The sequence below is a fragment of the Nyctereutes procyonoides genome, unplaced genomic scaffold, assembly GCF_905146905.1.
Source record: "Nyctereutes procyonoides isolate TBG_1078 unplaced genomic scaffold, NYPRO_anot_genome, whole genome shotgun sequence".
NCBI lineage: Eukaryota > Metazoa > Chordata > Mammalia > Carnivora > Canidae > Nyctereutes > Nyctereutes procyonoides.
Genome location: NW_026575021.1, coordinates 5861245 through 6149602, shown reverse-complemented (window position 1 = coordinate 6149602; position 288358 = coordinate 5861245). Strand labels below are relative to the sequence as shown.

The 288358-nt window shown below is 41.8% G+C and overlaps 4 protein-coding genes, 1 non-coding gene and 2 pseudogenes across 8 annotated transcripts; 2 read left to right on the top strand and 5 right to left on the bottom strand.

The window, feature by feature from the left end:
- Window positions 1-44537: 44537 nt before the first annotated feature.
- LOC129520753 (U5 spliceosomal RNA) lies at window positions 44538-44652 on the bottom strand. Its single transcript, XR_008666661.1, has one exon. It is a non-coding gene; the product is annotated as a U5 spliceosomal RNA (small nuclear RNA).
- A 3624-nt stretch (window positions 44653-48276) lies between these two features.
- On the top strand, window positions 48277-70695 carry REST (RE1 silencing transcription factor). 3 transcript variants are annotated; one of them, XM_055341509.1, is made up of 4 exons: window positions 48277-48578; window positions 51129-52032; window positions 58279-58362; window positions 64978-70695. In XM_055341509.1, the coding sequence occupies exons 2-4, from the start codon at window positions 51138-51140 to the stop codon at window positions 66987-66989; spliced, it is 2991 nt and encodes a 996-aa protein (XP_055197484.1). In that variant the 5' UTR covers window positions 48277-48578; window positions 51129-51137; the 3' UTR covers window positions 66990-70695. The 3 variants fall into 3 exon arrangements, with proteins under 3 accessions (XP_055197484.1, XP_055197499.1, XP_055197492.1); XM_055341524.1 differs by lacking the exon at window positions 48277-48578 and adding an exon at window positions 49200-49343; XM_055341517.1 differs by lacking the exon at window positions 48277-48578 and adding an exon at window positions 49200-49368.
- Window positions 70696-84960: 14265 nt separating this feature from the next.
- Window positions 84961-97880, bottom strand: NOA1 (nitric oxide associated 1). Of its 2 annotated transcripts, none has more exons than XM_055339481.1 (7): window positions 96572-97880; window positions 94961-95125; window positions 93904-94109; window positions 90453-90584; window positions 89296-89412; window positions 86028-86148; window positions 84961-85722 (listed from the first exon to the last, which is right to left on the bottom strand). In XM_055339481.1, the coding sequence occupies exons 1-7, from the start codon at window positions 97611-97613 to the stop codon at window positions 85496-85498; spliced, it is 2010 nt and encodes a 669-aa protein (XP_055195456.1). In that variant the 5' UTR covers window positions 97614-97880; the 3' UTR covers window positions 84961-85495. The 2 variants fall into 2 exon arrangements, with proteins under 2 accessions (XP_055195456.1, XP_055195446.1); XM_055339471.1 differs by having other exon boundaries at window positions 84962-85722; window positions 96476-97879.
- Window positions 97881-98238: 358 nt separating this feature from the next.
- Window positions 98239-142312, top strand: POLR2B (RNA polymerase II subunit B). Its single transcript, XM_055339458.1, has 25 exons — window positions 98239-98375; window positions 100761-100833; window positions 106005-106155; window positions 108017-108129; window positions 108249-108468; window positions 108840-108998; window positions 112945-113109; window positions 115339-115535; window positions 115695-115814; window positions 116574-116760; window positions 117443-117586; window positions 117816-117955; window positions 118056-118167; window positions 123380-123534; window positions 124723-124921; window positions 125451-125619; window positions 132593-132689; window positions 133896-133990; window positions 135376-135626; window positions 135707-135796; window positions 136040-136147; window positions 137340-137453; window positions 137799-137959; window positions 141397-141592; window positions 142066-142312. The coding sequence occupies exons 1-25, from the start codon at window positions 98357-98359 to the stop codon at window positions 142153-142155; spliced, it is 3525 nt and encodes a 1174-aa protein (XP_055195433.1). The 5' UTR covers window positions 98239-98356; the 3' UTR covers window positions 142156-142312.
- LOC129520838 (U4 spliceosomal RNA) lies at window positions 121398-121574 on the bottom strand (annotated as a pseudogene).
- Window positions 142237-209810, bottom strand: IGFBP7 (insulin like growth factor binding protein 7). The gene is made up of 5 exons (XM_055339496.1): window positions 209288-209810; window positions 152445-152554; window positions 144498-144614; window positions 143640-143766; window positions 142237-142495 (listed from the first exon to the last, which is right to left on the bottom strand). Exons 1-5 carry the CDS (start codon window positions 209760-209762, stop codon window positions 142476-142478), a joined length of 849 nt encoding a protein of 282 aa, XP_055195471.1. The 5' UTR covers window positions 209763-209810; the 3' UTR covers window positions 142237-142475.
- A 45956-nt stretch (window positions 209811-255766) lies between these two features.
- On the bottom strand, window positions 255767-266624 carry LOC129519364 (SUMO-activating enzyme subunit 2-like; annotated as a pseudogene).
- Between the last annotated feature and the right edge of the window lie 21734 nt (window positions 266625-288358).

Sequence of the window (288358 nt, the reverse complement as noted above, 5' to 3'; positions counted from 1 at the left end):
ACATACATTCCATTTTGCAAAATATAATTCTTAGGATTCAAAAAACTTACTTTATAGATAAGGCTGGAATTTAAGCTTAATTCATATACTTGTAAAAATTGTTGTTTCTCCCAATCCGAAGATTTGCTATTTAGCCTAATTTTTTACTTTAATGATGTGCATATTTCCAAGTCTGCTTTAAACAACTGAGTACAAACTCAGGAAGGTAGCAAATAGTTCAGCTGTTTTACAGACATGAGCCTGGCAAAGGGGAAAAGGAAAAAGGGCTCTCAACTGAACCTCTCCTGCAGGCTTGTACTGTCCCTCAGGCATTTTCCTTGCCCAAATAAGAAGGAAAATTATTTTCCAGTCTTAAATTGAATGCCAAAATTATTCTTGGAATTGTTCCCTTAATCTGTCAGTTTCATTTTTCCCATGGAGGCGTGATCAGGGTGGCCAACCCTTCCCAGTCAGAATCAGGGTGGGAATTTGATTGCTCCCACAGACAGCTACTTTGGAAAAACTCCTTGCGAGGTGATTTTAAGAAGTGACTACAAACATCAGAGAGCTAGTCCTGGGATCTGAAGCACTAACTGTACAGGTAACTTCTGTCTTTCTACAGTGTAGTGGCTAATAGAGACAAAAAGGAATTAATCATTTCCAGGAAAGGAAAGACTGAGAAATCAAATTCCAGGTGCTTCAGTGTTGATCTCTAGCTCATTTCTTAAATTCTTCATTTTCTTTTCTTTTCTATTTTTTCTTTAAAGATTTTATTTATTTATGCATGAGAGACAGAGAGAGACAGAGACATAGGCAAAGGGAGAAGCAGGCTTCCTGCGGGGAACCCGATCCAGAACTTGATCCTAGAACATTGCGATCACCACCTGAGCCGTAGGAAGACACTCAACCACTGAGCCACCCAGATGCCCCAATTTCTTCATTTTCATTCTCTTTCCCAGTTTGGTTGAGTCAAGAATCTGGGTTTTGGAGCCAGAGCCACCTCAGCTCACAACTCATATCCAAGCTTTGTCTTTTGTTGTCCATGGGACCACAGGTGAGTTAGTTAGCTTCCCAGAGACAAAGGGTCCTCAACAATAAATCTGGAGTCTTGCTACCTTCCTTGCAAAGTCAACGTGAGGATTACTGGAAGTCAAGTGCATGGGCACAGTGCCTAGCACAGTCCTGACAAACAACTCTCCATAGATGTTTATTTCTTTCCTATTATCCCCTTTCTAACCTCCCTGACCAGTGACCTGAAACTCATTCTTTCAGAGCTTATAGTCTTGACCAGTACTAAATTAGAAGAGAAACATTATAGTAAGGCAATTTGTGGAAACACCAGGCTTTGCCTGGGCCAAAATAGAATTTGAAAAATAAAAAAAAATATCCATTTCTTTCTAGATGATAAGATTTTGAATTCTTGGGAATGTATTTGGGACTGTTGACAGCCATATTTTTAGAAAATCCATACCTTTGGGGGCAACCCTGGCAGGTTTTGTAATCAAGTCAGAACTATAGCTTAGGGATTCCTGAGTGACTCAGTGGTTGAGAGTCTGCCTTCAGCTCAGGGCGTGATCCCGGGGTCCAGGGATCAAGTCCCACATCGGGCTCCCTGCATGGAGCCTGCTTCTCCCTCTGCCTATGTCTCTGCTTCTCTCTCTCTGTCTCTCATGAATAAATAAATAAAATATTTAAAAAAAAACCCTATAGCTTATATTAAACATTTTACAATCTTGTAAGGCAATTTAGATACAAATCGGAGTTTTTACAAAAATCAAGTTCAAGTTTCTCCTTTCTTTCCTCTCCCCAGGGAATGTAAAAGATAGCTTTCAAGAATAGGAATGGTTTTATCATGGATGGATTCTTTGGATATTCTCTGAAACCAATGGTTTCCAGATTTCATCAATACAAATATACAGGGATCCCTGGGTGGCGCAGCGGTTTGGCGCCTGCCTTTGGCCCAGGGAGCGATCCTGGAGACCTGGGATCGAATCCCACATCGGGCTCCCGGTGCATGGAGCCTGCTTCTCCCTCTGCCTGTGTCTCTGCCTCTCTCTCTCTCTGTGACTATCATAAATAAATAAAAAAAAATACAAATATACAGTAATGAATTATGTTACTCTAAACTCTTTATTTCCAGATATCTAACAGGGACCAACTTATTCAACCACAGTGGCAAAGATAGGCTAGCTCTTCAGCAGAACTGTTTCCTTCTCCTCCTAGGCCTGCAGCTAGATTATACTTCCCAGCTGCCCTTACACTTAATATAAGTGGAATATGGTCAAAAGTGATATGGAATACTTCCAAGTGTGGCCCATTACAGCTCCCATGTCTCATTGTCTGTGCCCTTGAACCCTCCCAACTGAAGGAATGGAGATGACTCCCAAGGCAACCTTGGAAGCCACACTTTTAATATGGAAGGATCCTGGGCAGCCCCGGTGGTGCAGTGGTTTGGCGTCGCCTCCAGCCCGGGGTCTGATCCTGGAGACCCGGGATCGAGTCCCCCGTCAGGCTCCCTGCATGGAGCCTGCTTCTCCCTCTGCCTGTGTCTCTGCCTCTCTCTCTGTGTGTCTCTATGAATAAATAAATAAAATCTTTAAAAAAAATATGGAGGAATCCTACTCAGAGGAGAAAAATCTAATGAGGAACATCTGCATTAGACTATTTTGTGAGTAAGAAATAAGCTTTTTTGTATTAAGCCAGTGAGATTTTGAGGGATTTATCTCATGTAAATAGGAGCTAGTATTACCAATATAGTCTTAAAAACATAATGTCAGATGCTTGGGTGGCTCAGCGGTTTGATGCCTGCCTTTGGCCCAGGGCATGATCTTGGAGTGCTGGGATCGAGTCCCACATTGGGCTCCCTGCATGGAACCTTCTTCTCCCTCTGCCTATGTCTCTCTCTCTCTCTCTCTCTCTCTTTCTTTCTCTCTCTCTCTCTCTCTGTCTCTCATGAATAAATAAATAAAACCTTTTTAAAAAAATTTTCATCTCAAAGTCTTTAAAATGTCTTTATACCAGTTTCCTTCTCTCCCTCCCTCCCTTCCTTCTTTTCTCTCTTCTCTTTTCTCCTTCCTTCCTTCCTTCCTTCCTTCCTTCCTTCCTTCCCTCCTTCCCTCCTTCCCTCCTTCCCTCCCTCCTTCCCCAGTGAGTATCCAGTATACTCTAGCTCTATTCTAGGCACTGGGGATGTTGGGTAAACAAGACAACAAATCTTTACCCTTGTGAAGCTCACTTTATAATGGAGAAGACAAGCAATAAGCAAGTAAATAATATGGTTTCAAGTATTGATAATTGCTTAGAAGAAAACTAAATAATAATAAGAGGAGTGGGAGAGTGGGAAGCAGGATCTTTAGACAAGGGTAGGGAAGGCTTTCTGGGGAAGTGGAATTGAGCAGAGACCTGAATGATACAAAGAAGTTAATCATACAAAAATCCAAAGGGACAAAGATCTTAATTATTTCTCTAAAAGCAGTGATTTGTAGGAGGGGAAAAAAACACAGTGCAAAAAGAAAAACTCAAATGACTCAACTTAGTCAACCCCCAGATTCATGTGTTCCTAACCTGATCTTGTCCTTGACCAAGAATCTTTAACATCTTCAGGAAGCTCTTTCTTCCGTTCTTGGCTGACTAGTTTCATACTTCACAGATCTTCAATTTGAAGTCTGTCCATGTATTCAGGCAACTCAGAAAATAAAGTAATATGTCAGGCTGTATCTTTCGACATTTCTTTTTCTTTCTTTCTTTCTTTCTTTCTTTCTTTCTTTCTTTCTTTCTTTCTTTCTTTCTTTCTTTCTTTCTTTCTTTCTCTTTTTTTTTTAGAGTGGGGAGGGGCAGAGAGAGCCTGAAGCAGGCTCCACGCCCAGCATGGAGCCGATGTGGGGCTTGATCTCAAGACCCTGAGATCATGACCTGAGCCAAAATTGAGTCAGTTGCATAACTGCCTAAGCCACCCAGACACCCCAATCCTCAGACATTTCCAACCCAGCTAAGTGAGCTCAACTGTGGAAACCCCAGCAGGTTATGTAACTCTCCAGTTCTTAATCACCTCATCTCTCAAAATGGAGAGAGTCCTAGTAATTAAGTTACCTCATAGATTTTTTTCTGATAATAAATGAGACTGTACATGTAAAATGCTAGCACAGAGTAAGTGCTAAAGAAGTATTTTTAAGGGGGCACCTGGTTGGCTCAGTCAGTAGAGCATACGACTCTTGATAACAGGGTCCTGAGTTCAAACCCCTGTTGGGCATAGAACTTGCTAAAAAAGGAAAGAAAGAAAGAGAGAAAGAAAGAAAATAAATTTTTAAGTTTAAATTAACCACTGCTTGGTTATTCAAAGCCTATCAAATCCCCAAGTCCATGTTCTTAAAACACCAAGATATTTCTGTCTTCTTTAGGGTCATATCCCAATTCAATCGTAATCTGAAAGGAAAGAATAATATTCCCCACAGCCTTCATAGGCAGGAACAGCCTATGCAGTTGGCTCTGATATTCAGGAGGCTTTGTGTTGGGAACATTTAGTTATAAACCCAAGATACTCATCTGGCTGAGACAAGATCACCACCGGTCGCTGTCCCATATATCTCCATAGGCCACCATTTATATAGAACTGTGAGTTGTAATCTGTGGGTTGGGAAATGAATTTGTAGGTCATGGCCAGCATCTTTAAAATTTTTTATTGAAGTATAACCTATAAGCAGAAAAGTGAATACATCAAAAGAATAGAGCTCAACAAAATTTTTACAGAATGGACACACCCATATAGCCAGCCTTACTTGAAGAAACAGAATATTGCTGGCATCACAGAAACGTTCCTCAAATGCCTTCCTAGTCACTACCTCCCTCCAAAGCTAACCAGTAGCCTGATTTCTAGCACTAGGGATAAGTTTTGCCTTTTAAAAAATTTTTTTATTATTTTTAGGTAATCTCCACACCCAATGTAGGGCTCAAACTCAAAACCCCAAGCTCAGGAGTCACTCTACTGACTAAGCCAGTCAAGCACTCCCAAGTTTTGTCTTTTTTGAAGTTTCGTACAGATAAAATCATATGGTATGTATTATTTTGTATTTGACTTCTTTTGCTCAACATTATTATTTGTGAAATTCATCGATTTTGTTGTATGTATCAAAAGTTCTCATTGCCCTAGAATATTCTATTATAATGAATATACTGCAATTTATGATTCTGCTCTTAGTAGACATTTGGGTTGTTTTCAGATTTTGGCCATTATGGGTAGTGGTATAAAAGAATGGCTATTTATCATGCTCACAGATTCTGTGAGTCAAGAATTTGGAAAAGGTATGGGGGGGATGGCTTATCTCTGCTCCAGTGAGGTCTGAGGCTCTGGCTGAAAAGCTCAGTGGTTGGAGGTGAATTGACAGTGGGGTGGGCCCATGTCTGGCACCTGGGTTGAGAGAACCCTAAAGACTAAGTAGGTCAGTTAGGTCATCTTAGTGGATTCTTCTAGTCGGTTGGCTTCCTTACAGGAAGGTGACCTCAAGGCAGTTGGACCTCTTACAAGATAGCTCAGAGTTCCAAACATGAGTGTCCCCGGGAACAAGGTTTTTTCTGATAGAGCAGAGGAAAAACTCTTTTTCCTCCACCCATCTTAGTTGATTGGCTGGGTCCTATAAATTAGATTGACAAAAAACCAGATCAACAAGAGAAAAACAGTTTACTAACATGTGCATTGCACATGTACACAAGGGACACTCTGTGATGAGTGACACAGAGGGCGGTTAGAACTTGGGCTTGTATAGCATCTTAACCAAACAATAACAAATTTTATAAAAATGATAAGGCAGATGAATAGGACTTCAAGTTTTTAGGATGGGAATTATATGTGGGAAGGGAACTATATGGCGGAACTAATGGGAGATAAGCCTCCGTTAGAAGGTTTGTTACAGGGATCCCTGGGTGGCGCAGCGGTTTGGCGCCTGCCTTTGGCCCAGGGCGCGATCCTGGAGACCCGGGATCGAATCCCATATCGGGCTCCCGGTGCATGGAGCCTGCTTCTCACTCTGCCTCTCTCTCTCTCTGTGTGACTATCGTAAAATAAAAATAAAAAAAAATTAAAAAAAAAAAAAAAGATTCTTTAAAAAAAAAAAAAAAAAAAGAAGGTTTGTTACAGGGATGCCTGGCTGGCTCAGCGCTTATGAGTCTACCTTTGACTCAGGGTATGATCCTGGAGACCTAGGATCGAGTCCCACATCAGACTCCCTGTATGGAGCCTGCTTCTCCCTCTGCCTGTGTCTCTGCCTCTCTCTGTGTATCTCTCTCATGAATAGAATAAAATCTTAAAAAAATAATAAATTTTTTAAAAAGGTTTGTTATGTAGATTCCTCTAGTGCCATCTCTGGGCTGATAAGATCTACAGTTGTATCTGGCGATTAATTTCTGTCCTTCCTGGTAGAGAGGAGAGGGGGGACAACTTTACAAACTATACCCTGCATTTAGGCACCCGGGGGAGGCAGAGAGCTTTTCTTACATATGTTTTTTCTCAATTGCCTTCAGCTCAAAAGAATCCTAATGCCCAAATGGCATATTTTTGGGTGGTGTTTTCTTCTACCCTCTGACTTAACTTTGCATGTGACTTAACACAGCATTACTTCCACACCATTTTATTTGTTGCAAATGAGTCACAAGCTTAGTTTCAAAGGATAGAAACACAGATCCTACTCTTCCTAGTGAAGAGTCTCTCGGTTACATTGTAGGAAAGGATAGGAGATAGGAGATACTGTTTGCAATCTTTTTGGAATATACAAATATGCCCTGGTTGGGCATAAGACCATTCTTAGACATTTTTCATGGCCATATGAACATTTCTGTGGGATAGGTACTTTGGAGTGCAATTGCTAAATTGAAATCTGTAGATATGCCTAACTTTATTAGACAATGCCAAATAGTTGTGGGTTTTTTTGTGTGTGCCAACTTATAGTCCCATAAATGATTTATGAAAGTTCCAGTTACTCCATTAGCTTACTAACAATTGGCATTGTTTTTCTCAGTTTAGCCATTTGACGGGGTTTACAGTAGCATTGCATTGTGGTTTAAATTTGCATTTCTCTGATGACTAATGAAGTTAAGGACCTTTTCATATGGCTATTTGTTTATGGGCTAGTTGAGTATCTTCTTTTGTGAAGTGCCTGTTCAGAGGGCCAGTATATTTTTTCAAATGGAACAGAATAGAAAATATCAGAGTAGATTGTAGATAGCATAAGGAGGTATTTTTTCCTGAAACATTTGCTTAGTTTTATATATTGTAGTGGATGCTTTGGTATACTACCCAATGACCTGCTACAGGGGTAAGACACATATTCCCCAGCTCCCAGGTATGTAGCTTACTGCTGACCAAGGACTCAAAATGAGTCTCTCCCCAGAAATTGCCCTTAGTTTGAGGGAACTGAATCACCCAGAGTTAAGATCCTTCCCCAGGGAAAGCCCACATCCAATGGCTGGTCAACTTGGAAGGTGAATACAAAGGTCTAGCCCTCCTAGCGATACCAATTTATCCTGGTTTGCCTAGAACTTTCCTAACTTTAGAACTGAAAGTCTTGTATTCTGGGAACCTGCTCAGACCTAGACAAAATGGGATGGCTGGCCACCATACTTTTGCCACAATTTGGAACACCACTGATGAGCCTACTTCAGAACCCTCTGTAGAATCAAATGAAGCTTCACCCAGGGGCAAGGGCATCACAATTCAACTTCTCCCTCTGCCCAGTCCTGCATCCTTTGTTCTTTCACAGGTGCTGATTCCAGAGTACACGCCGATAAACAAGTTACTTGCAGTTCTCTATCCAGAATCTGCTTTCCTGGTAACCCAAAGTACTGTATACATGTAGTAGGTCCTAATAATAAAATTCCTTTTCGTTCAGGGCATCGAGGTCAAAAAGATATGGAAGCCACTGTTAGAATAGAATCATTACCATTGTCTACTCAAGACTCCTCTCTTCCATTAGTGATTACATTCTTGTTCTTTTGGGGAAGTACAACTCCTCTGACTCAAGTCAGGAGTTCTTGTGGGCACCTCTAATTTAAATACCCCATCCTTTGCCAACGCTTAACCACTATCACAGGATTGGCCCTAGGCCTCAATCCAGAATCCTCTCCTAGAATCTCTCTCTTCAGCATTAGAGAAAAAGATTCTATTCCTGGGTCAGTCTCTTCCACTACAATACCAAACCAGAGGCCAGAGGCCATCTAGCTCATTCACAGGCAGAGGAGTAGGAAAGATATGGAGAAAGGGATTCCTGTGACATTATAGTCTGGTTCAGGAGAGCCCTGAGACCCATTTGCACCTCTACACCTCCCTGGTTCTCCTCCATCTGGGTTTCTGCCATTTGCAGCCAGAAAGATCCTGACTAGTCCATAGGCTTTTGAGAAGAGCAGATTATGATCATTCATCAGACAGATAATCAACAGCTGTACTGCTATCTAATTATTTTTCAATCTTCTATTTCTCTGTCTTCCCTTATTTTGCCATGTCTTCTCTGCTTAATCAAGTCAAACCCATCCTTCAAGATGTTTGAAAGCCCCTTGCCCAGTGAAGTCAAACTTTCCTGCCACTCCCAGTTTACATGTAAGCAGAACCCATACATTATGGAGCTCTTGCAACTATTAAGCAGAAAGCTGTTGCTGTGCTAAATGAAAGTCCAAAGATGGAACAGGTGTTTGAGTATGCAGTGGGAGAGGCTCACCCATGGACAGATAGTAACCAAATTGAGATGGCAAGTGCAATGATAGAGATATTAGCCTCTAGGAGGGGAAGTGTGTGGCAGCTGGCCTCCAGGATGGTCTCCAGGGATGCCAACCTCGTGGTATATATATTCTGTGTAGTCCCCTTCTGCTCTAGATCAGGGTTTATCTCTGTAATCAATAGAATATATCAGAGTAAAAAAAAAAAAGAATGTATCAGAGTAATGGTGTGTGAGGTTGGCAATTTTTTTTAAAGGCCAGATAATAAATATTTTAAGTTTGCAGGCCATGTGGTCTCTATTTTAACTACTCAATACTGTCACTGAACCATTAAAGCAACCAATAAGTAAATACCTGAGTATAGCTGTAGTCCAATAAAACTTTATTTATAAAAACAGGTGGCAGCTGGCTTTATTGGCCACTTGTAGCTTGCCAACTCCTGGTCTAGGTCATAAAGGACATTGCAGCTTTTGACTTGCTGTTTTGGGTCACTTGCTTTGGGGGAAGTTGATTTGCATGTCTTAAGGACATTTGGGTCCTACAGAAAGCTCCACCTGATGAGGAATGAAGGCCTCTGCCAAAAGCTGGCACCAAGCAGGCCAGTCATATGAGTGGGCCGTCTTCTAAGTGGATTCTTTAGCCCCATCAAGCCTTCTGATGAGTCTATAGCCCCAGCTACATCTTGACCACAACTTCATGAAAGACCTTAAGACAGAAGCAGCCAGCAAAGGTGCTCCAAATTTTCTGAAATTATCTGAGCTAATTAGTGTTTGCTAATTTGTTTTAAAACCACTAAGTTTTAGGGTGCCTCGGTGGCTCAGTAGTTGAACATCTGCCTTCGACTCAGGTGGTGATCCTAGGGTCCTGGGATCGAGTCCCGCATCAGGCTCCCTGCAGGGAGTCTGCTTCTTCCTCTGCCTGAGTCTCTGGCTCTGTGTCTCTCATGGATAAGTAAATAAAATCTTAAAAAAAAAAAAAAAAAACACTAAGTTTTGATTTAGTGCAGAAATAGAAAATACTGAGATTTGTCTCCCTCTGACTCCTGAGATAAGCATTAAGAAACAAGAAGCTAGGGCCACCTGGCTGGCTCAGTTGGTGGAGCATGCAATGCTTGATCTCAGTCTTGTCAACGTTGGGTGTGGAGATTACTTAATAATAAAACAATCTTAAAAGGAAAGAAAGAAACCATAAGCTATAGCATAGGTTCTTGTTAAGTCATTTGCTGAAGTTACAAATACATAAATATAAACTCATTGTAAAAGATTTCAGACAATGTAGCAGTACAGAGACTAAACAAGAAAATCGCCCTGTATTGGGGCAACTGGGTGACTCAGTCAGTTAAGCTTCTGTCTTTGGCTCAGGTCATGATCTCAGAGTCCTGGGTCGAGCCCCACATCCAGTCCGGCTCCCTGCTCAGCAGGGGAGTCTGCTTCTCCCTCTCCCCCTCTGCCCCTCCCCCTTACTTGTTCTCTCTCTCTCAAATGAAAGAATGAAATCTTTAAAAAAAAAGAAAATCTCCCTGTATCAACTCCCTACCCTCCTCAGCCTCACATCCACTGCCCTTAGAGGAAGTATTGACGTTTGTTTTTTGTATAATCTTTTGGCCCCTTTCTTTTTTCCTTTCCCTACCCCCCTTTTAGCTCCTTTCTTATAGCAAGAATACCTAATGGCTTTTTCCTTTTTTATTTCCTCAGCGCCTTGTGTATCCTCTAGGGTTTGTTTCATTCTCCTTGGCCTTAATGGTTTGTTGTTTTCCACAAGGACTGCTTCATGGGTGTGTAATTTGTGCAGTGAATGGGACCCTGCAATTAGAAAGGCTCTGTGTTTGATTTAATGCTCTGTTGTCACTTTCTAAAAGTCCTAAAAAAAATTTTTTTTAAGAAGGGGCCCCAGCATTTTCATTTTATCCTGGGCCTGGTTTTTATTTATTTATTTATTTATTTAAAATTTTTTTTTCTTAATTTTATTTATTCATGAGAGACACACACACACACACACAGAGGCAGAGACACAGGCAGAGGGAGAAGCAGGCTCCATGCAGGGAGCCCGACGTGGGACTCGAACCGGGGTCTCCAGGATCAGGCCCTGGGCTGAAGGCAGGCGCTAAACTGCTGAGCCACCAGGGCTGCCCTGGGCCTGGTTTTTAGATTTATCTTCCCCAAGATTATGAAGACAGGGGCCGAGGGCTGCAATCCTGTTATGGACATCTTTGAATTTCCCATCATAGCACCTTGAGAATGCCCACAGTAAACATTTGTTAATATGAAGGGGAAATTTCTTATCTCTAAAGGGCTTTTTTTTTTCTTGTTTTTGTTTTGTTTGGAGAAACAAAAGTCATACACAGATATCTTTAATAATTATCAACAAACACAGAATAATCCAGAGCTTTTATTATTATGGTTCAGTCTCATTTTCCCTCTGATTTTTGCATGTTACTCTGAGCTTCATTTGTCCCGTGCAAGGAACAAAGGAAGAATACTGTTCTCTGTTTCTCATTCAGAGAGATCTGTAAACACATTCTTAAGAAGCGACAATTTTAGCTCCTTGCAGCTTGAAAGTTCTGTGTTTCAAAAATATCTGTTCTCAAAGAAGGACTGTGAAACCAGGCATAAAGAAATGCATATTTTCAAGCACGCTCAGTAGAAGCAAATGAATATATATAATGGAGCATATGACTCTGACATTTTACAATTTTCATCTGCACATGCTTCAGTCAATTATTCTTCTGGTCATTTCAGGTGTTCAGTGTTCCTCAAATTTCAGTCATGGAAAGATTTACCATGACTTCTTCAAAAGGATATATTAGATTTCTGGTTATTCTGGTTACCTTTTTCAAACAGGTTATTATTTTTTTTATATTTTATTTATTTATTTATTCATGAGAGACACAGGCAGCGGGAGAAGCAGGCTCCATGCAGGGAGCCTGACATGGGACTTGATCCCAGGACTCCAGGATTGCACCCTGGGCCAAAGGCAGGTGCCAAACCACTGAGCCACCCAGGGATCCCTCAAACAAGTTATTTAGGTCAGGATGAGCACTGGGTGTTTTTCTGTATGTTGGTAAATTGAACACCAATAAAAATTAATTAAAAAAATAAAAATTCATCAAAAAAAAACAAGTTATTTAAAATCAAATTCCCTACTTTTACTGATTTATATTTGGAGGTAGTTCAGGCCTTTCTTTAAGCATGTTCCCCAAATATTAAGAGAAAATTTCCCTTGATTTTTATATCACTACTTAAAGTTTTTTATGCTTTTAAGAGTGTATGTTCAATGATTTTTTGAAGTTTTTATTTAAATTCCAGTTAGGGGGCAGCCCTGGTGGTGCAGCAGTTTAGTGCCGCCTGCAGCCCAGGGTGTGATCCTGGAGACCTGGGATCGAGTCCCACATCGGGCTCCCTGCATGGGGCCTGCTTCTCCCTCTGCCTGTGTCTCTGCCTCTCTCTCTCTCTCATTCTGTGTCTCTCATGAATAAATAAAAAATAAAATCTTAAAAAAAAAAACCTTAAAAAAATAAAATAAAATAAATTCCAGTTAGGTAAGGTGAAGTGTAACATTAGTTTCAGGTGTACAATTCAGTGGTTTCCATGATTATTTTTAAGTGGAGTAAATAACAAGTTCAGAAAAGTAAAATAGTAAAAATTAATAAAATAATAGTTATATCTTAACGTTTAAAGTAAAATATTTTTTAATCATTCATTTGTCAAAAAAATAAAAAATAATAAAAAAATAAAAAAATAAAAAAAAATCATTCATTTGTCAAATATCTATGAAGTTTCTACTATGTGCCTGGCATTCAGTTAGAGAATACTACAGACAAGTTCTCTGCATTCTGAAGGTTGCATTATGGTGTGAGAACAAAACCATCAACAGAAATAAGTTGGGATAACTAATAACAGAATGTTTAATTTTAGCTACTAATGTGTAGTAAGAAGAAAAATACAAATCCGGGGAGGGGGGCACCTGGCTGGCTCAATCAGAGGAGCATGTGACTCTTGATCTCAGGGTCATAAGTTCAAGCCCCACATTGGGTGTAGGGCTTACTAAAAAAAATTGTAATAAAAAAATAATTAAAAATTAAACTTAATTTTAAAAAAATTATTTTTTAAGCTTTAAAAAATACAAATTTGGGTCTTTATTGATATGTAAGGATCTTTAGAGTATATTGTTAAGTGAAAAATGGAAATTGCAAAATATTACAGTATAGGAATCTCAATTTTAGGGATATGTAGGTATATTACCAAAAATAAATAATAATAATAACAAAATTGAGATGTATATACAGTAAAATATAAGTGTGTAAAATACTTTTTGAAATGGGAGAGGGCAGCCTGGGTGGCTCAGTGGTTTAGTGCCACCTTTGGCCAGGGGCATGATCCTGGAGACCCGGCTTCGAGTCCCACATTGGGCTCCCTGCAAGGAGTCTGCTTCTCCCTCTGCCTGTGTCTCTGCCTCTCTCTCTTTTCTCTCTGTTTCTCATGAATAAATAAATATTTAAAAAATAAAAAAATAATAATAAAAATGGGAGAGAGAGAGAGATCATTTGAATTTGGGATCTATTTCCCAATGTTAAGAACAAGAAAAATGCGGGAAGCTTAATTCTCTGGGACCTCAAAAACATTGGCTCTATCAGATTTTATGGCCAACTGGAGAGGAATTTTTCCTGATGGCCTGGAGCCAATACTGACAAATATAATTGACAGGGTGATAACTATTTTAAGGTGGCTGGTTTGTGTTAATGTGCTCCCCTGCCCATCTCTATGGACAGATTTTCATACAACAAAGCAATGCTTTACACGTAGTAGGTGCTGCAAGGCTATTTGCTGCAAGTGGGCAGGAAGGAATGTAGGACCATTACTGCACAATGGAAAACAGATGTGACTACTTCAGAAATGTAATTAAACAGCTTTTGAGTACTGGGAAGGAGTGTATTTGCAAACCAGGAAACACCCAACCCCAGGAAGCAGATGCTGGTATGGTTTTGGTCAAAACATCTTTTTCATAGAAAGCTTCTGTGTCTCATTTTAACTTTGGTGATGATCAGAATTTTTAATCTGCCTAGGGAGTTCAGTTCCAAAATGAGATTCTGAGTGACTGCCTCCATTCACAGCAAGCTGGATTTTGTGATAATTGCCTTTGATGTCTGTTCTTTGGCCTTTCTACCTCTCCTAACCCCTGTCGCTGTCAATTACCCGGGGAGGCTGCCCACAACAATGGAGACTATTGCCTCAGTGACAGTGGTATCAGCAGTGGTGGAGGCTGGAGGCAGTGCTGAAGGCTACATTGAGAGCCAAGGAAATTTCTAAGGGTTTGCTCACACCGAAATCCATGATTTTCCTTCCTTCAGTGTATGTTCACCATCATAGTTTGGGGTGGCAGCTCCATCTCCAATCTCCACTAGATCCCCCAACTGCCTCTGCTGTGGTCACAGTGATTCTTAATACTGCAAGGCTGCAACTGAGGCTGAGGACAGATAGGGAGAAGAGATCCTGCCTTAAGGAACTATCTCCCATAAACCATTTTTGCCTTCTACACTCAGCAATCTTTTTTGAAGGATTAAGATATTTTAGGCATGCCAGAGTAAGGAACTAATATTTATTGAGTAGTGACTGTGGGCCACAGGCTGTACAGATTTGTCTTAATCTTAGCACATTTAAGAGGTACTATCAGTGGGGTGCATGGTTGGGTTGGTTGGTTGAGCGTCCAACTCAGCTCCTGATCTCAGGGTCATGAGATGAAGTCCTGCATCAAGCTCCATGCTCAGTGGGGAGTCTGTTGGAGATTTAATATATATATATTAAAAAAAAAAAAAGAGGTACCGTCAGTCCTGCTTTACAGATGAGAAAAATGAGTTTCTCTTGGGGTTTAAACTTAGATCTGTTGAATCTAAAATTATATTGTTCTAGGGCACCTGGCTGGCTCAGTTGGTAGAGCATGCAGCACTTGATTTTGGGGTCATGAGTTTAAGCCCCACACTGGATGTAGAGATTGCTTAAATAAACTTAAAATAAATAAATAAAATAAAATAAAATAAAATAAAGTAAAATAAAATAATGTTCTTTCTACTATAAGGAGCTTTGAGGGAGTGGGGAAATGGGATTCAAGATAACTGGCTTGGGGCAGCCCGAGTGGCTCAGCAGTTTAGCACTGCCTTCCATCCAGGGTGTGATCCTGGAGACCCAGGATCAAGTCCCAGGTCGGGCTCCCTGCATGGAGCCTGCTTCTCTCTCTGCCTGTGTCTCTGCCTCTCTCTCTGTGTGTGTCTCTCATGAATAAATAAATAAAATCTTAAAGAAAAAAAAAAGATAACTGGCTTGTTTGGAGCAGTATGCTCAGTAAATGGCACCAGGACAGTGCTTCACAGGGATTGGCATAAAAATACCTAATCCGACTTAGTAGTTTATTTTATTTTATTTATATTTGTATTTATTTATTATTATTATTATTTTAAGTAGGCTCCACAAACCTGATCAAGACTTGAGCTGAGCTGAGAGTCAGATGCTTAATCAACTGAGCTATGCAGGTGCCCCCCCAACATATTAGTTTAATTACATTAGAGGAAAATGCTCACCTTTAAAGGATCCTGATTTAGGGGATAGAACTGAAATTTTAAGACTATTGAAAGTATTTCATTATGAATCTTTTTAAAAAAATATTTTATTTTTAAGTAATCTCTCTACCCAATGTGGGGCTCAAACTTACAACCCCAAGACCAAGAATCCTATGTTCTACCCATTGAGTCAGTCAGGTGCCCCCATTATGAACTTTTAAAAGAGTTTAACAGCTGTCTTGATTCTCAGACCACCAAACTTTGAGGATTAGTCAAGGACCGGAGGCTCCTTTTTCCATTCCTTTCTTTCCAGGTTTCCACTGTTGGCCATTTCCTTGTATGGTAAACTAAGGATGCCAGCCATACTGGATAAAGTTGTACTTTGGGCTCCCAAGATCTTTCCTAAATAGAAAAGAAGAAGAATAAAAAAAGAAGAAGAAGAATAGAAATAGCAAAAGATTTTTTTTTTTTAAGTGGCTACACTTGATTCTGGAAGGGAAAGAAAAAAGATATGGCAAAAGAAGCCATTTCATGTCTTCTATATGACCCATGTTCTTAAGATGACTTTGTCTCAGGACTGTGTCTAAAATAAGAAATTTGTCTTTTTCATATAGAAGTTCTACTTATCAATACAAAATTCCAACTCTGAAAAAAGTTGAGTACTTACGAAGGAGTTTAAACTCTGTAGCAAATTAAATAAAAATTAAAAAAAAAAAAAAGGGGATCCCTGGGTGGCGCAGCGGTTTGGCGCCTGCCTTTGGCCCAGGGCACAATCCTGGAGACCCGGGATCGAATCCCACGTCAGGCTCCCGGTGCATGGAGCCTGCTTCTCCCTCTGCCTGTGTCTCTGCCTCTCTCTCTCTCTCTCTGTGACTATCATAAATAAATAAAAATTAAAAAAAAAAAAACTCTGTAGCAATTCACTTGAATGGGGATGCTAAATATCACAACATTTATTTTGAACTTACAAATCTGATTTTGAGGAAAAAATCTGATTTTGGAAAAAAAATCTGATTTTAGAAAACATTTCTATGTTAGATTTAGTTTTAACTTGTCCTGCTTCTGTGCAAAAATCTCTTGGTTCCCTGAAATTTTCCTAAGTTCCTTTTACCTATTTTATAATAGTGCTTCTTAAATTTTAACGTGCATGGACAGCTTGTCAGAATGCAATTTCTGATTCAGTAGGTCTGGGATTCTGCATTTTTAACTAGCTCTCACGTGATGACAGTGTTATTGGTCCAAGGACTATACTCTGTGCAGCAAGATATTAGATTACAGAATTCTTAAACCCCAGTGCAAGCAGGTCTCAAAAGTAGGGAGTAAATGTATCAATAAAGGAAGAGTTTCCAATCTTAAACCAGGACTTGCTGAGAGCTTGACCATGGAGAAACATGCTTGGGTTTTAAACAAAAGGGACTTGGTCAGATTGGTTTACTATCACTCCTTTCTTATTAATTAAGCACTAAATTTTAGTCCCAGAATCAATAATGAAGGATAGTTGGGAGAAAGGCAGGCAGGAGCAAGGGGGCCTGCCCTAAGCAGAAACCACCCTTAAAACGATTTTACACTACCTGGAAGAAACCCTCTACCCTTTCCCAGTGATGGGTAGATGACAAAAATCTGATTCGATGACAAGTGCATGGAGGGTTAATCAGATTAAAACAGCCTGCCCACAAGCCCATAAAAACCCCTAGACTTAGTTAGAAACTGCGGTGGCAACCCTCTCAGATTCTCTCCCTCTCTGGGAGCTTTGTACTGTCACTCAATAAACTTTGCTTTACTATCATTTAATAAACTTTGCTTTGCTGCCCACCACTCTTCATCTGGTCTACCTCTTCATTCTTCAAAGCTTGTGACCAAGAACCATGGGCACCAAAGGAAAAGAAATCCCATGACATCAATATTAACACACAAGTCACCACTGGGGAAGGAAACCAAGTAATAGGACAACAAAGCCCTGGCCTAGTCTTTATCTCTTCCTGTCTCCCACTCTCCCTCAAAGCAATTTAAATGCAAGTTGAGAAATTTCATAAAGCGTAGGATAAGAGATACAGTCTTTGTTCAAGATATATATGGTCTCAAAGCTACAGACTCCCAGGCCTTTATAGTTTTGCAGAATACCTAAATCAATCAATCAATCAATCTTTAAAGAAGCTTTCTGGATTCTTCATCATCTGTTCTCTGATACTTTCTAAGCTACAATTTCTTTGTAAAATTCAGTACATCCTCTTTATAGGGTCATCATGAGGAAAAAAAGTGATATAGTCCAGGTGGTTTATACCTCAGCTCAATGAGACTCCTTCCTGGGCTCCTATTAGGCCAAGCAATGCCTCTGGGCTTCCACAACCCCAATGCATGCTTTGATCATGACCCTTTATACCTTGAATTTGTAAGTCTCTTTATTTTCTAACTTAAACTAGCTCCTTGAAAAAGATAATGAAAGTAACTTTTATTGAGCACTTACTATATGCCAGGCATATTCTAAACACTTTGCATCTCTACAACAGCCTTATCATATAGGTACTCTCCAGTGTACAGATGAAGAAACCGAGATTCATGTTATGGTAATTGCTGAAATTCATTAAGCTAGTTAGTGACAGGACTGGGATGTAAGCCTAGGCAATTGGGCTCTAGAACTCATATTCCATTCAAGTGGAAGCTTCCTGGGGTATTCCTCTCAATAATTCTATTTTATTTATTTAAGTTTATTTATTTATTTGAGGGAGAGACAAAGAGCATGAGTGGGGGGGAGGGGCGGAGGGGAAGGGAGAAGCAGACTCCCTGTTGAGCAGGGAGCCCGACATAGGGTTTGATCCCAGGACCCTGAGATCATGACCTAAGCTGAAGGCAGATACTTAACCAACTGAGCCACCCAGGCACCCCTCCTCTCAATAATTCTAACATAACACAGTGTGGTGTGTAGTAGGCATCCAATCTTGTTGGATTTCATACTGATGAAATCATCAGGATCCTGTTAGAAATGTAATTGTCAGGCACCTGCGTAGGTCAGTCAGTTAAGCATCTGGTTCTTGAGGGTTGTGGGATTGAGTCCATGAATGGGCTTCGAGCTCAGGGGGAAGTCTGCTTGAAGACACTCACCCTCTGTTTCTCCCCGGAATCATGCTCACATATTCTCTCTCTCTCTCTTAAATCAATCAATCAATCAATCAATCAATCAGTCTTAAAAAGGGAAATGTAATAAATGGTTGTAGAGTCTGGATCTCTGCCAGAAGTCTCAGGTTGATCTGTATTACAAGTTTTCCATTTGTGCTGTCTCCACAGCTTCAACTTCAGTTCATGCTTCAACCCATTTGAATCTAGCTAGCTAGGCCTCTGTCTCATCCCTCCACACAGAGTGACCTTCTCAAGTCACTGCCATCTTCCATGTTACCATATCTAATATATGCACTCTAGTCCCTGCTAACATCGCTACTTAGCAGCATTTTACCCTGATCAGCCCTCTGGTTTCTCTGACCCTAAGCTGTTTTTTCTCTCAAGTCCTCCTTTCCCTCTCCAGCGTCCTTTGCTACTTCTTCATCCTCCATGGGTCTCTAAATATCCCGGTTCCAAGCAGATGTTGCCTCAGGTGAACTGTCTTCATTTCTTTTCTCACTCCTTCTCCTCCTTCCTCAGCCCTCCGCATTTAGCCTCATAACTTTAAATACCTTCCTGAGGATGTTAATGACTTCCAAACTCATATTGTCAGCCTAGGCTCTTCCCTCAACTCTGAGCTCAGAACTTCCTTGACATCTCTACTGGCATGTGTCATGGACATTTCAAACCTCATGTGTTCAAAACTAAACTTGGTAGTACGGTAGATGCAGAAAAAATAAACCCTACAAGCTATGGAGATGAGGTGAGTCTCTCACTGAAAGGTCTTGTCACCATGACATTAACTACAAGGACGAAACTAAGTGATAAGGAAAATATCTACTAGTAACTTGCCCAAAATTAATATGGCTCCCAGACGTGTGTGTGTGTGTGTGTGTGTGTGTGTGTATGTGTGTGTGTGAGATTTAACTTATCAGTGAGGGAAACTAGGGAACTGGCAATGGTGAAGCCAGTTCAAAAACCCTTTGAAGAATAGAGATTCAAAAAAAAAAAAAAATTTTTTTTTTAAATGCTTGGGGTGCCTGGGTGGCTCAGTCAGTTAAGCAACTACCTTCGGCTCAGGTCATGATCTCAGGGTCTTGGGATGAGTCCCAGTTGGGACAATAAAGTCTGCCAAGGAAGACATTCTGAAATAAGTTTGCGAGGTAAGAGATAAAACTAGTTCACTTCCTATAGGGCAATAAGATTGGAGGTATCTTTTCTCCTGGGGAGAAATCATTTGCTTCTCTATCAGAGAATCTGCAAGTTAATCATATAACTTAATTTTAACTCTTCACCAAGTCTGGGCCTAATCAGTTGTAAATAGCATAGCAAAAGTGGTCATTTCCCTAGAGAATTAAATCATCCTTGGGCAGACTGGTTAAGATAGAACTCAAGTATGACACTAAAAGGATACACAGCCTTCTTTTTTGCCTATTTCCAAATTTCGGATCCTTTTTCTTAACAAATGTCAGAATCCTAACAAACTTTTTCCTTAAGCCACAGTTTATAATGGACATAGCCGGGGTGTTGACTTTAGAATTCATATTCCTTCCACCATACTCCACTGACACATGATATCTTTTATTTGGGAGGAGTGCTATAGAGATTTCCAGGCTCTAAGGCTTACAAGTGAATATCCATTACTAGGACCAAGTGTTCTTATAACTTGGAAGGTGCAATCTTATTTCTAGATTTCCTCAAAGCCTAGTCTGTTAGTCCCAATGAGTTCTCTGTCCTGAGAGACCTAGAAAGTACTTCGGGGTGATATTATTCATTTGCCAATGTATCTAATGTTTTCTTTTTTTTATACCTAATGTTTTCTTAATGTTATTTATATTTATGTACATGCCAGTCTCCTCAGGTAGATTATAAACCACTCAAAAGTAGGTATGTTTTCTAAAAATAATTTAAAAAAAAATGCTTGGAGTGCCTGGGTGGCTCAGTCAGTTAAGCATCTGCCTTCGGCTCAGGTCATGATCTTCAGGGTCTTGGGATGAGTCCCACACTGGGCTCCCTGCTCAGCTGCGAGTCTGCTTCTTCCTCTCCCTCTCCCTCTGCCATCCGCCAACTGCCACCCCCCCCTCCCCTTGTGCTCTCTCTCTTTAAAAAAAGAAGAAAAAAAAAGGAGACTTGTTTTCCTAATACATTGCTGTAGTAACAGCTCCTTTGATATGCTCTCTAATGCTCAGTAAGGGTTAGTGAGTAATAAAGCCATATGTAGGTGACAAAATGAATGCTAAAAAAAAAGTCAAGGAAAAAGAGAAATATTGTAAAGTAAAATAATTTGGAAAAACTTAATGGAAAAAGGGAATGTAGAATTCAACCAGAAGGAGGAATAGAATTTGTATTGATATACTAAGGCTATACTTAGCCCCAAGGAGAATTCCTACAAATGGGAATTTCCAGCGATGAGTACTGCACAAATTGTTGTTTCATGAGCAAATAATTTATTCATCCAACAGTTTATATTGAGTGTCTGCTCTGTGTTAATCTGTGTTATCACTTTGCATAAATCAGACATGACCCTCACCTTCCTGGAGATATATATTATAATACTGAGAAAAATTAATACTAATTGCTGTACAGAGAATTTAATTACTACTGGGATGTTATACTTAAATAGAAAGTTTACTTGAAAAAAATAACATCCAACAATGTACCTCACCAGAACTCCTCAAAATTCAAAGTTATCAAAAATAAGGAAAGTCTGAGAAACTGTCATAGCCTAAGGAGATATGATGACTAAATGTAATGTGGTATTCTGCATAGGTTGCTGGAACAGAAAAGGACGTTAGGTAAAAACTAAAAAAAATCTAAATAAACTATGGACTTTATTTTTTTTTTTTTTAGATTTTATTTATTTATTCATGAGAGACACAGAGAGGGGGGCAGAGACAGGCAGAGGGAGAAGCAGGCTCCATGCAGGGAGCCCACCCGATGTAGGACTCAATCCCGGGACTCCGGGATCACGACCTGAGCCAAAAGCAGACGCTCTACCGCTGAGCCACCCAGGCATCCCATAAACTATTGACTTTAATTAATAATAATGTATTGAGAGTAATGAACACATATTGGTTCATTAACTATAACAAATGTGTCATTTTATTTTTTTAAGATTTTATTTTATTTTATTTGAGAGGAAGAAAGTAAGCATGAGAGAGAGAGCAGGAGCAGGTGGGAGAGGGAGAGGGAGAAGGAGGCTCCCCGGTGAGCAGGGAGTCCAATGTGGGACTTGATCCCAGGACCCTGGGATCATGACCTGAGCGAATGGCAAACACTTAACCAACTGAAGCAACCAGGTGCCCCAGAAATGCACCATTTTAATATAATATTGTCAAAAGCACACTATGATGGCACACATGAGTTGTGTCTTTCCATACTATCAGCTTTATTTAATCGTAAAGCAAGCTTAATATAGTTGTAAAGCAGGTTTAGGATTCTAAGCTCAAATGACATTTCACTACGGGTTTAACTTGGCTTCAGGGGCGCCTGGCTGACTCAGCCATTAGAGCATGCGACTCTTGATCTTGGGGTTGTAAGTTCAAGCCCCATGTTGGGTATAGAGATTACTTAAACATTTTTTAAATAATTTTTTTAAAAAATCTTAAACTTGGCTTCATACATGTCACACAAAGCAAAGCACAGTCCAAAGTTCCACAACAAAGATACAACAAGGAATAGGAAGTTAGCCAATGCAAAATAGGTCTGTGAGCACATAGTTAAGATGAGGACTCAGTCCGGTTCGGGTCAGCTCTTGGCACATGCTGATTATTATAGTCAAGTCATGTAGAATCTGTGATGTTCAGAGATCAGTTGGGTGGAGACTTTGGTGGCAGTTGCTTTTTTGATGTGGTCAAACCTGAGGGAGGTCAGTGCCTGAAGAGTCTGAAAGTTTACAGAAGTCCTCCCACTGAAAGGAGTTTAATCAGTCTTGGGCCTTTGCAGGCCTCTTCTGGTTCTGCTAGTTTATCAGTTCTGAATATCGTTGGTCTTTGCTGTTTCCAGCAATATCTGGTCTTAGCTGCATTGTCCTTGGCTGCTTACCTCACTATTTGATGTGTGTGACTCCATCTTTTCTCCACGTAGATGTTAACAACAGGGGAAACTGTGTGTTGGGGATGTTAAAAAAAGACAACAAAAAAACAAAAAACAATATTCAACCAAGTAAATCTGAAGATCTAATTGGCTTTATTAAGGGATTCACAAATTGGGCAGCATCCCATCTGGCAAGTAGAAAGGAGTTCTGAGGGGGGTTGTGCAAAATAGAAAGTTTTTATAGGAAGGAGGGTAGGGAAAGAAAACTATTAGTAAAAGAAAAGAAAGAATTGTTCCAGGCAAGATTACCTTCCCTTTCAGGGTGGTGGGGGAGATGGCAGGGGATCTTGGATTACCTCATTGTTCTTTTCGGGGGCAAAAAGGGCCCCCATATGACAGATTACCTCACTGGCACTTATCAGAAAATTCCTGATTGACAGGTTAAGACTGTATTTTTTCCAGAGGAAGTTGAAATTGCAATTAGGTTGGGATTAAGCCCCAGTTTGGCGATTTGGCCTGACCCAAGTGATGCCATTTGGGCCTGTGGTTTTCTTTTTAGCAGGAGAGAAAGTCTATAGGAACTGTGTACTATCTGCTCAATTTTTTGGTAAATCTAAAACAGTTCTAAAAAGATAATATCTAGAAGTTAAAAAAAAAAAAGGTTTTCACCGTAAATAAAAACAAAAATTATTTGTGATAAACACCAAGAAGGCAAAGAACTGAGTATTTGTTGTTAGAGTTCCTAAAGGTCACAAGAAAATGTTTTTCTGAAGAAATCACATACAAGCTGAGACTTGAAGTTCGAAAAGGAGTCGGCTAAGAAAAGAGGAAGTCAGGATCCTTCTAGGCAGAGGCCACAGGGAATTCTAAGACTGTGAGAAAGTTAAAAGCGAGGTCAGTGTGGCTGCGGCAAGAACGCTAGACATTAATGATAAGATGGGGCTGTGACTACCCTAAATAGACCTTGGATACCAAGTCAAGAATTTAAAAATTTATTCTAAAGCCAAAGGAGAACCATGCACTCGATAACCAACATTATCAGCACTAGTATGTGAAGCTCTGCTAAGCATTGGCCCTCTAGCAATGAAGAAAACAAAACCCCTGCCTTCGTGAAGTCCCCAGTAGTGGGGGTGGGGGTGTAGGGAGGTTGGCATGATAATGCAAGAGGGAAGAAGATAGGAAAGGGGACAGAACACCAAAAGGCTTTTGGTTTTACTTTGGGATGAAGGCTTTTGAGCCAAGGAATGACTTGACCCTTGTGCATTATTTATAGGACCTCACTTAGGCTCACATCCCTACAATCCATTCCTCCACCAGCCAAAGTGACTTTTTGTAAACATAATCAGATCTGCTCCTTCTCCTGCTTTAAATCCCCCATTGTGTCTGTTTGCACAGAGACAAAAATCCAAACTCCTAGAACACTTAAAGAAGCTAGATACTTAAACACCAAAGAAATTTCAGCAAAAAAAAGTATCAATCTGAAAAGAAAATACGATTTTTTTCTACAGTGATGGGGGCAGGGGAGGAATTCCCTCTCCAGATCCTAGAGGAACTTTAGACATCAGTCTGAAATGACCTGAATATGCAAACCAATGTTATCTATTCTACTGAAACCCTTATCTCTAAAGACTTCCCTTTTGTAGAAAATGAGGAAACAAATTTTTCATTATATCTTGAAACTGTATATCACAAATGCACAAATACACAGGTTTGTGAAACACCCTCTTTATTTCTTCCATACTGACTTCTACCCTTCTATCCACCCAGGCCCTGCTTTTGAGGAGATTTTCTCCAACAAATTCAATTTGACCTTTCAATTTGATTTGGTGGGTCTTATATCTGGAGCAAATTTTGCTGTGATCTTTCTAGGGTACACAATCCAGTGAAAATGACAGGTAAGTATATTTCATTGGTACAATCTAGTACAGATTTAATTTCAGTAGGCAAATATTTAATTTTGGTTTTGGAATGCTTTAAAATTTTTAAGTAATGGAATTCTGGGAAGTTATTAAAAAGAACTAGATAAGGGTGGCTGGGTGGCTCAGTCAGTTAAGTGTCCAACTCTTGACTTCAGCTCAGGTCATGATCTCAGGGACCTCAGATTGAGCCCCATGTTGGGCTCATGCTCAGTGCAGAGTCTGCTTGGCATTCTCTTTCTCCCTTTTCCTCTCTCTCTGCCCCTTCCTCCTCTCCCTCTCTCTGGCAAAAATAAATACATAAATAAAATCTCATTAAAAAAAAAAAGAACCAAGGGTGCCTAGGTGGCTCAGTCAATTAAATATCTGCTTTCAGCTCAGGTCATGATCCCAGGGTCCTGGGATCCAGCCCCATTCTCCCTCTGCTCCTTGCTTGTGCTCTTTCTTCCTATCTCTGTCATTATCCCTATTTCTTTCTCTCAAATAAATGAAATAAAAAAAAAAGAACCAGATAGATCTGCATAAAATAACAAGTTCAAGATATATTACTAAAAGAAAAAAGTTAAAATAAAATAAAATAAAATAAAAAAGTTCAGGACAATACAAAATAATTTTAGTTAAAAATGTTTATTTTGTATGTATATTTTCATATAGTTAGAAAAAAATCCTATGTAACTAAATGTGTAATTCTTGATACTAGTTATTCTTGAGCAGGAGTGTTAAGTGTCTCCCAAAATACACAATTCTAGTTTTCAGATGCACATTTCTGAAATGTTTGATATTTTCTACAATCCTGTTTCTTAAAAAAAAAAAGAAAGATTTTATTTATTTATTTGAGAAAGAGAGAGAGTGAGCATACACATGAGCAGGGGGAGGGACAAAGGAGAAGGGAAAGGGAGAGAATCCTGAGGAGCCTGTCCTGAATGTAGAGCCAGACATGGGACTTGGACATGGGGCTCAACCTCAAGACCCTAAGATTGTGATCTGAACAGAAATCAAGAGTCAGCCTCTTAACTGACTGAGCCACCAAGACGCCCTTGGACTTTCAGTTCAAGATGACCTTATACTTGCTGATGTTATTGGTGATTATTATTTAAAAAAAAAAAAGTTATGCTGTCATTTTGCAGCTTAAATTAAGGAAAAGTCTACCTTCTTAACTGTAATTCCCACTCCCTTCTTTGGGAAAAAAAGGGCTTACCCCATTATTACTCATTTACTAACCAAGCCCAACTGAGTACTGATGAATACTTATTCTGCTTCCAACCCTCTAAGTGAGAAAGGATAGGAAGGATAGGCCAAATAAGTCTGGAGGACTATCACATGGGCATGTCAGCATCTGAACATTCTTTTTTTTTTTTTTTAGGATTTTATTTATTTATTCATGAGAGACACATACAGAGAGAGAGAAAGAGGTAGAGACACAGGCAGAGAGAGAAGCAGGCTCCATGCAGGGAGCCTGATGTGGGACTCAATCCCGAGACTCCAGGATCATGCCCTGGGCCGAAGGCAGGCACTAAACCACTGAGCCATCCAGGGATCCCCGCATCTGAATATTCTTAAAAGGTCACTGAGACTGTCTCCCTCCCTCACTGCACCCCTGCCCGCATAGAGACTGTATCCAGGCCTGTTGAATGGATTTCCTCCATGATGTCACTGACTCCCCTGCTAAGCCTATCCTGGCCAAGACTGTGTTAGGTGTCTCCCAAGACTGTTAGGTGCAAGCCACCTTGCATCTGTACCTTCATCCTAGCACTTCTAGGAATGCATTGTCTTTTTTCTATCACTTCTCAATCTGTCCTCCCCACTAAACTATGAGTTTCTTTTTAATCCCTAAGACCTCGCAGGGAACGAGTCATATGTCCACAAATATGTATTTGAACACACATTCTGTACCAGGCCCTGTGCTAGGTGCTGGAATTGCAGTGATGGCCAAAACAGTAAAGACGACATTGTGGAATTTATAGTCTGGTGAGGAAAATTAGTTGTTAAGTAAATACACAAATGATTCATTAAGTAAAATGGTGTTTAACACCACTACATCCAAGTGCTAACAGAGCATATACAGACTTATTAGGACCTGGTCCGGTTCAGGTGAAGGCATTCTGAAGGATGTTATATGTAAGCAGATTCCTGAAGAACGAGAACATGTAGCCCAAGCAGAATGTGTCTGTGTCGGGTTGGAGGTAGGTGGAGTGCCAAGGCCCAGAGGAACCCTCCAGGGAGTTGGAACAGCCCAGAGAGGGAGCCTGAGCTGGAAATGGCCAGTGAGGTAGAGTCAGTGAAAGGAGAGGTAGCAGCCCAGGAGTAGGCCAGATGTGGCACCTCATGGGTCTTGTTGAGTAGCTTGAACATCATCCTACAAGAAACGTGAAGGTGCTGGGGCACCTGGGTGGCTCAATGGTTGAGTGTCTGCCTTTGCCTCAGGTCATGATCCTGGGGTACTGGGATGGAGTCCCACATTAGGCTCCCTGCATGGAGCCTGCTTCTCCCTCTGCCTGTGTCTCTACCTTTCTCTATATCTCTCATGAATAAACAAAATCTTAAAAAGGATGCCTGGGTGGCTCAGCGGTTAAGCGTCTGCCTTTGGCTCAGGGCATGATCCTGGGGTCCCAGGTTCAAGTACCACATCAGGCTCCCCACATGGAGCTTGCTTCTCCCTCTGCCTGTGTCTCTGCCTCTCTCTCTGTGTGCATCTCTCATGAATAAATAAATAAACTCTTTTAAAACAAATCTTAAAAAAATAAAGAAGGAAAGAAAGAAATGTGAAGGCACTAAGGGGATTTTAGCAGAGGAATGACCCAATCGGGTGATCAGATCTGCATTTTTAAAAGTTGACTTTTTTAGGCCAGCAGATAGAAAATGGAATGTAGAGGAGCAGGAATGGGCAAGGAGAGATTAGTCAAGGCAAAAGGTAATAGTGACTTAATGAGTGGACATTGAGTGAATGAACTTTAGGATCAAAGTATAGGATATAAGCCTGGAAAGTCCCCAAAATCCCATCCAAGTTTTATTATCTCAGTTATTGAGAAAACCGAGTCCCAGGGTGGCACCACGAAGAACTCAATGCTGTACAGTTTATCTATAGCAGAGCTAGGACTGCAAACCGGTTATGCATCTTGTCTCTTTCTATGGACCTCTTTATGTGACTCAACAAGTTTTTTTTTTTTTCCTCAACAAGTTTTTTAATGAAAAAAAAAATTCAGTGCTTCCCTAAGTGATGGGTATGTGGAGTTCATTGCACTATTTTTTTTTTTTTTTTTTTTTTTTAGAGACAGAGTGCATGAGCAGGGGACAGGAGGGCAGAGGGAGAGGGAGACTTAAGCAGACTCCACACCCAGTGGGGAGCCCAACTTGGGGCTGGATCTCACAACCCTGAAATCATGACCTGAGCCAAAATCAAGTCAGATGTTCAACCAACTGAGCCACTCAGGCACCCTCATTGCACTATTCTTTTACTTCAATGTTTGAAAATGTTGATGATAAGCAGTTTTATAAGAAGTAATACTTTAAAATTGTTGGGGCATAGGTCAAATTCAAAGCCTTTGAAACAGTTTGGCAAAGGAAACCAGTCTAGGGCTTCCTGGTGCTATTGTACTTATATAGTACCCTCTGGTTCCCAGCCTGGTAAACTCAGCTGGATGATATTAGAACTGATTGTCATGTCATAGATAATGCCAGATTGCTGGACTTGCCTAGAGACACCCACCCTTTCCTTGGCTCCTCTGTAAAACTGGGAGTCCATGCTATCAAATGACTAAAATAATACAATCTCAGAACAAGTTTGATGTCCTTTGTTCAAGGTAAAACTATCCATGGATTGGGGAAATACAGTGCTAACAAGCAGTGAGTACTCTTACCAAGGGATTTTGGGCAAGAGTAAGTCCTACAGAATGTTAGAAGAGAGAACATAGAAATAGGGCGTGATTGGCTAGGAGGTTGGGGGTTTCCTTATAAGACTAGCAAGTCCTTAGGGTGGGGACCAAAAAAAAAAAAAAACAAAAACAAAACAAAAAAAAAACTAGCAGGTCCTATTTTGTAGGGTAAACTAGCTTAGATGGAGGATTGTGATTGGTTTATGTTAGGTTTCCTTGACAGTGAGGCATTTCTTATAAATTCAGGCTCTCAACCTGAATAAGGAGGTAAACTGGAAAATTTTGAATTACCTGGAATTGAGATTATTTGGAAATCACAGAAGAATTGAAATTCAAGAGGCACATGCTGTAGCAAGGTAGGGTGTGTTGAGGGTTTGGGATTGGCTGTATTAACGCCTAGAGAGTGTAAGGAAGGGGAAGTCCAGCCAGAGTTCCAGGAGTAAGTTAGGGCTTGAAGATGAGAAGAAACTCTTGGCAGATGTCCCTCAGTCTTTCAGAAATCAGGCATTTAATGGAAATCAGTCTCTTATTCTTAGATTTCATTCTTCTGAAAGCCTATTCATGAGTTTCTCCATTTCATATCCTCTGGTTCCATTTTAGATTGAAATCTTTCCACAAAGATTTACTTAGGTTTATGACCTGGGCTGGGCCACTGAGGCAGCCTCCATTTAGTGGGTCCCCATATATAAATTGACTTTATCAGTACCTCTTTTTTTCCTTTTTAAAGATTTTATTTATTTATTCACGACAGACACAAAAACGGAGTGGCAGAAACATAGTGAGAAGCAGGCTCCCCACGGGGAGCCCGATGCGGGACTTGATCCTGGGATTGTAGGATCACACCCTGAACCAAAGGCAGACGCTCAACTGCTAAGCCACCCAGACGTCCTTCGAACCTTTTTATAGAGTGGATGTTGTGAGACTAAAGTGAGTCCATATATGTTCCATATTTCCTGATCAATGAATGCTATTTTTTTTCTTAACTTTTCCTTGAAACTGAGTAATCAGTATCACCACAACTGTGCGTAAACCACTGAGAGTGACCAAATAGTTCTTTATTTATAATTTATACTGCATGTTAAAAATAAACTTGAAGGTCTGTTTTTTTTTTCTTTTTCATTTAAGCTGGGGATTGTTACTCATTTAATAGCTTCAGAATATAGAAAGTAAAGATAATTGTTTTTATTCACTAAGACAGTTTCATGGAAGATGGGTGAGTGGGTGGGCGAGGTAATCCTATTTGCTTTCAGTCTGAAAACTCTGGGTTTTGGAGGGTGGTGGCTGACACTTGAAGGGATTAGTTAGCTTTAGCATCAGTTTCCTTTCTAAAGGGACTGGTGGGGTGGGCCTTCCTTAGAGGATGTGATCTAGAACTCTTCAGATAGCACCCTCTATTTTATCTTCTTCCCAGTCTTTCTGTGCCTCATAGATTCTCCAGTATCCAAAACAACAACAGCAACAACAACAACAACAACAACAACAGCAGTTAATCACCTCCCTATTTTGTCTCCTTTTAAAATTATTTTTTTCAGGGACGCCTGGGTGGCTCAGTGGTTGAGCGTCTGCCTTTCACTCAGGGCATGATCCTGGGACCCTGAGATTGAGTCCCACATTGGGCTCCCTGCAGGGAGCCTGCTTCTCCCTCTGCCTGTGCCTCTGCCTTTCTCTCTGTCTCGCATGAATAAATAAATAAAATCTTTAAAAAGAAAAAAATAAAATAAAAATACAATTATTTTTTCATCCCAGTCTTATATTGGTGAAGGCAGATTCAGAGGGGGAAACCTGGTGGCATATTGTAAGTGCCAAATATTGTCCAGTGAATGAAGCAATTCATAAGCAAGAGTCCTAGAATTTAAATATAACATTAAAAGATGCATTTTATAGAAATGCATATTTTAGTAAGTGAAAGTCTGTTCCACAAAATAATCCTGCCTAATATTTTGACTTGTAACTTTCTAAAAACACCGGATTGAGCATTCTTGTATATCTCTGTGCACTGTGGAAGGTTATGTTGGGTCAAAAGCTGTGTCTGTCGGTGTGTATGTGTGCGTGTGTGTTTTGGCAATGCCATCTTACTCTCCAAAAGAGTTGTAAAATTTATACTCCCCAAACATAGTGTTGTGAGATGACCCATGATTGTTTTATTTTACTTTAAAAATCCTTGTTTTCTAGATTATAAAAGTGATACATTCATTCAAAAAGAGTTGGAACAATTTGGGAGCATACAAAGTAGAAAATTAAATTTTGCTACATCCAATTTTTGAGATTATTTTCGAATAAGACAACAATATAGTAAATATAGTCACTTCCCAAAATCAATTTTATTCTATCTTTTCTTCTTTTTTCCCCTAGCATAAGTAAACAACTTATGTCTTTGCTAAGAAATTCTGGGAGAGACATGCCTCAACCTTCTAGGCTCTGAGTATCCTCACATTTCAGGGCTCTACTTTGCATCATACCAATCATCTTCAGATGTCCACCATCAAATATTGTATGTGTGTGTGTGTGTGTGTGTGTGTGTGTGTGTGTAAAATATGTAAAAGGACAATAAGCTGGGGTGCCTGGGTGGCTGGCTCAGCTGGTTGAGCATCTGCCTTTGGCTCAGGTCATGGACTCAGGGACCTGCAATTGATTGATAGAGCCTCATGAGACTCTGCTCAATGGGTAGCCTTCTTCTCCCTCTCCCTCTGCCTCCTCTATTCCCCTACCTCCCTCTTCCTCTGCCTGTGGCTCCCCCTGCTCATGCTCTGTCAAATAAATAATAAAATATTTTTTAAAAAGGGTAATAAGTTAACTTTAAAAAAAAATACTTGGCCATAATAAACTAATTTATCAGCTATAATTTCTTGATAATTTTTCTACATACTCAGGATTTCTTAGGAAGTAAGAAAATCTAGCCTATAAGCTTTTTAAAAAATGACATTTTAATAAATGCTAAGTTTATTAAGTTATGTCAACTGAATATATCCATAAATATTTCATTAAACCTTTATCGATGTCTGTCTTACAATTTATTTTCAAAGTTTGGAGTATAAACCTTTATTGGCATAGCTGATCTGGCTTAAATAGGATCGTACCAGGCACCTGGGTGGCTCAGTCAGTTAAGTGCCTGCCTTTGGCTCAGGTCATGGTCCCTGGGTCCCGTGATTGAGCCTCATGTAAGGCTCTCTGCTCAGTGGGGAGTCTGCTTCTTTCCCTCCCTCTCCCACTGCCTCCTCCCCTTCTTGTGTGCTCTCTCTCAAGTAAATAAATAATCTTAAAAAAAAAAAAAAGGATCATACCAGAGCCAAACAGAAGGACATGATGTATATTTTCTACACAAAATTTTCTGGCCCAATAGATTCATTTAAAACATTGCAGGGGCTTAGTTCAGGTGAGAGAATTTTCTGGAAGGTACTATTGATTGTTCGGTGGCAGATAGTACAAGAGAATAGAGCGGGAAAATAACTTGGTGCTTTAAAGGTTTCCAATCAGCCTTCTGGCCATGTCTGTTTCATGGTGAATAAAGGGACAAACAGATTTTCCATGCAAAGATTGCTGCTCAGAAAAGCGATGAAGCAGCATAATACCCTGGCTAGTGGGTCTCAACCAGGGCTATTTGCTCCCAAGTTAGGATTGCCAGATTTAACAAATAAAAACATAGGATGCAACACAAATATTACATGGGACATACTTATAAAAAACTATTTGTTGGGATGCCTGGGTGGTTCAGTGGTTGAGTGTCCGCCTTTGGCTTGGGTCATGATCCCTGGGTCCTGGGATCCAGTTCTGTATCAGGCTCCCCCCAGGGAGCCTGCTTCTCCCTCTGTGTCTCTGCCTCTCTGTGTCTCTCATGAATAAATAAAATCTTTAAAAACAAAAACAGAATAAAACAAAAAAGCTATTTATCATTTATCCAAAATTCAAATTTAACTGGATCACTGTGTGGGAAGCAACCATATTCCATAGGATGGAAAGCATTTGTCCATCTCTGCAGTTAAGATTCAGGGTAGGGGTGTGTGCTACTGGCATCTAGTGGGGAGAGGCCACGATGCTGCTAACACTCTCCAGTACAAGGACAGTGCTTCCACAATGAGGAATTATCCAGCCCAAAATGTCAGTACCGAATTTGAGAAACTGATCAAGGCTAACTGATATGGAAGGTATTTGCTGGATTGAATGTGTTTCACATTATTTTTTTAAAGATTTTATTTATTTTTATTCATGAGAGACACACAGAGAGAGAGAGAGCAAGACAGAGACACAGGCAGAGGGAGAAGCAGGCTCCATGCAGGGAGCCTGACATTGGACTTGATCCCGGGTCTCCAGGATCACCCCCTAGGTGGAAGGCAGGTGCTCAACTGCTGAGCCACCCAGGCCTCCCATGTGTTTCACGTTATAAAATAACAAAATCCATTATGATTAAAAAACTCAAACAGCAAGAAAAGTATTATTTGAAAGCAGATGTCTCCTGTAAGCCTACTTCTTAAATCACCACAAATAGTTTGAAATGCTATTCCAGATATTTTTTCACATTAATTTTTAAAAAATTAAAAAGGGGGGCCCCCTGGGTGGCTCAGTCTCCCTCTCCCTCTGCCTGTTGCTCTGCCTACTTGTGCGCTCCCTCTGTCAAAAAAATAAATAACTTTAAAATTAAAAAGTGGCTCATGCTCTATGTTCTGTTCTGAAACTTGTTTTTTAAAAATGGTACAATGGGGGATCCCTGGGTGGCTCAGCGGTTTAGCGCCTGCCTTTGGCCCAGGGTGCGAACCTGGAGCCCTGGGATCAAGTCCCACGTCGGGCTCCTGGCATGGAGCCTGCTTCTCCCTCTGCTCCTATCTCTCTCTCTCTCTCTCTCTCTCTCTCTCTCTCTCTCTCTCTCTCTCTATCATGAATAAATAAATAAAATCTTTTAAGAAAAATAAAAAAAAATAAAAACGGTACAATGCACCTAAGGTATCTTTTTATATCAATATACACTTCTATTTTGTCCCTTTTATTTTTATTTTTTTAAGATTTTATTTATTCATGAGAGACACAGAGAGAGGGGTAGAGCCACAGGCAGAGGGAGAAGCACTCTCCTTGCAGGGAACCCAATGTGAGACTCGATCCCAGAACCCTGGGATCATGTCCTGAGCCAAAGGCAGATGCTCAACCACTGAGCCACCCAGGCATCTTTATTTTGTCCCTTTTAGATATTATTCCTATAACTATATCTAAAACCAACTTCCTAATGATGGACACTTCAGCATTTCTAGTTTTTTTGCAATTACAAATAGTGCTACAATTACCATCCATATATATATATGTGTGTGTGTGTGTGTATATATATTGTGTGTATATCTATCATCTATCTATTTGCAAATATTTGCAAATATTTCTGTTGAGTAAAATCTTAGAGTTGGGTGATCTCTGGGTGGCTCAGCAGTTTAGCCCTGCCTTCTGCCCAGGGCATGATCCTGGAGTCCTGGGATCCAGTCCCACGTCAGTCTCCCTGCATGGAGCCTGCTTCTGCCTCTGCCTGTGTCTTTGCCTCGCTCTCATTCTCTCTCTGTGTGTGTCTCTCATGAATAAATAAATAAAATCTTAAAAAAAAATCTTAGAGATGGAATTGCAGGGACAAAGGATAAGTACAATGAGATCTTTGAGCGTAGTAGCCAAGCTACCCTCCCAAGAAGTGATACCTATTTACACAGCAACTTACAGTGTAAGAGACTGCTTAGAATTTTCTTTCTGAGAATAATTAATTTACTTTTTTTTTTTTTTTTTTTTTTTTTACATCTCCTCTCCCTCCTCCACTGGAATTGAAAAAGCAGTAAAACACCAGCAATTACATATATTTGAAAGCAAAGGAAAAACTCTAATTGTGGCCTCAGATCTATTTCTCCTGGCTCTTCTGTGTTCCTCTGCATCTGCAGGAGGCTGGCCTTTGCAGCTGCAGTTCCTAGGCTTCCCGTAAGCTGGTATCTGACCGGGTTTGGCTAATGAGAAGCACTGGCAAGGGACTGTAGCCAAGAGGAAGTGAGAAGTCTGGCAGTTTCTCTCTCTCTCTGTCCTGAGAAGTGTCTTCACAGAGGCAGTGATCTCTCCCTTTGCTCCACCTCTGACTCCGCCTCCTGCTAAACAGGCCCACAGTGGAGGTTCTAGCACCTGTCGCATACCCCTAGCTCTTTGGCTGCCCTCTTTGGCTTCTGGACTCTTCCAACGCTTCAGTAAACAAGCCCTTGCCTCAAATTGCCTCTATTTTAAATACTTAGAAATGGATTCTGTGTCCTGATGGGGCCCTGATCGATTCACTCATCACCTCACCACCTTTGCATCCTTTTCTTAGCACATTTTCTTCCAAATCCTGACATATTTTGACATTGTCATAACCATGTAACTTAAGATTTTGTCTTCTGTTTCCTTCATTTAACATTATATCATCAACATACAATATAGACACTTTTCAAGTACTTTTAATCATTACATTTAATGGCTGCAGAGTACCTTTTCTTGTTGCTGTACCATGAACCATTAATCATTTATTGTGTTTGTACTCTAAAATTGTTAGCCATGAGAGCTGAAACTAACTTACTTTCTTGTTCCTGGGCTAAACAATTCTGGGATTAGACAGAAATAACTTAGCTATTTACTCTATGACATTCTTGTTCTTTAAAGGTACCACTAGGAACCAACTAAAAGAAGTTACTAATCAAGATTAACAACTTGCTCATTAATACTTGTTTTAATACCCTCACCTTGCTATCCTCACTAATCCTAAACTATTATATTATAAATTCTGCTCATTCCCAACCGGTTTCCTGTCTTCCCAGACCTGCATAAGTCATATAACCATCTAAAGCCGTATAAATATCCTCCTCTGACTACCAAGATTCTGTTAAGGTGAGGTGCTGCTCCCTCTCCCTGTGTTCTGATAAACTTAGCTTTGCTTCCTCAGCAACTTTTTCTGATGGTCTTCTGGGACATTGATGATTGAGAGCAATAATCTCTATCTCAGGATTATCATGAGCAGTGAATGAAATCAAGGACCTGAAAGCAATAATGTACTTTCCCATGCATGATAGACAGCCTCTAAGATGGCCCTAATTATCACTTCCCTCTTCTTCCCTTTTCTGGAAACATCCAAGATCGAATGTGACATGAGAAACTTGTAACAGAAAGGCAACAAACTGACATTTAATGAACACTCAATTTGTGTCAGGTACTTCCGTGATCTCATTTTGTCCTCACAGGAGTCCTGCTGAAAAAATGGCATTATTATTCTGATTGTCCAGGCTAAGAGAGGTAGGCCGGGGGGAGGTTAAAGAATTGGCTTGAAGTCTGACTCTAAATGGCAAAGCCAGGATTCCACCCAGGTCTGTCTGACTCAGCTTGTACTTTCCCTCCTCTTATGACTTTACTTCCCGGGCTTGTATTGTTTTTACTGCAATTATAGAAGGTGAGGCTGAGATTTCAGGGCAGGAGACTGTTCAGCTTTACAGAACCCTACAGGGGAAAATAACATTCTAGAGCAGCCCTGATCAAATAGAAATATAATGCAAGCCACGTATGTCATTTAAAGTTTTCTAGTAGCTGCAACTGAAAATAGTAAGAAGAAAGAAGGGAAATTACTTCTTTCAACTTTTTGTTTTAAAGTAATTACAGGGGCACCTGAGTGGCTCAGTTGTTTAACCAGCTACCTTTGGCTCAGGTCATGATCCCAGGGTCCTGGGATCTAGTCCCAAATCAAGCTCCCTGCTCAGTGGGGAGCCTACATCTCTCTTGCCCTCTGTCCCTTCTTCCACCCCACGCTCCCGTGTATGTGTGTGCAAGTGCATGTGTTATCTCTCTCAAATAAAATCTTTAAAAATTAAATGAAAAAAATAATTACAGATTCACAGGAAGTTGCAAAAATAGCACAGAAGGGTCCTGTATTCTCTTCCTTCCCACTTTTCTCTAATGAGAAGATCTTATATAATTATAATATGAAATCGAAGCAAGGAGATTGACATTGGTATAATCCACAGAGAAGGAAATCCTTATTCGGATATCTGCAGATTTACATGCAGACGGAAGTTCCATCTCCACAAAGATCTCCTTTATTTATTTATTCATGAGAGACACAGAGAGAGGCAGAGACCTAGGCAGAGGGAGAAACAGGCTCCATGCAGGGAACCCCAAGTGGGACCCCTGGGAACTCCAGGATCATGCCCTGAGCCAAAGGCAGATGCTCAACCGCCAAACCACCCAGGCATCCCTGTGGTACCCCTTTGTACTCAGCAAGCCACCACCCTCATCCCATTCTTAACACTTGGCCACATCTAATCTATTCTCCGTGTCTATAATTTTGTCAGTTTGCTATGTTACATAGATGGAATGGTGCAGTGCAGTAGTTTCCCAGGGCTGCTGTTAACGAACTGCTACAAACTGGGTGGTTTAAAACAATAGAAATTTATTTTCTCACAGTTCTGTAATCTAGAGGTCCAAAATCAAGCTGTCAGTAGGGCCAGGCTCCCTCTAAAAGACCTCCAGGGAAAGCTCCATTCCAGGTCTCTTAGCCTCTGGTGATTGCCAGCCTCTTTGGCTTGTGGCCATATCTCTCCAATCCCTGCCTCAGTCTTCACACTGCCTTCTCCTCTGTGTGTCTTTTATAAGGACACAAGTCAATGGATTTAGAACACACCCAGATAATCCAGGTTAATCTTCTCATTTCAAGATCCTTAATTTAATTACATCTACAAAGGCCTTGAGGCAGGAGTATGCCTGCCATGTGTGGTGAGCTCAGCGAATGCCAGCCAGTGAGAAAAAGAGATGTAGTAGATGTTAGGGGGGAATAACAGGAGAAAATTCAAAAATTAGAATACCAGTTAATAATTGTGTCTTGACAGAACATGAGAGACTCCTAACTCTGGGAAACGAACAAGGGGTGGTGGAAAGGGAGGTGGGCGGGGGGTGGGGGTGACTGGGTGACGGGCACTGAGGGGGGCACTTGATGGGATGAGCACTGGGTATTATGCTATATGTTGGCAAATTGGACTCCAATAAAAAAATAAATATAAAATAAAAAAATAATTGTGTCTTGAGAGGTTTCTGGGTGGCTTAATAGGTTAAGTGTCAAACTTTGGCTCAAGTCATGATCCTAGGGTACTAGGATCAAGCCCCGCATCAGTCTCCCTGCTCCCCTCAGGGAGTCTGCTTCTCCCTCTGCCTCTGACACTCCCCCTGTTTATGCTCTCGCTCTCTCTGTCAAGTAAACAAATAAAATCTTAATTTAAAAAATGTGTCTTGAAGTCAAAGTGTGGAGTGAATATTATGACTATTATATTGTTTTGTGAGCCTGGACTCAATGTCAGGAAAGATTAAATAATTTTGACATCTATTCTAAGTCATGGAAAATCCAAGTGAACTTGTCCTTTGTCCTAAATCTAGAATATGGGTTTTTCTAACTTCCACATTCAGCCTTTCAATCCTCTCTGTAAAGTGTGAGGTGAAGTCAATTTTTTCCCCTTCATTTTCCTTCTTTCTAGGTTACAGGCAGACTAAGCTTCATAATAGAAACACATTCTTTCTTCTGAGCACCCTGCAGGAATTTACAGTTTATCTTCATCCAAATCAATATACTTACTTGGTTAGGCTTTGATTGTGTGACAATCGTTAAGTGTAATTAGATTGCAGTGCTGATTCTGTTTGAATTTTTGTTTGTTTTTCTGAGAGAATTCATCACTACTTATTTAAGATATTGTTAGTAGAAAGCCAAGCCCCTACTTAAAAGGGTACCAGTCTTGGGACACCTGGGTGGCTCAGTGGTTGAGTGTCTGCCTTTGGCTCAGGTCGTGATCCCAGGGTCCTGGGATCGAGTTTCACATCAGGCTCCCCTCTGGAAGCCTGTTTCTCCCTCTGCCTATGTCTCTGTCTCTGTCTCTGTCTCTCTCTCTCTCTGTCTCTCATGAATAAATAAATAAAATCTTAAAAAAAAAAAAAAAGGTGCCAGGCTTAAAAAAAGGGGGGTATCTCTTAATGGCTCAGTGGTTTGGCACCTGCCTTAGGCCTAGGGTGTGATCCTGGAGACCCGGGATCAAGCCCCACATCGGGCTCCTGCATGGGGCCTGCTTCTCCCTCTGCCTGTGTCTCTGCCTCTCTCTCTCTCAGTGTCTCTCATGAATAAATAAATAAAATCTTAAAAAAAAAAAAGGGTGCCAGTCCTAGACTGGTGCCATATACTTCCCATTCAACCCTGTTTTGCTTCAGCTCCCAGCTGGTTTGCAATTCTGGTTTACCCGACTTTCTTTCCTGCATCTCTCTGCTCATGCTTCATGTTTCAGCAGAAGACCAGTCTCTCCTCCTCCTGAAATGACACATTAGGAATGACCTAAAGGTAACTAATCTCCAGACTTTGAACTCTTTCCTTATGAACCAAATTCATGAGCTGCTTCTTTTCCTGCAAGACATCCTGTTCTGCATTGTTGAAGCATTGCCCTAGCTGGAAGCAATTTCTCTTCCAAACTCAAGAAGCTCTTACTGTCTGTTCTTCTACTGAGCTAAATTGTAAGCTCGTGAAGGTCAACACCTAGTTTATATTTCTTTACTGTCTCCTACCCTGCATCCCCATCCTTGTGTCCTAAACAAAGGAGGTGCTTAGTAAATATCGGTGGAATAAAATAGCTTTAGGGATGGTAAGTGTCTTTTAAGTATAAATTGGTAGAGACTCTATTAGAAAAAATCATTATTCTCAGATGTAATGTTTTGTGAAAGGATTTCAAACACTTTCCAAAATAACTCAAATAAACATCTAGACAAAGAAAAACTCATTTCTATTCTTTACAGCTATATTTTTTAAAAGTCGGGCTTATTTTTTTTTTTAAGATTTTATTTATTTATTCATGAGAGACACACAGAGAGAGGCAGAGACACAGAGCAAGAAGCAGATGCCCTGCGGGGAGCCCGATGCAGGACTCAATGCCAGGACCTCAGGATCGTGACCTGAGCTAAAGGCATATGCTCAACCACTGATCCATGCAGGGGCCCCTAAAAGTCAGGCTTATTAAGGTATACTTTGCATTCAGGAAAGTTTGCCCTTTTAAGTTGTTCATTTTTATGGATTTTGAGTTTATATAGTTGTGTAGCCATCACCAGAGCCAAGATATAATCATTGACATCACTCCCAAAATTCCCTTATGCCATCTTGTAGTCAATTCCCTTCCCTAACCACCAACCCCTGGCAACCACAGATCTGATTTGTGTCTCTATTGGCTTGCCTTTCCTGGAATGTTATACAAATGGAATCATATGGTAAGTGGCCTTTCTGGCTTCTTTCACTTGGCATAAAACTGTCAAGATTCATCAATGCAGTTGCCTTATAGCCTAGTTCTTATTGTTATTGAAGGATCCAGAATATGCCACTCACTGTGGCATAAATATTTTAGAAGGGGTGCCTAGATGGCTCAGCAAGTAGAGCATGTGACTCTTGGTCCCAAGGTCATGAGTTTGAGCCCCACATTGGGTGTACAGATTACTTAAAAATAAAAAATATATATATATATATATATATATTTTAGAGAATTTATTTATTTATTCATGAGAGACACAGAGAGAGAGGCAGAGACATAGGCAGAGAGAGAAGCAGGCTCCCTGCAGGGAGCCTGATGCGGGACTTGATCCCAGGACCCCAGGATCACGACCTGAGCCAAAGGCAGAACTCAACCACTGAGCCACCCAGGTGCCTCCTTAAAAATGAAATCTTAGGGGCACCTGGGTGGCTCAGTCAGTTAAGTGTCTGACTCTTGGTTTCAGCTCGGGTCATGATCTCATGGGCCTTGGGATCAAACTCTGCATAGGCTCCATGCTCAGTGCAGAACCTGTTTGAGATTTCTTTCTCTCTCCCTCTCCCTTTGCCCTGCGCTTGCTCTTTCTCTAAAATAAAAAAATCTTTTTTAAAAATTAAAAAAATGAAATCTTAAAAAACATTTTGGAAGGGGCATTTATTTTGAGTTCCTGAAATTTCTCATCTTCCTAAAAGTAGAGCCTGTCAAAAGAACTAAAAAACCAATTGTCATAAATACTCTCCCTGGGATCAACAAGGACCAAAGACTCTTATCACTTATGCCAGAAGATGAGAGGTCTCCACATTATATCACACAGACATTGTCACAAAATTGTTACATCTCTCATCTCTTCTGAGGCCCATTTATCTTTCCAAAAGCTCATTTGTGTTCCCATAAGTGCTCTTTCTTCCCCCACTTTTCCTTAATAAGAAGCCATTAGTTTTCCTTCCATGGTGTATAAGCCCCAAATCTTAACAGACCCTTTGTGTCACATTTTACTGTGTACCCTTCTATATATCTTAACAAAAACAATGATTAAATTTTATATTTTGCTAATTTGTCTTTGTTAGTCAATTCTCAGGGCCCCAATCACTTAAACTAAGAGAGTACAGGGAAAGTTTTAGTTCCCTGACACAATTATTCCATTGTGTGGGTGTATTAGAATTTATTTATCCACTCACCAGTTGGACTTTTGGGTTGTTCCCATTTTTTGGACACTTTCCTATAGGGTCCTTGCGCGGATAGCATACATTTTCAGTTCTCTTGTATTAGTACTGTTAAACAGAATTCAACCAAGTGTATTTGAAAATCTAATTTGCTTTATTAATCAATTCGTGAAGTGAGCAGCATCCCCTCTAGCAGGTAGAGGGGAGCTCTGAGGAGTTGTACAAAATGGAATGTTCTTATAGGAAGGAGGGTGGGGCAAGGAAGTTATTAACAAAAGGAAAGAAAAGATTGTTTCAAACAAGGTCACCTTCCCTTAGGGGGAAGAACAGGAATTTTTTTTTTTTTTTTTTTTTTTTTTTTTAAGAACAGGAATCTTATCATGCAGATTACCTCATCTTTTTTTGGAAGGGGGGGGAGATGAAGAGAGCCCATGTGACAGATTACCTCATTGATGTTGATCAGAAAATTCCTGACTGACCAGGTAAGACTATATTTAGGGGGGAGGTTGAAACTTGGCTTCAGTGACGCCATTTTGGGCCTGTGGTTTTCTTTTTAACAATAGGATCCCTAGATTATATGCTAAGTGTCTCTATAGAAAACTACATAGACCAAAAAAAAAAAAAAAGAAAGAAAGAAAACTACATAGACCAATTCCAATGTGCATTATCAGTAATATATGAGAGTTTCAGTTGCTTAGCATTCTTATCAATACTTATATTGCCAGCTCTTTTACTTTAGCCATTCTAGTATATTAAGTGATTATTTAAAAACAAATAAGGAAAAGGTACGGTTTTACTCCTCTAAGAAACATTTATTGATAAAACCAGTGATACACTTTGTCAGATGTTTGATTTTTTGACTTGCGGAAGGAATATTATATTGAGAACATACAAACATTTCCTTATCTCCAGGTTCTCATAGTCAGGGGAGAAAGACACAGGAAAGAAAACGTGTACAAGTAAACTTTTTTTCATGGCACTTTGGGAGCACACACTGGGAGCTTTTTGCTTCTTTGTGGGAGGAAGGAAAAGGCTGCCAGATTCTGTCTTTTAAGTTAAGTCCTCTTTTTCCTAAATTGATGTACAGTTTTGTAGGTTCAAATGTCAGTGTTGGGTCTTGAGTATTTGTAGATTTATTTATTTTGAGAGGGAGAGAGAGAGTAGGAAGGGCAGAGGGAGAGGGAGAAAGAATCTTAAGTAGACTCTTCACTGAGCTCGAAGCTTGCCATGGGGCTTGATCTCAAGACCCTAAGAACTCTGAGATCATGACCTGAACTGAAACCTGGAGTCAGATGCTTAACAGACTGAGCCACCCAGTCACCATGGGTCTTGAGGTTTTTTTTTTTGTTGTTTTGTTTTAAGATTTTATTTATTTATTCATGAGAGACACACAGAGAGACAGAGACACAGGCAGAGGGAGAAGCAGGCCCCATGCAGGGAGCCCAACTCGGGATCCGGGTGGTCCAGGATTAGGCCCTGGGCCAAAGGCGGCGCTAAACCGCTGAGCCACCCAGGCTGCTCCAGGTCTTGAGTATTTTAAATGCAATAGAATACAGTAAGGACTTCCCTAGCCAGAGAGTAATTAATCTTAATTTGAAAATAGGCTTAAAAATAAGGAAAATGTGAATCTGAAAAGACTTCTTACCTGAAATATACATTGTTTGTATAGCCATTGAATAAATTGGCTCATCAGGTCCAGAGAAGTAAAAGATGGTTTTGGGAAGGAGGCCACTGGGCCAGGGAAAAACCAAGGGAAGACTGGAGATTTTGAGAGAGATGGAAGGAGGACCAGACCGGCTGGAAATCTGAGCCTCTGGATCCTAGTTCCAGCTGTACCCCAACTTGAGTGCAAACCTGCACAAGCCAAATACTTGCAGGCCTATCTTCTTTCATCTATAAAATAGGAGCTTGAACCTCTAAGAGCTCTTTCATTTGTGAGATTTTGTGGTCTGCATACCATCCAGAAGGAGAATTCAACAATGACAAAGACCAGAGTGAAGAGACAGAATGCAGGGGAGGGGAGGGCAGGGCAATGCAGATGACAGCTCTGCAGGGAGGGGGATGTGGCTTATATTTAAACTACAGGCAAACAGAGGGACACTGGAGGCTCAGCAGACTATTAGGGGCACCAAGGAAAATCCAGCTAGAGACTGGCATGTGAAAGTAGTGATGTGCTAGGAATACAGTATGCAGAAGAGCAGGAAGGAAGATTTCCAATAAGAGGACAAACCACAGGGACCAGGGATCCAGGAGCATTTCTTTATTCCTTCCACAAATTGTTATTGAAAAGGGGATATTGTGGGGGAGAGTCAAAGAGGCAGGCTAGCATTTAGCATGAGGGAGGTCTGTGATGGGTACTGAAATGGGGATGCCGATATGGGTAAGGGGTGTCCCCACTTTGAAAGACTGCCAAAACCAAGCTGAGATCCCCTAACCATTCATTTCACAAACTCTTGTTGAGTAACTACCATGTTATAGGCATTGGAGATAAAGAACAATTTCTCAGGGATCTCTGGGTGGTTCAGTGGTTTAATGCCTGCCTTAGGCCCAGGGCGTGATCCTGGAGTCCCAGGATGAGTCCCACATCGGGCTCCCTGCATGGAGCCTGCCTCTCTCTCTGTCTCTCATGAATAAATAAAATCTTTAAAAAAAAAAAAAAAAAAAACAATTTCTTTTCTGAAGCTTAAGTTCTCGTAAGGAAAGAAAGTAAAAATAAGGTAAATAAAACGCATAGCATGTGATAAATGCTATGCTATAACTATGTTATAGTTAGTGATAAAAGCTAATAAAAACAGTGAGGAAGGATGACAGGATCGGATGCAAAGGGGAGGAGGTTGTAATTCTAACAGCTTGGTGAATGAGACGAGGACATCTGAATCAGAAGGGGCAGGACCGAGCAGGATTGACAGAACGTACTGGACAGTCTCTCCAGAGAGGAACAGCAAGTGGAACAAGGAACCACAATGGGGAGAGGAACCAGGCTTCAGGGAGGCCAGTGGTGCTGAAGGGAAGAGGAACAAGGGGAGAGTAGTTCAAAGTATATTCTAGGCTCTTGCAGAGGGCAGGAAGGAGCCCAGCTCATTCTGGAATTCCCTAATTCACCTCCCTCCCTCCTCTCAGCATTTAGGGAACATCTCCTGTGCCTACATAGCTGCAGATACGGATACTGTACTGGACAAGACTGCGTTGCAATTGTCAGAACCAGAACAAAGGGTCAGGGTTCAACTGGAAGCAAGGCTAGATTATCCCACACTTAATAAAGCCAGACCAGGCCTTAGATCCCTGTCTTCAGACGACACACAGATCTTTAAACCAGTATGGCTCAAGGCTACTGGTGGTTCTCCAAGGGGGCAGAAGAGAGCCATAGAGAAGACACTAGGGTCCCCAGTACACTGAACTTAAATATATATAATTATACCAGGAACAACTACACATGATTTGAAATTTCAAACAGAATAAAAAGCACCTTAGATTTCTAAGCTGCTGATAATTTTAGACATCACTAGCCCAACCTCTTCATTTTATAGGCAAAACATAAGAGAAATGACTTCTTTCTTTCTTTGTTTCTCTTTCATTGTTTTCTCTTTCTTTCTTTCTTTCTTTCTTTCTTTCTTTCTTTCTTTCTTTCTTTCTTTCTTTTTCTTTCCTTTCTTTCTCTTTCTAAGATTTTATTTGTGAGAGAGGGTGAGAGCATGAAGAGAGAGAAGCAGACTCCCTGTTGAGCCAGAAGCCTGCAGAGAGCTGGGGCTCCATCCCAGGATCCTGGGATCATGACCTGAGCCCAAGGAAGAGACTTAACCCCCTAACCAACTAAATTACCCAGGTGCTACGAGAAGTGATTTCTTAAAATGACAGAGGGAAGGAGAAACAGTTCTCTGGCCTATCTGGCCAGTGTTCACTCACTCTTTTCCTTCTTTTCTTTCTTTCTCTTTTTTTTTTCTTTGTAAACTTTACTGAAACAAGGACCCAAAAAATCTACTTAAGACTCAAAGTTGTTCCTCTCCATGGAAATCTTTAGTAAAAGGCAAAACATTTATATGATCTGAAGAGAAACCAGAGTATCCAGTGCACTCTTTTTTTATTCTCACTGAAAATTTCAGAATAAGGTTATAGAAAAGCAAAGCTATCTATCTATCTATCTATCTATCTATCTATCTATCTATCTATCTATCTAAACAGAGTACCTGGAATCAAATGGCCTGGGTTTGAATCTTTTTTTTTTTAAGATTTTATTTATTTATTCATGAGAGACACAGTGAGAGGGAGAGACATAGAGGGAGAACAGGTTCCCTGCAAGGAGCCTGATGCAGGACTTGATTCCAGGACCCTGGGATCACGACCTGAGCCAAAGGTAGAGACTCAACGACTAAGCCACCCAGGTGCACCACAAAGGAGTATTTTTTAAGTTGTCTTTTAAAATCACTGTGATCTAAATGCGAAGTGAAACTGTGCTAACTCACAGAGCACAAAGTTTAGGGCCAGAGCTCAGGCCCTGCAGGATCAATTGCTTTGGGGGGAAGATTCCTGGAGAGGAGAACAGTGGCAGATACTACTGAAAATGCAGAGAAAGTGGGAGAAACACCCAAAACATTAGTCCTTGACGCACTGATGTCTTCCATTTGGCTGGTGACAGCAAGAGAGGAAGCAAAAGCTTTCGACATCAGAATGGAGATGTACCCCAGTTTTCATTCACAAACCTTGAGTTATGTAACATGTAAAGCAAGTAGTTGAACTTCAGTGAAACATTAATGTGAGTTCAGTCAAACTAAACTCTTTTCTAGAGAAAACAAAATGAAACATGGTTAAGAATAAAAAGCACACGGGGATCCCTGGGTGGCACAGCGGTTTAGCGCCTGCCTTTGGCCCAGGGCACGATCCTGGAGACCCGGGATCGGATCCCACGTCAGGATCCCGGTGCATGGAGCCTGCTTCTCCCTCTGCCTGTGTCTCTGCCTCTTTCTCTGTGTGTGACTATCATAAATAAATAAAAATTAAAAAAAAATAAAATAAAAAGCACACGGAAGCACAAAAACATTCTACCAAACTTTTGAAATAAATCTCCAGAGGAAATCTTATTAAGAACATACGATAATTAAAATAAAAAAAACTGATCAATTAAATATATAGGAAAGAATCCATATTCTCAAAATAAGAAAACCAGAACTTATTCACGTTTCAAAGACCTATCTTGCAGATCTTAAATTTTGGATGCAGCAAATTATACAGTCTCTTGACAAACAATTAAGAATTCAAGTTCATAGCACCAGCTTCCTCTGAAGGAAATTTTCTATTGATTTGTAACTTGGCCTTGAATTTGACCTGTGGCCTTCATGTCATGATAATTTGGGTCACTCTGAATATGCCATCTCTTGAACAAGAGCCTCTGCTAATTTTAAATGAATGCAGCTGCCAATTTGTCATTCTTCTTTTTGCATCACAATATGTGGGAGTAAATTTGCAATTAATAAAACATTTCCAGCAGTCAGACTGAGGAAATGAAGGACATTTATCTAGTTAGTTTAAAAAGAGATGATTCATTTTTGCCTTTTTGGACATAAAAAAGGGAAAACACTGTATGTCTTTGAGGGCTATGAAAGAGGCCAGAATTATTTTCTGGGCTACAACATCTAAAAAAGCCATGCAACTTGAATTAGGTTTAAGTTAAAAAAGGAGAAAAAAGGAAAAAAAATTTTAAAAAGGAAAAGATAGACAAGTTTATAGCAGACTAAAAGTTTTCTTTCTCCCTTTCCTTTCTTCTTCCCTTCTTTCCTCCTTTCCTTCCCTCTCTCCCTCTCTTCTGTCTCTCTCCTTTCCTCCTTTCTGCATATCTTTCTCTTTTGGGTTCAATGAAAATGAATACTTCTCAAATTTGATTCATAGGGGAGTGCTTGCATGTGGTATTAAGTAACTGAACCCTTAGGGCCTCTAGTCTATCCTGCATTAATTAATCATTTACTGTCCTAATATAGGGAAACAAGGGTCCTACTAGGGTGTAGACTAGGAAAGTGAGGAGTGTGGAAGCTGGGTCTTAAGAGAAACGTGAAGGAACTTGACAGAAAAACTGGGAGAGCTGGAGGAGGAGTTCGGTCTCAGTTGATGGGTTTTTGAGTTTGCTGTTTTCACTGTGTAGATTGTTCCCTCCCTTACTTTCCACCTGTTGAAATTCTCCTAATTCTCTAAGGCCAGATTGGATAATCATGTACTGTGAGAAGTTTCTAGGTTCTCTTAACTAGGGGCCATCTCCCTACTCTGAACCCCCACAGCACTTGCTGCTACCTCTTATTTTATTTTTTTAAAGATTTTATTTATTTGTTCATGAGAGACACACACAGAGAGAGAGAGAGAGAGAGAGAGAGAGAGAGAGAGAGGCAGAGACACAGGCAGAGGGAGAAGCAGGCTCCCTCCAGGGACCCGGATGGGGGACTCATCCCAAGACCCTGCGATCAGGACCTGAGCTGAAGGCAGCGGCTCAACCACTGAACCACCCAGGTGCCCCTGCTACCGGTATTTTAATACTAGTGACGGTCCAAGTTATCTAGGTGAGGTTGGTCGGGGCCTTGAATGCTAAACTAAGGAGTTTAAGGAAGCCATTAAATTTTGGAGGATGGGCATGATTTAGCTATCAAAGGCAGACTAAGAAGGCGTTTCTGGTGTAAACAGGAGGTTAGGGGATCCCTGGGTGGCGCAGCGGTTTGGCGCCTGCCTTTGGCCCAGGGCACGATCCTGGAGACCCGGGATTGAATCCCATATTGGGCTCCCGGTGCATGGAGACTACTTCTGCCTCTCTCTCTCTCTCTTCTTCTCTCTGTGACTATCATTTAAAAAAAAAATAAATAAAAAAAATTTAAAAAAAGGAGGTTAGGGGTACATGAGACTACGGTCTCTCTCTTTTAAAAGCTTATTGCTATGCACCAGCTATTGTGCATGGTTACCCCAGCTTAGAAACGGGGAAGCCAGGCTTGCTCTCCCACACGGTCACTGCGCCCCTGAAACCGTGTCTTGAACGCGCAGGAAGGGCCTGCTACCTGCCACGTCTATGGACTTGTCCCCTCAGTAGTGTTTTGAGTCCACGACCTTCCCGGGACAGTTTCTTCTCGCAACTCAAGAGCTGCGTGCCTTTCCCCCGCTTATTGTTTCAGATTTGGGATGCATTTTTTTTTTTTTTTTGACCGCGTGAGCTTAAGGAACCTTAATGAGCTAAAGGGTGGCCACGGGTGGAGATTTCAAGAGCTTCCAAAGGGCATTTTTCGAGCGCTTTAGACTTGAAAGGCGGGTGACAATGGTTGTAGAGAGAACGGCCAGAGCCTGCAGATTTTTCCTTTTAGCAGCTCTATTCTCATCCTCGCGCGCCGGGGCTAGGGGGCAACTTTTCTGTTGTTTGTTTATGAAAGAAATCGAGAAAGGGAGCGAGGCTCGCCGCCGGTGGCACCCAAGGGCAGAGCGAGGGGCCGCGCGGATTAGGTGCGGCTCCCCCCCGGCGCGCCCACGGCGGCCGGGCCCGGCGCAACCCCCTGCGCCAAGGGGCGGGGCGCGCCCTGCGGCCACGCGCGCGGGCGGCGGGGTGGGCGTGTCCCGCGGGCGCGCGCGGGCGGTGGAGGGGGCGTGTCCCGCGGGCGGCGGCGGCGGCGGCGGCGGCGGCGGCGGCGGCGGCGCGGGCTGGGTGCGCGGCGCAGCCTCCTGTGCTGGAATGTGCGGCTCCCGCGAGCTCGCGGCGCAGCAGCAGAGCGAGCGCCGCCGAGGCCCCGGGCCACAGACCCCGGCGGCGGCGGCGGCGGCGGCGGCGGCGGCCGGGACGGCGGGGCGAGAGCCGGCGGTCTGAGCGCTCTCTGCGAGCCCCACTCCTGGGCCTTCGCGGGCCTCGACGTCCCCAGCGCCCAACTTTTCCATCCTCCCCCTCCCCTCCCCCCGAAACTCCAGCAACAAAGGAAAGTAGTCGGCGAGGGAGCGGCGACGGCGGGTCGCCCGCGCCTCCTCGCCGGGGAAGGCCGGTAAGCGCGGCGCAGGGCCGGGGGCTCGGCCGGGTGGGGGAGGGCCGGGCGGCGGCGGCGGCGGCGGCGGCGGCGGCGGCAGGGGGAGGGCGCGGAAGGACGCGGAGCGAGGCGCTGTCCAGGGCTGATTTGCAGATACTGTGGCTCCGGCGGCGGCCGCGGCGCGGGGCGGGGGCGGGCGGCCGGGCGGGATCGGGTTACACCGGCGCGGCCCGGGGGCTGGGCCGGGGGCGTCCCCGGGGAGCGGCGTGGAGCCAGGACCCCCTCCCCAGTCGCGGGCCCGGGCGCCCTCGGAGCGGGGTCCCGAGGAGCCGCGCCGCCTGCGGCCCCGGCCCCGGCCCCGGAGCTGCCTCCCCGCGCCCCCGGCCCCCAGGTCCCGCCGCAGCCCCTCGCCGGCCCGCGGCCCTGTCGGCCCCGCCGGCCCCGCCGGCCCCCTCCCTCCGCGGCCTCTCCCTTGCGCCGGAAGGCGCCGTTGAGTGCGGCCGGGCGGGTTGAGTCAGCCCCGCGGCCCGGGCGGCTCCGCCAATGGGGCTGGACAGCGATTTCTGCTCCTGGGCCGCCCCGCCGCCGCCGCCGCCGCCGCCGCCGCCCCCCGCGCCCGGCCGCCTCCGCGCGCGAGCTGGCGGGACCGGGGCGCGCGGCCCGCGGGGCGCCGTGGGGGAGTGAGTTCTCAGACTTCCGGGGCGCGCGTGGGGGCCCCTCCGGCGCTTGGGGCCCGACGCCTCCGGAGGGCGCCCGCGGAGCCTCCCGGGCCCGCCGCGGAGGGTGAGCCCGGGGCGCCGGCGACGCGGTAACTTTGCCTTCCCCTTCCCGGACTCGGGCCCGCGGGGCCGGGGAGGGGGCGGCGGCGGCGGCGGCGGCGGCGGCGGCCAGCGGGGAGGCCCGGGTCTGGCCCAACGGCGCCCCGGGCTTGCCCCGCCGGCCCCGCTCGGCGTGGGGGGGGGGGACCCGGGGAAAGGGCTCCGGGACGAGGGTCGGGGCGAGTCCCGCGAGCCGGGGTGGGAGCGCGTGCAGTGAGCGCGCCCGGCCGGGAGGAAGCGAGAGCGCCCGAGTTTTGCAAAGAGCTGCTTTGTGTTTGGTATTTTGAGAAAATGGCCGAATGCCTATTGGAGCGAGGAATGCCGCCGCCGAGGCAGGCGCTGGTGGCGGCCGCACGGAGGAATCCGTGCAGCACGTTGGGCTTTCGGGCTCTGCTCAGGCGGCCTCCCCGACCAGCGTGAAAATTCCTTTAGGGACCGTAGTTAGGGCTGGGGCGGAGGGGGGGGGGTGCAATTAAAGTCGACGATCGGGCCAACTGCGAGGAGCCCGGGCTGCTCAGCCCTGGGACCGCCGGGGCCCTGGTTTGCGTCCTGTGATGGCATTCGGCCCCAGCCCCGGGACCTCGCAGACCCCGCTCGGCCTGTGTTTATGCACCTGGGTGAAAACCGACTGCTTTTCGTCTTTGGGGGTTTGATTGCATTCTTTTCTTTTCTTTCTTAATTTTTTTTTTTTTTTGAGGGCTTGCAGCATAACTTTGCTTGCTTTTTTTTTTTCTTCTTCTTCTTCTAACTTGCAAGACAGCGCTCAGTTTGAGAATAGCACCCTGTAGATGGGAAAGTAACGTCGTTTAAGGCGACTTTAAAAGCCCAGCATGTTTTCAAGAAGGTGATCTTGTAATGGCTTCCCCCAAGCAAGTAGGCCAAGTCCAGCACAATGCAAGAAAGTTGCCGGTCGTCGGGTCGAGCTGTACGATTACTAGCGGGTTTGAAAGTTTCTTTATATTCATTAGTGAAGTTTTGAATGCATGGAGCTTCCTTTTTTTTTTTTTTTTTTTACAGGAAGAAAGGTTCGCTTTTTTTCTTTTTCTTTCTTTTCTTTTTTTTTTTTTTGCCTCCCTTTAAAAAGGTCGAGTCATTAAGAAAATAAATAAATAAACCGAGGGGTACTTTTTCTCAGTTTATTCTTCTGGAGTTACTTGAGTTCATACGAAATTCAATTCACTTGACCAATTAATACAGGCTTCTACTTTCCAGACGTGTCTGTACTTAAATGCACAGTATGGTTATTGGATTTCTCCACTTTCCGACCAGTAAACTGCTGAAGGGGGCCAGTTGGGAGGACAGCAAGTTTACTCTTCACGTATTGAATTTAAAAATGACTTTAACTAACATGAAAAATGAAGTTCCTTAAATTTTTTTTTTCACGAGAAAGATTTAAAACTGCTTGAGGGAAGGCATGCCAGGCGTAGGCCTAGTTGATGCATGAGTTACGTCCAACAATTGATAGAAATTTTCGTAGGGATAGTAGAAGTTTTTTTGGCGACTGCAATAAAGAAAATTTGGAAGTACAAAATGTACAAAAATGTATCAAAGCCTTAATTTTAGCAGTTAACAGCATATATTGAATTTAAAGATTACATTGGAGAACTTGTTTTTAGTTATGAGGAATTACAGCAACATTTTGGATGTTGTATTTAAACTGGTACTTTTGTGTTTTTTCTCTTTCTTTCTTTTTTTCTTCCTTTCTTTCTCTTTCTTTTTTTTTTTTTTTTTTGTCTTATTTTGAATTCAGAATACAGTCATGGCCACCCAGGTAATGGGGCAGTCTTCTGGAGGAGGAGGGCTGTTCACAGGCAGTGGCAACATTGGCATGGCCTTGCCTAACGACATGTATGACTTGCATGACCTCTCCAAAGCTGAACTGGCGGCGCCCCAGCTTATCATGTTGGCAAATGTGGCCTTAACTGGGGAAGTAAATGGCAGCTGCTGTGATTACCTGGTTGGTGAAGAAAGACAGATGGCAGAATTGATGCCTGTTGGAGATAACAACTTTTCAGATAGTGACGGAGAAGGGCTTGAGGAGTCTCCTGAAATAAAAGGTGAACCCAGTGGACTGGAAAACATGGAACTGGAAAGTTTGGAGCTCAGTGTTGTAGAACCACAGCCTGTGTTTGAGGTATCAGCTGCCCCAGAAATTTACAACTCAAATAAAGATCTTCCTCCTGAAACACCTGGAGCAGAGGACAAATGCAAGAACTTGAAGAGCAAACCTTTTCGCTGTAAGCCATGCCAGTATGAAGCGGAATCAGAAGAACAGTTTGTGCATCACATCAGAGTTCATAGTGCCAAGAAGTTTTTTGTGGAAGAAAGTGCAGAGAAGCAAGCAAAAGCCAGAGAATCTGGGTCTTCCACTGCAGAGGAGGGAGATTTCTCCAAGGGCCCCATTCGCTGTGACCGCTGCGGCTACAATACCAATCGATATGATCACTATACCGCTCACCTGAAACACCACACCAGAGCTGGGGATAATGAGCGAGTCTACAAGTGCATCATTTGCACATACACCACAATCAGCGAGTATCACTGGAGGAAACACTTGAGAAACCATTTTCCAAGGAAAGTATACACATGTGGAAAATGCAACTATTTTTCAGACAGAAAAAATAATTATGTTCAACATGTTCGAACTCATACAGGTAAGAGTACCTTGTAGTCCTTAAGTTCAGTTCTCTTCTGATCGTTAATTCAGTAGGCAGTTTAAAGTAGTACTAAAGATGGGGGATTCTGGTTCTTTTTGCTGTCTTTGTGACCTTGGATAAGTGATTTAACCCCTTTGTGCTTCAGTTTCTCTCCATGGTGGTAATAACAATATGGGATTGGAGAGTGCATGAAGAAGACTTGCTTCAAAGAATGGCCAAGAGAAATATTATCAATGTTCTTGTTAAAATTCATATTCTGACAAGTTGGGATAGATCATTTAGCCAAATTAGACTTTTTTTTTCTTCTAAGATGTATTTGGTTGATAGTGAATACATCGAAGACGCAATGTAGTTTCCCAAAGAAATCGAGGATTTAGACAGGAAGGAAAACTCAGCGATTAACCCTTGCATAGAGCCATTTCACAGAAGCCTTAAACTTTTTAGAAAACTTGTCTGGGTATTGAGTTCCTAAGTGGAACAACTTGTCTCCCAAACGTAGGAATGTGAGAAGTAGTTTTTAAAAGATTGGTGGGGGGCAGCCCGGTGGCACAGCGGTTTAGCGCCGCCTGCAGCCCGCGGTGTGATCCTGGGTACCTGGAATCGAGTCCCACATCGGGCTCCCTGCGTGGAGCCTGCTTCTCCCTCTGCCTGTGTCTCTACCTCTCTCTGTGTGTCTCTCCTGAATAAATAAATAAAATCTTTAAAAAAAAAATAAAAGATTGGTGGGATTGCCACACTTGCAGTCATTTTCCTGAGAAAGCAAACACACAGGTGGAAAATGAAGCTATTTTTCAGGCCAAAACCAATGCCATTCAGCATGTTTGAACTCAGGCACGGAAGAGGACCTTTCTCATTTGTAAGTGTACTCTATGAAAAAAATGGAACAATGTTAAAAATTTCAAACATCTCAAATAGCAACATGTATGTCCATTACCTGTATTTAATAGTTACTGATATTTTATCACATTTAGCAGTTTGGGTTTTTTTTGGGGGGGTGGGGTGGATAACTATTTGCTTTATTGAGATACAGTCCGCTACCACAGAATTCATCCATTTAAAGTTAAAATTCACTGGTTTTTGTATATTCACAAAAGTTGTGTAACTATGACCACAATCAGTTTTTAGGACATCTTCAACACACACGCACACAAAATGCTATTAGTGTTTGCACCCCATTTCTCCTCAATACCCCTTAATAATTCATTTTAAAAAATAAGCACTCGACCCATTGTGGGACTAGAACTCAAGACCCTGAGGTCAAGACTTGCATGCCCCACTGACTGAGCCAGCCAGGCACCCCAAGGAATCTCATTTTTAAAGGAAATGTTTGCAACTTAATGGTAGTTAATTTTCTTATATTTTTTTCTGCTAAGAATTGGTACCTTTGAGGACTGAGTAGTGGTCTGAACAAAATGGATAGGGTAATCTAGTACAGTACTCTGGATCAGAAGTGAAAAGGGGTTGTGGGGATGCTGTTTGCATCAAGTCACTTTTGCAAGAGTCATCACTTAGTAGGGCTGAACCCCACAGGTAAAGTAGGGTACAGTGGGGAGGGGATTCCATTGTGCTTACTGAAGTGATGGATTTAATAAAACTTGCAGATGAACTTATTACAAGAAAGAGGGCACCTGGGTGGCTTCAGTTGGTTGAGTACTTGACTCGTGATTTCAGCTCAGGTCACAATCTTTGGCAGTGGAATCAAGCCCCACTTGGGTGGAGTCTGCTTGTGGCACTTCCCCTCACCCCTGTGTTTTCTCTCTCTCAAACTAAAAAAAAAAAAAAAAAAAAAAAAATGTCTGAAGCAAGATTTCTAAGCCTCTAAGAGATGGTTCCTGTATTTAAAGCTTTAAAATCTAGTCAAGTAAAAAAAAATGTGTAGATCCTTTGGAATTTGTTGTAACCTGTAAGTTTCTCCATGCTTTGAGACCATTTTAATTTCAAAAGTCAAGAAGTTCAAACATTACAAAATTACGGGGCATAGGAAATGAAAGTTATTTGGAAATTCTACCCCATTAATCACTTAATAGTTTGAATTAAACAGACTAACCTTATATACAATATCTTAAAATAAATCCCAGCTACTGTATATACTTCAGCCATAATATACTTCTTATTTATTTAACAGGTTTTTGAAAACCTTGGGGCTTAATTTAGATTGGCTGTGATTTGTACAGCTTTCAAGGAATAGCCAGAGCATGACTTTGATCTGTACATTTTATGAATTGTTTTAATCGAAGTGTAATCGATGACTTTTACAAATATATGTACTCATAACCACCATGCAAGTCAATATAGAGAATATTATCAGCACCCCAGTGCTTTTGTCTAATACATTTTGATTTTTGACAGTTCGTATTTTGAGTAATTCATATTCCCCCAAAAAGCTAAAAATGTTTTCAACAGTAAATCTAAATTTGTCAATTTAAGAATATTTTTAGAACCAAAAAGGAAATGGAGAGTACTGAAAAACTTTTTAGTATTTTATGTGTATTTCTAATTTTTTTTCTTTTTTTTAATGTAAAGTGTTTTTTTTTTTTTTTTTTTTTTTTTTTAATTTTAAAGAACTCTTGGGATGCCTGGCTGGCTCAGTCGTTAAACCTCTGACTCTTGCTTTAGGCTAGGTCATGATCTCAGAGTTCTGGGATAAAATCCCAGAGTCGTCCTCCATGCTTGGAGAGTTAGCTTCTCTCCTTCCTCTGCCCCTACCTCTTTCTGTGGGTTCAAGTAGAATACTCTCTCTAAAATAAATAATACTTCAAGGAAAAAAAAAAAAGGACAACAGCAAAACAACAACAAACTCTTGGCATTTAAAAATTCTTTTGTACAGTGGTTTAATGTAATTGAAGTTTAGTTGACTACTTTTTAATGGGTATATTTTATGTCCTTAAGTTTTTCTTGCCATTAATTTAAGGTTGGTATTTTCACAGTAAGCTAACAGTGTTCGTATGTATCTCATTTCACATTTATGTATGCGTGTGTGTGTTTCCCCCCACATTTTAGTGTTAAACTTGAGTGATCTTAATACTTTTTTGAAAATATTTTTTTTTCTTCCTAATGTTAATCTTTGTAATTTTGAAATTTTTGGTAGGCATTTTAAAACCATTTGGTAGTGTATACTACATCAGGAGGATAATATTTTGATTATCTGAATTCTGAGTATTTCTGATGTTAAATGCATGGTTCTGAAAATTGTGTTTATGGAAAAATGAATTTATTTAATGCTGAAGAGTAGAGATAAGAAATGATAGAATCACTTCTCATTTAAGTACCCTAGTTTCAGATTCACTTAATGGGTCTCTTCTGTTCTTTAGTGCCCAGTGTTGGGTACTTCTATGCAAATTTGCAGAACAATCTATTGAGGAACATAAGGTAAGTTACAATAGCCCATGTTTACTGAGAAGAAACCCTGAAGTGATGTGTCCAAGGTCATATATAACCAAGAGTCAAAGTTCAGTTCTCTTTTTATGGGTAATTATCATGGTGTGGGCTGAGGATTATTTTCATTTGAGTTTTGAGTCCAAAGATTTTTAATTTTGTGGGTTTGATATTTAACCAGTTCACAAGTTCTACTTGAAAGATGACATTTTTGCCTCTATGTGTGACTGAAAAATCACTTAAGTTTTCTGAAGTGTCTATGCTCATTTTGTAGAATTGCAGATAGAAGCAATCTATTCTGTTATAAAGATTTTTTTTATTTTTTTCTGTTATAAAGAATTTAAATATAAATTATCCTTAGTTTATCCTTTATGTTAATCTATAATGGTATTTAGTTTTCCTTCCATTTCTTTCTGTAACTGCTTAATTGAGATAGGTTTTACATACCATACAGTTAGTTCACTGTGGATTGGCTTGTTCTAGACAGTTCATATAAATAGAGTCATAACAATAATATATGGTCCTTTGTGACTGCCTTCTTTCACTTAGCATAATGTCTTCAAGGTTTATCCATGTCCTGTATACAGTACTTGTTTTCCTTTTGTTGCCAAATAATCTTTTGTAGGGATAGACCACATTTTGTTTATTTAATAAATCACAGTATTTGGATTGGTTCCATTTTTTGGCTATTGTGAATAATTCTGCTATGAACATTCATATACAAGTTTTTGTGTGGACATACGTTTATTTTTCTTGGGAATATACAGTTGACCCTTGAATAATGCAGAGATTAGGGGCAGTCGAAAATGAGCACATAACCTTTTGACTCCCCCAGAACTTAACCACTAGTAGCCTACTGTTGACTAGAGAAACCTTACCAATAACATAGTTGATTAACATACTTTGTATGTTGTATGTATTTGTATGTATTGTATATTGTATTCTTAAAATAAGGTAAGCTAGAAAAAAGAAAATGTTATGAAGAAAATCCATGAGGGGGCTCCTGGGTGGCTCAGTCGGTGATGAAGCATCTGACTCTTGATTTGGGCTGAGATCCTGATTTCAGGGCCTCAGGCTCTGCTCAGTGGGGAGTCTGCTTGGCATTCTCTTCTTCTGCTCCGCCCCTCACTCTATCTCTCTCAAATAAATAACTTTTAAAAATTATTTATTTGAGAGAGAGTGAGGCAGAAGCAGGGTCCGCTGAGCAGGGAGCTAGATGCAGGGCTCAATCCCAGAACCCTTTGGCTCATGACCTGAGCCAAAGGCAGATGCTTATTTGACTCAGCCACCCAGGCGCCCCAATAGATAAATGTTTTTTTTAAAAAGAAAAAAACGCCATGGAAAGAGAAATGTACAGTACTGTATGTAGTGTATTTATTGGAAAAAGGCATCTTTATGTGGAGGTCCATATAGTTCAAACAGTTCAAACTCCTGTTGTTCAAGGGTCAACTGTTTATCCCTAGTAGTGGAATTGCTAGACCATATGGTAACTATGTTTAGTCATTTGAGGAACTGCTAAACTGTTTTCCAAAGTGGCTGCACTATTTTACAGCCTCACATTGTATGACTTCCAATTTTTCCATATCCTAACCAATACTTGTTAACATCTGTCATTTTGATTATAGCCATCCTCATGGGTGTGAAGCCTTCATCTCATTATGGTTTTGTTTTGCATTTCCATCATGGGTAAAGATACTGTGAATCTTTTCATGTGCTTATCTGTCATTTATATATCCTTATAGGAACACATGCAACATTTTTTAAGCTAAATTCTTGGAGGTTGAAGTTAGGAATTCTTTTGGTATGACCTATATCGCTAATCTGTAGCTACCAGCTAGTAACAGCTGTACAGCTACTAGGAACACATTTCCTACTCCTTATCATATTCTTCCTCTTTTCACTTTTTTGTCTTTTCCTTGTCCATTTTATTAGACATATTTATTACTGGAAGTTTTACCATATAGACAAAATAATAACTGGTGTTTATTGAGGGCTTTATGTGCCAGGCACAATGTCAAATGCTCTGTATTACCTTAAATTTAAATTCTCACAATTCTAGGAAATAAAGGCGCTTTTACTTTTACTGAGGAAACTTGCCCAAGGTTGTAATTATTATCTTGTGGCCAAAGACTAGATGAAAACAAATTACAAATTGTCGACCTTTTTTTTTTTTTAATTGTCAAGGTTTTGGAAAAACCTGTTTTGTGGTTGACAACCCATATCCCAAAAATAAACGTTTCCTGCCATTAAGTCTTAAATTGTTTAGTACTGAAATCACGGTCTTCTCATCTGCAGTTGCTATCAGTTCTATGGCTTTATGAGCATGATTTGCTTTAACACTGATCTAATTTATGAAAGGTTTATCTACCTTTCATAAAATTTTTAGCTTAATTATCCCCACTCAAGTGTTCTTGCTTTAAGCTAACAATTTCAAATGATAGGTTTATTTTTCACAAGAATAAAAAAAAAAATACTCCCAAGTCACAGCAGGAGAAAATTTGGGTAGATTTTTTTTTCCTAAGGGTAATTCTAATTTAAAGAAAAAGATGCTACTTGATATCTTATCAAGATAAGTATTCAGTTCTTAATATTTAATGTAATAGTATGTAGCATTCTGGGAAAATTAAGAGGGCTGAGAATTCAGAAAGCCAGTGATCTTTTTTGTCAGCAAAGCTGAAATGTAGGTAATGTGAATTCTGAGTTAAATCATTTATGTGTCTAATACATGATAAAAAATTGACCATTTTGCCAGGAATAGGAAAAAAGAATCCTTATAAAAAAAAATGCTCAGTGTTGAACATTGTGTATATTGTTAGAATTGTATTTCCCTTATTTTATGTTTAAACCCTAATAATTATATTCTTGCAGGGGAACGCCCATACAAATGTGAGCTTTGTCCTTACTCAAGTTCTCAGAAGACTCATCTAACTAGACATATGCGTACTCATTCAGGTTGGTAAGAAATGGAAACCCTTCTATGATTTTTAGTATTCAATACCTCATTATAAGGAAGTTCTTCTAGACCTGGAACTGGGTCATTATTTATGATTTATTTATTTTAAAAATCAATTTATAATTTATTTTTAATATAATTTAGAAATTAGAGTTAAAAAATCAGTGTTGTATTTAAATGTAGGTTCTTAACAAGGAATCCATACGTGGAACTCTTGAAACTGAATGTAAATGCATGCATGCACGGTTTCTGGCTGAAGGGTCCATAATTTTCACCAGATCTTCAAATTCCATGATTAATAAAACTGGAAGTGCTATTGTAGACCAATGCTGGTTCATACTTTTGAACAACCCCTACCTTTTCCCCCTCTCCCCTACACCCAACACAGTATAACACCAAGTTTCATAGTATGTGATTTCCAGTTATAGGGATTCCTTCTTAATTTCTCAGGTCCTAAAGTGTGAATTTGTCCTCTTTTGAGAGCTGATAGGGCTTCTGTGGAATAATTTACAAAAGCCAGACTTTAAAGAATAATGGGTAATTCTAGGATCTCAATTTATTAACATATAATAGATAAAATGCAGGACTATAAATGCAGTGGAAGATTTGTCCATTCTGGTGACTGAAATAATAATGGTGATCACCAACCAGAATTGGCCCCCATTATCAAGGTAGATAGATGGCAGAGTTAAAAAGTAAATATTAGCATAGGTGTCCTTTTTTTTATTTTTTGCATAGGTGGTCTTTAAAGGATAATTCATTTTGGCTATAATTGACCCTTGGTGAACCACCACAACTGGTCAGAATACTTTCAAACTATGCCAAAATTTTGGTGATAACCGAAGTCTGTTGTAGACTTAACCTCCTTTAAGTTAATAATTAATTGCCTGAAATTTGTGCAGTTTGCTTGGGTAGCCACTAGCCTCATGTGGTTATTGAACTTGTGAAATGTAGCTAGTTTGAATTGAAATGTATCAAATTCATAGTAGAACTCAAACAGTATAAATAAAAACACATAAAATATCTACTTTGGGGCACCTGGCTGGCTCAGTTGGAGGAGCATGTGACTTGATCTCGGGGTTGTGAGTTTGAGCCCCACATTGGGTCTAGAGTTCTTAAATAAAACCTAAAAAATTTTTTTGAATATTGGTTACATATTGACATAACATTGGTTATATTGAGTTAAATGAGTAGTAAAATTTAATTTTACCTTTGTAAAGTGACTACTGAAAATTTAAAATTACATATATTGTATTTTATTTCTATTGGATATTGCAATTTTAAGTCAATAATTAAGTAACATTTGATTATAGTACAGGTTGTGATTTGAGCACTATAAAGGGGTCACATAATATGCTTACTAGCTTTTCTTCACCCTACATTCTTGTCATGTTAATATACTTTGAATGTTCTTTCTAAATCTCCTAAGCTATTGAATTGAGTCACTTAACCAGAAACCTGAATTTATTGCTTAGGGGTACTTCCTGGTTTCATTTTTCTGAGGGTAATTTGGATGCTGTCTCAAGTTTTGTTGAGGGTAGGCATCATGTTCTATTGATAGTTGTGCTTTAGCCCTTAAATGAAACGTTTAAAAGTTTTATGTGAGTTAACTAATTTTAGTCCTTATAACTATCCTATAATGTATAGGTTCTATTATTATCCTCATTTTACCAATGTGGAAACTTAAGGCATTGAAGAAATGTGGCCATTTTTTCTGTAGAGTGTCCTCCTTTCTAGATTTGTCTTACTTGCTTTCTCATGGTGTCATTTGGTTTTTCCTCTTTCCCTGTGACCTTGTATTACTTGTACACTGGAAATTAAATTGGAATGCTTGGATTCTACTTCATGTGTCTCATTTGAAAGTACTATCTGGTTGGCTCACTAGTACTGTTGTTGGGTTACTGGATTAGAATGATGACATTCTTGTATCTTTTTCATTGAATAGATAGTATTTTTGTCACTGTATAAGTGTCTGTGGTGTTTTACACCAGTCAGTAACTTCTGCCTGAATAATTTTGTGTTTGCTTAAAAAAAAAAATTGTGTTTGCTAGCTGTTGTCTTTTGAATCTCTTTGCTGTATTAAAAAGATGATATTCAGTAGTTGGCTGTTACAGTACCAAGTATTTTAAAAATTTCTTAATGAGTAGTAGCTACTATTTTCTTTTTAAAGATTTTATTTTGGGTCCCTGGGTGGCTCAGTTGGTTAAATGTCTGCCTTCGGCTCGGGTCATGATCCCAGGGTCCAGGGATGGAGACCTACATCAGGCTTCCTGCCAAGCGGGGAGCCTGCTTCTTCCTTTCCCTGTGTCTGCTGCTCCTACTGCTTGTGCGTGCTGTCTCTCTGTCACATAAAATATTTTTTAAAAAATAAGGATTTTATTTTTCTAAGTAATCTTTACACCCAGTGTGGATCTCAAACTTAACCCCACGATCAAGAGTCACATGCTCTATCTACTGAGCCAGCCAGGCACCCTAATAGTAGCTACTATTTATTGTATGTATGTCAGGTACTGAGAAATTGGGATTTGTTATCTCTAATCTTAGTATTCCTTAAATGGTTTATCTTACTTTATGGATTAGATTTAGAGAGGCTAAATGTTTTACCTATGGTTAATTGTCATTCCTTTAGATCAGAAGAGCTAGGATTTGGCCTTAAACTCCTTACCCTCACATTTTCAGTTAAGCAGAGTTAAAAGAACATTATGGCTCAGAAAATGGCTCAAGAGACTATAGCATAATGACATTGGAACCACAGCGTACGGAGAGAGCGGGGATCTGTTTTATTGGATGCCAATAGTTTGAGTGGCAGACAGGAAACAAACATGGTTAGTTTGTTTTGTGTATGAGTGTGCAATTATAAAAAGTGAGGCTAAGTTAGGTCAAATTAGATAGGTAGCCCTTTTTAAAGACTGCATGGAGTCTTGCATGGAGTGAATCTCTTGGGTGCCTTCTCTGTGGTCTGGAGTCTTTTAGGGTCCCCATGGGTTGGTTGGTTCTTGTTCATGTGAGTGTGTTTTAGAGAAGAAAAAGTATGTGCTTATTATTAGTCTCTTATTTTTGTAAAAGATTAGGCTCTATGGAGTTGATACATTTTAGCTTAATTGACAGCTTATAACACTGGTTGTTTACTTGGAGCAGTTTCATCCATAAAATGAGTCTTTTTAGGCCAAATTAGGAAGGGATCAGAATGTTGATGAGGTGAAAAATTGACACACTAAACCAATCTGACATATCTGGTCTTATTCTCTGTTTTATTGGTGTTTCTACCTAATGGTATTAAAGTATCCTTCACTTGGCTAGTCCTAGAATCTACACTGACATTATCCACAGCTCTGCTCTCCCTTTCCTATTCTCAATGGAGATACTACCATTTGAATTCTGCTAGCATAGGAATTCATTTTGAGTATTTTTCCATAATGAGTGTAATGGATGCTTTTTTTTTTTAGTAACTTTTTTTTTTTTTTTTTTTTTACTTTGAATTTGGTTTGCCTGGATGCTTTTGTGTTTTGGTTTTGTTTTGTTTTGTTGGATGCTTTTGTTAAAGGAGATCAACAACTTGCCAAGTTCTATCTCCATTTATTACTCTTTTTAAGATGTAAAAATATTTTATTCAACAATAAGTTTATTTTCCTTTAACCAAGGATTTCATAATTATTATGGCGGCGTTATTGAAATTGAAAGGCGTTATGGTTTTAAAGTCTTCATGAATTCCAGAATATGTTTTTTCCTGGGTCTTTGCTATTTTATTTTATTCCCATTTTAGTATGCCATGTCAAATTCAACTTACTATGCAGTTTGGGCTTTTTGTCAGTAAACATTTTTTACTGAAGTATAGTTAATATGCAATGTTATATTAGTTGCAGGTATGTAGAATAAAATTTTAAACAGTATTCTGTTGAGGTTCATTAACACATGAAAATGCAGACATGCATCTGAAGTGTAGTTACTTCACGGGATTTCTCCTGTTTGACTGCCCCCCAGAGGAAGAAATCTTACACCCTCAGAAAAGTTCTGTCCTTGCCCTTTCCAATCAGTACTTCCCCCCCAACTGATACTGATTTCTAGCAAGAAAGACTATTCCAACATTGTTCTATAAGATGTTTTTGACATTCATCCCATGCTGCTTTATCAGAACTTTGTTCTTATTGCTAAGTAGTAATCAATTGTATGCCCTGTTCTTTATAAAAAGTTCCCTTTTCTTTTTGGATTCTTGATAAGAACATACAAATTGTATAAAAAGTTTTGCCTTTTGAATTTGTAATGTACCTTTAAGTTACTTTGGGAAGAAGAAAATAGATATCTGACACATTTTAAAGATTAAAAATATAGATAAATATTACTAGAATTGGAAAAGAATTAAGTTAAAATCATTGATACAAGGCAAAAAAAATATATATATATTCAACTAGGCGCTAATAACATACAGTTTTGATGACTAGATCTCCTAATACAAGTAATATTTAATGGCAAGAAAATAAAATTGAGGGGGAGAATGAATGGAGCAAGTAAATTTTGCCATCAAAATTTAATTTTTTTTTGTTTTATTTATTTATGATAGGCACACAGTGAGAGAGAGAGAGGCAGAGACACAGGCAGAGGGAGAAGCAGGCTCCATACACCGGGAGCCTGACGTGGGATTCGATCCCGGGTCTCCAGGATCGCGCCCTGGGCCAAAGGCAGGCGCCAAACCGCTGCGCCACCCAGGGATCCCCTGCCATCAAAATTTAAATAGGTTTTTATGAACTCACATTCTCTGACCATTTCATAGGTGGAGGCTTGCATTTTTTTTTTTTTTTTTGGAAGCTTGCATTTTGATGCTTGCTATGTAAATATCCTCATTTGTTAGGAGTTATACAATGGTGATACTCCATTATAATTCTTTTATTAGCATAAATATTTTCCTAAAGAGAGAAAATTCATCAGCCATTTGTTTACTCAGAGGTAAGGTTTAAATGGACAGGCAGGAAAAACCCATGAATCTTGCATTTTATTAACCTATTCTAAAAGTACCAGTCCCAAAAGTGATGATGTATAGGGAATGTATATGAATTGCTTGGCTCTCTGTTCATCCTAAATGCTTTATGTAGAATAAATTATAGCTCACAACTCTTAAGAAAGAGTATTTTACAGATGAAGAAATTGAGCCTTACAGTTTTCAGTACTTTGCTCAAGATTTCACAGTGAGTTGGAGAAGAGCCCATATTTGATCCCCCAAATTGTCTCATTTTAGAAAAGGTTTTAACCATTATGCCACCTATTTTCCCCCATTCTATGTCTATATATGTTATGCAAACGATTGTCCCCACTGAGGTCATTCATTGGAGAGGACAAGATAGAGCCAAATATAGAGTAATGCAGCATGTTGTAGAAACCTCTATTTATGAATCTATTAGTAGTCTAACATGGGAAAGAGTTGTCCAGTTAGCTACATAACCACTCTGATATACCTGGTAAGTTTTTGTTTCTGCGATTATTTTATCATCAGACATTTTCAAATCATGTAAAGCTTACCATGGTTTTACCCAATGTCTGAGAAATTTACTTTGTGAAAAAAAAAATAGATTTGATATAAATTTGAGAATGTTTGAGAGATGAATTTTCATAAATGTCAATTTCCATTTTTCTACTATGCATTCCATTGGACCAGTGGGGTATGGATACCATTTGGTAATATTTACTAGAGTGTGATCTAGATGGGTATGTATTCAGGTAGAATGTGTTAATCTTATACCTTTAATTTGGGGGTGGGGGTGGTTTTGGTTTTGTATGTACCTGTGATCTGTGATCATGACTTTGTTCGATTATTTTACATACCATATCTATTTGTATGCTGTTTCTCATTGATTTAATTTCTTTGCCCATATGTTAGAAGAAGGTAGGGAAAAATCAAAAGGTTTCTGTTTTGATTATATTTTTGCCTTAAAATAGCAATTCTGGCATCTGGAAGAGTTTGCTGAATGAAACTTTACTCTTGCTGGGATGAATAAAATGGTTAAATTTAAAGAAAAGGCCTTTTGCTCCTTGAGGCAAAAAACTTTGTTTTACAACTTCTACATCTAAGGTCTGAGAATGTAGCCTGGAGTATAAGGTACTCCTTTTGAAGTCTCAAGATTTATCTTAAAAAATGTATGGGAATTAAAAAAAAATGTATGGGAATTATATATTCTATTCTATTCCATTATATATTTGTTTTAACTAAATGTAGAACATTTAAAATTAATCTTTTCTCAAAAAAAAAATTCTCTTTCCTCTTTGAGTGCCCTTGCCCCAAAATTCACACCCACAGCCCAACCAACTTTGCCAATAATTGTTGTGTACTTCTTGATGAATCATTCTTCTCTTATACAGTGTTTGAGAGTTCTAGCTTGACGAACTTTTTAGAAGATGTTGGTTAAATGAGGTAATTGTTCCTCCATTTGGTATGAGAATCCATGTCAAGGGGTAGAGAAAAGATCTACAAATAAATATGGTAAATGTAAAGTGCATGATACAGTCTTTTCAATGAATAGTTTGTGTTGTGTGTATGTTTTAACATCCAATTCCTTATATTTTAATAGAAGCGTGAGTTCATTTCTTAACCTATGTTCTCTCTAACATCTCTTATTTACCTTCAGGTGAGAAGCCATTTAAATGTGATCAGTGCAGTTATGTGGCCTCTAATCAACATGAAGTAACCCGCCATGCAAGACAGGTTCATAATGGGCCTAAACCTCTCAACTGTCCACATTGTGACTACAAAACAGCAGATAGAAGTAATTTCAAAAAACACGTAGAGCTACATGTTAATCCACGGCAGTTCAATTGCCCTGTATGCGACTATGCAGCTTCTAAGAAGTGTAATTTGCAGTATCATTTCAAGTCTAAGCATCCAACTTGTCCTAATAAAACAATGGATGTCTCAAAAGTGAAACTAAAGAAAACCAAAAAGCGAGAGGCTGACCTGCCTGATAACAATATTACCAATGAAAAAACAGAGACAGAACAGACAAAAGTAAAGGGGGATGTGGCTGGAAAGAAGAATGAGAGGTCTGTAAAAGTGGAGAAAAAAGATAATGTTTCAAAAGAGAAAAAGTCTTGTAGTAATGCTTCCACCCAAGTGACTACTAGAACTCGCAAATCAGCAATGGAAACTAAAGAAATGGATGTGCATACAGGAAATAATTCAGAAGCTACCGGTAAAACCAAGAAAAGCAAAAGGAGGATGGAAGCTGAAGCCCATTCCTTAAAAGACCCTGTAAATGATGAGGAACCTGTGACAAAAAAGAAAAAGAAGGCAGAAAGCAAATCCAAAAATAGTCAGGAAGTGCCAAAAGGTGATAGCAAAGTAGAGGAGAATAAAAAGCAAAATACCTGCGTGAAAAAAAGTACAAAGAAGAAAAGTCTGAAAAATAAGTCAAGTAAAAAAAGCAGCAAGCCTGCTCAGAAAGAGGCTGCTCAGAAGGGGCCTGCTCAGAAGGGGCCTGCTCTGATGGAGCCTTCTCCTCCCAAGGGGAATGCTCAATTGGAGCCTTCTCCCAGGGGGCCTGCTCAGTTGGAGACTTCTCCTCCCAGGGGGCCTGCTCAGATGGAGCCGCCCCCTGCCCTAGAGTCTACTCAGATGGATGTTGGTCAAATGGAGCCGCCTCCCCCAGTGGAGTCTGCTCAGATAGGGTCTTCTCAGACGGAGCCACCTCCTCCCATGGGCCCTGTTCAGATGGAAGTTGTTCAGATGGAGCCTCCTCCCACAGAGCCTTCTCTTCATGTGGAACCAAGTCCCAAAAAGTCTCCTCGAAGAGATAAAAAGGAAAAGTCCAACATACAGAGTGAAATGGCACGGAAGGAACAAGTCCTTATTGAAGTGGGCTTAGTGCCTGTTAAAGATAGCCAGCTTCTAAAGGAAAGTGCAAGTGCACAGGATCACTTACCACCACCACCGCCACCACCACCACTGCCACCACCAAAGGAAAACTCAAAAGAAGAGGAGTCAAAAGACCAAAAATTATTCACTGAAAACGAAGGAAGTAAAGAAGCCCCTCTTCAAAAAGTAGAAGTAGAAGAGGCAGAGAAAGGTCTAGCTGGTCTTGCTGCTATTAAGGAATCTGCCAATATTTCATCCTCTGAACAAAACTTGACTATACCAGAGGGTGAAATTTTAGATGCTAAGTGTCAGGCTGACACTGTGCTTTGTGAAATGGAAATGGATACTGATGAGAACAAAACAGAGAATCCCCCTGGCAAAGGCCCAGCAGTTGAAGAACCTGTTTCACCAGTGCTGCATCCCCTACCAATAGAAAACCATGAAGCAGTGTCTAAAACTGCTGTGACATCACCTCCTGTCACCATGGCAGTAAATGAGTCTCAGGAAATGGATGAAGATGAAGGCATCCACAGTCATGATGGAAGTGATCTAAGTGACAACATGTCAGAGGGTAGTGATGACTCTGGATTGAATGGGGCCCGGCCAGTTCCACAAGAAACCAGCAGGAAAAATGCAAAGGAGGCCTTAGCAGTCAAAGTGGGAGAGGGAGATTTTGTATGTATCTTCTGTGATCGCTCTTTTAGAAAGGAAAAAGATTACAGCAAGCACCTCAATCGTCATTTGGTTAACGTATACTTCCTTGAAAAAGCAGCTAAAGGGCAGGAGTAATTAATCTTAGGATAAGGCTTCAGTTCTTAGTTTATGCGATCTATTACATTTAATATTCATTTATAGTTGTAGACAACCTTTTGTTTTTTTAAATTGCTTTAATTAGTGTCCAATGTTGATTTTTAAGTGGCACTCTTTTCCTTAGGACTCTGTATCTATTGATGGATAAATTTTAGCAAATCCAAGGAAGTTAGTGTACTAAACCAGCAGATACCTAAATCTGTTAGTTTATACATTTAATTGAAATGAGAAGGCCAAGGTGGTATTGTAGCATTCTGTTGCTTTGTCTGGCTGTAACTTGTCACTTTTCTTGCCATGTCTATCTTCTTGTTTCACTTTAGTTTTTTCTTAGTTCTTTGTTTAGTTCTATAAAAATTGGCATACTTAAATAGCAAATTACTTGAATTTGCCTGCTTTATATAAAGTTAGCACTTTAAAATTTTTTTAGAGATGAGAAGAGACATTTAAATTGAAGAAAAATTCTCCCAACAGTGGACATTGTATCAGTCCAGGTATTTACTTACTGAGTTTTGATCAATATTTCTTATTTGTGTATGTTAATCGTCATAAAAACAATGATTTTGGTGTGTTTTTTTTTCTTTCAAGTTTTTTTTTTTTTTTTTGGTGCTTTAATGGCTTAAGATGTTGCACATTGTTGTTTTTTTTTTTTAACCTATGCAGTTCAATTTTTTTCTAGAAATAGTATTCGTGTTGAACAGTAACACTTTATACATATATATGCATGTTTATTTTGTCCTCTTTCGAGGGATGCTTTTAGTCTTGTTTGCAAAAGGGCAGTTTTCTTTTTCCTTTGCTGCAATTGTCTTTTTTGCAGAATATTAGTGTGTGCAAATTTGTGAGCAAATGAAACATGCAGGTTCAATCCATTGATTTTGAATTTCACATCTTATATCTATGCCAGAATCTGTATTTCACATAAGTTATTTATTTTAAATGGATGTAGTGAATTCACAGCTCTCATTTTGACCTTTACAATAAACCACTAGACTCTATATTAGACAGATTTTTATCTCAGATACCAACCATGGTAAAAATTTTTGGCTTGTTTTAGTAGAACTACTTCCTAAATGTGCAGTGTTAAGTCATATCTTTGAGGAAAACCTTTCTGCATAGATGGTTGGTGTCCATATGGCTACTCAGCTGAATAAAGAACTGTAAGTGATATTTGGAAACTGCAAACCTGGAATTAGGAGACATAATTACTCCTTTAAGTTATACAGAATATCGGTTGTGAGATTCCAAAGCCATAGCAATTACACAGAAAATCTAGGTTGAGAGAGGTAGTAGTATGAGTGCTGGTAGACCAGCTGCTACTTACTTCCTATGAATACAATGAAAAAGGCAGGTGAAACTCAAGTACAGTCCAGATTTCTAAAATCATACTTTCTCAGGGATCTCCACAAACTAGTGGGTGTCCTGGCTGTCCCTGTGACAGCCTCTTTCTACAGGTGAGGCCTCAGATGAATTGCAGCTATCCTGGTGTTCCTGTGGGGGCACTTTGTATTAAGAAAGAGTGTACTTCTAAACTTTCTTGGTAGGTTCTTTGGCCAGTTGCCAAAGACTGAAAGAATCCAGCAGGATTTTTCTTGCTGATAGCAGTTAATTCATTGCAGTCAAAGTATGATCCCAGTAGGGAATCTTGAACAATTCTGATCCTCCCATGTTCTATTCTGAAATAACCACTTTATATTTCATTTATTTTCTTTTATCTGGTGATCTCTTTGAGGCAGGCTTCAGAGTTTGGCAATGCAACATGAAAAGAATAGGAAAAGCATTGATGAAGTGTGGTTGGAAACTTGTTAAATATCTGAGAGTGAAGTTTGAGTTAAAAGACATTTGAACTTGGGATTGACTGGGAGGCCAAAGATTTAAAGAAGAGAAGATTCTCTCAAGACACGAGGAGTAAGTTGTGTGTTAATGGTGTGTGTTTTGTGTGCATGAATGGGAATTATAAATGATGTTGAATTCTAGGTGAATTCACGGCTCCGACAATCATTGTCAACAGAAGATCAAGCTGCAAATATTTATGTTTTAAAACTTAAATTATAAAGCTAGTTAAATCTTTCTAACAACTAGTTTTAATGTTCATGGGTACATTTTATGTAAGTTACCTTTTACATTCTATATGAAAAGACTCATGTTAAGTACAGATTGGAGATTGGGAATCAGTTTGGGGAAGAGATTTTGTGGATTCTTTCATCCTACAAAAGAGAAAAATTAGATGTCTGGGGAATTGGACTAATTTTCTTATCTAGTTTTTAAGACTAGAATGCTAAAAAACAAAAATATGAAGGAAATTAAAACCCCTTTATTAAATTGATCTGTGAAAACATTGTTACTGGAAATTGAGTGGGACTTGAGGCCTTTCTTCCAGAAAACAAGGACTTGATTGTCAGGCCTATATTAGGTTCTGAACCTTAATGCCATGTATTTGTACTTGTTAAAAATTGTTTCAATGAAAAATATATTAGTAATATGAACTTCTGGTTTAGTAGGGAGTTCTTCCATTTGAAAAATGTGATATTTGCATGGAACTGTTTGAATCTTTGTTTTCTCAGTTTCCCCTCCACTGGATAGAATTGAAACTAGAATTTTCCCTTTTGTTAAAGGAATAAAAAGTGAATATGTTATTTGTAAATTGATGTTTAGTAACTAGAGATAAACTTGAAATACTAGAATACATTATAAGCCTAATCCTAGGTAGTCTTATGAAAATGTATCTCTTCTGAACCTATCTATATTCACATTGCTCTTCAAGATATCTTAAGTTATATTTTTTCCTCTTTTCAGAGCTGCTTCTTTGGGGGCTACTTTTTTTTTTTATTGAGGTGTAATTCATAAGGGGCTACTTTTCTGATAAGGCTTCTTATAACTATGGCTGGATGTTTTGTTCTAGTCTTCCAAGAAGGGCCATTTTATTTTTTAGAGTCACTTCTAAAGTCATGTGGTCTTTAACTTTGGGGACTATTTTGCATATAAGTGCTAATGCAAATAAATTTAAACCCAAGTAGACCTCATCACATGTCACCCTATGAATGTTGACAATGGAAGGAATACCTTGCCTGTAGTATAATATCAGTTCTGGACTGAAAAGCTAGGGAAGAAAATTTTCTTTTTTGCATAAACCAGAAAAACCGCTAGTGTGCAGTTTCCTTGTTGACCTCAGCAGATGAACTGAGCTGATAGTGTTATTTCAGATTCGTGAAATTATATGAATCTTGGTTTGTGTAGACTTGCAATCTACATGCAATTTTAACTAAATCAGATAGCTTTTACATTTTCACTTTGTACATAGGCTCTCCCCACCCTTTTCAACATCCATTAGTTAATTGATCTTTGTAAACTGGCATTGAAACATTACAACAATGTTTTGTTGCACCAATTTTATAAACTTTTACAGTGCAATACGTGTTATTTTTCCGAGACAAACCAAAGGTTAACTTCTCAAGGTTCTTGCTGCCTGCTTTAGCAGCATTTGATGGGAGGATCTTTTATATACATTTGTAATAGATGAAAAACCAGATTGCAAATCCTTTTGTTTTTTTTTTTTTTTTAAAGCTTAAACCATGTACCAAGTTTTTGGTCCAAATTGTGTAGAATAAGTTAAACTTAAATTGCATTCTATTAACCAATATGAGTGTATTTCTGTAAGCATAGTTATGTTGAAATAAAGTTTTAAAAAGCATTTTATTATGCCTTTGTTTATTATTTGGTAGGTCAAGTATCAAACCGAATTACTTTGCTAGAATTGCAAGTATATTAATTCCAAAATTATTACCTCTGATAAACCATGGTAGGTAGAAAGGTCATCACAATCCGTTGTTTGGGGTAACAGTCTAGTGGGTAGTCGTCCAAAGTAGATCTTCCTCTACTTCTAGGAGGTTGAGGTCAGGGAAAAACAACCTGAAGACAAATCACAGGATGCTTTACATAGTAATTAATTCCCAACCCCAGGTTCCCTTAACAGCTTTTTAAAAAATGTATTTTATTTATTCATGAAAGACACAGAGAGACAGACATAGGCGGGGGGGGGGGGGGGGGGGCGGGGAAGCAGACTCCTTGCAGGGAGCCCAATGAGGGACTCGATCCCAGGACCCCAGGATCACACCCTGAGCCTAAAACAGATGCTCAACCACTGAGCCACCCAGACTTCCTTCCCTTAACAGCTTTAATATAAATATCCTTTCTCAATAGCAGGCCTGGTGTTAGTACATTTTGACTCATGATTGGAAAAAGATGCATTGAAGGGGAAATAAGTTACACTAAGTGTTGACTGCCAGGCTACTGTCTTAAGGATCTTACTATAATGGACTTCTGAGAAGAAAATAAGAGTCTGCTTCTTTTGTTAATGGAGAAACATGTTTTTTAAAGTGTTTTTGTTGACAAAAAGAGGAGAAGGTGATGGAGAAACCTCTGGCATTGCAAAGCATCAAAACAATTGGATTGCATTGTGGCCTGATAACACCAAGTGACCTGTAACCTCCTGAGTCATAAAGAATGGATATTTCATATTGATGAGAGTGATTCTTCCTTTGATGTCTTTTGTAAGACTTTATCAGCAAAAAGCAAAATGAATTTCCAAGCATTTACTTTATTGAGATAGTAGAATCAGTGACAAAGAGCATGAAAGTTTGACCGACCAAGGATATATGGGGAATTTATCTTGAATACATAAATGCTATTGATGTCGGATTTGGTTTGTTATCTTTAATGAATGAAGGAATGGTTACAAGTGTCTTCAGTCCCTTTCTACTTCTTTCCCAGGGGCTCACCCTTGTTAGGATGTTTACATATATCCTGCCTTTACACTTAAACCAGTTGGCCATCTTTTTTTTTCTCCCCAGGTCTCAGTGAGGGCTTGATTCATTTGTAGGTAGAGTTGCTGTATAATCCTGTGACCTCCCACCTAGGGTACTCCACAGCACTCATCCTCAGCTCCATAAAGGCGGATTGGTGAAGGTGCTAAGAACAAGGCAGTAGTGTTTGGTAATAAGGGAAAGTTTCAGTGTTAAGAAATTGCCTTTTCAAAGAGCACTGCATCAAGTGTTCTGTGGGCCTTTGAGTTAGAGCTGGGTTCACAATGGGCCTCTTTTCCTTACCAGTATAAAATGGGCAAACTATTTTAACTTTACTGAACCTATTCATCTATAAAAGGAGACATGGAATTTCTATCCATAGAGTGGCTTTGAGTGTTAAATGCTTATTAAGCATTTAGCCTACTGCTTGATATATACTTTTACTAGGGCCTCTTTCACTACATGACAAACCAAGTAAGTATCCTAAATACTTGTTCTTCCTCTATTTGGGCATGATTAACTTGACTTGCTTGTCTTGGAAAGCAGCTTTTAATGTTAAAGTAGTACATGGGCTTTTGTGTCAAACTACATTATAATATCTTAGGAGTCAGAATCCTTTCATGTTCACTACTTTATAAAGCAGCTAAAATAGTATCTGGTCCTTAGGGTAAATAGTTGTCCAGGCCAAGAATTGTGTGTGAAGTGTTTCTGTGTTTCTCTTTGATTTCAGCTAATTAATTTACAATGGTAAGTTTACTGTAATTTTTAAACTCTGATAATGCAGAAATCTCTTGTTTCACAGACCGAGGATATTGGGAGTCAACCCAAGTTACAGGAAATAGCAAATCTTGAGAAAGAGACTTTGTTAAATTTTATTTTGAAAAAGATTCAAACTTAGAGAAATTGCAGCAATGGTATCTTGAAATTTTGTGTACCCTCATTTGGATTCACTCATACTTGCTTTCTGTATAATATGTGTGCTTTGTAGAACCACCAGAAGTTAAGTAGCATACTTATCTTTATCTCAATATTTCAGTTCTTGCCTCCTAAGGATAAGGGCATTCTTTTGCACAACCATGCTCTAGTTAAAAAATGTAGGATTTTTAAGATTGATAAAATGTATTACAATATATGTTCAAATTGTCTCAAATGTCTTAGTAACCTTTTAATAGTCCCCCTGTTCCTAACACCCATTGCATTCAATTGTCTCATCTCTTCAGTTTCCTCTAATTTGGAACAATTCCCTAGCTTGTTCTTCACAACAATGAGTTTTAAGAGTTCATCCCAGTGGTTTAAAGAGTGTTCCTTAATTTAGAATATTCTAAATACTGTTTCTTCATGCCTCAGTTCAGGTTATGCATTTTGGCAGGAATACTAAATATTGGTGTATTACTCCAGATGGCATACATCGTGTCAGTTTATCCCATTATTGGTGTTAACTCATTTGGTTAAGGTGTGGTCCACCAGATTTCTCTATTAAGTTATTTTTCCCTTTGTAATCTGTGGGAAGATATATTGAAACAATCTTTTTAAGAAACCCAGTGATTTTAGCATGTAATTATTTTTGCTTGAATACATTATACCTTCTATGTTCATTAGTATTCTTATCAGGAAGAGCTTTTCCTTCTGGTAGATCCCAGTTCTTGTTTCATGCGTTACCTGGCAGTCATTCACTTCACCCCAATTTGGTTGGGGGTGGGGAGTGCCCTTTCTGTCTGGCTCCTTTCATAAGAATTGACTTAGTCCTAATACACTGAAGATTCTTACTTATGATTGAATACTTTGAAACTCAGATATATCGAATATCCCTCTGCTTAAATCATAACAGTGCTATAAAATTATGGAAGCTTGCTGGAATGTCTTTAAGGGATAAACTGCAGGTGGAAATTTACCAGTGGTCAAGATTCTACTACCAGAAGGGGCAATTTTAGAGATCAGTATCCTCATTCTTATATTGATTTTGAAATACCATACCTTTTATTTCTTTGTGTGTGTGCCCTGATTGCTTTGTAAAAATCACGATGTAGGGACCTGTGTCTGGCTCCCTACATGGAGCTTGCTTCTCCCTCTGCCTATGTCTCTGCCTCTCTCTGTCTCTTATGAATAAATAAGAAATATTTTAATAAAAATCACAATGCATGTGTAACTAAATTCTCATTAAAAAAGTCCATCTTGACTAGCTCTCTTCTTGTTAACCCTGTTACTCTCATTTGTTCTTTCGATTTAACTACTTTTAATGGTTTACTGTTAACTCTTTATCTCCGTATCTGTATACATATTGTTTGGTTTCTATGCTTTTGATATAAATAGGATTATTGATATTTTGCAGCTTGCAGAATTTGGGGATTGTTGTCAGTAGTTAGGAACTTCCTCATTCTTTGTAGCTATTGCATAATGTTCCAAAGGGTGGATGTATCGTGGTCTAATCACTTTAATGCCTATTTCTCTGATATCTTTATCACCAAAATTGGTTGACAATCTTGGAAGTATTCTCATGAAGTGAGGTTCAGAGGACCCATAATCTCTTATAATCTTAAAAATTATGTTTGTGCTTGTGTTCTTTTTTTTTAATAGTTATATTTTTTTAAAGATTTTATTTATTCATGAGAGACAGAGACAGAGAGAGAGAGAGAGGACAGGCTCCATGCAGGGAGCCCGACGTGGGACTCAATCTTGAGAATCCAGGATCACGCCCTGGGCTGAAGGCGGCGCTAAGCCACTGAGCCACCCGGGCTGCCCAGTAATCAAGTCTTAAACTTTGTGTGTGAAAGCTTTTTTTTTTTTTTTTTAAACACAGAAGATGTATATATTTGGAGTGTTTAATTTAGTGTTGCTTAAAATAGAATGATGAATAACATGTCCAACATTTAATGTTCAGCATAGATGTGGGTAGGTAATAACACCTCACACTAAGCTACCATTACTGGGGTGAATGAATTAACCATATAATGATATATGAGAGAATTACAGTTTTTAAGCTCTCTATTTGAGCATAAGATACAACTAGCTAGGCCATGTCTATTTGACCCGTGTGGGGAGCCCAACGGGAGTCTTACTGGCATAAAAGAACAAAGATTTTTCTCATGAGATGTTCTGTGCCCTGTGCACAGAAGTATGAAATTCCATTAAAGGAAGCTGTTGGAGAGAAATAAAATGGCTACTTTCATGTAAGAGTAGGTAGGACTTACTCGTGATCCATGTAAGACAACACCTAAGTCTTTGGGAACAAAACGTGGTATGGGCTTGGTGATCCTGCATTAACATCCAGTAGTATAAGTACTTTTTATAAGTATCAAGCACATCCCCTTAACCAAGAAGTAAGTTGTTATTCAAACATTGCAACCTACAGACAAGTAAATTGTGATATTAGAGTAGAAAGTGGCAGGTTTGTGTTACACTGAGAGGCAGAGACACAGGCAGAGGGAGAAGCAGGCTCCATGCACCGGGAGCCCGACGTGGGATTCAATCCTAGGTCTCCAGGATCCTGCCCTGGGCCAAAGGCAGGCGCCAAACCGCTGCGCCACCCAGGGATCCCCTGATTAAGTGAATATTATGTGGGAAATGGATGTTACAAAAATAAAAGGAGCAATTAGGAGTGATCAAAGGGATATCAGCCTAATCTGTTCCCAATTTACAGTGCCCTATTAACATGATAAAAAGGACGCTCTTTAAATAGGCATCCCTCTATCAATTTCTAGTCCGTTTATATTTAGTAAAGACCACATCAGAAGCTTACCATCAGTAGATTAATTTCACCTTTTTGAAACAAAAGTAGGATAAAAGAATTGTGCCCTAATCCTACTTAAGCCTAGTTCTGAGATAGTTTATGTTAATTTTTTAAGCTGGCATTTTTAGATAATACTATAATGTGGTAGCTATATATTTAAAATTTTATTTAGAGAGTGAGCATGAGCTGGGAAAGAAGCGGAGGGGGAGGGAGAAAGAATTTTTAGGAGACTCGCATGCTGAGCGCAGTCTGACACAAGGCTTGACCCCACAACCTCGAGATCATGACCTGAGCCAAAATCAAAAGCCAGATACTTAACCCACTGAGCTACCCAGGCACCCTTGTGGAGTAGCTATTTGAAAGCATAAGAATATGTCATAATTTAAAGTTGAGAGCTGGATTTTTTTTTTCTTTTTTAAAGATTCTGTTAGAGCGAGAGAGATTACAGAGGGAGAGGAGAGGGAAAGGGAGAAGCAGACTCACCACTGAGCCGAGAGCCCCATGCAGGGTTCAGTTCCAGGACCTCAAGATTATGACCTGACTGAGTCATGAAGGCAGACACTTAACTGAGCCACCCAGTCACCCTGAGAGCTGTATTTATTTGAAAATGCCCTTGGTTCTTGGGCCCTGTGAGCCTGCTGTATTATAGGCCTTGACATTTGTCCCATCTGACCCATTGATTAGAATATCACAAGTTGTAGATAACTTGGCTGTGCGTGGGTGTCTCCCAGTCTCCCAGAATTGATTGGGAGTAGTGGAGACATAACAGTAATAGGCTGTCCATTCTACACAGCAGGAAGGAGGAAGAGCAGCAGATGTCCCTGACCAAGGTTTCCACCTATAGTCTTGAGGTCCACTGGACACCAGGTGTTTTCACTTAAAAACAAGAACAATGTAAGCTTCTCTCTGTGCTGTCTTCCCATGTTTCATTTATTGTTGACCAGTCAGCAGTTATAACCCTGATAGCAGCAATAGTAGCAGGCATTTCTCTCTCCATCTTGTGCCTTTTTGGTGCTCTTCAGCATGAGCATACACATACAGGAATGCACACATTAACGCTGGCTGGAGTTCTGATCAGCAGATGGCTTGCCAGGAAGCAGGCCCAGGTCAGTCCACCCCATGCAGGTGAAGGTGGATGGTCCAGATTTATTTCAGGGCCTCAGTTTCAGGTCAGTGAGTTCCAGAGGTAAGGACCCTTGAGACTCTTTGGGCTACTCACATACAAGGGAAATGTGCTTTCCAGTAGGGCCTGAAAAATGGTAGATGATAATCCTGAGACCTTTGCAGATCTCTGGATCCCCAGTCTTGCTAGAACATTTGATCACTTTGAGTAAATATCAATAAAGTGTCCTTTTCAAGCTTTGGGCAGTTCTGTAAATATACAATACAGCTTTAAAAGTCTTCAGTGTGGGATGTTTGGGGGGCTCAGTGGTTTAGCACTTGCCTTCAGCCTAGGGCATGATCCTGGAGACCGGGGATCAAGTCCCACATCGGGCTCCCTGCATGGAGCCTGCTTCTCCCTCTGTCTGTCTCTGCCTCTCTGTGTGTGTCTCTCATGAATAAATAAATAAAATCTTTTAAAAAAATAATAAAAAAGTCTTCAATGTTACAACTTTTTGCCTATTATTTTTTCCACTTTCATAATTTTGACATCAACTGGTGGGGATAGTTCACATGGTTTCTTTTGAGATGTTAACCATTTTTAGCCTGTGCTATTTGTTGAGTATAATCCCATTGTACTTCCACCACCCCCAAGGCTAAGATATGTAGTAGTGTGGTTATTTTCCCTTTGGAAAATATTGGTTATTTAAAAGTTGAAGTGTCTTTTTTTTTTTTCTTTTGCACATCTGCTTAGAGTTTTCAGGTTAAGAGGTTTTACTGGTTGGGGGACTGAAGCCAGAGAGCTAGAAATGCCCAAATTTTGCCCTGGCAGTAACACTGCCATTTGGGTTTCTTTGTTGTTGCAGGGGGGCAGGGGGCGGGCAGGGTGGAGCTCTAGTGGGATAGAAAATAAGCTAATATGTTATCAAATTTCTAGATACCCCAGTGTACAGTTCTAAACATTGATTTGAAGACTGGAGCAAGTGGGGCGGCCTATAGGATTCCTTCTGCTTCCCATCCCCCACTCTAGTCTAAGCCAGGACCCAGTGTCCTTCCACAGGACTAAAAGGGGAGGGGATTGCAGAGATCAAGAAGTGCTGGTAGAAAAAAGTGCTAGTAGGTGGTCAGGGGTAAAAGAGGGGTTCCAACCCCATGTTACTCCATCCCTCACCCTGGTTGTAGAGCCAGGAAAAGGAGAGTTTCTAGGGCCTGAGGATCCTCAGCTTGGATTCTGCCTCAAATCTCTTTATTCCTTCATGAAGAGCAGTAGGATACTGTTTTGAGTGTCCTTAAATTCTGTGTTCTCATTACCTTACCCCCGAGAGAGATTTTTGTAGATAGCTCACTTCCTGAGATAGTTTTCTGCTACTGTAAGTACTTCATGGGGGTGGAGGTAGGCTGTATTTGAATCTGAATGGATTTTTTTTCTTTTTAAAAAGATTTTACTTATTTATTCCTGAGAGACACAGAGAGAGGCAGAGACACAGGCAGAGGGAGAAGCAGGCTCCCTGCAGGGAGAGCCTGATCCCAGCTTGATCCCAGAACCCCGGGATCATGTCCCCAGACAAAGGCAGATGCTCAACTACCAACCACTGAGCCACCCAGGCATCCCTGAATGGATTTTTTTTTTCATTTTAAGTTATGAAAGTTATACATGCATGGGTAAAAACAATGTTCCTGAAAGATTTATGATGGCATCAACATTCCATAGCCTTTTCCTCTCTCCTCTCCTCAGTTGCATCACTGCTATATGTACCTCACTCCTGAGATAAATTTAAACTAGCATCAAATTTCTTATTTTGCAGATTTACAGTGGATTCTCTTCATAAGGTTGTTAGAACGGATAGCATGTTACACTGCATTTTCCTCAAGGTGGTCAACATGCCAGATATTTGGTGGATAAAATCTGGTGCACAGATTCTTTGTAGCCTTTCCAGTCAGCTTGAGTCCCTGTCTGTGCTGCTGCCATCATGACTTGCTCTGACCAACAGAATGCAGCAGAGTGACATGTGTAGCTTCTGAGCTTCAGCCCCTGGAGGCCTTGCCCCTTGGTCTCATGCTCTTTCTAAACACTGTTCCCTTGTGAACAAGCTTGAGGGTGAGACCTTGGGTAGAAGGAGTGACTGCTGGAAAAAGGCCCGGGTTTCCCAGTTATTAATGACCATCCCAGCTGGAGCTCCTGATACAGAGTGAGCTCTGCAAGTGTATGTCTCTATAGAGCAGAAGAGCCACTTAGCTGAGCCTAGATTAAACTGCCAAACTAAGGAATGGGAGCAAATAAATGCTTGTGTAAAGTCACTTAGTTTGAGTTTGTCACTTAGTTTATTACCCAGCAATAGACAAGGATACAAATCTAATAATGCCCCGAATCTAGTTAATGAAAAAGCATTTCGGGTTCCCTGGGTGGCGCAGCGGTTTAGCACCTGCCTTTGGCCCAGGGCGCGATCCTGGAGACCCGGGATCGAGTCCCACGTCGGGCTACCGGTGCATGGAGCCTGCTTCTCCCTCTGCCTGTGTCTCTGCCTCTCTCTTTCTCTCTCTCTCTCTCTGTGTGTGTGACTATCATAAATAAATAAAAATTTTTAAAAAATGAAAAAGCATTTCCTTTTTTTTAAATATTTGAGAGAGTGTGCTCATGCACGTGCACACACACAGAAACAGGAGCAGAGGGAGAAGCAGGCTCCCTGCTTAGTAGGGAGCCTGAGGCTCAATCCCAGGAAGGTCACAACCTGAGCCAAAGGTAGATGCCCAACCAACTAAGCCACCCAACAGGCGCCCCAATAAAAAAGCATTTCCAATTAACAAATGAGCAACTACCTAGAAGTGACTTAGCTTATGCCTAATGGGGGAATTAGTGGGTAAATGGGACCATTAGGCATAGTTTTCCTTTGTTGAACAGTCTCATCCAAATTTCCATGCTGAAAATTTTCACATTTCTCAGGATTAGCTTTACACGATCGCTTTATTTGTCCAGTGAAAAAGACATTTTCTTTAGCTAATGTTTCACCAAAATACATCTTTTATCTGGCATTTTAGAGAAAAGTAGTTTCTAACTTTCCTTCCTAATGAGTAATTTAACCATGGAGTTTAAAGGAAAAAAAAAAAAAAACACCAAAAACCCCCACAACTTTTTAAGCCTGATGTTAAATGTTGAGAAAAACTGGAGATAATAGAAAGTTTTTAGTTCGGCAACCAGGATTCCCTTTTAGTAAAACATGTAAAAATGAACAGGAAGAGGATGAGTGCCATACAAATAGAAAAGGCGATTCCATTTAAACAAGTTCAAGACCAAATCAGTTTGGCACTTGAGGCTATTTGGCTTTGTGAATAGAGTTCTTCTGGTCTAATACAGTTCTATGTCACTAGTAGAGTCAGAACTAAAAATCAGTTTCTTTTCTGTGATAGTTTAGTGGTATAATTCTTTGGATGTTTGCATTCCAGATTTCCTGTGTATTTAATTTACTATTTTCTTAATCAGAACTGTGGGTCAGGATCTCCACTCATGCTGTGATCTGTCCGTGGTACTTGGCAAAGCTCACTAGCAATGTGAAAAGATTCCCAGCCAGCCATGAAAGCACAGTTGATTTAAAGCTATCTGAGATGGTAAGAGAGCAAGGAAATCACACTGGGACACTTGACGTTGGTTCAGCACTGCTGAAGTAAGACAGCAAGAGTATAGCACATCACACACACACTGCCCTAGCCCTGAGAAATACCTTTGTCACAGTAGAATTGTTTATAGTGGCATTCAAGAAAGCAAGAAAGAATTATGTGGCATTTAGAGTTTCCATGGAAATTGTGTCATTTCCTTTGGAGGTCTTCAAAGTGGCCTTTCTGAGATAACATGTTTCCCCCCTGAGGTTGAAAAGTTCCCTCTTTTAGACTTGTGATGCGTTCCCATATACAGAGGAAGTATGGTGTAGTGGTTAGAAACCTGGGTGCTGTCGAATGGGACTGTTGTGTATTGTGATTATGGAGGTCATTACACAAACATACATATATTGAAATCCATGGAACTGTATGATGAAAGGGAATAAAGTTAGTTTTACTGTACAATTAAACCCACAGGGGTGCTGAACCTAGAGTGCTTGGGTTTTGTGTCAATCACAGCTCCATTGTTCATTGATTGTGTGACTCTGGGCAAGTTACTTGTGCTTTAGTTTTCCCATCTGTAAATGCAGGTAATAGTAATATCTCCTTCATGGTGTTTGCTGTAGAGATTCAGCTAATATATATACAACACTTAAAACTGTGTGTGGCTCATTGCATGTGCTTTATAAGAGATAGCTATTATTATTATAATGTAATATATGATCCTAGCAACCATTAGCAGTCTGAAATACAACTACCATGAGGTGGTGCCCTTATTGCAGGAAAGAAAGAAACCCTAGGAGAATGCAAATGCTTCTAAGCAAATTGTTTTATTTTGTTTTGAAGAGGGAGCATGGGTGTGTGTGCATGGACACACGGTGGGAGGGCAGGGACAGAGAGAATCTTAAGCCCATTGTGGTGCTCCATCTCACAACCCTGAGATCATGACCTGAACTGATCTCATGACTCTGAGATCATGACCTGAGCCGAAATCAAGAGTCATATGCTTAACTGAGCCATGCTGGCGCCCCTCTACTATGCAAATTTAAGTCTGCTCTGTTGCTATTTTCCAGGGAATGGAAAGCCCAACCAAACAAGAAAATCCCCTCATTCTCCTAATTCATTCAATTAATGGATCGAATGCCTGCTATTTTCCACAGACTTACTGAAAAGTTAGAAAGGACCTTGGCATTCTTCCCTTCTAAAATCACCTGATGATGTGTTCTCTAGCACACGTGTGTCTTTTTTGTTTGTTTGTTTTGGTGTGTCCTGTGTTTTTTCAGATTTGCCACAGCTACTGGCTAGAGGTACTGATAACGTCTGCCATTAAGCATCATATCTATTGCATCTACCAATGAGAACATTAAGACCAGAGAAATTCTTCTACTAGGTTGATTACCTACAAGGTAAATTCTGTGAATTATCCGGGAGGGAAAAGGAAGCTTTTGAAACACAAGAACCTGGGGGGTCCAAGCCACGGGTATCTTCAGGATGCTCTAGAGAGACTTAGTAATATTCAGATCATGAAACTCTTGTACTAAATGAGAGAATAACAATGCTCTTTGACATGAAGGGAAAAAGTGAGGCATCATTCCTATATGGTGTTAAAATATTAACCTTGAACCGTTCCCCCTCTCACTACTGGACATTAAGGGGGGGGGCAGACAACATGACACAGTGACTTTCAGAGCAGGCAAAGGTGCTATCTATTCGATTCACATGAGTGTGAGGTCTTATTTTTAATGTTTAAGCATTACTCCTTGACAGTTGAGAAAACAATCCCCCTGGGAGGAGGAAAGCAGCCAAGAGAAAATGGAACAGTCTGAGAAAGAATGGAAATGATTCTATTGCTCCACAAAACAGAGCCAAGTGGGAGGGGAGCCAGGATAAATGATCAGAGGCTGTCTACGAAACAGCTCGCCTCAGCTTGAGCGCTGGGTGCCTACTCAGTGAAGCAATAACAACTCTGCCACGGCTGGCACAGCTGGAGCTCCACGTTAGTCATCTGCAGGGAACTGGCCTTCATCTCCATTTTGTAGGAAGTGTCTGATCAAGAAACACAAGCATCTAAGATTGCATCTGTGCTGCACTTCTCCCTGGTTGTCATGGGAAGTGAGTGTTGCAAGCAACATAAACAAATTTAGACTCTGGGGAACTACGTGGTAAAGTTCTAATCGCCATTTATGGTGATTAAAAATACAAGATGTGTTAAACTTTGTTTCAGTAGCTTTGAAGAAAATGCTGCTGTTTCGAGGGGGAAAGGAGAGAGAAGGTATAACAACAACAACAACAAAAAACCTTTGAGTTTAATGTTAAATAGAAGTCAAGAACCTTTGATGACACATATTTTACTTGTTTTAGGCATGAGTACAAAAGAGGTGACATGCAGACCACCACAAAGCTGAACTTGTAAATGATCTAGTATAAACTTGCTTAATTGTTTTCTGGCCACTCAAAGCAGTCTGTTCTTTTTTTTTTTTTTTTTTTTTAAGATTTTATTTATTTATTCAGAGAGAGAGAGAGAGAGGCAGAGACACAGGCAGAGGGAGAAGCAGGCTCCATGCAGGGAGCCCGATGTGGGACTCAATCCTGGGACTCCAGGATCACACCCCGGGCTGCAGGCGGTGCCAAACTGCTGCACCACCGAGGCTGCCCCAGTCTCTGTTCTGTGGAAAAGTGAGCGGGTTGTCCTGACACTTGGCCATTAATTTTACTTATTCCTGCATGCTGCCATAGTGTAAATGATTACTGATTCAAGGGAGGTCTTCATACTTAGATTACTGGATTAAGAAGTATCACTAAAGGTGTGCCTGGGTGGCTCAGTTGGTCAAGTGTCTGCCTTCGGCTCAGGTCATGATCTCAGGATCGTGGGATCAAGCCCTGCATCAGGCTCCCTTGCTCAGTGGGGAGCCTGCTTCTCTCTGCCTCTATCGCTGCTCATGCTCTAAATCTCTCAAATAAAATCTCAAATAAATAAAATCTCTAAAGAAAAATAAAAACTATCAATAAACTAAATAAAGCTCAGAAACCAATACAGTAACAACTTTCTTAAAGTAAAATCTACCGTGGAATTGAATATACCAGCAGTGATCCTGGGCTGCATATTTCTTTTTAATGATTTTTGATTTTATTTATTTTTTCATGAGAGACACAGAAAGAGAGAGAGGCAGAGACAGAAGCAGGCTCCACGCAGGGTTGCGGGACTCCATGCCGGGTCTCCAGGATCAGGCCCTGGGCCCAAGGTGGCGCCAAACCACTGAGCCACCCCGGGTTGCCCTGGGCTGTATTATGTTGACAGCGTATGGCGTAAACATAGATCCTAGCTGAAGGCCTCAACTGTCTGGGCATGGGGCATCTTTTTTTTTGTCTGTGGTATAGGAAACACTCTTTCTTGGCTTTCCTGCCTGTTTTTGCTGAGAATTATACAAGGACTGAGAAAAATCCAACATCTTTCCCTCCGTTTGTAGGTGAGAAAATGAAGACTTGAAGACATTAACTAATATAACCAGGGAAACTAAATTTGCCTAGTAAACTGTACTGTTTGAAACTTCTAGCAAGATACCCTGAAACACCTGTTTCAGTCAAGCTTTATAGAACAAACCATTGAATTTCAGAGGTAAAAACCTGAGAGTATAAATTATGAACACTTAAAAACTGGATCTTTGTTAGTCAAGAGGTCTAAAAGAGACGAGATATTAAGGAGGAATGCTTTGCTTTCTAAAATAATTCAGAAGTTATTAGAGTGATAGCATTAGTTCTTAGGTTCTATATTTCTTTTAATTTTTAAGATTTTTTATTTATTCATGAGATATAGGCAGAGGAAGAAGCAGGCTCCTCCCAGGGATCCTGATGTGGATTCGATCCCAGGACCCCAGGATCAACCACTGAGCCACCCTGGCATTCCTCTATATTTCTATGTAAATGCCAGATTTTGACTTGTAAAATTCATGGCGTTTTATTTTCTCCAAAATAAAAACTGGAAATTAAATTTCTCAACTTGGGAAGCTACTGCCCTCTAGAGGAAAATATATAAAATATATAAATATAAGAAGTACTTTTCATTTGTCACCAGGACTAATGGGGCAGGGGGGAGCTGTTAGTGGCATTTAGTATCTGGGGAGGGATGCTGGCATCCTGAAATGCAGTTTTACACATAAGGGGCTCCCTTCCCCAAGATGCCAATAGTATTTACTTTGAAACATGATGAAAGCAAGATCTACAGTTCTTACAAGTTACATCTTAAAATGCTAACTATTTATTCTAAGTTGTCTTAGTGAGATGGGGGGCTAGGGGATGGATGCCTGTTGACTGAAGACATAGGTATGTCTATTTATTCTATAGTAAACCTTAGTCTACAAGGAAGTTCATGGATCTGACTGCATTTCAGGCCAGCTAATCCCACTAGCATTTATCTAACATTGGGATCTGGGACTTGACTTGCCAATTATTCACTGTACACATCTACAGTGCTATTTACTCAGCTAGGAATAATAAAAGGTAGACTTCTGATTGATGTAGACCTACAGATGAAGCCATGGAGTGTTCCACCAGTTGGATACTTGATAACTATATGGAGCAGGGGCACTATTCACTTCTATTTTACTTAAGCCAATGTATTTTGGAGACTCATTTCTTACCATTTTTTTCATATGCCAGCTGCTATGTTGCTCTCCCAACTAGGCTGTAAATAAGAAATGACATCTGGTTTGTTTATTTATTTATTTATTTATTTATTTATTTAAGTTTTGTTTTGTAATCTCTATGCCCAATGTGGACTTGAACTCATGACCCTAAGATTAAGAGTTGCACACTTGTCTGACTGAGCCAAATAGGGACCCCAGTATATGGTCTTAATAGTGCAAGAAACTTGAATGTAGCTTAACTACTTTTTAAGTATATTCGGGTCACATACATACATACATATATACACCTTACAAAAAATACCTTGTATATACAAATTCAATACATTACAAACAGGTACAGTCCTGGGTGGTTTAAGAAGAGTAGGAGCAAAGACAGCTTTTTTTTTTTTTTTGTATTTTATTTTTATTTATTTATGATAGTCAGAGAGAGAGAGAGAGAGAGAGAGAGAGAGGCAGAGACACAGGAAGAGGGAGAAGCAGGCCCCATGCACCGGGAGCCCGACGTGGGATTTGATCCCGGGTCTCCAGGATCGCGCCCTGGGCCAAAGGCAAGCGCCAAACCGCTGTGCCACCCAGGGATCCCGCAAAGACAGCTTTATTATGGTTATATTTATGTATGTAGTTGTGTTAATATTCAGTGAACAAGGTCAACTTCATCTGTTTTTTCTTCTGCAGATTGTACACAAGGGAAGGAGGCTTCTTGGTTTTATAGGCCACACTTCTCTTGAGGCGCTCTCCTTTGATGTTAACGATGTGTGGCAAGAGAGGGGGCCGGACGGTCAGAACTGTTCCTTGAGGTGTATAGCCTCGGAGATGCAGTCTGTCCTTAAACTGAGGTGTTACTGCAACCCAACCTATGCAGGCATGGGACAGAACACAAAATGGTGTTAGCAAATATCTTCTTAAAAACACCTACCCTAGGCTCAAAACGGAACACCAAAGGAGGCTGCTGCTCTTTCACTCGATATTTAAAGAAGGCATGCATTTGTGAAAAGGTACAAATTTATTTTTAGAGTAGGTTTCATTTAATGAATAAACTAGTACGTATTTCTAAAATCCTCAGTTTATGTCAGTTAAATGCACATTTCTAAAAAAATCTACTCTAAGTCAGTAAAGGCTACTTTATTCACCTTTTAAGAAGTGCTCGGTGTAAAATTACCTGCAGATGAAAATTTGATGTCAGCCACTGCTTTAGATTCCCCAAGTCCTTCTTTTAATGTAATGTCTTCACCAACAAGAGGAGGAAATCCTGCCATTCGTTCTTCTCCACCCATTGGAACCTGCCATTGAGATAAATATTCTCAGCTACTGAAAATCCCAAATCACTTCTTGTTCCAATGAAAAGCATGGGAGCTCTGTGAGATGAAGCCTATCCCAGTGCCAAGAACTGCATGTGAACATGTGTCTAGTGGTAACCTCCTGATAGCAGAATCTTTATCAGTTTACACTATTTTTACAGCCCTCCATTAAGCTTTGCAGAGTAATGTTTGGCAATTAAGATAATATCCTTCAAAATACCTTAGTTCTCATTGGCCTGGCTGACCTCAAAGATTAATCCCTGCCTCATTGCAAGTGAAGGGTACATGTATGATGGATAAGGTTCAACTTCTGTTTACAGATGTGTCCATGAATGGGAAGTAGCTGGATAATTACTTATTAATAGATCTCTCTGGTTTAACATTAGGGACACAAAATAGATGTTACAATATGGTGCCTGGCCCTCAAGGAGGTCAGAAGGTGGAAAGAACATGTAAACAAATTACAAGGTAAAGCATGTGATGGGAGGCATCTATTAAGTACTTCGGTTGTGGAGGAAGAAGTTATGAACACATTTTGGTCAAGGAAAACATTAATGAAGAAGCAATATCTGAGTAGTACTGTGAGCAATAGGTTGAAATTACTTACTAGAAAGGTATTCAGGGTTAGCATCAAGTATAGACACAAAAACAGGAAAAAGGATGAGTTCGGGGAATTATAGTTGAATTATCTAGGGTATGTTCAATCTGTATGTGTGTGTATTAGTGACGAGACTATCAGTTTAGATTTCTTAGTAATGTGGAAACACCAAGGAATTAGCAGGAAAAAGAACAGTTAGGAATAAAAAAATACTGTGACCTGCTTTGTATTTTGGAAAGATCTCTATAGCGCAGGGTTTCTTAACTCCGACACTATCGACATTTTAGGCTGAATAGTTTTTTGTTGTGGGGGTGGGGAGGCTGTCCTGTGCATTGTAGAATTTTTAGCAGCATCCACCAAGTTGTGAAACACAAAAATGTCTCTAGTCATTGTCAAATGTCCCCTGGTTGAGAACCACTGCTTTAGTGGTCGGGGAGGTATACTGGGAGAGGAGGGCAATAAAAGCTGGAAGCTAAGAAAATACTTTAGGTTCTCAACAAACCTAATGAAACCAGATTACAGCTTGAATTGGGAGGCTGGATTCAGTGATAATCAGGAGGCAAGGCTGACTTTGATTTGGGAGGTAAGAAAAACGGGATGGAAGAGTGAGTCTCTGAGCAGCCCTCCCCACCAAAAAAAGTTTCCATTACAGTAGGAGAGAAGACTGGGATTGTTACTTTGGAAAGTATCAGTGATGTCCGCTCTGAAAACTACACAAATACATTAGGATAGAGCACCACACAGGTCCTTTTTTATGAGCACCATGTTATATAGAGTAAGAAGTTTTCTTTCTTGTGAGTCCTTAACTGTATTTCACCTCATATATTATTGTTTGGCCTAAAAAGTGAGCAAATATAACAGGAGAACTAAAGGCTTTTTTTTTTTTTTTTAAGATTTTATTTATTTATTCATGAGAGAAACAGAGAGAGAGAGAGAGAGAGGCAGAGACACAGGCAGAGGGACAAGCAGTCTCCACGCGGGGAGCCCGATGTGGGACCCGATCCCGGGTCTCCAGGATCACACCCTGGGCCGAAGGCAGTGTCAAACTGCGGAGCCACCCGGGCTACCCCTAAAGGCTTTTAAGTGTAGAAAAATCAATAGGTTCTATATTGCTGATTGCCTTTATATGCTCACCCATTCTGCAAATCCTACAAGTCTCTGGAATATTAACCTTATGGCAGTTATTTCAATGGAGTTTAACTTTAGTCTGGCTCTCTTGGGAAATATAGAGAGAAAGAAGCATTTACTTCTCAAGTCAGGTTTATTTTTATCCTCCTTGAAGGGCAGGCAGGTATATATTTTGGATTTTGGCTTATATTCAGTTGCATTAACACTAATTAATGCTAAATCATTTCTGCTGCATGTACCTGGTGTTTTTGTAGATGTGTTCCTTCAGCATCATTACCAACACTTACAATGTTGATTGTAAAAAGAAGGAACAAGCAGGACCCTGAGTTTTGTTTCGTTTTTTAAAGATGAGAGGCGCGTGTGGGTGGCTCAGCGGTTGAGTGTCTGCCTTTGGCTCAGGTCGTGATCCCGGGGCCCTGCGATGGGAGTCCTGCATCTGGCTCCCTACAGGGAGCCTGCTTCTCCCTCTGCCTGTGTCTCTGCCTCTCTCTCTGTGTGTGCCTCATGAATAAATAAATAAAATCTTTTAAAAAAAAGAAAAAATATGAGAGAAACTGTAACATACCTACAAGGGGAAAGTAGAGCAGGAGTGAAAAACTAAGATAATCTGTAAGCGTCTGGGATTAAGAACATAGGAGGAGGGCTTTTCTACTCAGGCCAGGACTTATCAACCTTGGCACTATGGACATTTTGGACCAGATAATTCTTTGTTGTGAGGGTCTGTCTTGTGCACTATAGGATTCCAGCATTATCCCTGGCTTCCATCTACCAGATGCCAGTAGCAACCCCAATTGTGAGAAAATGTGTAACTTCTCTTCATTCAGCGCTGATATAACTTTCCGCAATGATGTGACTGCTGGGCAGTCAAAAGTGGCTAGTGCAACTGAACAACTCAACTTTAAATTTTATTTACCTTGAATTTATTAAAAAACAATTTTTAAAAAAGATTTTATTTATTGATTCATGAGAGACACGGAAAGAGAGAGGCATAGACACAGGCAGAGGGAGAAGCAGGCTCCATGCAAAGAGCCCAATGTGAGACTCCATCCTGGATCTGCAGGATCATGCCCCTGGGCGGAAGGCAGACGCCCTTAACTGGTGGGCCACCCAGGTGTCCCGAATTTATTTAAATTTAAATAGCCACTTGTGGCTACGGTATTGGCCAGTGTAGTTTAGAAAAAACACAGGTCCATCCTATTCTAGGATGAGTCCAAATAACCTCCCTTTTCTCATAGAGCTCACTTTACTTTATAGCCAAAATCCTCAAGCAGAATAGGTGAGGAGAGAGCTAGCTGATAATATAACAAAAATGGTAAGTTCAACAAAGGCTTTCTTAGCAGGGCTGTGAGGCTGTCACTGTGCACGTTAACCTAATTATGTAATCTTCAAAGTGTGTGGCTCACCTTGAGTAATGTATGACCTGCATGCTTCTGATACACAGTATCTGCCCTGTCCAAGGAAGTAATGTGCACAGGGAGGAGGTTGGAAGCCACAACTGTAAACCAAGCCGACTGATTTCCCTTAAGAAAGGAAGAAAATAATTATTTTACAGAATGAAAAACTTGCAAAAACCGCATATTACAAGTTATGATCAATGACCCCTTTGTCCCCCTAAATCAAGCTCCTTTTCTAAGTAAATGGAGTGTAATTAAATATAAGTAGAGGAAATACACAAGGAGGGGCGCCTGGGTGGCTCAGTCAGTTAAAGTGGCTAACTCTTGATCTCAGCTCAGGTCTTGATCTCAAGGTGGTAAGTTCAAGTCCCATGTTGCACTCCATGCTGGGCATGAAGCCTATTTAAAACCCCTACACACAAAGAAATGTGAGTAAAAGGAAATGCTTTAATTGCGCATTGTAAAGTGTAAATTGTGCAGTATAAAGTTAACGTTCTGTGGGCTTTAATGAAACATAAATGTGTAAGGCTAAATTGCTAACAAATTATGAAAAAACACAAAACCCAAGAAATATGCTATAGCACTGGCCTCCAAGTTGCATTTACTGTTGCTGGACACATCCATGTTTCATTTCCCTTTTTTCTCATCTCTTTGGGAAAACGGAGCAATTCTGTAAATACTAAAAAATCCTCAGAATGATGCTATGTAAGTGAATATCAAACAAAAAAGCACATACATAGGGAGTTCAAGCCCCATGTTGGGTGTAGAGTTTGCTTTAAAAAAAAAAAAAAAAAGCTTAAAACAAAAAAGTGGGATTTATTTGATGCATATTAACCATGTACCTAAAGGTTGGACCTATTTTTTTCTTTTTAGCCTATGATTTCCATGTGAAACAATACCACAGGATAGGGACAGCATCTTTTCCTCATGCCAAGCTGTATGGGCATTCAATAACCTAATGAAGATCTAGTTTTTGAGACCCACTACTTGTTTTTCCGCCCATTTCTTTTCCCCAAGTTTTTATTATGGACATTTGCAAACAAAAAAAGTATAATCAACTTCCTACATAGTCATGATCTAGTTATCAACATTTTGCCAATCTCGTTCATATACCTGCATCCTTAAAGTAATCCTACATCATTTTTTTAACAGTACACTTTCCTTACCTGCAGAAAATCTATGCGGCCTATGGCACCCAAAAATAGAACCATTCCTGGTTTAAGCACAAAAGTTCTTGGAACAATGGAACATGTTGGCAAAACAATATTTACTTCTTTTTCTGTTAGAAGGTTTAAAATCTGTAAAGCAGAGGGCAGATGTTTTAGAGAATTACCTTTATTGAAGATATATTGTGATTTACCCTCTAAGGTAAAAAAGTGATAAAATAAACCAAAGTATGTCAGAATTTGTTGCACATAAAATTGCTATATTGTTTAAATCAATTTACGGATGGCTCTACTCTTGTTTCACAATGTAATACTGAGTAACCGGCAAAACAACTTACATGGGAGTATGAGACTTTGTATGTGAGCAGTATGTCTCAAATGTCAAAACTGGTGTGAACCAAAAACACCTTTGAGTCATTCCCAAAACAGCACTATGTTCTCTCCATCAAGGCTTCTAGGGACCAGTAGTTATCAGCCAAAGGTAAGGCAATATACCACCTTCTATCCCAGTGGCAAGTATGCATACATTAAATGCAAAAAAACCTCATTCTAGGAGCAGTTAGAGAGCGGTGAAGAACGCTCTTCCACATTCTGGTCTTCAGTTTTCTTATTTCCCCTGAAGTGTCAGCAAAAAGAGAAAGTGATGAATTCTCTGGCTTCTAAGAATGAAGAGTTCCAAGAAACTAGAGAAAATAGGAAAGCCAGGAAGCACAAGATTCTGATAGAATTCAGGGAATCAAAATCTGATTTAAAAAGAAATATTATGGGGACATTTGGCTGGCTCAGTTGGTAAAGCATGTGACTCGATCTCAGGGTTCTGGGTCTGAGCTCCACTCCACACTGGGTGTAGAGATTACATAAAATTTTTTTTTTTAAAAGAAATATTAGAGTCAGTAAAAAAGTGGATAAAAAAAAACTTCTGTGAACTGGATTAAGAAAAATAACAAGGAGGGGCGCCTGGGTGGCTCAGTTAGTTAAACATCTGACTCTTGGTTTCTGCTCAGGTCATGCATGATCTTAGGGTCATCAGATCAATCCCCACATTGGGCCCTGTGATAGGCCCGGAGTCTGCCTGAGATTCTTCTTTTTTTAAAGATTTTATTTATTTATTCATGAGAGAGAGAGAGAGAGAGAGAGAGAGAGAGAGAGAGAGAGAGAGAGGCAGGCGCAGAGACACAGGCAGAGGGAGAAGCAGACTCCATGCAGGGAGCCTGACATGGGATTCGATTGCGGGTCTCCAGGATCAGGCCCTGGGCTGAAGGTGGAGCTAAACTGCTGAGCCACCTGGGCTGCCCTCTGCTTGAGGTTCTTTCTCTCTCCCTCCCCACTCTGCCCCCTACTCTCCTCACTTTCTCAAATAAATAAATAAAATATTAAAAACAACAAAAAGATAAGTAAATAAAGAACACATGAAACCTAGAGAGCCTCACAAGCAAATACATAACAAGGAGCCTGCAAGTACTTTCCCTCAGCATTTGTATTAAAAAAAGCATATTAAAAGCCACCTACAGGGGCACCTGGGTGGCTCAGTTAGTTAAGCATCTGCCTTCCATTCAGGTCATGGTCCCAGGGTCCTGGGATACAGCCCCACATCAGGCTCCCTGCTCTGGGGGGAGCCTGCTTCTCCCCTTCTTGTGTACTCTCCCTATCAAATAAATAAATAAAATCTTAAAAAATAAAATAAATAAAAGCCACCTGCAGTAGAAGCCTTTTAGCCCTTTTTAGCAGAGACCTTAATACTTTTATTTCTCAGCAGAGTTGATTTAGTTTGGGAAAACACTGGTTTAAGGCATCCAATAAACTTATCAATAAACTGACAAAATGCCAGAGACCCTTTAGATCTAATGACTTGAGGGTCTCATTTTGCTGGCTACAATATTTAGCAAATTCTTGCTTTTCTGACTATTTGACAAGAGGGTACATATGACTAAAGTACCTGCTATCCTTGACTTGAGTCTAAAAGGGCTGAAATCAATGAATGGTGAAGTTCAAGTGCTGGAACATTATTAGAAAGCAGTCCAATTACTCTGAAGTTATGGATTGCTAAGGAAGAGAAAGTTGACATAAGCCATTATATTTTGGACCACAAAAAAGGTGAAAGCTCCATATGATTCTATGATATGGGACACTATAAGTAGAGCATAATTTTGAGAATGAAACTAAGTGATTCAGATAACACAAAGAAGGAAAATAAGCTAAGACACCACTTTTCCTAGGCATAAACAGGCATAATTAGGCAAACCAGGAACTTGTATCAGTGACCAGATTCAAAGGAAACTGATTAATGGATCTGTTGTAAGGCTGTATCCTGGATGCATCCTTCAGTCAACCTATGACTTGGATGATAATCAAAATTGCAAATGAATAAAAAGTTGTGAGATTTAATGAGTGTATAGGACATGGGCTTGATTTAATGAAATAAAACAAAGTTGCCCAGGAGATCTTGCAATTAGAGTAAGATGTATAAGGGCAAGACAGGTGGAGTTAATCCTATTCCAAGTTGTGCTCATCTGAGGATACTTATACAAGACACTTAGTTCTTAGTGTCATATATTAAGGACAAAAACAAATTAGAAAATATTCTGAAAAGAGGCCTGAATTGATGAAAAGCCTATCTCTCAGAACAGCCACAAGAAACAAAGAGAAATAATCTGGATTATGTCAGCACAGTAAATGTTCAATGTTTGTAGGATGAACTAATGAAAGAGAAGAGTGAGAAGATATAGAACATTACCCTTTAAAGTAGTTCAAAGTCTAGCAAGGAAAACAGGCATTCTGTTCATTCCATGCAGGACCATTTAAGGAACAATGGGTACAAGTTACAGGGAGACTGTTCAGCTCAACACAAAAGGCAGGTCAAAGGCCAAATGGGTTACCATGGGAGATGAGGTGACGCTGCTTTAGCTGATGGTAAGTCACTCCTTATTTCAGTTCAAGACAAATGGCTATGTTTAGAGGGAATTTAAGCACAGAACATGCGGCGGGACTGCAGTGGTATTTGTTTTCTTCCAACCTCAAAATCTAGGATTTCATAAATGTCTCCCTAACTAAGGTAACAACCACAATAACACAAAGAGGTTGTGAGCAGTAAAGCCTACAAAATGGAATACTGATCTTGATGGCACATAGATCACCCTGAACTGCTTCTATGAATGAATCAGAACTGAGCCTAAAGTGAAAGGATACTCCTTTCCTGTGTTCTGCCAATTAAGACAGTACTTGTGCAATTGAAAGTTAATATTTCTGGGGTGCCTGGGTGGCTCAGTCAGTCAAATGTCTGCCTTTGGTTCAGGTCATGATCTCAGGGTCCTGGGATGGAGCCCTGCATCAGGCTTCCTGCTCAACGGGGAGTCTGCTTTTCCCTTTCCCTCTGCCCCTCCCTCTTGTGCTCTAATAAATAAATAATCTTGGAAAAAAAAGTTATTATTTCCAAAAGACATCAAATACATACACAATTTTCTTTTGTAATTCCTGGGGTGTCATGAAACCAGTGGGCATCTTTTATATCTTGTGGAGTTAATTCTACTCGTTTGGTGGATTTATCTGCAACCATAGCAGGTTCATTTCCCATGTCAAAGGCAAGTGAATCAGCATCAAACTCAAAGGCAGCTTCATCTTTCCGTTCTTCTGAATACAAGAATGTCCTTCCAACTCTTCCTAGAATAAGTTATATTTAATCTATTAGTCATTCTTTTGAAGCTTTTGACTCCAGACAGATAATTCTTATTCTCCTTACTTGCCTCAAAAACAAGTTACTTAGACTAACTATGGTGCTTGGAAGTAAGACTACAACGATACCTTTGCCTTTTTTTTCAAAGGCAGTGGGAGTCAGACTCTTGCAACGGTCAAATCTGTGGCTAGCTGTGTACATTGGGCAGGGGGTTGGGTGGGTGGGGGAAAGTTCTGGAAATCAAACTGTTTTCAGTGAAGGAAGGTTGAAAAAAGATACTAAGGAAAGAGGGATGAGGTAATTTAAAGCTGTGTTGTGGAGTCAGCAACCTGTGCTGGTTTGCACGGAGAGTGTGCTGTTTCTCAGTGAAAATGCTTCGATTGCTGGCAATCGGCAACGTGGGTAGTTGTTGCAGGTTTCCTCTCCTGGATTTCTCCAAGAATCTACTGTTTCAGTTTTCTCAGCACAATGAATTCTGGGATTTCAAACAGTAGCCTTGCCTCTAAAGGGCCTCTTTGTTTTAGAATAAGGGGGGTAGTCTCTCCCCACAAAAACTGGCTAGCCCCAGAGAGCTGTATTTCAGGTTGCTCAACAAAAAAATGTTAGCAGGGATCCCTGGGTGGCGCAGCGGTTTGGCGCCTGCCTTTGGCCCAGGGCGCGATCCTGGAGACCCGGGATCGAATCCCACGTCAGGCTCCCGGTGCATGGAGCCTGCTTCTCCCTCTGCCTGTGTCTCTGCCTCTCTCTCTGTCTCTCTGTGACTATAATAAATAAATAAAAATTAAAAAAAAAATGTTAGCATAGGCCCAACAAGAGTTTTCCTATAGAAGATACTTACCTACTACATAACCACGCCTTTTCAAGAGCTTAAGCTGATTTTGTTCTTGTGGACTAAGATTTTCTTCAGCTTCAGCTGCATCTTTCTTAAGCCTTTTTTGTCTTTCAAACATCCTGTAAGGTGTTGGGTTGCAAATAGGAAACTTCAGAAGGTTTAATGTAGTCCCTGAAATACCAAAGAATAAAAATGTTCTTATAAACATTTTACAGGAGGAAATAAGGGGAGGAAAACTAACATTTTTGAGGGGCTACATTGTCTCAGGTACTGCTATTTACTTCACTTAACCTTCAAGGCAACCCTCTACAAGATCATTCTCATTTTACAGATGAGGAAATAGGCTCAGAGACTGGATCAAAGGCTCAACTTGGATTTGGATCCCAAATCTGCAGACCTGCTTTCTTTCCATTTTCACTGTACTACCATCCAGTATAAAAGCACTTCTGTGTATAATTCAAACAAAGTTCTGGACAGAGAAGAACAGCTTATTAAAGTTAAGCACTGGTTTCAAAGGAACAAGAGTTTTGCCAACAGTTAAATACCAACAGGGTCACAGAAAGACCCATTTTGCAATTACCGAAGTTTCTTAAAACCGCACAGTTGACATTTTTTTTCTCAAAGCCACACACCAAATGACAATTAGTGAATTATTCAAATATTAAATGCGTATAGTATTCGGATTTGATCTTATGAATAAACTTAAGAGAGAGTGGAAGTTTAGAAAGTTGAAAAGAAGAAAAGAAAAAGGGACTTTCCAGAGAAACATACAAGGTAAAGCTACCAAGGAAACTTCCAAGAGAGAGGAACTCGAGCTCTGCTCTCTGGTTCATCTACAGTGCCTAAAGAACAGTGACTGAAACACAGAAGTGCTCCATAAATATTCCCATGAGAAAATGAGTCTAACATATACTAACTTTCCAAGCACTCGGCTGACACAAAAGACAGGTGTGACCATAGTAGGGAGGGAAGTTTTATGTTTTATTATTTTTTAAAGATTTTATTTATTTACTCATGAGAGACAGAGACAGAGAGAGGCAGAGACACAGGCAGAGGGAGAAGCAGGCTCCATGCAGGAGCCTGGTGTGGGACTAGATCCCAGGACTCCAGGATCAGGCCCTGGGCTGAAGGCAGGTGCTAAACCGCTGAGCCACCCGGACTGCCCAGGAGGGAACTTTCATTTTATAATTTTCTAAAGATTTTATTTATTTATTCATGAGAGAGCGAGAGAGAGAGAGAGAGAGAGAGAGAGAGAGAGAGAGAGAGACGCAGAGGGAAAAGCAGTCTCCATGCAGGAGCCCGACGTGGGACTCGATCCCAGGTCTCCAGGATCACATCCCGGGGTTAAAGGCGGCAGTAAACCGCTGAGCCACCAGGGATGCCCGGGAGGGAACTTTTAAATGGAAGGCTCCAGACTGCGCCCCACGTGGGCATTAAGGAAGGATGGACTAGATGCCTGGGCCGCAACCAGACTTTCCAGCGTCTCAGGAAAGAGAGGAGGCAGGCCTCCCGAGGGCTCACCAGGCCAAGGGGAGATGGTGGCTCTGTCGATAGCCTCGGCGCCCTTGGCGATGCAGTAATCGGACCCTAGGAGCGTGTTGAAGAGGGTGGACTTGCCAGCGTTGGTGGCGCCAACGAGGAACACGTCGCCGCGGTAACGCCAGGAGCGCTGGAGCGCGGAGATCAATTCTTCCACTCCATAGCCAGTCTTGGCGCTGATGAGCCGCACGTCCCGGAGCACCGGGCGGGCCCTGGCGGCAGAATTCGAATTCTCCTCCTCCCCGTCTCGGGGCCCGTCCTCGCCGGCGTGCTGTGGCCCCCGGCGGCCAGGGGGCCGCAGCAGCCCTGCGCGGGTACAGTCGTCCCACAGTCGCTCCCGGAGCCGCTGCAGGTGGCCGGGCGCGTCCTGGGGCAGCAGGTCCACCTTGTTCCCCAGCACGATCAGCTGCCTGGGGCCCACCAGCGCGGGCAGGTCGGGCAGCAGGGCGTCGGGCAGGTCGAGCAGGTCCACCATGTAGAGCACCAGGGCGGGCCCGGGCCGCCGCAGCGCGGCGCTCACCAGCTCCAGGTACTGCTCGCGGCTCATCTGCACGCGCAGGGCGCGCCGGTGGTGCACCAGCAGCCAGCAGCGCTGGCACACGGCTCGCGCCAGCCCGCCGTCGGCCTCCGCCGCCGCGCTGAGGAACTTCTCGCTGGGCAGGTAGCCGGGCACGCCCGGGTCCCGGCAGTGCAGCTCCGCTCCGCAGCCCGAGCAGCTCAGGCCGCTGGGCGGCACCGTCGGGTCCGGGTGTCCCACGACCGGGTGGCCCCGACTCCCGGGCGGTCCCTTCTGCGGCCGCCGCCGCTTCCGTCGCTCCTCCTCCTCCTCCTGCCGCTGCTGCAGTTCCCGCAGCTGCTCTTCGACGGTCGGTGCAGGCTCCGGCTCCGAGACGTACTCCGGGAACAGAAAATGCTCCTCCACGTCAGTCCCCCCTTCGGAACCCCGAGGCGCCGCTGAGCCACGGGAAAGCCCGCGTACCACGCACGACCGCTGGTGGGAGGAGGGCGCGGCCGCACGTCGCTCGAGGAGCGGCTCCCGAGAGCCATGGCCGGCCGCCGCGGGAGCCGATCCCCGCAGGAAGGGCCGCAGCAGCCGGCGGGCGAGGCGTGCGGGTAGCATGGGAAACGCGACCCAGGGAAGGAGGCGGGCGGGGGACGCGTGCGCGCAGGCGCACTAGGGTCCGAGACGTGCGTCAAACCCGAGACCGAAGCCCGGGACTACTGGTGGGCGGTCATTTGTCCGACACCAAACTTCGAATCCTGTGAGTTCTCGCGAGAATGATCTGAGGCCCGAGAGCGCTTTCTAAGCTACTGCAAAAGCGTCGGCGACTTGGGCTGAGTTGCGTGGGCCGGAGGCCAGTGAGGGGTTCTTGAACGCGCCACTTGCTGGCCCGGCGGGCTTCTAGTGAATCACGTTTTTCAAAGCTTCGTGGTTTTGGTCTTCAGAACCAAACCCCCCCCCCAAAAAAAAAAAACGCCGCGTCCTCATGGCCTCAATTAAAGCCTTTTATTAATAAATCTTTATGGCTTTTTAAATCAGGTGTTATTTGTTCAACGATACCGAAAAACAAAAAAGCTGGCGGGATCCGACCCTCAAACCATAGTAACATTCCTCGCAGCCACCGGAGGCGGCAGTCTGCAGTTTGCGCGTGCGCAGCTCTAACCCTCGCTAACTCAGCCGACGACTTGCGCAGGCGCAGATCTTACGTTGGCGGCTTTGTGGGTTGGCCTTGGCCCTGAGAAGCAGAGCATTCTGGGAACGCCGGAGACGGAAATCACTTCCCCTCACGCTGCGGGCGCTGGTGGCTGCTGCGCGATTTTCTCCGGTTTCAAGAGTTAGGAACTTGGGAACCGTCTGCCAATATGTACGACGCGGACGAAGGTAGGTGAAACTACTCGGAAGGCTCCGCGGCGGACTAAGGGGGGAGAAGCGGGGGGGAGCTGAATTTGCGGCCTCTCCTCAGTCGCCGCTCGAGTGTTCCCGGTCGTGTCCCCGGTGTTCCTCAGGCCGGGATCGTGAGCGTGGAGGGTGCGGGGAACGGAGCGCTAATGCCCCCGGTCAGCTGATTCCTGTCTCTCCACTTTCGGCTCCTGGGTGAGTCTGACACCGCCTTCCCGGACAGAAATGGCGCGCCGAGCAGCAAGACAGAGTCCATTGTTTTTACTTTGAAGCAAAGGGCTCCTTTCTGGATTTCCCTCAAGGCCATAGTGGATTTATGGAGCCCCTGAACTGAGGAGTGTCAGCCTGTGCCACGCATGCAGCCGGGTTAAAGAATAGCGTGTGTGTGTGTGTCGGGGCACATCCCTTCGTGATGTCACACGTCCAAGTCAGTGGTCTTTAAAGATGACCTTTAAATTCCGTCTTCCCACAAGATGCCAGAGTGTTCAGGTGTTATGTATCCTATTGAATAGGGCCGCTGTGTCTCTATTTTTTCCTTTCACATGTGGAAATCTTAGTCGTGGTCTAGTGTATTTTAATTATTTTTAATGCTCGGTCTCTCATTCTCCACAGCTACTATTTTCAGATTTCACTTTTTTTCTGGCTCCCAATCCTGTGGCCACTTCTCATGTTTCTCTTTATTCCCAGGCCACTCTCGGGAGAAAAAGAAGCAGAAGCGTAAACTCTACTGTTTAGTCTATTAACTAAGTCTATTCCTAATATTAGGAAAATATTTTATTTCCCTCTTTGTCTTTCTGCCACATAACTCTCATGTAATTCTTCTTACCTGTCTGACATTCCTTCTTGTTCTCTTCTACTCATACTATTTCAGGAGGATTCTGTCTTTTCTCCATGGCTTTGGGTATGATTTATATGTGGATGACTTCGAATTTATATTTCTAGTCCAAGTGTCTTACATGTCTGACTGCCACTGGACGACTTCACTTGGATATGCCCCAGCCTCCTCAAATTTGTCACTATCCAGACTGAGCTATTTGCCTTTACTCATTTGTCTTCCTAATCTGCTTTGTCCTATGTTCTCCATCTCAGTGAGTAGCATCTTCCTCTTGTGTTGTGGAAGCCAGAAGCCTGGGCATCATTCCTAATTCCTCTCTTCTGTTCCCATTATCTAATGAGCCACCAAGTTCTAAGGGTTCTGTCTCCCAAAATATGTCAACTCTGGTGACTTGTCTGTCCCTTCCGCCACAATTTCTAGTTCAGGCTATCACTCGAACTCACTAATCTCTTGCCTACATTAACTTCTCCAGATTCTCAACTGGTTTGTATGCTCTTCGGGATTCTTGGCTTCCCATTTCACTGCCCATACTGTGGCTATAGTGATTTTTCAGAAATGAAAATCTGATTTACCACACCCTTATTCAAATCTTAGAATGGTTCTTCACAGCTTTTATTTGGTAAAGACCAATCTCTTTGTGATCTAGAGTGTTTATTACACATGTCTGGCACCTAGCCTAGTGGGACTCAAGGACCAGGATTGCTGACCATGGCTTCTACAAGCGTCCTCTCCATATGATTTGGGCTTCCTCGTACTATACAAGCCTTGAAGTAGTAGGACTTAACTAATGGCCACTCAGAGAGCTCTACAAGTGTGTGTTTTAGCAAACACATTGCATTGCCTTTTCTTACCTAATATTACCTTTAAAGTCCTGTAGTATGTCTTTAGCTACATTCTTTTAGTTATGGCAGTGTCAAAAACCCACCCAGATTTAAGGGGAGGAAACCTAGATCTCTATATCTTGATGGTGGGCAAAGATCACCCTGTAAAAGAGCATGTGAAATGGAAGAATATAGTTTTGGCCATCCTCAGAAAATACAATCTGTCATTCTTTTACCTTTATGAAATGTTGCTATAATAGTCTACTGAACCTTAAGGTATTGCCCAGCTATTGGAACCCCTCTCTGGCTTTACCTCCTTACATAATCTTTCCAGTCTCTAAGGAGCTTATTGATTGGAGGATTATGTGCTTCATCTTAGTTACCATTACAGTTAGCTATTGATGAGAATTACATGGACTTTCTGGAGAAGATGGAATATTAACACATTCACACAACTTATACTGAACCTTTGTAATGAAGCCTCTTTGTATATTGGGAGAATACCTATGTGATGTAGACTTTGTACACATAGGTATATACCTATGTATGTTAGTAATAATTTAGTTAATTGAAAGTTTAGAGAAGTGGGGTAAAGGATTGCTTTTTACTTAGCAAAGAGTAAATATGTTTCTGCTACTTCAAATCATAGGAGCAAGATGTTAACTACTAGCATTTTATTGCGCACAAGTACAATATTTTTGGTTTTTGCAGATATGCAATATGATGAAGATGATGATGAAATCACCCCAGACTTGTGGCAAGAAGCATGCTGGATTGTAATCAGGTAACTTTTGAGACCAAACTGAATAAGCCTTAAAAGGCATAATAACCCATTTCATGCTTATTCTGTTATTGAAAATTACATGTTTTAGTGACCCATGGGTGGCTCAGCGGTTGAGCGTCTGCGTTCGGCCCAGGGCGTGATCCTGGAATCCCGGGATTGAGTCCCACATCCGTCTCCCTGCATGGAGCCTGCTTCTCTGCCTGTGTCTCTGCCTCTCTCTCTGTCTCTCATGAATAAAAATCTTTAAAAAATTATATTTTATATGAATATGTCACATGAAAGCTGGTTTCTTTATTTTATATATATATATTTAACTTGAACTTTTAAAGTATTTCAGACTTTAAGTTACACAAAGAATTCATATATACATTTCACTCAGGTTCCCTAGATGTTAACCTTACATATTTTCTTTGCCTTTTTTTTCCCTTTCTATTTTTTTCCCCCTGAGACATTTGAGAGTAAGTTGCAGACATAAGAACGTTGTTTTATATAATAAGTCCTCAAAATCAGGAAGTTGATATTAATACAATAATTTATAGATCTTACCCAAATTTTGTCAGTTGCCCCACTAATGTTTATAGCAAAGTAAATTTTTTTCTGATCCTGGATCCAGCCTAGGATTACATATTGCTTTTAGTTTTCTTATTTTTTTGTCTCCTGTAATTCAGAACAGTCCCTCAGTCTTCCTTTTTTTTGATCTCGGCACTTTTGAGGAATACAGGCCAGTTGCTTTTTAGAATGCCCCTCAGTTTGGGTTTGTTTGATGTTTTCTCATAATTAGATTCATATGATTACTTTTGGCAGCAGTGATGTTCTCTGAAGTCCATCAGGAAGCATGTGATATAACCTGTTTTTATCCATTGCTGATGTTAATTTGATTCCTTGGTTTTCTTTTTCTTTTCTTTTCTTTTCTTTTTTTTTTTTTTTTTTTAAGATTTTGTTCATAAGAGACACAGAAAGACAGAGGCAGAGACTCCCTGCATGGAGCCTGATGTGGGACTCAATCCCTGTACTCCAGGATCACGCCCTGAGCTGAAGGCAGCACCCTTAGCTGCTAAGCCACTCAGGCGTCCCAATTCCTTGGTGGTTTTATTATTTTATTTTTTTATTTTATTTTATTTTATTTTATTTATTTATTTTATTTATCTTATCTTATCTTATCTTATTTATTTATTTATTTTATTATTTATTTATTTTTTGGTTTTATTATTTTAAATGGATAAAGTTACATTAGGTTGTATTTCAACCTAACTTCCCATCCAATTCTAAGTATAATTAAAACTCAGAAGCCTTATATGTAGGTAAGAAAAGTAAGTTTTAGGTAGTGAACTAATATCCTGCTGTATTAGAATATAAAATGCTACAACTCTGCTCTCTTATCAAACCGACACTTGCTGTGATGTCTCTTTGAGCCCCTTCATCTCCAAGGTGCACATCCTCTGGGTTCACAGTCTCTTCTTTTTCAAAGAACACGTGCTTCCAACATTGTACCAGTTGTATTTGGAACATAACTAAATGTTCTTGAACCTTTTTTTTGTTGTTAAAAAAATGTGTTGCAATTTTGAGATGTCTTTTTACTACTAAACATGGGCTATAAAAACTTTGTATTAAGACATTTGTATCCTCTATGATGTTTGAGTTTTAAACACTAAGAGGTGTCTTACTAGGAAAAAAATAGGTAGATATTCTGTGAGTATTCCTATATTCTGCAATATCCAGGGAGAAGGAATATTTTGATCTTAAAATAACTGTTTTCAACATATATGATTGTTCAGGGTAAACTGTTTTTGAGCTGTCACCGCATTTGTTACAAAATATTTGATTTTTACATTTTAAGAGACTATAGGTTCTTTGGCTATTGTGAGATGATGCTTTATTTTCTCACTTTTTAACATCAAGTGGTTTTTCCCAAACAGTGTGAATGTGATGTTACTTAATGTCAGAGACTTCAGTAAGAGGGCTTGTGGTAAAATAAGATAGATATATATATGAAATATTTATATAGTTTAGGCATGTAAAGGACAACTTTTTTTGACAGAGATAGGGTGCTTGTATAGGGGAAGGGCAGAGGGAGAAAGGAAAGAAGCGGACTCCTCGCTGAGCGCGGAACCCCACACCAGGCTTAATACCCAGACTGAGGGGCAGCTGGGGTGGCTCAGCGGTTTAGCGCCGCCTTCAGCCCAGAGCCTGATCCTGGAGACCCGGGATCGAGTCCCACGTCAGGCTTCTTGCATGGAGCCTGCTTCTCCCTCTGCCTGTGTCTCTGCCTCTCTCTCTCTCTCTCTCTCTGTCTCTCATGAATAAATAAATAAAATCTTAAAAAGAAAAAAAAACCCAGACGGAGGGACGCCTGTGGCTTAGCCATTGAGTGTCTGCCTTTGGCTCAGGGCGTGATCCTGGGATCCCGGATCGAGTCCTGCATTGGGATCCCTGCGTAGAGTCTGCTTCTCTCTCTGCCTGTGTCTCTGCCTCTTTCTGTCGCTGTGTCTCTCGTGAATAAATAAATAAATCTTTTAAAAAATAATATCAAGACAGATTATGACCTGAGCTGAAATTGAGAATCAGATGGTTAACCAGCTGAGCCACCCAGGCACCCCAAGGGTAACATTCTAACGATTCTAATGATTTTGGGAAGTCTTCTGGGGGAAATGAAACTTATCCACGGTTTTGTAAAGATTTTTTCATTGTTAATTGTCCATAAAAACCACTGTTACTGGGCAGCCCAGGTGGTTTAGCGGTTTAGTGCCGCCTTCAGCCCAGGGTATGATCCTGAAGACCTGGGATCGAGTTCCACATCAGGCTCCCTGCGTGGAGCCTGCTTCTCCCTCTGCCTGTGTCTCTGCCTCTCTCTCTCTCTCTCTCTCTCTCTCTCTCTCTCTGTCTCTCATGAATAATCTTTTTTTCTTAAAAAAACAAAACACATTGTTACTTAAATTATAATGCCTTCTTCCATATGTTTTTTATATGTCAATGGCAGACTCAAATGGTTGTGAGAAATGTCTTTCCTGTTAGCTTGCAGTTATACAAGGAAATTACCCTAGCCATTTTTAGGCTGTATGTCATATAAGAATGATTGTGGGGGGATCCCTGGGTGGCTCAGGGGTTCAGCGCCTGCCTTTGGCCCGGGGCGTGATCCTGGAGTTCCGGGATCGAGTCCCATATCGGACTCCCTGCATGGAGCCTGCTTCTCCCTCTGCCTGTGTCTCTGCTTTCTCTCTCTCTCTCTCTCTCTCTCTCTCTCTCTCTCTCTCTCATGAATAAATAAATAAATAAATAAACAAATAAATATCTTTAAAAAAAAGAATGATTGTGTTTTCTTTTTTTTTTTTAAGATTTTATTTATTTATTCATAGACACACAGAGAGAGGCAGAGACACAGGCAGAGGGAGAGGGAGAAGCAGGCTCCATGCAGGGAGCCCGACGTGGGACTCGATCCCAGGTCTCCAGGATCACACCCCAGGCTGCAGGCGGCGCCAAACTGCTGCGCCACCGGGGCTGCCCGATTGTGTTTTCTATTCTCTGCCATAGGACCTAACTTCTAATATTAATGTCCATGATTGAATCAGGTTGAGATCTTGACCCAAAGCCATCCAATCTAGGTCTGCTAGTGACCTGTGAAATGACCTGGTGATGCCAAACTGACCATTAATTGGGCTGTACATACTGCCTCAGAAAACTGATGTAAGGATAAGGGATTGGTAGTGGCCAGGGAGAGGTGAGTAGAAACTAAGAAATTGTCATAGGTACAAGATGCAGGGTCACAAGATGAAGGAATTGGGACATGGTGGTATGCTGGTGGGTCGTTTGCTACTGCTGAGGGGTGATGAGATAATCCAGTCCATAAGACTGTGGTAAATCTCAGAGCTCTCATAGTCTCCCTAAAACCCAGCTGTACACTTTCTGAGTGGTGAGGAGTGAAATTGCTCTTGCAATTTTAGCTTCTTGTTACCTTTAGTGTGTATATATATTTTTTTTTCTTCTTTTTCCTTCCTTCATGTGAAGAAGTGTCTGTTCCTTGTAAACTGAATGTCTACTCTTGTAGGTTCTTCTTTAGGGCTTCATTATGTGATTTCTGTATCTGTTGGTAACTCCCATTTCTCCCATACTTCTTTTCTTTCTTTTCTTTTTTTTTTTTTAACTCCTATTTCATTTTTTAACATCAGTCATTTGCTGAATATTTTCACTTGAATGACTTACATCTCACCTTTATATTTTTTATTTCTTTAAGATTTTATTCACTTGACAGCAAGCACAGTTAAGGGGAGCAGCAGGCAGAGGGAGAGGGAGAAGCAGGCTCCCTGCTCAGCAGGGAGCCCAATGTGGGGTTCAGTCTCAGGATCCTAGGATCATGACCTGAGCTGAAGGCAGACGCTTAACCGACTAAGCCACCCAGGTGCCATCTCACCTTTGCATATTCAAAATAGAACTACTCTTAAACCTTAAATTAGGTTTTATACCTTCAGTATTTTAGTTATGGGTATCATCTTTTCTCTTTTTTTTTATCGTCTTTCCTCTTATTCAAATTAGAATTATTTTATCTTTATACATTTTTTTTAGTTTAAGATTTTTTGACTTTAGAATGAGAGAGCATGGTGGGGAGGGGCAGAGGGAGAGAGAATTTTAAGCAGACTCTGCAATGAATGCAGAGTCTCAGGTGGGGTTTGATCTCATCACCCTGCAATTGTGACCTGAGCCAAAACCCAGAGTCAGATGCCTGACTGTGCCACTCAGATGTCCCACATTTTCTTTAGTTTGAAAAACTATTTCAAAGAGGTTGGATGAGGGGTACGTGGCTGGCTCAGAGAAGTATACAGCTCTTGATCTTGGGGTTGTGAGTTTGAGCCCCACATGGGATGTAGAGATTACTTACTTATATAAATCAATCAGTCCATTTTAAAGAGGTTGGATAAAATTTATAAGAGTCCTTTATATTAGGGATTCCTTATAGTTTTTATGCTGTGCTTTAATTATTTTACCCATAAGTCTTGATTCCCAAAACTTAAGTCCTACAGAGAAACTGTTTCTAGTTTTACCCCTTTTTTGGATACGTCATAGTATCTGCATAATGATGGACTTATAATGGTTGGATTTAATTATAATGAGAATGGGGAAATACTCTAGAAAACATCACGGAGTTGTAACTAGTTATAAACTCAAATATTTTTTCCCAGTTCCTATTTTGACGAGAAAGGCTTGGTCAGACAACAGCTGGATTCTTTTGATGAGTTTATTCAGATGTCTGTTCAAAGAATTGTGGAAGATGCTCCACCTATAGACCTACAAGCTGAAGCTCAGCATGCTAGTGGAGAAGTTGAAGAACCGGTAAGAGGGTTATTCTAATAAAGTAACATATGTAAAAGAAGAGTATTGATTTGAAATTTCAGTCCTCTCGCCTGGCTTAAAGGTTAAAAAAAAAAAGTGAATGTTTTCAGTAGGTTACTTACAGCATCTTTTATCAGCTCCTGTTTATTCTTACTAATAGATATATTTTTGCAAGTAATTCAAAACCCTAATCCTTATTCAGATAGTAGGGATATAATAACTGGGGAGGGGGGGCTTAGAAATATGATGAACTACTAGGAGAAGCAGGCCACAAATAGTCATGTTGCTTCAGAAAGCCCCCCCTTTTTTCTTCCTTTCGTGATTTCTTTTCAACAATCATAAAAGAAATTATATTTGAAGGACTTTCCCCCTTATTTTTGTAAAAAATACGTTATAATAGATAATAAAGGAAAAAATCACCCAAACATACCAGATGTTTTAGTTTTTCTAAGTTTCTAATAGTCTGTTTATACATACATATGTTCTTAGCATTATTAAAATCATAGCAAGGTTATAATTTTATAATCTGGTCTTATATGAGTTATTGTAAAGAAGTATATGGTCCAAAATAATGCTGTCCCCAGTTTTTGAGAAGAGAGATGGGGAAACTGAAAAACCAAGTGAGTCAGGGAGAGCCCCAGTTCAATCTTCCTTTTATATTTGGCAAATTCAGTCCTCCTTTTCTGTAGCTAATCTCCTAAGGGCTGATCTTTTCTTCTAATCTAGTTGGAGATACTGCATAGACTTTTAACAAAAATCGTTGGTTCTTCTGGCACTGTGCTGGAAAAATGGGCATAAGTTTTTTTTAACACAATATTTTCCTAGTATTTGCAAAACAGAGAGGTAACAATATAACAGGTTCAAAGTGCCACTACTGTTAAGTACTATTGGAGGAATAGATCTGAAGCTGGGGTATCAGAATTTAGTGGAAAAGATGGGGGCAGACTTAAGCTATGAAGGGCGGGGTAGAACTTGTCTTAGTAGAGACAAGATACTTAGGGGGTTCAGCAAGGAAATACTTGGTGTTATTTGACTTGGGGATGGAATGACCACAACAGTCAGTAGATGATTTTTAGCTTGATCTGTTTTTGATATGTGTTAGTGGAAGGTAAGATAGAATGAGATTGTCATGGGCTTTGGGTGTTATTAGGAATTGTCCAATTTGGGGAACTTGGATGTTAATTACCATTAGTGGTCTGTTTTAGTCCCATTGTTTCTTTTTCTAAGATCTGGTTTAGAGAGAAACCACTTTCCGTTTACCTCTGGAAAGTGCTCATGGATCTTGTTTTATTGGGGAATAGATACTAATTGAAAACTTTTTTTGGTAGGGGGAATACGTTGTGCTTATATCAGTGTTGGAAGTTGTTCTCAGTCCTTGATATAGAGTAATTGGGATTTTTTTGTAAATTTAATTGAAGAGATAGGTTTATTTTTTCCGGTGTTCTGTTGAATAAATTAGAGGATGGTCCTAATTGAATTTATCTTTTCTTTGTTTTTTCTGGTAACATTGTATGTACTTCTGACCTTAACTAAGGAGAGGACACACAGAAGTATATAGATTACTGACACAAATCTTTTAACTATTTGATATAAACATAGAGCATATGAGATATATGCATAATATTTATTTACTTGGGATATTTTAAGTCTCTTTGTCTTTGCCTTAAGAAAGCAGGTACAAAACTTGACATCTTTGAAATAGGGATATTGGCCTTTGAGAGTCCCCAGTGTTAGTAAAGTGGGTGAATTTCAGTAGTTTCTAGAGCTGCTCCTAGTCAGATGTTAATGTTGATTAAAATGGAATCATTAAAACTTTTATGGAAAAAAGCTATCCTTTTCATGTTTTTTGGTTTCCTTTTAGCCAAGATACTTGCTGAAGTTTGAACAAATTTACCTCTCCAAGCCTACCCATTGGGAAAGAGATGGTGCTCCTTCGCCAATGATGCCAAATGAGGCCAGATTAAGAAATCTCACGTAAGAATTTTTCCAATAATTGATACTGTAATACAGTTCAGAAAATGTGATTTTAACCAGTTTAGTTGAGTTTTAGCAAACACTATTACTTAGTTGTGATTTCACTTTTGTTTCTAAAGGTATTCTGCTCCACTTTATGTTGATATAACAAAAACAGTCATTAAAGAAGGTGAAGAACAACTTCAAACTCAGCATCAGAAAACTTTTATAGGAAAAATTCCAATTATGTTGCGTTCAACTTACTGCCTGTTGAATGGCTTAACAGATCGTGATCTTTGTGAGTTAAATGAATGTCCTTTGGATCCTGGTGGATATTTCATTATTAATGGATCAGAAAAGGTATAATAAGTGTTATTTAAAGAAAATTACAAAATCGTAATTAAGATTTAGATTATGAAATTTCAAATTAAAAAGTAAACTTGTATACAGAAAAGCCTAGAAGTGGCGTTGAATTATTTAGGGAGTGACAGCCAAACTTATGTAAACCAAACCTTTATTTAGTTGTATATAATAAATACTAGAAATGTGGTCAGTTGCTTGAGCTTATATGTTTCTGTGAAGCATTTATGTAAAATGGAATTTGTAAAGTTTAAGAATTGATGTTTCGGTGAGCCTATCTGATCAGCTTAAATTAAGATGCAGATTTTACTCTTCTTTCTACTTCAAGGACTTGTGGGTTTTATGGCATAACTGTTTTATTGTCCCTAAAGGTTCTGATTGCTCAAGAGAAAATGGCGACAAACACTGTCTATGTGTTCGCCAAAAAGGATTCTAAATATGCCTACACGGGAGAGTGTAGATCATGTCTGGAGAATTCTTCCCGACCCACAAGTACTATTTGGGTTAGCATGCTGGCAAGAGGAGGACAGGTATGGCCTGGGATATGATGTTGTTTGAGTTTATTTCTTTCTGTCTAGTCTTATAATTTATCAGACTCCATTCTTTTTTTTTTAAGATTTTATTTATTCATTCACGAGAGATACAGAGAGAGAGAGAGAGAGAGAGAGAGAGAGAGAGGCAGAGGCACAGACAGAGGGAGAAGCAGGCTTCCTTGCAGGGAGCCCGCTGTGGGACTCGATCCCGGGACTCCAGGATCACGCCCTGAGCCAAAGGCAGGTGCACAACCGCTGAGCCCCCCAGGTGTCCCGTCAGACTCCATTCTTAGTTAAAAAATGTTTTCTGGAGCATATTGTCAGTGTTATATGGTAGATGTTGTATTATTATTGCTATGTGGCAAATTACCCCAGTAACAACATAGATCATCTCACAGTTTCTGTAAATCCAGAATCTGGGGTGGCTTCGCTAGATCCTCTGGCTGAGCATCTCTCACAAGGCTGCAGTCAAGGTGTTTGCCTGAGCTGTGCTCGTCAAAGGCTCATTTCATGTGGTTGTCTGTGAAACCACTGTGATTCAGTTCACTGTGGGCTGTTGAACTGAGAGACTCGGTTCTTTGCTGGCTGGTGGCAGGAACCTTCTCTCAGTTCTTTGCCACGTGGTTCTCCATGTAGCTGCTGACAACATGGAGCTTGCTTCATCAGAGAGAGTAATCGAGAAGACCATAGAGTAGACAAGCAAGATGGAAATCACAGTCTTCTATAACATAATCTTAGAAACAACATCCTCTCATTTCTACCATATTCTCTTTGGTTAGATATAAGCCACTATGTTCAGCCCCTTTTCAAGGGAAGACAGTTATACAAGGGAATAATAGTAGTAGGCAGGAGTCCATGAGCACCATCTTAGAAGCTGCCTACCATGTTACTTGTGGTTTTTTTTTTTTTAAAGATTTTGTTTATTTATTCATGAGACATACACACACACACAGAGAGAGAGGCAGAATATAGGCAGAGGGAGAAGTAGGCTCCCTGCAAGGAGGCTGATGTGGAACATGATCATGGATTCTGGGATCAGGACCTGAGCCGAAGGCAGATGCTCAACCGCTGAGCCACCCAGGCGTCCCTACTATGTGAGTTGTAATAATTAATAATACCTAGCCTTGGGCACCTGGGTGGCACAGTTGGTTGAGTGTCTGACTCTTGATTTCAGCTCAGGTCATCATCTCAGGGTCGTGAGATGGAGCCCAGCATTGGGCTCTGTGCTCAGTGTAGAATCTACTGGAGGTTTCCCCTCTCTTTCTCCTCCTGCCCCTCCCCACACTGGAGCAAGCTCCCTTGCCTTCCCTCCTCCCTCTCCCTCCCCCCACCTCCCTTCCCCCCTTCTCTGTCTCTAACATCCGTAAGTAAGTAAATAAAATCTTTATTTTAAAAAAATAATAGCTTTTCTTATTTGCTGTGTGTAGTTATGTTACTCTGCTTGATATTATCTTTATAACGGTCTTCAAAAGTAGTTGCAATTGCTTCTATTTAATTTCAGGTACAGTTTTTATATTTTGTTTTGAATAAGTTATACATGCACATTAAAATAGTTCAAAAGTAGAAAAAAGTTTAATATAAAAAGTAGTCTTCCTTTGACCTTCTTTTCGCAGAGGCAGTCACTTTTAATAATTTCTCATGAATCAGTTCAGAAATAGTCTTAATGCAAAAAATATAAATGGTAGCATGAGATACAAAGTTTGAACTTTGCTGGTATCTTTTTTTTAAGATTTTATTTATTTATTCATGAGAGATACAGAGAGAGAGGCAGAGACATAGGCAGAGGGAGAAGCAGGCTCCCAGTGGGGAGCCTGATATGGGACTCGATCCTAGGATCATGACCTGAGCTGAAGGCAGATGCTCAACCACTGAGCCACCTAGGCGTCCCTGCTGGTATCCTTTAAAAACATGTTTAGATCAGGGATCCCTGGGTGGCGCAGCGGTTTGGCGCCTGCCTTTGGCCCAGGGCGCGATCCTGGAGACCCGGGATCGAATCCCACGTCGGACTCCCAGTGCATGGAGCCTGCTGCTCCCTCTGCCTATGTCTCTGCCTCTCTCTCTCTCTGTGTGTGTGACTATCATAAATAAATCAAAATTAAAAAAAAATATATTAAAAAAAAAACGTTTAGATCAGCACTTTATCATTATTTTGGAGCTGTTATATTCCATATGTAGATGTACCTTGCTTTCTTTCTATTATTTATTTATAGATGTAGTTTTATTTTATTATTTATTTTTTTTTTGGTAGCATAATTTTTATTTTATTTTATTTTATTTTGGTAGCAAATTTATTTGACCATTTCCCTTTTGATGGGCATTTAGGTTTCTAGTCCTGTGCCCTTGCAAACAGTTCTGAACTTGAAGATTAGAGAATTTTAGCTACCTGAAGTTAAATAGACATGTAGAATAGGTATTTTAAAGAATTAAAGTGGTTTTTATTTGTAAATAGAGGTAGAATGGGGCCCAAGTACAAATGTTTGGAAAAGATCTCGGGTGTTCCTGATGTGCATTCTTTGTTGAGCAGCATTAGCCTAGATCATGGAGGGCAAAGAAATGAAAACATATGTTAGAGAGATTACTGTGGCAATTAGGGGCAAAATGAACAAATTAGAGGCAGAGAAAAGAAAAATCATCTGGGGCACCTGACTGGCTCAGTCGGGAGAGCATACAACTCTTGATCTCAGGGTTGTAGGTTTGAGTCCCACATTGGGTGTAGAGATAACTTAAAAATCAAATCTTTAAAAAAAAAAATCTGGATTTAGTGATAGATTTAGTATAATATGAGTCACTGAATATTCTGTGGTTTCTATCCTCAAGTTCTGGATGAAATAGAAAACTTCTAAGAATTGATTTTTAGAATGTAGTGAGTTCATTTCTTAGACAAAAGATTTTGTGGGGGTACATGATGTGTGCATTATTTTCTTATGTTTTGCTTATTCTGAAAAAGATCTGTGATGAAACAAATCATAGACTGAATGGCATAATTGATCTCTAAGTAGAAACAACCAACTAGCATTTGGCTCAGAGTACAGGAAAAAGAGCAAGATGAAAGTTTGGATATCATTTTTGAAGAGCCATTAACTGAATACCCATAAAATTGGGTAAGATTTCTAAGGACCCAGGTCTGAATAGGAGGAGATGACAGAAATTGTTATTAGAGGGACCATGACAATATGGGGTTATGAGGCCAAGAGGAGATAGAGTTTAATATTAAAGATAATTAAAATGGAGAAGCCTGTTTTTATGAAAGTGTAGGCTAGTAACTTTTGTTTCATTTCTGTATGTGTATACAATTAAAGAGAAATTGGAAAAAAATTATGTGAGAGAGGCTGTTTAATTTTGAAATACTATTCAAATGAGATACTTTACCAGCTCTGAGTTAATATTTTTCATTCATGCTTAGCTTTTTTCCTGTGTTTGCCTATATATATATATATATTTTTTTTTTTTTTTTTAAGATTTTATTTATTTATTCATGAGAGACAGAGAGAGAGGTAGAGACACAGGCAGAGGGAGAGCAGGCTCCATGCAGGGAGCCTGACGTGGGACTCAATCCCAGGTCTCTAGGATCTGGCCCTGGGCTGAAGGTGGCACTAAACCGCTGAGCCACCTGGGCTACCCTACATATTTTTTTTTTTTGACCCGTTATGTCTTTCTTCCAGAGAATTTTTTGTGTTTTGTTTTTTGTGTATTTTTAAGAGAGTCTTGGCAGGCATATAATAGAGGATAGAAGTTCTCTTAGGTCTAAATGATCAGCCTGTTCATAGAATTAGTAAACCTGTTTCAGTGTCTTTGGCAAGGACTTTAAGGACATTCCTTAAAGTTTGAAAGGTATACTTCTTTTGAAATACATACTGTGGACATGTATATGAAATGGTTCTTGTGATATTTTTATGTGACCGTGATCTCTTTGTACTGATATTCTAATGTTTTATTTTTCTAGGGTGCAAAAAAGAGTGCTATTGGTCAACGCATTGTGGCAACTCTACCATATATCAAGCAGGAAGTTCCCATCATTATTGTGTTTAGAGCATTAGGTTTTGTGTCTGACAGAGATATTTTAGAGCATATTATTTATGATTTTGAAGATCCAGAGATGATGGAAATGGTAATGTAAAGCAAAATATATTCACAGTGTTCTAATGAGAGGTTTAAAGTTACTGACTTGGTAATCTTAAAACATAGTAGAAAGATGCTTTGAAGAGTAATTTAGCGGTTACAGATCCATGCTATTTACTGTGTAGCAAAAGCCTTCAGCCTTGCTTCAGCTTCTTTCTTGACAATTATGTGTAAAATAGACATAAAAACTAGAGGCAGCCAGAGTTCACCGATAGCAACAAGAAGAAACCATAGTAAGAAAATCATGAAAGCATACCATATGGTGCAATTTAGTAAAAAAAAATGAATAGTTGATAACCTTTTTTAACTTTTTATTTTGAAATAATTTCAAACTTGTAGAAAAGTTGCAAAGAACTTTTATAAACTCTCACCCAGATTCACTAGTTGTTACCTGTGCTACATTTGTTTTAGCATTCTCTTTATTGATACATATTATTTTTTTCTACATTTGAGAGTAAGTTTCAGGCATTGTGCCCTTTATTCCTAAATACTTCAATGTGTATTTCCTATGAAAACCAGGACATTCGTTACATATTCGTAATACTTAGCTTTAATACTACTAGGCCATAGATCTTATTTAGGTTATTGCCAGTTGTCCTGAATTGTCTAAAGTCTTTAGGACTACTAAGTAATAAGGTTAAATAAATGGAGGCCAGACATTGGTCACAAAGTGAGATAGCAGAATGAGTACGTTAGTTATTAGAGCATTGATGCAGTTCCATGAGAAAAATGGATTCTGGTTAGATTTTACTTTAATAAGCTTTTACTAATGGTCGTGTTTTTGGGTTTGTTTGGTTTTTTTTGTTTGTTTTGTTTTGTTTATTTTCCTTAAATACTTAAAGATAGTAATTATTTAAGTATTTAAGAAAATTTATTATCTTTTAATCCAAAAGGCATTGCAAATGATTCAAAATTGATTCAGATCATATTCAAACTGGAATTTTCTTAGGAAAGTGAAAGAGCTGATTTGCTTTATGTCTGTTACTTATTTTTAATTATTGCTTGTTCCTTTAGCTCTTACGAAGCTTAGGCCAATTTTTACAGTCTGAGTCAATCATTCACTTTGCAAGAGTACTTTAATTTTTTCTTTTGTTTTCCTTTTTTCCAAATCCATATTAACCTTAACAAAACAGTTTCATAACATTGATGATTTAAAAAGACCACTTCCATTTACCATGTTGTGGCCTCACTTTGACTGGTTTATGTTACCTTTTTCTGATTGTTGGTTCTATGATTGGAATATGGATATTTAGACTTTTGAGAATCAGTGATAAATAGACATACGAAGTCAGAGGCAGGAAAGACATTTCAGAAAATGTGGTAGGATTAAAGTGTATATACAGGGGCCAAAGTTAAGTGGTACACATTCTTCATGCTCATTATGTAAAATTGGAATTTTAGAATGTTAGAACTAGAGTGAGTAAAACTTGGGGATTATCATGTCTGACCACCTCAGACAAGGAAACTGATTACATGACTGCTTAGAGGCCACACCCACTTTGCTGCAGGTATGGAACGTGTAGGTCTCTATAACAGTCTGCCTTTGAAATATTGTCCTTTACAAAAAACAGAGTAGTTTTATTTATAGGTTAAAAACCTCTTAAAACCAAGACTAAAACCAGCCTAGTGCATTTATTCATTTGTAGTTGAGTCAATTTTAATGTGACTTAAACTTTTCTAAATTGGTGTAAGATATTTAGGAATTTTTGTTTTGCCATTGTTAACTAAAGTGTAAAAACCAAAAACTGCTTTTTTTTTTAATAATAGGGTTATTTTTATTATTTTTAGGAAGTGTAATTGTGTAGATTCTGTCAGATCTCTAGATCTTTTTTTTTTTTAATTTTTTATTTATTTATGATAGTCACACACACACACAGAGAGAGAGAGAGAGAGAGAGGCAGAGACACAGGCAGAGGGAGAAGCAGGCTCCATGCACCGGGAGCCCGACGTGGGATTCGATCCGGGGTCTCCAGGATCATGCCCTGGGCCAAAGGCAGACGCTAAAGCGCTGCGCCACCCAGGGATCCCCAGATCTCTAGATCTTAAGACGTATTCAAGTTCTAGGATTTTGTGGTTCCTTGTTTTTTTAAAAAAATATTTGCGTATTCTATTAAGTACATAGGGATATTTAACAAGTTATAAATGAAAGTTAACAGTTCACTTATTTTAAGGTGAAAATATGAATTTGAAAATAACTTACATTTGAATTTTCTGATAGGTGAAACCTTCTCTCGATGAAGCTTTTGTCATCCAGGAGCAGAATGTTGCACTAAATTTCATTGGCTCAAGAGGGGCAAAGCCTGGGGTCACTAAAGAGAAAAGAATTAAATATGCAAAAGAAGTCTTACAAAAAGAAATGCTCCCTCATGTTGGTGTCAGTGACTTTTGTGAGACCAAGAAAGCTTATTTTTTGGGGTATGTTAAGATTTTTGCCAAGATACCATCGAGATAAAGTTTTCCTTAAAGTTAAAAATATCAGAAATGGTGTTTTTAATATACGAGTTTTTTAAAAAGCCAAAAGCCATATGTATTGTTTTTCATTTTCTTGTTTCTTTTCTTTTCTTTTTTTTCAAGGTACATGGTTCATAGGTTGCTTCTAGCAGCCTTGGGTAGAAGAGAATTAGATGACAGGGATCACTATGGAAACAAAAGATTGGATCTTGCTGGGCCACTGCTTGCATTCTTATTTAGAGGGTAAGGAATGATATAAAACGATGTTGTTAAAAGTAGAGAGATTTCACTTTAGATTGGTCATTGCACTAATGGAAGTACTAAACTCTTTTGGCATCCATATTGGGTACATAGGAAGTTAGCTACATTCTTTGTGCCACTTGCCCAGATTTTGTTCTGGTTCCTGTCTGACAATTTCAGGTTTGTGAGGACAGTTTATTATTTACATTTTCTTTATTCCTCTGGTAGCTTTATAAGGCATTTGTCTTGATTTTCTAAGTATAGATGATATTGGAATTTTTATTAGTCCTGCTTTTGCATTTTATAAAAACACAAAAGCTGGAGGGAAATCTATCAAAATATTAGCAATATTGGTTTAAAGTGAGTTTTATTTTTCATATGTTCTTATATTTTCCATATTTCCTATAATGAACATCTAACACTTTCATAATCAGAAGTTTTTAAAAACAAAGTATGTAGACAATATGAAAAAGATTATAGTAGTGTTTCTATGTATTCTGTTATTTTGTGTATTTTGGATTGGTGTTCTTCAGTCTTGTTTTCACCCCATTAAGGAGTCTCTTCTGACATTTTTTTCCCTAGTTGTTCCTCTTGTGTATGTTTATGTACTGTAAGTACATCAGTGCTTTTTACATAAAGAGAGTAATAACACTTTCCTTCCTCTATGCTAACTACTTTCCTCCCCCTTGTGGGCAGTATTGTCCGTATTGAGAATGTATGTTGACCTTTACATATTTGAAATGATACCATTTTCTTTGGCAGTATGTTTAAGAATTTGCTTAAAGAAGTGCGGATCTATGCACAGAAGTTTATTGATCGAGGAAAGGATTTTAACTTGGAGTTGGCAATTAAAACAAGGATTATATCTGATGGCCTAAAATATTCCTTAGCTACTGGAAACTGGGGTGACCAAAAGAAAGCTCATCAAGCCAGAGCTGGAGTATCTCAGGTAGGACATATGGACTATGATTACAGGTTTGATAGGAAAATGTCTTGGGACTAAGAAATCCTTTCATTCATTGAGTGTAAATTGTTTTGCTTTTTTTTTTTTTTTTCTGTCAGGTATAACAGCACTGGGGGATTTTGGATTATGAAAATGAAATTTGTCTTAAAATTAGCTGTTAGCATTACTTAAGAGAAATGAAGGTTTTGGCTTACAGCAAGATAGTTAATAAATTAGTGTAGCTGCTTGGGAGGTAAAGATGGTCCATGTTAGTGAAATTTTTATGTTTTTAGACCTCCATGTTAGACACCGACCCAGAGAATAAATGGGTATTCCCTTTCTTTGATGCAAAGTACAGTACACTGTTGACTTGTGAATGCGTGGGGGTTAGGGTCACCAACTCTTGGTGGAACTAACATCCTAGTGGTTGGAGGTGATTATAAATAAAGCATTTATGTGACATGTTAGAATTGTACCTCACATGTTTACCATCCCTGCTATAACAGGCACTTATGAGGTGAATGATCTTATTCAGGGAAAGGATGGAGAAAGGAGTGATAGGGAGAGTTTGATGTCAATTGATTATAAGTAAAAATGTGACTTTGCCTCTTTCTAGTATTTGCCAAAAATGTGATAGGATGAGTAACAGAAATGCCCAAACTTTTAAAGTTTTGCTATTGTTTTCTAGGTATTAAACCGCCTGACTTTTGCCTCTACTCTTTCTCACCTTCGTCGTTTGAATTCACCTATTGGTAGAGATGGCAAGCTAGCAAAACCAAGACAGTTGCATAATACATTGTGGGGAATGGTATGTCCTGCTGAGACCCCAGAGGTAATACATTAGAGTTTACATTCAGTCCAAAAGTCTATCAATAATTATGTAGGATATGTAATTACTTGTGGAAGTATTTAGTTATGCTGTGTGGTTCTAGAACTAATGTTTTATTTATGATTTTGTTCTTAGAGTAAATCCTGAAATCAAATTGAAGGAAAAACGTTTATGGAAAAGAATTTTGATAGGCATGCTAAATCAGTATGAGTAATACTTTGTTTATTTGTAGGGCCATGCTGTAGGACTTGTGAAGAATTTAGCCCTGATGGCTTATATTTCAGTTGGGTCTCAGCCTTCTCCAATTCTGGAATTTTTAGAAGAATGGAGTATGGAAAATTTAGAAGAAATTTCTCCTGCAGCTATTGCTGAGTATGTATAGATGTGATTTCTTTTGAAACTATTGTTAATCTTGGGTTGTTGCTTAGTATACAGATACTAACTGCAAAATGCTCTTGATTTCACATTTTAGTGCAACCAAGATTTTTGTTAATGGTTGCTGGGTTGGAATACATAAAGATCCTGAACAACTTATGAACACTCTAAGGAAATTGCGGCGTCAGATGGACATCATTGTGTCTGAAGTGAGTCTTTTGAGAGTGCATGATCCTATGGTATATCTAAACAAGGCATAAGACTAGTGACAGTTTTATTTGCATTGGCATCTTTAACTGCTTCCCTTGTAGAGTACATTGTCAAAAGTCTAGGTGATGTTTTGAGCTAAATATAAGATATTGCTTGCTTTAATGCTTTAGGTATATACTTCTAAAAATTTGACATGTAGGGATGCCTGGGTGGCTCAGCAGTTGATTATCGGCCTTTGGCCCAGGGCATCCTGGAGTCCCGGGATCGAGTCCCACATTGGGCTTCCTGCATGGAGCCTGCTTCTCTGTCTGCCTATATCTCTGCCTCTCTCTGCCCCTCATGAATAAATAAATAAAATCTTAAAAAAAAAAAAAATTTGACATGTAATTTTAATTATAATTTTAGAACTCAAATTATATTTTAAAGTAAAAATTCTTTTGAGGGTCTTTTTGTAAAGGTGACAATAATGCTTTTGATAAGAGAATAATGAGCTCTGATTTTTCCTTTGAATCCAGAGATATGTTCCTTTTTTTTTTTTTTTTTTGTTAAAGATTTTATTTCAGAGAGAGCACATGCAAATAGGGGGTGGAGAGTTGTAGAGGGAGAGGGACAAGAAGACTCCACATTAAGTGCGGAGCCTGACTTGAAGCTGCATCCCACAACCCTGAGATCATGACCTGAGCTAAAGTCAAGAGTCAGGTATTCAACTGACTGAGCCACCCAGGCATCCCCAGAGATTCATTCTTAAAATGTGATACACCTTTATAAAGATTTTTATATTTAGGTGGATATTAAAATGCTTTGGGATTAGGAGAGCTTTTTTTTAAGCATTAATATATATTATATGGGCTTTATTACTTTTATTACTACCCAAAACAGGGCTTTTGCTTTTAGTGTACTGTATTGAGAGATATGGCTCAGTCTTTTGATTTCCCCCAATCTATATTGTGGATTATGTCTAGGAGAAAGTGGGTTTGGAGAGAAACTAATACACTTAAGTCAGTAGCTGATCTCTTTTCTACTTAGCAGAGCAGAGCGATTGCTCTAGGCTTTTCTCTAGCAGGCAGACCCTGGGTTTTGAATCTGGAGTATTCATAGCTTGAAGGCAGCAACAGCATGCTTTACTTGAGAGCAGGCCAGGACTAAGAGAAAGCCTAAGAACCAAAATTGGCTGTATTTTTTATGATTGAGAACTTTGGTAATTCCATGTTTTTCTAAGAGCCTTCTTCAGCTTTTCTATTTTCTAGAGTAAAATTAAATTCCTCCTGTTGTTTTAGGCCTCTTTACCTTTCCATGGGCCCATTCCTTTAATCTAGATTGTGTTCCTGTCCCCATTCCTCCCCAAAAATGAGCAGTAGGGAAAAGGGTGTTATTACTTTTTTCAGATAAATCTCACTTATTCTGCAAAGCTTATATTAACTCTCATCTCCTTTGGCTCCTTCAGGGTACCTTACCTGACCACCTCCCCCTGCCCCGTTTGATTCAATCACAACTTGGCAAAGATTTCTGGAAGGGCCAGATACTAAATATTTTAGGCTTTGTTTACCATATACTCTGCTCTGTATTCACTTCAGCTGTTGTAGTGAAAAGCAGCCATAGGCAGTACATAAACCATCTGTTTATTTACAAAAACAGATGACAAGGGTAGATTTGGCCTGTGTGCTCTTCCCTGACCCCCTGATTTAGATCTCTGTGACTGTATACAGTGTATTTTCTTACATGTTTGTGACAGAATGCTTGTCCCAGATGGGAACTGTTGACTTACATGCCAGCCTCACTCGCTACACTCTTAATTCTCCAGAGGCGGGGAACATGTATTAATACGACTTTCTATTTTCAGCTATGAGCATAGTACCTGACATACAGTAGATACTAAGTGTTTATTGAACATATAAATAATCCTGTGCCTTGGACTAGGTACCTTAATCTCCTGTTAGTGATTATGGGAGCCTCTAAGTGGGAGGAATTGGGTATATTTTCCTGAAGGAATCTGGCACTTTTTCTTTTTGTTCATATTTTGTGACTACCAGAGGTAGTCATTTTACCGATTTCTGACTTAGGCTGTCCTGTCAGTAGTCCTCTTTAGACCTACTAAAGTACACCCATTTCCTTTGGGGCTTTGAAGAAGATACAGTTCACAATTTATGTCGTCCTATTAAGACAATAGAACTGAAGAAAAAAAAGGGAATAGAACTGTATTTTATTAGGAATTCTCTAAGGATTCAAGGCAATGCATTTGAAAACCATGTCTTTTCTAGGACTGGACAGTGTCACTGATCGTGTTTTGCTCAAAGACATAGTGTTTCTCCTCACATTGTTTTTCAAGGACAGGAAATGGGCTAAGGATGTAGAACATTTTCTTTTTTTTTTTTTTAAAGATCTTATTTACTTATTCATGAGAGACAGAGAGAGAGAGAGGCAGAGACACAGGCAGAGGGAGAAACAGGCTCCATGCAGGGAGCCTGACGCTGGACTCGATTCCAGGTCTCCAGGATCACACCCTGGGCTGAAGATGGTGCTAAACCGCTGAGCCAACCGGGCTGCCCGAACATTTTCTCTTTAATGGCTTTTGACATTTTAGTTTTGGAGACCTTGGTGTTTTTGATCAAGCTTTTATGATTTACTCTTGGTTTTAAACCCAGTAATCCAAATTTTTCTTAAATAAACTCAGTCTTTAATAAAAGTATCCAGAGGTGATTTTACGTTCTTAAGGTACTTTTGTTGGAGAAATACGAATCTATTTTTCCATCTCCCAACTCTTTGTCAATTCATTTCTTTAGTTGGCTTCCAAGATTATATATTAGAATTATATAATTCAATGGAAATTCTTATTTGTTTTCTTTTTGACTTATTTCTTTGTAAATAGGTAGTTCAAGTTCCACAGTGCTTTTAGTAATTACTATGTTTTTTATTGTAAGTTTACCCCCCATTTTTTTTTTTTTTAAGTCAGCTCTGTGCCCAACGTGGGACTTGAAGTCATGACCCTGAGATCAAGAATTGCATGTTCTTCCGACTGAGCCAGCCAGGTGTCCCTGCCCCAGATATTTTTTTTAGTATTTTCTGGAAGGGACTACTGGGTGGTTCTGTGGTTGAGTGTCTACCTTTGGCTCAGGGGTTGATCCCAGAAACCGGCAATCGAGTCTCACATCAGGCTCCCTGCATGGAGCCTGCTTCTCTCTCTGCCTGGGTCTCTGCCTCTCTCTGTGTGTCTCTCATGAATAAATAAACATCTTTGAAAAAAAAAATTATTTTCTGGGAATATATTTTCTAGTTCTGCCGAGTAGAAATATCATATGAGCTACATACTTAAATTTTTCCAGTACCCATGTTTGGAAAAGTTTTCAATTAGCAATAATTGCGCCTCAGATAAACCTCATTGGCTACAATACTGCCACTGCGCAAAGCTTCCAGTACCCATGTTAAAAAAAATTAGAAACATGAAAGTAATTTTAATATTTTTATTTGATCTGATATATCCAAAATATTACAGTTTCAGTATCTAATCAGTATACGGATTATTTATGAGAAATTTTACATTCTTTATTTTTGTGTGGTACTTTTTTTAATTATTGAATTATAGTTGGCACTTAGTATTTCGTAAGTTTCAGGTGTACAACAGTGATTTGACAACTCTATGTTATGCTGTGCTCACCCAAATGTAGCTACCGTTTATCACCATACATGCTATTATAATACCATTGACTATATTCTCTGAACTGTACCATTTATCCCTGTGACTTAATCATTCCATAACTGGAAATCTGTACCTCTTAATTTCTTTACCCTTTTCTGCCCATCCCCACTACTGCCCCCCCCCTTTATTTTAAAGATTTTATTTATTTATTCATTCATTCATGAGGGAGACAGAGAGAGGCAGAGACATAAGCAGAGGGAGAAGCAGGCTCCTCACAAGGAGCCTAATGCAGGACTCCATCCCAGGACCCCGGGATCATGCCCTGAGCCAAAGGCAGACGCTCAACCACTGAGCCACCCAGGTGTTCCCCCACCCACCCACCTCTTTTAACCACCAGTTTGTTCTCTGTATTTAGGGGTCTGTTTTTCTTTTTTTAATGTGGTACTTTTTTTATGTGATATCGTCCTTTGAAATCTACCTTGTAGTTTGTACATGTTATACACTGCAGTGTATCTCAGTTCAGAGATGGCCGATTTCAAGTGCTTAATAGTGACATGTAGCTAGTGACTGCTCTATTGGAAGGTAGACAGCCATTTGTTTGATAGGTAAGTGTCAGAAGTTGAGCTTATTACTGAGAAAGTATCAATGCAAAGTGATACAGGGTTGGTTACTGAAAGGTTGCAGAGTGAAGTCTGTGTAATTATTAAAGAGGCAAAATAAGTTGTAATATACTAGTGTTTGTGATGCCAAAAATATATTTTCTCTTTTACTTTATCTTGCATGACATTATTGCTGGGTATTTTTTTTTTAAGATTTTATTTGTTTATTCATGAGAGACACAGAGAGAGAAGCAGGCTCCCTGCGGGGAGCATGATGTGGGACTCGATCGCGGGACTCCCAAGATTACGCCTGGGCTGAAGGGAGGCACTAAACTGCTGAGCCACCCAGAGATCCCCATTGCTGGATATTACTCAGCTTTACAAGTATCAGGGTTAAATATTTGTTCTTTACAAAATTTCATTTTATTTTTAATTTTGTTTTAAAAATTTATTTATGGAATCCCTGGGTGGCTCAGTGGTTTAGTGCCTGCCTTTGGCCTAGGGCACGATCCTGGAGTCCCAGGATCGAGTCCTGTGTCAGGCTACTGGCATGGAGCCTGCTTCTCCCTCTGCCTGTGTCTCTGCCTCTCTTTCTTTGTCTATCATGAATAAATAAATAAATCTTTAAAAAAATTAGTTATTTATTCATGAGAGAGACCGAGAGAAGCAGAGACATAGACCAGGTGATAAGCAGGCTCCTGTGCAGGGAGCCTGATGTGGGCCTCCATCCTGGACCTGGGGTCACACCCTGAGCTAAAGGCAGATGCTCAATGCTGAGGCACCCAGGTGTCCCTTTTTATAAAATTTTAAATTATAACTAGGGTTTTTAGTATATTGAACAAACGAGAAACTTGAGATTTGTGCATGTTATTTATTAATGGTTTGCTCCAGAAATTTATTAAGAATTTTATTTTTCACTAAGGTTTAATGATAGAGAAAATTAAAGTTTATAACACTGTTTTGTCTTTTTACTGGAAGGTTTCTATGATCAGAGATATTCGAGAGAGGGAGATTCGGATTTATACAGATGCAGGCCGTATTTGTAGGCCACTTCTGATTGTAGAAAAACAAAAACTACTTTTGAAGAAGAGACACATTGATCAATTGAAAGAGAGAGAATATAACAACTACAGGTAAGAACATTTGAGAAGAGAAAAAAATTGAGATTTAGTTCACATACCATAAAATTAACCATTTTAAAGTATACAGTTCAGTGGTTTTTAGTATATTCATAAGATCCTGCATCTCTCACCACTACCTAATTCCAGAACACTTTCATTGCTCCAGAAGGAAAGTATTTGTTTTTTTTAATTTTTGTCATTAAGTAAGGGACTTGTAGAGTTTGAAGAATAAAGTCCTTATGACATGTTATCAAATAATAAATAGCATATAATATAAATTTATATATGTTACGTGTAACAGTCATTTAATAAGATGAACCTGCTTTAAAATTTATTTTTTATTGTAAAAATATTTCAAACAGTATATATAATAAAAATACTTAAAAGCCCCCAATTTGTATTTTCCTCTTAAAAAGTAATTACATGGGATGCCTGGGTGGCTCAGCAGTTGAGCATCTGCCTTTGGCTCAAGGCATGATCCTGGAGTCCTGGGATCAAGTCCCACATCAGGCTCCCTGAATGGAGCCTGCTTTTCCTGCCTGTGTGTCTGCCTCTCTGTGTGTGTGTCTCATGAATAAATAAATAAAATCTTAAAAAAAATAATTACATAACCTATACGTATACATCCACAAATAATTCGATTTATTATTATTTTTTAAAAAAATGTTTATTTGACAGAGAGAAAGAGAACACAAGCAGAGGGAGCAGCAGGCAGTGGGAGAGGGAGAAGCAGGCTCCCCGTTGAGCAAGGAGCCTGACACGGGACTCGATCTGGGACCCTGGGATCATGACCTGAACCGAAGGCAAACACTTAACTGAGCCACCCAGGCACTCCTATTTTTTTTTTTTAATTTTTATTTTTGAGTAATCACTACAACAGTGTGGGGCTCAAACTCAACAATCCCAAGGTTAAGAGTCACATGCTGCACTGACTGAGCCAGCCTTCCCCTAAATAGTTCCTTTCAGGACAAAGCATTACAAACTAATGGTAATATTGACAGAACTATACTTCATGTGTATTGTTTAGTAAATTGATTTTTTTCCCCACTATTAACAATAATAGACCTATTTTGGAACTCTATCTGTATATGTAGATATAGGAATACTTTTTTTTTTTTTTTTTGGAATACTCTGTTAACTAGGAAGTTTATTTAAAATAATTCAGTAAATAAGGAAATAAAGCGAGTTCTTCTTTTTTAGTTGGCAGGATCTTGTGGCCAGTGGGGTAGTAGAATATATTGATACTCTGGAAGAAGAAACCGTAATGCTTGCAATGACTCCAGATGATTTACAGGAAAAAGAAGTAGCTTATTGTTCCACATATACACACTGTGAGATTCATCCATCAATGATTCTTGGTGTCTGTGCATCTATTATTCCCTTTCCTGATCATAACCAGGTTGGTAGGAGTTTTTAACTTCTGGTTTGTGAGAAATTGGGGGAAGTAGAAAAATGATTAATCTAGTTTTTCCTAAAGAAAAGCATGTTGATGAAAGGACTGTGAACTCCTAGAGAATCTGCATTTAATAGACTTATTTTCTTTTTTCGCTGAAGCCATAGTTGGATTAGAAGCCATAGTTGATTATTCCAAATGCTTATCACTTATCTTTGAGAAAACATAACTTTTATCAACCATATTACTGATTTACATAGCACCCTGTAAAGTTTGTTCCTTCAGAAGTAAATTTTTTTAAAAAAGATTATTTATTTATTTGAGGAAAAGAGAAAAGAGAGTGCAAGCATGAGGAGCAGCAGGCAAAGGGAGAGGGAGAAGCAGGCCTCCTGAGGAGCAGGGAGCCTCATGCAAGTCTTCATCCCAGAACCCTGGGATCATGACCTGAGCCAAAGGCAGACACTTAACTGACCCATCCAGGTGCCCCAGAAGCAATTAAATTTTCATTGATTCTGTTTTTCATTTCTACCTTTAGTCCCCTAGAAACACATATCAGTCTGCTATGGGTAAGCAGGCTATGGGAGTTTATATCACCAACTTCCATGTTCGTATGGATACACTGGCCCATGTTCTGTATTATCCTCAAAAACCGCTTGTGACTACACGGTCAATGGAATATCTACGATTTAGAGAGCTTCCAGCAGGTATGTTCAGTTTTGCCCTTTAGTTTTTAAGATCCTGTCATGCTTAAGGCACTTCTGGGTGCTTGGGAGGGTTAATAAAATACATATGACACAGCATCTCTTCTCTCAGAATTATAATGTGGGAAACAACACAAATAATAAAGAGATAGATATGTGGTAAGTGTTAGGGTGAGGTACAGGAAATGATTGAATCCTATTGGAAATCTAGAGCCAGTTTCACAAGAGAGGTGGCATTTTAGACTAGTGTAAAGTTGGTGAAAGAGTATTTGAATTTGAGAGATGGGTTGAGGAAGGGCTTAGATACATGAATGTATGAGATATGGGAAAAGTTAGTAGTAGTCCTGACACTCTAGTATGACTGGAGTATAAGTGCACAGGAATGAACCTTGGTCTCACAATGTCGAGAGAACAGATTGAATTTGGAGAATGACACCCATCTGGCCTTTTGGAGCAAGGAAGTAATACAATTAGAAATTTATTTTAGGAATATCATTCTGATAGTTGATACAGATTACAGTCAGGAATGGTATTGGAGGAGATAATTTAGAGGCTTTTTCAGTGGTCTCAGGATTTGTAAGGTCTTTAAGAAATGAAGAGTAGGAGGTGAGTGCCCGTTGGAATACCCATGATGGACTTGATTAATTGGTTGTGGAGTGATGAAGGGAGAGAAGATAGGAATTGGAAATACGTTGCTACTTGTGGCTTGGGTGATCAAGAAGAGAGGGGTACTATTAATAGGATTGGGAATACAGAAGGAGGATGTTTTAGAGGTAAAATAATAAGTTCAGTTTTCAGCATGTTGGTTTTGAGTTGTTGCCATAACTGAGAAAAGAATTTTTTTTTTTAAAGATTTTATTTATTCATGAGAGACAGAGAGAAGCAGAGGCACAGACAGAGAGAAGCAGGCTCCTCTCAGGGAGCCCGTGTGGGACTTGATCCTGGGACTGGGATCACACCCCAAGCCAAAGGCAGAGATGCTCAACTGCTGAGCCACCCAGGTGTCCCGAGAAAAGATTTTCTAATAGTTGCAAATGTGATTTGGAAGAAGGTCAAATTTAGAGCTGTGAGGTTTTTGATATATTAGTGATAATTCTAGATTACCATGAAATTACTGAGGGGAATTTCAAAGTGTGAATAAAGCCAGAGACCGAACTTTAGTTACCAGGAAAAGAATTTAGGAGAACAGATTTGAGATGTAACTGATAGGAGAATCAGGAGTTTACAGATTTGTAAGAGGGAGACTGGACAACAGGTAAGATGGTGCAGAGACGTCTAAAGGGTAGGGGAATATTTATCAAGGCAGCAAAGTTCTATGGCGTAATTGTCTTCTTACCTTACTATTAATAGTATTTTGGCTTTAACTGTGGGTAATGTTATTTATTTGTAACATTATCTATATAATGTTATATAGAATTTTGCTTTGTAAATGGTGGCCTTAAATTAACTATACTAGAAAATCTAACATTTTGATAGTAAATTCTCACAGGTTAGAGTGGTTTATTTTCAAAGTCCTCCACAAGGGGTTACTCTTGACTAGGAAAACACAATCTGTTAGGTTTTTCTACAGTGTGCTCCTATCTTTGGGGGATGCTTGCACTGTTGTGTTTTTCTTCAATATTTAGATAATAGTTTATGACTAGAGAAGAAAAGAAATACAGGTAAAAGGTTAGATTTGAAGTAAAATGTTCTTTTGGTAACTGGTTTGAAGTGGTGAAGTCATGGCTGGTAGGGACTACACATACTTTTCAGTTCTGTTTTTGCTTCAAGATTTAATCACATTGTTTATTCTAAAAACCGTATTTGGAGATAATTTCAAACGGATAGGAAAGTTGTGAGACCAGTACAAAGAACTTCTGTATACTTTTCATCTAGTTCCCTAGTTCATATCTTACCACATTTGTCTTATTCTTTCCCTTTCTCTTCCTGAATCATTGGAGAGTAAGTTATAGACATGAAGCCACATCACTTTTTAATTCTTCAGTGAATGTTTCCTAAAAACAAAGATCTTCTCAATAGTACCACAGTCAAAATCAGGAGTTTAACATGGATATCCATCTAGTGAGCAGTCCCTAGTTCATTTTGCCATTCTAGATATTGTCCTTCATGGTTCTAGGCTCTAATCCAGGATTGTGCATTGCATTTAGTTGCATGTTTCCTTAGTTTCCTCAGTGTGGAACAGTTCTTTAGTTTTTCCTTGTCTCATGACCTTGACGTTTTTGAAGCGTTCAGGCAAAGTTATGCTTTGTCTTCTCAGTTTGGCTTTGGCTGTTGTTTCCCCATGATTGTATGCAGGTTAGGGTTAGTATGAATTTTTGGCAGGACCAGCAAAGAAGTAATACTGTATTCTTATTGCATCATATCAGGAGGCACATGCTGTCTATATGTACCAATAGTGACTTTTAACTATTCATGTGATTAAGATGATGTCTGCCAGATTTCTCCACTTTCTGTTAATTAAAAGTATTTTGTACTAAGTTGTGTTTTGGGAAGAGATACTTTGAGATGATGTAAATATTCTGTTCCTTGTCAAATTTTCAGCCATTAGTGTGTAGCATGATTGTTGTCAAATGGTGATTTTCTGATTCCATCATTCCTTCCATTTTGATGCTAAAATTGTTCCAGAGTTTGCAGTGGGAACAACTTGAAGTTGACTCCTGATAGGTCCCTTATCTTTCTTTATGCACTTCATTGTATTTTGTGCTTTCTCTAAACCTGGACTCATCAGTTTCTTTCAGTGAAGGAATAATATGTGGAAACCAGAATGTGGGTGCTAAGTGTGCTTTTTTGCTATTAGAATATCATTGTTTCTCAGCTAATAACGTAGCAAAATGCATATGCACATACTGCTCCCACAACTTTGTCTATTTTTATGATTCTGTATGTTAAGTAACACAGGTTCACACAAGCCTCTTCCATCCCAGTCCAACACGCGAGAGTGTTTATTTTAGAACTCCATTTTCTGATAAGGAGAAATCTGGCTCCTGCTGACTTCAGTGTATTTATTTATTTGCTCATTCTATTGATATAACCAATCTCTTGACCTCCTGGCTGAATTATTGACCCTGGCTTTGTCTAACATGCCAGCTGCATTGGCCAAATTCTGAGCCCTGACTGACGGATTCGGGCTAATCAAGTTATCTTAAAGAATGTCTTCTTGATGAGTATTATTCTTGTAGGGGTATCAAACACTATCAAGGTAATAGTATACTATTACCTTAGTTGACATCTTCTGGGAGCAAAGATGCTTGTGACAGAATTTCATCTTAGCGTGTGTGCAAGGATTGCACAGCTTTATTTATTTAGAGAGAGAGCAAGTGAGTAGGGGGAGGGGCAGAGAGAGAGCGAGAAGGGGAGAGAGAGAGAGAATCCTGAAGCTGACTTCCCCTGAGTTTTGAGCCAGACTCAGGACTTGATCCCAGGACCCTGAGGTTATGACCTGAGTTGAAATCAAGAGTAGCTACTCAATGACTGAGCCACCCAAGCACCCCATAGCTCACAGATATTTTTATCAAAGTTACTAATATTTATTGAGCATTGAATTTGAAACACCGTCCAAAGGTTTTTTACATATGTTATTTCTAAACATCATAAAAACATTTTGATATTTTTTTCACCTGCAAAATGAGACTAATAGTACCTGCCTCATAAAGCTTTTGTGATGATTAAATGGTTAAATCCATTTAAAACTGATGGCTGAGTGCCTGGCAGATAGTAAAGGAGGAATAAATGTCAAATGATTAGAGATAGTGGTAGTTATATTATCTCTGTTTTACAACTGTGGAGACAGGATCCAAAAGGTTAAGTTATTTGCCCAGAGTTAAACAACTTAAGAACTATAAATTCAGAATTAAACTGGCCTGTTTTTCCTTTTTGACCAAACGTAGACCTTTTCCTCCCATCTCTCTTTCTGGTGCCTTTTGCTCTTCACTACATTGCATCTTGATTTGGGGCTTTTAAGAAAAAAACTATTAGAAGCATACTTAAATTCATGTTTTTATTTTTTATTATTATTATTTTTTAAAGATCTTATTTATTTATTCATGAGAGACACAGAGAGCGACAGAGACACAGGCAGAAGGAGAAGCAGGCTCCATGCAGGGAGCCCGATGTGGGATTCGATCCCAGGATCTGGGATTACGCCCTGAACCGAAGGCAGACGCTCAACCGCTGAGCCACCCAGGCGTCCCAAGTTCATGTTTTTAGCTAAATTTAGCTGATCTCTCAGACTTGCCCAGATAGATTGGATAAAGGTAGGATGGAAGGGACTATCTTCTGGGCTCCAGTTGATGTAGTATATATAGGTGATCCAGGGATTGTCACATGAAAGCAGGAAAGCCTCACAAGGCCAAGACAGTTGAACACCTATAGGCTATATCATCTGGGAAAAGGTGCAGGACATAGGTATAGGTGGTTCTCCACCAAAATGTAAGGACATGCCGGAGAAGTCTTGCCTGTTTCATGTACCACAGATGTGATCTATGTCCTACTACTGGCTTTTTATGTGTTTTCCTTGCATTATGCTGCTTAATCATTTGTGAAGTTTTTTAAAATTCTTCTAGCTCCCCCAAAGAGTCCACACAAAATGATGGTGACCGGTGTGAATGCTACTAAAGATTTCCTAGAGCAAATCATTTAGATTTCGGGAGGAGTTTTCATTGCATACCTGAGAAGTGACTGTTTATTGGACTTTTCTGATTCTCTGAAGGCCTTGCTACTACTGGGGTTTTTCCTTGGAGAATATCAGAGTCCTTTCCTCCTCAAGGAGAGCATATTAGATCTAAATTCAAATATACAAACTCATCAAGGTGCTCAGAACAAATACCCTCTTGTTAGTATGATTGTTCTTTAGAGAGCAGTCAAGGTTATATTTAGCATAAAATGTTTAGTGTTATCTTTTAAACAGGGCTTGCAGCCTGTAATTCCTACAGGTTTAGGCAGGATTGGTGAGTTAGAGGTTTACCTTTCCACTTATCTGTATTCAGCTTCAGCTATGGTTGTGATGTGTATAAATGGGCCCAGTGATGCCAGATCTGATTTTTAAAGAAAAGTTTAAAATCTAAGTTTTTAGGTAAATTTACTTTTTAAAGTGTTAAAAATGAATTCAAGTTAAAAACAAAACTCTGGGGCAGCCCTTGTGGCTCAGCGGTTTAGCGCCGCCTGCAGCCCAGGGTGTGATCCTGGAGACCCTGGATCGAGTCCCACGTCGGGCTCTGCATGGTGCCTGCTTCTGTCTCTGCCTCTCTCTCTCTGTCTTTCTCTCTCTCTCTGTCTCTATGAATAAATAAAATCTTTAAAATAAAATTAAAAAAAAAAAAAAAAACAAAAAACTCTGGAGCAGCCCGGGTGGCTCAGTGGTTTAGTGCCACCTTCAGCCCAGGGCGTGATCCTGGAGACCTGGGATCAAGTCCCATGTCAGGCTCCCTGCATGGAGCCTGCTTCTCCCTTTGCCTGCCTGCCTGCCTGCCTGTCTGTCTCTCTCTCCCTCTCTTCTTCCCCCTCCCTCTCCCTTCCTTTCTCTCTCTCTCATGAATAAATCAATAAAATCTTTAAAAAAATAAAAAACTCTAGGGGCACCTAGTTGGCTTAGTTGGAGGAGTGTATGACTCTTGATCTCAGGGTTGTGAGTTCCAGTCACATGTTAGGTATAGAGATTCCTTAAGTATTTTTTTTTAAAGATTTTTATTTATTTATTTATTCATGAGAGACAGAGAGAGAGGCAGAGACACAGGCAGAGGGAGAAGCAGGCTCCATGCAGGGAGCCCGACATGGGACTCGGATCCCAGATCTCCAGGATCAGGCCCTGGGCTGAAGGTGGCGCTAAACTGCTGAGCCACCCAGGTTGCCCCTCCTTAAGTATATTTTAAAAGTATGGCAAGATTGAAACTATAGAAGTTATGGAAGACAGGAAGAGATGGAAAAAAAAAAGGATTTGCTTTTGTAACTTTGAATGATCATTGATACAATTGACAAAATTATTGTTCAGAAATACCATACTATTAATGGGCATAATAGTGAAGTGAAAAAGGCCCTTTCTAAGCAAGAAATGCAGTCTGCTGGATCACAAAGAGGTTGTAGAGGTGGATCTGGCTACTTTATGGATCACAGAAGAAACTTCGGTGGAAGAGGAGGCTGTGGTGGTGGAGGTATTGGCAGTAGAGGTAGTTATGGAGGGTGGTGGCAATGATAGTGGTGGTCTTGATTGTAACAGTAGAGGAAGCTATGGTGTGGTGGTGGAAGATACAGGGGTTACAGTGAAGGAGGAAATTTTGGAGGATGTAACTATGCTGGTGGTGGGAACCTAGTGATTTTGTAAATTAGAGTGGACAACAGCAATTAAATTATGGACCTGTGAAGGGGGGCAGTTTTGGTGAAGAAACTTGGGTAGTCCCTATGGTGGTGGTTATGGATCTGGTGGTGGAAGTGGTGGATATGAGCAGAAGATTCTAAAAGAACTCAGAAGAAAAGGGCTACAGTTCTTAGCAGGAGAGTTAGTTGGTCAGGAAAGCTGCAGGTTACTTTGAAATAGTCGTCTGTAAAAGTCTGCCGTAGGAGAAATGATGATCCATAGTCAGAAAAGTTACCAGAGCTTAAATAGAAAACATTTCTTGTTCAGGATGGTTATAGCCACAGTTTTCAAAACATGCAGCTCTTGCTTAATGCGATGTAGTGTCAATTAGACTTTTTTTTTTTTTTTTAAGATTTTAAGTAATCTCATCATGGGGGCTTGACCCAGTAGAGTTGCTTGCTCTACTGACTGAGCTAGCCAGGTGCCCCTAGATGTGTATTCCTGAGGTCTTTTATCTGTTGTAGCTTTGTCTTTTTCATTATATCATGTATATTGTCCTGTCAATTGCAGTAGTGGTACCAGGAATAAAAAATTTAAGGAATTTTTAACTTTTTAAAAATAAATAAAAGAAAGTTTTTCTTTGTTTCCCAGATGAAGCTTTAATGTATGCTCTTACATGCACTACAGGTATCAACTCCATTGTGGCCATTGCATCATACACTGGATATAACCAAGAAGACTCTGTTATCATGAATCGTTCAGCTGTAGACAGAGGCTTTTTCAGGTCAGCTATTTACAACAGTTGTCAAAACACAGATACAGTGCAAAAATTAATACTTTAATCAAAAAAGTTTTTAAAAAAATAGATTTGGCTTGTATGTATCCAAACTTTTTGGTGGTTTTGAAAGTCAGGCTAGAAGAAAAAATGATCTGACAGCCGAGAAGTTTTTCTGTTACGATATTTACTCTTTTGCCTCCATTCATGAAGCTCTGTGTACATACTGGCCAGTACGTACTGTTGTATAGATAGCTGTATAGAGTTCAGTGTGGCGAAATCAATGCCCTGCTCCAGAAAACAGGCCCAGTTGGTTCATGGTCAGGAATGACTGAAGGAATGACACTATTTCCTGTGTCTCAGGATTTTCAAATGCTAATATTTTGAGGTCGCCACCCTCTACTCTTTTTTGGTAAGCAAATACATGTTTGCAATTATAATACAGAAATGTCTAAAGAAATAAACCTATTAATCTTAGGACCCACAAATAACTATTAAAATTATAGTATTTTTTCAGTCTTTATTATTATTTTTTTTTAAATTTTTTTATTTATTTATGATAGTCACAGAGAGAGAGAGAGAGAGAGGCAGAGACACAGACAGAGGGAGAAGCAGGCTCCGTGCACCGGGAGCCCGACGTGGGATTCGATCCCGGGTCTCCAGGATCGTGCCCTGGGCCAAAGGCAGGCGTCAAACCGCTGCGCCACCCAGAGGTCCCTCAGTCTTTATTATTCTTATGCTTTAGTTATTTTATTGACAATCCCAGATACATGGCATATGAAGATTGGTTAAAAACTAGAAATTGAGAAGATGGATTTTTTCTGCATAGTGTCAGGATAGAACTAGGACCAGAGAGTGGGCATGATACCTTAATATCATAAACTTCTCACTAGAGATATTGGAGCAGATCCTGAATGACCTTCTCTGGGGTTATTAGGGAAGGGATTCTTATTTTAGGTAGGAGGTTGCAGTTGTGACCTTAGGTCCTTCCTGTTCTCACATATAATCCAGCTGTGTTAAGGTACAGATCAAATGCTACATGTGTGGCACATATAATACCATTTAAGACTTAACTTTGACTCTTAATACAGTTAACTCTTATTTTAGATTCATGGTTAAATTGTCTCCCAAATGTCAAAGTAAAAATTATTGGTATATTCTAACCTCTATTATAAAAGGAAAATAGAAGTTACCTTTACAACCATGCATTTTTAGGTCTGTCTTCTATCGATCATATAAAGAACAGGAATCTAAGAAAGGATTTGATCAAGAAGAAGTTTTTGAGAAGCCAACTCGCGAAACATGCCAGGGTAAGTGATACTGACATTTAAAATAATGGAATTTAAAGTTAACTCACCATGGTTTTCCTAATTAGTACCTCCCCCCTGCCCCCCTCCACTATTTTTAGAGCTGATATATAAGAAAATATGTGTGTTTGCCAAAAGTCTTTACACATAGGAGTTGGCTGGTTAAGATCCTTCCATCGTGGTAGATCTGCATCGAAGAGGGTATTGAGGACATCACAGAGGTCATATAATTTCATGGGATACAGTACTTCTGTACTGTGAACTTTTCACTCAGTTTATGTATTTGCATGGGAACTCCCTCCCCTCTCCACATTGTAGTGTGTCCATAATATTTGTCTAACCACCATATTTGTATACATTTAACAGATAAAGGGATACCTGGCACTTTTTTTTTTTTGTTTAGAAAACTCAAACTTATTGTCTAGTTACTATTTTCACAGACACTTAAAAACTGTGTATGCAGTGGGATGAATGGGCTGTCCCAGGGAAATGTATGCATCTGCTACAGTTTTGACTTCTAATGTATTGTGTGAAGTAAAATGTGTCTTGTTTTTTAAGTCATCTTTCTGTTATCCCATAGATATAGAGCCATTGTGGGTGGTTCTGTGTAGTAGTGAATTGATGTCCAGTGGAGTTAAGATTACATAAGATGAAATTCAAAATTTCTTTGAGAGGATGTGTGTAGAGGGCGTATTCTTTTTCTTTTCTTTCTTTTTTTTAAGATTGTTTATTTCAATGAGAGAGTGTGAGTGTAGGAGGGAGGGGCAGAAGAAGAGGGAGAGAGAAAGCCAAGCCGACTCCCCGTGGCAGAGCAGGATGCAGGGCTTGATCTCACTACCCTGAGATCAGAACTGAGCTGAAACCAAGAGTCGGATGCTTAACCGACTGCACAACCCAGGCCCTCTGAGATCAGAAGATGGCAACACCCTTATCCAAAGTCATAGACATTTTGATTTTCCAGTGTTAGTCCAGTACTTTTTTAGAATTCAGAATAGTTTGTAGGATTTGGAGTAAGAGCATTGTATTATTATTACACATAGCTCATGGTGTTAAAGATTCCTATGAACTTCTCTCTGACTTGGAACTGATTCAGGATTTGGTTTTAATCTTTTGGGGGGATTATGCGACTTTTTTTTTTTTTAATTTTATTTATTTATTAGAATGAGAGACCACAAGTTTGGGGGGGAAGGGCAGGGAGAGGAGGAGAAGCAGATTCCCTACCAGGCAGGGAGCCCATCATAGGGCTCAATCCCAGGACCCTGATGTCATGACCTGAGCCAAAGGCACTTAACCAGACTGAACCACCCGGGTGCCCCGGGTTATGTGACATTTTAAATACTTTATATAGTAGTACCATTTCAGAAAATTCTGTGTCTGTTTCCTCATAGGTATGAGGCATGCCATTTATGACAAGCTGGACGATGATGGTTTGATAGCTCCTGGAGTCCGTGTATCAGGAGATGATGTTATTATAGGCAAAACAGTCACCTTGCCTGAAAATGAAGATGAATTAGAGGGCACTAATAGACGCTATACCAAGAGAGACTGTAGCACGTTTCTTAGAACTAGTGAGACTGGCATTGTGGATCAGGTTATGGTAACTCTCAACCAGGAAGGATATAAATTTTGTAAAATAAGGGTGAGTATAGCTTTTTCATACTGCTTTTTATAAAAAGTAAACCAGTTTGACTTAACTAACCTATTTTTGTATGAATTCAGGTCCGCTCTGTTAGAATTCCACAGATCGGAGACAAATTTGCTAGTCGACATGGTCAAAAGGGTACTTGTGGTATTCAGTACAGACAAGAGGTAGGTGTCTCTTATTTCCCTCACCCTAACGCACAGTTTAACATTTTACAGAATCAAAATTTGCTTTAACTTAAAAGTGCAAAGGTGATAGAGGCTTGACTTTTTAATTTTGAGTAAGTAAATGAATAGAGCATGTTGAACAGAATTGAGGACATAGGAAACTTCAGAAAGGGGAGGATCCATTTCAGTTTCATAGTGAAGAGAGTTACTTACGTTTGTCTCCTCTAAAAAATTTCTTCCTAGGACATGCCTTTTACCTGTGAGGGTATCACCCCTGATATCATCATAAATCCCCATGCCATTCCCTCTCGCATGACTATTGGTCACTTGATTGAATGTCTTCAAGGGAAGGTAAGAAATATTCTTTAAAAATATATGTTCCAAACTGATGTTTCTTCCAAAATGATGATAGGTGATTCTCTCATATTTGAGTCAGGGTTCTTTTTTGGAAAAAAGATTGTATGATACTTACTTTCCTGCTTTTATTTATTCATATATTTTATAAAGATTTATTTATTTATTCATGAAAGACATAGAGAGAGGCAGAGACATAGGCAGAGGGAGAAAGAAACAGGCTCCCCACAGGGAGCCTGTTGCGGGACTCCATCCAGGATCCCAGGATCATGCCCTGAGCCTAACGCGGACACTCAACTGCTGGGCCACCCAGGCGTCCCACTTTCCTGCTTTTAAATTTTTTTTTTTCTTTTTCCTGCTTTTAATTTGTAAGTTGGTTATGATTGTGTATTTCTTCCCCCAGCAAAAATTTGTGAGGTTTTGGCTAAGTCATAATTTTTATTAAATTTACTATATCCGACCTCTACATATATCTATTATTATCTTTTGACTGGTTCTTTTCTGTAGATGAGGAGTTAATTCATTGGTGGTTAGTTCAGTGTGAACTTAATAATTGTATAGCTGTATTATTAGCTATATTAGTGCATCTTTCAGTAGGTTTTCCATTTTTAAGTATCTTGTTCCGGTAGAATGGATATAGCCTAACACATAGGTGACTTGGTTTGAGGGCATTAAAATGTCACTTTCTTTGAGCCATAGGAAACAGTTGGGAGTCTCATTCTTTTTGTATCTGGTTTCATGGATAGCTTCCCTTTTTGAAGGCTTATAATTGAGTTTAATTTTTTTTTAAAGATTTTTTATTTATTAGAGACACACAGAGACGGAGGGAGAGAGAGAGAGAAAGAAATAGGCAGAGGGAGAAGCAGGCTCCATGCAGGGAGCCTGACGTGGGACTCGATCCCGGGTCTCCAGGATCATGCCCTGGGCGGAAAGTGGCTCTAAACCGCTAAACCACCGGGGCTGCCCAAGTTTAATTTTTTTCAGTAAATTAGTTTGTTATAAATATTTCGTTTAAGATATTAATAAAATTAAACATAATATTACAGGTTTCCATAACATAGATTCTTAAATTCAAAATCTTCCCTGTATAGAAAGGATTTTTTAACTGAATATATTTTTATTGATAAAGACTTCTAAGGGAATACAGAAGGACCCAGCTTTTAAAGACTACTTTTTTTAAAAAAAAAAGGTATCAGCTAACAAGGGTGAAATTGGTGATGCCACTCCATTTAATGATGCTGTTAACGTGCAGAAGATTTCTAATCTGTTATCTGATTATGGCTACCATCTCAGAGGAAATGAGGTATGTTTGCTCTTACATTAGTAGTTATATCCTTTGTCGTATATGTCGTTTCATTTTTAAAAAATCAATTCTTACTGAAGTATGACAATGCTTTAAATATGTGCACAAATCATAAATGTATAGCTTGATGAACACATCTGTGTGACTGGCATCCAGATCTCAAAAATTAGAACTCTTTTAGGCCTGGATGCCCCCTCATGTATCCTTCCATTTACTACTCCCATCCGAGCCCCAAGGTAAACATTCTCTCTCTTTGTCGGCTTTCAGTTTTCATATAAATGAAATCATATGGTCTATGCATGTATTTTTAATATTTTTAAGTCTGTACTTCAAAATCTGTTTCAGGTCCTGTACAATGGTTTCACTGGTCGAAAAATCACGTCACAGATTTTTATTGGTCCCACATATTACCAGCGTTTGAAGCATATGGTGGATGATAAGATTCATTCTCGTGCCAGGGGACCTATTCAGATCCTTAATAGACAGCCCATGGAGGGTAGATCTCGGTAAGAGAGCTGCATCACCATCATTGTTATTATTAATTAACCTTTTTTAATGAAGAATGTCAAACACATACCAAAATAGAGGTAATGGTATAATGAAACCCCCCATGTGCCTCTCACTCCACATCAGGTAATTATCAGTGGCCAGACTTACTGCATTTATCTCCCTACTCCCACCAGCTCCTGATTGCTTTTAAGCAAAGCCTAGACATCGTTTTCATCTGTGAATATATTTCAGGATATATTTATGAGAGTGGTTCTCAAATTTCTTGGTTCCAGGACCCTAAAGAGTTTTTGAGTTGTTTCTATTGATGTTAATCATGGTAGAAGTTAAAATTAAGACTTAAAATGTTAATTTAGTAAAAAATAACACTAATAAGGGGGCCCTTGAGTGGCTTACTCATTTGAGCATCTAACTCTTGATTTCAGCTCAGGACATCATCTCAGGGTCCTGGGATCGAGCCTTGCATTGGGCTCTGCACTTAGTGGAGAGTCTGCTTGGGGATTCTCTCTGCCCCTCTCCCTGCTTGTGTGCTCTTTTTTGCTAAAATAAATCACAGAAAACATTAATAAGCCCAGCATTAACATAAATAACATTTTTTAAAAGATTTTATTTATTTACTCATGAGACACACACACACACACACACACACACACACACACAGAGGCACAGACACAGGCAGAAGCAGGCTCCATGCAGGAAGTCCGACGTGGGACCCGATCCCGGGTCTCCAGGACTACACCCTGGGCCGAAGGCAGCGCCAAACTGCTGACCACCTGGGCTGCCCATAAATAACATTTTTAATGAAAAATTTATTTTCTAAGTAAACTTAGTGAGGAGTGACATTGGTTTACCTTTTTGCAAATCTGTAAAAAATGTATTTATTTAAATTCAGTTAGCCTATATATAGTACATTAGTTTCAGATGTAGAGTTCAGTAATTCATCAGTTGCTTATAACACCCAGTGCTCATCATATCACATGCCCTCCATAATGTCCTTAAAAGGCACGTTCCCTGCTGAGCCTGGAGCTTGACATTTGGGACTTGATCCCAGGACCCTGACCTGGGCCTCGTGACCTGAGCCATAGGCAGATGCTTAACCTAGACTTGAGCCATCCAGGTACCCCTGCAAATCTTTTTAATGAGCTGGTTTACTAGAAGAGAGCAGGATTCTTGTGTCTGCTTCTGCATTCAATCCATTGCAGTATTTTTTATATTTAAGTATATGAGGAAAATCCTACCTCATATAGACATGTAGTTGGAAAAGGGAGAAATATTTTAATAACCTTTTTAGATGACTGTAGATATTCTTTTTGATGCTATGCCAAAATAACAAGTTGTAGTTTCTTAAAGGTTAGCTGTGATGTAGAATCTGAAACCATATTGTATTAAAATTCTGGCCTGTCTTGCACTTTGAATGTATCTTTTACACATGTATAATTTTGTAGCATTATAACTGGGGCTATTTGGAAAAAACTGGTTCATGTTGATGTGTTTCATTTATTTAAAAAATTCACATTTGTAGTGTCTTCACCAATGTTATCAGAAATCTTTTATTGAGAAGCTCTCAAGGCCAGTGTTAGAGGTTTTCTAAAATTTTTTATTTTTGATTGAAAGCTCAAATTTTAATCATTTTCAACAAATACTTAGAAGTTTTCCTCAAAGTGAAAGGATTACTATGTTCATTTAAAAAAAAAAATGATGTCTGCCCAATACCCAGGTCTGAGTTCAGATTCACATAGTTGGTGTTCTTCGTGTTGGTAAATTAACAAAATTGGTGTCAGCGATTTTTTCAAGATACTCCATGAGAAAAGGAAATTATTTCAGAATCATGCAAGTGTTTTTCTTTAAGACAAGCATCCTTAGTATAGAACAGAAGTACTTTAGAACTGTTTTGTCATAGAATATTAAGAAAAACGTGTACTCAAGAATCAAGGTTTAATAAAACTATTTTTACAGTTTTATTAATGACATTCTTTTTAAGTAGGCTCCACACCCAGGGCAGAACCCAACACAGGGCTTGAACTCTTGATCCCAAGATCAAGAGCCAGATGCTTATCGGACTGAGCCACCCAGGCTTTTATTATTAATGACATTCTTAAGTGAAACTGGCTTTTCCCTCTTCCCTTCACAGTGGAGAATATGACTGCTAGTAAGTTTGGTTCCACTGCCTTGTGTCCTGTAGTTTATTTTGCAACCATCTCGGTGCACATGTCAATACAGTGAAAGAAGTAAAAATGTGTTATATTATTACCAAAATAGTTTCCACCCTTACTGGGTCCACAGATTACACTCAGAAAACTTCTTTAAAGTATTAGAACATTACAAAAAGCCCACCAAAACACCTAATCACACTATAGTTGACTCTTGAGTACAGGTTTTAACTGTGCAGGTGTACTTGTGCACGATTTTTTTTTATATGGTACTGTAAATGTATTTTCTCAATTCTTAACACTTTTTTCCTCTAGCTTTAAGAATATAGTATAGAAAAAAAATAATATAGTATAGAATACATATGTACAGTATGTGTTAACTGACTAGTATTGGTAAGGCTTCCAGTCAGCAGTAGGCTATTAGGATTTTTGGGGGATCAGATGTTTACACATATTTTTGACTGCAGGAGGGGGTTAGGAATCAGAGCCCCTTACACTTTGTTCAGGGTGAGCTGTACCTTGATATTACTAAGTATCCAATGTTCAAATTTTCCTGATTGGATAATTTTTAAGGAGGTTTGTTTTCAATTAGGATATAGATACATCTGTGCTTTGCAGTTGGAGTTGTTTTTGTTTTTTAAATCTATAGGTTGCCTTCTACCTTTCCTTTCCCTTGCAGTGTTTATGTGTTGAAGAAACTGGATTGTTAGCCCTGGAAGCTTTCTCACACTCTGGATTTTGCCGGTTGCATTCTGGGGCTATATATTCCTATTTTTCTTGTAAATAGCTAATTAGATCTTGAGCTTTGATGAAATGAAGAATTGCACTCTTTTGCAGTAATGTCATAGGCAGTATTGTATATTTCCAGTATCTGGTTGTGTCTTACAGTTTCAGCAGCCATTAATGATCATTACTTGATGTCCCTGTTTATACTTCTGTATAGAGAGAAACTTTGTTTCCTCAACTGATTAACCTTGTGACATAGTTCATTTAGGCAAGATAAATGCTTGATTCTTTCTTGGTTTATCATTCTCCAAAGTTGATGATTTGGTTTTTGGTAATATCATTAAGAAATCATTGGTTTTATGAATTTTATGTATTGAGACTATTAAATGGATGCTGTAACCATCCACTTTTTGGCCTTTTGAAACCCGTGATTATTCACCTGTTCTTTCCATTACTTTTACCAGTGTACATTTATCAGTGTAGGCTTGATTGCCTGGGAGACTCATTCATGGAGAAGCTGCTTTATTGGTATAAAATAATCTGTTCTTTGTTCTTAACAGTGATGGTGGTCTACGTTTTGGAGAAATGGAACGAGATTGTCAGATTGCCCATGGAGCAGCCCAGTTTTTAAGGGAAAGATTGTTTGAGGCATCAGATCCATATCAGGTTCATGTTTGCAATCTTTGTGGTATAATGGCGATTGCTAACACGAGGACCCATACATATGAATGCCGAGGCTGCCGCAATAAAACCCAGGTGTGTAGACCTTATTGGCAGTTGATACTTGTTTAGGATAGAACTATGTTGGTTTAATCATGCAGGCAGTTTCAGTGTGGTGGAACCGATTGGCATTTTCACAATTTTGATTAACACCTGTATAAGATTCTTAGTTTTAAATGAGGAAAAAGATAATTTGATTTTGCTAAAAACCAGTTGTAGTGGGGTAATGTCTCATCTTTTGGAAATAAGGATGTGTACAAGGAATTTTAAACATTTTAAATTAAGGAGTTAAAAAAAGATGAATATAAATTATGTCTGGCTAGAAGGCTGAAATACCAAAGCCTCTCAGGAGAAAGAACCACCACAAGCCTACGTAGCAAATAAGGGATGAATGTTATCAGCCCTTATTTATCACCTACAGTACCAAGACCTCATACCTTTTTCTGGGGTAGGGGAGTGGGGTCATTTCAAATACAGTTTTGCTAAGTACCTTTTTCTTCTCCCTCCAGATTTCTTTGGTGCGAATGCCTTATGCGTGCAAGCTGTTGTTTCAGGAACTTATGTCTATGAGTATTGCACCTCGAATGATGAGTGTTTAGTTCTTTTAAAAACCTCAAGATACTTGTAAATATTTTTGTTTCTTCAGTATGTTAAAAAAAAAAACACAGTGTACTGCATCGTGAGAGAAAGCATTTTATTGATTTTAATTACATGCATGCTTTTCTTCTGTAAATAGACAATAAATTTTTGTAGATAGTCTTGATGTGTTATCTTTATTTTGGATTTCCTTTATGTAAAACCAGTGAATATATAACTAAGCGTTAGTGGACTGGATGAAAAGAAACTGGTTATTAGGCAAGAACAGAGGCTGTAGTTACCAGGACTACTTTTAGTGATGCAGATTAATACATTCTGCAGTTTATAGGTCAGCACCTTCACCTGTTTAAAAAAAGAAAAAGATGAAAATTAAAGAAATAATAAATGATAAAGGATATGTGAGTAACTGTACAAACGATAGGGGGACGCCTGGGCGGCTCAGTGGCTGAGCACCTGCCTCTGGCTCAGGGCGTGATCCCGGGGTCCCAGGATGGAGTCTCACATCAGGCTCCCTGCAGGGAGCCTGCTTCTCCCTCTGCCTATGTCTCTGCCTCTCATGAATAAATTAAAATATCTAAAACAACACATGATAGGGTGAAACACTCTTTGGAATTTGACCTATGTGATTTTGTTGTTCTGGTCTACGAATGAGAGATGGACCTAATTATAGAAGTGGAAGAGTTCATTTCACAAGCCAGTTGAGATCCAGAGACGCGAAGGAACTGTCCTCTGTCATCAAGCTTTCTCTCAGAATTCCAAGTGGAGGATAATTAGTGGCAGAGCTAAGACGGAAACATGACTGTCAGCTACTGCTGTTTCACATCACCTGGCTGTCCACATCTTGGCTAAGGAGAATCTGACCAAGCACATATTTACTTGATACTTCCTCCTCCTGAGCGATCTGCGCAGTAGGATGTTTTGACAGATGCTGATAATAAATTTTGTTATTTTTGGTTTAAGAGAAGCCAGTTCGGACATCAGTCTAAGACCAGTATATAAATGTAAAGTAGCAGTGTTCTGATGCTGCCAGGATAGGTGCTTGAGAGGCAGCTTTTTGATGGCGAGGCAGAGTAGAGTTGGGTACTTGCCAGTATACTGTCCCTTCTGGCTTTCTCTTATAAAAGCTCAAAGTGAAGGACCGGAATTGCTCACAATCATTTACTTTAAAGTGGAAATTTAATGTAATGGTTGCAACACCAAGGAAGGACTGCCATGTGGATAGAAAGTTGTGGTAAATATAAGCCATTCCATTGAAGTTTTGAGTTTTACATGTGAGATAAGATGAAAGCATCTAAGTCTTAACAGCGTTCCATCAACCGTCCAGATGTTCTCCTAGAGCCATGTGCTCCACATGTTGATGGCATGTCTTTGTGGCTAACAACTTCAGTAAGAGCTACGTCTAAATTTCATCCTTGGTTCTGTTTCATCCTTGTCTCTATGAGACAAAAGCACTAATCCTTATATGGTTGTGAGATTCATTACCTACCTTTTTTCACTGGTATTTCATGTAAGGCATCAACCACTGTGATTTTTGCTGATGCTGAAGCCTGTCCTTGGGAATTGGATGCATGGCACTCGTATTCTCCCGCATCTTCCTTACTGAGAGGAGATACCTATGAAAGAAAAAGGATCGTTAGCTCCTCTATGGCAGTCCTCTCTTTCCCAGTGGCTCCAGTTAGGTCATTATTTCTTAGGCTGAATAGGGGATTCCTAGCAGAGGTACTGCCAGAAACAGTGCAGATACTGTGCTGGAAGAGTGAGGCAGCTGTCCTTCTGTTCTGCCAGGAGCACTGACGCTCTGAGGAAACACCACTGACAGCTGACCACAATGTATAGGTGGAGAACTGGGGACATGTGCCGTACCAGCTTGAGGAAGACTGATAGTGGATATAAGTACAATTTAGGAGCATCAGAGGTCAAATAAAAATAACCATTAAGAATTGATTAAAATAATGGTCGGGCCACTTAGTTCCCCATGAGGATTTTGCTTTGAATTTCTTTTTTTTTAAAGTAAGCTTCCAGGCTCAGCATGGGGCTTGACTGAGCTCACAACTCAGATCAAGAGTCACATGCTCTACTGACTGTGCCAGCCAGGTACCCATTCTTTGAATTCTTAAGAGAAAATATTCTCATTTATTTGTTGGTTGTTTCCAAAACATTGAACCAATCTCAGCTCTTTAAGTTCCCTCTGAAAGAGGAGTAGCAGTTTCCTGGTAGGCTTGTTCCAAAGAGTGTGTGGTGTGGCAGGGCAAATACTTGCAGCCTGGCAGGACATCTGGCACTTTTGCCAGGCTTGCTGTGTCTAATCCTAGGAATGAAATCCTTGGCAGCTCTTGGTACTCACCAGCACCCAACCAGTGACTTCATGCTTTTCTGGGCCACCCCGGGTCTGAATAGCCAGGTTGTCCCGGTCACCAGGCAAGAGTTCTGTCCTTTGAACTCCATAGTTACCCCTTTTTACCTGCAAAAACAAAAGCAAATAGTCTTAAGTTTTCTTGTACTGAAAAATCAACTTGGAAGCAGCCACATTTTTAGAATTGTGTGGGGTATGCGTCAGACTTTCTAACTGGATTAAACCCAGCAATTTCCCTGTTACTCTTTCCTGAATACTTAACCATAGATCTTTTATTTCTTCCTGTCAATTTCCCTCTAAGTTTATATATTTTAAACTAATTATTTTTCTGCATGCTTGGGGAAGGCACACCATCATACTTTGCTGCCACTGACTACCATCATTCACTCATGCCCTCATAAATTCTGTTTTTTGCTGAGCTTTTTCTTGCTTGCCATGCCGTGTTTGACAAACTGTCACCAAGTGCTAGATTTGATTCTTGGGACCTTGAGTAGGAGGCCATGCTCTGCAACCACTTCAGTAATAGAAAACAGTAGGTTGAGTCCAAAACCAGTACCATTCTTTTTGTTCAGAGGGCTAAGAGTTCATTCTAATGATTTACTAAAGAACTGAGAGCAAAAAAATGCCTGTCAAATACACACTGCTGGCACTGTTCTCTTATGACAAAAGCTGCTTGCTGCCCACCCCTGAGCGTCATGATGGAAACAGGGATGGGTTAAGACGTTCCATCTCCTTGGTTTGAGGGTAATAGTGAACTCTGTCCTAATTTCCCCCTCATGACCTGTGTTCATATTATAAACTGGAAAATACGCAAAAGCATATGGAAAAATAAAATATACTTGTAACCCTTATGTACATACACATTTAGTATAAATTTCTAAAAGTGGAATTGTTGAGTCAGGGCACAAATATTTTAAGGCTTGTGATAAGGATGAGCTTTAAAAAAAAGCGATACAGGAAGCAATGTTTTGTTTATTCCATCTCAGGCCACCTGTAAGAGATAGTTGATGTTTAACTGATAAGTAACTTCTAATTAGAAAAAAGGACTTGGAATCTCACAAGTAGTTTTCATTTTATTATTGAGCAGATTCTGAGTCACAAAAAACCAGGTGACATACTGTATGGACACTATACATTAGTGTTGCATCTCCCTGTGTGTCCCACTCCTTCTACACGTCAGTAAGCTTGTCTCAACTTCAAGTCTACTCATTTTCTGTGGCATAACACCAGGGCTGGGCTCTGAAAACCATGAGGGACCTAGGCCAACTCCTCTACTTTATAAAAAAATATCTAGCATTATTGATTTGGAATGCCTGGATTTTGCTTGCTTGCTTAGCGCCCCCTACCCCCCAGGGTTTCCCCCTATTGTGACCATTGGAGAAAGCCAGGTTAGTGCTTTTCACATGGAAGAGCTATCAAGACAAAACAGATAAACTCCATAGGCATCTTTTTTCCTCCCGTTTACCAAGTAGCTGGCAAAAACCGTTCATGCTAGTGCAGATTTTGAAATATTTGAAAATGGTTATAACCATGGTGTGAGTATTGATTCAATGGCCAAAGTAATGTATCTCTGGTCTTTAGTGAATTTCAGAATTCTTCTAGAGCTCTGTGTGTGACCAGAGCAGAAAAACTCTATTCCATGGAAAATAATCTCAGCAACTGCTGGTCCTCAGGTTACGTCACTCTTAGGAGCATTCTGCGCCAGTAAACCTGGTCTACTGTGTGCAGAGAAACTGCTCTCAAGTTGGGATTGGAAAGCAAATCTTTATATGTAACAGAACTCATATTCTAATACATTGTAAAAAGCTACTCACCACATAGAAAACATGTAGAAATGTCAAGAATTATTACATGGTACATTTTTATATGGCACATTTCCTTTGCTCCCTCATGTGAGGGGAGTTTGCCAATCAATGTGTTTTATAGTTTGAAAAAAAAAAAAAGAAAAGGATGCTGACAGAAAAGTGGCTTCTAAGACAATTTGACAGATGTGCAATGGGCTGGACGTGCTTCAGAGTTTGAACCTTAGAAATTTAGGCAAAAAAAAACTGCCTAGCAGTCACTGCTCACCATAAGGGGTCAACTAGGAGAATCAGAGGGAGACCCAGGAAGTCATTTCAGCTCTGCTTGTATTTTAGCTGCAACATCTTCCTGAATCCTGCTATTGCAAATAAGCAATTATTGAAAAGTGCCCGTGGTTACAAAGCAGGATGAGTTAGTCTGATTCTTACAGGTTAATACATTTCAAGGGTTCACTGAATTTCAGGGAACAATTAGAGGATTTTTATGCAGTATAGAACATACTTGCTGTACCTTTTTGATGAAGTTTCAGAAGAGGTTTATGATGAAATAAATACATGTCTGTTGAAACTTGCATATCCCCGGCCACTATAACCCACTAAAAACAAAATAATTGTCTAGGAAAGATACCAATCAAAACTACAATGAGATATCACCTCATACCTGTCAGAATGGCTAAAATCAACAACACAAGAAACAGGTGTTGGCATGGATGTGGAGAAAATGGAACCCTCATGCACTGCTGGTAGGAATGCAGACTGGTGCACCCACCGTGGAAAGAAAGCAGTATGGAGGCTAATCAAAAAGTTAAAAATAGAACTACCCTATTATCCAGGAATTGCACTATTATTTACCCCAAAGATACAGAAACACTAACTCAAGGGGATACATGCATCCCTATGTTTATAGCATTATTTACTATAGCCAAATTATAGAAGCAACTCAAGTGTCCACTGAAATGTATATATACATATATACACACACATACACACAATGGAATATTATTCAGTCATAAAAAGTGAAATCTTGCCATTTACAATGACATGGATGGAGCTAGAGGGTATTATGCTAAGTGAAATCAGTCAGAGAAAGACAAATACTAAATGATTTCACTTGTATGTGGAATTTAAGAAACCAAAGAAGCAAAGGGAAAAAAAAAATCAAGAAATAGACTTTTTTTTTTTTTTTAAAGTAGGCTCCATGCTGGGCATGGAATCCAACACATGGCTTGAACTCATGACCTTGAGATCAAAACCTGAGCTGCAATCAAGCGTCGGATGCTTAACCCACTGAGCCACCCAGGTGCCCTTACAGACAGACCCCTACCTCTAGAGAACAAACTGCTGGTTGCCAGAGGGGAGGTGGAGAGGGGAACAGGTGAAATAGGTGAGGGGGCTTAAGGAGTGCACTTGTGAGGAGTACCAGGTGATGTATGGAATTGATAAAAAATCACTATATCGCACACTTGAAACTAATATAACACTATGTTAACTATACTGGAATTAAAATAAAATTAGGGGCTCTTGGGTGGCTCATTCGCTTACGCATCTGACTTCAGCTCAGCTCATGATCTCAGGGTCCTAGGATTGAGCCCAGCTTGGGCTCCCTGCACAAGGGAGAAGGGTCTGCTTGTCCTCCTGCACCCACCCCCACACTTGTGTGCTCTCTCTCTCTCAAATAAAGAAAATCTTAAAAAATTTAAAATAAAAGACTGCTGAACCCCAAAGAAAATTTACAATGTGATAAAATGTATCCTCAACGTAGTCAAAGAAATTAAAGCAATAACAAAAGGATATTTTTAGCCATCATTAACAAAAATTAAAAAGTTGGGCAATATTCAGTGCTGGTGAGGATGCAGGGAAATGGCACCCCTACACTACTGGGGAGGGTGTGAACCGCTACATTCTATTTAGAAAGTAATCTGACAATGTCTATTAAAACAAAATCTTCTGACCTACCTAGTCATGGATCTTTTTTTTGGGGGGGGGGGGGAGTCCATCTTCTAAGGGAAAAAAATAAAAGCACTTGCATATAGGATATGTATATACTCATATTATTTAAGGTGGTCAAAAATTAGAAACAACAGAAACAATACAGGAATTGTTTAATAATTATGGTGCACTCTCATACTAGGAATATCATGTAGTTACCGAGAAGCAGACCTGGAGGGATGCCCAAGAAATTAATTGAGAAAAGCCAATATCACAGTAACATGCTCCTCCCTATGCCTGCCACATACTGGGAATATGTGCCGGTGTCTGGACACAAATAAGGGTCTAGAAAGAAAAACCAGGGCAGTTCACTTGGTTATTTTAGGGAGTGGAAGACGGTGGGAGATTTTGAACTTTTTTTTTTTTTTTTTTTTACGTCTTTGGAGAGTCTCTCCTAATATTACTATCATAACTTTTTAAATTTATTTTTAAAAAATTTTTTAACTATTTATTTGAGAGCGAGCGAGAGCACAGAAGTAGAGGGAGAAGCAGACTCCCCACTGCACAGGGAGCCTGACACGGGGCTCGATCCCAGAACCCTGAGATCATGACCTGAGCCAAAGACAGATGCTTAACCAACTGGGCACCACCCAGGTGCCCCATCACTATTTTTTTTTCCTATCACTATTTTTAATTAAAGAACTATTCTTGGGGGTCACGAAATCCCAAATCTGCAGAAATGTTCAGGCAGGAAAAGAACAAAGAGCTTCGGTCTCAGAAACTACAAGCATTTGGAAGGAATTCTAGGTGTTTTATCTTCTCCATAAGCATCATCTCTGACCTGCCTGGGTTAAGGCTCACTCAGGCCTTAACCTGAGTTAAGGCCTAAAATATGGCTATTTCAGTTCATTTCTCCATCTCAAAATACTGCTCCTGGAATTTTTCTAGGCTGGGGGTTTGCTGGAGAAGTATGGGCCTCGTCAACATCACACAGTAACTACAGGCCACAGAGTACAGACCACAAGAGGCACCACCGTAGCCTTCAGTGTCTGAGGGAGAAGGCTCGTTCCGCACGCTCTGCGGCTGCTGGGAGTTTTTTATTTTTTTTTTTATAATTTTTTAAATTTTTATTTATTTATGATAGTCACACAGAGAGAGAGAGAAAGGCAGAGACACAGGCAGAGGGAGAAGCAGGCTCCATGCACCGGGAGCCCGACGTGGGATTCGATCCCAGGTCTCCAGGATCGCGCCCTGGGCCAAAGGCAGGCACCAAACCGCTGCGCCACCCAGGGATCCCTGTTTTTTTGTTTTAAGATTTTATTTATTTATTCATGAGAGACACAGAGAGAGAGGCAGAGACACAGGCAGAGGGAGAAGCAGGCTCCATGCAGGGAGCCCGATGTGGGACTTGATCCCGCGTCTCCAGGATCAGGCCCTGGGCCGAAGGCGGCGCTACCGCTGGGCCACCCGGGCTGCCCACTGGGAGTTAGTTCTTGAGCAAGGAAGACAAGCTGCCTTCTTGAGCTTCAAGCTTGACACTTGAGATTCTAACATCCCTTTATAATCCGAAAGCAATTCTGGGCTTAAATTGAATTTGAACGTGACCTTTTTCTGGTTTGTATTCTTAACAGTTTGGTTACAGGGAAAGTGGGGAGAAAACAAATGGCTTGTTTAATTATTTAGGTCGGTGACATGGCCTGTAGTGACAAATACATTTTGCGTTGGAAATTTGCGTTTTTGGGATCCCTGGGTGGCTCAGCGGTTTAGCGCCTGCCTTTGGCCCAGGGCGTGATCCTGGGGTCCCGGGATCGAATCCCACGTCGGGCTCCCGGTGCATGGAGCCTGCTTCTCCCTCTGCCTATGTCTCTGCCTCTCTCTCTCTCTGTGTGACTATCATAAATAAATTAAAAATAAATAAATAAATAAAATCTTTAAAAAAAAAGAAATTTGCGTTTTTGAAATATGCAAAATTTACTGTGAAATTTCACTGTCCCTTTTTTTTTTTAAAGATTTTATTTATTTATTCATGAGAGGCACAGATAGAGGCAGAGACACAGGCAGAGGGAGAAGCAGGCCCCACGCAGGGAGCCCAATGCGGGCCTCGGGCCTCAATCCCGGGACCCCAGGATCGCATCCTGGGCCAATGTCAGGCACTAAACCGCTGAGCCACCAGGGATCCCCTTCACTGCCCTCTTTAACAGAAGTTACAGCTGTAGAGGTTGGTCGCAACATTGCTGGTGGTGTCTCTGCCCCTCTACCCCCATTTTTTGGAATCCCCCTGACCTCACTCCCAACAGATGGCCCCATGAGGATGATGCAGCCCGCTGGCCAGAGGGGGGAGGCCAGAGGGTGGCAGGTGGTCCCACCCGAGTCAGCGTCCTTCTAGGGGACAATGCAGCAGGGACAGGGGAAGCCCTTTCTTTCCTCTGGAGTCTTCAAGGGGTGATCATAACGTGCGTCTGGAGCTGCCAATGACAATGCTGCCGACCATGTGGGGCTTTTTGAGTAGAAGGAAAAAATGAGACCCACACGTGGAGATCAAAGTCCAGACCCGAGTCCTGACCACATTGCGCACCTGGATCTAGGCGCCCCAGAGGCAGGAGTCGCCACTCCCCACTCTCCCTTTTTCTTGCTCAGGGTAGTTTGAAGGGAGGTTCTTACAACCTGCAACATCCAGATTCTGACCATGGGAGCCAAGATCCCCCCAGAATTCCAGAAGTGGATCCTCTGGTCAGATACCCGCAAACAAAATAATCGAGAGACCATCTCAGAGCTCGCTGGAGAAGTGAACCAGCCCAGAAAGGGGTACCTGGTTACGCCTTTCTCCTTAAACTCTATTTCCTTATTGTTAGCACAAGTTTGATGGTATTTACTCCACTGCATTGTTGGGAGGCTTCACCCAGTCAACATGCAGAAAAAAAGGGGGTTCCTGGGTTGCTCAGTGGTTGAGTGTCTGCCTTTGGCTCAGGTCGTGATCCCAGGGTCCTGGAATCGAGTCCCCACAACAGGCTTCCTGCAGGGAGCCTGCTTCTCCCTCTGCCTCTCTCTGTCTCTCATGAATAAATAAATACAATCTTTAATAAACAAATAAAACCTTGAAAATGCACAAAAAGGGAAATAATGTAAAATCATAGAGTATAACCATGAAGTACTATTTGATCTGGGAAATGAGTGTTTTCCCTTCTACAGACATGCTGGGAATACGTTATCCTTCAAATGTGATGACAATTACACAAGATAATACCACTTGAGGAGAAATATTTCCAGGAACAGTAGCTGACACCAACAGCGTTAACTCTGATAACAAGCCAAGTGATTTTACCTGCGTTCCTTTATGGACTCTACAAAAACTATATGGCACCTTCATCATACAGAGGAGGAGATGGAGGTTTAGAGCACTGCTTCTTACTTTAGGCGATTTTTTCCCCCCAGGAGACATTTGGCAACGTCCTGACACACTTTTGACTGTCCCCAGCTGGAGGGGGCAGGTGCTACTGGCGTCCAGCTGGTGGAGGCCAGGGATGACGCTAAGCATCTTAACAATGCACAGCACAGCCCCCACATCAAAGAATTATCTGCTTCAAAATATATTTTTTTAAGATTTTATCTATTTATTCATGAGAGACACACACACACAGGGAGAGGCAGAGACCCAGGCAGAGGGGGAAGCAGGCTCCATGCAGGGAGCCCGACGTGGGACTCGATCCTGGGACTCCAGCATCACACCCTGGGCCAAAGGCAGGCGTTAAACCGCTGAGCCCCCCAGGGATCCCTGCTTCAAAATGTTAATAGTGCTCAGGGGAAGAAACCTGGGGGCAGGGGGGCCTTAGAACCCTCGTGACCTGGTCACTCACACCTTTAACCATGATGCTGCTATGCTGTACCATCTCTGGTGAGGACACACACATGCTCACACTCACACGCGCACACACTCACAGGCTGGGTTTGGGTGTTCAGCGTTATAGTTTTCCAGTTCCTAAGACTCCAGCTCAGGCCCTGATAACAAAAGCAGAGCGGAGACCATTCTGGAGGTCAGTAAAATCGGTCTGTGGATCCAGGGGAAGTGTCTGGAAGGTCACCACAAGGCTTCACCTCTGAGGAGCGGCAGGGAATAGGAGAGGCTAAAGGTCTGGGTTCCTGCCGTCCCTGCACGGTGAGAGGGGAGCTCGGCAGCCTCGGAGGCCTTCCTGAAATCTGGGCCACTGACCTTGTTCCAGATGAGGACAGGGGTTGGGATTCCGATGACCTCACAGCTCAAGTACACCTGGGCGCCAGTGACATTCCAGATGTCCTTGGGGGGTGTCACAATGGAAGGACCTACAAGAGAGAACACAAAGCCAAACACATCTTTTTAAACCGTCTTTTTCTCACGTTAGTCAGCATTCTAGGAAGTAAATACTTGACTCTGTTTAGGAGGCTGTGCCCTCTGTGCATTACCTAAAGTAAATTTCAAAGACCAGAGCCTGGCATCCCCCTGCCACCAGCATGATTTTGAAGCTCTGCTTTGGAAATGCACACATCTAAACAAACAGAAATCATTCGGAAGAAAAATTCACTGTTGACAAAATTTTCCACTCCCTTAATTCGTGTTTAATGGTTTATTATTTTTTAAAAGATTTTATTTATTCATTCATGAGAGACACACACAGAGAGAGGCAGAGACACAGGCAGAGGGAGACGCAGGCTCCATGCAGGGAGCCCAACGTGGGACTCGATCCCGGGACTCCAGGATCACGCCCTGGGCGGACGGCAGCACTAAACCACTGAGCCACCCGGGCTGCCCATGTTTAATGGTTTAAATGCACCAGCTGGGGGACCCCTGGGTGGCGCAGCGGTTTGGCGCCTGCCTTTGGCCCAGGGCGCGATCCTGGAGACCCCGGATCGAATCCCACATCGGGCTCCCGGTGCATGGAGCCTGCTTCTCCCTCTGCCTGTGTCCCTGCCTCTCTCTCTCTCTCTCTGTGACTATCATAAATAAATAAAAATTAAAAAAAAAATAAATGCACCAGCTGTTTTGCATTATCTGGGATGTCCCAATTAATATAATAAAATTTAGTTCCAAAATGTTGAGCTTTATTTCCTTCTTGTTTACCAGGATTTTTTTTTCTTGTTTTAAGAAAACAGGGCTCAAACTCACAACCCTGAGATCAAGACCTGAGCTGAGATCAAGAGTCAGTGCTTAATCATCTGAGCCACCCAGGCGCCCCCCAGTCTTTGTGTTTTTAAATGGTTGGTGTGTGTGTGTGTGTGTGTGTGTGTGTGTGTGTGTGTTTGTGGATATTTCATGATGCAAAAATTGTAAGTCACAATTCAGTGTCCATAAATTAAGTTTTTTACTGGAACACAGTCATGCCTCGAGTCTGGCAATTGTGGCCCGGGGCTGTATGGCCTGAAACAGCCAATTTTCAAATTGGCCCCTTAAGGAAGAAGTGCTGATACCTTCTCTCATCAGCCTACCAATGCCTAAAGATGTCACAGGAAAGCCGCAGGGCTCCACACGACCTTCCTCTACACGTTACCTGGAGCTGGTGCAGGTAAACCCACCTGCTGGTCCAGCTCTGAACTGTAACACTTCTGAAACCAATAGGTACTGAGAGGGCTATGCTCACTGCTTCTTGGGTGTGGGGGGGTGGGGGGTGCAGCTCCCCAGCATCTGCTGTAGAAGAGGCCCACACACCTGCTTCTTAGTGGGTTGTATTTAATATTTTGCTTCTGCTAATTCTGAATGGCAGGTCTGAAGCACAGGGGCCTTCAGGGAGATTAGGGACAGTCCCCAGAAGAGGGAGGGAGGTCGAGCTGGAGCCTACCTCCCCGCCCCCCCACGCCCCCTCTTCCTGGTAGGACAGCCCACCACTCCAGAACCAAACCTGGCCCATCCTCAATCCTCAATGCCGTTTCTTGAACGAATGAGTTAATCATTCCCTCTGAATTTCAGCTCTCCACTGCCTCGAGTCTTCTGCCAAATAAAATGTCTAACTGTAAGGGTCATCTTGCGTCAGTGTCCTGGGAAAGGGACAACTTCCCCTTTAGGCCTGGAAAATTTTCTGGCATAATCAGCATTCAAAGGACACAAAATCTCCCCTTTTGCAACAGGCTATTTCCAGCACACTAGTAATTTTTTGAAATAGAAAGGAAATAACTCCAGCATATAAGATTTTTTCCCACTCATCTAAAGTATTAGTTGCTGATTTTTTTTTCTAATCCCTCGGGGTATTTTTATTTTTTCCCCTTTGTAAGAATGTGCAAAACAATCAAAGTTCTGAAAGCTCTAAATATATTTCGTGCTTCCTTCCCTCTAAACCATAGGTCTGAGGAGGAAACGTCTATCTTGGCCAGGGGTCTTGGCTTTTCAGTTGCAGATGAGGAGATGCGGTGAGCAAGGCCAGGCTGTGTTTGTGTGTGTTTCTGGCTCTGTCTCCGGTGCTTCCTAGTCTGACTGAAGCAACGGGGGACCCCGCAAAGGCCTGGGCCGGGCCTGACCCCACCCCAGCCTTCCTCCAGGGTCCTGGGACCCAGGGGCTGAGCTGCCAGCGAACCGGATCTGGCTGGAATGTGAACTACTTTCCCTCACCTCTCTGAGGGCCTCCATGTGGCTCTGTCCTCCTTCCCACACAGACTCGTCAGGATGACCTCAAAGCTCAGGGGATCTCAAGAGATTGTTCGGAGAAGAATACCCTAGTGTTCAGGGGTGGAGGGGCTCGGGAACAAAGCTGCCTCTCATGTAGTAAAACCACACAAGGAACGTAAGATGGTTTTTTGCTGTGAGGTCTCAGTGCCTGAGCCTTAGAACCAACCACTTATTTGAACCTGCGTCCATCCACCTCCCTAGAGTCAGGAGGGGCAGCCGAGGCCCCCCTCTGTCAGGGGCGCAGGGAACAAGCCCAGCCTGATTTTCTGTTACAGGCCTTGAAGACGTGCTATGAATTCTTCCCGGGGCACTTTTAAAGCTAAAATATTCTCAGTTTTCACACAGTCCTATTTATCACACTTTTCTTTTATGATTAGTGCTTTGGAGGTGCCCTGTTTAAAGAAATGTTTGGCCTACCCCAAGGTCATAAAGATTTCCTGTTTTCTTCTATAAACTTTATGGTTTCTCCTTTCCCATTTAGGTTTGTGGCCCTCTTGAATTGATCTTTGTGCATGCTCCACGGTAGAGGTCAAAGTTCACCATGCCCCTTCCGGCCCAGGTCATCAATTGATTTGGCATCATTTGTTGAAAAGGCCATCCTTTTCCTGTAGAATCATAATGGTAAATCCACTGACCATATGTGTGGGAGTCTACTTCTGGATTCTTTATTTTGTTCCATCGGTCTATGTGCCTGTCCTTGCGCTAATAATGACTATGGTGTAATTTAGAAATGTATTAAAAGTACAGCACCGAATAGAGAGAAGATCTATTACACCCATCCCTCCCCAATCCTCTCCTTATTCCAAGAAGCATTACATTTCAGGAAGAGCAAGTATTCTTTCAAAACATCTGAAGCCAGGAATACTTTGAATGAGAGCCATTGCTAGGAAGTTCAAAATTAGGACAAATCAAGCTGTGGGTTCCTCTTTCTCTCTCCCAACCCTTGAAGTACATATTAAACCAGGGGTGAATGGGCTGAGCCACTATTTGGACCATTCTAAGAACATAAATTATCTCTACAATTCTGCTACCAGGCTTTCCCAAGAATTCTACAAGATTCCATACCATAAATTCTGTATTACCCTCTGAATCCAGTTGAGTTGATGGAGTGGAGGAGCAGAGTGGCCGTTAGGACCCATTTGCCGGAACAGCATTTACAAAAACGCGTGGCTATTTCATATGTTCCTGAACAAATGTCAGATTCAAGAACCCAAGGAAAACTTGAATACGCAATATCTACTCTCGATAGTTGCTGACCTACGGAATGACCTTTAGATTTAGATGTGGATATGCAGTCTCTTGCAAAGCAGCTCATAATATTCAAGAGATCAACCAACCTCCTACAGTAGGTGGGGGCAGGCTGGCTTCAATCTGATTTCCTGCGTTGGAAGGATCCACGGTTTCAGATTCTTCCTGTTTATGCTGTTCAGTGCTGATACCTACTGGGTCACCTACTTACTAAACTCTTGCCTGGTAGTTTGCCACTCACTGGTCAGGAAATTCCCTCAGAGTATGAAGGAGGAACGGGCAAACTTTGATGAGGGCAGGACACAGCAGCAGTACAGAAAGACGAGTGAGGATACACAGTGAGAAAGAGTAAGAAAGGGACTTAATGGTGACCCACAGGGACACCAAGTGGACAGGTTTTGTCTGGACGTGAAGGGATAGTGAAAACATTTTGGGCTAATACGGTGGCAGATCCAAAAACACTGTACTCCCCTCCCCCAACCTGAATCACCATCATCCCACATGCTCCACAGATAAGCATTCACCACCATCATCTGGAATTGTGAGTCTATCACACAGTTCAATTCCTGAAGAGTCTGTTCGACCTCAGCAAAATGACTCTTGACCAAATAGCTTCTCCTTCCACTCTGCCTTGTTCCCAAGAAGTCCAAAGAAGATCCAGAATTTATTTGTTTTTTTAAGGGTAAAGGAAGTTTTGGTTCACTCTGACCTTGGTTTCAGGCAGAAAGCTCAGAATCTGGTTCTTGAGGTTGGGCCAACGGGACCGACATTACCGTCTAAATCACGTTCGATGTTCAGATTCCATTTAAAGCAAGTGGAGATTCCATATAAAGCAAGCAATTTATATATTTAAATATATAAGGACAGACACCAGGATAGATTCAGTTATTTATTTATCCTGGCCTTTGTTCCAGTAAGCACTTGAGGCTGCTCAAACATCTGTCTAGCAAACATCCTGTGCGGACGGAGGATAACTGACGGCCCACCACCTGTCTCCTCCCCATCCCCACCCTGGGCAACTCCACGTAGCAACCAAGCTGCCCACAGTGCTGCCTGGCGGCTGGCACAAGGAGTCTACCCCAGTGCTTCCCCAAATCAGTCTCCTTCATTTTCCTTTCTTTCTTCTTTTTTATTTAAAGATTTTATTTATTTATTCATGAGAGACACACAGAGAGAAAGGCAGAGACATAGAGGGAGAAGCAGGCTCCCTATGGGGGATTCGATCCTAGGACCCCAGGATCATGACCTGAGCCAAAGGCAGAGGCTCAACCACTGAGCCACTCTTTTTCCTTTCTTACATCTCATAACTCCATTCTCATCCAATCTCTTAATTTTCTTGCCCCCCTCCTTTTTAGTAACTCTTGCCTTGTGACCTTACATGGTCTCTTCTCTTTAATCATTCTTTGGAGGGAAGGAGGAAGAAGGATGGAGGCAGAAGGTGGAGGAGAAGCAAGACAGCCAGATCCTAAATGAAGTTGTAGCAAGGAAGAAGAAAGTCCTAAGTTTGGAAGAAAACGAAAATTAACTTTATTGAATCAATGTCACCTTAAAAGTACCTTGGAGGAGTTAGAAATCTCCCGCAGAATTTCCATCTAGATGTACCTCCTTCTCCTCGGCTCCTTTTAATTAAGTTCTAGACACATGACCAATTAATTTTAGGAATATTCAATCACAACCTAGAAAGAGCTATGTTCCAAGAAATCATGAAAAACTTAGACAAGATGGATGGATTTAAATTTGGGATATTTCAACTTTTTAAAAAAGATTTTATCTATTTATTCATGAGAGAGAGAAAGAAGCAGAGACACAGGCAGAGAGAGAAGCAGGCTCCTCACAGGGAGCTGACACGGGACTCGATCCTGGAACCCTGGGACCACACCCTGAGCCAAAGGCAGATGCCCAACCTCCTGAACCACCCAGGTGTCCCGAATATTTCAATTTGATTCTGAAGAGGCTAAGGAGAGCAGTTCTCACAAAACACACAAATACCAGAAGATCCTGAAGCAGAATTTTTAAGTTGACCAACATTTCATGCAAACTAATTTACATGAACTTGTAGAACAGGGTTAAGATTTGTTATCCTATAAAAAGCATGAAGATCATGTATAAGAAATATGTGAACAATTTCCTAGTCTCCTACAGAGCACAAAACACTCCCCTGACATGACCTGAGATGGCCTCACCATGTCACCATTAAAAAAACACAAAAATCAAAGCACTCTTGGGGACAGGACACCTGGCTCTGGATCCTCGTCTGCTGCTTCTGGCCAAGAGACTCTGGAAAAGTCACTAACCCATCGTTACAGAAGAAACCAGGACGGGCCTGAGAATCTTCTCTTTGGGCTTAGAAGTGAATGTGTCCTTGAGCACAGGACTACAAGTCAAATGGCATCTTTGACAACCATGAAGTTTTGCAGTTGTGCTGCCTGTCTCTGGAGCTCTCATGGCCCACAACAGTCCAGTGACCTCCTCCCCTACCTAAATGCAACATATGTGACTCATAACAAAGTTTGTTCTCTCTGCAAAGAATAAGATAGAGCTTAGTAAAGTATCAAATGTTACCTAGTGAGCCAAGTTTTTAGTCTGAAAGAGCCGCATAGAAGATGTTAGGAGAGGTCTTCTGAAGCTGAATACAGCCCACTGGAAAACAGTCAAAAGCCAAATTTTCCCCAATAGTCAATTTTTGTCCTATTTTATTGATTTTTATATTTAATCACACATATATGCATATATATATATTTTTTTTTCTTCATTGCTTTCATTTCCCTTATCATCTCTTTCGTTCTCACACTAAAAATTCGCTCTTCTTACTTCTACCCAAACTCATTCCTGGGCTCAGCCACCATTACATGCTCATTACTGCTTTGAAGCTTTAGTTATGATGATGCACTGGCCCACCTGGGATGTGCTTCCTCTCATCTATGCCCCATCCTTTATTTGAAGCTCTAAGACTGAAGTGTCACTCCCTCTGGCACTTCTGTATAGCTAAGATTCCCACTTATTTCATCTGGGAAATTCTGTTGTGTTCACTTAGTGCCATATGGCTTAGCACATCATTGTTCTCTAATGCTTTCCCCAGCAGAGCTAATTGAAGATACCAGTGCCCCGATGGAGTCAGAACTGAGCCAGAAACTCTGGAATCAGATGTTCTTTGCATTCACTGGAAGGAGGGACAGCCCAGATTACATGCAGTGGGTAAAGGGCAGCAGTAAACTCAGAACAGAACGTGATTAGCCACGTGGGATTGAGTAGTTAGCCACAGTCTTGAAAATGCATCAGTGTGCACACTGCCAAGACACATAACCAAAGTGATGCTAGAACCACTGCTTATTTACCAGCTGGCAGATAATTTATCACAATTTTCTTTAATCCTCCACTTGACTTTCTCTTGCCGTAAGCAATGTATCATGGCTACTGCCCACTCACTAGCCTGTTTGTATATGATCAGGGGATGCAAATTAATTTGTATATAGTAGTTAAGAAATCCCAACAAGGAGGGTAGGTCTGCTGGGGGTAAAAGATCATCAATCATCTTCATGTGAAAAACAGGGTTTCCGCACCATGTTGGGTTATACAATGGACATTACAGCTCCCGCTGAGTACTTATCAACATGGCTAAGACAGCGATGTACACAGTCTTCTCTACATGATGGTGGGTCTGCAAACCACACTCATCTGGACTCTCAGAGATGCCAAATCTTGGAATAGTTCATACAGCACATGTGTATTCATACCAAAAAAGGAGGGCTTAAGAAAGAACTGTGATACCACATATGGAGATAGAGTTCAGACACCTTGGCAAAAATCCCCAGATTGCATTCTGATAACACATCGAAGGGAAAAACACTAAACAAAAGTACAAACTAGGAAAAGAATAGTAGGAAGGCACTATGGCCAAGAGGGGGAAGGTGATGAAACATGCAAAAACTTCCTGATATTAAATAAGGGGAAGCAGTAGCTCCATGGCTAATTAAAGAGCAGAGCTATCTGCCAAGGCAAGTCATTTTGGGACCTTCCAGAGGTGGGGTGAGGTAGCAGCTAACCTGGATATGGGACTCTAGCACACAGTCTCAAGGGTGTCAGCGGATGACAGCAAAGGCAGGAGGAAAAAGTACTAAATCTCAAGCAACAGAGGCTAGGTTTAATTTCATTTAGTTTAAGGCAAAGTCATCTGGTTATGGTAGCTACTGTTAGTCATTTACACTTTAGTGTGAATGAAGACATAACAGTTTTTAATGATGGGGCCCTGTCAAACACTGCCGGATGCAAAAGTATGTAAGAATTGTTTCCTCTCCTCCATATATAATCTAGTGGGATAGGATGGGGATGCTTAACAGTTTAAACTACAAACAGAATTCTGCGGAGTTAAGAGACTATCTCGTGAGTTTGGAGCATGGACCCTGGAATCAGGAATCCTGTTCTATCACTTCCAAGTAGTGTGACAGTGCCCAAATTATTTAACTTCTCTCAGTCTGTTCATCTTGAAATGAGACAACAATATCCAAATCATTAGATTATTAGAAAGATCAAACAAGATACAGCAATTGGCCTGGAACCTGCAGCATGAGGTAAACAGTTCTTGCTTCTGTTTCAAAGCAAATTCCTTATGACTGGAGCTGATGAAAATTGTTTTTTTCCCCAATGGAGACCACACACCACTTGGACTTGGGATGGCCAGGGAAGGGAGATGGCATCTGAGTAGGCCCTGAAGTTCTGAAATAGGACTTCTGTTAAGGATGTTTCCACCTTCAGGGACTTGCCTGAGCAGAGGTGTGAAGGCAGGAAAACACCTGCCTGCAAGCAGAAGGGCGAGCACACCAGGCCGGCTCTGGGAGAGCACGTTGCACAGAAGAGGAGCAGAGATCTGGTGTGTGTGTGTGGGAGGGGGGCAGGGAGGGGAGCTGGGGCTTTATAGTCGAGTGTGTCCCCGAATGTTGGAGAGGCATGAGGCCTTGGCAGCAGGATTAGAACACGGTGGGGATTGGGGGGGTAAGTCAAGGTTGTAGCAAGGGGAACAGACAGGAGAGCAGAGAGTATTCAGGAGGAACTCATGCCATCCAGTAACTGCTTGGATGGGGGAAGTGGGGGCTGAGTCAAAAGGTGCGAGTCTGGGTAAGAGAAGGCTCCTACACATGCGCACAAGCAGGATGCCAGTCTGGGGAAGGGGGGAAAGGATGCATCTGGGTCTAAATTTGCTGAATTGGAGGTACCATCTGGTGACTGAGGTCTGAACCCAATGGAAAGAGAGGAAAGGATACAGGCTGCGGGGACCAGGTGCGCCAAGGTCAATGTCGTCTAGTTTACCTTCTAGCCCTGGGAAGGCTAGGTAGCTTCCTTCGTGTGGAAGCCAGGCACCTTTGGCTCTCCATCCCATGGGCAGCTTCTCTGCAAGAATTCAGATAGCTGGTTGCATCCCCAGCCGGCCCAAGGCAGAGAAGGAGATGAGCCACGTGGCCATGAGCCACGGTGAAAGCACGGTGCCCAGTGATGGAACCCTGGTGACGGTGTACACAGGTCCTGTCCGCTACATCTCCTGACTCCTACTTGACCTTTGGGATTATTATTATTATTATTTAACCTCTGGGTTTTAATGAGATACCCCACTATGGCTCCAATCCTCGATGCCGAAAATCTTCCCAGAATGTATTAGCCCACTCCAGCAACCCCCCCTTTTTTTTTTAACTCTAGTAGATACCATAGTGTTCATAAGTCACTCTATGATGATTGCGAGTCTTGCAGTGTCTCAAAATTTTTACCGTTCATTCTGACCATGGAACAGGAATAGAAAGTTGCTTCTTACAATCTGTTGCTTACAAACAGATCTCTTATTGTGACCATGTTTTCTTACTCTTTTCCCCTAACTTGGGTCTAGCACAAGGAGGAGACAGGTACTGACCAAGAGTCTGACCCTCGGGGGTGACTGCCACCCACTGGTGATTCTGGTACATGTGGCCTGGGGTCACCTTGGGAGGAACCCTGCATTACGTAGAGCAAATCCACGAAGGGTTCAGATGGGTTCGGTGGAGCGGTCCCGGGGGTAGCCTCGTGGCGGATGAGCTAACCTGGCTGTGTCGGCCACCATGCCAAGGGATGGGCTCACTTATAAGCTCACGCAGGGGTTGCAAACCATCACACCACCCGACTGACTGATGTCCATACAAGTTAAGCGAGTGGGCTAGATTTTTATCTGGTTGGGGCATGTGCAAGAACTGACCTCATATGGGGTCCCATTACGAAGGGCAACTCCCCAGTTATGTGGGTGTATCTCGTTAACGTGGCCTCGGAGATACATTTTCTCTACATCCCGTGGGCCTGTTCTGTCTGGACTATGACTCACTTCCCTTAAATCCAACCTATGAAAAATGCAGGTTACTTGTTCCTATGCCATAGGCACTGAAACGGGTGGGGAAGTTTCCACAGAAGGGCACTTTTTTTTTTTTTTGCCACCTGGTTCTGGGATTGTTAGAAACCTGGACAGTGAGTTCCCCCAGGATGCTTCACCTTTGAGTTCCTGCCCGCTCCCCTTCCCCTCCATACACACCCGGTGCCTGGCACTGTCAGGCGTCAGGAAGTGCTTTCTGGACCAGAGCATAAGAAACGTCTCTTGGAGCCTGGAGGTCACCCAGCCTCAAAGCTTCACCTTTGCCCACGGGCCCTGCGCTGCTAACAAGGGCCACAGTGTGTGCCATCCCCAAGACATAGGTGTTCTTGAACCCTGCCATGAGCTCCTCTTTGTCCAAGAAGAGGTTTACACCAGAGGGGTCCCAGCAAATCGCCTCCAGCCAGGCTGACAACTCTGGAAGAAGCTGCGGGAATGGACCATCCAGTAGTCACTCTTTCAGACTAGGAGTGGCCAAAAGGAGAAGAGGTGTCCAGTCTCCAGAGGTGACACGGGTCAGGAAAGATCTCACAGGGAGGCACCTGCAGAAATAAGCAGCAGCCAGGCACACAGAGCTGGGGGGGCAGGGGTGGGGTGGGGGGCTCCTGCCACCAGGAACTGGGCCTGCAGGATGGGGTCCTGCAGCATCTTACCTGGGGCGGGGGGCAGGCTGCCAATCCTGGCTGCGCCCTGGACTCCCCTGGGAAGGATCAGGGCCCAGGCCTGGGCCGCACTCCCGGAGTTTCTCACTGGTCTGGCCCAGTATCAAAACAACAACAACAACAATGACAACAAGCACCCTCTCCAGGCAGGACCAATGAGCACACAGCTCCAGAGCCAGAGACGCTCAGAGGAGGAGGCAGACAGACAGACAGACAGGAAGGCGCAAAGTAAGACAAGAGGCAGGGAGGACAGATTTGAAGACAGAAGGCTTTCAATCTCCTCGGGGAGAGGCCGAGGGGCCCTGGGAGGTGCAGAGGGTTGGGGAAACAAGCAAGCTCCGGGAGCTGCTCCAGGGAAGGGGGCGAAGCCCGATGGCAGCGACCCGGTGTTGTGTGCTTACTACTGTTCTGGCCACTTGGGCCTGGTGGGGGAAGGGGGGCCCCCGTGGACCGCATCTGGAGCTTTGTCGGAAGCTCTCAGTCGCCTTGGCTCATTTTCCTGAAATAAAGCAGTTGGTTCTCAGCCCTGCCCCTGCCCCCCTCGGCTGCCTCCTAACTCCTACCCCCTGAAAATCTGGCCAAGTTGGGGCCCCTGCCCCTCCGCTCAGCTCCCTGAAGATACATGGCCCCTGGCGTGGGGAGGGCCAGGGGCAGGGTACTAGGGACCGGGTGCCAGAAAACAGCACCCCCCAGGCTGCCGAGGAGCAGAGCGCAGGTCCCGGCTGGCATTTCTATTTGATGAGGTTTTCGGCCTCCAGGCTCCAGCTCCCCTAGAGCTCATTTACACTTGCCTCCTTGGCCGCCAACCCCAGACGTGAATCAGCCGCCCACAAAAGAGCTCCCCCTGTTCTTTCTCAGCGTTCTCATTCCCTCTCATGCCCTCTGGTGATTTTCTTTTTTTTTTTTTTTCATTCTTTTTTTTTAATATATATTTTTTATTGGAGTTCGATTTGCCAACATATAGTAGAACACCCAGTGCTCATCCCATCCAGTGCCCCCCTCAGTGCCCGTCACTCAGTCACCCCGTCCCCCCGCCCACATCAGGGAAATACAAATCAAAACCCTCTGGTGATTTTCTGTTCTCCTCTGTGATGTCGGCCACAGGCTTAAAAGCTCTCAGCTATTTACCCCAAGACTCAGCCTTTGTTTATCTCCCCTTTGCTGAGTGTCCTCAGATTTCTCTCCCCCTCCCTGGTAGGATTTAGGGTTTCTTCTCCCACGTTCTGCATTTTCTAGGGCTGCCCCCCAGGCTCAGGCTAGAGCATAACACTCCTCCTACCTTGTGGGCTAATTCTCATGTGTGTGTCTCGGGGCTTGCTAGCTTTATAAATCACTATGAAGGTGCTGTGTGTTCTGGCACAAGGGCAAGACATTCCTCCTGGGTGCTGAGAGGAAGTTCACATCACAGAAGGTGCTAGACCATCTGGATTTGGGTGAGCTAGACTGTTCAGGGGGGCTCAGAAGTGCCAAACACCACCACTCTGACAGTCAGAAAAATGGGTATGTCTTGCTGACCTCAGGGTAGGCGGAGCTATCTGGTAGGAGCCGGAGAACTTTGAGTAAGGATCTTGTATTTTTCATTAGTGAGGCAAATTATGCTTGCTCTCATCTGCTGGAGGACAACCTGGAGCCCATCTGGGTGGGTGTGAGGTATAGGACATTGGGGAAGCAGGTAAAGCAAAGCTATGTCAATGCACAGGGGAGTAATTTCTCCAGAAAAAGGGACCTTTGGGACATGGGAATGCTCTTGGCTGCTCTTCCCAGGAGTTACAGGACCAAACATCTTGACTTTGGCATTTTATTTTTAGGCAGTGATTATTTTTCTGTAATTAGTGATGCTATGGTTTTTTGTTTTGTTTTGTTTTAGTTTCTCTTGTTTTGTTTTCCTTAAGTTGTTCATTCTTTTTACAACAGAGGAAGAAACAAGGAAGGTTTTCATGGTTTCAGTAGCTTGGGTTTTAAACTCTAGGCCGCTGTATCTTTGTGAGGCCTGGGAGTAACCACATGTCAAGTACCCTGCAGGTGAGGTGACACCGGGGGAAAGCCTCATCCCTCAGAACCATTTTTTTCCTCCACAGGTGTGCCTTCTAGAGCTACCATCAGTTCCAGGCGTGGAGACCTTATTCTTTTGTTTATGAAAAATAATTTCCTCATCAAGCAGCTGGGATTTCAGATTTGGCACCTCTTCAGAGCAACCATACATAAAAGTAGGAAAACTCATTCTTTATAAACTTGGGGAAGAAAATGTCCTCAATCTTCCTGAAAGTGACGTAAAAGCTGCAGTTGACACCCCCTCAGGCCTTGCCTTTTGAACACATTCTCGGGAAATCTCCCCAGCGAAACGTGTGACCTCTTTAGGAAGCTGTAGTCTTCAAAGACGAAGCCTGTTCACAAGGGGGTTCATGCTTGTTCTGCTTATGAACAATGGGGAGGAGGAGGGAAAGTAGTCCAGGCTCATCTAGTCCATGGGAAAAGATTATAGTTTTTGAGTCTGTCAGTTAAACCAACACTTGAAGAGACGAAAATTCAAAGGAGACTCAAATAAGTTGGATGTTGGCCAATCATGCAACCTCTTTCCGTATTTCCACCCGCATATCCATGTGAGTTTGGCCTGTGAAAACTGAGGGTCATGGCCTCTGGAGTGGAGAAAGGTCAATCCATCAATCCATTTCAGACAGGTTTTTGTTTGTTTTGTTTTGTTTTGTTTTAATGAGCAAGCAGCATTTTAACCTACACAAAACTACTGAGGAATCACAATTCAACACATATTCTATAGTGTCAGCACTAGATAGCTTTTCCAATGTCATGTTAACACACTCAGAAGATGTTTAAAGGACAGATCTTTCCGAAATACACTGATCGGTCATCAGATGTAAAATTGGGCTGGCCAAAGATTTAATTCCGAACAATTAGGTGATATCAAAGGAAAAATGTCACCTCATCATCAACTTTAACATCCATCCCTGTAATTAGAGCACTAACTTCTACTATTGCCTACTTGAATTTATTCTGTGAGGGAATATCCCCATGGAAAATGGCATAAAAGGTGAGAATGATCCACAATGATATTAACTAAACCAAATTTCAGCATTGCATTGGCACAAAGCAGGTAACAACAAGGAGTGGATTAATTCATTCAGGCCCTCCACAAACTATGTGTTGTGCTGGTGACATGGGACGGAAAGATGGCTGGGTTGGACTCCTGCCTGATAGGGGTTTACAATACGGAAAGTGCAGACAAGTATACAAGTAGATAAGCAATTATAATATGGATGGAGTGTTGACTGGTCCTATGATATAAATATAAAAAATATTGACTGAATAGGTGAGAACTGAATTCGTGGAAGAGGAAAGGGCCTTCCAAAGGTCAAGGTAGTGGGCGGCAAAGGCGAGGAGATTGCAGGCAATGGGATTAGCGTGCTCAAAGAAATGAGAGGTCACTTGTAGGAAAAATAATAATTTATATTGGTGTTGGGCTTTACACCAACCACACAGAGAGCTTTTATGTCTATTACTTCATTTTGAGTTTCCCAATAATCTTGTGAGATTAGCTAGTCATTTTACAGATACAAAAGTTGAGGTTCAAGGGCACCTGGGTGGCTCAGGTCCTATTTCCAGGGTCCTGGGATCAAGTCCCGCATCGGGTTCCCTGCAGGGAGCCTGCTTCTCCCTCTGCCTATGTCTCTGCCTCTGTGTGTCTCTCATGAATAAATATATAAAATCTTAAAAAAAAAAAAAAAGGTTGAGGTTCAGTAAGGCTAAGTGGCTTGTGGAAAGTCACCCAGATTGAGAATAGTGTGGCCAGGACATGAATTTAGTTTTTTCTTCTCCTTTTTTTTTTTTTTTAAAGATTTTATTAAATAAATATTTAATGTGACAATCAGTGTGAGAAAATACATTTCATGTTTTGTCTTACAAATCATTAAGATGATGCCAGATTCTTAGAAAGTATCTTATATATGCAGGAATCCTATGAGAACTTTAAAAGTCAACGTTAACACTTAGTAAACATTCCTGGGCAGAGCCAAGCAATCCTTATCTTAGTGAAAATGTCATTTCTCTGGGATTAGATATGTTCTAGATTTATATCTTCATCTTGAGAAACACTTTTTAATTGCCAGAAAGAGAATTAGGGCCTTATGTGAAAACATTTACTAAACTATAAAATCCAGAATAAATAAGATTTGGCCCTGATGTTTTCCCAGCCTCATTTCTTGCCACATCTCTCTTGAACTCTGAGCTCCAGCCATAGAGAATTTCTCGTGTTCCTCTAATGTCCTGCTCTCTGCTAATCTTTGCAGGTATCATTCCTTTTCCTGGAACAATCCCTCTCTCCTCCATTTCTCACTCCTCCCCACTTTTGCTTGGTTAACTCCTAGGTATCTTTTGGGTTTCAGCTATCTTTTTGTTTAATGAATCTTCCTTGACCCTTCCTTCCTCATCTCCCTCCTCTCCTTTTCACCCCTTCCCTGCACCCAATTTAGAATGGGGGCCTCCCTTCTGGTATATATGTATGTATGTATGTATTTATTTATTTATGATAGTCACAGAGAGAGAGAGAGAGGCAGAGACACAGGCGGAGGGAGAAGCAGTCTCCATGCACCGGGAGCCCGACGTGGGACTCGATCCCAGGTCTCCAGGATCGCGCCCTGGGCCAAAGGCAGGCGCCAAACTGCTGTGCCACCCAGGGATCCCCTCCCTTCTGGTTTTTACTTGGCTCTCTGTATTGACTCTCATCCTGGCATTTTCACAAGGCAGTCTGATTGTGTCTACAGAGCCCGTCAGACTGTGGGCTCAGTGCTGGTAAGGACCTGTTGACCTGCTCTCTCTAGTTCTTTCCTGTGTCCCACTGCCTAGCACTGAGTAGATGACCAATAATACACTGCTGAGTAGTTGACTGAAACAATGCCTCTAGTAAATTATTAACCAGGTTTAATATTTTTAGTATTTTCACGTGAAGGTTTCAATAGCATGAGTTTAGGAATCATTCCAAGAAACTAGCTTTCGTGTTGTTGATTATTAAAAACGCTCTGGGGGGCTAGCCAGCTATAAACTACTTCTGTTCCAGAGTTTGTACAGGGCATGTCTTAGCATTTGGGAAAGGTGAAAGTGCAGAGATTTTATTAACTGTGGCCTATTTAAAAGCCAGTCCTCAACCATTCATAGGTACAAACAGGTCAATGCTTCAGTCTGCCTTTCTTATGTTCCTGACTCAGCTACTCAACAGAGCAATCAAATGGCCAGAATTGCTGATTCTGTATTTTTACCCTTATACTAACATAGATCACATGTTCAAAAAAAGTCTATACAAAAATAGCAATCTCATTTAAAAACGTATATAAAACCCAGGAGACAAAAAATAAAGACTGAGTCTGTAGCAAATGCTGCCTGATTAGTCAATTTATGAGATTTAAAAATCCAGGGTCACTGCTCAGACTTTTGTTGGGAGAAACCAGAGTAAAGATGGTGTAAATACTTCAAAGCGCCCAAATTCAAATCCATGTTGACCAACGATATTTTTATGTTAGAAGAGATGGATTAAAAAAACAGCATAGCATAAGCCCCAGTTACCCAAAGATGTTAAAAACATTTATATCAAGTTTTAAGTGAAAAGGTCTACTTAAAAATCTGTTTCCAAACAGGAAAAATTGCTGATTCCACATGGAGAGGAAATGTTCCAGTGGAGGGACAGGCCCTTTCTAGTGGGATAGGAATGAGTATGAGATTCACCTCTTTTAGTAAAGAAGTCCTTTTATATTAATGCTTTCATCCTCTTAAAACATCATATAGGCCATGACTTTTAGACATAGAAGGACCCTAATATACATCTTGTCCAGATCCTCATTTTACAGGTAAGGCTGGGGGTGGGGGTTGTGACCGTTTGCCTTTGCTCATCACTGGATGCTGGTAGCAACAAAAACTAGAACTATGTGACTTCATCTCCTTGCACTTTATTATTAACTGAGAAAAAACATTATCTGTCCTCGATCAGCTGGCCACCATTAGGTGGGGTGATGCTGAGAGATCAGAAAGGTGCTGAGCAAAGCCATTAAGCATCCACAGCTCCATTTCTCGGCAGATGGGCAGCACACAGTTTAGTTGTGGGAATATGTCTAATTTGCGTGAGTAGAACATGGATAAATAAGATAAGGCTGGCTCCAGGAAAGTAATTCCCCCAATTCCCCTGAGCCTTGAATTTGGAAAACCACCGCCTACTCTGGAATTTGGGAACATCACAAATGGTCCTCCTGGGTAGAACTCCCCATATGACCCCAGCCCACGCATGGAGGCTTGTCAAGGTCCCAGGTGCTGGCTCACCCATGGCCTATGGCTGGGACAGAAAAAAATAAAAATAAAAAAAAGATCCTCCCCAAGCACACACATAAGCGAAAACTCTCTCCCTGTGTCCTCTGCCAAGAGAGCTGGAGCCAAAGAGATGAGTTCGAAACTATGATTCTTCCCTCAAGACAAATAAACTAAGTCTACGGAGGTTAGGAAGGCAATTCAGGCAACTTTCTTCTAAGTAAACACAAGTTAAGCTTTGGAAAGGGCCTTTGGAGAAACATCAAGGCCCACCCCAGAATCTGACTTCACGGGGAAAACAGAAAAGGATTCACTCCTAAGCTCTGGAAATGCCAACAGACGGACATGTACAAAGGGGCAAGTCCAGGGACAAACGGCAGCAAGATGTTAGCCCTCCTCCGATTTCACAGAACCGTGGAGTCTGGGTTCTGAGCCAGCTTCTTGCTGAGCTGAAGAAGCATCTTCAGTGCAGAGGAGAACCTGCGGGTACTGTTCAGTTTTAGCGACAGCAAACAAAAACCTGGTTGGTAAAAAGTACTTTTTCCCTCCAGGAGTGCCCAGCTCCTGGGCTGGCCCAGAGCACCTACCTTTGTTCCCGGGTCAAAGCCACTGCCTTTACCTGTATCACTTCTCTAGGGCACCCAGCCAGTTGTGTCCCTGGTTCTCTCCACCCCACATCTGCCCCACGACAACCACAAAAGTGAGTTTGTGTCCAAATCTGTCTGTCTTGCAGCATCACTACAATATCCAGTCCAGGTCCTATTTATAAATCTTACTGCACAGGCCTCCCCGTCCCCTTATCAAATCCTCCCTCTCTAGGCAGGACCTAATTCTCCTCCCCTTGCCCGTGGACTGGACTCCTCACAAACAGAATGCGGCTAAAGTGACAAAGTAGGACTCCTGACAGTAGGCCATTAGCACAGAAGCTTCCGTCCTTTTTCTAGGGTCACTTGCTCTGGGAGAAGCCAGCTGATGTGCTGTTAGGATGCTCCCGTAGTGCAATGGAGAGGCCTGTATGATGCACTACACACTCATAGTTACAGTCCTGTGAGTGAGCCAGTGTGGAAACACATCCTACCAACCCCAGTCAAACCTTCAGATGACTGCAGTGCCCACTCACATCTTGACTGTAATCTCATGAAAGATCCCAAAGCCAGAACTACCTGGATAAGCCAGTCCTAAATGTCTGACCCATACAAAATGGGTGGGTTAATAAATATTCTTTGTTGTTCTAGGCTGCTAAATTTTGGACTAATTTTTTTTTTTGTAGCAATAAATAACTGACACAACATCTTTGAACCTTCTCTACCATCAACTAGAGTTGTTCCTTAATTAATCATAATCCTCCCTGGAATGAGGTTTTTTTGTTTGTCATAAAGTCCTTTCTCCCAAGGATATATCCCAAGGATATACTCCCACATATTCAGAGTCCTCATGATGGATATTTACTGATTTCGGGCCATTATTGCTCAATCCCAACGAGATGACTATGGAGATGATAATATGTATTTTCAAGGACTCTTCTTAACACGTTCTTTGTATCTGCTATCTTACAATCTTCTACGTTACTTCATCATTATATAATAAAGAATTGGAACTTCTATCACCCCAGGATCTCTAAAACAGAAGCCCTAAATGTGAGCATTTGTAACCTTAAACAGCCCATAGAAGATATAAGGGACTTTTTTTTGCCCCTTAAGAGTCTCGTATTTACACTTTAATGGTGAGTGAAATTAACCTGCCATAAACTACAACATGGATGAGCCTTGAGGACATTACGCTAAGTGAAATAAGCCCGTCACAGGACAAATATTGCATGATTTTTATGTACATGAAGAGCCAAGCTCACAGAAGCAGAAAGTAGAATGGTGGCTGCCAGAGGCTGGAGGGAAGAGGAAATGGGGAGTGTAGAATTTCAGTCACGCAACATGAAATTTCTAAAGATCTGCTGTACAACAATGTGCACACCGTTAACAATACTGTACTGTACACTTAACACTTTGTTAAGAGGGTAGATTTCACGTTACATGTTTTCTACCAAAATGAAAACTTTAAAAAAAAAAAGGAATCATGAGATTAAAATGACCTTATTCCAAGATTTATAGCAGTGATTTCTTTTCTGTAACACTCCAGAATTTCTCCAGTATACGTGTCATGCTGTCTCAAAATTCCTCAAAATTAAACAAATTTTTATTTGTTTTTATATTAATAGATACAAATGCTGCACTCTTCTCAGAGGATTGGCAGGATGGGAGAGGAGGAGGAAGAAAGTCATATAAACCAAAGGTAAGGTAGGAAAACAAGGATAGTAATAAGCCCAACAAGTTTGGGAATTGCTGATCTGGAGATGTGTTGAGGTTTCACGACAAGTGGGCTTAAAAAAATACCCAGGCATTTGAAGAGCAAGACTCCAATCAAAGGCCTGATGTCACCAGGTCACTAGCTCATTCCCCCAACACCAAAGACCTGTAGACACAATACCCAAGAGAACAGGGAAAAACAGAAGCCAGTGAAGACTCAGATAAGCAAGAAGCTAAGGCAGAGATAAGAGGAGCCTGGTAATATGTCAGTAATGGCAGAGAAAAATAAGGACGGAAATACTTCCCATTCATTAATATATGGTTGGGATAAAAAATGATTCTTTTTTTTTTTTATTGATTCTTTTACCTCATTTTCTACAGGAAGAAGGAAAAAAGATATTAAAAGAGAGTTAATGGCACATTAAGGTTTGGATTTTCACAGTGCAAACACAAGATTATCCCTGCTGGGCCTTAAACCAGGAATGGGGTTAGCAGAAGGCCCTGAGGGAAGTGAAAGGAGACTTCATGTCTTCTAAGGACAAGGAGAAAGGGACAAGTTATATTTACATTGAGGACATCCTGTCATGCTCATGCTCTCCAAGTGGACCGGCAGCCGGGGTAGGCTTTCTCTTCAGTCACTTGCTCAGCTTGCTACTTCTTTTTACATTAAAAGCAAATTCCCTGAAGCTTTTCCATTGCCAGTCTTGGGTGTGGAACCCTTTTCAATGACAGGAGAGGAAAAAAACCATGGAAGGAAGACCCTCTGGTTGAGACCACAGAAACGTTCTGAGCCCCTTGCCCAGACATTGGGGGGGAGGGGGGCCTGAATGCCTGGCTTGGATCCCCCATGAGGCCTTCCTCCAGCTGTGCTCCCAGAGGTGGGGATGAAGGAGACCCCACACCCTCCCACTGCACTGTTTCAGGACACAACGCTACCATCAAGACACACGGACTTGCCTTGGGAAGGAAATTCAAACTGGTGTGGAAACCCAAATGGCCATTTGTGTCTCTTGGGCCATTTTGGGCTGGAGGGAGCCAAAGAGAAAAATAAAGAAACCAAAAGAGCAGAGAGAAGTTGGGCAGGGACCACAGGTCGGGCTATAGGAGGAACTTCTGAATGCTGAGATTGGTCTCTCAAGGTTGTCCACGGCCCCTCCACCAAAACACAAATGGAAGTTCCTCCATCAGGAGACCTTCAGCATCAGAGTTGTCCTTAGGTTTCCCACAGGAATCTTAGGTGAGTCTCTTTCTCCCAGAAGTCCACCCAGAGCGAGACATTTTCCCCTCAAAATGTTGATCAGACTCACTGTACGATGTCTTAACAAGAAATTAATTTTATAAAGAGGCTGGTTTAAATAAAAATGAAAACCAAAGACATACTCCTTCCACGTTTGACAGAGGTCTTCCTAGCTTTGTTTCCTCTCTCCTGCCTTCCTCTCCGCCCCCTACCCCCCAAATGCCTGATTGTCTTATTATATTAACCGAGATTCTGTTTATCTACACATTTCCATTATGGCTAACATCAAAAAAAGCCAATTTCCTGCTGAAAATCACATTTCACAAATCCCTTTGGGGACAGCAAAAAGTGCAAGCCATTTAAAAAGATTAGTTTGTGGGAAGAAATAGTCCCAAATCACTCCTCTGCATTATGCTCTAGTTAAATGAGGTGGGCGCCCCAGGACACGTTTATAATGATGGAAAGTCCTCAATCTCCTCCTGCAGGCCTAAACCTCCCTGAGTCTTTAACTGTTCTCCAATCAAATCAAAACGTGTGAATGTAAAACCAAAACCTTAAATAAGAACACCTTTGTTTTCTCTTATGGATGTCTGAGACAACCCAGCTGACAATTTTGGGGAGGGGGTTAATAAGCAATGAACACTGGGGTGGGCGGAGCCTTCGGTGCATTTTTCTACTGGAGTGAGATTGATAAATCTTGAAAAACAAAAGTGATCAATCTTGTGGATCAGAGTCGAATGGTACCACACAGACATCTCAGTTTATTAAATAACTTACTGAAATAAAACTGCTAATTACAAAGGCTACTTTATCTGCAGATGGGCTCTCCCAGCATGTGTTCACCTTACAGTACCTCCTATTTCTCCCGTTCTGAACACGCTGGATCCCCAGGTTAACAAAGTCCCTGGGGCCCATGGGCATATGGTGGTGACAAAGTCGGGCTGAAGGAAGTATGCGAGTCAGTTCAGGCTGCAGCATGAGTATATTATGGCCAGAAGTGCTGCCCATCAACGCACAACTCTACGTCCTACTGAAGGCATGTATTTTTGATACATCTGGAGTGTGAAACACCAGCTGGACTTCACTAAGAATGCTCCTCCTGTTCCAGCCTTTGGAAAGCCTCTTCTAGTCAAACACTACATTCCATGCTGTCACTGAGTGCACACATGTCTCATCACATCAGGAGAGTTCTGCATGTGTAGGGAGAGGAGAGTCAGTCGGTAGGAGGCCTCCTTGGGACTCTCACATCTAGCATCTCCTTCCATCTGTGCTGACAAATGTTTGCTTCTGTACATTGTAAACGTCTGGTGCTGATCACTTGGGCTTAGATGAAGCAACCCCAGCTCTCCAACACTGGGGAGAGTTCTAACACACAGGCTCAGCAAGCCTCCCTTGTTTCCCTGGTTGGTCACTGAGTGGGTGGGGGTCCCTCTGGGGGAGGGATCTGGGGGCCCCCAGCCCTCAGATGCAATACTCAGCCCAACAGAGGGGGGCTGGCCTCGGTTAGTATCCTAACAGGTCAGACACAAGGGAGCCACATGGCTTGTGGCTCGTGGCATACGTGGCATGGCGGATACCAGGGTAATCAGGAGGGCAGATCCACAAGGGCTTTCAAAACATTGGGTTTGCTTAGGAGGGCTTGTCTTGAATAGCTGTTCTGGGTAGACTGAGGAACACCGGATGCGGGGAGGGAGGTGGTTCTAAGAATGTCCCAGAATTGCTTGAGATCACTAGGGTCTCTGGATCATGAGGATTAGACTAGAACGGGCATGGGTTTTGGGTGGCCCCATAAACTTCCACAACTGCACAGTAACTGGCCAGGTTGTAAGTCAGCCCAGATACGACCCCACAGTCATCACCACCACCTCCAACTTTGCTCACCACCCATTTGTGGAGAACCTTCTCAAGTGGGTTACCTTAGCTGACCCTCAGCGCAGTCCTGTGGCGCTGACTGGGAACCGCAGCGACTGCTGGTACAGAGGTGAGGAACCGGCCTGAGGCCAGAGCTCACACGGCCCCATCCTGGTGTGGGGACACAGGGCCTCCCAACTGCCTGACCTGGTCTCCTCTTTGGAAACCGCGTCTCTAACCCAGAACAAACACATTTTATTGCTCGGCTCTCCCTTTCTTCCTTCTACTTGCCTCTGAAGGCCTCACAAGGTAAAAGTGAGCATCTGGCATCTGGGTTCTCCTCCCCATTCAGGCAAGTGTGAAAGCACCACAGGCTCCACGCACTTACCCTCGCACTACGTGGGATGCTCGAGCTTATTCTCCAGCTTTACCTCAGGGGCTTGCCGCACTCTGGCCAAAACTCTCCTTTCTCTCATCTCTGAGTTCTTTCATAATACCCCATTTGCTTTCTGGCTTATTCTTAACACTCTAATAAAGGAGTCTTCTTTTTAAAAAAAAACAAAAAACAAAAAACAAAAACACCTTTCCAGACAGCTTGCTTCTTTCAAGCCTTTCAATTAAAAGAAAAAAGATCCAGCTCCCAAATAAAAAAAGTTACCAGCACCCAAGTACCGTCATGCTTCAGGAACTTAAATTGCACTTCATTTGGTATAATCTGTGTTAAAACAATATAGCATTACCTACTTTGAATGCACTAGAAGCCCTCGGGGCCGAGTTGTGTTTTGTGTGAGAGATACTAAATCTGGTTAGAACTCAACAAGAAACAGCGCCATGTGGGGCAATCCGTGCCTATTGGACCCTTGACTGATCACATTTCAAAGCCTAGTGCTTTGCTAAAGGGCATCTGACTTTAAGAATAAGCAATCCTATTACTCAGAGCCTTCTCTGCACACCATAGCTTTGAAGGAATTTGATAGTTTGCAAATTCAAAGTTGAAAATTAAAAACCCACGAATAAGACTTGAATCCATTTATTCATGGTAAAATGAATATAGCTTTGAAAAGTCTATCCTCATTAGGATCAGTTCAGTGTAATCTGTGATCTGGCGTGAGGCTGCTTAACTAGCTTCTTGTTCACGACAGGAGGACCATTTTCCTAAAACAAGCTCTGCCTTCAATAGACTCAGGAGATACCACAGAATAATATTAACTTACATTTATTTCTTTTTCAATAATGTTTCATTGTTTTTCTTAATTGGTTATTTTTATTTTGCCAGATTTACAGCCCCTCTTCCCCTACTCCCAAAATGTATTAAAATAAATCCTGGCCCCTGCAGGAGTGATCAAAGCTTCCCTGTTCACTGAGGAATGTCCATTCCTACAAGGTTGGGGAGGTTTCCTAACTAATGAACTAGAACACTGTCAGATGTCTGGTTGCCAAGTAATATATTAAAGTGCTTTTCTAATGAGATTTCTGCAAGGTAACTATAAAACCATAAAAAGCACACTAAGCTTCAGTGAAGCAAAAACGTTAAAAAAAAAAAAAAGAAAGAAAGAAACCCAAACAAACCCAACAACCTAACAACAAATGCCTTTAAGGGAAAGGATTCAGTGCAGCAACTAAAAAGCTACAGAGAATGTGACACGTAGAAAAATAAAGTCCAATAATTTCCAATCTGAGAGAAGGGGTGGGCAGGAAGCAGCGTAGTAGTTAGATCACAAAGGAGTCACCTGCGTATCTTGACATCTAGATCTTTAAATCTCTCCCTTTCCATGGGTCCTGGTCTATTTGTCATACAGATCTCTGATCAACATAGCTACAGATGTCCCCTATCATAAAAAGGAGGAACATTCTCTCATTGTTTGAACTCGTGCTTGAGAATTTATGAATAGTCTATAAAAATCTTGAATGCTGGGGCGCCTTGGTGGTTCAGTTAGTTGAGTGTCCGACTCATGGTTTCAGCTCAGGTCCTGATCTCAGGGCTCAGTGGGGAGTCTGCTTGTCCTTCTCCTTCTGCCCTTCACTCCACCTCCATGCTCTCTCTCTAAAATAAATAAATCTTAAAAAAAAAAACTTGAATGCTAAGGAGCTCTTTGTTACAAGTAATTTAATGAGGAATTATTACTTGAAATACAAACAGCAGCAACAATACCAAGGCTACTATGGATCACCCTGAAACAGTTCGGGAAAGCTCCTTCCTTGCTCCTGCTTACCTCTCTGCCTTATTTAACCAAGGAGCCCACCATGACATCAATTAGGCTAAGAGGCTAGAGGCCAGGCCCCTTGGTCTGCATGTATGTGAGTCTATGGTCCTAGTGTGTTCTGCACTAATCCTCTCAGTCCTGCAGACCTGGGTCCCATCCAAGAGGTTAAGAGTGGAAGAGACCCATCAAACAATGGTGTAGGGTCGGAAAACCAACGTAGAAGGTGATGTGGGGTGCTTGAAGAAGAGAAGCCTGGAGAGGGGAAGTACCCGTTAAATATCTTCTAACGTCTGAAGGAATGCCACATCGGGAAATGAGAGGTCTTGATTTTAGTTACCCCAGAAACACTAAGATCAAAGTTACATTGCATGTTTAAAGTCAAGGTAGCGAAGCACCAGCAGTTAAAGATGTCCAACAATAAACAGACTTTCCTAAAATGTAGTCCTGTGGATATGATGAGGCTGAGAGTTATTAGTGGGTGGATTCTTCATTTTATTCACAATTTCAACCAAACTGAATGATGGAGTCAATCAAATGATGGATTGACTCTATAATTTCCTATGAGATTTTCCAAAGGAAATATTTAATTACTTATCATTTTATTTATTATTTAAAGTCTTCTTTATTTGAAAAAGAGTGTGCACGCGCATGCGCACACATGTGTATCAACTCAGGTCATGATCTCAGCGTGGTGGGATTCAGCCCCATGTGGGCTCCACGCTCAGCCTACAGTTTGCTTGAGATTTTCCCCCTCCCTTGCCTTCCCCCTCTGCTCCTCCTCCTGTTGGCAGGTGCGCTTTTGGTTGGTCTCTCTTATAAATCCTCTAAAATGGAACAGGATTTGTTTTCCTGGTTAAGGAGGAGGCTGGACTAAATGACCTTTCTCATTCCTTGCATCCACCCTACTCTGTTATTCTATTCCACATGGCTTTCCCTGCCCTTCCACTCACTCCTGCCCCCAGCTCCCCACCAACGGCTTGACATGGACAGATAGATACGTAACTAATTTAACCCTGTCAACAACCCTGTGAGGTTGGGGCTGTCTCCCATTTCACAGAAGAGAAAACTGAGGCCAAGAAAGGTTGAGAGTTTGCCCGAAGTCCCCAGGCTCATAAGTAGGTGTGCTGTGATTCAAAACTAAGTAATTTGGTTCTAGAACCCAGGCTCCCAGCCAAGATCCCACATTACCGTATAGGTGACCTAAGAGCCTGCCTGGGCAAGTCAACGAACAGATATACAGGCAAACCACTGGTTGTGGTGGATGGAAAAGTTGGTTAGAGGTCCGGTGTTTGCTTTCAATCTCCTTTGCTCAATCTTCCATGATTCCTCTAGCTCTAAGTTCCAGAGCTTCATTCATGATAATTTCTCTCTCTTCCTGCAAAACACCCTTGCCCTTGATGGGTCAGTGATATAAATATGTACCTTCCATTTACCTGTGGGTTTGGGGCTTAAAAACAACAACAACAAAAAAAAAACAATTGGCTCAGCCACGTTCCCCTGATCCCTGCTTGTAATACACACTGGGTAGGTGGAAGGCTGGCTAATCCCGAGCTTACCAAGCCCGGAGCACAGTCAGGCATTTCAGAAATGCACTTGGATGATGACTGGGAGGTTTCTCTAACAATGGAAAGTTCCCAACAGAACTGTTAGGGCTCAGGAGCACCAGCTCCCACACCCACTCCTGCCAGCCTGGGAGGGGCCACCTGGGCAGGCCCGACTCCCCCCCCGCAGGGTCGCCAAGCCTCCCGGCCCAGCTCTGGGTCTCCTGCTGCAGTCGCTCATTTCTTCTTGTCTCACATGTTGTTCTCCAGCCCCGATGATTAATGCCTTCTTTTTAGGGTGAGAAAAATGACCTTGCTGCCAATGCAAGTGAGAATCATTCATTCATTCATCCCATCTACAAGGGAGCACACTGCTCCTTGGCTGAACTCAGACGATTCCTATTTGCTGTCTTCTTGCTAAACACCAGCCACTTCTTCAAGCAAGAGATTACGTTGTTTTGTAATTTTCTTTTTTTCTTAAAACAGAAAACAAATCGCAGGTGACTCCTTGCATTCAGTGTTGCTAAAATTTACACGCCAGTGTAGTTCATTAGCAAAAGCCCCTTTTCTGCCCCCACCTTTCAACATGCTCGATGAGATGCAAATAGAACCATTTCAGTTTTCCAGTTGAATGGCCATGAAAAAAAAAAAGAGAGAGAGAAAGCAGCTCCTTGCTTATCTCTGTGTTACACATTTACATGGTCCTCCTTTGCGGAGGTTCTTCAAGGTAAGCACACTCTAAAAAGTCAAATAATTGACAAAATAATTATGCTGGCACTCCAAGGTCAATGCGAATACTGGGATGTGGCCTTCAGCTGAATACTGTATTAAAGCTTCAGTCTTCAGGAATGTAATAGAAAGCGAAATGCAAAGGGAAAGGAATTTCCCAATTTCTCCATGAAGATGTGATTGAAAAAAATAAGAGAGCTCAAGGGAGAGCAAGCTAGCAAGTCAAGTTCTACAGGGAATCTTTGCAGGCACTCCGGTCCAGCGCTCTCTCCCCGACCTTGGCATCTAACAGTGCTTTGCCCTATCACTCATGAATAATAATAATAAAAATCGCCACCAGCCTTAAAGCTACCATGAATCTTGCCTCTACCATCATTTACTGAGCTTATATGCTGGGCAGAGTGAAGGCTCTTCCTCTTTTTTTGGGTAATTCTCGTAAGAATCCAATGAGGGGTGGGCAGCCTGGGTGGCTCAGTGGTTTAGCGCCACCTTCAGCCCAGGGTGTGACCCTGGAGTCTCTGGATCCAGTCCCACGTAAGGCTCCCTACAGGGAGCCTGCTTCACCCTCTGCCTGTCTCTGTGGCTCTCGTGAATCAATAAATAAAATCTTAAAAAAAAAAAAAGAATCCAATGAGGGGCTTATGCTTTTTAGCTCCATTTTACAGATGAGAAATCAGAGGCTCTGAGAAGTTAAATGACGTGCAGAGTCACGCAGGTTATCAGTAGCAGAGCCAAGATTTCAGGGTAGGTTTAATTCCACGACTTTCATCCTAACCATGACTCCCAGTTTTCTGAGTCATGACCTACTGGGATGATGGCCCTTTCCATCCTAACAGAGCCTATCACAGGTTTTGGTGGACACTTGAATGAATGAACGAATGAATGACTACATAAATGAACAAACCAAGATGAATGTGCTTTCTGAACACTAGCCTTTTTAGAGAAACTGCTCTCAGAAAAGCAAGAAATGTTGGAAATGGAGTATGGGAATACTTAGGATTTCAAAATAAAAAATAATTTCTCTACCCACTTAAAATTCAAAGGAAAGGAACTAACACAACCACATTCTACCTCCACTGGTCCTGACTGCTCCTGGCTGTAGGGGTAATGGCTAAAATAATGGAAGCAGACATATTCAAAAGAATATCAACTTCAGATACACGAAGGGTTTTCCTAAAGTTAACACCCATGCCTTTCCTTCCAATACTGAACTCCCTCCCCTCCCCATTTAGAGTTTGCTGAATGACATCATTTTTCTTACTTTTAATTTAGAATCCAGCAGAGAAAGTGCCATGCTATCCACACCCCCTTCCCCCAACACACACTATCCAGGAAATGTGAGGAGATAAATCAAAGAGCCCACGAGGAGAAAGTGCTCAAAGATATTCGTTGGGTCAGCACTACCAATGAAAGTGCTTTGCGTCACCAGAACTATGCTGCTTTCCTTTCCCCTGCCAGCCGGGTAACCGTGTTGGCTGTCTCCTCCCTGTCCTGGACCAGTGTTCCCAGAACTCCTTGAGTGGGTTGAGATGCTGAGAGGTGCCATCTGGTCCACCTCACCTTTCCTCCCCCTGAAGTCAACACCCATTTCCTCTACAGAGCTTCCCCCTTTTGTCAGCATAGGAAGTGAGGATCCCAACCAGGAGACTCAAAGTGTGCCTTGAGTGGACACCTTCTGGAGCATTCCCGGACTTAGGGTGGGAACCAGGGAAACTGGCCTCAATGTCCAGCTTATGTTTAACCTTGCTTGGTAATTACTTTGGAATTGCCTGGTCTTCAGAGATTCCATCCCCCTTCTCTTTTGGCTGGCATCCAGCTCTGGGTTCTAAGTATGAAAGCCTGTCAGGGTATTAAAAACGGCTGCTGCTAAAACGCTTAAGAATTATGAAAAGAGGAAGCTGATGTTTAGATTTATTCCCCTCTACTCCCTCCCACTCACACCACAGACCACATAGTTTCCCTTCAGAAAAGAAAACATTCTTAACCTCTGTTTAAATGTTTATCAGAAGTTGTCTGGACTCGCAGAGTCTCTGAAGTCACATTCTTTATTAGTCACATCCTTCTGGTGTGACCCTCATATCAGGCCAGGAGGAATGCTTGGACCCTGTGTGGAAACCATGCGGTGCTGGAAGCATTCACTCCCACCCAGGGGTCTTCACTTTGCCCAAACATAAGCAGAAGCTGAGCAAAGAATCTGAGCTGCCTAATGGCAGCAGGGCTTCAGTTTTGAGTAGATATGAAAAAAAAATATATCCTCGATTCCTAATCCTGTGAGGCTTTGACTTTAAATTAAAGTCTCAGCATGGAGCCTAAACCAGGGAAGGGAAAGTGGAGCTTCCAGGTTCTCAGTCCAAAATGAGTGGTGATTTGGAGTTTTATCCTTGCTCTGAAACACTCTTACTTTGGGTATAGGATGGCAAATCCCAACATTAATAGATTAGTTTTTAAAAAATATTTTATTTATTTATTCATGATAGACATAAAGAGGCAGAGACACAGGCAGAGGGAGATGCAGGTTCCATGCAGGGAGCCCGACGTGGGACTCCATCCCGGGACTCCAGGATCACGCCCTGGGCCAAAGGCAGACCCTCAACCACTGAGCCACCCAGGTGTCCCAATAGATTAGTTTTTACTTCAAAAGTTATGACAGTCTGTACCTCACCGACCTTGTATCAGTAGGTAAAAGGCACTGAATGTAGAACCAATTAGGTGATGCTGGTGTCTGAGAGAAAGGTAGGACAAGGGCAGCAGGAAGTGCACTTGGCTGGCATGGAGTATAAACGGGTTTTGGTATCAGTTCTCACCACAGGCAGGTTCCACACTCTACTTGGTCCTCAGTTTTATCACCTCTAAGATGGGAAGGTTGAAGCAACCTCCAGGAAGTCCTTTAGAGGCCTAGAATAATTTCTGGTTCTTTCTTTCTGATAATTGAAGTGGAGAAAACAGGTGTAAGCATCAGTCCAAAGGATATCACTCACAGTAAGAAAGACCTCCATACGGTAAATCTTAGTTTGCAAAGGATACTGTGAAATTTTCCATTCTAGACCAATATGGGTAGCAAACTGTGATTGGAGAAAACTCTATTACTGGTGTCTTTGGAGCAGTCAGGTTTGAAATCTCTTAGACGGGAATAATATAGGGAAGAAAGTAGGGGATGGCTACTGGCTTAATCCTTAATCCCGCTCAGTAGGGAGCCTGTTTGAGATTTTCTCTCACCCTCTCCCTCTGCTCCTCCTCACCCCCTCGAAAGGAACAAGAGACAAGAAATAAGTGTTGGTGAAGATATGAAGAAAAGGGAGCTCTTGTGCACTACTGGTGGGAATTTAAATTGGTGCAGCCGTATGGAAAACAGTATGGACTTTCCTCAAAGAACAAAAATAGGATTATCATATGATCCTACAACTTTGCTTCTGGGTATTTATCCGAACAAAGCTAAAACACTAACTCAAAAAGAGTTAATTAATTAAAAATTTCATTCTATTACCCAACAAATTGCCTTTTGTCATTGAACAATCAGCATTTCATATATGTTCTTGTTGGGTCAATATAATTCACATGTATCAAATTCATTCTTTTCAATTGCTACAAATTGTTCCATAACGCAGTCAACCTCTTTCAATTCTCTTCTACATACAAAATAAACTATGATACAGTAAATACTATTACACATATCTTTATGCATTAGTATTTTTATGTTTGTAGGAGAGGTTCCAGAAAATGTGCTTTCTGGGTCAAAGGGTATGAGAATGTTTCATTTTAACAGACACTCCTAGATTACTTTTAAAAAGGCTAGAAATTCTTAGACTTGTGTTCATTTCCTCACACATTTCCCAACAGTGGGAGTTAGGAATTTTCAGAAATTAGGCCAAGCTGAAGGGGGAAACACTGTATGCTGTAGTTGTTCCAACTGCATTTTTAGAACTACTTTCAGGCTGAGCAACTCTTCACATGTTTATTGGCCATTTCCAGTTGTTTCTCCTTTTAATTCACTATAACTTTTGCTTATTTGTCTATTGGGTTACTTGTTTACTAATTTATTATGAGCCCTTCTTTATTACAGATATTTATCATATATCTTGCAAAGAATCTCTCTAGGTCCTGTCTTTTTTTTCCCCCCATAGCCATTTATTTATGGTATTGGTTGCCATATAGCATGTAATATAAGCTCTTTGTGCGATGTGACACTGGCTATTTAGGCCGTATCTTCAGCACCAAGAACAGTGCCTGGTAACTAGTATGATCTCAATAAAAATAATAAATGCATAAATAAATATATAAGCCTAGAGTTTTTAGGTAGCCAAGTCAGTTGATCTTTTCCTTTATGGTTTCTGGGCTATCAGAATAGCTTTATTCGTTTAACTTTTTTTGCTATTAACCATCCTGAATTTGTTTTTAATACGGTATGAAGCAGTATGAACTGTTTGACTCTGAACTTTGGCCACTACCTTGTATTAAAAGCATTACACAAAATGCAAATTCAGAGCACTTGACTGGCTCAGTTGGTAGAGCATCCAGCTGTTGATCTTGGGATTGTGAGTTTGAGTCCCAGGTTTGGTGTGGAGATTACTTAAAAAATAAAATATTTTTCTTAAAAAACGAAAAACTCCCTTTAGATTTTAAGGTATTCTATACAATAAAATATAAATATACTCTACCATCCATTCTATGTGCTATAAAAAGAAATTAACCAAAAAATAAAGATGGAGAGTACTTTGACAGTTAATTTTGCTCAGAATTCTGTTTAATTATATGTAATTACTTTTGTCTCAATAATCAACCAACTCAAAAGCTGGATTATCCAGGTTTCCACTTACAAAAATTTACGTTTATCACATCTACTGAAAAAAAATCACTGAATTATATGTAATTTTTAAAATAGCAACATATTCTGGATTCACAGAATTACTCAAATTCCAGTATTTAAAAAAAAAAACTTTTAGCCAGGAATTTTATATTTTTTTTTATAAAAGTAAGAGAAATACGGACACAGGGTGGTATGCAATGAATCCAATATTATACATAGTTGAACACTCAGGATAAATCACATTTATGTATTATAATTCTGAAATATATTAGTTTAAAATTTTTCTAAGATTTCTTTTCCACCTCTTTCATGAAGCCTTTCTAGTTGAGAGTGATGGCTTTTTTTTTTCCTGGACTCTTCTAGGGATTCCTGTTTATACCACTCACAGGCACTGCTCACAAAATAGATTGCAAGTAAACTGAAATTGCCTCTATTAACTCAGTGGTTACACTATTTTCCCTTGGCATAAAGAGCTGCTGTTAAAAGTCTGATGATTTACTTTTTCCCCCTTATAAATCCTTTTTTACTCAGATGTTTAAGGGACTTCTTCTTCTTCTTCTTTTTTAAGTCTGGTAATGTTACTAGAATGACTTCTTGTCTGCCATTCTATATCAATATTCTTAAGTAGGCTGTTTGCTCTTCCACAATGTAGTTTTAAATTTTTTGTTGTTGTATTTTAGGGAAGTTTTCTAGAATATAACCTTAAGTATTTATTCTGTTCTCCTGCTTCAGTTTTCTTCTTCAGTTACCTCTATCATTTATTTGTATGCTAGATCTGCTTTGTATATTTTCTTTTTAAAAATTTATTCATGAGATACACAGAGAGGCAGAGACATAGGCAGAGGGAGAAGCAGGTTCCCTGCAGGGAGCCTGATGTGGGACTCGATCCCAGGATCTTGGGATCATACCTTGAGCCAAAGGCAGATTCTCAACCACTGAGCCACCCAGGTACCCCTGCTTTGCAGATTTTCAATAGTTATTTTTATCTCTTCATTTCTTTTTTAAAAAATTTCCTCCTGGGGTGCCTCGGTGGCTCAGGAGGTTAAGCGTCCTGCTCTTGATTTGCCTCGGTGGCTCAGTAGGTTAAGCGTCCTGCTCTTGATTTCAGCTCAGGTCATGATCCCAGGGTTGTAACATTGAGCCTTATGCTGGGGAAGTCTGCTTAAGATTTTCTCTTTCCTCCCTCTTTAGGCCTCCTGGACTCTCCCTCTCAAAATAATAAATAATAATGAAAATGATAATAATAATAATAATGTCTTTTGCCTTTCTTTTTCTTTAACCTTTCTATTTCTTTCAAGGAATTATTGCTTTTGCTTGCTATTGGGTTTGTTTGATTTTGACTCTTAATCTGAAATAATTGTTTTTTATTTGTAATTAGAGCTATTTGCCTCATTTTTGAGTGTTTCTAAGTCTGATCTCTATTGTTATTTCATACCTTGTATTTTAAAAAACAGGTGTCTACGCTCATTTTGAATAGTAGGCTATAGTTTTATCTGTTTTGAGCACATGTCTTTTGTGCATGGTTTCATTATCTGCAGGTATGTTATTCTTTTTTCGGTCCTTATAGGAGATTTCTTTCTAATATGGCATCAACCTTAATCCTTTTCTGTGCTTATTTTCATGTAAAATTGGTTTTCTCCTGAACTTTCAGAAGGAGGTATTCCAAAATACCTTTTTCTAATTTCTCAAGAACTCCATTTTGTGCTATTTTCACTTAGTATTAAAAATATGACTTGGGATGCCTGGGTGGCTCAGCGGTTAAGCCTCTGCCTTTGCCTCAGGGCGTGATCCTGGGGTCCCAGGATCGAGTCCCCCATCAGGCTCCCCGCGTGGAGCCTGCTTCTCCTTCTGCTTGTGTCTGCCTTTCTCTTTCTGTGTCTCTCATGAATAAATAAATAAAATCTTAAAAAAAAATACGGTGACTTGCTTTGTGTGAATTCCTTGCTATAGCCCTCCCCAGCAATTTCTTTTCTTTTTTTCTTTTAAACTGGAAGAATTTTAACTTTCTGTAGTTGGTGCTGAGTTACTCCATAGGTGAACTGCTTGATAAGAGATCCAGGTACTTCTTGAGACTCATTTGACTTAGACAATAAAATTATGTCATAGGCTTAAATGATGATTATCTTTATACTAATTATAGTCTAAGAGCCTTAAAGACAGAAATCATACCTTATTCATTTATATTCCACCACAATTTACAGATTATTGATATATTGGTCAATAATCCTTAAATTAATACTATAGCAGTAGAGCATGTACCTAATTTACTCAAGAGAATTACGGATATTTTGAAAAAAGGCTCACACACAACTGCATAGGTCACCCTTGAAGACTCATTTTGCATGTATGATAACATGTCTACCAAATGTAGTTAACAGGAGAATTCCCACAGACTTAGTGTGATCACAATATTTGAGGACTAGGAGCCACAACATAATTGAGCATGATAGCAACCTATTGCAAATACTGTTGATCATATACCCAATGGGCAGGCCCCATCTTCCTTAATGGCAAACCAGACTGCGTTTGGGTCTTCAGGCTCTCATGTGTCAAGAGAAGGTTAATTCTCAAGGGTGGATTATGACTGGGTGTCAGCCAATCACAGTATCTCATTCCCCTTGACAGTCAAAGTCACTGGTTCAGGCAGGGGGGTGTGATCCAATTCTGGTTGATGAGACCTACGGGTAAATCTACCGGAGCACTTCTTAGAAAAATTCTCTCTGAGAATAATAATAATAATGTGGAATGCAGGAGAAGACACAACCCTCTTCTTTGTCTGTGGTTGCTGCTGAGCTGTCTTGCAATCACAAGGAGCTAAATTCCTCCCCACTTTTATCTGGCCTCCTCTTTCCTTCATCTCTGTTGTCTCTTTCCCACTCAATTTTGATCCTACTTCTAGAAGTTCTCCCTAGTGAGGGACCCTATCTTGGGGGTCCAGACTGCTCCAGCTCCTCAGATCCTTCTGTGGGTTCCTTGCACTCACCACTAATGGACTTGGTACACACCACACTTTCCAGTGAGTACTAGCTGGTTGCGTTGGGATTTGCCTATAATCGGGTCTGTCCATCATCTCATGACTTTCCTCTGCTTCCTTGCACAAAGCTATCAACATCATGCAGACCTTGTGACGTAGGTGGTTTAACACACTCCTATTCTGGGGTTCTAAGGGACAGCTTGTCACCTCTGTGTGGTAAACATCATCCATGGGGTTTTGGTTTGGGATCTAGTGGCTTTATTTTAATATTAAAAATTTAAAATTTACCATAAAGGTTAGCACCTCCTTCACTATTTTTAAATGTATAGTTCAATAGTGTTAAGTAACAACGAAGCTGTGGTCCAATCTCCAGAACTTTAGCCCCCAACCCAGAGAAGACACTCGCATATTTCACCTGTGAACAAGTCACTCTTAATGCCTGCGTCTTCTGGAAGGCTGATAGGAGGCATTCTTATACTCATTAAAGTGATTGATGGTTAACATGAAAGTTGCCATCATTACCCAGGTCAATATGCAGCATGAGCTCCTGCAAAGAACACTGCCAACTCCTGATTACCCGACTAATGAAGAGCAAGAGAGGAACAGATGATCTCAGATTGATGCTGACCTTAAAGTACTTTGTATTTTCTTGTGTATGAATTTGTTGTGACAGATTTCTTTACTAATTATGCTTGGTTCAGGCGGACGCTATAACGTGAGCAGTCCCTGGGCATCACTTGCTGGTGGTGATTTGAAGGGAAGGAGGTGCCCCAGTCATACATGGGGCAACTCATTAGAAAGTAAACATTTGACACAGATGTATATGAGATAGTTAACCTGGTGGGCATATTTGAGAGCTGTTGCTGTAACAATTGGTGAAACCAAAAGGAATAAAATCTTTCGTTTGTACCATGCTTTACCATTACAGAGGGCTTTCAAACACATTACCTCGCTTATTTCTTCCCACAACCCTACCTCTTTATTTTTATTTGTTTAAAGATTTATCTGAGAGAGAGAGAGAGAGAGAGAGAGAGAGAGAGAGAGAGAGAGAGAGAACAACTGGGGAGGGGAGAGGGAGAGAGAACCTCAAGCAAACTCCACACTCAGCGTGCAGCCCCAGGTGGGCTCGATCTCACAACACTGAGATCACGATCTGAGCAGAAACTAAGAACTGGACGCTTGACCAACTGTGCCACCCACGAGTTCCAACCCTATTCTTTTAATACAAGCCCTGCTAGCTCCACTTTACAGGTGAAGGGATGGAGCAGTCCAGGAGACTAAGCAACCTGTCCATACAACACATCCACTCAATGTATAGTCTGGACTCTCTTCTAAGCTTAATGTGTTTTACAACACCACTGTTACACCTGAAGAGCATGGGGACACAAACTATTCACACCCCATGTCTGAAGAAGGCAGGGTATATATTATACATATATAAAAGCAGAGAGGTTCTGGACTAGTTTGGGCAAGAATAATCCTAATTTTCTCCCTGCAATCCCTAAAACCACTCCTACCACTGAGTTTCTGCCTCTATCTTCAATCACCACAACTCTAGAAAAAGAAAAAGAGGGAAGAACAAGGATAAAAGTACCAAGGTATGACATTTTGGGGCTGTTCCAGAAGCATCACAGTACCACTAATGCTGAGGGCAGCAACCAGACTGTGAATCCTACTGTGAGCCAGGCACCTCCTCTCACCAGCCCTGCTAGGCAGGCAGTACTGTTCCCACTTTACAGACAGCTTCTCCGAACCTCAGTTTCATCAAGTAACTTGGCCAAATCATGCACTTATTTTTTTAAATCTTTTTATTTATTTAAAGATTTTTATTTATTTGAGAGAGAGAGGGAACATGAGCAAGGAGAGAAGGGGCAGGTGTAGAACAGAGGGAGAGGGAGAAGCAGACTCCCTGCTGAGCAGGGAGCCTAATGTGGGGCTCAATCTCAGCACCCTGGGATCATGACCCGAGCTGAAGGCAGATGCTTAACCAACTGGGCCACCCTGGTGCCCCCAAATCATCCACTTAGTAACTATAGGAGTAGGAATTTGAACCTCATGCTCTCCTAAACAAACAGCTCTGCAATACATATGGTTTAAATAAGCATAAAAACATAACAATTACGAATTCATCATACCAAGACACCTGAGGAGGAGCTGAAGCTTGATTTTTCATAAACTGCATAAAGTTTGTTTTCTAAGCATTTTCATAGCACATATCTACATAAAAGCAATTTTAAAAACCTTGTTGTTTACCTTCAAAGTATCCCTTTCCACATCATAAAATCAAATTAGGCAGGAATCCTCAAACCTGTTACCTATCCCTTCTATAAAGGAAACCATTAAGGAGTGAAATGTCATTTCTTTCATAATGGTCTCCGTGAAGATCTTTGGTACATTTTCCATAGAACCTCTTCACACTGAATTTTGGGAATGACATATTTTGCTATAAAGCTGGTCTCATTTTTTCCCCAGACATAATCTATTTTATCATCTGGCTTTCTTTTCTTTTCTTTTCTTTTTTTTTTAAGATTTTATTTTCTTATTCATGAGAGACCCACAGAGAGAGGCAGAGACACAAGCAGAGGGAGAAGCAGGCATCCAGAGGGGAGCCTGATGCGGGACTCGATCCCAGGGCCCCAGGATCACGACATGAGCCAAAGGCAGATGCTCAACCACTGAGCCACCCAGGCGCCCTATCATCTGGTTTTCAAAAGTGACTGGTTACTGTTTAGTGAAGTCTGATGCCATCTGTGGACTCCAAACCACTAAACTTGCAGTCATCCTCTGAATTTGCCTTAATAATTCTGCAAAGAGAAACTGCTGCCCAGCTCTGGCAGAGAGGGTAGGCCTGACTCTGCCCCGATCTCTACCTCCCTCTTCTCAGTTTCTCTTGCTGTAGTGTAGCCAACTGACCCATTTTTGGCCAATGAGATTAGGCAGACATTTGCTGAGAGAAGAGCTTCTGGAAAAATTTGCTCACCTGATAAAACGAGATATACAACTGGCACTGTCCCTGTTCCTACTAACCACCCGCCCCCACCCCCACCCCCACCGAGTAAGACTCAATGACCAGAGGCACAGCAGCTCCCTTGAAACGATTAGGGTGAAGATAGAAGCCAACACAAGGCAAAGGATGAAAGAGCAGAAAGGACCTGGGTCCTCAGTGGCATTGCTGAGCAATTAAATGCATACCAGCAGCTGTCTACACCTGGACTCCTTGCTGTGCAGACCCCGAGCTGGATGAGCCACTGTAGCCAGGTTTTCTGTTACTTGCAGCTGAACACGTTCCTTACTAGTAAACTAGCTGCTGCCTTCTTTTGGGGATGGTTCTTCTCTTCCCCTTCCCCAAATCTAACCACCCCGTACAGGTTGAAGGAACCGGTACAGAATGGCACCTTCTCATCAGGCACAGACTTACATAACCCGACAGTATTTACAAACTAAAGAATAATACAAGCTGCATACAAACTACATTGCATGGCTAATTCAGAATACTGCTGGGAAATATCCCTTCACTTCTCTGCCTAAGAACTTCTTGGGTCTGCGATGTCATATTTCCCTGAGGAATCTATTTCCTGCTTTCTTTGGCAGTGTTCAAAGTTAGGCCTTTCAGTTGTTAGGATACAGCCTGTTGGTTTCAAGGGCTCCAGGTCACATTCTCATTCCGTAGAGACCACAGACACACAGACCCACGATAAATCTCCCAGGACTCAGTTTTATTCAAATTGACTGAAAACTTATGTTCTTCAAAAGTTCTTCTGCTTTTTATTTATTAAAATTAAAAAATTTTATGTAGGGGTGCCTGGGTGGTTCAGTTAGGCACCTGCCTTCTGCTCAGGTCCCAATCCTGGAGCCCTAGCATTGAGCCCCATATGGAGCTTGCTTCTCTCTCGCTCTTTTCCCCTCTCCCGGCTTTTGGTCTCTCTCTCTCTCAAATAAATGAAATCTTTTAAAAAAATAAAAACAATTAAAAAATTCATTTGAGAGAGAGAATGAGTGTGTACACATGGGGTAGAGGGGAAGAGGGGTAGAGGGAGAGAAGCAGACTCCTCACTGAGCGCAGAGCCCAATGCGGAGCTTGATCCCATGACCTTGAGATCACCACCTGAGCCAAAATCAAGAGTCAGACACTTAACGGACTGAGCCACCCAAGCACCCCAAGTTCTACTTTTTAGTGATGAGTTTTAGAAAATACGTGTGAAAGCAGTGATTTACCTGATTACCTTTTTAAACTTATTTGGCATTTTCCCCAGGATATTGAATGACACACTGCTTATTGAGCAAAACCAACAATCCAGGCAGTGTGCACAACTGGGAGTTGGGCTATTTGTAATTAACCAAGTTAATCATGGGCACTTAGGGGATAATTTTATCATGCTAAACTAGGCAACTGCCACTGCCAACACCTCGACTTTACATTATTTGAACTTACTAAAACAACAGCTTTAGACTTTCTGGATATCTTTCTTCAACAAGACATACATGGCTTAACAAAACAAGCACAGCACAAACACATGCATTTCCACACACTGGTAATAATCAGAGTAACTGGAAGTTGTGGAAATATAGCATAAAAATACAGGAAATTTCAGTTTAGGAATAGAAACTGGAATCCACAGATTAGGGACTAGAATGAAGTATCTCTTAGGTTTAACTGGTTCTGAGACTCAATCTTAGTTTCCTTTGGCTTCAAAGGTGTGTGCCCAGGTACACATCTGCCTGCGGAAAACCCTCGCTCCAGCCTCAAGGGATTCCCGTTCATCAGAGCTCTGCTAGGGCACTCACACATGCTGAACCTTGGTTGTCTAATTTATAATGCAGGGATAACACTTAACACCACAGGGACCCTGTGAGGCTTAGAAGGTGACATACATATGTGCATATGTAAAAATTCTTATAACTTGTACTATCCTGTTGACTTAGGGTATTGTTACTATTCCTAACTCCTGATAAAATAATGGGAAAAATTCTGCTGGAATAATTACGTGCAGCTTCTCCATTTTATAAATCTATCCTCTCAGCATTCTTTGGTTACTACTGTATTCGCAAGAACAACCGCCTCACAGAGGACTATTGTCGCTGAATTGCTAGAGATTAAGGATTTGAGGAAAAGGAAATGAGGCTTTGCCAATCTCTAAGGACCCAAGGAGAGCTGCAAGGACACGTGCAGTAAAACGTTGTAAACACATTCTTTTCCAGTTTTAGTAAGTGGAACAGGCCATCGGTTGACTCTGTAAGATGAAACAGGTAGTCAAGCCCTGGGCTCATGATCATGCATGGAACTCGTATTTAACGAGATGCTGAGAATCAATAGCGTGTTTGACCATGGCCAAGTAGAGTTGTAAAGGCTATTATTTTTCTTCTGTGAAAGAACACTAAAGACAAAACCTCCCAAGTTCACAAAGTGTTGACCACTGAGATCTCATAGAGGTGACTGCCGTTACAACAGACATTTTCAAGCTACTCTCACAGAGATACACATGCTTTTAATGAATCCCAATTCAATGATGAACAAAGGCATATTCTCTCCAGCTCCCTATTATTTTGAAAGGTATGACTGACCAAACTGGACTCTAACAAAAGAAAGGCATTACAGCAAACTCCCGATGGAGGAGTTTAACTGATCTCTAACTCTCTACTCCCAATGTCTGGTAAGCCTGGAAGCAAACTGGATCTGGATGTTGGTCAGTCACTACACATTTCATAGACAGGGACAGGGGTGAAGGTACTACTCTCATTGGTTTCTACGCCATTGGAGAGGGACAGTCACAGTATAATTCAAGTCAGAAGATAATTCCAAAGTAATTTTTTTTCTTTTTCTAAAATGTATTTATTCATGAGAGACATAGAAAGAGAGAGGCAGAGACACAGGCTAAGGGAGAAGCAGGCTCCCTGTGGGACCCCAGGATCACAACCTGCGCCAAAGGCAGACAGACGCTCAACCAGTGAGCCATCCAGGCACTCCCCCAAAGTAATTTCGACTGCATAGCAGAATGCTTTGCTTTTGGCCTTTTGTTCTTTGGGGAAAATAGGTCTAATTTAGAAGAGGCTAATTTTTAAAATGGAATTACCAATGTCAACATATATTAAAATTTTTTTGGTAAATGTTCAAACCTTTGAATCAGTCATTCCAAGGTGGAGTCTATTCTAAAAACATAATGCAGAAGGCGGCCTTTATGTCCAAAGATGTGAATTTCAAGGTTATTCATGACAGAGGAAAACTGGGGTAAAGTAGGATTCATTCAAATAATCATGTAGCATTATAAATAATATTTATAAGACATTTTGAGTCCACAGAGAGTACTATGAATGAAAATAAGATAAAAATATATGAAGAACACTATTTAATTATATGATATATGCCTATAAAACCGCTAGAATGAAATACAATAAAATATGAAATGGGTACTATAAAAAAACTAACAATGACAGTCTCCGATTTCAATGAATTCTACAAGCCTCCATAATGTTTGGGTTTTTCTTCAGTTACAAAAATGATCTTAATTGAAAACAAAATTAAATGAGCTCACATTCCCAGAACACACATAAACTGCATGCCAGCTGAAATTAATTAACAACGATAAGTAACGTCTAGAATTTAAAACCCACTGTAGTTTGTCCAAAAAGCTAACCATCTGACAATGCATCACTAAGTGCAAAATAGTATCCTCATGATTTCAGTAGGTCATTCGTACCTATTTATAATTTTGCTTTTTGTCAGGGAACTAGGTGGAACAAAAGTGAACTTATTGTATTTTTTTTCTTCTCAGTGTTTACCAGGGTAAACACAATCTTTGAGATTCTTTTGGATCAACAGTCTATCCTTAGCTCAATCCCGAGCAAAAAAAAAAAGAAATAAAATGCATTTGTCTCCACTCCAGAATGTCACTTTGGGCAAAGTAATAACTAAGTCATTTATATACTACACATCGAGCCATAGTTACATTATTTATCAGCTCATGAAGTCAATAATTAAATTATAATGTATTCGTAGGCTACAAACGTGAAGGTACCTTTGTTCGTTTTTTCCCTTTCAGTGGAAACTGCATGGAAAATATATGCTTCTAATTATTCAAAATAAAGAGCTGAGGGCTCGGTCATGTGGATGTTCTTTGTTCCTACGCATTTTTATTGACCTGACTTACATGGGCCTCTTTCATATTAGTCTGCCATCCTGTACTTCACAAACCCTCAGACAGACCACAGGTTTGTAGGCTCCTTAGGGAAGGGGCATTAACTTTCTCATCACTGCAGATGTCCTTATTATGGCACCCAGCACAGCATTTACAAAAAGGTACTTGACATTCCTAGGGAATCATCATAATTCTCTACTTCTAATGACAGTGATGATCCAGGTAACCTTCGTTTCCTGAGCTCAGGGATGGGGCGAACCCAGAGAAGGCAGGATAGAGCCTGATTGCTGAGTGTAAATCCAGACAGAGAGGAGAGAGCTGGTTTTGAGCAAGGTGAAGAAGGGTGCCTGCAAGCCTGGCTCTGTGTGAGGGAAGAGCCATGCAGGAGACTCGGGCTGCTGGGAGGCTGGAGAAGAAATGGGAGGTGCCTCCTGCTGTCCCTATAAAAACACAATAAAACTTACACTTCTAACACCTGTGGAGTGGGAGTCCTGCTTGCAGATGAGTTGTGGGGAGAAAACAGGCTTGTCACCGGGACAGTCTAGCACAACCCATAACGTGCACTGTCCTCAGAAATCCTGACAGTTCCTAATGCTTATCACTGATCTATTTCCACAGTTGACCCTTATTATTCATGGATTCCGTATTTGCGGAGCCACCTACTCATTAACATTTATAACCCTCAAATCAAATGATTCTTGTACAGGGTACAAAAAAAATTTCTTGTGCAGAGTGGAAAAAAAAATTGAGGTCCCAGCTGAGGTCAAACAAGGCCAAACTGCTCGTTTCAGCTCTCACACTGTAAACAAGAATCCCCTTCAGTCTATTATTGCCACTTTTTTTTTGCATTTTTTGTTTCCTGTTGGTGATTTCACTGATTAAAATGGTCCCCCAAGCGTAGTGCTGAAGTGCTGTCTAGTGTTCCAGCAAGAAAAGGCTACCTGTCTTACAGAGAAAATGTGTTAGAAATGCTTCACTCCGGCAGGAGTTACAGGTTGTTGGCCTGAGTTCAATGCAAATAAATCAACAATCCGTATTAAATAAAGTGTCTTTAAGCAGAAATACACATAAAACAAATACACACGTACCGATTAATGAAAATGTGATCAGGAACTTAAGTTTGTTGCCCCTAAGAGCAATGGTTCAGTACTCACTAATTCAGTGTTTGCAGTACCACAAATAATGGGAACAAACTGAATTTGTGCTTCCTCTGTTGCCATTTCACCGAAGGGGAAAACAGACTAGAAGTAACCTTTATTAAGGGCCAATTGTGGGTCAAACACTGTGCTAGACAGTTAAAATACATTCACTCATGTAACTCTCACAACCAGCTTGAGAGGTAGGTAGTATCTTCATTTTACAGATGAGAAAACTGATGCTCAGAGAGGTTAAGTAACTTTCCTAAGGTCACAGAGCCACTTCCTGGGAGGTGACTGAGGGAGATAATATAATCAAACTGAACATTTACTCTCAGTCTCAAGAGTTTTTGTGACGGCAGGATGTAAGTAAAAAGGGCAATGTGAGAAGATGACAATTGGGACACTCAGCCAAGGGACAAAAGATTCCCCTCTAGGCTGGACCATCTTCCCCATTGGAGATCCTGAATGGGAGGGATGGGGAGAGGGGTTGGCGTCCACCTGTGTGAAGGTTTCCCTTTCCCATAGGGTACATTCTAATCCACTCTTAATTATTCATTAATTTACTCAACAAGTGTGTATTGAATACCTACTATCTTATCCTTAGGACTTTTTAGACACTGGGGATTAAAAACTGAACAAAACAGATAAAAAGCACTAGGCTCATGGAACTTATATTCTAGGGACAGGACTGAAAGATTGAGTCGTATGGCTTCAGGTTAGTACTTAAAGTACTGTGGCACTCCAACTTTTATTAATACCAACAAATACCAATAGATGTAGAAATATTTCCATTCTGACTCATATAACTGCACTGAAATAGCCAAGGAGATAAGCAGCAAACTACCATGCCGCTTGCACTGTACTGAGTGCTCATGTTTTCGAGGGCTTCCGCTTCCCAAGGTAAACTAGATATTCTGAAAAATTGTCCTGCTGCGAAACATTATGTGCAGATAAATGGAGCAAAAATTGGTCCATCATTATCGTGATTAACCGAAGGAAACGATGCACCCCCAAAGTCACCTGAAGTCCTTTTAGAACAATGGTTCTGAACCTGGCCTGGACATCAAATCACCTAGGAGGTTTTAAAAATCCTGATGCCCAGCTCCCAAGTAAGCCAATTACATCAGAATTTTGCAGAACTCAGGCATCAGAATTTTATAAAACTCCCCAGGTGATTGTGACATCCAGCCAAGGTTGAGAACCATCGCTTTAGGATGTGTCGGAGCACATTGTGTTCCAAGAGTTGGTGGGTCCAGTGTTCTATTTCACTCAAAACTGCTGACACTGGTGGATCTGAAAATTTACCTAGCTTCCTAAATTTCCTCTCCATACCCTCCTCTCTTCTGCTCTCCACCCTCTGCTGGGAGGTTGACAGCATCCATTTTTTGAGTAGTTGCAAAGAACCCACCTACGTGGATACCTTCTTGAGTCTAAGCATGTCTGTTTATAGCTAAATGTTTAAAAATAAAATAAAAATCAAAATATTTTTATTTATAATGAAAGAGCCAGAGAGAGAGAGAGAGACAGAGAGAGGCAGAGGAAGAGGGAGAAGTAGGCTTCCCATGGGGAGCCTGATGCAGGACTTGATCCCAGGACCCCGGGAACACCACATGAGCTAGAGGCAGGAGCTCAGCCACTGAGCCACCTAGGGGTTCCAAGTGTTTTGATTTTTAAAATGAGTTCTTACTAAGCTGAGGCTACAGGTGAAAGCCAAAAAGGACATACATGAATTGCAAGCAAAGGGTTTTATTATTTCCACCAATAAATCTTCAGTGGTCAAGCATAATACCCAACATGTACCCAATACTAATCATACTCTTGGCCAATCTCTGATTTGGGTTTATGTTTCTCTTTGGAGCCAGTCTCTCTGATTTGTTTGTTTTTAAATGAACCAACCAACATAACCCCAAAACATTTCCTATATATACAAGGAAGAAACAGACCAATAATTACTTAATTTGAATGTCCTTTGGGTGCCTGGGTGGCTCAGTCTGTTAAGTGGATGACTTCGACTCAGGTCATGATCTCGGTGTCCTGGGATCATGCTCTGCATCAGGCTCCCTGCTCAATAAGGAGTCTGCTTCTCCCTCTCTCCATCCATGCTCTCTCTCAAATTAAAAAAATCTTAAAAAAAAAAACTAATTTGAGTGTCCTTTGATTCTAAAATATTCTCTATACCTGAAAGGTGCTATTAGAAAAAAAAGTGTGTGACACAGAAGATGGAAATATTCCATGCTGTAAAGCAAAGTGAACCCTCTGGCCAGCATCCTGGGCGGCTCCCATGTGACTGTTTGCATTTGGCTCTGGGATCTCTTGGAGATGGAGAACTCTCTGTCCTAAAATACTTGAAGAGCAAGAGGTAGATGAGTTTTCAGGGATTTGTTTATCATAAAGTCATCCTGCCATTTTGTTTGCATAGATCTAAACACAGGTTTCAGATCTAACTTGGGAGATACATAGGGCAGCATTACATTTGGATTGTTCAAAGTAAGACATCGACTTGTCAGGGGCACTTGGGTAGTATAGTTCAGTTGGTTGTGTTCAACTCTTGATCTCAGCTCAGGTCATGAACTCAGGGTTGTGAGATCGAGCCCTGTGTATTGGGCTCTGAGCTGGATGTGGAGCCTGATTAAGATTCTCTCTCTCTCTGCCCCTCCTCCTCTCCCTCTTGGAAAGAAAAAAAAAAAAAGACATCAACATGCCACAGTCGAGTCACTTAGAAACTAACTTGTATAAGGGTTTATAATGCTAGTACCAATAAAAGCGGAAATGAAACAGCATTTAATGAGACTTTTCTATGTGCCGGATACCAATGCTTTTCATGTATTAGCTCACTCATGTTCCCTAAGTGGCAGACATTAATATTATACCTGCTTTGCAATAAAAAAAACTACGAATCAGGGTGGTTAGGGTCCCACAAGTAGTTAAGTGGCAAAGGGGGATTTGGCTCACGGGGGCTGACTCCAAAGTTCACATCCTTAACCATTCCACTGTATTTTGTCACGTGTATCATTTTGGCTGCTGGGTGACCCAGAAGTTTTAAGAACTGAAGACAATTGGTAGGGTCCGGCCAGGGGTGAGCCTTGGAGACCTATCAAGTCCACGGTCACCAGGGGGTTATGGCTATCTCGCCTACCTCCTAGGCTAGACCTAGGGGAGGCCACTGGGTTTGGGCTGATGCATAGGGTAAGTCGGGATCCTAAAGCATCTGAAAAAACTTCATCCCAAGAAAACTTCATCAAGAAAAGAAGGACAACCATCTCCTGGTTAACACGGGCCTTGAGACGTGGCATTATTCTTGCTTCTTGCTTATTCGCGCTCTACGGGGTAATGCCAGGTGCAGCTCATGCGTCTGGGGGTGGAGTTGGGGGAGTGGACTGAGCAGAATTCATCATTCATAAAGTTGCTGGCCGAGCTCTGGAACTCACGAAGGGTGAGGGCTGGGGAGAGAAAACCATCCTTCTTCGTGCTCGGGCAGGAGAAAAGGGCAGCAGGCAAGGCCAGGCCAGGCAGAGCGAGCAAAAAGCAAGAGGCCTCCGAGGAGGCAGGAGTGAGGGAGGCTCGCTGCCCCACATCACAGCTGGGTCCCAACGGGCCTGCCCCAGCCCTGGCAGCTCTCTCCTAGTGAACCAAAGGCTTGGTGGTGCAGAAAGGGCCAAGCTGCATCAGCTTCTCCCTCCTGCTCTCAAGGGCCTCTGGCTCCGAAGCTCTGGCCTGTCCAAACTCGAGCAGCGTCTTGCTCTGGGCCGGCCTGCCCTCCCCAGCAGGGCTGGGCGTCTCTAACAAGCAGCCCATCCCTCGCCTCCTCTAACTGGGAGCGGCCTGCTGCCTCAGCATTTCATTCTGGGTCACAGGCGGCACAGCCTCCCCAAGGGGGGGTCCTTCGGAAGCCGGGGCTGCAGGGGAATTGCTGCAGCTGCTACTGAAGTTCACTTTCGGGTTTCTGTTCCCGGAGCACGAAGTTCTGAAAGCTCCCAGGGAGGAGCAGCGGCCTTTGCATCCTGCAGGCTCGGGCTTCCCAGACAAATTCCTAAAGCCTCACTTCTGTGTGGTCTCTTTCAAAACCTTCTGAATGTTCCAGTAGATCTATTCCTTGATAAAATCTTCTCCCTCGCTTGGGGTCAGGCCAGAAGAGAGCAGAACAGATGTTAGATCTAAAGCTTTCCTGATTCAACCACTTGACCGCTGGCCGGCTCATCGGCTCATCTGTCGTGATGTAAATGAAATGTCTTTGAGCCTTTCTCACTCAGGGAAAAGACAAGCCTCTGAGAAGGCGGAGACGTCCCTCCTTCAAGAAAAACAGCATGAAAGAAGGGAGTGATTGAAGTCAGCTGCATTTCTGCCTGTCAGAATATTAAAGTGCGCTCTTTTTTCCTCTCAGAAAGTCAAAATGGATTATGCTGGAGTCCTCAAGCCCCCACAAGGGCTTGCCTTCTTTGGCAAGTCATCACCTGACTGACAAAACTATGCTTCGATCCCTAAAGAGAGGAGGCCTAGGATGAATCACAGCTTAGATGTGGAGTAAATATTATCCCAGGCGGGAAAACGGAGGCCAGAGTGGTGCTGGGGGGCAGGGCCCAGGCAGGGCTCAGAGCTAAGACTTCAGGTGAAAGCGAACACTCGAGCGTGTTGACAGTTAGCTTAGTGATTTTCCTCCTCCTTCAGTCCACTCGGAGTTACCCAGAGGCCTGTCAAGTGATCAAACACCACGCACAACCATTATGCTCCAAGAGGTCTGTTCGGGAAAAGATTCAGGCCAACTGCTCCCAGCACCCTGGCCCTCCAAAGCCTCTGGGCTGCAACTGAGGAGACTCCCCAGTTTGGACCTGGAAGGAGATGCAAGACTGAGCTCAGGTATCCATGAGGGGGCCCCTCGGATGCACTCCTGTAAGAAATACCATCTTTCATTGAATGTAATAGGACATTTATTATAAGGTACATCACCTTACTACAAAGAGCCAATAAACTAAGACACCAACTTTGTTATCATAAAGAGTTTCTATTTTATGCTCATTGAAAGAACTCTTTCAGAGCTATTTACACAGGAATGTATCATATACCCCCCTCAATTCATCAAAGAGAAAAATTAAGCAAGATAAACTCATTAAAGTCTTTTTTTTTAAAGATTTATGAGACAGCAAGAGAGAGCAAGAGAGACAGCAAGAAGAGAGACAGAGAGAGGTAGAGACAGAGACAGAGAGAGAAGGAGAGAGACAGTGAGAACACGAACAGGGTGAGGGGTAGAGGGAGAAACAGACTCCCCTCCCCAAGCAGGGAGCCCAATGTGAGGCTCGAACCCAGGACCCTGGCATCATGACCTGAGCTGAAGCCAGACGCCCAACCGACTGAGCCACCCACGTGCCCCTTGACTCTTGTTTTAAACTGTTCATTTTGAAATAACTCTCTAGGTTTACAGAAGAGAAAGTGCAGAGAGCTGATGCTATAGGTCTACGTGCCACACTCTGAACAGCAAGCCTATAAAATACCTAGATTTACACACCAGAAATGCGGTTTCCTGGCTGTGTGATGGTTGACCTTCAGGGCCTTATCTGGAAACTGGAGGACTCCCCTTACCTTCCAAGGCTGCTGTGAGTGGCAAAGGAGCAGACATCCACAGAAGCCCCCAGTTAACTGTGAGTTACCGACAAACATCAGTGACTCACCACCTACAAGGCCCCAAGGAGAGTTCTCGCCCCAAAGGAGTTTAGTCTAGTCGATGACTCTTGACATTTGTTTGGTGCTGCACACTTCACAGCTATTTCATATCTGTTCTTTAATTTGACCTTCGCAATTAATTAAATGTGTCATTTCGAAGTTTTGAGGGTGCTGCTTTTTCACAGGAAACTCGACTTGGAACCTGCCGGCTTGTCCTTGGCCCTCCTACTGTAAGTCAGTAAAGCCACAACTGTATGAATGCGGCTCTGTCAACACTGGGTTACTAGGTCTGTCTCACCAGGTCTGAACCACTCTTCCTTTTCAGACACAGAACTTCTGTGCCACCTCAGCCTGCTTCTGGGTGCGGCCCGGTCCACAGCTGGCTCCTCTCTCTGGTGACCTCTCTGGGTGGAGGCACTAGGTGGGGCGACCCCCTGCTCCAGCTGTTCCTTGTCAACCGCACCCAGCCCTCCTTTGTAGAAGGGTAATGTCAATTCAATAAATAAGCTTGTTCAAAGGCTCCAGATCATTCTGCCATTAATCCAACTTGAGATAGAATCCAACTTTTCCAGGGGCACCTGGATGGCTCAGTGGCTCAAGTCATGATCCCAGGGTCCAGGGATCGAGTCTCGCTTCTCCCTATGCCTGTGTCTCTGCCCCTCTCTGTGTGTGTCATGAATAAATAAAATCTTAAAAAAAAAAAGAGTTCAACTATTTGAACTCAATACACCATGAACTATTTATATCAACTTGAAGTAAAAAAAAGAAAAATCCTTCCCTGCTCCTCCACCCAAGATCAACCCTGGCTTTCTCCAGAGTTCTTCACTCTCTTTTGTAGGCTTTGTGGGCTAGTGGGGTGGTGGGTCTTATCCACCTGAAAAACCCACCCAGAAGAGCCTTGGGAAAGCTTTCCTTAGACCTTTCTAGTCCCTCCCACCCACCTTCCTGAAGAGTAAAAGGTCTCACCGGGAAATCTTCGGAATTGCCTAAAAATAAGCTGACAATTGTTTATACAGTCACAAGCCTTCTCCCATCTCAAATCTTTCTAACAGTGCCACTCCTGGATCTAAATTACAAAAAAAAAAAAGGGTTACATTCATATGTTCCCTGGCTTAAAAGTTCTTTTGACAATTCAGGGTTCCTTTTTAATAGCTGCTAAAAACAAGAGGCTGCCTTACAATTAAAAACACAGACGAGGTGAGATCATTTGTGGGGCAGCTCGAGGTAAAGGAAGCTCCATAATCTTATCCACTGTAGGGAGGAATTTAGAATGAAGGCAGGCTGGCTGGCCTTGGGCTCCATCCAAGAGAGTTTTGTCACTAAACTACTGAAAGAGAGCCTTATAAGGCAGCTTCTCGTAGAAGGCAAGTGTGCAGTAAACCCAGAGCGCAGGCTCTAGGGGAAGGATGGAAATCATATTTAGGGGTGTCAATAGATGCCTGCTTAGCTCAATCATTCTATCTCATAGCTCTAGAATATCAAAGATTTTAATTTTTTAAAAGAACTTTATTTGAGAGAGAGAGAAAGAGAGAGAGAATCATGAGTAGGATAAGAGGCAGAGGGAGAAGTAGACTCCCCGCTGAGCAAGGAGCCTGATGCGGAGCTCAATCCTGATCCCAGGACCCCAGGATCATGTACCTGAGCCGAAGGTGGGTGCTTAACTCACTGAGCCACCCAGGCACACCAAGGATCAAAGATTTTAAAACTTGTAACAGCCTCCAGCCTCTTCCACATGCTTCCCTTCCTCACTTGAGTTCTCTCTCAGCTCTCCATGAGAGAATCTTTCAAACAGAATTCTCTGGCCTCCCAACAGGAGCACTTTTTTTTTTTTTTTTTTTTTTACGAGCAAGTTCTTCCTACTGGGTAATCTAAATGTGCCTCATGGCTACTTAATTCCAGGCCGTTTAATTCCATCTCCTGAGGAATTGTAGAACGGGTCTGGCACCTTCCATTTAATAATAACTCATTCCCCAACCATGAAGAAACATTAACTTGTTCTTTGGATTCCTTTCCTAGAAAAGAATCTTAAGTCCTTTAGACCCTTTTCCAAGGCTGCCTATTAGCTTTTCTAAAGCTTCTTCAGGTTTTCAAATCTTTCCTGAAATGTGGTGATTAAAACTAGATAAAATAAGAAGGAACCAAGGCCCTCAGGTTTCTGTGCTCAAGAAGGACAAAGGAGGCCAGAAAAAATATTTAAAGTATTTCTATTGGGCTGGGGTAGACTTTTTTTGGGGGGATGTGACTTTTTCGGTTTCTGATTTGAAAGGAGAGAGGAATGGGGATTGTGGAGAGAAAGGAAGAGCTTCCAGAAATGAGCAAGGGGCTGTAATTCGGGAGCAGGGCTGGCTAATGAGCTAGTGACGCGAGGGCACTTTGTAAAGCGAGGCACAATGGGCTCCTCTATTCCAAGGAACACACAGCTTGTCATGGTAGGTTAGGAACCCAGATCTGACAATGCTTCTAAGATCTGAGAAACTTAAGGTCTTGTGAAGAAGTCTAGGCATCTCCCGTTGGGATTACTTTAACAGCTTCCTAATGGGAGTCTGACTGCAAGTCTTGCCCCTTTCCAATCCATTCTAATGGTGGTCAACACAGATTTTTTTAAAAAAAGATTTTTATATATTTGAGAGACAGAGAGAGAGAGAGCAAGCAAGTGGGGTGAGGGGCAGAGGGGGAAGCAGACTCCCCACTGAGCAGGGAGCCCAATACAGGGCTTGATCCCGAACCTAGGACTCTGGGATCATGATCTGAGCTAAAGGTTGACACTTAACCGACTGAGCCACCCAGGCGCCCCTACCAATACAGATTTTTAAAAAACATAAATCCAACAGCAGCACTCAATAGGTCCCACTACTCTTGGGATCACCTCTAAACTTTGATGCATCTAAACTTCTCCATCACTGGACTCTGCCAACGGTCCAGCTGCCAGCGAACTGGACAGTTCACTCTCTCTCTGCAAGGCAGCCCCATGGAACCACGTGCTAGTCCTTCCACGGCTGATACCCTCTCATCTCCCTTCTAAGTCCATTCCAACTCCCATGCCAGCTCTTCTGCAGCCAATTCCTGTACATTCTTGTCTCAGGACCTTATTCTCCCAGGAATTCTTTCCTGGCTCTTTTCCTACAAATCTGGGTTAAGGATCCCTCTCCTCTGGGCTCTGGGACCATCTTATGGTAGAACTGTGTTAGTTTAACAAAGTATTGCACGGACTTCCATTCCCCCCATCCCTGCAGATAAACCAGACCATTAATAATTTTGGAATCCCTGTTTCAACTTTTGATAAAGTTCTACAATTCTGACACCAGTGCCAATTCTTTGATACCAGCAGGGTGACCTAAAATCCTTTTCTGACACTATCTACCTGGAGATAGCATAAGATCCCACAGCTCAGTCACACAGGACTTCAGATGCCTATTGCAAGTCCAGTTTGCCACCTGCGCTTCTGGTTGCTTACAGATTGGTGGTTCCGACCACTCCCTCCTTGGGTTCAATTAATTTGCAAGTGTGGCTCACAGAACTCAGAGAAACATTTTGCTTAAAAAACTATTGGTTTATTATACAACAATACAACTCAGGAAGAGCCAGACAGAAGAGATGTGTAGGGCAAGATATGGGGGAAAGTGTATAGAGCTTCCATGCCCTGTCCAGGAGGGCCACTCCCCCAGCATCTCCACATGTCCACCAACCCAGAAGCTCTCTGAACCCGACCCTTCTGGGTATTTGTGGAGGCTTCATCACTATGTATTATTGATTCAATGACAATCATTGGTGATTGAACTCAATCTCGGGCCCCTCTGTCCTCCCAGGAGATGGGGGTGGGTGGGTGGGTCTGAAAGTTCTCACCCAATAATCAAGTGGTTGGTTCCACTGGCAGGCAGCCAGCATCCTCCTTGGTCCCAAAATCACTCATTAACATAACAAAAACTGCCCTGATCACTCTCCACACTTTAGAGATTCCAAGGACTTTAGGAGCTTCGCTGCAGAAACAGGGAGGATGATCACACATACGTTCATTATAAATCACGGTATCGCAAGTTCATAACTCATTGGCGGCTGGTAATAGGACATGGACATTTAAATGATGGCCTATCAACATTAAAATGAGCTTCTCAAAGACTGAACGTTTAAAATCCATCAAACAGGAATCCCTGGGCGCAGCGGTTTGGTGCCTGCCTTTGGCCCAGGGCGCGATCCTGGAGACCCGGGATCGAGTCCCACATCGGGCTCCCGGTGCATGGAGCCTGCTTCTCCCTCTGCCTGTGTCTCTGCCTCTCTCTCTCTCTCTGTGTAACTATCATAAATAAATAAATAATTAAAAAAAATAAAATAAAATCCATCAAACAAAAGGAGTTTCTGAAAACCAAAATCTTTTACTGAAGCTTTTTCTATTTGCAGAACAGGTTCTGCAGCTCTGAACCGAATCCTTACCACAGTGGGGACGGAGAAATGTTGGAATTTGGGGGGTGGGGAACTCTAATGTTAGAGTTCAGGATAGCTGGGGAAGGGAAGAGGAGTCAACAGTCAGATGTATTCACTGGCCTGGACTTGAGGAAGGCACAATATACAAGGAGAAAAGAGAAGAGGCAGGCAGGAGAGTCCATACCCTGCATTTCCAAATGGGAAGGCTCTTTCTTACATGGATTCTTTTGTTTAATCAACAAATATTTACAAAGTGTCCAATTATCCACCAGCCACTGTATTTATAAATACTTATTATAAGGTGGAGTCTGTCTTCTTTTAGGATGCTCCTAGTGGGGGTGGCGGGGGGAGACAGACATTCAAAGAGCCCTTTGGAGACCATGGGGAATGCTATACTAACTAGCAGAGCCTGTGTTTCCCTCAGGAATTCTGGTCCCTTTGCTGAAATCCCCACATGGATCCTCTGCATGGTGTGGCCCACCCCACTTAACACTGCTCATCCACCCCTAGCCTGAAAATTTTTAAAAAAAAATTTTTTTAAGTCTAAATTCAATTTGCTAACATACAGGGTAATGCCCAGTGTTCATCCCATCAAGTGTCCTCCTTAGTGCCCATCACCCAGTTACCCCATCCCCCCCCTTCTGCAACGCTTTGTTTCCCAGACTTAGGAGTCTCTCATGGTTTGTCTCCCTAATTTTTCCCCACCCAGTTCCCCTCCTTTCCCTTATAATGAATCTTAACAGCAACTCCGAGATAGGTTTGGTTAGAATCGTTTTATTACAGGCAAGGAAACCTGGTACCAAGAGATCAAGCGACTCACCTAAGGATAAGTGACAGGGTTGAGATTCACACCCAGGAGTCTGGCTCTAGAGCTCAGTGTCTATTTCTGCTAGAACGCCTCTTGCTTACATATACACGGTATGTCTGCAATAAATACTGTTGAAAAATGGCTGGATGCCTACAGAGAACCAAAGGAGGAGAAGGACATCATTATGGGGATAGAGGGTGGGTGGAGAAGGATGGGGGTGTTAAGGAGCTTCATGGAGAAAGGGACATGGGCCAGTTCTGGAAGGCCTGGCGTTCAAAGGGTGGAGAGATAGTGAGGGTGAGGGTGTGATTGCAAATAATAGCAAACAGCAGCGCTTACAGTGGCTGGACCATAAGGGGGTTGGAGAGAAGAAGCCAAAATAATACAGTTATGGTAAAGAGCCTCATATGCCCTTCCAGGTAGTTTGAACTTGGTCCTAAAAGCACTAAACAGAAACCCAAGACCACTGAAAATGGAATTGCCAAGAAGCTCAGATTTAAAAGACCACAAACAAGAGGTGTTAACCAAGAAACGGAATAAAGGAGCACCATATTCTCTTCCAACTGTGTGATTTTATTATAGATCTCAGCACGTCTGTAATAACTCCTTATTAAACTGAACTGTCAAATCCCCTCTTCCAGTTACTCATGACATCAGGAACCTCAGTAAGATCTAACGGCACTAAATTCGTGATGGCAGTTCCAAGGTTTGAGATTATTAGCTCATTACCTTCTGGACATATCTTCAAGAAGATGGCTTTGCCTCTTATCACAGGTACAGAAAACAAGCAGACGAAGATCTTTTCCTATATGGTTAAGTGGTGATCTCAGAAAGGAAGGGGACGATTGGGAGTGTCTCCAGGGCTCTAAGGAAACCACTCAGGGAGGAGCAGTTGCAACCTGTATGGATCCTTTTATTTTATTTATTTTAATTAATTAATTAATTAATTAGGATACTTTTAATTAGCACGACCAGATCTGTTGGTGCATCCTTGGCTGTACAGAACACCGTGCTGATGTGTGCTAGATGCTCAATAAACGTTGGCTAACAAGATGAACAGCAATGCCCCCTTCCTCTAAATACTCAAGGAAGCATAACCCAAGTTTCTTCTTGGGGTGGAAATGGCTGGAGAAAGCTAGCAAACGCATTTCCTATTCTTTGCAGAGCCCCAGTACCAAATGGCACAGAAATAAACAGCACCCGGTCCGGCTTGCCTCTGTAATTGTCAAAACACATCCCAGGAAAAATGTATTAACACGCATGGCTTTAGCCCCATTTGTCTCTGTTGTAGAAAAGTACACTAGTAGGCTTCACATTCTTTTCTGCTTTCTCTGGCATTCCTCCCATAAATGGTCCCAGGCCCTAGACCCCATATCTCTAAATTTAGATTGGGAAGAAAAGGCTAATTTATGTCAGGGTTTTCAGTTTTAGATGCTAGTTCTCTTAACATTCCGTGCCCCCCCCCCCCAAAAAAAAAGAAAAACCAGGTCCGCATCTTCATGGGGCTTGCAGTCTGGAAAGATGCTAAGGAACAGGGTGTACATGGAGGTGATAGGACCAGTTCTACAGGACTATCAGTCTCAAGATTTTATAATCCGACTGTGCGTTTAGGGATGCACATAGCAGGAGAGAAAAAGGGATAAAACCAGCTACCGGCCAGAACTGGCAACAATGCTTAAACAATCACCAAGCTAACCTTCTGCTCTGATAAGCAAGTACCAGGGATTTGGAAAGACTATGGGGAAAAAGTCCCCTTGGAATGTTTCTAAGAAAATCTCAGGACGTGGAATGAGTTTCTAAACCCCACACACTTCTCTTTTCAGGGTAGGACGGATAAATGAGACCCAAAAGAGCACATGACTGTTGCTGTTGGAAAAGTATTGTGAATTATTCTGGGTGGTGATTTTCTAAGCGCAAGGTGACCATAATATAAACAGTCAACCCTAAGTTACACAATTCAAGGCTTTCGGGGGTGAACTCTGAAATTAGTGACATAGGGCCCATCAGAGCACGGAGTTCTGGGAAGAACTGTAAAAGAAGAATCATTTGGAAAGTGTGGAGAAAGCCTGAGCTGTGCTTTAAAGAAGCAACTGCTCCTGTCACTTCAGGAGAACCGCCTCCCTTCCTTTTTTCTACACTGGCAGGGGCCAGGAGAGGGGCTGCCAAGGTTGGCTCTAACTCTCCCTTGAAGTTACTGCCTATGGAAAATGTTATTTCAGACAGAGTTAAAATCTCTGAGGTTGGTTTTTTTTTTTTTTTTCCCCCTTCTCCTCCTTACAAGTCCAGACTCTTACTTATTTTCCCCTTTCTTTTATGGCAAGTTTGGACCTGCCCGGAATGAAACAGCCTCAAAGGGGTTCCTGCTGTTCCTGCTGAACAGCGCATCCTGGGGGATGAAGGCCCCAAAAAGGGGACACGAAAGAACAACAAAACCGGCCAGGAGGTTCACGAAACCAGCGACACCATTAAGACATTCCTGGCCCACAGATAAGGGGCCCGATTATTCTTTGAGAATCTTTCGTTCGCAGTAAGTGAACGAAACCCGACCTTTAAAGGGCACTCGAGCCAACCAGACGCGCGCGGCGAGCGACTCCGCGGGACGCCCTCACCCGGCCGCGCGTCGCCCCCGGCCCCGTCCGGCCGCCCCCGCCCCGCCCCGCCCCCGCCCCGAGCCCGGGCGGGAGGACCCCAGGGGCGGCGGCTCCGGCGTTTCCCCGGCAGCGGGGGCCGCGCCAGCTGTTTAGCGCGGGCCGGGGGAGCGGCCCCGGGGTCTGCGCACGCTCGCCCCGCCGCATCCTCGCCTCTGGCGCGCGCAACCGGCTTCCAAAGTAAAACCAGCAAAAAAGAAGAAAAGAAAACAGAGAGAGGGAGGGAAGAGGGGGCGCCGCCCCCCCGCAGCCCGTCCGCCGCCCCTGCAGCCGTCGGGGCTCTGCGGGCGCGCTCCGCCAGGGGGAGCCCAGGCCGGGGGCGGGGGCGGGGGCGGGGCCGGGGCGGGCCGGGGGCGGGGCCGGGGGCGGGGCCGGCGCGCGTGCCCACCTTGCTCGCAGGTGCCCTTGCTGACCTGGGTGACGGCCTTGTCCCCGCGGCTCTCGGCCCGCAGGCTGGCGGCGCGCAGCTGGCAGCCGCTGGGGTAGGTGACGCCGTCGCTGCCGCACACCGGGTAGCGGCTCTTGCACACGCACACGCCGCTCACCGCCGCGCCGCCGGCGGCTGCCCCGGCTTTACCCTTCCGCCTCTTGCGGCTCTTCACGCACTCCATGCCCGGCGCGCAGTGCCCCCTGCCGGCGCCGCCGCCCCCGCACGGCTCGCCCTCGCCGCGCGCGCACACCGGGCAGCAGCCGCACGCGTCGCGGGTCTCGCCCAGCGGGCAGCCCCGCGGGGGCAGGGGCGGGCAGGCGGCCGGCTCGCAGGGGCCGCAGGCGTCCGAAGAGGAGGAAGAGGAGAGGGGCAGGAGCAGGAGCAGCACCCCGGCGGCGCCGAGCAGCAGGGCGCGCAGCGGCGGCCGCTCCATGGCTGGGCGCGGCGGCGGCGGCGGCGGCGGGCGGGAGGCGACTGAGCCGGGGCCCGCGGGCCCGAGCCTTAAACCCGGCGCCCCGCCCGGCCCGGCCGCGGGAACCACTCCCCGGGGCGGTCCCCCTCCCGGGACCGCCTGGCTGCCGCGCGCCGCTGCCGGCGGGGGGGGGCGGGGGGAACGGGGACGGGGGCGGGGCGTCCGCGGCCCGGGGCAGGGGACCCGCGTGCGGTTCCCGGCGCCTCGCCTCCCCGCGCCCCCGCGCTGACCCCCCCGCGCTGACCCCCCCGCGCTGACCCCCCGCGCAGCCCTCACCGCCCCTCCGCTGCCCTCGCCGCCTCCCTGCTGCCCCGCGCTGCCCCCTGCTGTCCCCCGCCGCCCCTCCGCTGCCCCCGCTGCCCGCGCTGCCCCCGCCGTCCCTCCGCTGCCCCCGCTGTCCCCCGCCGCCCCTCCGCTGCCCCCCGCTGTCCCCCGCCGCCCTCCGCTGCCCGCGTTGCCCCCGCTGCCCTCACCGCCCTCCACTGCCCCCGCCGCCCCCGCCCCCGAGGCTCCCCAGGCTGATAACCTAGTGAAGTCCCGGGGCCGGGACGCCCGGCTACTGAAGACGCTGCGGCTGGGAAGCTCTTAACAATCGGTGCTTAAGGCCCCGCTTGGGGTTTGGTGTCCCCATTGGCCACAGGCTCCGTGTGGCCTTAGGTGCCAGGCTAAGAGGACAAATCATTGCCAACCCTGTGCTTTCTTATGCCAAGTCAAGCTTTATTTTTAAAGATTTTATTTATTTATTCATGAGAGACACAGGGGGAGAAGCAGGCTCCACGCAGGGAGCTCATCGCGGGACTCGATCCCGTGACCCCAGGATCACACCCCAGGCCGAAGGCGGCGCTAAACCGCTGAGCGCCCCCCCCCCCCCGGGGCTGCCCCCAAATCAAGTTTTAAGCGTGAGTACAAACATGAGGGAGCCGTTGCACTGCCTTAGGTTCATTCTGAATTGCGTTGGCTCACAATCAAGAGAACGGGGCACAGCTGCATGTGCCCACTGGAGGCACCTGCAGCAATTGTCACCATTAATCCCATGAGATTTTTCATCTAAACCACTGGCGTTTCTTCCTCCGTCTTTCTGTAAAGTGCGCTGCTAACTTACCCTTAAGGCCTCTTTTTCTGAGAGCCTGCCCTTCAAGTCCTTCCTATGCAGACATGTAAATTCTTTCCATGTTTATCCAGCATACAACACTGCCATGTGCATCGTTCTGCATGACACCTTTTAGTTCTTTAGAGTTCTTTCTTCTTAGCATAAATCCAAGAATTTCTAGGATTGCTAACTCAAAGTGTGCGGTTCACGATGCCACCGGCAGTCTATGGATGTCACTCTCATCCGCCTTACTAGGATTCCTATAAACTTTTTTTTGGAAATTATGCAATCACAAAATGTATTCAGGGAGTAGAAAACCAAGCACCCTCCTGACCAGAAAACCTAGCAGCCCTGCTTTTTTGGCCTCAGATATTCTGGAAAAGTGGCACTTTCGTTTGAAAGGTTATTTGTTGACATGACGATTGTAAAACGATGAAAAGTGTTTGGAGAGAGTTTCCCTAGATATTCTTGCCTTTGTCCCACTGTGAAATAGAGCTTTGTGACCCGGTATACAGTCCCAAATCGAAACGAATGCAGATTGCACTCTGATTTTTCCTCTTCTGTTGCAACATTATGAATTCACTGGTCAAGGTCCACTAGGTTCATGATGACCCACTATGACTATGTGCTGTAGTTTTAGGGTCCCCAGAAGCTGATCCTGAGAACAAGGATCCCAGTTCAAGGAGTTTAGTTGAGAGGCCACATAAGGCCACACCAGCTGCACCAGGTTTTGGGGGAGAGGTTTGGGAGTGGGTTAGAAAGGCAGGCGGTACAGGTGCTTATCAAGTTAGCTCCCAGGTGAGTGTGCACCAGATGAAGCCCTCAGGCTCTACAAGTTTGGGGTGGGGAGCACCGACCACAGCTGTGTGGTGTTTTGAAACCCAGCATCCAAGCCAGCAGTTAGAAAGCAGGCACATGGGACAGTAGAGTTCCTTTGGGGGCCCTCACTGCCCAGCGAGCGGAAGAGAAAGCGGGGTTCTCATCATTGAAGGGGGCGCCAGGGCTGTGGTGACAGCGCCAATGCGGAGCACCTGAAAATAGGAACAGAGGTGGCTACTCAGAGGAAGAAGAAACGGCAGGAAGATGGAGCCTTTACAAAGAAATTTGGCAACTCCTTGCTTCCAAGAAAGAAGATGTTGCCACCTATTCGGCTTCAGTTCTAGTGAGATGAAAAACCTGGGTGTTGGAGAAGGGATTATGTCATTTGCAAATAGAATTTTATGCTTCCTCCTGTTTAATCTTGATACCCCCTATTATTATTATTATTATTTGCCTAATTGTCCTGGTTAGAACCTCCAGTATAATGTGGAATAGAAGTGGTGAGAGTGAGTGACACCTGGGTGGCTCAGTGGTTGAGCGTCTGCCTTGGGCTCACATCGTGATCCTGGGGTCCTGGAATCAAGTCCTGCATCGGGCTCCTTCTGTATACCACAGATGAGGCAGCTTAAATAAGCAGAAATTAATTTTCTTCCAATTCTGGAGTCTCGAAGTCCAAGATCAAGATGCTGGGAGGGTTGGTTTCCTCCAAGGGCGTAAAGGCAAGGTCCTCTTCCTACTGCAAACAAGGTGCCAGCCACAAAATACTAAACACCCCCTCCCTCACTAAACAAGACTGTTACTTTATCTAAATAAAAAATTGGGGAAAAAAAGTCTTTTACTTTATCATTTACTATTTTTTTTTACTTGGATCTGCCTTCCCTACAGATAAGAGTTATTGAGATAATCAGAGAATTGTTCCATTCAGAGTAAACTCCTGCTTCCTTAGACCTTCCCCAAAATTACTCAACCAAAGTCCAAATTCTGTAATAGGTTCTTTCTAACACCCTCTTAACTGTGGGAACCCCTCAGTTCCATATGGAGCTCATTCTCTCTTCTACAATTAGTAAGAAAGCCAATTATTTGACTACAGGTGTGCTCCTGGTGGCCTTTGGATGAAGGGCAGTGACACATGAGAGATTTGCCCTCCAGCTCCTTCTTTTCTGTCTTATTTGAGCTCAACATTTTCCCACCCCAACCCATAGCACACCCCCAAACCCTCTGCCGATGGATCCATGCACCTGACAAGCCCCCTTCTTGGTGGGGCATCTCCAAGACTCCCCGGCCAGCACACTTCAGTGGCATCTATGGGAAGCTCATGGAGCCATGCAGCCTGCCCTGCTGTGTCCCTCTGTGCCCTGCCTCTCCAGCAGATATCTAACTGGAAAATGGAACATCTGTCTCCCTTTTTCTGGAAACACCACAGATACATTGGCTGCTCCCCCCACCTTGGCTTCTTTGGGTAGCCAGGGGTAGGCATGAAAGCAGAGGAGAACCCACCCGCCTGTGTCCTCCACTAGGCTCTCACTCAACCTGCTTTTATAGAGTAGGGGTTAGTGTGCTGGGTGGGGTTGATTGTTGTAGGCCATTTAGCACTGAGGAGCACTCTGCTCCAGTTCTTGCTGGCTCTTTTCTAGAATGTGGGGAGACATAGCATCTGTGTTTTGGGGGTGTGGATCCTGCTCCATTTCCAGGCACAGGAAAAGTTGTTCTAACTAACAGTCTGTTGTGATAATTATTCATCATCTCTATCATCAGTTCATTTTCTCCTCCTCTCCCTCCCCTTCTTTCATCATCGTCAGGAAGTAGATTGTCAGGTGGTGGGAATGGGTGTGGATGATGATTCCAGCCCAGATAAACAGCACGTGAAAAGGATGAAGCCAGTGGAAATGATTTTGGCACATCCCAACAACTGGATAAAGTCCAGGATAGCTGAAGCAAGGTGTGTGGGAGGAGAAATGACTCTGGAGAGAAGGCAGAGAGGAGGTGACCAAGGGTTTTGCACACCACGCCCATGACTTTGGACTGGAGCTTTATAGATGACAGTGAGCTGCTGAAGGATGCCGGGGAGACGCAAGATCAGGTTTGCAGTGTAGAAAGGTTGGTCCAGAAGACAGGGATGGATTCACATAGGGGTAGACTTGAAAAAGGAGTGTACTTTTTACAAAATAGGAGCTACCTTTAGTCTTTGTAATGTCTTTATATAAATTAGAAAAAAGCTCCCCCCCCCCCGCCCCCGCGCCTGCCACCCAGGCAGATGCAGTATAGAGAGAGCAAGACTTGGCAAGTAGACGGTGCCTTTGTGCCAAGAAGAAGTCGCCTCTTCCTCCTGGGAGGGGAACCAAGCCTGCACCAAAATATAGGGCCTAGCAGGTGATGGGAGGGCTGAATTTCAGCCTCACTCGCTTCCTGTGTGCACACTGCACAGACGTACAGGGAGGCCCAGCCCGGTGCCAACATTGTGTCTGACACAGAACTGGCACTGACTTAGAATTTTTAAAAAGTCAGTGGGCGAGAGAGAAGACAGCAGGGTAACTACTAGTGCCCACTACAACTACCATCCAGGCAGGAATCGATGAGGGCTTGAAGTGAATTGTGGTGATGGGAAGGGATGAGGTCCATCCTGGACACTTTCGTGAGCAAAAGGGAGTACTATTTGCAATTATGCTGGGACAAACAGGCATAGATCAAGATTGCCTGGGACAAGAGGGACATACAGTGACCCTATATAGAGGATGAGAGGTTTTTTAAGACGTTAATACACAGGCCTCTGAAAGTAACTGTGAGAGGAAGGCAAGAGAAACCTTGACATTTCTGGCCTGGAAGACCTGGTGAAAGCTGCTGTTGGCACACTGTTGTGTTAGGAGACGATGATGAGCTTGATTTTGGACATGCTGATTCTTTATAAAACCAGGTCTATCCTCTTTGGATAGTTCTAGAAAGGTAAAGGGGGGCCTCCCTAGTGATCATATCACATTGTTGCGGAGACATTGCCGGAAATTTGACTTAGAGTCAGCCCTTGACGTCGGTTCTCTCTCTGTTATATGAAGACCCTCGATGATAAAATCTCATTGTTTAATAAAGGACAGAAACCGATTTCTTATCAGCATTCCACATCTGATCTCTTAAAAGAGCTACAGCTATGCAGGGAAATAGCTAATGATATAATTGAAAAGGCATTAAAAGCCTATAAAATTCAATGTTAGAGACACAGAACTTGAAGGACTCTCTAGAGGTCATTGAAAGCGAGGTGAAGCTGGAGCATGCCATTAGCCCAGATCATGAGTCATCAGGGGCACAGAGACCCCTGAAGGACTTTTAGAGATCATCAAAGAAGATGATCTCTCTCAGATTCTGCTCTATTATTTGACAACCTTTCAAGATTTTGGAAGGTCACTGAATAATAAGCTAACTTCCAAATACACACAAGTGCAAAGAAAATGTAGGTTTACGCTCTAATCCTCACTATACCAGATATATCACACAAGGCTGTTAAATCTCTGGGAGCTTCATTTCCTGGCTTCAGATTCATTATTTTACACTTTAACTTCGAATTAGCATGGACTTTTACATTTGCATCCCCCTATAAAATAAATTAGAGAAGCATTGCTTCTTGTGACAACAAGCAGAAAGAAATCTCCTTGGGTTATTCCATAATTAGGCTCCATCCTTTTTTGTTATGGGGGAAATGATATGATCATTTGGTGGTAAATGATGCAGTGCCCCCATATTAATCTTCCAGTTGCCCGATTCCATAACTCACCTTGGCAAAGCAGAAAAATAAAAAATAAAGAATGTCTCCTCATCGTTGTCAGAGGCCCCAGAGACTATCAAACAAGGATGAATAAAATATTTTCAGAGAATAAGTGATTCAGTCACAAACTTAACTGTGAGGAAAACTTTATGCTTCTGAGGGGGTTATTTGAGTGTCTGAAAGTCTGTGAGGATTTTTATCCCGAGAGCTTTGATCTTTTCCCTTCTGAACAGATCATCAGCTAGGATGTTAAGATGTTGAGTAACAAATTTTCCTTCACTGATACTGCTTTTTTCTTTTTTTCTTTTCTTTTTTTTTTTTTTAACTTGTTAAGGGAGTAGAATAACAACATTCCTTTCACTGGTGCTAAAGATTCACTTTTTAAAAAGCTGATAACCGAATGACATGACTGTTACTTTATCTACTACAGCAAGTGTACCTGGCTGGTGTGTCAGCCTCTTGGGTGAGTAGCAAGCTAATTCCAGTGTTGTCACCATCTAGAGCTATCAAGTTTCAGATCCAAATCCCCAATGCCAGGGCACCTCCCTCATTACTGCCTTCTCATAGCATTAATGTTTTATTAAAATGCTTGCTTTTTAAGAGAAATGTTGATATGCCAGATTAAAGGGAATACTGGAAAAAGTCCCTCTTCTTTTGATTCTTGTTGAGTGGAATTCTCTTGGGTCATTTGAGTATATTCCTATGCCTTGTTGAGAAGTAACATTTTTAGGTTTTCTCCAAGGTCCAGAGGTAAAATTTTTGTCCTCGTGTTACTTGGCCTCGGGTTCTGGAAGCCCATGAGATGTACTGGTGATTGGCTTGATGGGGGGTCGGGGAGGTTCCCCAGTGATTTTCTTATTGCAGAAAAAGTGATCTGGGGATCAGATATTCAAGAGAGGGAAGAGAGGATACAACTCTAGGAGAAAGGAACTCGTGTCTCCTTGACCTTTGGTGAAATCGCTCATGTTCTATGTGTGATCCCAGGTCTCTGGAGTTTGGAGGACAGGCTAGCCCACAGCTGGGGAGTCTACCAGAGGCTTGAGCAGCCCCCAGGGAGGGAAGTAGACCCAACTGAGGTGTCCTGTTAGTACACAGTGGGAATATTCGGAGGGGCTTTGACAATGTGGCAACGGTGACTGTGGGAAGCCTTCCACCTTTTTAGCCATGGCATGTCCTTGTGGTGATGGACGTTGGGGGCTCCAGGAAATTGGCTTAAGGTGGGAAAGCAACACTGGCCAGCTTCATGTGCCTCTCAGAAGATGGCTCGATAAATCTGTTTCGGTTACATTCTTTTTGTTTTTGTTTTTTTAAATATTTTTTATTTATTTATGATAGTCATACACAGAGAGAGAGAGAGAGAGGCAGAGACACAGGCAGAGGGAGAAGCAGGCTCCATGCACCGGGAGCCCGACGTGGGATTCGATCCCAGGTCTCCAGGATTGTGCCCTGTGCCAAAGGCAGGCGCCAAACCGCTGCACCACCCAGGGATCCCCGGTTACATTCTTAATGTAATTCTATACCACAAGCATTTGCAAGAAGAGGCTCACTGGGGACCCAGTTAAAGCTCTTCTCTGGTATAACTGCATCAAACCGATTAGAACATAGGAAATTTTTAATCTGGGCCCCTTGAGGCAGCCCTGGTCAATCGAAGGTTTAGACCTAAATAAATCCTGTTGATTAACCACCTTCAGTGGATAAGAAATACGCCAGACTGCTTAAAAATTTTTGAAAGTATTTTAAATTTCCCAAAGGGCATCTCTGGACTTGCCCTTTGACCTCGCTGATACCAAACTCAAAGACTCCAATGTCCCGAGTGTGCCATCCTCTCTAGACGTCTCACATCTTGTTTCTTCCTTCTGGAATTCCCTAGAGAAGCTGAGCATTTATCTCATTCCCCAGAACCTCTTCTCTCTCTCTCTTTCTGGGACTGAACCCCTCCTCCTTTGTCCGGTTCCCTTCTGAGAATTGCACTTGGGAACCGCAGCCAAGCCCCCACTCGACTGCGCGGTCTGTGGCGGGGTCTGAGGCCCACCTGCGGGTGTAGACCTCAGGGTCCTAAGCTGCAGGAGTCTCAGTTCTTGTCCCGGGTTGGCTGCTCACGGGGTCTACTTTCACTCTTCTCCATGCACGTGTGCATACCGCAGGTGTGCTTCTATCTGCTTCCAATCTCTAGCTGGATTTGTCCTCGAGAGCTTCCTTCCCTTGGGTGAGGACATCGCATCCCAGCCTCCAGCCTTTCCGGGTCAGTCCACCCTGTCCTGCTCTGCCTTTGCCCAGCCCTTTCTCTCTCCCGGGACTTTCAGGGTGGGAGGAAATGACTGGGCTCCTTTGGAATTTGGCCGCCACAGTCTCTTTCTCTCTTCTTTTTGGGTCTATTTTTAAAACAGTTAGTGCTGGAGGGTGTTGGGGGGGGAACAAAAGTCCTTCTCAAAGGGCAGAGGCAATCTTGTCTGAGTCCCAGAGCGTCCTCATACTTTGGGTCTCTGCTCACACATCAGGGTCTGTGGGAAGAGCCCTTTCTACCCCTCAGGTCTCGCAGTGGGTTCTCCCCTGGGCCCATCTCCTGTCTCAGCTTTGCTGCTGGATCTAACCACCAGACTCTGCAATCTCAAGGAATGGGTGGCTTTAAAAACTGATTTACTATTGCTGTATTTCTAGCACTGAGCCCAACAGGTGGATACATGCATGAATGAATGCATGCATGAACGAATGAGTGAATTCATTGGTTAGCTGTTTTCTAAGACATCTCAGCACCACACATTATATGTGTATGTCGATTTAAATATAAATATATATAATTTTTTGGTTCCCTTTCTTCTTTTATTCCAGTTTCTAGCACTTTCTAGGCCTACAAGCTTGAGTAAGTAGCTTAACCTCTCTGTGCCTCAGTCTTCTCATCTGTAACATGAGGATAAGAATAGAATAGTTCCTTCCTCACAAGGTAGTAGGGACATTAAATGAGCTAGTACACTTAGAGTACTTAAAACAGTGCTTAGGACATAATGAACCTTAAGTAAATGCTATTATTCAATTATTTCCTGTGCATTCCTCGGTGTTTTCACAGGATTGCTAATCCAATGATTTTGTCAAAATTGATTAGTAGACTAAAATCACTGTTGGACCTTCCTGTCTCACTAGGTGTGGGGGGAATTATGTAAACATGGATTAATTTTTCTTTTTCTTTACTCCTTCATTTGATTCCTCCCTTATTTTTCAGAGGTACCCAGGGTTGGGGCGGGGGTGGGGTTGGTGGGTACCTCTTTTTGGTGTCCCGTAGGGCTAAATGGCTTTGTGGGTCACACTTAGAATATTAGAGATAGCTAATATTTGCCTTAAGTTTGAAAATATTTCAGTAATGGGATGCCTGGGGTGGCTCAGTGGTTGAGCATCTGCCTTCGGCCCAGGGCATGATCCTGGGGTCCTGGAATCGAGTCCCACATCAGGCTCCCTGCATGAAGCCTGCTTCTCCCTCTGCCTGTGTCTCTGCCTCTCTGTGTCTCTCATGAATAAATAAATAAAATCATTTAAAAAAGAAAATCTTTCAGTGGTTTTATAAGTTCCCTACCTCCCACCCCCCTGCTTTTGAACAACCCTATTGTGAGCACTGATGAAGATAAAATGGTGAGTGGGACAAAATGGAAACTGGTTTATGTAGCGCCTGTCTTTCTTACCAAACTGGCACAGCTTACCAGCTGGATCTCTGAGCCATCTGCTGAGCAGAAGGTCTCTGGGAGAAGAGTACTTAGTCTTGAAAAGCGTAGTATCCTCTACACCCAGGAGTTCTCCGGCTTCCTGCTTGCTGCCTTAGGATCTCCCCAGGTTTGGGGATTCTCATCCCTTGTTCTTTTCAAATAAGCGATAAGGCAGAGGTTCGAAGGCATCAGACGGGCTTCCTACTGCTTTTTAATTCTCTATCTCAGAGAATAGTAAATGACATTTGAATATTCCCCACACTGGTTTCAGCCCCCTGCTGGTGAGATACATTTTTCCCAAAGGCTCTAGTCCTTTCACTTCTAAGGGGAAAGTGCACACAGAGAGTTCTGCGCACCAATGGGCTGATGTGGAGCGCTTGGGGAGGGACCCTTTTTATTACCTCCCACATAGCAGAGGTGGTAATGTCTGCCCTGAATTTAATCATCCCATTTGAAGCAGGTTCATAGTTAAGTTGGCTTCTGCCTGAAAGTAGCAATATTGAACTGCAAAGTAGCACAAGTTTTCTTGAGAGAGGTATCTCCTGGGAATCTCAGAAACGTTACATGCTGCCTCTGGTACAGTATTTGTCTTTTTGGAAAAGGTGCTTGCCAATCTCAGTGTAACTTGCTTAATATTTATAGATTCTCAGTTTCATCTTTTCTTCCAGGGAGAGGAATTTTTTATTAAGTTCATAGTGAGTGTCAAGGGGATCTTAGGAATTTGATCAAGCAAGAGTCTGAATAAGAAAAGCCAATAGATGCTTTGGAAATGCCTGGTCATTCTGGCCTTGATAACGGAGGGGATGGTGGTATTAACTTTCTATTGCTGCATAAAAAATTAACACAAGTTTGGTAGCTTGCAGATTGGGTTCTTAGGCTAAAATGAGTGTAGGCTGGATTGGGTTCTTATATGGAGATTCTGGGGCAAGACTCTACTTCCATGACCATTTTGATTATTGGCAAAATTTAGTTCCTGTGGTTGTAGAACTAAAGACCCTGTTTTCTTGCTGGCTGTTGGCTGGACAGCTCTCTGATCCTTGTGTGTGGCCCCCTCCATCTTCGGAGCAGTCATAGCAGTGTTGAATCTTTCTAGAGCCTCGTGTCTCTCCAACTTCCTCTTCTGCCACCAAAGAGAACTCTGCCTTTAGCAGGTCACGTCATTAGACTAGGCTTACCCAGATAATCTTCCTCCTGCTTAACTGCAGGTCAATTGATCAGTAATAATGTAATTCTATTGCAAAATCTCTTTTACCGTGTAATGTCACATAATCATGGGCATGATCTATCATCATATTTATAGTCCTGGCAATTAGAGTGGGGAATCTTGGGTAGTCAGTTGAGATTTCTGCCTACCCAAATTGTCAAATGCTGTTTTCTGAAGATAACTCTTCCCTGAAGCCAAGCTCTGTGATTTCTCTTTCTGGCTTTTGTGTGCCTGGGAACCTTGCAGTTTGTTACCTATGCCCTATATCTTATCAATGGCATTTTTTTCCTGGGGTTCAAAGAGGGGGCTAATCTCCCAGGGCACTGATACTTGGGGCTCATCTGTTGGCTTGGACTTTGAGGTTTGGTGTTGTAAGCAGGCATCTTTGCTTGGACCACACAAGGAGAGATACGAGACGTGAACAGCAGTTAACAGAACCTCGGCTAGCCTCCAAACTTGTGTGTTTTAGTGTTACAAATAAATAAGAAATTGCTGCTGTATTCACAGACTAACAATTATCTCATTAAATAACTTCTTAGACCTTGATTTAGCCATTATGAAAGATGTTTTGATAAAGAACATCTGGTGGTGTTTTCAATTAAATATTATACTCCTAAACTTTGATTAAAAACTGATTTAAAATTTTAATAGCCCCTTCTTTAGACGATGGCTAAATGTAAAAAAGAAAAATGTCACTTATTTAAATTGTTTTTTTCTTCCTTTGTTTCTCTATTTTAACCGGATTCCCATTAATGACTGTTTAAAACCCACACAGTTTTGGATGCAGTAAATCTAGATGCATAAATAAGATTACCATACCAATACTGCTGTTCTCACTCTTTTACTATTGATACCTCATTTTATTTTTATGCTTTAATTAAATTGAGTATATTTTATGTTTCAGTTTGCTTTAAAACAACTGCAGTGCATATAATTGACACTATTTCATCCTTGTTAGAAAGTGCTGAGTTGAATTAAACACACCAGCTCCATTTCCTTTTACATTTAATCTGTGGAAAAACTAAGACAGAAATAATATGAACTGTATTTCTTTTCCAAGTTGCCCTGATAGGTGAAAATAACTAACCATCTAGTAATTACTAATAAAGACTGAAATGAAATCTTTACTGTTAGCATAACTCTTATCTATATAAAAATAGATATTTAGTGGTATAAGGTAATTTTACTTAGTAATTTCCCCCAAATGGTATGTAACAAATAATAAACACATTATTGCTATACTGAGTACTTCATACAAAGCGTAAATCTTCAAGCATATATTTTAATATATTTTTACTGACGCTATCATGGTTAGCCTAAGTATTTTTGGTGGGGAGATGATTGTAGGCGATGTTTTAACAGAGCAGGGCTCGGCAAACTTTCCTGGCAAAGAGTCACATAGGAAATGTTTTAAATTTTTCAGGTTATACTATGGCAAAACTCTACAACTCTATTGTTGTAGCATGAAAACAGGCATAGATGACTTGTAAACAAGTGAATGTGGCTGTGTACCAATAAAACTTTATTTACAAAAACAGGTGGTGGCCTGGGTCTGACTCATGGGCCATAGTTTGTTGACCCTCTATGGAAGAGAACAACCAAGTGCTGGCTAATATACACAGCTGTTATTTAATGAATAACACAGGTTAATTAACACAGGTTAATTCATAAATTAGGGTCTCCATCAGGATACTTTTGTTATCATAGATATTTTCTGTTTGCCTTGTAATCGTCCGTATCAATTTAATCTGTAAATTTCCATGTTGGAATTTCCTCCCATATCTTATATTTTGCAGTAGGGTCCTAGGCTTCTCAATATCTCCACAGTCTAAATTGAGTCAGCAAATAATTATCCTGATTACAATGTGCCAATTTTCTCTTCCCTAGTGGTTCAGACTGTAAATGACAGCATGTTTATCTTCCCCACAAACTTGGTTGAAATCAAGCCAGATTTTGCCAGCTCTAAGCTTCATACCGTTGCATTGTAGATTTAGTTCTAGTATTGGGTGGGAAGAGGGTCCAATACAGTGAAAAAGCCAGGAAGTATGTCTCTAAGGGATTTTGGGAATGGGATACTATTATTTTGCTAATGAAGAACAGGAAACGTATTTCTCCTTGTCTTTTGTGCTTGGCAGATGGTTTCCCCTCATATACAAATGTGCCTGAAAAATGTGAGAGATGCCTGGCTCACATTCATGTGATGGTCCCCTCGTGCCTTTGCCACCCATTGCTTTCTGTAGGCACAGCATTCTCATTCAAGGGCAGTTATGGACTTTCCTGTCATTTGCTTTGTGACGGGATAGCTGCCTCCTGGCCTGGAGTTGCTGACACAAATGTTACTTCTTAAGGGCATATTGCCTCCATGAAAAGCCAGAGTCTGGACGATGTCACTTTTCAGAGAAAGCCAACCAACTTTCTTCAGTGATGGGGCTGAGGTGGCCTATATACAAACAAAGCAAGCCTCTTCCTTACAGCACTAATATTTTGTTGTGTAGGCAACACTCTCTTAGGTGTTTAAACCACAGCGTGTTAAATAGCACTCTGCAGCCAGTTGTCTGGAGAGGCTTTAATAATGCTTATACCCAGCATCTCATTGAGGGTCTATTACATTCTAGGAATTTTATTTTTAATTTTATTTTTTTAAAGATTTTATTTATTCATGAGAAACAGAGAGAGAGGCAGAGACACAGGCAGAGGGAGAAGCAGGCTCCATGGAGGGAGCCCGATGTGGGACTTGATCCTGGAACTCCAGGATCATGCCCTGGGCCGAAGGCAGGTGCTAAACCACTGAGCCACTCAGGGGGTACCATTCTAGGAATTTTAAATATGTTTTCTCTAATCCTTACACTAATCACATGAGATAAGAATTACTAGCATCGCTCTATTTGGATGTATGAAAAGGGAGGCTCAGACGTTTTAAGTGACTTGCAGAGATGGTGAAGCTGGGAAAGAGTGGAGTTGGGGTTTATGCTCTGTCCACTTTGGAATCAGAGCCCTTGTTTGTCTCTTATGTGTTTGACACAGTTTAAGCGGTTCTCAGTGGCCGTGCCCCACCTCAGAGCAATTAAGTCCCATTCTCTTACAGTGGGGTCTGGACACGGAGAGTTTTCATAAGCATCCCAGGTGACTTTAATATGCAGCCAAAGTTGATGACCATTGGTCTCAGGGGTAAAATCTAGTGACAGCCTGCATTTGGGTAAAGACTCAGCTTGTCTTCGTTAAGTAGGCAAAATGTAACCTTATGGCCCTTGAAGCCTCTTTCCAATGGCCTTCTTCAAGAAGCTGTGTCCTCTGCATGAACACACCCATAGCGGCCTCTTGTACCTGGCATGAATGTCACACTTTACTTCTGTCTTAATGTAAGTCTTCGGGTTTTCACTGCTAGGGGTCTTTGTGTGACATTTTGTTATCTGATTCTTACCTTTCTCTTGGCAAGAAGCGTGGAATAAGCCGCTAATAGAGGTTGCAACAAGGCGGTTCCTGAGTTTGGGGAAAGGAGTGGCTACTTCAGAAAGGCAGACTCTGGGCAAGGGATGAAATCTGAGTTGATTTCTGAGATAAGGTTATAACATCTGTAGGCTGATAGTGGAGGTTGGACTGTTTGGAGTGAGCCTTTCTGGCAGAGAGGGAATAGCGTGGGCAAGATCTGGAAGCAGGAATACATCAGTTTGAATGTCTAATCTGAGCTATGCGTCATCTTGGTGGGTGACCCACATGCATGGGGGGGGGAAGTGGGTTGCACACATACTTGTGTACATTCGTGTGTAGTGGGAGGTAACTCTGGAAAGGTGGCAAGACCCCCCTGAGACCCCACTCTTCTTCACCCACAGATCCCTTAGAGACCTAGCAAAGGGTGGTCTATGACTCCTGGCCCTTGCCCTGGCTGAATGAATGAGGGACAGATGCCAGAACTAAAGGCATAAGTCCATTTGCTGGCTAGAGAACCAATGAGATGTTTTCTCTTGGGAGTTTGAACCCATTATCACAGAAATTCTGGAGCAGAGGGCCCCGGCATGCATTTCCTGAGTGACCTGCCTCATGCTATTTAGGATCTAAGGCTGCTGTGGTGATGTATAAGACAAAATCCTGCTCTTACCTAGTGTATGTTAAAGTGGGGAAAAGAATAGCAAATAAATTTTTTAAAAATTCAGGTGTTAATCATCCTAGTTCAAGCTTCTATAACAAAGTACCACAACCTGGGTGCTCAGTCAATAAACAACAGAAATTGATTCCTCACGGTTCTAGAGGCTGGAAGTCCAAGATCAGAGCACCCGCATGGTCACCTTCTGGTGACGTCCTGTTTCCTGGTTTGCAGACAGCCAGCTTTTTGTTATATTCTTGCATGATGGAAAGAGGGCTGGGTGGCTCTTTGGCCTCTTCTTAGAGGGTGCTAATCGCATTCACGAAGGTTCCATTTAACGATGGACCTACTCATGACCTAATTACCTCCCAAAGGCCTCACCTCCAAAAAATATCACATTGGGGATCAGATTTCAACATTTGAATTTGGGGAACAACGACGTTCAATCCATTGCAATGGTATAGGCAATGGAATGATAAAACAGGGTTATCTGATAGAGAATGGGGAAAGACAGCAGCAAGGACTCGGGTCAGGGAAGGCCTTTCCAGGAAGGTGACAAAGACTAGGGGACTTGGGGGCCTTGGCCAACAGGAAAGGAGTCTGTGAGGGAACTAGAGACGGGAGGGTCTACACAGTCCCTGAGAGATTGGATTGCTAGCTCCTTTGAGCCCCAGAGCTATTTCTTCCCTTGCGTTCCTTCAAAGCCACCTCCACACCCACACATAGCCTCTTGAGCTAGCTTGAGTGCATTGCTCATTTTTCAAGCCAAAATGCTCCAGCTAAAATCAGGGATAAAGCGAGGATGATTCTGAACAGCAGTCTGCAGTTTTGGACTTTTGGACTGCAGTTGGGTCTCCGAAAGGGCTTTTGAGCAGCGTAGAGTGTGTCTTCCTGCTCTGGTGTCAGGGAAAACATTCCTTTTTCGAGGATGGAAAGCTACTGATTGTACCGAAGCATGCATTCCTCTGCCAACTTCTGGAACAAGGAAAACACCCGCCAGCACCCTGACTGCCAGCAATCTGGCCAGCCACCACCTGTTCTCAAAGGCTGCGCATTGTGTTTAGCTTAGCTCGGCAGCTCCGACAGCACCTGGGATGCAAAAACATCCTGGATCTTTCCAAACACCACAGCAGGGCTGTTTAAACAGCAAGATATTCAGGAAATAGTCATTATCTCCATACCTCCTGCTTCCAGTTGGGGGATTATTGGATGAGCTTCAGAGGGCAGCTCCGGCAGGTGCCAAGTCCTCCCGGCCCTGATCTTCCATCCATGAGGCTGGGCTGCCAGGGGGCAGTGGAGCCAGGCTGCTCCCCAGGATGCTGGAGGGGAATCTGGGCTTGATTCTCTCACTCTGGCGGGGGTGTTCTCTCTGCACATCGAATGAACCGTCCACGTCGGCACAAAAAAATGGGTGCAGATTTGCAAGGGGAAGGGGAAGAGGTGGCTGCTGTTGAACATATTTTCCACAGGGGACAATATATAGGCCAATTACAGGGCAGGGGAGAGGGACATAGATGGGACAGACTCAACTCTCTTCACTTGCATGGGATAGCGAGAGGACATGCTGTCAGCCATCACCTGGGTGTCCCCTTCATGTCCCCCTGCTTCCCACATCTGGGAGCAGTCAAAGATAATTACTTCAAAGGTAAAGCAATTGTTACCAGTTTGGGCTGGATGAGATGCTCATTGGGGAAACAGGTCGGTGATCAATAACTAGGTGAGACTTTAAAAATACTCTTCATCTTGCAACTACATGTGGTAAATCTCTGGTGTACCTGGATGCATGTGCTTATTCTTTTGTGGTTTTTCAACTGTATGTAAAAGTCAAATCCATTATTCAAGTGACTTTTCTAGAGTCTGGATTAAGAACCAGGTCAGCTGAGCTACTTCCTAGGGAAGCAATTAGAAGGGATGCTGTCGTAAATCAGAAAATATGTTTTTGCTTTGGTTGAGAGAGAGATTGGGTTCCACTGTGCACGTGCAAGTGTTGGGGGTCGGGGAGGGGAAGGAGGAGCAGGGGTAGAGGGAGAGAATCTTAAACAGGTTCCATGCTCAGCCAGATGTGGGGCTTGATCTCAAGACCCAGAGATCGTGACCTGAGCCAAAACCAGGAGTCAGATGTTTAACCCACTGAGCCACCCACGCGCCCCAGAAATATGGTTCTTTTTAACTCAGGTTTTCAGGTGCCATAATTTTCAAAAGCATTAAAAAGTGTATTATTCCTAATCCTAATGAAGTCTTAGAGGCCCTCATGTGGATGCAAAAACAAAAACAAAAGCAAACACAAAGCACTCTCTGATGGTGGTGACCAATTTTGTCTGAATAGTTTTATGATTCCAGCATGCACGAAGTTCAGTCAGCCCCAACCAAGCCTAGCCAGCCGGCCCCAGTGGCCTGAGGTTGGCAGCTGCAATCAGCTGAAATTCTGAAACCCAGCATGCATTCCTTGGTCCCGCTTACTGAGAACAAGTGATTTATTTTATCACATGCATTTTAAGCCCTTTAAGGTCTCCTAAAATGTATCTGGTTTGGATACATCCAGATTCACATCCTAAAGAAGCACACACATATCAGAAAAGGGAGTGTTTTGTTAACAAAGACTAAGCAAAACAGTATAAAAGCCCTTTGAAAAAGCAACGTGAGCGGCTTCCATGCCTGGTGAGTCTGAGGGGCTGGGGATGAGTGCACAGTGCTTTGTAGTTAGGAATAATGGAAAATCAGTGAAATGAAAAACAATTGCAAATAAGTTCAAATATTATGTTAATGATAAGCATATGTAATTGTCTCTTGTTCTGAACATAAAGGGGTATCTTCTAACAGAAGTCAATTTCTTTCTACTCTCATTAAATACTCTCACCCATTACTTAAAGAATGGGTCCAAACCGTTAGCTGGTTGGGAGAATCCATGCCTCTCTCCACTGTTAAGGTTGTTAAAATGCTCTTTATTTGATAAAACGATGAGGGTATGAGGGTAGCAGATTTTAAAAATAATCCTTTTCAGGGTCAAGCTATAAAATTATTAGCCCTGTGTTATTCCCCAGGATTTTTCTGAAAGTTGTACTTGATTATAACATTCTAAAATCTGGGCACCACTGTTTTTAGGATACTCTATTTTATTTTATTTATTTTTTTTAAATTTTTATTTATTTATGATAGAGAGAGAGAGAGAGGCAGGAGAAGCAGGCTCCATGCACCGGGAGCCTGACGTGGGATTCGATCCTGGGTCTCCAGGATCACGCCCTGGGCCAAAGGCAGGCGCTAAACCGCTGCACCACCCAGGGATTCCCTAGGATACTCTATTTTAAAGACACTCTGTGTTTTTTTTTTTTTTTTTAATTTTTATTTATTTATTTATTTACGATAGGCACACAGTGAGAGAGAGAGAGAGGCAGAGACACAGGCAGAGGGAGAAGCAGGCCCCATGCACCGGGAGCCCGACGTGGGATTCGATCCCGGGTCTCCAGGATTGCGCCCTGGGCCAAAGGCAGGCGCCAAACCGCTGCGCCACCCAGGGATCCCCGACACTCTGTGTTTTACTGAAAAAAGGAAACATGGCTTTTTTTTCCCCTGATCACAAAATTATACATGTTCGTTAAAAATTTTAAGAAAGTATAGGTATGATAGCATCCCCGACATTAAAAAGTACTAGTGTATAAACAATCATACCTTTCCCCGGTGCCCCTCTTTTTCTAAGAAGGCTAGGATCTACTGTTTGTTGTGCTAATTATGGAAATGTGAGGCTGGAAGAGCTGGAAGGAGCAAGGGGACAGGTTTGACCCATAGTGGGATGAGCCTGGAGCTATTAGAAGAACAAAACAGATCTCTGAGCTAGGGGTTGGGGTGGGAGGGAAAGGAAGAAAGATGGAGTTTTTTTTGGGGGGGGGCGGTAGGGAGGCTGATCTTTTTCTTTTTTTTTACATTTGTTTTTATTTAAGTTCGATTTGCCAACATATAGTATAACACCCAGTGCTCACCCCATCAAGTGCCCCCCTCAGTACTTAAAGATGGAATTTTGCTGAAGAGAAATATATATATATTTATATATATATAAAGATAATATATATATATATATATATATATATAGAGAGAGAGAGAGAGAGAGAGAGAGAGAGAGAGAGAGAGAGAGAGAGAAAGACTTAAAGGAGCTTTCCCTAGCGTCATGCTCTCAATACCCTTTCCTTTGTCTTCAAGGGAATTCTATAAAAATTTAAATTGCTTTTCAATATCTTCTTTTGGTTTCTTTTGCAGCTAGAACTGTGTTGAGACTGACCATGAAATACCCCGTTTTGTCTGGGTCACAAAGAGGGGAAACAAAGAAGAGGGTGTTAAAAATTCATATTCCTATCTTCAGAATCTATTGTTTTTCTTTCCCCCCCTGCAGAATACCATTAAAATATGGTAACCACTAGTATTTCACATTTATTATCTTTTGTTCCTCCGAGGAGAGCAAGCACATCAGAAAACATCATGTTCTTTTCAAGCAGATGGAAACTTGCTAGCCCCTGGCTTCTCTTGATAATGGCACTCTGGTGTCATCATTAGCTTTGTGTCTGCGACGATGACCATTCTTTCTGATCAAGGCCTTCTGGCTGTTGGAACTTGTGACCGATGCTTTGGTTGCAGTCTCAGAGGCCTTGAGACTTCCTTCCTTCTGTGACAGAGAATTCTCTTCTACGTGGAGAGTGTTGCTCAGCCATCTTTTGCTTAATAATCATAGGGAGCTTCTAGTTTCTCATTATATATGGACTCTCTTCTGTAACCCTCTCTACACTCTTTTAGCAGAACAAATAAGTGGCTAAAATTATGGAGTATAAAATGCTACATGATTTTGAAACGTCCAAGGCAAGGGGGCAGAGTGTTGTCAAGGATGCCTTTCCAAAAGGGTTGGAAGGAACCTTCCCTAGGGAAACTTGCATCCTTCTTCAACCTGAACTTAAGATGAGATAGATGCCTTTTCATTTCTGGAATTCCATGCCTGAATATGTTTCCTAGATGTTCTTTCAGATAATTAACACTCCTCCAGTTTCTTCCATCTCTTCTCCCTGTAGCTAGCCAAGTAAGTTTAAAATTCTTGCTCATTTTTGACAAAAGGGGGGATTGACACACACACAAAAAATTGATGACTAAGAATGCCCATATCAATATTGTAGTGGAGTCATTCAAAAAGTTTTTTTAAATAGAAATCTCCTTTTAAAAGAAGGACTAGGGAACCCCGTGTCAGAGTCCGTTGTTCTGGCAATCTTTAGTTTCTTACATTTTTTTCTGTGGTGAATCATGGCATTCCCTGCCTCACCCTTTTCCCTCTCTTCCATTTCTGGACAGTGGCTCTTGACTTCCAGGGATTTCTTGGTGCTTCTGAAAACCTTGTGTTTGTTCCCTCCCGTGTCTATAGGGTCTAATATCTGTTATGTTTGTTATCTTTGTTGCAGGTTAGTTCAACAAATATGTAGTAAGTGGCTTCTGTATGCCAGGTGTGTCTCTTGTGCCTGGAGATAGATGCAATGATCATTGAAATCATGGTCCCCACTTGACGATGGGAGAGGGGAAAGCCCCACATTGATTCTTTATGCATGATCCCACTAAATTGTCAATGCCCCACACCATTATTTAGATATAATTGGTAAGTGAGAGAGCCGGGAGGTACACCTAGATCTGCCTGATTCTGAAGATCTGCCTTTGCCCTTCCCACTATGCTGTACCATCCAGCTTGGCTGGAAGGCTGAGGAGCAAATCCATCACAGCTGGTAGAAAGAATAACCACATTTGAGTATCCATTATATGACTGGCACTTCAGAAATGTGGTTTAAGGGATGGAAAATTTAGTCATTGTGTTAGTCTTTCACTTTCTACATGGAGAGAGAATTGAAATGTTCTTTTAATTTGGGGATCCAGGTGCGGATTTAGAGTATAAGAGTAAGTAGGTGGAGGAAGGTGAGTCCTGCGATGAGGGTGGGGGTAGAAAGTTAATATTTCAAGATATAGTAGGAGGCGAAATGGACAAGACCGAGAGAAGGTTGAGGTGGTTTTCTCAGAAGGGAGGTAGTATAGCATTTATCCTGAGATGATTTGAAGGAGGATGATGGATATGAGGAAAGCACATGCAAAGATTGAGAGGAGAGAGTTTGGAGGATTTATCCCTAGGCAGGTTTCCTCAGAGGCCAGTGAGCACTGTGATAGTTACAGTGGATAATCTCCGATGCATTTGGCCGTCCTAACATGCAAGAAGTAAATTGTTTCAATTAGTATTAGAAACCAGAGTAAAATAGATACACGTGAAGTAGGTGGGATGGGGGCACATGTATGTTTGGTACACCTCTGTCTAGTCATTAGTTAGACAAAGCAAGAATTGACAACAATGATAAGGTATTGGTATATCTAAGGGGATTTTTGTGTGTGTGTGCGCTGCTCTAACTGTAATATTTTATACTTAAAAAAAAGGTGAAGTCAACTAATTTGTCTTGCTGACTATATAAAGCATTAAACCCTTTTTAATGACAGTCGGTTATATTGAAAGGTATGTTTCTCCTCTCAAATCCTCTGTGTGTCTATCCACTGGTCCTGTTTCCCCTATTAGGTACCTAGGAGAAAGTAATGAAGTGAATTACAGGACTGGAAAGGCATCAAAAGCCTCTTCTGGGATTTACTGAGGCTCCAGGAATGTCCTCTGGAATTTTACTACTGCTGTCTTCAGAACATTTCACTGGGACTGATTTCTCTTATAAACTGGATTGGTGTGTTCCTCCAGCTGATCCTGGGCTAAATTGGAAATATGTGGTATCTTTCAGCATTTCCATTCCATGACTGTCTTGCTACCACCTATGTGTCTCCCCAATCTGGATGTTTCATATCCTCATAAAGCCTTTTGTTCAGTGCCTATGAGCTTAGAAGACATCTCTGCTAAAATGAAGATAATATTTAGTCCTCTTAGTGGTTCTGGAATTTTTATGAAGGGCATTCGGAAGCCCTAATTTGATAGAACTCTCATGAAACAGATTTGTAATGGTGAGATTTTAGATATTGTAATAGGCTGCTGGGGAAGCATTTTGGGTTAGGGGAAAATGTTAGGAGCCCTTGAATTCTATAGCATAAGAAACTTCTACTTAGAATCTCTGAGCTCACTGGACTCTGATGTCTTAGAGTCGTGAGTAGCATGAAACTGATGCTGAGGCAGACTGTTCTCTTCCTCTGTTGACCAACATTGACTGGCCAACTACCTTCTGCAGGAATTTTGGTAGCCAAATCAGTCAGTAAAGCCTAATGCTTTTTAAGCATCAGGAAGTGATACAAAGAGCTATTGCTGCATTGGAACAGGAAGGATGAAGTTTGGTCTGGTTTAGGGAGAGAAGATTGACACCTGGTATTGGTGCTGGTTTCTATTTGGTCCCATTCACAGGTCAGCAGAAAGTAGGCTAGGTGAGGCCACTAGAGATTTAAGTTGTTAAATGGTGGCTTGGCCTGGGAATTTGGGGTGATTTTTAAAGAATTCAGTTCTGCAAAAGATTTTCAAGAATGCCAGGGCCCCTCCATCTTAGTCAAATGCAGGCAATCAATCTGCCCTTCGAATGCAATAAACTGGGGCCTTAGAAGTGAAGATCAAATAATCCAGGATGGAAAATTGGCTGGAGAATGTCCAGCCTGACCTGGATGTAGACATTTCTCCTGCTTTGTCTTGTCTCTTGCTACAAATCATCCTGCAAGGAATGGGCAACAGCAACTTCAATTCATACACATTTGAAGGATGGTGACTTCCGCATTAAACATGGTGAAATTCACAGCCAACAATCAATACGTATTTTCAGGCAAAGAACCATCATTCATTTTTGTTATCGGACAATCTCAGGCAGAAATCATATCTTTTGTGACTTGAATGAACAGCATTTTCAACTGCTTTATTACTGTGGCTGAGAATAGAGCTTTGCTCTGACTGGCATTTAGCTGCTGAAGCTTTCTGAATTGCTGCTTGCATTGGTGTATCCAGGACAAGTGTGAGTTTGGTGGACGGAAGAGAAGGAGAAGAGAGGGAAAGAAAAAAGTTGTATGCAGAGAAAAAGCTATTTTTGTTGAGCTTAAAGCAGCTTAATTTGTTATCCTTGACACTGAGCATAATGTTGATTTAACTTTTGCATTGGGGTATTGATTTTACAGTGAAAAGCCATCTGCCAGCCATTGTCTGACAATGACCAGCACAGTCAGAATTTCAGACCCAGCATGATGTAGAAGAGGAATGGCAACCAGAAGATAAAGGATTTTCTCCTGGCTCTGTGAAGAATTAGCTGAGTGACACCAGCCAAGTCACTTTACCTCTGTGGACTTAGATTTTGCATCTGTCGGGTGATAGATGTACAATACTTGACCTAGGTCCTTTCTAGCTCTAAAAGTCTTTGACTGGGGATCCCTGGGTAGCTCAGCGGTTCATCACCTGCCTTTGGCCCAGGGCCTGATCCTGGAGTCCCGGGATCGAGTCCCGCGTCAGGCTCTCTGCATGGAGCCTGCTTCTGCCTCTGCCTGTGTCTCTGCCTCTCTCTCTCTCTCTCTCTCTCAGGAATAAATAAATAAAAAAAATCTTAAAAAAAGTAAAAGTCTTTGACTCTATGATTGGGGTTGTGTTTTATTCATCATTAACATCATAAATGCACAAATGAGGCAGGTTTCTAAAAAATACACAAACAAAAACATACTTTAGCCTGTGTATTGAAGTGTTAACTGCCCCACAATTTATTTTCAAATCAGCTATTAAGTTGGAAATATGATAGAGCCATTACTTAGAAGTTAACCAGTTTCCTGAGCACCACTTACCAAGATTTGTATAGGAGACTCTGAAGTTTGCAGAAGGTTCCATATACGCCATCTCATATGCTTCTTAATTTATAATTCTTAGTCTTCTTGTAGTACAGCTCAGAGCAGGGAAGTGAAGATACTGTACTTCACATTAAAAACCTTTAAAAATGGTTTGACTAAAGAATAGGTTATTAATTCAACAATGTCTATTGAGCCCCTGCTATGTGTCAGACCTCATGCTATAGATGGAGATATGAGGCTAGACATGGTCCTAATCTTATGGAGTTAACTGTGCAGTGGCAAGAGCATGAGTAAACACATGATCAGATAAATCATTAAGAGAGTGTGAATAGGGATCCCTGGGTGGCGCAGCGGTTTGGTGCCTGTTTTTGGCCCAGGGCGCGATTCTGGAGACCCGGGATCGAGTCCCACATTGGGCTCCCAGTGCATGAGCCTGCTTCTCCCTCTGCCTGTGTCTCTGCCTCTCTCTCTCTCTCTTTCTCTCTATGACTATCATAAGTAAATAAAAAAAAAAAGAGAGTGTGAATAGTTCATTGCTTCATGGAGATTGGGTTGCCCAGGGGTGAGGATATAACAGGGATGCTAAAACCTTTCCATTGCTAGAATGAATCCAGTGCTCTCTCAAAACCACTGCACACTCTCCCTCCTTAGACAGTGTTTGGTGGCCCCTGGGACATTAATTGGTGGTCTTGGATCAGTTTTTAGGAGGTGCATGAGCCCAGCACATGGGAAGCCCTGTTGACCTTGGTTTTTGAGATGTACTTTTCTTTTATAAATTTATTTTTTATTGGTGTTCAATTTGCCAACATATAGAATAACACCCAGTGCTCATCCCATCAAGTGCCCCCCTCAGTGTGCCTCACCCAGTCACCCCCATCCCCCACCCACCTCCCTTCCACCACCCCTAGTTCGTTTCCCAGAGTTAGGAGTCGCTCATGTTCTGTCTCCCTTTCTGATATTTTCCATTTATTTTTTTCTCCTTTCCCCTTTATTCCCTTCCACTATTTTTTTATATTCCCCAAATGAATGAGACCATATAATGTTTGTCCTTCTCCTATTGACTTATTTCACTCAGCATAATACCCTCCAGTTCCATCCACGTTTGTCGTTTCTAATGGCTGAGGAATATTCCATTGTATACATAAACCACATCTTCTTTATCCATTCATTGAGATGTTCTTTTAATCAAAGCCTCATTTGCCTGTTTCACAGAATAAAAGCAAGTATTGTTTATGGAGCCACCAGGGTTCAAATCTATACCAACTATTGGCTTTCCCACTAGTCACACAACCAACCATGAGCTCTGGGTTTTTTGGGAGCCCTTGAAAGACTAGTCAGTTGTAAAAATGCAACAAAAAATTTCCTGATAGCACTGAATGGTAACTTAGTGGTAATAACTTTACCCTACACACACTAAAAACCATGGCTTTACTTGTAAGAGATGGATTTAGTCTATGACTCATTATGGCCAAATCTTCAAAACAGTAGGTGGGGCACAGTTACCTTATGGCACAGGTATACTTCTTAGTGTTATCTTCACATTGAGGCTCATCTTTGGATGTACAAGGCCCGGCATAGAGCCTAGCATACAGTAGGCATTGATTAAGTGTTTGCTGAAACAAAGCACAACTCAATGTTTTTCTTTTATCCTTTTTTTGGGTTTTATTATTTACCAAAGTAGTTTATATTTGAGGTAAAAAGTTAACAATATAAAATGCTTTAAAATAAATGTCCCCTCACCCTACTCCATAGAATTGACCATTTGATCTTTCCAGACCTTTTCAATTCATATATTCATGCCTCCTACTTCCAATATAGTATAAAAATATCCTTTGAAACTGAGTATTGTTATCAATAGAAATATGAATTTTCTTTCACATCACTATATTGATCTGCCTCATTTATATTAGTGGCATCACAGTGTCCCATGGTACAGATGCAACATGGTTTATTGGTCCATTCCTCTATCAAATGACACTAGGCTGCTTCCAACTCTTTTCTCTGAAAACAATACTTCAGTGAATTTAATGAATGTGTGTATGTGTGTGTGTGTGTGTGTGTGTGTATATTTCCAAAATTGTGAGAGCATTTCTGAAGAGTATATTCTGGAAATAGAATTTCTAGGACAAGAGTTATGCACATGGGATTTTTTTTATAGACACTGACAAGTTGCCTACCAAAAGATGTATTAATTTATGCTCTGTACCCATTAAAATGTTTTTGGTGCCAGGTGGTAGGAAAGTCAACCCAAAGTGAATAAATAAAGGAAATTTAATGGATCTTGTACCAAAAGGTCTGGAAAGGGGAACTGGTTTTTAGGCATTATTGGATACAGGCTCTGAAATGATATATGGCCCCATGTTCACTCACCTGGCCTCATAGTTCCACCTGTTCAGTGGCTCCATCTTGGATAAATCTCCTGTCATGAGATTAAAACAACTGTGAAGTTTTAGGTGTCATCATTTCTGGCTATAATCCAGTGAGAAATATCACATGTGTCTATTCCAAAAGTTTCAGTCAACATCTCATTGGCTTCGATGGGTCATATCCTACCTCTGAATGACATGGGTCATGTGTCCAGGGCTAGGAGGCTTTTATGGGCCAAACCTGGATCTGGGTGTAGAATCAGCGGCACCAGAAATTCACCGTCTGGGGCGGGGGGTGGCTCATCAGTCAGAGTTGGCAGCTATTTCTAGAAGTAGGGTCAGTGGTTAGAGTGTGAAATCAGTAACGGTATATGGAATACTATTATGGAAACAGATTCTTTCCTGGAGACCTGGGATCTTAGATTGTGTCCCATCTTGAGAGGTGGCCTTTAGAAGAGTTGGCATATAGGGTCAATTAGGTGGTATGATTTAAATGATAATCTTTGTACTGCTGGCTGGGACTCTAGTTGTACTACTGAGATGTTTTTAAGAGATATCCTTACATAAGATTGGATTTATAACTGGAAAAGGAACACAGTTCCTTTAAAAGAAGTAGTAGGTATATTAAAGAACAAAAACATCTTAGTGGTTTTGTTAAGGTTGCTATGGAAACAACTGAATGCAAATTTTATTTTAAGTCCCTTAAAGTTAGTAGTCTATAGAGAGAGACGTTTGTAGCAGATTTTTTGTTTTGTTCTTAAGAGAAAGAAAGAGAGAAAGAAGGAGAGAGAGAGAGAGATCTTAAGGTTGGGGTCAAAAGAGTTTAAGGGTTGCTAATCTGGAAGAGACCTGTGATATCATTTCTGCCAGTGGTTCATAAATTTGAGTGAGAATCACCTAAAAAGTTTACTAAAACAGAATTTCTGGACTGCATCCCAGAAATTCTGATTTAGTAGATCTCTGCAAGCACATACATTTGCATTTCTAATAAATTCTCCAATGCTGCTGCTGCTGCTGGGCTGGTTGGTGGTCATGGGGAGGAGGTTGTGGAGGTGGAAGAGGACCTTACCTTGAGAAGTGCTGATCTAGTCAACTTCCCTAGCCCCCAGTTTATAGATGGCGAAATTGAAACTTAGAGAGATGAGAGGGTCTCAACTCATGAGAGTGAGCAGAGGAGCTGGAGTTAGAGTCAACTCTTCTACTTCCTTTCCTTTCCCTTCCCTTCCCTCTGTAAGGAAACGGCCCCAGATTGGTTATTGCAGAGGTCATAGAACAGAGTTAGAAAAGGACCCAGACCTCTTAACTTCCAGGCTGGCACTTACTCATTATGTCTCAAGGGTTTCCACTCCTAGAGAAAGCCCAAGAGATGATGGCCTTTCCGTTTCAGGAGACAGATGATTCAGAAAGTATTTTCCTTTGACTTAGGGAACAAAGAGAGCCCACATTGTTAGGTAGAATAAATCTTGAGTCCAGACAGAGGGAAACTCAATAGTAACCAAAAAGGCTCTCTGGCTCGAGTAAAAGATGCCTATAGCTGATGTTGGGGAGGAAAAATGATCCCCTACTCTTAATTTCAGTAACTGGGGATCTATGAATTAAACTAACAAAAGACAGGGATGCCTGGGTGGCTCAGTTGGTTAAGCATCTGACTCTTGATTTTGGCTCAGGTCATGATCTTAGGGTTGTGGGATCAAGCCCTGTGTCAGGGACGCACGTTCAGTGGGGAGTCTGCTTGAAATTCTCTCTCTCTCTCTTTCTCTCTCCTTCTGCCCCTCCCCTACCTCTTTCTCTCTAAAATAAATAAATCTTAAAAAAAAAACCAAAGTAACAAAAGACAGATTGACATGAGAAGATAGCATAAAAACTTACCAAATTTTATTAGCACAGAAGTTCACAGAAAAGAAATGAAACTAAAAGAAGTGGTTAGACAACCCTCTTGGGAGCTTCTCTGGTGTAATCTGAAACTGGCCCCCATAGGGATGAAAGAAAGAGACAGGTTACTCCAGGTTGGTAGGTGACAGGTTTTAATAAGCTTGTCTTGTGCAGCAACAAGATGGATGGATCCCTGTACCCACCCACCAAATCTTTAAAGTTATAAAGAGGCCTTAAGGGGTTTAGTCATGTACACTATGCGGGTGTTCTCAACACCACATCACTATCTCAAGGCTGTGTCCTTGGGGCCGCCTCTGAGAATGGGAAAGGCAATCAGAACCCACCTTCCAAGGACAGGGGAGGAGATGAGGAGCCTCTAAGTCATGGGTCATCTGGCAGTCACATCTTTTTGATGACCTTCCCCAACAGGCTTCAAGGCATAATTGTGAGGGAGTGACTAGGATATATATGGGAGAACTAATGGAACATAAAGATTATTATAGTAAGATATGTTTATGAAAACTCGTTTCAGCATGATAAGAATGCTTTTCTCAGCTCTTCTCAAAAATCATATGTCAATGATACTTAAAAAAAAAAGAATTATATTCCTGGTGGGGGTGGTGATTGGGGGGGGGATACTCCCAAAGGGAAATTTAAGCAGGTAAGTGGAGGGCAGAGAATTCTTCTTACAACTTTTGACTCTCCATTGCCTTTAGCTCAAAATAATCCTGTGCCAAAGTGGAACATTTGGACCCTTTCACTGCATAGAGGGTTCTGAGTCTTGCCAACAACAGAGCTGGAGAAACTCAGATGTGTGCTTGAGCAGTGTCGGAGGGTGAAAGAGTCAGAGTGAAAGTCATCCAGCCTGAGGGATGCTACGCTTAGATTAAGCACTTATTGGAAGGACTAGTAAAATTGGACTTCAAGTGATTTTATTTATTTTTATTTAAAAAACTTCCCTTAATTGTTGTTATATTTAGAGACTGGTGTTTAATGATGTTGCTAATGAAGAATTCTACTTCGGCTTTTAGAAAATATCTATGTTAACTGTGTCCATGGAAAGAATAGCTATTTTTACCACTAGACAATTTCTAAAGGACTATTGTCAACCTTATCTCAATTATGGGTAACATAACAGGAAGAGATAAACAGCTTTGGGAGTATTGGCCTTCCAAACACAAATCTGCAAAGTGACAGCAAATGTCACGATCCTCCTGCCTCAAAATAGCTTTCCAATCTGGAACCCCAGTGCTCAGGTTACACATTAGCTGCATCCTGAATTATCTCGCAAAATGTACACACGCTGTCATTTGCATGTCCCTCTGAAGGAGTTAGTTTATCAGATCACTTCTCTCATGATAGCAGGGATCTAGGGCAACAGAGGAGCAGGGAAGCAAAGCAGAGGATGAGAGAAGGAAGCAGAGAGTGCGGGTGCCGGGGGCTTGCTGACTTAACCATGTGGGTGCAATTCTGTTTTCAGGATTTGTATGTTAATTCTTCTCTCCAATTTTGGAAAGAAAGGGATTGTAGTCAGCAGTTGGCCAGGGAGGAGGAGGAAGAGTATTTTGGGTATAGAGTATGTTTCCAAAAGTCACCAAAAGGGGACTGCATTTTTAAAAATTTTTTTCTCCCATCTCTTCCCCTCTCGTTTTTTTTTTTTTTTTTATTCCCCTCCGTTGAAAGGGCTCGCTCTTCCCTGACTTTCTGGTACACGTTAGGTCATCAGTAATTCACTCAGGGGGTCTTCTGAACCTCACTTCTGCTAATGTGCAAGCCAAGGGCAAGTTACTAAACCTCTCAGAGCTTTGGCTTCCTCAGTTATAAAAGGGGACTGATTACATACACATACACACACAATATTATACAATATTATACCATGTACAATATTTTATATACAGTGTGCTATATATGTACTATATATTATATACATACTATATACAATATACTATTTACACACACACCTACTACATACAACAGTGTACATTAAGTGGGATAACGTAAAATATCTGGTATAATCAAATCCAGGCCATTGCAGTTTGGGTTTTCAGAAGCAGATGCTGAAATGGAGTTCGATGTATGGGCATTTGCTAGGGACCCGCTCCTGTGCGCAGCAAGAGGAGGAAGCAGGGCCAGACAGTAGGAGAAGCTGAGACACAGTGAACCCCGCAAGGCCTCAGCCAACCCAGGAGCCCTGCAATGAGTTGTCCTACAAGGGGCCATGGTGATGGGCCCTGCTTCCCTCAACTACCAGATGTGCCTGCCCTGGAAAGGGCACCCCCTTGTGTGAGGCAGCTCTTGCAGCGGAGACAGACCCTGCGCTGGCACCTGGAGGCAGTCTGCTGGCCACATTCCTGCGGAGGAACAGCAAGCACTTTCCTGAAGGCTGGGTGGCTTAGCTACGGGGCTCCCACATAGGCATTCAGCAGACACATCTCCTTCCTGCCACCAGAACCATCCTTTCTCCACCTTCTTTCCATCCTCCATCTGTCTGCTTCTCGGATCCCGCCCTCCCCAGCAGTCCCCCCCTCCCCTGGTAGGGGGCTTAGAAAGGGTACCTGCTTCAGGAGCCCTCATTTAAACAAGGAGTATCTTAAACATTTTTTAAAAGTCTCATTCAGAGAATTTACCAGTTACCTATGACTCTAACTCTCTTACTTTGGTAGAGAGAAGGAAACAGCCAGGCTTTATTCCACAGTATGGAAGAGCACAGACGCTGGCAAGTGTGTTGTCAGCCCGTGGCCTGCCAGCTGGTACTAACAATAGGGGAGAAGGCATTGGATGCCTCGCTTACCGACTTCCAAGAATACTGTGGGCAGCCAAAAAAGCCATTTGGGCTTGTTTCTTTTCCCTCTGTTACCTTTCTAAGAGATAAAGAGGCTGACAGATCATGAACGGGGATTTGAATTTGGTGACATTTGGGAGGTTAATGTCAAGGGCTCTAGGAAGCCGATGTATAAATTAGAGACTAGGAGAACACTTAGATTTCTAAATGGCTATGACTTTCAGAAGCTTATCTTATAGACACTTGAAGGTGTGCAGGTGATGGGAAACCAGACCATGGGCAGAGGGTTGGAAGCAGCTGTGAGGACCCCAGAGGAGTTTGGGATTGTCTTCCTAATATGACCGACCTTGGCGTCATCCCCTGGCGATGCCAACATCAATAGTGTCCCATCCACATCTCTCTGAGTTTCTAGGATGGTGCAAAAATGGCAGAGAGAGTGGGAGCGTGTGCATCGCTTGGCTGCATTATCGAGAGTGCCACGGATTCTGTGTTCTGGCCCTCGATGGGCTCTTTGTGAAATCTCCCATGTCTGGGCTAGAAGCCCAAGTCAGGGGCTGGAAAAGACCACCAGCTCCCTCCATGGACTGCAAGCTTGAAATCCACTCTGGAGTGGCCTCTCATGGGCTAGCCTCCTTCAGGGGTCTCAGGAAGTCCTAGGGAAGTGGGAGCTCTCCTTCAAGCTGCAGCCATTAAAAAAAAACTTATTTTATAAAAAGTTAAACTTATTCATTAACTGAAATGTTATGCCTATTGATCAATAATGATCCATTTCCCCCTCTCTATAGCTCCTGGGAACCACTATTCCAGCCTTGGGTTTTATGAATCTGACAATTTTAGATACTTCATAAAAGTGGTAGCATGTAGTACTTGTCTTCTATGTCTGGCTTGTGCCACTTAGCACGATGTCCTCAAGATCCATCTATATTGCCACATATATTTTTTAAAGATTTTATTTATTTATTCGTGAGAGACACAGAGACAGAGGCAGAGACACAGGCAGAGGGAGAAGCAGGCTCCATGCAGGGAGCCTGACATGGGACTTGATCCCTGGGACCACGACCTGAGCCGAAGGCAGGTGCTCAGCCACTGAGCCACCCAGGTGCCCCATATTGTCACATATTGTAGAATTTCCTTCTTTTTTAAAAAAATTTAGTTATTTTTATTTTTAGAGAGCGAGATCACATGAGAGATCAAGCAGGGGAAAGGGCAAGGGGAGAGGGAGAGAGAGAATTTCCAGCAGACTCTGCGCTGAGTGTGGAGCCCAGTGCGGGGCTCAACCTCATGACCCTGAGATCATGACCTGAGCTGAAATCAAGAGTCAGTCATTTAACCGACTGAGCCACCCAGGCGCCCCAGTTTCTTTCTTTTTTTAAAGTGAAGCCTCAGCCATTCTGCCGAAGCAGCCAGTAGTAGGAGTTCAAACTAGTTCCATGTTCAGGGGGTTCAGGCTGGCATCCCGAAGTTCCTGTGCAGGGTTTAAGGTGCTCAAACTGAACTCTTTCAGCAATTCTACATTTCATTTGTGAGGATACCGACACCCGGAGAATGCCCCAAGTCTGACCAGTTGTGAATAGCAGGTCTTGAGTCTTGGCCTCATTTATCTCCATGGACTCCAGGTACATGGTGACCCTGGTTCTGACTTTTCTCAAATCAGGGAAGACACGGGGGACATGGACATCGAATCCCATGGAGAGTCAAGTCAGCCTCACTGAACAAGCAGGGCTTCAGAGGATGCCACTCATCCTTACTTGCAAGTGGTCAGACATCATGCTGCTGCCTCTAGACAGCACCGGAGTGAGCCGCCTGTGGCCACCGAGCACTGGAAACGAGGCCAGTTCACATGAAGATGAGCGGTAAGCATGAATTTCAGAATCTTAGTATGAAAGAAGAACGCAAACTACCTCACCAATAATATTTATTTATGTATTTATGTATTTATGTATTTATTTATTTTCACTGATAATTTTTTATGGATTATATGCTGAAATGATATTTTGGATATGGGTAAAATAATATTTAAAAATCATAATTTATAAAGTGTGTTATTGAAATTAAGTTGACCTGCTGTTTCTTAATTTGTAAGATTGTTGCTACCAGAACACTAAACATACCCCACGTGGTTCACGTTGCATTTCTGTTGGATTACTCTAGGTTCACTGGCATCCCTAAATGCCTTTACTCTATTCTTAGCTTCTACTTCTTCATTCGACATCACTGTCACTGGTGGGGACTGGACAGGTCATTTGCTTTGGACCTTGACATCTTTTTTTTCTTTCTTTTTTAGAGTTTTCTTTATTTAAGTCACCTCTACCTCCAACGTGGGGCTCGAACTCATGACCCCGAGATCAAGACTCCAATGCCCTTCCAGCTGAGTCAGCTGGCTGCCTTTAGACCTTGACAATTAAATAGCACCCTTGACATTCAACGTGGGTGCTATTTCATACTCAGGTAAGCGCGGTCATAATCAAGGGTTTGTGGGGGACTTGGCAGCTTAATGTCAATGAAGAAGTCTCCTAGGGTTATGCTTCATTCATTCAACAAATATTTATGTAATGTTTTCTTTTTCTTTTTTATTTATTTATTTTATGAGAGAGTCTGCATGCAAGTGTGGGGCGGTGGGGTAGGGTAGAAGGTTTTATATATATAAAACCTGGCGGTTCTCTGGAGAACCCTAATGTTAAACAAACAATTTACATACTTGAATAATTGTACAACTGCTTGAGCGTGTGGCATGTGGTATGTTGACATGGAAATATCTAGTGGCTAAGTCTATTCTTTTTATTGATTGATCGATTGATTGATTGATTGGCTAAGTCTACTCTGACATCCTCAGGGTGACTGTAGATTCTGGCTTTTTCCTAGACCACTGGAATCATCTCCCACAATTTGGACACCACTTTGTGTCCACAGGGTAAGAAATGACCCAGCCAGGTGTGGAGATACTAAGTCTGGCCCAAAGTGAGAAAAGGCTCTCCCTATGCCTTTACCAGTCTTGACTCCAGGTAGGGGAGGCCGGAAAAATAAAATATGTTTTTCAGCTCCCCTCAGTTCCTTCTTATTATTTAAAATTTTTTTGATAAGATGAATTATTAAAACAAACACCTTGACCGCCTCTGCCTCTTGATGTTCTGCGTGTTTCGTGTAGTTTTGACAGGGGAATAAAAAAAGTCACCATTCTTTATGTATCTCAATTCCTTGCTTGCAGTTTCAGAACAGTTTTGCATTCCTGGTGGATGGCTGGGATGGTGGGATGGGCGGGTGCCACGCTGCGGGGGGCAGCATATAGGTTTTGCACGTGGCGGAAACTACATCAGTGTGGATGTCAATCGTGGCTGTCTAGCATCTATGTGACCCTGGGCAAGTCATTCAAATGTGCCTGATACAGCTTCCTCATCTATACACTGGGGCTTATATAACCCCTGGGTTAGTTGCTGGGGAAGAGCAGAGATAAGTCTGGAAAGCATCCAGCACCACTCTAGCATATAGCAGAGGCCAATCAACCATCTCTATGGATACAGTGGGTAATCTTCATCGGAAAACCCTACATTCTTCTCTTGTTTCTTGGTCCTATGTTGTGCAGGCTCACAGAGGAACAGGCGTCTGAGCACTCAAGTTAAACCATGTTCTGGTCATCTGTGATAGCATAACACGCTACCCCAAACCGAGCAGGATAAAACAACAGCCCTTTTGTGTATGTGGGTCACATGGGTCAGAGATCTGGACAGTGCACACAGGGTTGACTTGTCTGTGCTCCACCTTGCTTGGGGCCTCAGTGGGAACATGTGAATGCCCCGGGGCTGGAATCATCTAGAGGCTTCTTCACAGGCATCTGGCTAGGTATGGAGTGGTATCTTATTCTGTTTTTGATTTAGCATTTTCCTGAGGGCTAATGATGCTGAGGATCTTTTGATGTTCTTATGAGCCATTTGTACTATCTTCTTTGGAGAAGCATCTAGTTAAAATCTCTGTGCATTTTCAACTTGGGTTGTCTTTTTTGTCATTGACTTCTACGAGTTCTTTATATATTCTAGACACAATTTCCTTATTAGATATTTGATTTGCAAATATTTTTTCCTATTCTGTAGGATGTCCTTTCACTTTTGAGGAATGTCCTTTGAAGTACAAGTTTTGTTTTTTTTTAAAGATTTATTTATTTATTTTAGAGAACGAAAGAGTGAGTGTGAGAATGGGGAGAGGGGGAGAGGGAGAGGAGAAAGAAAATCTCAAGCAGACTCCCCACTGAGCATGGAGCCCAATGCTGGGTGATCCCATGACTCATGAGATCATGACCTGAGCTGAAATCAAGAGTCAGACACCTAACTGACTGAGCCACCCAGGTGTCCCTGAAGTACAAGTCTTAAAATTTAAGTCCAACTTATCTATTTTTACTTTTGTTGCTTGTGCTTTTGGTGTCATAGTTAAGAGGTCTTTGCCCAACCTGAGTTCATGGAGATTTACTCCTATATTTTCTTCTAAGAGTTCTTTAGTTTTGGGTGTGATGTTTAAATCCATAATCCATATGGAGTTAATTTTGGCATTTAATGTGACTAAAAGGTCCAACTTCATTCTTTTACGTGTGGATACCCAGTTTTCTCAGCACCATTTATTGAAAAGACTATTTTGCCTCCATTGAATTGTCTTGGCATCCTGGTCAAAATCAATTGACCGTAGATGTTAAGGTTTATTTCTGACTCTCAATTTTATACTATTTATCTCTATGTCAATCCTTGTGACAGTATGATACTTACACCATGATTACTGTGGCTTTCCAGTGTTGACATGAGGAAATGTCAGTCCTCTAACTTTGCTGTCTTCAGTATATGATGTTTTGGCATCAAAAACATATCCTATCATCACAGCCAAAATTCTAGGTAAAATAGTGAAATAGGCAATTTGGGGCAACCTGCCTCCCTTTTTGTATTCCTTTTCTTTTTATTTCCTGTGAGTATTCAGACTCTCCATGTGCTTTTCATCCATTTCTTCATCAAGCTTCTCTCTGGGGAAGAATACAATAAACTTTTTCTTCTGGAGGTCTAAATGCCTAAAAAAAGTTTAAAGTTATTATCATTCTCAGGAGAATTTGCTTTTCAAAAAGGGGAACAAAAGTGTCTTAAACCTGAAGAATCATTCTCTAATGATTTTTATAAGTCTAATTTTCTTTATAAGTAGGCAGAGTAAGTGCTTTTTATCAGGCAGGAAAGTCCTCATACTGGATCTGAAATGACATTATGGCAGGGCTGGTGTATTGCCTAGGCTCAAGGCTGGCTTTATCCAAAGTTTATTGATTTTTCTCTCCATTTGTGAGTTTTATACCCACTGCTTACTTGCTTGGTGGTCTTGGAAAATTAACCTCTGTGAACTTCAGTATTCTCTTAAGAATTATGGGGAAAATCATGCTCACTGCAAAAATGTCTAACATTTAGTCTGCTTAGCTGCCAAAAATAAGACTGACATACATTTTGACTTGACAAATACAACTCCAAAAAGCAAACACCCTTGTCAGTCTCTCTTCAGGGAGAGGTAAGCTTTTTATTTAAGTGATTTAATTTCTTCCTTACAGCATCCCAGTGATGGTATCGGAAAGACCATTTAAGAAAGGCAGGTTTTATTAAAACCAGTATCTGGGAAAATGAAATGGAGAATCTTAACTTCTCCCCTCCACATCAACAACTCCTGGATGGGCAGCATTTTGCTCAGTCACCTCTGATAGGGAACAAGAGTTTGCACTTGATGGCATCTGTGACCACATGCGGCTTACACTTGCCACACTCTTTCCAAGGATCAGCATTTCTGATCCTCAGGGCATTCCTTTGAGGTCATCATTACCGCCACGTTAGAAATGAAGGAACCAAGCTCAAAAGCAAATGAGAAACAACAGGCTTGAGCCCCAAACCTTCTTTCCACGTACTCTACAGATCTGTAAGGCTGAGAATGACCTTTGACCCCGAGACTGCCACCCACACCATTCCAGACCCCAGTCACTGATCTACTCTTTGTTGTATACATTTATTCTCTCCTTCCTTCCTTCCTCCCTCCCTCCCTTCCCTTCCCTTCCCTTCCCTTCCCTTCCCTTCCCTTCCCTTCCCTTCCCTTCCCTTCCCTTCCCTTCCCTTCCCTTCCCTTCCCTTCCCTTCCCTTCCCTTCCCTTCCCTTCCCTTCCCTTTCCTTTCGTTCATTCATTTATTTATTCATGAGAGAGGCAGAGACACAGGCAGAGGGAGAAGCAGGCTCCCTGCAAGGGGCCGATGCAGGACTCCATCCTGGGTCTCCAGGATCAGGCCCTGAGCCAAAGGCAGACGCTCAACCTCTGAGCCCCCCAGGGGTCCCTGCTGTGTACATGTCATCGGAGATTTTATTTGGCCAGGGGAGCGGTTCTGTTTCTAGTAGCTTCTTCATTGTCGTTGTTATTTTAAAAAAATTTAATTCCTGACTCTTAACATACGTTGTTATATTAGTTTCAGGTAGAGGATTTTTCTTGGTTCTTTGAAGATGGAAAATACCAAGCACCTGCACGCTTCCCCCGAGCTGATCCGTGAGCAGGTGGGTCTCATGTTGCTAAAGCCTGAAAACCGCCCGCCGAGGACCGGGCCGGCGCTACCGCGGAGCGCGGCGGCTGCCTCTGCCCTGGGGGGCCCGCGCCCTCCGGCCGCGCCCGGCAGATGGCAGCATTGCGCGGCCGACGCGTCCCCTCCCGGCGCGAGCCCTCCCTCCGCCTCCCGTGCTCGGCCGCCACGCGCAGGTCGCGGCCCCCGCCGCCCCGATGCCGCACGGTCTGCAGGTGGCCTGCGCCTGGCGGGGCGCGGCGGGTCCGCCCCCGCAGCTCGGGGCGTACTCAGGCCTCGGCCTGGGGTCGGGGCGTGACCGATGCTGTGGCTAATTGGCCCAGATCGCGCCCCCCCCCCCCCGGAGAAACTGATGAACGTCCCATCTAAATGGTTTCCTCCCCCACCCATTTTGTGCCGCGAGCCGTATCCTTAGAGACCCGCGTGTCCTCCCGGCGCCCCCGCCCGGCTCTCGGGGCCTCCAGCCGGCGGTGCCGAGCGCCCCCGCGGTGCCGACTCGAGCCACTAGAGGGCACCATCGTCACGCGCTGCGCGGAGCCCCGGGCCGGAGGCGGCGGGCAGGTCCTAGACGTGACCTTGGGCCCGGGACGGCCCGTGGGGAGCCTCCCCTCGCCCTCACGGACCCTTCTCAGGGTGCTTCGGAGCTCAAAACTCAGAAGTCCCGTTCCACCCGTCCTCCGCCTCGCTCGTTTCGCAGCCTCTCTGGCTTTTGAACATCTTCACGTAAACTTCATCTTGGGGAAAAAAAATCCCTGTGACACTGAGTTCCTCTCTGCTGTTCACCTCTCTCTCTCAGGGCACCCCCCCCCCCACCTTGTGGTTTGCTAACTCAATCCTCTCCCACCTCCTTGTCTCCTCTTTTCATTTATAAATTCATTTTTTATTGGTGCTCAATTTGCCAACATACAGCATAACACCCAGTGCTCATCCCATCAACTGCCCCCCTCAGCGCCCGTCACCCAGTCACGCCCACACCCTGCCCACCCCCCGCCCACCTCCCCTAGTTCGTTTCCCAGAGTTAGGGGTTCGTCTCCTCTTTTCAGAAGCCCATCCTGGTCTTACTTGATCTCCTTAGGTTTGGCACCCTCTCCCTTCCTCCAAACTCAATCCCACCTTGGCCAGATCTTGGTTCTAAGACCTCCATTGCTCTTGGCTGTTCTTTTCTGTCCTTCAGAAATTTTCTTCCTTTGCCAACTTCCCATGTCCTTGGTCCCTGCAACTTTAGCCTCCTCCTCACTTTGTTCGACCTCCCCAAGGACCTGTTTACATGTACAGAGCCAAAACCCACCACCACCTTCTCCACTACCACCATTTGTTGCTCATTAATCCTGATGATGACTACATTTTCATCTCCAGTCAAAATCTCTCTGTTGAGCTACAGACCCATTTATTCATTTTGCCAGACTAATGGGGGCTGCTTGGAATAATGTTGAGAAAGTAGTCTCTGGGCTATTACACTCAGGAGGGTGGGCAATGTTTGTCTCCTATATAGCAACACTTGACCTCCAAACAGCTGGTACTTCTGTTTCAAGGCTTGTCTGAGATTGAAAAATGTCCTAGTCTAGTGCCTAACTAAAGATACAGTCGCTGAATCTAACCATTCCTTCTCTTTCCACCCTCTGTGGAGGGAAGCTGGCCACATGATCTGAACCTTTGTGCTAGCCCTGGCTGGTTGGATTGGGACAGGACACCGGATCCAAAGCTACAAAACTGGGGTGGCAATGGGATGATCAGAGCCTTCTTTTAAGATTTTTGGAACTGGAACACTGAAAGGAACGGTCTTGTTTAATATGGAGAGCTGAGCTGAAAAGTCATATAAATTTGGCAGGGCGTGGGGTGCATGAAAGACGGGCAAACTGAGGCAGCTAGCTGAGCAGAAAGAGGAAGAAAGAGGTGAGGGTTAGAATCCCAGAATGTCTCCATTTCAGTTTTTAAAAAAACCCAGCAGTCTTCTCTGCCCTTGATTTCTGAATATGTTTTTCTATATTCTTTCAGTAGCTTCTTCACCTTGAGCCAGTCCAGAATTGTCACTAATTCATGAAGAAGTAGAGAGCAGGAAAGCAAGGAAAGAAAAGGGCTGCAGAGAGGACTAGCAGGATCAAGCAGGTACCCCCACTGGACTGACAGGCGCTGGGTAGGTTAGTGGCTGGTGTGATGGTGGAGGAAGCAGAGACTCAAGGCCCTCAGGTCGCACTTACCATTTCTGTGGCTGAGAACCTCCACATCCCATCTACCAGTGGCTCTTAGGCGAGTTGGTCAGCAATGACTCTAAAGTTGAATGTGTTTTGAAAGTACCAGAAGACTTGTAGAATGGGATAGTACCCCAAGACATAGCAGCATGAACATTCACTGAGTGCCTGTTTTGTGTTGGGAACAGAGGTGGTTTCTGGGGGGAGAGAGTGGTGGATGAGATATGGTCCCTGTCCTCAAGGAACTTCAGAGGACCTTCAGAGGACCTTCAGAGCTCAAAATCCTTCAGAGGACACAAACATATAAATGTAACATAGATTGAAAATACTAAAGTAGACAAAATGCAACAAGAATTTAAGAAGGAATCATTAGTTCTGCCTTTGATGAGGGTGGGAAGGAGACAGGGAGACCTTAAGAGGGGAAGTGACTTTTGACCTAAAAGATGAGTAGGGGTTTGTCAGAGTAGAGAGGTTTGCATTCTGGGGACAGAGAGCAAAGGCTCAGAGATATGCAAGCACGTGGTGTGTGGGAAGACTTGTGGTATTGCACTATGTGGGGAGTAGGTGGCAGTGTGAGGGGCAGCAGACAATAGGGACAAGGCAGGTGATCCTTGGCCAAAGTGTGAAGGACCTTGAATGTCATGATTAGGAGCTTGTACTTCATCCAGAGGACATTGTGGACCCAAAAGAGAGAGAGGCAGAGACATAGGCAGAGAGGCAGAGACATAGGTAGAGAGAGAAGCAGGCTCCCCACAAGGAGCCCAATGTAGGACTCAATCCTGGGATTCCACGATCATGCCCTGAGCCAAAGGCCATTGCTCAACCACTGAGCCACCCAGGCGTCCCCCAAAAAGGTTTTTAATCAGAAGTTGTGTATTCAGAGCTGCCTCAGGAAGGACAACTGGAGGCTGTATAGAGGTTGTCTGGAGGGAGGAGAGAGTAGGGGTGGTCATTCACAGTATGGCTTGATGTCAGCTGTATATGACACTCTCTAGCAATATCCTGGGGCTAAGATGAGAATGTGGGTAGGTCATAAATTATAACTAATTACAGTACCATACTCGAAGAAAGCTGATGAATCCAGGCATGCTATTATGAACACAGAAGGTCAGTTGTTCTATTGCTTTGCCACGGGATGCTGTATTCATTCGTTCAGCAAATATTCATTGACTATCACTCCAGACTAAGTATAGCGCTGGGTACCAGGATGTGAAAGCAGGTGTGTCCCTTGCTGTCATGGAATCTTTCATTGAATAAAGGAGACAGCTATCAATCAGATAATTTCATGAATGAGTGCATGAATTTCCCACTTGGAAGGAAAAGAATATGATTCTGTGACTACATAACAAAGAACTCACTCTGGCCTCAGCTTGAGTTGAGATGTGAAGGACTGTTGGGAGTTCACCAGGGAAGGCAGGGGGTGTCAGGAAGGGGAGTAGAATGCAAGGCCACAGAAACATGGTATGGTTGACAAACTGGAAGCCTGAATGTGAGATGAACTGGTGGGAGAGATAAGAACCAAGCCATGGAAACTTGTCTTGTTCAGGTCAAGTTTAAGATGAAGTATCTGTCAGTACCTGGGCTGGCTCAGTCTGTAGAGCATGCAATTTTTGGTTGCAGGATTGTCCATGTTGGGAGTGGGGGTTACTTAAAAAAAAGATAGAAAGAAAGAAAGAAAGAAAGAAAGAAAGAAAGAAAGAAAGAAAGAAAGAGTGAATTTGAGGAGAATAGGTCAGTTAACTCAGAATGACACAAAAGTTGAGGGGGGAGGGGAGAGTGGAAAATTTGAATTGCAGAATCAAGATTCCAGAAAAATCTCACAGGTCTAAATTAAAAGTGCTGGAATTCAAAGAAATAACTAGTGAAATAACAAGGATGTGAAGAAAAAAAAAAGGACCCTCATGTACTTTTGGTGGGACTATAAATTGATGCAGTCACTGAGTGAGGAAGACAGTATGGAGGTTCCTCAAAAAATTGAAAAACTATATGATCCAATAATTCTACTACTGGGACTTACCCAAAGAATACAAAAACCCTAATTTGAAAAGATCTGTGCACCCCTATGTTTATTGCAGCATTGTTTACAATAGGATATGGAAGCAACCCACAGATGATGAGCAAAGATGTGGTGTATATAACACACACACAGAGGAATACTACACAGCCATAAAAAGGATGAGGGTTTGTTTTTGTTTTTGCCATTTGTGACAACATTGATGAACCTAGAGGTATTATGCCAAGTGAAATAAGTTAGACTGAGAAAGACAAATACTATATGATTTCACTTATATTGGAATGTAAAAAACAAATGAATAAACAAATAAACAAAAAGCAGAATTAGACCTATAAACACAGAGAACAAACTGTTGGTTGGCAGAGGGAAGGGGTGGGGAGATGGGCAAAATGGCTGAAGGGGAATGGGAAACATAGGCTTCCAGCTCTGGAATGAATAAGTTAGGGGAATAAGAGGCACAGTGGAAGGAATATAGTGCATGACATTGTAGCACCAACATGGTGGCAGGTAGACAACTTGTGTGTTTTTTTTTTTAAGTGGTGGAGTTCAACAAATGCGAAGTTCTACATTTAGATTAAAATTTTTAATTGACTTTTAAAGATTTATGTATAAGGATGTTTATCACTATATATTTGTAATAGGGAAAATGAACTATTTATAGGAAAAATGATTATATATACTATGTATACAAAATTGGGTTCAAATGCTTGTTTTTCCATGTACTAGCCATGTCATTAACAAGTTATACAACCTCATTGTGCCTCAGTTTCCTTATCTAGAGATAAGGCTACTAATACTACCTCACACAGTAAGTGCTACATAAGGGCTACATAAGTAAGTCTTAGTTATTATTATTACCTATTAATAGTGCATTTCCAAATAAGTGTAATGTCAGAAAATGCTCAGTATATGGTTGGCTCTTGAACTACATGGGGGTTCCCTGTGCAGCTGAAAATCCACATAACACTTTTGGTTACCCCAACACTTAACTATTTGTAGAGCTTATAGTTGACCAGAAGCCCTGCTAATAACATAAACTGTTAACACATATTTTGTATATGTATTATATGCTGTATATGAAAAGTAAGCTAAAGAAAAGAATATATTATTACGAAAATTATAAGCAAGATAAAACACATCTACAGTGCTGGACTATATTTATTGAAAAAAACCCACACCAAAAAAAAAAAAAAAAAAAAAAAGAAAAGAAAAAAACCCACACAGTTCAAACCTGTTATTCAAGGCTCAAAGGTATAATGTTAAGTGGAGAAAAAAAAAACTACATTATGAAGTTTAATACCCTTTTTGTTACACATCATGTAGGTTTATATTTTTGTTTGGTGTATATCTTCTGCTTTGTCAGCTTGGGGTATAAAATATGGTCACATGTCTCCAGTGCACAGGGTAGAGGCCCTATCTCACTCAGCATGAAAGTTTTCTTCTCTTTCTCAGTGATACCCTTCTTGTGATGTACTTAAGGCTCCTCTGTGCCACTTTATTCAGACTAAAGAACAAGTGCCTGTGGAGAGAACCCTGGAGAATCTTATTGGCCTATTGTGTGTTGGGTTGTCTACCGACTTGGCTACCACTCCCTGGAGCCATCCCTGGCTGTGCTATCACAGCTGGTCAGGGGATAGTTCTCAGTGTGCTGGGAAGAGGAAATTTCTTCTTACTGTTGTGTACCAGTAACGGCCTGGGATCTCATTGTTTCAGTTTCTTATTGTGTCCTCGTACATAATATCCTCAAACGCATGGTGCCTGGGTGGCCACTGCAGTAGAGGGTTCCTGTCTGGGTCCATGTGTTATGCCTAAACTAAAACACCAACAGTTCAGTAATCTGGGCTCCTGCATAAGACTAAGTGAACTCATCAGAAATGCTGACAACTAGTGAAGCCAAGAAGAAGTAGTTGGGGTCTTGATTTCTTTTTTTCTAGGAAGCTTCTAGGCTCTCTCTCACATCGGCTCACTTACTTTCCAGTGACATTTGGCTTTAGTACCAGCAGGGTGAGATGGGCAGCCTTTGACAAGAAACATATTCCATGACAAAAAAACCCATCGTTGCCTTATGATGGGTGCCTCTGCCTTACATCTGCAAGACTAAAAGAAACTGCCCATGTGATTGTTTCCAGAACAAAAATGTGTCCCAAGATGACTTGTTAGACATGGAAGTGGCTGGCAACTTTTAACTTGCAGATTTTCTTGCTAACAAAAAATTTTAAATTCTGTCTCATCAGGGACACTGCTGCATATTCATGAAAAAGAAATTGACTGGAAAGAGCTATATCACAGTATTAACTGCGCTTACCTCTGGGTGGTGGGATTCCAATGGGCTGTTTTCTTTTTAATGTATTTTGTTATGTTTTCCAGATTTTTGACAATGAATATGTATTACTTTCACAATTAGAGTCATAGATTTTGCCAATACATTAAAAAAAAAAAACCCAAAACATACTCATTTGAACGGATACCAGATGGGGACATCTGTGTGAATTTTTACCCCTCTCCTAGATCCATCCATTCCAGTTATCTCAAATGACAACCCCATTTTTTGCAGGCTGATCTGGCTCTTCCCTAGTCCCACTGAGAGGTCAGTGGGTCTGTTAATAAGAGTTGCATATGGCAACAAAGAGGGACGTTTAGAACTGGCCTTTGTGTTGGGCTCTACCTCGGTGTTCTAAGCCCCTTAACCACTCCTCTACATATTCTGGCATTGGGAGATATGTATGGGATCCCCAAGACTACTCTCAGGTTTGATGATTTGCTTGAAGGACTCACAAAACTCAGAAAAACTGTTATACTCAGAGGTATAGATTACTAGAGTGAAGGGATACAGATGAAAGCCAGTGAAGGAAAAACATGTATAGGGTGGAGTTCAGGAGAAACCAGGTATGAGCTTCCAGTTGTCCTCATCCAGTGGAGTTGCATGGATACCACTCAATCCCCCCAGCAATAATGCAGGACAACACACATGAAGTATTGCCAACTTTAAGGGGTCAGTCGTATAGACATGGAGTGTTCGTGTAACTGACCTTAGCTACTCAGTCTCCAGCCTCCCCAGGGTATGGCCCATTATTCCAGGCAAACAAAAATAGGCATTTACCATATATCACATTGTTAACATAAACTGTCATGGCCATGGGACCTGGTTAAGGGCGAGTTTTTTTTTTTTTTAATTTTATTTGAGAGAGAGAGAGAGAGAGAGAGAGAGAGAGAGAGAGAGCATGATCAGGGGGAGGGGCAAAGGGAGGAGGAGAGGTAGACTTACTGCTGAATAGGAGTAAGCTGCAGGGCTTGATCCCAGGAAGAGCAAGTCCTTTCTTTGAAATATGCAGAGTTTGGGCACCCCAGGCCTGCTGAGTTAACCTTTTACTGCACAGGAGATCAGGTTTTACAAGCTTGGGTCTAGTTCCCCTTTGTCTGGGTCTCCTGGATACTTAGAGTGTTCATATTTTCCACCCCTTTCTAGATCGTGGGGGCAAAGCCCTATTTTATTGTCCTCATGACTTTATATACTGTTCTCTCAGGCCCTGGTGGAGGCAGAATTTGTGTAGGATCTCTGGTTAGCTTGACATTCTCATGGTATTTTAAATCTCTGAGGCTGTCTTGTCTTCCCACAGATCTCCCTGAGACCCCTGGAAATGGGCTGCATTGGCTGTATGTCTGCTTGGATTAGGGTTTGGACAATTGATGGCTTATACTGGTGCCACAGCTCTGCCCACAAAACCCTGTGTCCCTCCCAACCTGGGTCCAGCTCTTTTCTCCTAGAATTCCTTGTGATGAATGCCACTGCCTTGCAATGTAACTTATTCCCTGCGGAGTGCAAATCTTTAACATATATGAAAGTGCAAGATGTGTGGAGTTGAAAAAAAGTTTTTTTTAAACAAATATGCAGATACCATTTATTTGGTCCATGAATACCGTATAGTAGTAATTTGATGTTTTAATGAAACATCAAATAACCTGAAACTATAGCAGTACACAAAAATTGGCTCCTTACACAGACATACCAGGCAGTAAAAGGCTGAAAACTTGAGTAAATGAACACTGTTTTACATTAGTGTACATAGTGCCAGTTAACATTTAAAAACAGGCTTCAGTGCATGGCATTTGATACTTTTTTGAATCTGTTTCAGTCAGTTAAGAGTATGAAAATGGTTAGATCTAGGTTAAAAATAATTCTAACAAAAAATAAAAGCATAATATTTATAACCAGGTATCAACTTGACTAAACTATGATATTCTATTTTTTTTAAGATTTTATTTATTTATTCATGAGAGACAGAGAGGGAGGCAGAGACTTAGGCAGAGGGAGAAGTAGGCTCCCTGCAGGAAGCCCGATGTGGGACTCGATCCAGGACCCCAGGATCACGACCTGAGCCAAAGGCAGAAGCTCAATCACTGAGCTGCCCAGGTGCCCCTAAACTATGATATTTTAAAACTGTTAAATGATACCTAAGGGTATTTACATTAGAAAGGCAACATGCATTGTGTTCTTTCATCTCACAAATAGTTAAGCACACACTTTGTTTGAAGGATTTTAAAACTATATTCCTACTATGAATACAGCATACTGCATGTTTCTAATTATTCTAGCAAAATGAGCGCTTTCAAAGGAGCAGAATCATCTTTTTCAAGTCACTGGTGTCATTTTTTCCCCCTTTGGAACAAGGGACATAACAAAGAAGCTGGTTCTGCCCAGATGACCTACTGTAGTCAGAAGGTTCTGTTTAGAGATCTTTCTGTTCAATCTAAAGCTGTAACATTATCAAGCTCTTCTGTCTGTTGTGCACATGGCCTCTTTGCGCTGATATTCTCTCTTATCCACTTTCCTCTTGTGACTTCTCTCTTTGTTGATGTTGGCATTATCTGAAGGACCTTCTTCATCTGAATCAACTATGAGCATTATCATGCTCCCGTGAAGTAGACGTGGAAGGCTGAGCTCCATCGTCACTGCCATTGCTTATGCTTTTAGCATCATCTTCAGTTTGTTTGGGGCCTCCCTTTTTCTGGGGAATCACCAACAACATCAAGTTCAACATCCTTCCCTAGGGCCTTACTATGAAGGATGTTGATCAATAACGTGTAGTTTTGAAGAAAGTCATCGGCTTGAAGCAGGCTCCCATTTCCAGTTCCAAATTCTGACAGCTTATTGTGATTATTAGCTTCTGCCTCTCCCTCTTCTGAAGATACTAGGATTGTTCCTTTCCATCTCCAATTTGGACATCTGGAGTCACCATAGCAAATTTTTCTTTCACTATCTTATCCTGTAATGGGAGAACAGTCATTTTGTGGATGTTCAGCCAGTCACTCTGGCTTGTTGGCACATGTCTAACAATTGGGATTGTGAGGATCCAGTGCCAAGGTACAGGAAGTTTCTTTCTTGCATTTGGCTATTTATTAAAACATAAATTGTTCTACTGGTCTACTTTTCTAATAAAGTCTTCAATCCTTCTAGTACTCTTAACCCAGCAATCACTCCATTAGTTGTAGCAATAGCAGGAATAATGTTCTCTGCCATTAATTTTCTACCAAATCTGCTCTTCATATTCATACTGAAAATAAGCAGCATGAGGTCTGCAGCAGAGGTGACCCATTGTAGACAGGTCATCCTTGCCCCACACGAGCTCAGTTCCATCTTCCTTTTCTGTTAAATGAACTCTCAAAGTGTCAATGCTCTTTGGAAAAAAAAAAGAGGTGTATAGCTCTTTACTCTAGAACCTGCTGGTCTTGCAGACCTAACTGGAGTTCATTTTGTTGATCTGATTCATCGGTTTCTTCTTGATTCCGTACTTCAGCCCAGTCCAACAGAACTGGCGGTTTCCTTTTCCACCATAGTTTGTCCATTGTTAACAGATACTGGATATCATCTTTAAAAAGCTTGGTAAAACATTTAACCAGATCATTCATATGTGGAATATAAGAAATTGTGGAAGGGATCATAAGGGAAAGGAGGGGAACTGGGTGGGAAAACTTAGAGAGGGAGACAAACCATGAGAGACTCCTAACTCTGGGAACCGAACAAACAGTTGCAGAAGGGGAGGTGGGTGGGGGGATGTGTAACTGGGGGACGGACAGCGAGGAGGGCACTTGATGGGATGAGCACTAGGTATTATACTATATGTTGACAAATTGAATTTAAATTTTAAAAGGTGTAAAACAGTTTAACCAATCATAGCCCATTCCTTAGTGGAAATATGTTTAATGTCACCATATTCATTAGATGCTCTGCTACAGCTTCCATTGGTTTCTAGGAAGCTTTAGGTCAGCTCTATCAGGGGATACTTCTTAATCAGCATGTTTTTCTTCAATTTTCCTAGTCCTATGAAGTTGAGCAAGTTATTTGCTTTCTGAGTTTTAATTTTTTTTATCTATAAAATAGGAATATTAAAATTGGCTGTGGTTGTGATTAGAAATAACCTATGCAAAGTGGCTAGCTCAGTACCTGGCATATGGTAGACTGTAATAAATAGTAGCTACTACTACTATTATTTGTCTGTGTAAACAGAGTAGGCATCTCTAGATCAAAGAAGGTAGCTGATACAATGCCCGGTTTCATCTGGGGACACATGTTCAATTTGGAGGACTCTACTCTAAGATGTGTATGTGTGTGTATGTTCATGTGAGTGTGCATGATTGAACATTAACAGTCTTTGCAAAGATGGTGGTCAGGAGGGCAAAGAATCTGGAAAATATGCCATATGAAGGAAATGGGGATATATAGCTTGAAAAAGAGAAAACTTAGCTTGTGCTGCCTTTAAATATTTGCTAGTTACTATTTAGAAGCAGAAGTAGACACATGCGGTGTAGATACAAAGGATCTGCCTATTGGGTAGACACTAGGAAGGCCAGACCCTGCAAGAAACAATTTTGGCTGTCTAACAATTACAGCTGCCCAGTAGCAGAGTAGGCTGCCTCGGCATTGTCCTGGCCCTGGAATTATGCATTGGCAGATGCATGATTTGTGTGTACACAGAGATTTCAACTTTGGATGGGAGCCTGGCTGAGAATGAACTCCAAGTCTCCATGTCTCTAGTGGTTGTCTTGCTCATTTTTCTTGTTAAGATCCTGTAGGAGCCAGCACTCATAAAAGGCCCCTTGATATTATATACCATTATAACTTTGAAGGAACTACAAATACTCAGGGAATGTGAAAAGTGAAGTCTTCTTTCCATATACCTAGTTATCCCTAGAATGAAATTTCAACTTGGTTGAGGAGAGAGTGTCCCAGCAAGTGTTACTTTTCAGAATGATTAAAGTCTCTGGGCCTATCTGGACTCATTCATTTTAACTATTCCATTTCCCAAGAATATCATCTCATTACTTTTTCAATGACCCAATATTTTCTGTACAAGTGAATGAGCCCAGAAAGTCATTTCAGCCATTGATTATTTTTGGTGACCTTCTGATCTGTTCTGAATCCCTTTTCTTTTAATTTCCATTTATGTCCTCCTGTCTTGTCATCTGTTCTGAGCTGAAAATAGTAACTTAGCTTGACCTTATTATCTACCATTTAAGATTTTATAGTCTTTGGTTAAATCTCATCTTAATAAGTGTTGCTAGGGTAGACTGTAGCTTTTTTTTTTTTTTGGCAGCTCTTTGCAGCTCAAATCTGTTATCACAGGATCAACTATACCGCCCTTTTATAAGTATGCCAAAATTTCACTTCATCTTTTTGATAAGAGCTGGCTTCAAAGTCAGCCTTACGAAGATAGACCTATTTGCTTAGAAACAAAAAACACTCCTACTTAGCCTTGAACTATCTCCCAAGTCTGTTTGTGAAAAAATTCAATTTACATGGGACTTAAAATGTCACTGGGCAGGGAACATACTAAGTGGTGTTAGTTAGATCTTAATGTGGCTGAAGTGATCAGCTCCTTTGCTAGGAGTACATTTTGATGTGCGAGAAGAGACAGGGCACTTATTTGGCTAAACAGATTCTTTTAGAAAATGTTTATGGAATACCTGCGTATGATTTGGCAGTAGGTTACGGAAATACACACCAAAAAGACACAATAGTTGACTTCAAGGACCCCCTGTGGAGGGGTGTGGGCCTGTTATTAGGAAACATAAGAAAACAGGGACACCTGGTGGCTCAGTGGTTGAGCATCTGGCTTCAGCTCAAGGCATGATCCTGAGTCTGGGATTGAATCCCACATTGGATTGAGGATTGGGTCCCATCCTTGCAGGGAGCCTGCTTCTCCCTCTGCCCATGTCTCTGCCTCTCTCTGTATCTCTCATGAATAAATAAGTAAAATCTTAAAAAAAAAAGAAAAAGAAAAAGAAAACATAGGCAAGTTTCAGAGCCTAGAAAACAAACTTCATATTTCAAGAATAGGATCTGGGTGGCCCAAAGACATGTTTATACTCAGAAGTGGGAAGAATGAAGACAAAGTAGTAGAAAAGAATAATTTCCTCCAGTGATTTCAGATGATTTTTTCATTGAGGAATAACAGTTTCTTTAGGGTGTTTTTTTTATTTTTTTTATTTTAAGATGTACTTATTTTAAGGACTCCTGGGTAGCTCAGTCAGTTAAGCAACTGCCTTTGGCTTGGGTCATGATCCCCAATCAGGCTCTCTGCTCAGCAGGGGGCCTGCTTCTCCCTCTTCTGTCTGCCACTCCTACTGCTTATGCTATCTCTCTGTCAAGTAAATAGATAAAATCTTAAAAAAAAAAGAGATAAGATTTATTAGAGAGAGAGAGAGAACAAGAGAAAACATGGGCTGAGGGAGGGGCAGGGGAAGAAGGTGAGGGACTCTCAAACTGACTCCCCACTGAGCATGGAGCTGACATGGGGCTCCATCTCACGACCCTGACATCATGATCTGAGCCAAAACTCAAGAGTTGGAGGCTTAGGGCAGCCCCAGTAGCCCAGCGGGTTAGTGTCGCCTTCAGCCCAGGGTGTGATCCTGGAGATCTGGGATCAAGTTGCAAGTCAGGCTCCCTGCACGGAGCCTGCTTCTCCCTCTGCCTGTGTTTCTGCCTCTCACTCTCTCTGTGTCTGTCATGAATAAATAAATAAAATCTTAAAAAAAAAAAAAGAGTTGGAGGCTTAAATGACTGTGCTACCCCGGTGCCCCCAGATTTTTAATTATCTTTCTATTATGTTCTTTCTGATTGGGCATTACTCAAAACCCGTGCAGTCTTTTGAGGTTTGGCCAGGACTTCTGATATCCTCGAGGCCTGTCTTTGTTGGCAAATCCAGTTTAAGAGTCAGCAAATCAGCAGGAAAGGAAAAGACTCCCCTGTCTTCATTGCTAAAGCTCTCCTCCTCTTCTCTGTGTCACCAAGTCCTCTTCATGTTGCCAGGCCCAGTTTACAGTCCACCTTCCCTGTGATACCTTTTCTGAATGCCCAGCTGGACGTGAGCTCTGCTTAGCTAGAGTGCATTCAAGCATCATTCTCCAGAACTCTCCTGTTGTGCATGGCACTCACTGGCTGGCATGGAGAGCTATCCTTTCCTATTTAGGGTGGAGTTTGGCCACAATCATGTCACCATCATTACTCTCAGAGGAAGAGAGTACCAAGCGAAGATGCTGAGGATCTCATAAAGGACAACATTCAGACCAGCCCTCCCTTAAGGGCTTATAATCTGGTACAGTTTCCCTTTAAATGAGATTGGCTGATATTAACTGAGATCTATGAATTCAATGAGAACTTTAAAAAATTGTGTTTTTCTTTTAATACTAATAAAGTATTTTTATCAACTATAAGGACTGAAATTCTATTTTGCAATGATAATTTGCTACTGGTAGATATTTCAAAGAATAAGAATGAAGTTTAAATTGAGGTTTTATAGATAACCTCTGGGGTCAAGAGACTATTATTTCTCTGAAAGAAGTCCTCGTATTACTCAAATTTGAGGGACATTTGTTTCATTCATTCATCATTCATTTACTCAATAAGCATTTATTGTATGCCCAAGTGTTATATGCCAGACACTGTGTCAGACACATGAGCAAGTGGTCAGGACATGTTCTAGGCTCCAGAATCCTAAGTGCCACTACTGACTTATCAAGTAGCACCTTCCACATGGGTCAAGCCATTCTCTAAGCTTTGCTTTCTCCATCAATAAAACAAAGATAAGAGTATTTTATCTATTTCTGTCCCTACAGAGGTGTAGAAAAAGACCCTGGGATTAAAAAAACTCTACAAAGAATTAGTTGTATCCAAACTTGGCGTTTCCAAGTCAGCTACAAGTGCTAAATCTACATTTTTTCCTACCTCCCACTAGTCTCAGTGGGAGGGATCTGGGACCCATGGAAGGTCTCGACCAGCTCTAGCAGAAGTGGGTTCTACATTGCAGAGCAGATTTTTCACAAGAGCCATTTTCAGATTTGTTTACGCTGTCACTGACCTCCAATTTCACATTTCACAAACTCCCATTGGGGCCGAGGAGTTACTCCCTAGGAATCTTCTCTGGTTAGCAGGAACTCAAGGGCAGCGTGATGATGGGTCTGGTGTTTAAAGGACAATCTGTCACAAAGCTAAGGGGCTTATTACTCATTCTAACACTGAACACTAAATAAACCCCAGACTAGATGGAGACATAACCTGGGACCTTTTTACACAGAGCTAATATGAATAGCCATTAAAGTAGCACATTTGCCAATTCACACCCACTGAATCATTTCTTGTTAAAAAATGCCTAACTAGGGCAGCCCTGGTGGCTCAGTGGTTTGGCGCCGCCTTCACCCAGGGCGTGATCCTGGAGACAGGGGATCAAGTCCCACATCAGGCTCCCTGCATGGAGCCTGCTTCTCCCTCTGCCTGTGTATCTGACTCTCTCTCTCTCTCTCTCTCTCTGTGTCTCTCATGAATAAGTAAGTAAAATCTTTAAAAAAAATGCCTATTCAGCATTAAGGCGCATTGCAGTCAGCAAGGACTACCGCATGACACTTAAACATGTCTAAGTAAATCTCTAACAGGGCCACTACCCTGCTAGCCCACTACTACTGGAGTTGTAGGTGGGATAAACTTTGCATTAAAGGGATAAATTCCCTTTTAAATATTTTAACAGACAGATGTAGATATAGGATCATTCACTCCAGTTTTTTAAGTTTATCTTATCCCAAGCATCATAACCAGCAGCTTCCAAAGCTTCCATGCCTGGAGCCAGACTCCATGAGTAACTAAAATACAGCATTTGTGGACACTGTAGGATATACTGTGTGGTCCTATCAGTGGCTGCTCTGTGTGGAGCAAGAACTGCTAGGGACTTTGGGTGGGGATGGGGGGCATGATACCTTTATTCATTCAACCAACATTTACTGAGTATCTTCTTTGTGCCAGACATCACACTACATGCCAGAGAAACAAAGGTAGATAAGACACAGTCCCTACCTTGTAGATGCTTATAGTCCAGGTGGAGATACTGACAAGTGAAAGAGGCAATTCTAATAAAGAGCAGTCAGAGTGATACAAGCTGTTTGACCCCATCTTGGAGGTCAGAAAAGGCTTGTTGGAGCACAGGTGTTCAAACTGAGACCCTGAGGATGTATCAGAGTTAATAGGTCAATTTGAGGTTATGGTAAAGTGTGCAAGTTCCAAGGTGTGGACAGCATGTCAGTTTGGAAACTTTTTTTATCTTTATTGTTTGAAAGATTTATTTTCTTAGAGAGAGAGAGAGAGAGAGAGAGAGAGAGAGAGAGAGATAAAGAGAGAGAGAGAGTGTGTCAAGCAGACTCCCTGCTGGATGAGGAGCCTGATGTGGAGCTTGATCCCACAACCCTGAGATCATGACCTGAGGCAAAGCCAAGAGTCAGATGCTTAACCAACTGAGCCACCCAGGGGCCTCTGGAAACTTATTTTAAATTGGCTAGTCAGAGACTACAAGATGGTAGGATAAGAAATAAGACAGGAGAGATGAAATCCTTGATTATATTGCCTCCTAGTTATTGTTCCCTGCACTCCTTCCTCAAAAAAGACATAGCAGGTATATTTGTGTGTGTGCACAGCAATAAAAAAAAACACAAAACCTCAAGTAAACTTTTCAATTGAAATGTTTGCTTGATTGGAGGCTATTTAGAAGTGAAGTGATGATCTCTTTGCTTGCTCCAAGTCAGGTTGGGAAAACATCACCTGTGAGGCTAGTTATCACAGGGGCTGTGACCTGGTATTTGCCAAGCTTCCAAATTTTCAACCGAAAATTCAGTTTTTAAGAAAGAAAATTATCCGGGACTTTCTATATAGAAACAGAAAGAACTATGCTGGAGAGAAGCTAAGAGCATGTCTCATATGTGAATGGCAAGAACATTGGGAGGGATGATGATGATGCAGATGGGCCTGAATTCCAACCTGAGGCCAAGGGTGGGTGCGAATGTGAGTGTGAGGCCTCTTGGCAAAGAAATGATTAGCGAGGAGGCTTTACTGTACAAATATTATAAACAAGGGGATCCCTGGGTGGCGCAGTGGTTTGACGCCTGCCTTTGGCCCAGGGCGCGATCCTGGAGACCCGGAATCGAATCCCACGTCGGGCTCCCGGTGCATGGAGCCTGCTTCTCCCTCTGCCTGTGTCTCTGCCTCTCTCTCTCTCTCTGTGACTATCATAAATAAATAAAAATTAAAAAAAAATAAAAATAAAATATTATAAACAAAAAATTACATTCTATTTTCTTTTTCTCTGGTTAGAAAAGATACATGTTCAGTACAGATAATTTAGGAAAATATAGAGAAAAGGAATGATTACCTAGAACTTTCATCCAGAGGCAACCTTATGGATAACAGTAAGTGCATTTATGTTTGGTCACATTTATGTGTAGACATGTTTTAAGAATAAAATTGGGAACCATATACCTTATATACTGTTTTCTGACTTGCTTTTTCAAAGTGTTAATATTAGGAACACTGCATATACCTTTGTGTATACTTTGATGGTATGATATGTAGTGGATGTATGGTATTAGGTTATAAATATATACTATCTGGTCAATTAATGAATTTTTGGGCTTTCAGGCTATTTCCAAATTTTGAGTCTTATTTATTATCTTGTGATGAATATCCTTTTTATTAATCTTTCTATGCATTCCTCGCCTGTAAGACAGTACTGGAAGCAGAGTTACTGGATCAAAGAATGTGGCTTTTAAAAACTTTTATTACTAAATGATTATCCAGAAAGTTCATGCCACATGGCATGTTCAGCCAGGTGCAAGAGAATCCTCAGCAACGCTGCATGTTATTAAAGTTTGTTTCACCGGTTTATTTCTGTTAGAAATAACATGCCGTGACGGGTCTCTGCACTGGGTATTAGGATCTAGGATTTGAGGTCTAAAGATTCCAGACCTTACTTTTTTATAACACCCTAAGTGCTAGATGTGAAAGTGCTTTGTTAACTCTATGAGACACATAGATACAAGGATATTACTGTGGTTGTCATGTCCAGCTGAGTTGGGTTGAGTGAAGCTGCTGCTGAGATGCAGTCTGGTGTAGTAGAAAGAGTACTGACTTTGTACCAAGTCCTTGTTCCAGTATTTACTGGGTGTGTAACTGCAAGTCAGCTTAAAGACTACGTAGCTTAAATGATACATTGATTTCTTGCAGTTCTAGAGGCTGGGAGATTCAAGGTCAAGGTGTTGGGCTGATCAGTTCCTAGTGAGAGCTCTCTTCTTGTTTCGTGCTGTGTCCTCATGTGGCTGTCCCCTAGCTCTTCTTGTGAGGGTACCAATCCCATTCGTGAGGGCTCCACCCTCATGCCTCATTTCCTTATAAAGGTCTCACCTCCCACTATCATCACATTGGCGGTTGAGTGCTTCAACATATGAATTTGGGGGGGGACACACAAGCATTTATTTTATTTTATTTATTTCACACAAGCATTTAATCCATACTAGTAAACTTGGGCAATTTATTTAACACCCAGAGGCTAAGTTCCTTCTTTTGTAAACTGGGAGAATAATGCACAGTTTTTATAAAAACTACATTATATAATGTGTGTATATGTAATAAGTACTCAATCAAGGAGAGTTATCAGCCCTAATTACCAAGAGATAATCACTTTTTTTTTTAGATAATCACTTTTATGTTTCTGGATATTAGAGGGATCATCTTTAAAGATTTTATTTATTCATTGATGAGACACACACACACACACACACACACACAGAGAGAGAGAGAGAGAGAGAGAGAGAGAGAGAGAGAGCAGAGAGGAGAGCACAGGCAGAGATGGTGTGGGAGCCTGGTGTGGGACTCAATCCTGAGACTCCAGGATCACACCCTGGGCCGAAGGCGGCGCTAAACCGTTGAGCTACCCAGGGATCCCAGGGATCATTTAGAAACTAAAGTGGAAAAAAAAAAAAAAGAAACTAAAGTGGAGTTCACCCCTGCACAAAGCCCTTAAAAATTATTGAAAAGTGTACACACACACACACACACACACACACACACACACACACACACTTAGCTGATATAAGAACAATAATGGGGAAAAGGATTTCAGCCTATGTTGACAGGTATACTGTTTTAGGTTCCTGGACCCAATCTCTGTGTGTATGTGTGTGTAGGGTGGGGTTAGGGGGCAAGAGACCTCCCACAGAACACCAAGAAATTGCTAAACCTCAGGAGGGTGTCCAATACTTCAGCTTATTTCCAACACTGTCTAGCTGGAGATAACATCAGATTCCACAAGTTAAGGAGTCTGTCAGCCCCCCCCCGTCCTCCCAGGTGGGGAAGATGGTCAGATGACAGACACACATGCAGGTTATTACCTGTACTTCTGACTGGCTATAAATTGGAGGTTCCTATGACCTCCTCTTTGTGTTTGATTAATTTGGTAGAGTGGCTCACAGAACTCAGAGAAATATTTTACTTCCTAGATGACTGTTTTATTATAAAAGGAACTGCCAGATGGAAGAGATCCATAGGGCAGCATGTGGGGAAGAGGTGTGGAGCTTCCATTCTTCCTGAATCTCCACCTCTTCACCAACCTGGAAGCTCTCCAAACCCTATCCTTTTGGGGGTTTATGCAGGCTTCATTACACAGGCATAATTGATTAACTCATTGGCCACTGGGGATTGAGCCAAGCTCCGGTACTTCTCTCCCAGACTAAAGATTCCAACCCTCTCATCACCAGGTGGGTTCCTCTGCCAGCCAGGCCTCATCCTCAGGTGGCCTAGGGGCATCTAAAAGCCACCACATTGGCATGAAAAAAGAAGCCTTGATCACTCTTATTACTTACGGAATTCCTAAGGTTTTAGAAGCTCTGTGCCAGAAACAGAAGGAAGACCAAGTATGTATTTCTTATAAGTCACTATATTATCAACGTCATTTCTCCAACAACTCCTGTTTTTTGCTCTATTTTTTTTAAAGACACAGAAGAAATCTAGAAGAAGAAATCTAGAACTCTGAGGGTTCACCATCCTTTGTGAACACTGGTCACAGGCACACAAAACAACATGATTTCAGTTTCTGCATTCATTTTCATACTCATTTTCAATGACTCTTGTTGAAAAGTTCCTTCCTAGAACTTCCTTTGGGGCTTACCTCTGACCTGATTCAAAGTTCTGTCCAGACTCTCTCCCTTCCCCCTTTCCCTGTCCACTCACCTGCTGCCACTTCCCCTTCCTTTCCAGATTCCTCAGCCTCAGCGCAGCTGATTCCAGAAACATTTTTCCTCTTTACGTCTCTGCTCCACAGGCTGCCCTCTTCCCCTCATCATTTCTCATTTCTCACTGTGAAAATCTCTCCTTTCTCTCTTTATGGCTTCCTGAGACCTGAAAATAGAAGTAATTTAAATTTGGCAATTATGACGACAATGAAACACCTTTTGTGAAAAGTAGAGTTTAAAATGCAGGAGTTTGCTGCTCTGGAAACCTAGCTCTCTCTCTGCCTTTATTCTGCGGATACCCCTGCAGTGGTGTTCTAAGGTCACCCCGATCCACTTGCTGAAACCTGAAAGGCTAAGAAATGACTACCACATATAGGCAGGTGACCTCCACTTGCAGGGGTGAGGGTGGGGTCGACCAGAGGTACCAGGTTCAGGTTCAGCCTAGCCTCTTCTACCTCAAATGAGCTTCCTGACCCTCCTGTGGAATCTTTGCCCTCCCACACTCCACACTCTGCACCTGGACTGTTCCGTGTTCCAGTCATATGTTGGCATTAGGTAGCTGGAATCATGGAGTGGGGGGTTGGGGGTATAATTTCTTCTCTGCCAATGACTAGATGAGTCACCTCCTGTGGGCTGTTCGTGGCAACCTTTTCCTCCATCCTTGAAGTTGGCCCTCCTGAAGACTTCAACTCCTCTGTTATGAAGTGCCTTGAGCTCTCCAAAAATCAGCAGCAAATGTATTAGTGCATATTAACATCCCACTTTCCTGGCACATGACTAAGCTAACACTTAAACAACCAGCTCCAAATCTGCTAAAATCTGGTTTCAGGAGGAGGACATGGGAAGCATGTAATGTGGAGCCCATCTCCCGACAGGTGCCATCTGTTCTCATTAGAGTGATCTAGCAGCTTCAGCTTGGGAGGGAGGGGCCTCCAGGTGCTCAGAAGGAAGTCTGCTCGTGCGTTATCCTTTCAGAGATTTTGCTTTTATGTTTGGTTTAGTTTTTGTTTTTGTCTGGCAGGCTGAGAGCCTGTCCTACATTCCAAGAGAATAATTGCTCCAACATTGCAAGAAATTAAGTCCCTTGGAAAAAAAAATCTTGTTTGAGTGGGCTTGTAATGGCTCCTTGACCACATGCTGTGCTATTCAATTTATAACAGAAATATTACAGAAGTTGGGAGCCAAAGTTGGTGTGTGAGCCATTGCTTGAAAAGGGATGGATGCTTCTTGGGGATGGTGATCCTTCCCCGAGCCTTCCCCTCCCCCCACCCAGCATTTATTCAGTCTGGAGAGATTCAGTCTGCCAGGCTCCCACTCCTACATTCCAGGGAGAGCTAGGCCCATTCATTGTCCTCTACATGCAGAAAGTGATAATAATTCCTCGGAGACCTAACTGGGCTCAGGGGAATGTGATTGAAGCCCTGCTGGTGACTGGAACTGCCTTTTATGCGTCTGTGTGGGGTTATCCATTTCGCAGGTGTTTTCTATTGCCAGCCTGTGGGGATGCCCACTGAGTCAAAAATATATTTCCATGAGGATAGGACTTTTGGAGGTGTCTTATATCACATTTTGGGAAATTCATGGGAAATAACGAGCATTTGGCCTTAAATTTGAAATGATTCTTTCCCAGATTTTATATTAAAGACTTTGCCTGCAAGATTGATCTGAGGACTAAAGCACGACTCCAGGTCTCCAGCATATCTTCCCCCTCTCTTGGGGTCTCCTTCCTGCCTGTTCCCTACATCTTTTCCCAAGCTGCTGTTCTGCCTCCCATCAAGTGCTTGGTTTGTGTATCATGTCAGCTCATTCCTGTTAAAATGTTAGCCAATGTTCAGATATCCTTATGGGGGATATTTGCATTTTAATAGGTAGCTTGAATATGGAAGAGCTTCAGACTAAAGCAGTGAATCCTCACTGGGAAGAGAGGCAATTTTGGATGGGGTGAGGGTGTGTGAGATCCGAAACATTATCAAATCCTACTGTGTAAGTCCTAAGATGTGTTGATGTAGCCTCTAAGCAGAAGTCAAAGACTGAATGAAAGGTGTTTCTTTCTATTCCCAACCCTGGGAGCAAATAGGGGCCTGCTGTGGGAGTACAGGCAACAGTGACCATGCTACTGTGTGTTCAGATTTAGCAAATAAAGTACAAGGTGCCCAGCTAAATTTGCATGTCCAATAAACAATGAATACTTTTTTAGCATGAATATATCTCATGTGATATTTGGGACATATTTATGCAAAAAATTCTTGTTTATCTGAATTCAGATTTAACTGAGTGTCCTGTATGTTATTTGGCAGCCTGCTACCACACTAGCCTGTTGTTAAAAACTAATTTCTAAAAGAGATAAAATTATAACTCATATATAAACATAAAACAAACGTGTCAAAGAATTTTTTTTTTTTTTAGGAGGGGGTGTGAGGGACAGAGGGAAGAGGGAGAGAGAATCGTAAGCAGGCTCCAAGCCCAGTAGAGAGCCCAACACGGGGCTACATTGTACAACCCTGAGATGATGAACTGAAATCAAGAGTTGAATGCTTGGGGTACCTGATTGGTACAGTTGGTTAGGTCTCTGACTCTTGGTTCCAGCTCAGGTTTTGATCTTAGGGTCCTGAGATGGAGCCCCTCTTTGGTCTCCATGCTCAGTACTGCTCAGTGAGGAGTCTGCTTAAGACTTGCACTCCCTAAAATAAATAATCTTTAAAAAAAAAAAGAGTTGGACGTTTAATTGAATTGAGCCACCTAGGTGCCCCCATCAAAGTTTTTAAAAACTCATTGATTAATGAAAGAACTAGTAGGAGGTTACAATTGGTTCAAAAGAGACTTCAGCACACACACATAGAAGACACACACATATATACAATCAAGAAATGCTAAAATAGGGATGCTTGGGTGGCTCAGTGGTTTAGTGTAGGCTCAGTGTGTGATCTTAGGTCCAGGGATTGAGTCCCACATTGGGCTCCCTTCGAGGAGCCTGCTTCTTTCTCTCTCTCTCTGTCTCTGGCTCTCTCTCTGTGTCTCTCAGGAATAAATGAATAAAATCTAAAAAAAAAAAAAAAAGAAATGCTGAAATGAATTGGTTAACAGAGGTGAAGCTAGCCATATTCATAGAGCAATAATCAATTACACGTTGGGCACCATTAATTTGCATTTCTCTGGATAAGAGTCATGGCATTACTCTCAGTTTTCTACAATTTGCAATAGTGATAAAGTAGGTCAAAGATAATGAAGGCACAGATAACTAGGAAAGGGTATGTTAGACTATCCAGTACTCACTTTTGCCTATTTTAAAGTCAAGGAAATTAAAAAAAAAAGGGAAATTATAATTTCTCCTGACCGTGTCATGATCTTTCCTGTCTCCGGGCCTTTGCACATGATGGGTCCTTAGTAATCTTGTATTTGTTATCTCAAAAATCATTACCTTTGAGAATCCCTCACTGACCCTCAATCTGGGTTAGATTCATGCTTCATAACATAGGAACATGCTTCTTTCATTAGAGCATTTATGTCAATTCTCAATTTATGCCTTTTACTGAGGTCTATAATTCCTTGCAGGATCTAGCCTCTGTTCTCAGCTTCCTCTTTAATAATTATGCTATAGTCATACTTTTCTCCTGTTACTTGATCATAACAAGTTTTCCCCTGCCACAGGGACTTTGCACCTACTGTTTTCTGTCTCTGGAATTCTTTTTTCTCTTGGCTTTTGCATGGGATGTTTCTTTTTCATCTCTCAGCTCTCAGTCTGAATATCACAAAGGCCTATCCTGATCATCCTACCTAAAGATACTCCTCTCCCCACCCTTACTTTATATCCCAAGGGAACCTTAGCACAGATCAGATTCCCCTCATAGGCTTGTTAAAACAGATTGCTGGGTTCTATGCCCAGAGTTTTTGATTCAGTAGGTCTAAGGATCTGTGCCTTAACAAGTTCTTGGGTGATGCTGATGCTGCTGGTTTGGCCACCACTCCTGGAGAAACAATGTTCTGATTATTTTTCTTTCAAAACATAACATTATTTCCCCCCTTTTACTGATTTGCTGTCCCTGCACAACTGAAAGCTCCACATGGGGAGGGCATATTGACAACTTTATTCTTTGCTTTATTCCTGGTACCAAAGGTAGTGCCAGGTTTACAAAAGATGTTCGATAAATGTTTGTTGAATGAACAAACCGTATCCTCTCTTCTTGTTCTGTATCATTATGAAGAGTTGGTTCATCAAAGCACTACTGAATTCAGGTGCTGAGACTAAGCCAAAGGGATTGGCTTTTCTCTCAAAGGTAAGTTTGTGGAGGAGTGGTCTTGATAAACCACACCAATATCTGATCGGTAACTTGGATTAAAGACCAGTGTCTGTTGCAACCTGTACTGTCACATGAGCTTGCCTTCCTTTCTAGGGCCAATGTCACTAACCCACAGTTGGTTAGACATCGGGGCTTTGGGTACTGCTGGCAGGGTCCAGGCTGACCTGGGTTTTGCTAAGACCAGCGCTATGGTGAATATTCAGAAGACATGGACAGGTAAGGGTGGGGAAGGCCTTGTGTGTTGGCCTCAGGTGTGCCTCCCCTGATGAGGCAGTTTGGGAAAAATAAAAGAGCAGGGAGCAGGGGCTGTCCCTTCTTTAAGCTGGGCTATAGGTGGTGCTCTTAAATCTTTAGCCTTGGTATCTTCTTAAATGTGTTAGAGTCCGTTGCCTTCTGGTTCTAACCCCTGGGCCTCCTGATGCCAATATTTTGTTCCAGAGCCCCCAGTCCAGGCCTTAGAGTCTAGCCTCAGGCCCTTCCTCCCCAGCAGCCCTGCAGGTTCTGGCTCATTCTTTTCTACTCTCTTCTGAATCATTCCTCTAGGCTTTCATCTCATCAGGTTATGTGGTACACTAATGGACCCTTGAAAGTGAGAGAGATAATACAGCATAGTGCTTGGTTCCTAAAAGTAGGTGCTTTGAGGTCAGCCCTAGATTCTAATCTTATTCCTGCTAGATACTGTGTGTCCTTGAGAAAGTCACTTAACCATTCTGTACTTCAGATTATGGGGATGACAACAGCATTAAATCACAGGGTTGTTGCAGGTATAAGAGATGATACTTTGTCAAGAGTTTAGTCTGTGCCTTGTAGCTACCAGGTTAATGGCCTAATACTCCTTTATGAAAATAGCTTTCCATTTTAATAACGGACTTTGGTAGACACATGGTGTTGACTACAAGAGGCTTTGCAGGTCAGATGTTTGGGGACCTTCAGATGACAGCATGTGAGCAGATGCTCATTCTGTGTGTGGGTCAAAGGAACCCTCTGCAGATCTCTCTGGGGGACAGAGCACTAGGTGACTTGGCCATTGGCTCTAGTCCTAAGAAAAAAGCCCTGGCAGCTGAGAATAAGACAATAATAACAATGTTGTATTCAGGAGCATTGCTTTAAATAATCCTTCTCCTTAATAGCTTTGCCCCTGGCGTGTGACAGGTGTTTACATTATTAAGTAAAAGCATTTAAACAGCGACCTCCTTGGTATAAGGGTGAAGGAGATTAAAATCCAAGCAGTTCTCCAGCCATTTAAATCAATGAGACTTGTCAGATCTGTAACACATGAGCTACTTAGAGGGCGCAGGCACCTATTGTTTTTGAGGTTCAGCTAATATCTCTATATGCTAGTTCCTTCAAAACCTGGCCAGGCCCTGGGTTGCTCATTAAAGGCTGGTCTGACCACAGCTTCTCTGCCTCTAGAACCGGCATTATTTTATAGTTGCCTAAATGTGTACCAAGTAGTTATGCTATTAGGGAAGATCAGAACTTAGGTTATTTCTGTTTAGAGAAATGACCTTTCAAGGAATCCCAATGCTCAAGTCCCTTAGCTAGTCAGAAGCAAAGACCATGAATGCTATCTCCTCCTCTAGCAGGGGTTGCTAAACCAGGCTGCTTGGCCTCACCCAGTCTCCCTTTCTTGAGCTGTGTTCTCATCTTTAGCCACAGCACTGGCAACGTCATGTCCACCAGCATTATTGGGGAACCAAGTTTCTGAGACTTAAATTTTGATTTTAAACTTCAGGCTATCACCATGCCCTGGAAATTTTTTTCCTAAAATTAGACTTTCAGTTTCTAAGGAATGTGGGCACACATCCATGTATGTGTGCAGATGTGATGGAAAGAACGTGGTCCAGCCTAGTTCACAGTCATGGGTTTTGTCTGACTTTGGGAGACACTGAGTCAATAAGAACACAATCAAGTGTGGCTCCAGAGCCCCAGATGAACTGCACAGATGCTATGTCATAAGCACATGACCAGGAGTGACTTTGCACATGCGGGATGCCTGGGGCAGGAGCCCTGTGTGGTGCTAGCCCAACCTTGGGCCCCTGTCTGTACCACCCCACAGTGGGCACACAGATGGGTGGTACATGCTTGCTGGCACACGTGCAACCTGGTGGGCCCTGGCAGACACATGCACCTGTCCACTAAGGGTTGGGGCAAACCCACTGGATGACTTACAGCTGAGTCAGTATGGCCACAAAAGGAACTATAAGCAGGAAGGGTTACATGGTAGAGTTTATGGCCTCATGTGTGGCCTATCCTTGATCCCTGAAGGACTGCTCCAGCCTTGACTTTGGACGTGCAGTTCCAGCAGAGGGTGAGGAATTTCCTTTCTGGATGATCTGAAGGGCTTTTTCCCAGGTGAGTGACTTGAAGAATGTTCTCTGCTTCAGAAGAAAGCCTTCCTTCTACTTATAGCAGTGATGTAAGGCCACGGCCTCTGGTCTTTACAGAACTTCTTTGTCAAAATGCGACATCAAGGGCTTCACTGTGAAAACATATGTGCAGAGAAAACCTGGCTCCTCAGCATGGGGACCAGCAGTGTGGGCACTGCGTTGGAGCTTCCTAGAAATGTAGCATCTCAGGACCCCAGAGCAGCTGAAACAGAATATGTGTTTTAACAAGCTCCCCAGTGATTCGTGTGTATGCCAAAGCCTGAGAAGCGCTGATACTCACAAAAAAGGCCATCTCTTTTTGTCCACACATTTCTCTCCACCACAGGAAACACCTCCGTTGAAGCCTGGTCCAGGGAAGCTAGTCTTGTGACATCCCTGTCCCCTGGAACTGAGGAGTCAATAGGGCCTCTGCAGGGTTTTTTTTCTGGGTTATGGGCTGGAACCTTCTTCTCAGAGCAAGGGGATAAGGAGGCCATGTCATGGGTTGGAGACCACTGCACAGATTAATTTGCTTCTTTCCAGAATCATGGTCAATACTGCCGACATTTCCTACCAATGGTATGTAGGCCTCCAGGGGGCCTGCCACCATGGCAGCAGCCTCCTAGGAAAAGGCCCTAGTGAAGTAGAGGGAAGTCTCCCAGACAAGGTGACACCTACTCAGGTCAATTCTGTCAAAAGTGCAGTCACTGAAAACACACCTTATGGATGTTCGATGTTGGTCAGTCTAGTCTCCACAGCTGTTCGGAGGCCATCAGTGAATGCTATCTGTGGTGCTAAAGGAATTCAGGTGTTTATTCACAGAGGCAGTAGAGACCCCTCTATCCTCCACCTGCTAGCCCTGACTGGGGTGATTTAACTTTCCCAACCTTAGTTTCTTTCTTTCCATTTTTTTTTAAGATTTTATTTATTCATGAGACACAGAGAGAGGCAGAGACATAGGCAGATGGAGAAGCAAGCTCCCTGTGAGGAGCCCAATGTGGGACTTGATCCCAGGATCATGACCTAAGCTAAGGGCAGATGCTCAACCACTGAGCCACCCAACCGTGCATTCAGATAATTTTAAAATTGATTATCTGAGTGGTACTGATTTAATGGGCATATTGTAAATACTAAGCTCAGTATTCACTCTGTAATACTCAGATTTAGTCATATTCACAGGAGGTAAGAAATCTCAGTCACCTTATGGAAAGGGGATGAGAAAGGAAAAACCACAAAGAGAAAGCCTCTTCATTTTGCCAGAGCCCCAGATTCTAGCTCTAGGTCTGTTACTGTGGTCCCGAACAAGTGTAACTTCCCAGGGCTTGTAAGGAACTCTGGACGAAATACGAGTGAGCAGCAGGTGTGTCACAGTGCAGGTCAGGTGGAAGCCACAGAGTTAGCAGAGGAGAGACGTGTATATACTTGTTGTGGCAAAATATCAGAAGACCTGGGGTATCAATAGCGTTGGAAAATAATACAATGGCTGATTCTTGGTGATGCATATTGTTGGGAAGGAGAACCCCACAGCCAAATACCATGCGGTGTTTCATAAATACCATGTCGTGGTTTTGAAAAGTGGCGTGCTCAGATGTATGCATGTGCCCCCTGCACTGGCCCCTCTGCTGCTCAACCTTATCTTTACATCCCGTGGCTGGTAGGGTGCCAGGGGCAGAAGAGGGCCCATTGCAGAGAGGATTCTCAAGAGCCACCAATAAGCTTGCCAAGTACATGTACTTCCTAAGGAATATTCATTCCTGCAGCTCAATTCCTGGGGCTTAAGTAGAGCAGTGTTTTCTACCGACAAATGATTTCAGAGGGGGAGATCTTATGACCTTGTAAATCTGGCATCATACATTTGAATATTTTATTCTGGAAGCTAACTGCTGAAAGCAAACGTTAAAACAAATGTTATCTTCCTCTCTTTTATCTCTGGGAGAAGCTAAAAATATGGAGAGGGGTTTTCATTTGGCAGAGCTGAGCTTCCACCTTCTCACTGCTGTCCCTTTGATCTTCCATTCTCTGTGTTCAGGTTCCCCTTTGTACCTACCTGAACCATGTGAAACAAATCATCTTAATTACTTCAGGCCTGGCTTCTTCCTCCGGTTCTCTCTCTCTTTTTTTTTTTTTTTGAAATTCCTGCGATGGTTACCAAATAAATCTGCACAGGGCTCTAGCCCTTGGAAAAAGCACGTTGGCACCTGCAGCAGCGCGAGGAATTTCAAAGTGAGTTAAAAGGCACAGGAGGAGAGGGAATTGAATGAACCTCTCTGGTTTTCAGCCTGTAGATGTAGTGCTGACTGTACTCCAAGTCCGTGATCATCGCAGGGCACAGCTCTCACACCTTTGCTTGGAGAAGAGAGAATTATTAATGCTGGGTCCCCTTGGCGTGGTACCCAGAGCTCTGCTTCCATCGGCTGTGCCCCCCATACTGGAGGAACGCAGACCCTATGAGAAAGCCCAGGCAGAGAAAGGGGGAGGAGATGGCGGTGTACTCTCACCTGCTGGGGCTCCTGGGCTTAGCCAGTAGGAGGCCCCAAGCAAGGCCAGGGTAGCAGGAATGCGGGTAACTCCAGGGACCTGTACCTGAGTTGGAGCTGGGTAGTGTGGGGCTGCATTTTAAGCGGGCCATTCTGCATGAAGAGCCTCTGGCAGAGAGGTGCTGAGGCAGGCCAAGCTGTTGATCCTGTATGCTGGGGGGGGGGGTGGTGCCCAGGGGGAGGTAATTAGGAGCAATGAGCTGAAACTGCGGAAAAGAAAATATAAGATGCGCAGCACAAAAGCCTTCCTGATAGTGATGTCTATTAGCCCATGGCATCCTCTCCTGAGGGAAGTTGCAAAAGACCCATTACTGGAGGCATCTGAGGGGATGCAGGTAACCCCCCAGGGCAGAGGGGAGTGGGCTCCTGGGAATGGAATTGCTCCTTCACAGGGCTGGGGCCCTACCAGAGCTGGCCTGAGGTGGATTGCTTGGGCTACCACCTCTCCCCTCATAACCCCTTCAGTTCTGTTGGAAGAGCCACAAGCTCTTTCAGCAGGATCATTTCACCTTGGAGTGACTTTTGCCTCTGCAAAAGGTAGGTACTGTGCATGCATATCTACAAATACATGCAGAACACCCCACAGCACCTTGGTTATGGGATCCAATCAGGGAAATTTTGAAAACAAAATTTTCACTGGTTAGATGATGGTTTGCAAAATGTGTTTGAGGTGGATAGATTTACTCATCTAGCACACTTAATTTTACTTAAGTAAAATATGGTGATGAAACAGCTTTGTGTCTACCAAGTAGAAGGTGCCACTCCTCTACCCCCTCTCCCCAATGGCCCAATGTCCTGCAGGACTTTGGAGGTCACCCAAGTAGCCAGGAAGTGGATTTTCCTGAGACAACCATCTCTTTACTTGGTTCTAGTCACAAAACACAACAGTGTTAAGCTCCCCAGGTAGATGAAATGGTTAGACCTGCCCCCCACCCCCAGACCCATGCTTTATACTCTCTTCCTTTATACCCTTCCTTCTCCTCCTTTAAAAGAGCTTCTGGCATCTCCAGGCCAGGCAGCTGTTTAGAATGCAAAACTGGATTAAGTCAAGAGCTGGCACCTGTAGTTGCTCTGGGTGCCAGCTCACTGTTGACTCTTCCAAGCCAATAGTCCTGAAGCCCTGTTGACAGCTTTACATGATAGTGCTCATGTTCACTGTCTCTATCTTATGTTGGATGATCAAGGGCTCATTCTGGGATAGCTATTGTGTCACCTCCCTGTCTTTATACTTGTTCCTTCAAACTTATCCTTCCACCATAGCCAGGTCCATCTCTGGAAACTACCTTTTCATCATGACACTTTTGCAAAACTTTTCAATGGCTCTCCATGGCCTTCAAGGCAGACTACTGGGCTGGAATAACCATCCTTCTCTGCCTATAAAAATAGTTGGTTCTGGTAATATTTTGAGAGATTGAGACTTACTCATTTCAGGAATCGACTAGGGTTGACATTAAGAAGTAGCTATTTTTCATGATTTAATTTCAAAATATATCTAAACACTGACATTCATAATCAAATCACATTCTGAATCCTTTACCTTTTTAAGCGCAGCCTCTTCTAAAGGATGGAGTGGTTGTAGTAGAACAGTTTTCAGCCCAAGCTGTATGTCAGAATCATTTGGGAACTATTGCAAATTATGGACGCCTGGGTATTTAATTGTTTAAAGAGCTCCCCAAGTGTTTTAAATATGCAGCCATTGCTGGGAATTAATAAATTACCTGTAAGACTCCTATCATTTCAGATATTTTTGGTTCCTTAATTCTTGAACTCTTCCAGGTCAGCTGAATACATCCTAGGTAGCATGAAATTAGGTCCTTTTAGTTAAGGTTGAAATACAGTTTAATTCCAAATCGACACTACTTTTTTGGGGCCACTGTAACTCCAAACAAGATTTTAATTTCCTCTGATTCCTACCCCCTCTGCAATTTATCAAATCCACAAAAGCTTATTGAGCATCTACTATTTGTCAGAGACCACATTCTAGACACTAGGGAAAGATAAAATGGTGAGCCGGGAAGACAAGGAGTCTGATCTCATAGAACTTATATTGTAGAATCAGGTCCAGATCAATATGAATTTCCTCTTTGTCTTGTTTGACTGTTTTCCCTAAGCTCTCAACCATATTCTTCTGGCAACTCATTTAATCCCAGGGCATCAACATAAAGTCCACTTTTATACTTGGTTACTTTTCATCTACAGAAACACACTAAATTAGATAAGAGACAATAATTGTGAAGTACAGTATCTAAAGGGTATTATGGTGTTTTCATAACAGGTGGGTTCAATATTCTTTTATAACTAAAAAGCTTAAGGAATCTAACCATTTGGATGCATATATTTTGTTCTATGTATCTACGTATTTAAAACTAAGTCTTACTTTCTATTGGTAGTGGACATCTGTTGTTGCTATCAGCATTCATTTAATCTCTTGTTAAATGTTAGGAGACATGTATTTTCTATTCCTATATTGTGTGTATGAAATTTTTCAGTGTAACAATCCTAGCTCATCTACCCACTGGTTGTTCTCCCTTTGCCCCAAGCAGGGGAAGAGTGACTTACCTGATAGGGCTCAGTCACTGCACCAGAATTCCCGTTTCCTCCTCTGATGTCACCTATCAGTATGCAGAGAACATTCTGTGCTTCTCTTTGTCATAAATCTGATAGGGACAAACCCCTGTGGGAGACTGCATGTCTGTGATGGGGCAGATTCATTTGGTTCAGGAATTAGCAAGCTCTTGGTTAACAGACCTAAACTCATGTAATAAAGGTAACTTTTTGTGTCTACCTGGCTCATAGGTCCTTCAACTGGTTCCAAGGGTGGGGCATGGAGCCGCCTCAAACTCCAACAATAACCATACATTTCCCCTCTAAAGAACCACCTTTAAAAAAAAAAAAAGAACCACCTTCTCCAACTCAGTTTGGATTAAGTGAAACTTATTCCACACACAAAACGAAAATTAGTGTCCCTTGACTACAATGGTTAGTTTAAGGATGAGCATAAGACTCTATAGTCAATTCCAATAACCCACAGTGATGTTTTCTCTTTGAGGTACTCTTGATTTTATCAGCTGGACCTAAAGAGAGCATAGGGGTTAGAGTCCTTGTTGCCATTCTGTTCCACCATGAAGTTGAGAGATGAGAAAAAGTCCTTTTTTTAATAAATTAATTTTTATTGGTGTTCAATTTACCAACATACAGAATAACACCCAGTGCTCATCCCGTCAAGTGTCCCCCTCAGTGCCCAACAGAGAAAAACAGTCCTGATGACATTAGTTGAGTTCACAATTCAGCCATTTCTGAAGCTAAGTATGCCTTTAGACTTTTCATCCTAAGTGAAACAATAGATTCTCTTTCTGCCTAGCTAGTTTGGGTTCAGTTTTATGCTACTTGCAATGGTAAGTGAACCACATTTCATTTTATTATCACATTTTTAGTTTTGATTGATTTTAGAAGCCCACAGATCACCTCTATAACTCACTTTAGATCCCAAGACCTAGAGAGGACTTTAGAAAGTATTAATTTACTACAGGGAGAGTAGTTAGGTTATAATGTCACAACATTAATTATTTTAGGCACTTTTCATTACTTATTTCCATTGTCTAGTTTTTGGAAACATAATTTGATGTGATACTTGACTCTAGGAAGTCTTTAAAACATTCAAAATGCAAACAGCTTATATTTTCCTTCTGATTAACTAGAGAAGAATGAATCTTGTTCTTAAGGTTATAATTATCAAAATAAATAACCTCAAGGAAACAACAAACTCTTTGAGGGAAGTTACTTTAGCTACTTAACAAGATAAAAGACTAGAGATATTTTTTACTGGGGATTCTGGTGGAAGTTAAATATAACCAGAGGGTGTTGAGATTTTGATGAGCAAGAATAAGGGAGAAGAGCCTTTTGGTAATGGGGAAAGAAGTTGGCAGAGGAAGAGTGAGCCACATTCATAGCTGCTGAGATGCAGATGTACACAAAAATAGGTGTTCTCCCTTCCATTTTGTAGAAGTAGCTGTCCTGCCAGAGACTGTTTCCCAGCATTCTCTGCATCTAGATACTATCATGTGGTTAGTTTTCACCAATGAAACATTGAATTGAAGTGATATGTGACACTTCTATGACAAGGCTTTTAAAAAGTAGACTGATCAGCTGAACAAATCTTTTTCTAGATATATCTCATTTGACAAGGGAAACAAAAAGCAAAAGCAAAAGTGACCTATCAGGACTATACCAACAAAACAAAACTTTTTGTACAGCAAAGGAAACCATCAACAAAACAAAAAGACAACCCACTGAATGGGAGAAGATATTTGCAAATGATATATCCAATAAGCAGTTAATATCTGAAATATATGAATAAATTGTACAACTTAACATCAAAAGACAAATAATCTGATTAAAAATGGGTAGGAGACATGAATGGATATTTTTCCAAGGAAGCCATAAAGCTGGCCAACAGGTATATGAAAAGATGCTCAACATCATTAATCATCAGGGAAATGCAAATCAAAACCAAAATGAGATATCACCTCATACCTATCAGAATGGCTAAAATCAAAACAGAAGAAACAGCAAGTGTTGGAGATGCTGTGGAGAAAAAGGGACACTGTGCACTGTTGGTGGGAATGCCAGTTGGTGGAAAACAGTATAGAGATTCTCAAAAAATTAAAAATAGAATTACCATATGATCCAGTAATTGCACTACTGGGTATTTAGCCAAAGAAAATGAAAACATGAACTTGAAAAGATAGAAGGACCTCTATGTTTACTGCAGCATTATTTATAATAGCAAAGATATGGAAGCAACCTAAATGTCCACCCATAGAGGAATGGACAAAAAATATTTATATATATATAATATAATGGAATATTACTGAGTCATAAAAAGAATGAAATCTTGCCACTTACAACAACATGGACGGATCTAGATGGTATAATGCTAAGTGAAATAAGTCAGTAAGAGAAAGATAAATGCCATAAGATTTCACTCATGTGAAATTTAAGAAACAAACAAAAATGAACAAAGCAAAAAAGAGACAAACCAAAAAGCAGACTCTTAAATATAGAGAACAAGCTGGTGGTTGCTAGAGGAGAAATGGATAGGGAGATGGGTGAAATAGATGAAGGGGATTAAGAGGACATCTGTTATGATGAGCACTGAGTAATTTATATAATTATTGAATCATTATATTCCTGAAACTAATACAATACTGTATGTTAATTATGCTTGAATTAAAAAAAAAGTGGTCTGCTTTCTGGATACCTTTCCTCTCTTCCAACTGTATATGCTCCTAATTGTTAGTAGAGATATAAGCTCAAAGGAGCTTGGGTTCCTCACTCAATGAATGAAAGAAAACTTGCTATGGATTGTTTTGTGAAAGAGAAATAAACTTCTATTGTGCTTGGCCACTATACATTTACAGATATATTTGGTACAGCAAGAAATTGGTGATGCTCAAAGTATGGTTGCCAGACCAGGAGCATCAGCATCACTGGGGTGTGTTAGAAATGCAAATTTCCTAGACCTACTGAATCAGAAACTCAGATCCAGAAATCTGGAGTTTTTTTTTTTAAAGGATTGATTGATTGATTTATAGAGGGCATGAATAGGGGGAAGGGTAGAGGGAGGAGAGAATCTCAAGCAGACTCCCTGCTCAGCACAAAACCCAATGTGGAACTCTATCTTAAGACCCTGAGATGATGACCTAAGCCGAAATCAAGAGCTGGACACCTAACCGACTAAGCCATTCAGGTGCCCTCAGAAATCTGTGTTTTAACAAGCTCTCCTGGTGACTTTATTTTTAAAGATTTTATTTATTTATTCATGATAGACATAGAGAGGCAGAGACACAGGCAGAGGGAGATGCAGGCTCCATGCTGGGAGCCTGACATGGGACTTGATCCCGGGACTCCAGGATCGTGCCCTGGGCCAAAGGCAGACACTAAATCACTGAGCTACCCAGGGATCCCCTCTCCTAATGATTTTAATGCATGTTTCAGTTTGAAGATCACTGACTTCTTTATCAATCTCACTGCCTTCAAGAACATATTTGCAAATGATGTATCTTATAAAGGACTAGTATCCAAGATCTATAAAGAACTTATTAAACTCAACAGCAAAGAAAGAAACAATCCAATCATGAAATGGGCAAAAGACATGAACAGAAATCTCATAGAGGAAGACATAGATATGGCCAACAAGCACATGAGAAAATGCTCCGCATCACTTGCCATTAGGGAAATACAAATCAAAACCACAATGAGATACCACCTCACACCAGTGAGAATGGGGAAAATTAACAAGGCAGGAAACAACAAATGTTGGAGAGGATGTGGAGGAAGGGGAACCCTCCTGCACTGTTGGTGGGAATGTGAACTGGTGCAGCCACTCTGGAAAACTGTGTGGAGGTTCCTCAAAGAGTTAAAAATAGATCTGCCCTATGACCCATCAATTGCACTGCTGGGATTTACCCCAAAGATACAGATGCAGTGAAACACCGGGACACCTGCACCCCGATGTTTATAGTAGCAATGTCCACAATAGCCACACTGTGGAAGGAGCCTCGGTGTCCATCAAAAGATGAATGGATAGAGAAGATGTGGTCTATTTATACAATGACCACATTTATACAATGGCTGAATATTACTCAGCCATTAGAAACGACAAACACCCACAATTTGCTTTGACGTGGATGGGACTGGAGGGTATTATGCTGAGTGAAATAAGTCAATTGGAAAAGGACAAACATCATATGGTCTCATTCATTTGGGGAATATAAAAAATAGTGAAAGGGAATAAAGGGGAAAGGAGAAAAAATGAGTGGGAAATATCAGTGAGGGAGACAGACCATGAGAGACTCCTAACTCTGGGAAACAAGGGGTGGTGGAAAGGGAGGTGGGCGGGGGGTGGGGGTGACTGGGTGATGGGCACTGAGGGGGGCATTTGATGGGATGAGCACTGGGTGTTATGCTATATGTTGGCAAATTGAACTCCAATTAAAAAAAAAACCCTCACTGCCCTTCTAACTGATCAGTAGACATGAGTTATTTCACTCTTTAACTTGGTCTTTTTTTGTTGAAACCCTCAGAGTATCTTATATTGCTGGCTGTAATTACGAATGGTGGCAAAAAGTTAAGGATAATGTTAGAAAACCTGGTGCACTTCTGAAGACATTTGGTGAGTTTGAAGTTCCTTTGAATTTTGAGAAAGAGAAACATCTTAGAAACAACTTTTGTTCTGTTCTGAATATTTTCATTTTTAAAAGGGCATGTATCTTCAAACAGAGGCCACAACCTAAATGCCTACCAGGTAATCTAATCAAAGGAAGAGGCCTGAGTGCAGGGAAACAACCAGTACTATGCTTACAGCTGAATTTTTACAATGTGGACGCGGTGTCTTCAGGTCTCTCTCTCTCCACACACACACATACATATATATACACACACACATATATATTTATGATTTTATTTATTTGACAGGGAGAGCACAAGTAGGCAGAGCGGCAGGCAGAGGGAGAGGAACAGGCTCTCCACTCAGCAGAGAGCCTGACACAGGGCTTGATCCCAAGACCCTGAGATCGTGACCTGAGCTGAAGACAGACACTTAACTGACAACTACCTCAGCACTCCCAGGTCTAAATATTTTTAAAGACAACTGGAATATTGTATTTCTATGTCAAATCTTCTGGTTTAATACCTTAATTTACATTAAAAAAAAGAAAAAAACACAAAACCCAAAAATCTTTGTGTAGTCAAATGCACTTAGTGTTGGATTTGGCTCCTAGGCTATCCGTTTTATAACCTTTGTCTACAAGAACCAGGGAACCAGTCAGGCTGGCTGATATCTTATCTTAGTCATTAGGAGACAAAATAACTTTTACATAAATGATGAGCTTCAGGGGAGGGAGGAATAAGAGCTCTACAAAGTAGTTGCCAAGGTAACATCTTGCTGATCAGAAAGGGACGGCAATTGGGTTTTATGTAGACGCAGTGGGAGAATGAAACATAATCTTTCTCTGTATTCTTTCTGTTTAAGATCAGTGAGCAAATGGATGTGGATGCAATGCGGCTGCCTGAGATTAGCAGGAAGCAATTCTTTTCCCATTTGGAGAGACCCCAGTGAGACCTGATCACCAACCAGCAACATATGGAAGTCACACCATTAAATCTTCCAATTTGCTAGCAGCAAATCAATGGAATCTGATAGCTGCTGCCCTAAGCTAGCATTCCGGGAACTGTGGACAAGCTTTGATACCTGAACTTCAGTGAAGGAAAGTTAAAGCTTTTTCTTAAAGCAGGGGGAAGAAAGAATATTATTAAGCAATGAGAGAAGAGATTGGAAGTTTTATGAAAGAGAGTTGGTTGTCTTAAATTTTTATTTACTTAAACATACTGGCAAACTATTGGCAACTAGTATTTTGTTGTATATTTTAACAAATGAATAAGAAAGGCTTTTATATTTTATTTCACTGAATTGAAGCTTAACTCTGTTTTTTTAAATTCTGAAAATAAGACCTTGTTCTAGAGCCTGCCAAACTGGGAAAATCATACTTTGGTATATTTTCAGCACAATGAGAAGGAAATTTTAAGACACCCAAAGACAGATACTTGCCTGAAGTTTTATCTTTAATCCTTATCAGATTACCAGATATTACCTGTACTGCCTTGGCATGCTGCCTGATGGTGGGGCTTCTTTGGTTGTCTAGAGTTCAGGGCCATGGGGGTGACTGCTTACTTTGTGATGTATTGTGTGGCAGTCAAAGTTCTTTGTCCTGTAGGCAGTTTTGGACTTTTTTTTTGGTAGAGATCCACCTCAACCATTTTAATAACTGCATAGACTCCTGGACATTTGGAGATCTTCAAATATCAGTTTTCATCTGTGGTATATTGCTCTTGTTATGCTAATATTGCAATATCCTCACAACTCACTTGTTTATGTACAGTATTTTTGAAGGATAAATTCTTACATATGAAAGTAGTCAAAGTATATATCTATTTAAAATTTCAATAGTATTACAATTTCAATAGTTATTGCCTAATTGCCCTATGATGAGATTATAATAATTTGTACTTCCATCAATAGTTTATTAACCTGGTTTCTCTGATACTTTACTATATACTTTAAAATTTCTAATCTTTTCTAATCTGATATAGAAAAGTGTTTCATTGTTCTAATTTTTCTTTCATTATAAGAGAGTCTGAAAGACAGTTGGATTTTTTTGGGTCATGTTTTAAAGATAGTTGCATTTCTTTTTTAGTGAGATGTTGTTTTATAGATTTTCTTTTTCCAAAGATTGTTGGCATTTTTTTCATTGGTTGTAAAAGCTCTTTATATGTTAGGTAATTTAGCCTTTTGTCTAAATGAGGGTTGGTTTATAAAAATAAATGTTCTAAGTATTCATAGTCTCAGCCTAAGGCAACTGGGGAGAGTCTCAACAATGGCTACACATAGCTATTTGGCCAGTGAAAACTGCATGGATCTCAAGCATACATGGGTAATCTACAAAGCTAACTTGTACATGCAAATCTGTAAAGGAAGACAAAGTCTGAAGACCCATCTGGAGATAATTTACTGAGTGTTTAGCACAGCGTCATGGCACATGTGATGGCTAGAGGTGGCTGGGTAAATGTGTGATGGGTGAGGAAGTCAGGGCTAGGTCGGAGGTGTGATTAGTGAGAGATGTGTATGTGGGCATCTCAGGGCTAGAACTCTCATTGCAGGGTTTCTTTTTATTTGTATTCAAGGACAGCTATTTTGCCTCACTGCTTCTTGCTGGTACATCTAGGACATTTGGTTTCTTGCACATCCCTTTTGCTACCAGTGCCTTTCCAGGCTAGTGGAGTGCTTGCACTCAGAGAGGTGCTTGTTCAGGCCAACACTACTCTTTTTGACACAAGAGGCAGATTTTCTTTTTGACTACCCTGTGTGGTCCCCACATGAGACTGTCCCTCATTTTGGGTCCCAGGCTGGCCTAAGGTCTCTGTTAAAGCTAAATAGTAAAACTACAATCAGTGCTACCCAATTTTTCTCCTTTGGTATTTATAAAAAGCAACATTTAAAAACCTTGGAAATTTACTTAACCAACAACAAAAGCCATTGCTTTGTTAATTCCTCCTGGAGATGGCTCTTTCTTCTCAAATAGGCCAATTTTCAGACTGAAATCACCCCAAATCCTCAAATAGCCTAATGTTTTTCATGTGTGATTCCAGCAAATTGCTGTTTGCATGAGGCCTTGGTGGGGACTCACTTAAGAGCTAGATTTGTTACTGTATTTACTGACATTTTAACATGATGTTTTCAGCTGCTTAAATAATTGTAATATTTACTAGAAAAAAGAAATCAAAGTAATGAAAGGTACCCAAAATTATTCATATCTCAACATTACAAGTCTTAATTTCCTGCCTAGAGCAGGGTGAATGACTCATTTTTAAAGTCATCTCTAGCTACTGGGAGTCCATTGTGATGTATATAGATGGGTTTGTAGATTGGAAAAATCAGTGAATATCACAGATTGTCAAGATAGGCAGTGTGATTATAGAAAAAGGGGATCGGGTAAAAATATCACATTAAAGACATCCAAATCATAAGAAAATGAGTAGTAAGGGGGAAAAATCTTGCTCAATTCTTGTGAGTACCAAACAACAGAGCAGCATCTCTCCTGATATGTAAGATCTGCTCGTACCCACACATTGCTCTTTTTGCCCTTAAAGCAGGCTTAGCCAGTCCAGGAGATGGCTTTGCAGGAGCAGAGGACCATGAACAGAGCTTTGGGGGATGGGTGCTCTGGTTTTACCTTGGCCATACCTACTCTGGCAGAGGCTTGTGACAACTATTGCTGTTCTTGGTGGCCTAGCATCTAGCTTAGCCAACCTGCAGACAGAGTGGGATGTCCTTGTAAATTGAATAAACAGAAAGATGCTTACTTGATAAAAACAAAAACCAACTAATTTCTCTTGATAGAAACTGCTATTATTAGAGTCACTCTTTAAGGGCTCATCAGTGTAAAGTTGCATTTTAATAGCTTAACTATTCTTTTAACTGGGAGGGATAGTGTACTAATAGGAAAAAATACATCCATGTTAGAGCCTCCCTTCCTCTGGATCTGGCCCCATAACCCATGCGTGTTTTTATGACTCTAAGTCTTTGCTTATGTTATTCTCCTGAGTTGGAAAGATCTTCTCAGACTAGATATGTGTCATAATTTTCCAAGAATCAGATCAAAAATCATTTCTTTCTATGATTTTCTTGCTTCTTCTTCCCAAATAGGACTAATACCATATATACACCTGCACAATTCATTTGTAATCAATATAAACCTCCCCATTCTATAGAGAGCTTGAGATATCTTACCAACATACCTACAAAAGGGTAAAGGAGGATTTGGGATCAAGGGGAAATCAGGACAGCAAAACAAATGCCTACCACCCATTCTCGTATGGTTATTAGAGCAGCACTACGATTTGATCTTAACTTCCAGCACCTATAGCAAAAATGGAGACACAATGAATGGATTATAAGATTTTTGCTCTATCCATAAGACGAAAACAAGTGAGTTGTTCTGAGAAGGCTCTTCCTGAATCTGAGATCTGAGAAAAACTTCCCTCTGGAGTCCTTAGAAAATGGACACAGGATGTACAGGAAGACTCTCATAATATTTCTACATTGGGGATGTATTTCATTTCATTTAGCAGTGTTTAAAATGTTGCTTATCTAGGCAGATGAGACATCAACATACAGTTCAGTAAAAGCAGTTCTACTGAGGTATGAAAACAAGGCCATGGATCATGTTGTTTTAGTTTTTTATAGATTTTTTTTAATGAACTGAATTATGCTTCTGTGTACATGAACAGTAAAATTTAGGATCTCTAAAGTAATAGATGGGCTGTTTGTCTTTTCGGTAAACCACCATAAATTATTGTAAGTTCATTTGATAAGGATTATATGACTGAGAATTCAAGGTTGCGTTTTTTTCCCCAGCAAAAACCAAGGATGCAGATAACCTGAAGCCAATTGAGGACAGATCTGTGTGGTTTGTCAATCAATCTGCCAGAATGTACCTGTATTGTAGCACTTATCACTTTGTTTTATAGACATCTGTGTCCCTGACATAACTGCATACTCTTCAAGGGCAGGAACTATTTCTTTTTTTGCATCCCTAGCTCCCAGCATAATGCCTGAAACATAGCATCTGCATAATAGATTTTGTTGAATTGAATAAATCTCACAGCTTTCCATTATTCAGTGCTAACTGATGATAAAAGAGCCCTGAGGAGGCAAGGACAGGGAAAGTAGGATAGCTAAGCTTTGAAGGAAGGGGAAAGGCAGAGGCAGAAAGGGATGGGAACCTGGTGTACCTATGGGCTGAGAAATCAAGTCTAGATGAGAGGTTCTGGTGAAGAGTGGTGAGACTTTATATGTAGAGCAGACAATGTTGGGGCATCAGCTGATTAAATGAGGAGGACCAGAAGGGGTTCTAAAAGAGCAATTGGGGTGGGAGGTAGTAAATGTTTGTTTCATTACATTTTGAGGTAATTTGTTATATAATAGCAATAGATAACTAATCCAAGGGCAGATCCATTATTTCCAACAGGGGC

Excerpts from the sequence above, each read along its gene's own strand:
- REST (XM_055341509.1), top strand. The coding sequence starts at position 51,138 with ATGGCCACCCAGGTAATGGGGCAGTCTTCTGGAGGAGGAGGGCTGTTC. Across the intron at positions 52,033-58,278 it reads ACATGTTCGAACTCATACAG|GGGAACGCCCATACAAATGT; the intron begins GTAAGAGTACCT and ends ATATTCTTGCAG. Across the intron at positions 58,363-64,977 it reads ACATATGCGTACTCATTCAG|GTGAGAAGCCATTTAAATGT; the intron begins GTTGGTAAGAAA and ends ATTTACCTTCAG.
- IGFBP7 (XM_055339496.1), bottom strand. The coding sequence starts at position 209,762 with ATGGAGCGGCCGCCGCTGCGCGCCCTGCTGCTCGGCGCCGCCGGGGTG. Across the intron at positions 144,615-152,444 it reads CTGTCCTCATCTGGAACAAG|GTAAAAAGGGGTAACTATGG; the intron begins GTCAGTGGCCCA and ends TTGTTTTTGCAG. Across the intron at positions 143,767-144,497 it reads AAGTCACTGGTTGGGTGCTG|GTATCTCCTCTCAGTAAGGA; the intron begins GTGAGTACCAAG and ends TTTCTTTCATAG.
- POLR2B (XM_055339458.1), top strand. Across the intron at positions 108,130-108,248 it reads GCCAGATTAAGAAATCTCAC|GTATTCTGCTCCACTTTATG; the intron begins GTAAGAATTTTT and ends TTGTTTCTAAAG. Across the intron at positions 123,535-124,722 it reads AGAGAATATAACAACTACAG|TTGGCAGGATCTTGTGGCCA; the intron begins GTAAGAACATTT and ends CTTCTTTTTTAG.
- NOA1 (XM_055339471.1), bottom strand. The coding sequence starts at position 97,613 with ATGCTACCCGCACGCCTCGCCCGCCGGCTGCTGCGGCCCTTCCTGCGG. Across the intron at positions 89,413-90,452 it reads GCCGCATAGATTTTCTGCAG|GGAAATCAGTCGGCTTGGTT; the intron begins GTAAGGAAAGTG and ends TCCTTTCTTAAG. Across the intron at positions 85,723-86,027 it reads CATCAAATTTTCATCTGCAG|GTTGGGTTGCAGTAACACCT; the intron begins GTAATTTTACAC and ends ATGCCTGCATAG.